This window comes from Pteronotus mesoamericanus, unplaced genomic scaffold (genome assembly GCF_021234165.1).
Source record: "Pteronotus mesoamericanus isolate MK-2021 breed Mesoamerican mustached bat unplaced genomic scaffold, CSHL_Meso_final scaffold_165, whole genome shotgun sequence".
NCBI lineage: Eukaryota > Metazoa > Chordata > Mammalia > Chiroptera > Mormoopidae > Pteronotus > Pteronotus mesoamericanus.
This window is the reverse complement of record NW_026555307.1, coordinates 4,805,726-5,054,815: the sequence shown is the minus strand read 5'-3', so window position 1 is coordinate 5,054,815 and position 249,090 is coordinate 4,805,726. Positions and strand designations below refer to the sequence as shown.

At 51.0% G+C, this 249,090-nt stretch overlaps 2 protein-coding genes across 2 annotated transcripts; one reads left to right on the top strand and one right to left on the bottom strand.

Annotated features, from left to right (window-relative positions):
* Positions 1 to 112,357: 112,357 nt before the first annotated feature.
* On the top strand, positions 112,358 to 229,489 carry PEPD (peptidase D). Its single transcript, XM_054588986.1, has 15 exons — positions 112,358 to 112,419; positions 122,583 to 122,766; positions 124,613 to 124,740; positions 132,653 to 132,716; positions 139,095 to 139,142; positions 140,555 to 140,616; positions 154,592 to 154,636; positions 163,921 to 163,996; positions 165,504 to 165,550; positions 205,803 to 205,871; positions 206,975 to 207,052; positions 216,049 to 216,197; positions 224,790 to 224,974; positions 228,331 to 228,522; positions 229,001 to 229,489. Exons 1-15 carry the CDS (start codon positions 112,403 to 112,405, stop codon positions 229,136 to 229,138), a joined length of 1,482 nt encoding a protein of 493 aa, XP_054444961.1. The 5' UTR covers positions 112,358 to 112,402; the 3' UTR covers positions 229,139 to 229,489.
* A 5,733-nt stretch (positions 229,490 to 235,222) lies between these two features.
* CEBPG (CCAAT enhancer binding protein gamma) lies at positions 235,223 to 243,151 on the bottom strand. The gene is made up of 2 exons (XM_054588985.1): positions 242,965 to 243,151; positions 235,223 to 236,049 (listed from the first exon to the last, which is right to left on the bottom strand). The coding sequence occupies exon 2, from the start codon at positions 235,953 to 235,955 to the stop codon at positions 235,506 to 235,508; it is 450 nt and encodes a 149-aa protein (XP_054444960.1). The 5' UTR covers positions 235,956 to 236,049; positions 242,965 to 243,151; the 3' UTR covers positions 235,223 to 235,505.
* Between the last annotated feature and the right edge of the window lie 5,939 nt (positions 243,152 to 249,090).

Below are 249,090 nucleotides of genomic sequence, written 5' to 3'. Positions count from 1 at the left end.
TGCCCATGCCATCATTATCGTGTTGTTTGTGTACTACCTGGCGCGGCAGAAGTGCCTGCGGAAGAGCTGGTCAGTCCCCTTTCCCCTGCAATCCGCACGCCGTCACCGTCCAGCTGCCCCCGTCCTGCAGCCATAGCCTGACTTCACTCATTTCTGAACTTGCTCAAACTGACCCACCACATGGAGCTAGGCTCTGGCAGCCTGTGGGCCTGGGAGCCAGGATAAGGACCACGTCCCAGCCCTCAAATCTGGGGGAGAAGAGAATGCAGCCTCAGGACCCACACCTTCACCGTGGCAAGAGCATCAACCATGCAAGCTTCCCTTTTCAGAGACCCTTCCCTTTGCGGGTACCCAAGAGGACACAAGCACCTTCTGTGTGCCCTTGCGGGGGGAGCTGAGGCCGTGCGTGGCTTCCCCTGCCCTGCCCCTGGGCAGCAGACCCTACTGTCAGTGTTCGCTCTCACTGGAGACCATCTAGCCAGCTAACTCCCTGCTCCGCAGCAAACAGGAATCAAAAGGTTAGCATGCATCTCCTTCTGGGTACCTGGTTCTCAGTTGGGCTGGGTCTCAGTCCCCCAGGAGGTGGCCAACAGCACAGAATCTATAAGAACCTCCTTGCTTTAAAGGGGGGAGGATTTAGGTGGGAGATTATCAACACACCACCAGACACTCCAGAGAGTGCGCAACTGATCTCCTATTGTTCCCCTGAGGGTCCTTGTTTTCAAAGTCACAGGCTATTTTCAAGGCAACAGGGACAGGCTGGTCCAAGGGCTGTTTGTCTCCTTCTCCTGGGAGTCGAGCTGCTGCCTGGGCTGTGGATGCTGGGAACTGTCACGGGCAGGCCTGGGCTGCCCAGGGTCCCATAAACTCATTCATAGGCCTCTGCTCCCACCTGGGACTGTTGCACCCTCACCGCACACTGCATCGCCCTCTATTCCAACAACAAACAGAACACTCTCCTCTACCTCCCTGCCTCCCTTCCAAGACCAACAGATAAGAAACCTCACAGAGCTGGGGCAGAGTGGGGAGGGGTAAGGCAAGAAAAATAAACAGCCCATTGAGTTTCCAGAAGGTCCTGCCCTCATCACAATTCCTAGTCCTCCTAGCGGCTTCTCTCCCTGAGACCTGAATGGCGTCACCAATTTTTACTGTAAGAAAAAAAATCCAATTAATCTTGTAAACACCTCCTGGGACACAAGGCAGGGCCAAGGATTCCTCCCATTTCCTTATTGATCTGATTTTAAAATTTGTCTCTTCGGAAAATTCACTTCAGGGCACAAGCAAGGACTTGGGAATTCAGCCAAAACACACGCACCTCCAGTGGCGACGGGTCGGCAGGCGGACGGACGGACGGCTCCAAGGACACGCTTGGCTGCGGCTGCTCCCAGGCCTGGATGCTTCCCCAGTCACCCAGAGGACCCCTTCTGGCTGTGGGGACCCACCCCACACCCCAGTGGAGGCAGCAGGGGACGTCCAGGCATGTGCTCATGGGTACACCCACTTGGTGTGCAGACCCCAGGCTGGGAAAGTTCTCTGTCCAGTCAGTCTCCTCCTCAAACGGGCAGGAGCGAACAATGACGTCCCTCCCTCCCGGCTGAGGGCTCCAGGAGAAGCTGCTCATTGAGAGAGAGAGGCTGCTATGGCAACTTGAGGAGAATGGAGCCAGGCACTGCCGTCACCTTGAATCCGGCACCGAGCATTAGCCCTGGCAGCAGAGGGACCAACCTGGGCTCTGCCCCCGCTGGGGCGGCGCTGGAGCTGACCTCCACTTCCCTCCTCAGCCTCCTGGCCTCGGAGCTCATTTGCTCCTCGCTGAAACGGAGCACACAGCCCAGTCCCCAGAGAACACCACCTCCATCTGTTTTGTCAGACAAGTTCTTCCGTGTGTGCGGCTCCTGCTTTACTTCTGAGATGGGGTTCTTCTTGATTTCAGATCATTAAAATCCTGCAGCTAATTAAAACCGCTCTAATGGCAGCAGCGGCAGCGGCAGACTCTGGGACAAGCCCCTCCAGTTTTTATGCACAGGCATAAAGTTGCAAAGCTCTGCGAAGATGACGAATGGCTGCTGCAAGGGCTGGTACAGGAGGGCGGGGTTGTAAACTGGGAACAGCTCCTGCCCCGAGGCTGACGCCGGAGGGAGAGCGCTTACCTGGGTCCTGAAATACCCGGGGCCCAGCCTGTCGTGCCCAGGCCCTCAAGGCTGTACCCCACTCTTGAAGCAGGAAATTCTCTGCCTTCCAACTCCCTGTTATGAGGTAGGGATTCCCTTGAATCCTCCACGCTCCCTGCAGTGGGGAGAAGAGAGCGCTAAGGCAGAGGCTGAGATGTAAATCAGGCTCAGACAGCCCCAAAGCCTTGTCCCCACAGCTCCACTTCGGAACGCCATGGCCCAGCTTCCCACAGTTGCTTCTACAGAGAAACTAAGGGGAAGCCTGCAAACACACAGCTGTTCAAGGGGGTCCTGAGAGCCTGGCCCAGATGCACAGGCTGCAAGGTCCTCGACAGCTCTTAGGGGTAGAACCACACTGTATAAATACCACCTCTGTCCAGGACTTCAATTTTCAGGGCATTTTATGTCAGTGGGGCAAGGAGTGAAACCGGACCCTTCCCACTCTCACCCCGGCAGAATCTGGAGTGGGGATTCAGTATCCCAGATCTTGGGCGTAGGTGCCCCTCAACTAGAGCCCTTCCCCCACAGCGTGGAGAATGTTCGCATGCCAGTCTCAGGCTCTCAGAGCCTTGGGAGCAGGGCTGGGGCCTCTCCTCACTTTGGTATTCCCAGCGCTGTCGCACAGTGCCTGGCACAGGACGGGGCGGGGAGGGGGGCGGGCAACGACCTCTGAAGCACGTCGCTCGGGCAGGAGTTAATGGATGGAGGTGTCCGGGCCATGTGCAGAGAGGTGCTCCGTGGCCCTGCAATTTTAAAAAGGTCATTTATGTTTCAGGGAACTGTGGGTTTGTTTTGATCAGGTCTGGGTTAGAATCATACCTGAACTGTAGCGCGAACTTATGAGAGAAGAAGAGGAGGCGGGCACCATCGGGGGGCCCGACAGGGCCTGACAGCCCCCACACACCGAAAGCACCCTCCCTGCAAGGGCAGCACCCCTGTGTCCTTGTGAGTCATACAGATGTCAACTCATGGGGCTTGAAGACTAATTAATATCTTTGTAGAGGTAAATGTTGACTCACTATACATACATGTACATTAACACATGTAATATATGTGTGACTACACAAAACATCTAAACGTTATAAATTGATTATCCCCAGATATATAGTACTGTGTCAGGAAATTCCAAAACACAATTACAGTTTCAATATGTTGATCAAAAGTCAATGGGAGCAACACATGCATGCCTTAAGGATATTGTGCTGCGTGAAACAAGCCAGTCACAGTGGGACAACTGCTGTGCGATTCCAAGCCATCGAATTCAGAGACCGAACGCAGAACAGCGGTTACCAAAGGCGGGGGGGGGGGGGGGAATTATTAATTAGTGAGTACAGAGGTTCAGCGGGGGAAGGTGAAAAAAGTTCTGGAGATGGATGGTGGTGATGGTTGCATCACAATGTGAACGTACTTAATGCCTCTGGACTTAAAAAAATGGTTAAAATGGAAAAGTTTACATATGTATTTACCCCACTAAAAAAAAATCAGTGAAAGCAAATAGAAGGCTGACACTGACCAGAAATCACTCTGTATCTGTTAGTCTCACTCACCCCAGAGGTGAGAGTGTGGGCCCAGGAGCTGAGGGGGACCATGACCGTGTGAAACATGACCAGGACGTGGGGAGCTGAGTTTGTAGCCAGCAGGATGTTCATGGGATGGATACAAGCTAAGAGTGGGGAGCTCATGTTCTAGGCCTGGCTGCCCCTCCCATCACCAGTGTGACCCACAAGATTTGATTTTCCTAATCTCAGAATCAGTCTGCATCCAAAATATCCATTGTAGATGAGTTCCCAAGCTCCTTATAACCCTGGTGTGAGACAAATGTCTTAGAGAACAGAAAGGCACCTTGTCAATTTCACTTGCATGAGGCCACTTCCTGGCAGAGCAGGTAGCCTCTGATGAGAACATCCCTCACCCACACCCAAGTCACATATCTGGGCCACTGCTGTGTCCCTGTAGACCAGAGCTGCCAAGCTGTCTCCCTTTGAGACAACTTTGTCCTCGTGGAGGAGGCAGAGGCCCCTGGCACACGTGTCAAACTGGAAATTGTGTTCTCGGGTTCTTTCTGCTCCACAAAGCCATGCTCCCCTAAGGCCTGCCTGGCTGAGGTGAGTCCCACCCCGTACTGAAGCGCCCAGCTGGGACAGTGCCTCACTTATTGATCATTTCCAGGCAAAAATCTACACAGGACTAGAAATAATTCTAGAAATCATTTCCAGGCAAAAATCCAAACAGGGCTAATGAGGGGGATCCCACTGAATTTACAGTCACCCTTGTGATTTAAAAAGCATTAATTTGTAAAGAATTTAAAAGGTTAACACAAGGAATCCTTATGGTGATGACAATGTGCTCTATCCTGACTATATCAATGCCAGTATACTCAGTGTGATACTGTACTGTAGTTGTGTAACATGTTACTATCGGGGGAAATGGGATCAAGGTACACAGGATTTCTCTGTATGATTTCTTACAACTGTATATGAATCAAAAGTTATCTCAAAATAAAACGTTTAATTTTTTAAAAAATCAAGAACTTAAAATAAAAGTTACTGGCCTTTCAGTTCATGCATAATGGAAGCAAATTCTAATGTTGTGCACGTAAATAATAAATAACCATTTTCATGGATCAGCGCCATCCTCTGTTGTATAAGAAACATTTTAAAGTTAAGGGACTATGCCTTTAATAGGAAAATTTGATGTGTTAGCAACTACTGGTTGATCTTTGTGCATTTTTCAATTGCAAAGTGCACTTTAAAAATGCAAACAATTATTAATATTGATTTGGACTAAAACAATATTGAATTCCAATATATTTCCAGCACTTTTATGAATTACTTTGTGGATACGTGGTGATTATGATAAAAGAGCATTTGCATGCTCAATTTCTTTTCAGTGAGGAACCTTGAGGAGGGCTGATGTGATCCAGGCATAATAAACTTCACAGGGACAAGGCTGGCCCCAGAGTCCTCGGCGAGGCCTTCACACTTAGCAGCCGGCACGGGCTCTCAGGGCCACTCTCCTCTCTGGGTTTTATCCAAACCAATATGACAGGGCACAGGTAATGAACACCTGCTCAAGGCCTGGAACTGGATTTAGTGTCACCATTTTTAGGGAAGGAAAGGGAAAGAAATAGGTACTTATCATGCTTTGTTAACGTTCCAGGCACAACACTAGAAGCATATAAACATCCCATGTAGCTTTCACACAATGATCTCTTGAAGTAAAAATCATTATCCTTACTTCTCATAGGTTTGGTTCTCTTTGAGGAGATGCTGAGATGGAGCTTGGGGTGCAAGGCACTTGTTAAGGACCCACACCTGAGAGGGGAAAAGGGAGGAATGCCAAGGTGGGCAGAAGAAGATGAGCAGGGACACAGGTCCAGCCACGCCTGGATGGGGAGCTTTGGAGCTGGTGTAGCCTGTCGCAGGTGCCCCAGCAGGCAGAAATGGACACACCTTCTGGCCTCCTCTTACTCAGTAGCTGGATGTAGGTTGCTCAGAAAAGGGCGTGACCTTGAATGAGGCTGTCTGTTGCAGTAGAGGTAGCTCCCAAAGGAGCTGCCAGCTGGGGGCTGGCTGCTGCTCACATATCATGAGGGTGATCAGTGAATCCTTCCAGAAAGGGGATCTGGGCAGCGTATCTCCAGGCCCACCACTCAGTTTTACAGATAACGAAATTAAGACCCAGAGAGACTAAACATGGCCAAGGTTACACAGCAACTAAGCCACCCAGATCTGTCTGACTCGTTTCTCACAAACAAAAGCATATACCAGACAGTCCTGACCTTCGAAAGTCTCCAGAGGAAAATGCAGAAAGTTTGGCTGTGTAAGCAGATACCCTCACTTCACCTCAACGAACATCCCTGCAACGCATGCGTGCGTGCGCACACACACACACATATGCACATACGTTTACTTCTTAGCGATCGTCTCATTGCTAATGGAAGGCGGGGACACATTATTTGGGTTAAAGTTCCCTTGACAGTTCAGCCTGAAATGCATGTCCCCTCAGGAGAACGCGTGGATCCGGCCAAGAGCAGCAGACGAGGCATGATGCTGTACAGCCTCCTTTTACTTTTAGAAAACACTGAGCTCTTCACATTTTCCAGCTGCTCTGACATTCACAGCCATAGCAGGGAAAATTACAGGAAAGAAAAAAAATTGTGTATTTACTTCTCAAAATTGAAAGTTGGAGTATAATATGAACAGAAAGGAGTGTATGAGTAAACCCAGAATGCCCTGGCCCCTAACAGGGTGCAACTGCCTTCAAGCTGCTAACAGCAATCCACAGACTCCGGAGGAGGAGAGAATTGCAAGGAGGTTTGGCTTCCTTCCAGGGAATCCCTCTCTCTGTGGCTGGCACAGGAGGCCCCAGCGGACCTGCCTTTGTGTACCCTGCTGCCAATAGTGCCTGGCACAGAGTAGGTACTTGGGCAATGTATGGGAGGCAGAGAGAGCTACTAAGAGGAGGGAGGAGGGTAAGGAATGCTTGCACACTACTAGATCCAGCTGGGTCCTCTGCACGGAGGTCACGTGGAGCCCAGCAGGTGTGCCAGCAGGCAATGCACATGCACAGCCACACTCTTTGGGAGCAGGGAGGCCTCTCTGAGCTGGCTCCAAAGATGACCATCATATTCTGGATCCCTAATAGTTCATCATGATCTTCCCTGGAGCTCTCCTCAAAACAAGTTGGTTACTTCCAATCTGAGGGTTCAGAGACTAAGAACATGGCAGAACAATCAAGTCTGTTGGCCTTATCCTGGTTGCTCTGTGGATAATTGGGTCCCTTGAAGGCTACCAGGATGAGACTATGGCTGTAGAGTGACCTGGAGGCCCTAATGAGTGGTTATGCACTACAGGAACCAGTCTTCTCTGCGAGTCTCTGTTTCATGTCTTCAGCTGACATCCTGTGCTTCAAGTCTTCCCCCCCACGCTGACCCCCATGCCTTCCCTTTCTTTCACCACAGGGTGCTGAAAAGCCAGAAATGTAGGCCCACCTTAATTATCCCTCCCCTGACACACCCCGCCCGGCATCCAAGTGTAGACAGACTCCGCCTCCTGCCCAAGTCCTGTCTCTCTTTTCCAGCCCCAGTGAGGCTGATTCAGCACCGGGGGCCGGGACAGCTCCTTGCCTCCACACCAGTCTCTGCAGCGCAGTGCAGGCGCTGTCACTCTCCTGTTCAAAACTGTCTGAGGGCCTCCAGTTGCCCAATGGTCCAGGTTTGAATGTCTCAGCACGTCCCACAAGGCCCGTGAGTAACCAGGCTCTCTAATCTCCCACCTCCAGTCTCATCTCTCGCCATTCCCTGGGAGCCCCCAGGCCAGGTGAGGTACCCCTGTGTGTGTCCCCAGAGCCCCTGGGCTTTCCTCCAGCACAGCTAACAGAGGATAATGCAGAGAAAAGAGCACTGGGCTTAGAGTGTCTGCTTATCAGCATTAACTTTTCTCACTGGGAGACTCTGGGCATCCTCATTTCATATCTTTGGGCTTCAGTATTTTCCAACCAGTAAGTCAGTCCCTGGTAAACAGATACCATGGGACTGTTTGTGAAGATTCCTGCTGTGCAGAGATGCTGTCCCGGGGTGGAGGGGAAGGCGCCCAGGGAACGGGGGTGGGACGCTGGGTCGCAGTCCTCTTCCCGCAGGCACGTGCTCCCCTACGGTTGGTCTTGCCCTTCTTGCCACACGACTTTGCCGACTTCTTTGCTTATCTTGAACAATAGAGAAGGGGGTCTGGTTTTTCTATCACCAAGTCTGCAGCCTCTTTCTGCCATCGTGAGCCCCAGATGTCCTCCACTTCAAGGACACAGAAAAGGTGCTTAACCTGTATGATCCCTGCACATGGCACTCACGGCATGTCTGCCAGGCTGGAGAGACGGGCACAGGGTGCAGGCAGCGCGCAGCTGACTGGGGGCACCTGAAAGCAGACTGGCATCCACACAGGCCCCACGCTGTGCCCTTGTGCCACTCTGTCATCCAAAGGGCCACTTGAGCCCTGACTTCTCTTACATGGTTGATGAAAAGAGAATGACGCAGGTGGAAATACACATTTTTATGATGAGACCCAGAGTGGCCAATTATTGGTCTTCAGGGAACACTTGTTTGAAGAAGCCCATTTCCTACAATAACCATATGACACTTTTATAATGAAAATTGTTTTTAAAATGACATATCCAAAGACCCTTGGTAGCAGATCCAGACTTTCAGTCAGATCCTCCAATCTGGAAACCTGGGTTTTAACTTGAAATTTCCGGGTTCTTTAATTGGCAAGCAATGCTCATTTTATAAAACCTACCTGAGGGAATCAAAACTCAGGTCCCAGCTGAATCTGGCCTGGGGTTGCTGCCGCCACCCCTGCCCCGAACAGCGTGGCCTCGGGTGGGGAAAAGCACCTCACCTCTGGGTTACGGTGATGCTGACAGTTTAAGGAATGGTGTGCAAAATCATGTGAGGAGAGAAAGAGCCTGCAGGCCCGCGGGTGTGGAGAGAGGCCGCGGAGGCCTCCCCAGCAGGAGCTGCTTCCTGCAGCTTCGGAACAGCGTGGGCCCTGTGCAGAAACGTGGGAGCCCAGCACCTGCCTCGGCCTGGAGGTCGGTCACTGTGGAGGGACAGGGGCACAGGGGCACGGGACCCCCACCCAGCAGTGGCACACACACGTGTACGCACACTCACATCATGTGTACCTGTTATGTGTTGAATTGTATCCTGCCTCCCCCCTAAAAAAGAACTTCGTATGTTGAAGCCCTAACCCCAGTACTTCAGAATGTGACCTTACTTGGAGACAGGGCCATTGCAGAGGTTAGGATGAGGTCATGCTGGAATAGAGCAAGCCCCTAACTTAATCTGACTGATGTTTTTATGAAAAGGGGAAAGCTGGACACAGACATGCACACAGAGAGACTGCCACGCGAGGATAAAAGCAGAGACCTACCAGGCAAGGGACACCGAAGACGGCCAGCAGATCCCCAGAAGCTGGGGCCAAGGCCTGGACAGATTCTCCCGCACTCCCGTCAGCAGGACCCAACTCTGCTGACACCTTAGTCTCAGACTTCTAGCCTCCAGAACTGTGGGACGATAAATGACGGTTGTTTAAGTCCCCCAGTCAGTGGTCTTTGTTACAGCAGCCCCAGCACCTAATACAGGCCCTGTGGCAGAAGGCTCAGGCCTGGCCTGCAGGGCAGTCTCCTCAGAAGGAGACTGGGGTGTTGCCAGGAGACAAGCTCTTGCCTCGTTCTCTGGCTGCCATCAACCGTGTGCAGACGGTGTCAGCCTGAGCATTTGGCATGAACCCTGTGACCGCCAGGATGTGTTTGCAGGTAAATAATAGAAAACCCAGCTGGGTGGGAGTCTCATAGCACTATGCTGTCACCCATAACCCAAGTCCTTCCTGACTTGGCTCTGTTCTTCTGTCCTGGGGGCCTGTTTTGTCTTCAGATGGCTCCTTTACAACTGCATGATGGTCGTAGCCGCAGTCCAGCCTGCAGGCATCCTTGTTACATCCAGCAGGAGAGAGGTAGCCCCGTCTCCAGCTGTGGAACAGAACTGGGCCCAGAGCCAAAGGCACCTCCCTGACCCAGTGCCAGGGGCTAGGGGAATACCCTGTTCTGGGGGGAGCAGACCTGGGTTACTGAAACGAGTCGGGTGGAACGGCCCTCCCTGGAGCTAGCCATGGGACCCGTCCCTCCAGGGCGGGGGAGGGTTACAGAGCTGGCCACGGAGTCTTCTATGCAATTCTCTCCTGTGTTCCTTACAAAAGCTGCATGAACAATTATAACCCCTATTTTACAGATGAGGAAACAGGCTGAGAGAGGCTGAGTAACTTACGCAAAGCCACACTGCTAATAAGTGGAGGCAGATACGAATTCTGGTCTTAGTCCAAAGAAAGTGCCCTCCACCACTCCCAGCATCAACCCTGCCTCATGTCACTGAGGAAGCCACGCTCCAACACAGGCCAGCACAGGCCTGTGTCAGTCAGCTGGGAGGTGGTCAGGGCCACTCTGCCACTCTCAGCGGCCCTCCTAGCCGAGCCACACCCTGCCTGCTTCACCACTCCCTGCACCACCGACTCCCAAGTGAACCCTGGCCTTGGTGAGAGCTTGAGGGACAGCGAGAGCGAGGGAGGCCCCAAGAGAGCCCTTGGCTCACATGTAAATGCTTCTGTGACTTTGTGTGTACACATGCATGTGTGACCGTGCAGACATGTCTGTGACTCTGTCCTGGGGATGAGTAGGTGAAGGCCCACGTATTGTGTGCCTGGGTGAGCGCCTGTGTGAATGGACATGTGCGCACCCATGTGTGGGGATTTTAGAACCTCCCATTCCTCTGTCCAATGAAGGCAGTCCAGCTGCAGCCCAGAGGATGACCATGAGCTGCCTCACCCCCAGCCCCACGGCGCTCCCCTGCAGCTGCTGCCTGGGGTCAGGTCTCCTTCCTGGCAGCGGAGAGCAAGGCTCCCTTTTTCCCAGGGCCTGGAGGGAAGACAGGGGGAAGGTGGGCTGGGAGGGGGCTCAGAAGTGGCCACACAGGGGGGTCATCTGCCATCTGTGTCTCTGCTCTACTCCCCGCTCCATCCCCTCTCCGCCTCAGGGTGCATCGCTCTGGCGATCCCTGGGAATTGGAAGCTAATTTTCCACAATCATTAGTGATGGAAAGACCTCAGGTTCTGCCTTTAATTAAAGTCAAACGTGGGGCTGGGAGAAGCGCTGTGTGCAGGCGTCCTCTTCTCACTTGCAAAAGCCATATGCAAATAATTAAGCCAGGCATGGAAGCCATAATTAAAAATTTCACAAACCCCCTCATTAGGAGAGCCGTCTGCACAGAGAAGTGAAACAAGTCCCTCCCCACGCCAATGGCAGCTCTCGCAGATGGTTAATTGGGCCTAGGGGGAGAGGCTGGCTGCACCTTGGTGACAGTGCACCTGGCAATGAGCTGGCAGGGTCCCTGGCCTCCCGGGCCAGCAGTGATGACCTCTCACCTCGGTCTAGGAAGCTTCTAGTCAGGGGGCAAGACTCCCAGGGTGAAGTAGGTAAACCCAGACATCCTCCCATCCACCCAACCCTCCCAGGGTGAGGAGGCATCATGATAAGGACCCTGGTCCCAAATCTCACAGCCTCCCCCAGCCCTAGCCCCCATTTGAGCAGAGCTGGAACAAAGGTGGGAAGAAAGGTCTCAGCTAGAGGCTAGAGGCTGCGGCAGCTGGACAGCCAGTGTGCAGGAGGGGAGGTGGGAGCCTCGGACCAAAGCAGCTCAGGAGACCAGCAACTGTGTGTCCTGAGGCCCTTCAACCCCTTCCAGGCACATAGCTGTCCCCAGGCCTGGTGGCCACTGTGCAGAGAGCGACCCACCTGAAGACAAATGTCCGGCCCGGATGGCCACACTCCGCAGACACACGGCCAGCCCCAGCTTCAGTCAGCACCTGGAGGGCTGCGAGGAGGCGTGGGATGGCAGGGAAATGTTGGCCCTCGCTGTTCCAGACATTCTCTACCAGGGTCCCTGGCCCGAGCCCTCAGCGTCTGTAAACATCCGGGTCACCTCACGTCCAGAATCGATCCTGCCAGGCAAGTCACCGAGGCATAATCCCACTTGCTCACTGACATTTCCAAATGAATATTCACTCGCCCCGATCGCTGCCACTTGTTTTCCGTCGAGCCTGATCAATGGCGCTCCTCTGAAGGACTCGGGCTCACCAGAGGCATTGATCGACGTCCCGGGAGCAGCCTGGTGCGTTGCGGGAGGAGATATGTCCTCCCAGCCACGAGGCCGGGACACTGACCGGCTCGCCTCACCCACACACCACTGCCCTGGTTGGGCCAGAGTTTCCACGCTGCTGGGACCCACTCCATCAGGGTCCATCATGGGGAGACAGAGGGGACTACCCTGCTGATACAAGCCACCTATACATTTTACTTTCAGGCCATGTTTCATACTTAAAAATCCATTGTTAAAATGTTTCAGTGCACGTGCCCTCAGCTTAAAGAATAAAACAATGGCCAATATTTGGAGTCCCCTTTGTACTCCTTCCTCCTGCTCCCTTCTCCCTCCCTTCTAGAAAAAACCACACATGTAGTAAATCTTTAATGAGCACCTACTCTGTGCCTGGCACCATTCTAGGCAATTGGGATCCACTGGTAAACAAAATAGACAAAGATCCTGCCCTCATAGAATTACATTGCAACCAGGAGAAGACAGACAGTTCTAGAAACATAATAAATTAGAAAATCATAAATAACATTAGACGGTGATAAATGCCATGGGGAGAAGAAAAACAGGGCAGAGTAAGGGGAACTGGGAGGGCTGGAGGCTACCGGCAGGTCTCCAGCCCTAAGCACGTGGGATGGGGCCTCGCCGACAAGACACCCACATTTGAACTATGTGCACCTGGGGAACAACCTGTGCAGAGACCCTGGGGTGCAGGCATCCTTGGCACCCAGTGTGTCTGGAGAGAAATGAACATAAAGAAGAGTGAAGGGAGATTAGGTCAGGGAGTAATGTGGGGGGCCAGTCATGAGGGCCATTCCGAGGATGCTGGCTTTTACTTTGAGTGGGATGGGGCGGAGAAAGAACATTACGGGACTTGGATTTCAGCAGCAACCCTCTGGCCACGTAGGTAGGCAAGGGCAGAAGCAGGGAGGCCAGGGGAGAGGACACCTTAATAGTCCTGGTGAGAAATTTCAGTCATGACAGGAAGATCCATGTCTGCCATTCACATGAGAATTGACAGTTTTAGAGGATGCTATTTTGATGTTATAAAAAATTTACATGTTTTTTTTTTGATGCTCCGGTATCATTATGCCTTAGGTCACTTGCTGACCATAAGCTTTCCTGGTGTATTCTGGATCCTGAAAAACTATGTTACCTTTGCCCTGAGTGGTGTGGCTCAGTTGGTTGGGCATCATCCAGCAAAACAAAAGGTCTCCAGTTGAATTCCCTATCAGGGCACATGCCTGGGTTGCAGGTTTAGGGAGTGTTCGAGAGGCAACCAATCATTGTTTCTATCTCACATCAATGTTTCTCTCCCTCTCTTCCTACCTTCCCTTCTCTCTAAAAACAAATATATAAAATCTTAAAACAACAACAACAACAACAACTATGTCACCTTCACGTTAAGCCTGGCCCTCCCTGCTTGTTTTCATCTGAGAAGTGCAGGACACTCAGCTGCTTGGTAGATGGGAATGAAATGGAAATGGGATAAGGACACACAGCGATGCCTGGGAGGAAGGCCCTGGAGCTGCCAGGCTGTCTGGGTCCATCTCTGCCCAGGGTAAGCTACCTCAGCTTTCTGTGCCTTGGTTTTCTCACCTGCAAAGTGGGTGTAATAACGGCTGCCTCACAGGGTTGTAATAAGGACTAAACGGGCGATGAGGATACTGCTTTTGGAGGAGTACCTGGTACACAGGGAGTGCTCAGTCTTGCTAGCGACTGCTCTGGGGATGGACAGAGCTCCCCAAAGTGCTTCTTTCTCAGGCCAGTCCATCAGCCTGGAGCTGGAGAAACAACCTATTGCTGACTATCATCTAGCAAAGCCTGAATGCCAGCGAGAAACGGGAGCTGTGACGCTTCCGATGGGGGTCCCAAGGAAATGTCCCGGGAGCTCCGGCTACAGGCAGACCCGCAGAGAAATGTGACACCCCTGGAAAGGGCTCCCATGAAACTGGCCCTCAAGCACTTACTTCATCAAGAAGGAAAAGTAACCCACCGTTCTGGGCGCGACACCTGTGCAGCCAGTGGTGCGCGTGGGCGCACACTCGGTGTGCGTTGCAACGAGCGATGGGGTTGGCATTTTTTCTGAAGTTCTGTGTTTGCAAAACTACTTCCATCACACCTGCTGAGTATGCCAAGCACATCAGAATGATCGATTTTGAAAGTTTAATGCAGTTTGGTCTTTTCCCTGGTGATTAAAAATATGGTAACATCTACCTTTGGCCCATTTACTCACCAAGCATCTTTGACAATTTCAGTTCAGATCAAAAGAACTCAGTACGCAACTTGATTTCATTGGCATTCAGAGCTTCACAGAACTAGAAAACAGCATAGCATACAATGCATTGGGTTTGGTGGTGTTTTAGCTTGGTTGGATTTCTTTTACATAATTAATTACGTTGTTAGCAAGGTTGAAGTCTTCTTAAAAAATTGGCAAAATGTTAGAAGCTGAAGCTTGGCAGGGAATGATGGAGTATATTCTGAAAATATTTGTGAGGTTTTCCCTTGTATTCACACACACAGACACAGACACACACAGTCCTTGTCTTGAATTTGGCATTACAAGAATACCCGTAATGCAAATTTAATATTATTTTCCAATTCAGCTCATTTATTTCCAAGAAATTTGACTCCAGTTCAGAAACATAATCAATTCTACTGGTGGTCTCCACGGCCCAGGAAAACAGCCTTTCCTCTCTAAGCGTCTCTTTACCATGTGTCGCACATACCTAGCTGGTTGTTCATGGTTTCCTTTGTCATCCGTTCATCGCAACTAACAGCCAAATAATAGATTTGACCTTTGGCAAACCTTTAGCATGCCAACCCCGATGAGTGCTGAGTTTGGCCTTCCCAGTGGCTTCCCCTGAGCTGTGCTCTCAGTTTCTTCACCAAGGCAAGGTCTGATGTCCTCATTGCCAGTTTCACGGGAGTTTCCAACAGGGCGAGGATCAGTATCCTTCAGGATTGCAAGGTTTCGTGCGGACAGGTGACAATCCTGGTGATGTGTGCCGTTGCTAGTTTCTTTTGTGTGAGGCAGAGGACAACGTTTTGCAAGAAATAATAAAACCCACTGGTTTTAGAAAGAATCTCATGTGATCTGAATCTAAAGTGACTTAATATTTATACATTACCTTTAGGAGGATGGGCATCACTGCCCAGAATTTGCCAGCACCTCAAGGAAGGTGCCATGCATCATCATCAGCTCCCCTAAAAGGGACAAAGGAAACAAAACCAAGAGTTCCGAGGCTCGGGTTTGGTTTGCAGTGGCAGCGTGACCTCCACAGCCGGCAGTCAGAGCGGTACGGCAGGCCAGGCGTCTGTCCGTGCCTGGGCTCTAGGAGGCAGGAATGTGGCGTGGGTCTGTTTAGCACAGAAAGTCACGAGTACAGTGTGCTGTGCCAGTGGTGATAGAAATGAGTCTATTTTGATTTCCAGCTTGTAGTGTTAGGACCAACTTCAACACTTGGAAAGGATAAAAAACTGAAGATGTAACAGGCTCCCAGTCCCTTTTTTGATCTAGTCTGCAGTAAATACAAAAATCAAACTTTTCCTCAAAGCACATTCTCACCTTAAAACAGAACACACTTAAGTTTATGGCACATAATGGGAACTGCAGCACACGTGACAACATAAACACACAATGACAGTCCACAGTGTATCTAAAACAAGTGTCACAAAGCAAAATCTCAGAATCTCTTGCATCCGAATTTCCTGACCAGGAAAATGTGAGAAGCTTTACTCTCTACAGCTTATGAAAATATGATTTTATACTTCAAACCCCCCTCCCAGTAAACCTCTCCAATTACAAAATATTCTCTCGCAAGCCTCACAAAGCCTCCTTTCCCTCCCCAGAGATTAATATGCCTGCTGAGGTTTGCCTGGTCTGCGCCTCCTCCCAGGTCCCTGAAGAAGCGCTGCTGCCGACCACCAGCTCCAGGAAAGATGGTAAAACGATGCCACTTGTTTCTCCAAACTCTAATTGCTGAGAGGCTTTCCTTCCCTCCTCACAAGGCCGCAGCACTTCCTCCCACTTGAGACTTCTTGGTCTGCAAGCTCCACCGTCCAGCATGGCGCAGGATGGAGCTCCCCGAGGCCTTGCGTTTCCTCAGCTCAGAGGTGAAGAAAGCCAGCGAAGGCTCTCGAAGGCAGGCAGAACTGTAAGCAGCAGGCCTGGCACGGAAAAGGGTCCCTGAGCTGTAAGCCTCCCCCCACCCTGCCCCGGCAACAACCACGCACAGGCGGTTTTGTTAACCCCCTTCTCAGCATTCAATAATCCGCATACAGCAGCAGAGGGGGCAGAGTCGCGCACACAAAGGGACCTCAGAATCATCGTTCCTAAGCAGAGACAATCAAAAAACCAAGTGTCAGATTTGCTCTCTGACATGTGCAGGGTTATGGCCACTCTCATTCTCTCCCTTAGGCCCTGTTGTTTTAGGATGATATGAAGTGACTCTAAAAATGGCCAATATTTCTCCACCGACATGAGAGCATAAATCACTACATCTTCGGCGCTTTCTTTGTGGTATCGATTCTTCTGAGAATGGAGGCAGATGGTTCCGATATGGCATCATCTAATATTCCCCCCACCTGATTTATAGATTTCTTTGTGCATTACCTGAACATAAACCAGCCTTGGATTATTTCTTGCACACTTGTCAAATTAAGGTAAGATATTCTTGTTGACCTTTAAACCTAAAAAAAAAAATCAAATGTGTCTGAGACATTTTCCAGCAAGCATTGAAATGAGCTGGGCCCTCAGATGCCAATTAAGAGGATGTAATTACGAAGGGGAGCGCCGTCTGTGCTTCGGGCAATGACTGGATTTTAGTTTTAATGCACTCATTCAATGGAGGAAAAGAAAATAAGCTGGTGACGAATCATCTCATGAAAGAGATGAGAACAATTTGGCACCATTTGTTCCTTAATTTACCAAAATGGGAAGGAGCTGGGGGAGCTGGCTCCCCGGCCTTCCAGAGGGAAGGAACACTTCTGAAAGGTGCAAGAAGCAGCGGCAGTGGCCAGAACCGAAATAGAGGCAAGGCAGCCAATTGCTGGGATGTTACCAAACGGAGCCGGCGCCAAACTCCAGGCTGCGCCAGGGTACGAGTTGGCTCCGACTCCCAGCCAGGGAATACATTCCTGTGGGCGCTGCATTAAAGCTTCCTCTTACGTTGTTTCTCCTACTGCCCTGTCCCCAGCCAGGCCCAGACCCAGGAAAGGGTCTCTGGGTGACGTCCCCACGGGGCTGACCATTGTCTGTCAAGACACAGACAAAATGAATACATCCTTCACCCTCCTTCTATGAATCCCATTCTTCAAGGTGAAATGATGCTGGCTGCACCCATTTGGGCTAGCCTTGGTATGTCCAAACCTAAACGTGTGCAACATATACCCTCACATGCCTGTGAGTGCACAGGGCCTCGCCTGACGCTGGCTTTGGCACCCCTGAGGTCCCTTTCAGAAAAACACCCTCTTAAACGTATTCTTGAAACTCACGAGGATAACGGAATCCCCCTGGTGACACGCAGCGGCTGCTGGAGTGCCCTCTCCTTCCCATTCTGAGACCTTGCGTGTGCGCACGGCAGCCAGTCCCCCTCCTCCCTCTCCCCAAACACCCCAGTCTCCTCCCCTCACACCCAGCCTTGGGGCTTGGCCCTCCAGCCCCTCTCAGCTTCCACTCCCTCCTTTTCTCCGCTGTGATAACTTTGCTCCTCCCTGGGTAACCCTGTCCCCTCTTCCTTCCAGGGCTGGGATTGCCTTTCTTCGTCTCACCCCCCTGATCACACAGAGGTGGGGAATTGCCAGGCAGACAGTGTTCTCCCCATGAGGCTGGAGGAGAAGCTCTCGGTCCTGTCTGTCAGTAACCGTGTCCCTGCCACGCACACCCTCATCCGGTCAGCGTGGAGGGTGGCTGCTGTCGGTACGGGGGCCAGGGGTTGGAGGAGGGAAAACACACACACCCTAGGGGTCCATGACCCTCCTAGTAACCTGGGGCATGAGGTGCCCAGTCCCAGACACAAGCGTTCCATCTGCAGCCACATGTCTCATTAACATGGACCCCACAGCTGGCACCACTGAGTCCTGCCTTCCGGCAGCCCACGGTGCTTAACCTCAGCCCCGACCCTGAGAAACTGGGACCAGGCGGAGTGGCTCTGGCACTCCACCCAGGAGGGCTGAGGCTGGCCCGGGGGCGGCCTGGCTCTTGGCATCCAGCCACAAGGACGCCGCTAGTCCCTCCCCAAACCTAAGGACGTTGCTCCTCTGCCCCAAGTCTGACCCTGTCCACAGTCTCCCAGGGCTGAGCCTGCCCCTCGGAACCCTGCTCCCGTCATCAAAGCGTCCTGAGGGCCAACCATGTGCAGGCCCAGGCCACTCACAGACTTGCACAGGGCAGGGAGCGACCAGAGCACCTCCCAGAGGGCCCGCTCCCCCAGGGCCGCAGGGGACACGGTCCTCAGGGGCCTTTCTCCCGGGTCTGACAGCCCCCGCCTCAACCTGGTCCCGCTGGAGGAGGCTACAGAACAGTGCTTGAGAAAAGCAATGCTTTTGTTGTTTTGTTCCAATTGTTGCAGGTCCTCAAACAATCCTTTCAACATGATAGTTCTGATTAAATTCCTGAAATATTCCCATTTGCCGTCTGTCGCTATTTCATATCTGTCTGTGCCTTAAGGATCCCTTGAACAACTAGGGGTCAGCCAACTACGGCCTACAGGCCAAAACCTACGGTTTATTCTCCTATTATCTATGGATGCTTCATATTACAAAGTCAGAGTTGAGCAGTTTCAGCAGAGACCTTTTGGGCCACAAAACCTAAAATATTTACCGTCTTGTTTTTTAAAGAGAAGTTTGTTACCTCTCACCTAAACTACTAATATAATTTTCTTATAAAGTATCAATCAGGAAACTTTTTGGCATGTCCAATAAATGCTGGGTAAGCCATTCAACATTACTACTCAAAGAAAGAAAAATGAAAATCCCCGAAGCTCAGAGTAAGTCATGTAGATTCCCAGTCTTAAACCCACACATCTCTTTAAATTACACATGTACACAGGAATTCTCCTAGGAAAAAACTTCAAGCAATACAATCAAAGATCCCTTTGAAAGCCACCCCAATCCAGTCCAGACTTCTTTCTAGATACGTACTTGCAACTATGTAAATAGTGAATATGCAGCTGTGGCTTTTTTTTACATGCATGTGTTTTTTTCAGTCCTAAATGGTATATATGTCTATGTCGTTCGCAGTTTGCTTTTTCACTTAACAATATGTTACGGATGTGTTTCCCATGCAGTATATACAGCTCTACCTCATGCTTCTTAACTGTCCAGAATACTCCAAGCTACGGGTATTGCAATGTCTAATCTCAGTGCAGACCAACATCTGGAGCGGCGGCTGAGCCACCCCTCCTTCTTCCCAGGAAAGGGACCCAATATCCACGGGTTACCTCAGAAAGTGACCTTTTAGCAGATAGACTGCAGACCCCCGACTCACACCCTGTTTATTTGAAGCCAAGCCCCACCCTGAGAGCCCCTTGTCATTGACAATAAGCACCCTGTCAAGGAGTCTTTGCGTGAACCCTCAGGTCCTCCTGGCAGAGTCCCGAAGATCCACGGCTCCGAACGCCCCATTCAGAGAAGCCATTTGAGAGAAGAATCATTGTGAATTTAAATGACTGTTTCAGAAGCCTGACTTTTAAAAAAGGAAGATGAATCTGGCCCTGGCAAATACAAAACAGATTGAGAAGCTGAGCTTCGTGGAGCGACTTAAACAGGCATTCAGTGCTGGCACCCACTGGGAACAGTGCAGCAAAGGCGGGCATTCAGAACAGCAGAGCCTGGAGCCAGGCTCAAGAGCACCCCCACCTTTTTTTCTCCTCCTCTTTCCCGAGCCTCCACCACCTCCCCCACCTTCACCCCATCCCTTTGTTCCACCAACCCTCCCTGAGCACTGCACCTACTGTGTGCTAGCCTGTGTACACCCCCCTCACAGAGCCCCCGGTGAGGCAGACAGACAGTCCCTCTGTAATGGGCTGTGTGTGGTAGCTGGCTCTGGTCTGGGCAAAGGAAGGCCCTGTGCCTAGGACGGGAGGTGAGAACTGAAGGTGGGTGGGGCAGGTAAGGGGTGGGAGGAGGGGAGGGGACGCCGGGTAAAGGGCTGGTGGGACGGGCATGAACTTTTCCCTCCGACTGGTAGGCAATTTTCTGTTTAATATGACCCATTCTGCCCGCTTCCACCCAGCCCGTGAAGGGCAAAGGGGGAAAATTGGGACAACTATAACAGCGTTAACAATAACATATTTTTTAAAAGTAAAATAAAATAAAAAATAAAACAACACGACCCATTCTGGCCCTGGCTCAGTTGGTTAGAGCATCATCTCATAACCGAAAGGTTGCGAGTTTGAATCCCCCTAGGCGCACATACCCAGGTTGCAGGTTTGATCCTAAATCCCTGATGCCCAGTCCGGGGGCATACAGGGGGCAATTGATTGATGTTTCTCTCTCTCCCTTCCTCTCTCTCTAAAAGGAATGAAAAAAAAAATGTCCTCGGGTGAGGATAATAAAAAGATCTATTCTGGCTGCTGGTGGAGAACAGAGCAGTGGGAGGTAGCTGTTCCGCCCACCCAGCCCACCCACCCAGAGGTAGCCTGAGTGGTGCTGGATAAACATCTGGCCAAAGAAGCGGGGATTCCACAGGAGGCTGGGGCAGGGGCAGGGCAGGCTGCGGGGCAGAATGTGGCTGGGCAGCTGGCATGGCCATTCTCCTGACGGTCCATGGGAAGCCAAACTGTCCCTCTTGCAAAAAGCCCCACAGACCCTCCCTTGGGGAAAGAGAGAGGAGCTCCAGGGTTGCTCAGCTCTGCTCCAGCTGAAATTCATGAGATGGCCAGGAATAGAGGATCTGGTTAAAAATCCCACTAGGCCACTGGTCGGCTGGATGACCACACCCATAGCACTTAACCTCGGGTTCCTTCTTATGAGCAGTTCTCAGGGCTTAACGGTGAGAACTTGATGAGATCACTTAGTAATGCACCCAGTTCAGTGCTGGGCCCATGGCAGGTGTTCGGCAGACATGCACTGTCAGCAGAGAGACTTCCTGGGCCTTGCTGACCAGCAGGAAGCAGAGGAGCCTCCGTCCTGGAATCAAGCCCAGGCTGCTAGCCTCATGGGGCTTCTGTGTCCCCGTGTAGGGGCCAGACGCGCCAGAAATGGTCCTTCCTGCCATGAACTCATGCAGATGGGGAGGCTGGAGCTAAGGAAGGGGGTCAAGCTGAGTAAGAGAAAGAACTCATGCTTGGAAAAGCAGCTGTCGGAAGGAAAGGGACTTCTGTGTTAAGAGTGGCAACAAGCAGCATTTGTCTAATTTCTCTCCCTTCCAATTTCCATCAAAAGAATTGAACAAGTGTAAAAATGGAGTGGGGCGGAGCCTGTATCCATGGAGGAAAACTGCTCAGGGTGCAGCAGCAAACCAGGCTCAGGCAGGAATTCCTGCGAGCCCAGTGCAGAGGGCACAGGGCAGGCGACGGGGCAGCCACTCAGAAATCAGGGCCCTGGGCAGAGCCCAGGGGCTCACAGAGGAGGCGCATGAAGGCTTCGGGGAGATGCCAGGCGTCGGCCCTGTGAGGGACCTCCAAGACAGGTACTGATATGTCTCACCATGTAGCAAACAAGTAGGGCAAAAAGGAGGCTTGACAAATCCCCAATCATGAAGGTGTTAACAAATTTTAAATGAGCAAATTACACAAAGAAAATTAAGTGAGAATATTGAAGATTTCAGTAATAAAAATCTGGCGCTCCCTCTCACACCTTTGCGCTTGGCAAGCAGAATAGTTTTCTCAACCTTTCATAGACCATTTAGAAAAATGGGCTTATATTAGACTATAGGAAAAAAATCTCAATAGCAGTCATTACCTAACCATAATGCAATAAAAATAGACTCTACCAAAAAAAAAAAAAAAAGAGAGAGAGAGATTAAAATGTTGGCTACAGCATTGTTTTTAAAACAAAAAAAATATGGAAAAACATAAATTCCCATTATTAGAAGAATGTTTAATTAATTTTTGGTCCATCCAGACTCTGGAATCCTATGCAATTGTTTAAAAAAAATCACCCGATTCATCTGATACAGAAAAAAAAATGGGGTACTGGTAGAAAAAGCAATAAGTTGAGAATGTTTTAGAATTGAAAAGACACATGATTTCTTACACTGAGAACATACACATAGTGCTAAACAGGGTGAAAAAAATGTTAATTCACCCATCTTGGTACCAAAACCAACCCCCCGAAAAAACCCTTAAAGTTTACCAGAAAGGAAAGATATTACCTACCAACAGTTAGACCAACAGCAGACACCTTAGCTACAAGAGATGCCCAGAAGACAGTGGAGGAACATCATTTTTTGGTAAGCAATGTAGGAAAATAAAGGTCTTTCTATTCAATTATTCCAGAATATGGGCAAAATAAAGATATCTTGCCACCTAAAATGAAAGAATTACTAAAGGATACATTTGTGCAAGAAAAGTGATTACAGAGAACAGGCAGGATTTTGAAAACATGAACACTGGTAAAATTTGTTAGCAAATTCAATTAACTATTGACTCTACAGATTAATAATGCATTTTTTTGTATTAAGATAGAAGAGAAATCCTTGATTAACAGTACTACAAGCAGGACGATGGAGGGAGAGAGTATGCAGTGTGCAGTCCCATGTGCAAAGATCTTTGATTATTTTGAAGGATGACAGAGATAGCTTTAGACTTGGTAAAAAAGTTATAGTTAAATATGTATGTTAACGTTTTAATGGTATTCAATTAAATGATACAGAAAAATCTATAGTTTTCAAGTCAATAGAGGAAAAAAATGTATTGATTGGACTGAGCACGATAAAGGCAAGTAAACAGAAGCCATAAGTAAGGTGATGGAAATAAATCTAAAATATTACTGAGGATATAAATAATAAGGGATTAAGCCCATCTAACATTTAGTGATGTTAGCTCTGTGCCAGGCCATGGTCTAAGCATTTTACCTGCATTGGCTTATTTAATCCTCAAAACAAGCACATGAGCTAGGGACCGTCATTATCCCATTTTACAGATGGGTAACTGAGGCCCCGGGAGGTTAAGGAATGTGTGCAGAGCCACAGCTGGTAAAGAGCAGAGCTGGGTTTCAGACCGGAGTGTGCGGGTTCCCCAGCCCATTCTCTGCCACCTTCATACACAGATGCTTAACACACATAGAGAGCCTACTGCTTGCCAGATGAAGACAAACTTGGTGGGAAAAAAAAAACTTTTAAAAGCAACACAGTAAGGCTGGAAATAAGGCAATGGAAAGTACAATACCAGGAAATATTAGACAAAGAAAAGCTGACATGGTAATATTGACTTCAAGGCAAAAAAGTATTAATAGGGGTAAGGAGTGGTACAACATAATGAGAAAAAGAACAATCCAAAAAGAATGTATAACAATTAGGAACTGGTAGGCATCTACTAACAGAACCTCAGGATATATAAAGCAAAAAGTATCAATCACAAGGAAATTCACCAATCCACTGTTAAAGTGGAAGATTTTAACAGGTCTCACTCAGAAATGGAAAGATCAAGCTGATAAAAAAAATTAACAAGCATATAAAAATTTGAAAAGCAGTTTCAAAACTAATTTTATATATGCATGTAAGTGTGTGCATATATGGAATGTGCAGAAATATGTGTGGGTGTGCATATATATATTCCTATAACCAGCAAATAGAGAAGATACATTATGTTCAAGTACTTGTAAAACACAAAAACTAACCACATGCCAGGTTATAATCTATTGCAAGGAACGAACATAATGCAGGTCACATTCTCTTACCACAGTGTGCTTAAATTTCAAATGAATGTTAAACTCCATATTTCATACATTCTGAGAAGCACTTTTTTCTCATCATCTCTGAAGCCAAGCTATATCTTACAATAGATGGAATGTTAGAGTTTAACTAGTAATGGTTTTTTCCCTCTTTCTTAGTGGTACAAAAATAACAGCGTGCATTACAATCAGCATCATTTTAGGTTTCATGAAAATATGGGAGTTTTAAAAAATGTATGGGATACAATGCTATCTGCTTAGAAATTAATAACAAAAGAAAAAAATAAAAAGCTTTAAAATACCCTCCTGAACACCTCTCTTATATCAAAAAGGAAATAAAAATAGCAATTTTACAGTATGAAAAATTATGATAATGACAACTTATGCATACCAAAACTTATGGAATGTGGCCAGAACTGTACTCAGAAGAAATTTTATTGCTTTAAGTGTTTTATTCTTAAGGAAAAAAGATAATAAATGACTTGCACATTCAGCTTAAACATTAGAAAAAGAGCAAGACAATAAACCTTAAAAAGGGATTAAAGACGAAAGGAGGAAGTACAGATTTTTAAGATTTTAATAGTAGGATGAATAAATAAACTCAATAGCAGGGTCTCAGAAAAGGCCAATAAAATATACAATAGTCTGGTAAACTCTAATCATGAAAAAAAAAAAAAAAAAGAAAGAAAGAAACAACACTGATGAGAAAGAGAATAACCAGGGATGCAAATTATTAAAATATAAGAATACCATGTGGAATTCTATGCTAATAAATTTAAAAATCTTGATTGAAGCCTGATCGCCTAGGGAAGCAGAAGCTATACAAACTGATTTAGGAAGTAGAAAAGCTGAATAGAAAACAAGCAGAAAACAATCATTCTCCCCCAGAGGCGTTGTCCTCAGGCGCATTTCCCTGGGAAATTTCAAACCTTCAAGGTACAGAAATTGTCTATGCTACTTAAAATGTTCCAGAGGATAAAGGAGAAAAACTTCCTAATTAATTTTATGAATAACGCATAACCCTGGTACCAAAACCTGCCAAAGATGAAACAAAAATGAAATCACAGACTAATCTTGCTTGTCACTCTAGATATAAAAACCCTAAATAAAAGATCGAGACAGACACACACAGCCCCTGCCACCAACACCCCTACCTCTGAATGCATGGAAGTGCTGGATAAAATACAATACAAAATAATTAAATACATATTTGAGCAAGAAGGAAAGAAAAGGAAATCCTTAGGTGCCAAAAATGAAGAGGTGTGAGAGCTATAGCAATAAACCCTCAGCCCGCGCCCCAGAAATGCCAAACAACAGCTGGCAGAGCGCGGAGGCCAGCAGCAGGCGCTGGGGTCCAGGATGGGCAGGAGACGCAGCCTGGGCTTGCCAAAGACAAGGGGCTGGACTGAGCTCCTGCACACAGCTCAGGCTCTGCCAGGGATCCCACCTCATTGGAAATGGGGGCTGGAAAACTCAACACGTCTGGGGAAATACAAAATAATCTTGGGAGGAGAGGGCAGTTTCCAGAAAGAATGGAAATCCCAAGCCTGCGCCCTGGCTGTGGAGTCCAGATTCACACTACTTATGTGGTAGTATGAGAATCCCAACACTTTTACAACCCAGGAAGCACAGGGCTACCACTTTTAAAAAGTCACCAATCTTAAATTAGTTTGGGTAATTTTTGCTTCCCTAGAATATCACATAGAAATTATAATCCATTCAAGGAAATGGTCCACAGTGACAGAAAATCAGCCCATAGGCAAACAGAAGAACTAGTACGCCATGGACCTGTGACAAGGAAAAACCTGAAAAGACAATATTATTGTGGTTTGGATTATTAAATGAGTAAAGAAAGACTGAAAACAATGAAAGAATAGGAAACTACAAAAACAAGTATGTAGACTTGAAAGATTGCCACAGAACTTCTGCAAATAAAAAACATAAAGATTGAAATTAAAAACACAATGCAAGAGTTTAATGACAGGTTAATTAGTAAACTAGGAGATGTGAGGATCCAGGAGGTAAGTGACGTAACCACCCAGAATGTATACATGAAAAATAGGAGACTGAGGCTGCAAGGAAGAGAACAGAATAAGAAGGTCCGAAATAACACTAACAATCATGGAGACACTAGCAGAAATGCGTCCCTAGGGACTGAAACAAAGTCAGATCCTTCTAGTAAACTTATAACAATGATCTTGAGGCAAACATGTTAGTGTCAGTGCAGGGCCTCTGGGGCCCTCCAGGGAGCCCTGAGAATTAGGACTCACACAGAGACGGCCCTGTGACAGGAGCTATTTTAAGCACTTTACATATATTAACTCATTTAATTATTACAACCACCTAAGTGTATGGTAATATTATTATGCCCAACTTATGAGTGAGAAAACTGAGAAACAGAGAGTTTAAGTAATTTCCCTCAGCTATTGATTTAAGCACTGAGGTAAAGTCAAATCCATGTAGCTGTGTGCAGAGTTCATATTCTTAACCGCCACGTACACTGTGCCTCACACATGTGACAGGCAATTCAAAGGCTAATGCTGAGAGTAAAGGAAAGGAATTATTTGAAGAGATGACGACTGAAAGCTTTTCAGAACTTAAAAAAGCCGTAAGATTGAATAAATAAGCGCTTCAACTTCCAAGGAAGAAAAATAAAATTACATGCCAGATACATGTGAGGGAAGCCGAGGAATATCAAAACAAAGAGAAAGAAAAACTGGAGAGAAAGACATTATCCACAAAAGACTGACAAACTTCAGCCTTCTCTGAAGAATAGTGGAGACAGGAACACAAGGAAAGGGGTCTTCAAAGGACTAAAGGAAAATAACACTCATCCTGGAATTCTTTACCCAGCTCAATCATTAAGGGCAAAATAGCATTTAAATGAACAAAGCTCAAGAGGGTTCACACAGGTCTTCCCTGAAAGAAATACTGTAGGGCTGTATGAGGCAGCTGGGAATGGAACCCAGGGACAAGGGGTAACAATCAATCCGCAAAGGTGAGCAAAAAAGTTAATAAGCAGATATAAATCTACAGAGACATTAATTATAAATAATAAGAAGAATGGTTTTTAAAATTGGGGGTTTATTTACAATACAGTACTAAAATTAGACAAAAGACATGAGATGGGACTATGATCAGAATTAAAGTGTTCTACCACCATTTCTTTATTTTGGACAAAGGCAGACATTTTGATTAATGCAGCCTGTGTTAAACCAAACATGCATATTAAAGATGTCAAGGTCACCGCTGAAAGAATAAAAACTAAAATGCATAACTTCCGAATTGGTAGAGGAGCTAAAAAGTTAAACAGAAAATACAATCAATCCTTTAGAAAACAGAAAAGACTTTTTAAAAAAGAAATCATTAAAAAGCAAGGGAAGTAGAAAACACAAAATAAAACAGAAAAAAAATAAATACATCAATAAACATGAGACACTTCTAAAACGTGGTGCAGAGTCAAATTAAAAGAAAACTCTGCACACCAAAAGAAACTAACAACAAAATAAAAAGGTAACCAATCAAATGGGAGATGTTATTTACAAACAACAGCTCCAACAAGAGATTAACCGCAAAAACTGTACAAAGAACTCATACAACTTAACATGAAACAAACAAACAATCCAATTAAAAAACGGGCAGAGGACCTGAACAGACACCTCTCTCAAGAAGACATACAAATGGTCAACAAATATATGACAAGATGTTCAGCTTCATTATTAGGGAAATGCAATCAAAGCTACAGTGAGGCCCTGGCTGATGTGGCTCAGTGGACTGAGCGTCAGCCTATGAACCAAAGGGTTACTGGTTCGTATTCCCAGTGAGGGCACATGCCTGGGTTTCAGGCCAGGTCCCCAGGTGGGGATATGCAGGAGGCAACTGGTCGATGCTTTTCTCCCTCTCTTTCTTCCTCCCTCCCCTTTCTAAATATAAATAAATAAAATCTTTTTAAAAAATTACAATGAGATACCACCCACACCTGTTAGAATGGCTGTTATCAACAAGCAATAACAAGTGTTGGAGAGGCTGGACAGAAAAAGGAAACCTCATTCACTGCTGGTGGGAATGCAGACTGGTACTGCAGCTATGGAAAACAGTGTGGAGGCTCCTCAAAAAATTAAGAATAGAGTCACCATATGGCCCAGTAATCCTTCTTCTGGGTATCTACGCAAAAAAACTTGAAAACATTATTCACAAAGAAATATGCACCCTCTGTTCATTACAGAATTATTCACAGTGGCCAAGACATGGAGGCAGCCAAGGTGTCCTTCAATAGAGGACTGGATAAAGAAGATATGGTACATAAATACTACTCAGCCATAAGAAAAGATGCAATACTGCCATTTGCAACAATATGCATGGATCTTGAAAAAATTATGCTAAGCTAAATAAGTCAGTCAGAAAAAGCTAAGGGCCATATGATTTCACTCATATGTGGGATATAAAGCTGAAACTCATAGACACAGACAGACAACAGTACGGTGGCTACCAGAGGGAAGGGGGTGGGGGGTGGTAAAGGGTAAAGGGGGCCAATTTTAGAGTGACAGGAAATAATTTGACTTTGGGGGGTGGGCACACAATGCAATACACAGATTATGTATCATAGTAATGTATACCTGAAACCTGTATGATTTTATTAAACAATGTCACCCCAATAGATTTAAGGAAAAAAGAAAAATTAAATAAATAACACAAATAAATCAAAGAAGACAGGAATAAATCTTCATAACTTGGGTTAGGCAAGGCATTTTTAGACACAATACCGAAGCACAAGCAACAAAAGAAAAAAGTAGCAAATTGGACTTCATAAAAATTAAAAACTTCTGCAAAGGACAGTGTCAGAAAAGTAACAAGACAATCACAGAATGGGATAAAATGCTCGCAAATCATATATCTGATAAGGAACTTGCACCCAGAATATACAAAGAACTCTTAAAACTCAATTATTTATAAAATTAATTTATAGGGAAAGGATCTGAATAGACATTTTCCAAAGATGTACAAAGGACCAATAAGCACATGAAAAGATGCTGAACATCTTTAATTATTAGGGAAATGCAAATCAAAACCACAATGACATCAAATACTAAGTAGAAGCCAAATACTACTTCACACACTCTGGGATGGCTATAGTCAAAAGGTCAGACAATAACAAGTATTGGCAAGGAGGTGGAGAAATCAGAACCCTCATGCCTGAGTGTAGGAATGTGAAATGGCATAGCCGTTCTGGAAAACTGTCTGGTGAGTTCTCAAAAGAGTAAGCGTAGAGTTACCAAATGACCCAGGAGTCCCATCCCCAAAAGAAAGGAAAAAATGTTCACAAAAAGCTTGTACATGAATGTGTACATAACAGCTTTATTAACAATAGCCAGAAGGTGGAAATGACCCAAATGCCCATCAACTGACCAAAGAATAAAATAATAAATGTGGTAAATACATTATGATGGAATATTATTCCGCCATAAAAAGGAATGAAGTACCACCGTGTAGCTGAACAGAGAAACCATTATGCTAAGTGAAAAAAGCCAAAAAAGACCACATATGGTATGATTCCATTTATATAAAGTATCCAGAATAAACAATTTTATAGACAGAAAGTAGATTAGTGGCTGCCCAGGACTAGGAAGGTACACATGGGGAGTGACTGCTATACGTACAGGGTTTTGGGGAGGTGATGAAAGTGTTTTTGAATTGACCATGTTGATGGTTCACAACTCTGTAACTATACTGAAAACCACTGAATTATGCACTTTAAATGGGTCAATGGAATTGTATGTGCTTATATCTCAAGAAAGGGTGTGTGTGTGTGTGTGTGTGTGTGTGCGCGCCCACGAGCGAGAGAGAGAGAGAGAGAGAGAGAGAGAGAGAGAGAGAGAGAGAGAGAGAGATTTTCAGATTTCAGTTACCATATCGGCACCTACTCTTCTGCGCCCTCGGACCTGATCAGAGGGCGAATGTCTGTGCTCCTAGAGCCAGCCCTCCCCCGTTACCAACTCCAAAGCTCTCCTACCTTCCTAGACACTTGGCTCCATCTTATAAACAAAAACAGAATAAAAACCCTCAAACCCTCTTCCCTCAACAGCTACCTTTCCATTTCTTTGCTCTCTTTTTCAGCAAAACATGAATTACTCAGATCCACAGTCTCTTCCCATCCTCCCACAGACCCACTTAAATCAGAATGGTGTTTCCCCCGACTCCACCGAGGCTGCTCTTGCGAGGGCAATCCTTTGTCCTCATCTTACCTGACCTGCCACCAGAATTTGACACAGGTACACTCCTTTACTGACCTCAATCAGTCTTATAGCTTCAAAAATCATGTGTTGACAACTCTCAAATTTCTATCTCCAGCTCTAACCTCTCTCTGTAACTAGGGACTGGTACATCTAACCGAATTCCAACATTGCGGTTGGAGGTGTGCTGGACATCTCAAACACAGTGTGTCATTAGCTGAACCTCCTCCAACACCTGTTCCACCCACTCACTGCCTTTTCCATCTCAGTTGTGGGTAACTCCATCCTCCAGTTGCTCAGACCAAAAGCTTTCTGTTCCTCACACCCCACCTAATCCATAAGAAATTCTGTTGGCTCTGCCTTCAAAACATATCTGGAATCTGACCCATTCTCTCCACATCACTGCCACAGATCTGGCCCAGGCCACCATCTCTTACTGCGACAGCCTGCCAGCTCTCTTTGTTCCTCATCATGGCAGCAAGAGTGATTCTTTCAACACGTAATTCAATCATGCACTCTTTTGTACAAAATCCTGCAGTGGCTCCCCTCCTCACTGGGAGTGACGTCAGATTCCCCATCCTGCCTGGCAAGGCCCAACTCATGTGCCCGCCCTCTGCCCCCACCCCCTGCCACCCCCAGGTCTGTGGCCTCATTCCCTGCCGCCCCTCCCCCTCCACAGCTCTCCACCTCTTTGTTCTTTCTCACTCCTGCCTTGGGACTTTTCATGAACAAGCCCCTTGGCCTGGAAAATCTTGGCCTAGTTCAGGATTTCTTGACCCCAGCACTATTAACATTTGGAACCATATAAATCTTTGCTGTAAGGGCTGTCCTATGCATTACAGGATGTTTAGCAGCTTCCTTGGCCTGTACGCACTAGATGCCAGTAGCATCCCCAGACGTTGCCAGATTCCCCTGGGGGGCACAACTGCCCCAGGTTGAGAACTGCTCATCGAGATCACACGTATGGCCCATGCCCTCATTTCCCTCAGGTATCATCTTTGTTCAAGTCTCAGTTCTCACTCCTCAGTGAGGTCCACCCTCCCCGCAGCCAACAGTTCCAATCTCTCCTTACCCTGCCTGGCTTTTCAAAGAAACTACCATGTTGGTTTCATGGGGGCTGGGATAGTCCTCTGCTTTGCTTCCTGATATAGCCCCCAGTGCCTGACACAGAGCCAGTTCTCAATAAATATTTGTGGAATAAATGGATCAGAAGACACGATATGGTAAAACATAATAAAGTAAGAATACCAGTTTATCTGAAAATTCATCTTAAATTTATCTATAAATGAAACACAATCTCAATACATTTTTCTATTGGATATTATTTGAAACTTGGCCCAGTATTTCTAGAGTGCACATAAAAGAATAAAAATGTGCTATCACACAAGAATAACGAGAGGAGGCTTACCCTCTAAGATAGTAAAAATGTGTTCGTGAGCTACGATCATTGGAATAGTGGGCTCTGGTACAAGAATAAACAGAATGAACCCAAAGAGTCCAAAGCAGCCCCAGTAAATATAAGAATTAAGCAAATGATGAAGCTGGCATTTTAAAAGAGTAAGCAAAGAATAAGTGTTCAACAGATGATGCTGGGACAACTGTTTGGCCATTTTACACCCGCAGTATACACATGTTATGCAGAAATGCCGCTGTAATAAACATGCCCGGGAAACAGCTCAGAGTGTTTTAGGGGGTCCCTCTGGGCAGCCCCTAGTCACTGCGAGGGACAGTGAGGAATCAAGCAGGGGAGCGCTGGGTTTACTCTAAGCCTTTTATTAGCTATGCTTTTTAAACTACATATAAGTATCGTTATTTTTTTAAAAGCATTAAGCATACCCCTCTTTAACCTATCACATGGACAAAGATCTAGAAAACAGAGATTTGCTGGTGTGAGAAAAGGCACACTCAGGTACCACTGGGTCTTTCTGGAAGGTGATTTGTTGGGAAGTATTCAAAGTCTTAAAGCCGTGCATATCCTCTGAGCCAATGATTCCATTGCTAGGAATTTATTCTGAAATGACATAAAGAAGTACAGCAAGAATGTTCACTCCGATATTCTTTCAAATTGAAAAACGAAAATGAAAACCACCACAATGTCCAAGGGGGGAACCATTTGTATTAATGATGATAAATTTATCTGAAAGAATGCCATGCAGGTGTCAAAAGTAGAATGGAAATAGGCCCCTATCCATGGAGAGGCATTCATGGTATATAAAATGGTTAAATAAGTCATGTGCAGTAGGTATAGAAATTATTGTATTTTTATAAAATGAATATGACTTCTGAGTTTATGTATATAAAGTGATTTAAACATAAGACACTTCCGCTCTGTGACAAGGTGTGGGAACCCCAGGTCCAGAGAGGGGCTGGGGGGTGAGACCTCTGTCTTCCTCTTTTTGCTCTTGTTACAGCATTCCTGCAGGGAATTGCTACGACTCGTGAAGGCAGGGGCAGGAACGCTGAGGCGAGTTCCCTCAGACGTAGGGTAGGGGTCTGCACAGGCCCCTCTGCTACCCACTCACCCACTGAACCCCAAACCGAGCGGCCTAAATGGCCAGGGATGGGCTTGTCAGGATCCAGCCACACTGGGGGCCCAACCAGCTGCCAGGATGCCCAGTCCCAGTGGTAGAAACCACCTTCCAGTGGATGTAGGCGGCGGGGTGAGGTGGGGGGAGTAGTTCCAAGACAGAGGCCTCAATTGCCTGCAGCCACCAGCTCTGCAGCCTCAGCAGTTGCTGTCCCTTCCCAGCGCTCTGGCCCTCACTTTCCAGGTGGAGAAGTGTCTACTTTGCCAGTGAAGCCCTGGGCTCCAAATTCCTCCATCCCGGAAGCCAAATGCAGTGCAGAGGCATGTTGTTTGGTCAGTGCAGCGCTTCAATTTTAAATTTTGAATGTGTCTCCAGACTTTAGAAGGGAAGCCTATTTCCTATGAAATCTACCATCTGGTCATGCTGAACCCCAACCTTCCTGTAATGACAGCTGCCTGAGCTCCGCTGCCCCCTTCAGAGAGGTACGTGTCCCGGGTATCCCTGGACCACATCACTTCCTTGCCTGGCTGCCCTGGGAGCTGAATTTTCCACCTGGGCTGTCCCATGTCTGGGCTGCCTCGTGCTCTCTCCCCACTTTACCAGCCCCCGTTCCCTCACACTGTCAGCTGTGAAAACAAGAGCCCACACCCCAGTGCTCTTGTCCCGGTTCCTCCCTGACTCTTTGGGACATTGGGACTTTTGTTTCAGAAAATCTCTCCAAGTCCACCCCCGCCCAGAGCCCGTGGAGTGGCCTCTGGGATCCACAGTGGCCCTTTGGCCCTGTTGCTGCTCCCACCCTGTTCAGGGGGCTGGGACCGAGGCCCAGACCTGGTCAGTGCCTCCCGGGCTCAGCAAGGGGACACAGAGCAGAAAATAATAATCCCGGTCCTTGGGAACTCTGATCCCAGCAGGTGACACTCACCTGGCAGTTGGTTTAGGAAAACCGGAAATCCCTAGGCACTGCTGTCATGGGCTGAGTTCCCTGGGAATCCAGGGTTCACTGGGGAGAGCTTCGGGCCAGGGCGGGCGTGGGCAGAGGGAGGAGCTACACCGCCTTGCCACCGAGGACAGGGCGCTCTGGGCCTGGGAGGGTTGCCCACCAGCCAGTCACTGGATGCGGCGTGGGGTGCGGCCTTGGGCAAGGAGCGCCCCCGCCACGAAGCAGAGGACAGTACTTGTTGGGGGTGCCGCTGGGAGCATCAGCAGCTGGTTTTCCCAGCAGCCCCCGCGGAAGGTGCAGGTGGAGCCCTCCAAGGTCCTCCGGGAAGCTTCCTGGGGACTGTGCCAGGTGAGTGACAGAGGGCTGCCGCTCGGGAAGGGGAAGGGCTGTGGGAGAGACCCCGTCTCAGGCGAGGCCCAGAGGGAGGGCTAGAGAGTCAAGCCGAGGAGAATGCGCTGAAAATTCAGTCACATCCCAGCATTTATTTGAAACAGAACATTAATTCTGACTGTCATTAGAGTCCATTTCAATTTTGTAATAACATAAAAAGTTAAGAGTCTAATTTATTCATACAAATCTTGTTAGCATCCAATTTCCACATAATGTAACATATTCCTTAAAAAGCTGACAAAGCAGGAGAAATTAAGAACGTAAAAGAAGACATCCGTGGGCGCTCGCGGCGGCCGTGGAGCCCAACGTGAGCGGGGGAGAGCAGGGCAGCTCCGGGAAGGGCCAGAAGCCGGGCAGGCGGTTTGCACCCCTGCCCGGGCTGGGGCTCGCGGCACACCCCAGGCTGCCCCCAGACACCGTGGGCGCTCCTCCTCGCCAGCTGCACGCCCCCACGCTGTCCCATCGCCTGCCCCTGCCCTTCCCGCTCCTCAGACAGCTCCTCACACTTTCCTCAGCGAATCCATCCTTGAGAGCCCGTAACTCCTCTTAATTACACGGCTGCGGTGTTTGCATTAGATAGCTGTCACCCTGTAATTTACCCATACACGGGTTTTAATTGTACATTAATCTTTCCTACATGCCACTCCTCTGCTAGAATCTGTAACAGCAGCAGTTTGGGCCATTTTGTTTATTCCCCAACCCAAGATAGCTGATGTCTGTAATTGCGGATTGCCCCTCCCCTGCTTTGCCAGGATTACCGGAAGCGGGCGGGGGCTGGGGAGGCTCCGGTCACCTGCGGGCCTCCTTTAAACACAATACTGGACCGTTTGGTGGCTGACAAACTTCAGAAGACAGGTCAGCAGCAACAAGCAGCCTTCCAGTCACCTCCACGTGCTCCCTGGGCACCGCGCCCCCGCCCCCCCCGCCCCGCCCCCCCCCGCCCCCCGCCGCCGTTTCACATCGTTTCTCTCCAGCTCCAGCCTGACTGGTGCTCGGAGCGCACAGTGAAGGCCATTCTCACAAGACTTGAAGGGCAACGTGTGACCCTAAGGAATCCACCAGGTTGGAGGTTCCAAAATCACTTGGAAAACCACGAAGGAGAACTACAAATTACAAAGCCCTGGACGGCTGCCAGGGCCCCAGGAAGCTACATTTAGCATATCATTCTCCTAGCAGCAGGAGGAAACCTTAACTCCCTTTCCAAGGGAATTTGAATGGAATTTGTTACAAGAACATTGTGATTGAAATATCACCAATTGGCTTTTCATGACAACTCTGCAATAGATTGCAATTGCAGTGGGGTGCCTGCGTGTGTGTGTGTGTGTGTGTGTGTGTGTGTGTGGGTGCAAGAGTGTATGTGCGTGTGCGTGTGTGTGTTGGGTGGCTGTGTTCTCCAGCTGGCCTAGGTGGCTATAAGAGAGCCCCATATAATATTTATGAAATCCAGATGAAGCCCTACACAGGCAAAGAGCTGATATCATAACACAGATTTCAAAAACGCCTTGACATTTGCCCAAGATCAAATTTCCCCTCGCGAAAACCCAGGAGGCTCTGTGCTGACAGCAGTCTGCACACTCTACCCCCTCCAGCAACCTTCTTCATTAAGCCCAGGTAATTAACCCTGGGGTGGGACTGGCCTGGGGCAGAGGAGACGGATACCATGTTAGTCCACTTTCCCTTGGTGGAAAAGAGGAGCAGTGGTTTTGAGTGGAGAAAGACAGGAGTTCTGATAATTTTTATTGTTAACCCCTTTCTGACATGCAAAACAAAGCTTGATGATCTGCTCACCGAAGCGGTTCTGACAGTGCAGATTTGGAGAAAAAGAGACATGCTGCGTGGATCCATCACACATCAGCCCAGGGGGCGGAAATCTGAGAGCAGGAAACGGATTTGCTTGGAGCCGCAGTTCTCGTTTAGGTGCAACCTTTGATTCCTTTTAGGAAGAGCGTTACTGTCTCTCCCTGTCCTGGGTTACAAGTTATTTCCAAAGTGGTCCCTTAGGACATCCTCCACCCTAAAGGGCTCCTTCTCCCTCTCCCTACTGAGGCTTTGGAGACAAAGGCTCTCCATGTACCAGGACCCAGAGCAGTGAAATGTTGCATGGGATCCAAGTCTGAATCCCCAGAGACTGTTTACCAATAAAAGGCAGGGGCGATTTAGTTGCTTTTTGATAAACACTTCATACTGCACATCCTAAGAAGCAGAATACTTGTCAAGCATGCATCTTTATGAGCTATCCGCCTATAAACCTTGCACGAAAGGTCGGTGCTTAATGTTGCTTTGGCAGTAAATTGGCGCGATGCACAGGTCTGCTGCATCAAATTAGCATCGACCCATAAAACGTTACTGAATGATTCCTCAAATCTGCCAAGTCTTCAAATCAATTTTGGAGAAAGTGTCAAGGTTTTTTAAAAAACTTTGATAAACCTTTCATATTAGTTATCTCAGAAGAGTATAAACCTTTCTAATCTGTCTTTCCACAGGAAAAAAAAAAAGCGAGTTGTTTTTCCCAAACTGCTTTTAGCTCTTCCATCTTTGCACACCCGCCTCCACATCGCACAAACAATGTGTGTCGTGCATTCTTTGTTGCCCTGTTTTGGAGTGACTGGTATTTGGCTCACACTGTCCATGTTCCATGATCTGGCAGTTTGGAGAGAATGTCTAGTGGCACCAGGACAAAGTTCTCACCCCAGCCCTGGATATGCAGTCCCAAGCTTGCCTCCTCCCAGAAACCTTCCAAAACTCACCAGTGCACTCTGATCATTGCTCTATGCCCTCATGTGTTGCATCAGCTAGACCACGGTCCCCTGGGAGCTCAGTGCACCTCCTTCCCTGAGGACTTCACACTGCTGATGCTGGGGGGCGGAGGGGAGGCCCGCACTGAGTGATCCATGAGGTGTCACCCACTCTCCCCATCTCTGAGGACCAGCCCAGGCCTCCGTCCTCTGTGGAGCCCCCAGCAGATGTCCCGGCCAGAACCCTTGGCCCTCATTCCCCAGCCTCAGAGATCTCGGCCACCTCAGTCACCCCCACCAGTTGCATCAGAGCTGACTGTGAATCTGCCTCTCTCCCCTGGGGGCAATGGCTGGGCAGAACCTCGATTTCAACCTGAGGGATCTGACCCAGAGCTCTCATCTCCCAGGCCGTGCTGCTTTCCAAATAACTATGTCAGACTTCAGGGGAAAGGGAACAAGCCACAACCGAAGGAAGGAGGCTGCATCATGGTCCCCAACAAAATGTGATGCCACAGGAGTGGATGAGGTGGTCTAGACATGGCCGTTTGGCCTTCACTTGACCAGAAGGCATGTCATCCATGAAAAGGTTGTGTTGAAAAGCTGAGGAGGGCTCAGTGGATTGACCGCCGGCCTGCAAACCAAAAGGTCATCGGTTCGATTCCTGGTCAGGGCACATGCCTGGGTTGCAGGCCAGATGGGGGTATGCGAGAGGCAACCGATCAATGTGTCCCCCCCTCTATATCCCTCTCCCTCCCCCTCTCTCTGAAAATAAATAAATAAAATCTTTCTTTAAAAGAAAGAAAAAGCTGAGGGGGCTAAATGGAGCCAGGATGGAATGCTGTTTTCTTTTCAGGGGGGGTGGCACTTTCAGGCTTCTCCAGAGGGACCCAGTGACAGATAAGTCTCTCAGGAAAGAGTCACCTAGGGGGTGCTCCCCAAGAGCCAGTGCCCAGAACGCAGGGGTGAGTATGGCTTGGGGGCACCAGCATGGAGCCTGGGACCTGGCACTTCAGGCTCGGTCAGGAGCTGGCTTTGGAGAACCAGGAGGTCATTTAGCAGAACAGAGCCCCAGGACGGGAACACCCTTCTAGGGTACGAGAGGCCAACTTCCAGAACCCTTCTCATAGCAGCCCAGGCTCCCAACAAATCCCAGTCAAGTCCGCTGGGGTGGGAGAGGGCAGAGGCCCCCAGGTAGCACTTTGTCCTCTGGTCCTTCTTCAGTGGGTATTTATGGGGCCCCACTCTGTGCCAGGACTGTTCTAGCCACTCGGACCCAGCAGTGAGCACGGGAGGTAAGGGGTCTCAGTGCTCACGGAATCTGTGAAGAGGAAGAAAGACGAGTCCCAGAGAGACTGACGGATCACAGGGCCCGTGTGGTGACTGGAGGCCGGGGCAGGGCCCAGCGTCGTCGGCAGCTCTCACAAGCTCCCCAGGTGATTCTGGGGCCAGGGGCAGGGTTCCCAGGCTCATCCAGAGAAACGCTGCCCACTTCACCCACTGCCTTCCAGGTTCCGGCCTGCCCAACCAAGGGAATCACCAGCACCCCCGACATTTAAGACATCCACAATCTGGAGATAGAAGTGAATTTTCAAATTTGTTGAATAATGTTTTCAAGTTCAACACATTATTGGCAAAAAAATAAACTGTATTAATCACCTGAAAAATAAAAGTAAAACCACAGCAAGATATCTCTACATATTCATAGAATGGCTAAAATGTAAAAGACTGACAACACAAAGTGCTGGAAAGGATGTGGAGCACCTGGAACTCTCATATCTAAGCGGGGAGAGGCAGGATTAATACAGCCACTTTAGAGGGAACTGTTTGACAACACCTGCAAAAGATGAACATGAGCACCCAGCACCTCCCTTCTAGATGCTTACTTGTTAAAATGTGTACCTATGCCCAAGGGACACAGGCAAGAATGTCCACAGCAGCACTGTTCATAACAGCTCAAAACCCTGAACAATCCAAATGTCAATCAAGAGGAGAATGGATAAATAAATCGGGTATATTCACACAATGGAATCTTAGTAATAAGAGTGAACAAACTACAACTACTTATTCACAGCAATGTGGATGAGTCTCACAAACAATGGTAAGCCAGACACAAAAGTGTACAGATTTATGACTCCACTTATATCAAGTTTAAAAACAAGGAAAACAAAGCAATGCCATTACAAGTAAGGAGAACAGTTACTGTGGGGGAAGGGAGGTGCCTGGAAGGAGTCACAGGGGCCTCTGGGATGCTGGTCACGGTCTGGTCCCGGCTCTGGTGCTGGCACACAGGCCTGTTTTGTTTGTGGATGTTCACTGCATTGTACACACAATCTGTGCACTTTTCAGTGTGCATAATGTATTTGGAATAAACAATTTTAAATGTACTGAATGCAGAGCAGGAAAAAGGCATTGACAGGAAACTGCTTAGAAACAGTGGGACTTGAAGGGACACTAGCCAGTAGAATTCATATGCCCCTTAAGCCTTTGTCATATCACCAGGCAAGGCCATTGATTACATGCTTCCTTGCACCTGAGATGAAGAGGGACTGAGCCTCAACTGAGAAACCAAACTCAAGAGATGATAATAATAATAACAATGCTGGCAGCTGCCTTTGATTGTAGGGCAGCTGGTGGCTGGCACAACAGCTCTTCAATGGTTTCTATTGCCACCCCCATTTTATAGAGGAGGAAACGGAGTCCCTAGCCCACATAGTGAGCAAGTGATAAAGAAGAGATTTGAACCCAGGCAGTCTGACTTCAGGTACAAACCCTAGGTGGCTGCAAGAGGTGGATCTGGTTGCCATGGCTGTCAGTTGACACTTCAGAGGGAACTGAGAAGAGTTGAATAATAGGCATAGATTGTGCTTTCACAGGGATGAATGGTCAAGAAATTGAATTTGTAGATAAGGCCAACCCTCAGGAGGTGAAATAACAGCAACGGAGGTCCAAAAGCTAAGCAGGAGGAGGCAAGATGGACACAATCTGTAGGCGGGTGTAGTTGATCACATACATGGAGGCAGAGATCCACACCTGAATGGCTGTCCTGAGAAAAAGGTGTATGAGTGGCTCTGATGAGGGATGGCAAGGTGCTGTGACCACCTCCTGGGAGCAGCAGGCTCAGCCCCCGAGCACAATGGCGGAGGGGGCGCCCCGGTGAGATCATGACGCCTTGCCATGCCCCATATCCACTCCACTCCACTCCCGGCTCCGAGCCAGCCTCTGCCAAAGCGGCTGGAGTGAGGCACGGGAAAGCTGAGGGGACACCAAGAAAAGCTCCTTGGAAGCAGGACTGAAATGGAACACAGATGTGTACGTGGGAGGGTAGGAAAGAGTATTCCTGGTGAGGGGAGCAGAAGGAGGCCCAAACACAGGCCTCAGCCAGCCACAGGCTGGATGCATCACCCACCAGCTCCACCAGTAGACAGGGTGCCTGCTTTGAGCACTGGCTCAAACAGTTTAGACAGATGGCTTGTGTAACGCATGACTCGACCAGTGTAGACAGACTGCCTGAATCATGTGCTGAGCTCAACCAGTGTAAACAGACAGCCCACGGCAAGAACTGGGCTCAAGCGGTATAGACAGTGCCTGCTTTGTGCACTGGCTCGGCCATTGCAGGCAAGCTGCATGGTGCATTGGACTCAACACCCTCAGCTCTGGGAGACAGACCTGATGGATGCACAGGGCCACTGTCTGACTGGAAGCCAGAGTCTAGGCTAAGCTCAGACACAGGGAAGTTCACCAAGCCAGAGACAGGCCAAGAGCTCTGAACCTTGTCAAAGACCTCAGCAGGGAGTGGGGCTGGCATTGACTAAATGGAAGGTGCTCACACCTTAGACTCAACCAATGTAGACATTACACTGCATTACACACTGGCTCCACCAGTGTAGACACACTGCACATTTTAGCTCACTCTGCCTGCCAGCAGCAATCACCAAGAACCTTCTCCTTGCCGAGCTTATCAAGCAAGGCCAAGACAGCCAGAGAGAGCACTGTTTGCACCAGCATGGTGACCTGCCTGTGTTCGCTCAGCCTCCTCAGGGCCTGGCAGGAGGCTCTGCACATGGAAGGACCCCTGTCAGTATCTGCTCAGTGCCTGGAAGCTCCCCTTAGGAGCTCAAGAAGCAAAGGCCCCACAAGTCAGGGATGAAGGAGGGTCTCAGTGCTCACAGGCTTGGGCAGATGTCCTGGGAGATGAGTCGGCCCCCACAAAGAGGCAGCTTTGCAGGTGGGGAGGACTTGCCTACCAAGTACGAATCAACATGTGCCCCGGCTAGGAGCTGCTGGCAGAGGGGCTTTCCTGCGTCGCCTTTCTACCAATGAGCACCTGGACATGTCCACTGGTCCATGGTGGTGAGGCCAGGGTGGTGGCCAGGATAGGAGGACCAGTCCGATGAGTCCATTTTCCAGGCAAAGAGCCCAAGGGTTGGAGGAATCAGCCCCAGAGAGGCCTGAGGTCCAAGGGGTAGATCTGTACCTCTTAGCATCCCCTTCTTGGCTCTCATCCCTCCTGTCCCCAGTCTGGCCCAGCCAGGGAGGAGCTGGCTCAGGACCAGGCAGAGTAAGGACAAGGTGACAGTGACCTGGGCTGTTGCCTGCAGCTCAGCAGGCACTTGGACGAGGGCCTGCAGCCAGCAGTGTGGGCACAACAGGAAGTGGGGTGACTCACAGACCTGCTGACCCACCCCAGCTGTGGAAGACAGAGCTGCGTGGACCCCGTGATGTCTGCGGGGTCACGGGGGCCTGAGCTGAGCTACAGTCAGCCACAGAAGGGTGCCCCAACATCAGAGGGTGTTTAGAGCTCTGAGCCTTGGGCAGAGCCCCTTGAAGAAGGCAGGAGCAGATGCAGACTGACTCCTGCAGGTCGGAGGAACAGGAGAGAAGGCTGGCAATGACGGAAGGGCAGGTGCCAGCCAGCTGCCAAATCAGATACAAGTGGGTGGCAGGTAAAGGACTTACCAGGGCACCAGGAAGCTAAGTGGATGATACACAGGCCAAGAGAAAGGTGAGCATTGGAGCAGCTTGTCCTCACAAGAGATCACTGTGTATGGGGTACAGAGCTGTCACTTACTCAGTACCTACAATGAGCCAGGGCTAAATGGTGACCACAGGGGAAAAGGCAGAAGAAGGCCCAAGGGCTTATAGGAAAAACTGAAGGTAGGCCAGGCGTACAGGGGCACAGAGGCAGGGTCACATGAGGAGCTACAGGAATCCCTCCGCCCCTGAAGGACATAACTCAACAAGACTGGACAGTGCTTGGTTCAGGGGGCCCTGTCTCAGAGCACTAACAGCTCCCAGCCCTGATCCAGAAGCCAGAGCCCAACCACCTCCACCATCTCCTCCCCCACCTAGTCCAACATCAAGCCCTAGTGGACTCATATCCATTCCCTCTTCTTTAGGACAGTAGTCACCTTCCTCCAGGATTACTGCAGCCCCCTCCTCACCGGACTCCCTCCTCTGCAGGAGCCAGTAGTCAAGCCCCAAGTCGGCCCCCTCAGCCCCGCCAACCTTCAAAGCAACCACATCTCCCCTCCTTCAATGTGCCAGCCGCATGGGCCTTCCCACAGCTCCTGGACGATGCTCACTCACATTCTGTGCCAGGCAAGCTCTCTCTGTCCCTTTCTCCCACCCCTCCCTGCTTAGTTCCAGCTCCTTCAGGTCTCAGCTGAGAGTCACCTCCTCAGGGAGGTGCCTGGCCCCTCAGTGTAGGCCAGATCACTCCATTATGGGTCTCATACTCTCCCCCGGCCCCCTTCACACGTTTATCATAGCCTAGGACCACGCCGGTGTTGTTTATTTGTTTAGTATCAGTGTTGTTGGCAGAGCCTGTATCAGTGAGTGATGAATGAGTGATGAGGAACTTTCTGTCCTGCAGAACTACAAAACCCACAAGGGCAAGGACCACCCTTGGCTTCTCTCATCTTGTGTCCCCAGAGCCTGGCACAATGGCAAACACCTGACACATGCTTAGTAAACGTTCACTGAGGGCAGAGCAGAGAAGACGGACAGTGGGTCTGACACTGACAGTGCAGGATGGGGGGTCATTTGGCTTCAGGTTTCAATGTTGACAACTCTCATTTAGTTCAAATAAATATCACTCACCAGGGCCTGCTCTGGTCATGGCTTGGCAGAGACAGGGTGCCTTTCCCTCAGTCGTGGGCGGCAAGAAGCACTGAGCTCCCAACAGTGTGTGACGCTCAAGGTGGGAAGCGGGAATGCTGAGACCCAGGCCGCTGGTCTGGAAGGGCAGCGAGGCCTGCCGTCCGCAGCACCTTGCCTGCTACAGACAGACACTCGGCCTTCCTGAAAGGTGGCATCAGGGTTGCTCGTAGGTGTCAGCCTACCCGAACACGGCCTTCCCCATGCTGTCGGTGGCCGAGGCTGCATTTATGGCCACAGGCGCAGGCGAGAGCTCCAGATCACCAACGACAGGTGGTTTTATACATAGTTAAAGTCACAACATTGTCCCACGACCAATTCGTAAGTCTCATCTTCTGCCACGGTGGTTTACTGACAGCAGGGTCACATGTCCTCCAGCCAGAAGGAATGAGATGGTGTGTCCTGTGTCCTCTGCCACCTGCGCTAATGCAGCTCTGGCCCATGACTGTCCGAGCCCAGGGCTTTCCCCTGCCTTTGGGCAGCCTTTTCCCCAGAGGGAGGGAACACAGCTGCTCTGGAGTCAGGCAAGTCCTGGCTGTGACTCCAAAGACGGTGCCAGAATGTCTACCACGGCCACACTGTTACCATGCGGGCTGCCTCCCCACCGCGAATCCCTGGGGCTCCAGGTACCACTGCCACAGACACTCCCGGAGAACCATCCTCAATGTTTTTGTTCTAATTTCTTGCTGTCCCACAGCAGGGCCACAGTGATCTCCTTGGGACAGCACTTCATAAATCTCCTGTTTATAATTCATTATCTTCTTATTAGCTAAAAGGCTAGGCTCTTGTTTCCCACAGTGTTTACCGACTCTAATTGCCAAGGCTGTTCATTAAAAAGACGCCATAAACTTGAGTCCACTTTCCTGTCCATAGGTTCCCTCCCCGCTCCATGGCTCCAGTGGGGCTGCCACACACTGGTGAATCAGGGAAGTGCAGCCAGTGCAGTGAAGCCCCGCGTCTCAGACTCCAAGCCAAGCAGGAGATGGGGCTCCACACCTTCCCATGCCAGCCTGCACAAGACTCCAAATAGATGCATCAGCAAACAATGATAAAAGCTCTAAGTGACCATCTCTGCAATCTGAAAAACCACAAAAAGCCTATCAGGCCCACGCTGGCACAAACTTGGAGAAAAGAGCATGATGTTTTCAATCAGGAGAATCTGACTTTCCTCCTTTCAAACTGAAAGTAAATTCTGAGATGAGCCTACCAACAACCATACGGCAAAAAAGTATTTGTCGAACTTTCCCAGACTTATTAGCTTACATAAACAGAGCTTTGAATAAATGTTTAAAAAATGAAATTCCCTTGATACTCTGTAATCAGTAAATGTTCATTACGGAAACACAGCAAATATGCCTGAAATTTCCCAAGTGATATTCTGGCTACACGATTAAAAAGGCATCTCTGTCGGCAGGCTGAGTTACACGGCAACCTCCTCGGTCGCAGTCCTCGCGGTCCTCGCAGTCCGGGGAGCTCGGCCAAACCAGGAGGTCAGGCAGGCCCGCCCCTCCCAGCGGAAGCAGAGGCAGAAGATGCTCCTTTTGCCCGTGCAGGCAATTTATAAATGAGCCCCCAACACTGGCTGATTGATGTCTCTCTATAAATAATTAATCCTTGACCTTGCTTTAAGAAAGCCTTGACTTTTTAATTTGGGGTCTTTTTAGAAATCAATACCTAGGAAACATAATTCACTCTTGTGGAGGCTGAATCCAGGTAAATAAAATCAATAAGCTGTGCCATCCGTACGTCCCAGGATGAAGGGGCCAGGCGATGGGATGGGGTCAGACTTTGAGGTTTTCTGTGTTCAAATGCTATTGAATTATTGATCATCCTATGAGACTCCATCTCTTCAGGTCTGAATTTTCTCTCTCCTGTGGGTCATTTCACGGAGGCAAGTCCGATGAAAGCTCTAGAATGTGCTTCCACTCCCCCCCGACAGCGCCCCCCAGACCCTGTCCCTGCCATACACAGTGGGCTGTGCAGATTAAAGGAGGGTACCCTGCAGGGGCCAGCGTGCCCCCCCTTCCTGCAGCCTGTCTGCCTTGCCTTTGGGACAGGGATAGAGGGCAAGCAGGAGAGGCCATGGCGGTTGGGATGTTTTTCAGAGGCCTCTGACACGCCTGCTGTTGTAGGGCAGGACTTAGGAAAAGTTCCCCACCCCATGGGCAAGGGTCAAGGTGAATCAGATGTGACAGGTTACCCAAAGAAAGAGGGCTTGATAGCGCACCTTGTAAGCACCCCAGAGATTCGGAAGGGTCTAGTCTGCCTCCTCACCCTTCCACCAACGCCCCTCCCACCGTCCACTCGAGACTGTGGTCCCTTTTATTCAACCGCATCTCGCTCCGGCTCTGCGGCCGCCAGGAGTAAATCCCGGCCAAGCCCGTTTAGAGGGCCCCGACGCCCATTCTCCTTAGTAAAGCCAATCTCCGCTGAGGGAGGCGGCCCAAGGAACCGGGGTCCACCTCGAAACCAGAGACTGCTGCGGGACCAGGGTCCCAGGATGGGCCCCTACTCCCTAGGTAGATCAGACAACCAGCGTCCACAGCGGAGAACGCTGTGCGGCGGCCGCACCAGTTCCGGGTGAGGGTCGCTGGGCCTGGAGACCAGCTGCACCGTGAAAGTTAGGGCGGGGACAGTCCGGCGCCGGGGAAGGGCTGAGGGATCACCTCCAAGCGCCAGCACTGGCACTGCCAAAACCCGCACAGGCGCCTTCGCCTGGCCCGGCCGGCCTCTGCTGAGGCCGGAGCTGGTGTGCAGAACTAGAAGCCGGCAGCTGGGGTTGCTGCCGCCGCCACAGCTTGGTTGCGTCCCGCGGCAAAGCGGATTTTTTCACCTCCCACCCGAGCCGCCCGAGACTCCCGACTCCTGCACTCCTGCACACACGCACGCAGACACCTTCGGCAGTCACCGACGCACACACACTCGCCTCGAGTACAAAACAGGCCGGTGCCCTGGAGACTCTTGGGGTGAGGACGCGCACGATGGAGCGCCGGGGCACCTTCCGCCGCTTGGTAGGAAGCCGAGGCAGCCTCTAACTCCTCCCTCGTCCCTGCCCACCGCAACTGGCCCCCGAGTCCCAGTCCCGAGCGCGCGGGAAAGCCCTGGGAGCTCCAGCCCGGCCCTCTCCAAGTCCGACGCTGCCTCTCCGCGCCCAGCACCCAGATCTGGGAAGAGGAGCAGAGGATACGCACGGATCCAGGGAGTCTGAGGAGCGGCAGTTCACTGACACGAGGCAAGTGAAATCCAAGAAGCAAAAGTCTAATTAAAGTTCCCACTGCTGGAGCGGGTTCCCACTACTGGAGAAGGTCCCCAAAGTGCTGCCAGACCAGAACCCTGCGCACGCTATCTTCGCCCGCCGCTTCGGACTCGGATCGGCGTTGGTTCACAGGGATGGGGCGCAGTGCAGTTCTGGGCCCTTTCAAGACCCTTCAGGGCTTTCTCCTAGCCGGGAACCTACACAGGGCGGGGACAGGGGTGGTGCGGGGGCGCAGCGCGCTTACCTGGCGCAGCCGGCACTCGCGGGGCGCCTCCAGACCCGGCGCGGTCCTCCACGGCGAATCCTCGGCTCCGGGGCGCGCGGGAAGCAGAGAGGACCTCCGCCCCAGCTATGTTAGGGCCGGGTGCCTGCTCCCGCTCCCAGTGGTGGGTGAAGCGAGCGGCGTGGGGCCGGCGGCCCGAGCGCACAGGAGAGGAAGAGGGCGCGGTGCCGTGTTCCTCCAGCCCGGGTGCCTGTCCGTCCTCCGCCTTCTGCCTCCCGCCGCCGCCTTCTTCTCTGTCCTCCCCACAACGCCGCGGGAGCCGGCTGCCGCGCGCCGGGAAGGCTCCCAGCGAAGTGCTAGCGAAACCCTCAGCAACGCTGGAAATAACGCCGAGTCCGCCCGGCGCCCCGCCCCCGGCCTGGGCCCCGCCCCGCGGTGGTGCCGGTTTCCACGGTGGCCCGGCAAGAAGCGGATCACTCCTGAGATCCGCTGGCTCCTCCCGGGAGCTCACGGGCGCCGCGCCCACGCGCACTCTGCGGCTCCTGCGGCCCCACGGGCTGAGCGCTGGGAAGGAGCCGCCGCTGGGTGCGGCCGGGCGGGGGTGGGGGAAGTCGCTCGCCCGGGTTCCCTGAGATATGGCCTCCTGGCTGTCACTTATCACCAGACGGCGGCCTGAGTGCTGTCACTGCCTAGGTGGGTCGTATTCCCGCCCGGCTCAGGAAAACAAGGCGTCGCCAGAGCGGGCCGTGACCATAGTTGGGCAGGGACGCGCTCCCAGGACCTCAAGCTTTGGGAGCGCGGGGCTGGTGAAACACAGAGGATTGGTTCCAAGGAAGAGTCTAAGAAATCCAGCCTCGTTGAAATTCGGTCAAGGTCTTGGGTGGACTTAGCCCGCTGTCCATGCCGATGCCCAAATTCCTGGGGGCTCTGGATTCAGCCAAAAGTGCCCCACAACCCAGGCTCGTCCTTGAGGGCTACCTCCTTGGAAGTCCTTGTTCGGTCACAGGCCTGAGAGCTGCGAAGGGGACGTGCCAGGTCCACAGCCCCACAGCACCAGCACAGAAGAGGGATGTGAAGGGGGTGTGGAGCTCTGGTTCTAGTTCTTGTTCTTCTTGAGCAGAGGTAGCTCCCCCCAGCCCCCACCCTGTGCAGGGGGCAAGTAGGTGCCAGGAAGGAGGCTGGGCAGGCTTCTCACAGGAACTACATAAAGCTGTGTAAATGTCACCTTTTAGTCTTGAAGGGACACCCAGTATTTTTTTTTTAACCTGCAGAGAAACCTTTAGTAAAATAAGGTGAAGGGTGCTTAACCTCCTCCCATTTAATCTGCTGCTTGATTGGCCTGGTGACTCCTTTCAGCTGACCCAGAGTGAGGGATGGAGGTGGGGACTGGAGTGGACTCATGGCCCTTGGAGGGCCAGAGAAGGTAGGGCTGGGGCAGCCCTGGCAGAGAGCAGAGCCTCTCCTGAGGAAGACTTGGGCACTCCCAGAACTAGGGCTCTGGTAGGCCTGGGTGGCACCCAGACTCTGCCCCAGGCAGCCCTGAGGCCATATGCAGGAAAGCACTCAGAGACAGAGCAGGAAAGATGAGATGGCAAACTGAAGCATGCCAGCCTTATCATGGATCTTCCTCAATTCCTGCAGCAAGGAAGTAGGCATTACCATTACTGGTTTACAGATGAGGAAAGCAAGGTATGAAAATGCAGAGCCAGGATTGGGCTGCTGATTCCAGAGTTTAGTCCTGGGGTTCCCTCTCCCAGACCCTGAGCTCAGGGACCATTGCTGCCTCAGGGCACTGGCCCAGCCACACTCCACTGGCTGTGGGTTACTCATGTGAGGGGATGGGGTATGGGGTGGGGCGACATGTATATGGTAGAAATCACTCTATTCCACTTTAGTCAGGTGCAAGGAATGTAAGGCACAGGACTCAAGTGTCAGGAAGGACAGGACAGTGGAATCCTTATCCAACTCACATCCAAAAGCTGTCAAAGCAGAGCAGGAGGAAAGATGATGGTGAACAAAGGGGGGTGGCAGTAAAGTGAGCAGAAAGCTACTTGCTGAGTGCACTGACCCTGTCCCTGCCTCTGTGCGCTTTTGTCCCCACACCTGCAGCCTTCTCACCACCTGGGGTCAGGGCCACTGGTTAGCTGGGAAGCCCTTCAGTACCATGCGCACTCCCTTGGGCCAGCACACACATGCACACGCTCTCTCTCACTAGGCAATGAGTGGGGAGAGAATGAGAAGAGGTCCCGTTCCCTGGAGCCAACCCTACAGCCAGGGGGAGCCTCCGCACCACAGGCGCGTCCACAGGACAGGTCTACGCAGGCTCTACTTCCACAGGACGAGTCTACACAGGCTTCGCCCAGACCACACTAGCAGCGAATGGGGCTGGTCAGGCCATCTCAGTTGCTCCTTGCATCTCTATGCAATGATTCTCCTGGGGAGGACGATTATTCCATTAGCTTCTCCAACTGTACTTATTAGCACTTATTTGCATCTAATATTCAGGCAGATGCCTCCAGGAATTGACAATGCTGCATTCCTTCAACATCCGCTATATTTTCCATTTTTCACTCAGACTGCTTCTTGTTATGATAGGTCTTTGGAGACATCCCCAAAAGGGGGCCTGAAGTCGATGACACCTCTGTGCATCAGGTTTTCCAGCTCGGGAGCTGCCCAGGGCTGCATGCCCTTTCCTGGAAAGTCGGCCTCGGCCTGTACAGCAAGGGAGGCAGAGAAATGCTGCAAACCCCAGTCAAGAAGCCTCTGTGCCCGCTTGCAGTTTTTGTTGTGTGTGCTTCCACTGACAGATAAGTGGCAAACTTGTCCCTTTGTACTCCAACTAAGGTGAAAAGATATTTTCATTGGGTGGCCCCTTCAGCCCACAACCCAAGCCCAGAAGAGGTAACAGAGGCATTCAGAAGGCATTCTGTTTGCTGCCAAAGAGGTGGGCCTGGGAGGTGGGGGCCTGACCAGGTTTGGAGGTGGGCAACAGGCAAACCGCCTCCTCCTCTGCCCCTCAGCCCTGGGCACTCCTTGGAGCGAAGACTTCCGCCCGTTGTTGAGCAGGGAGTCGAAGGCAGCCCAGTGGGGATGCACCTTGTGTTTGATGAAGGGCAGGTAAACCAGGTGCAGGACTGAAGCCTGAGTCCTGAACCTTCTATTCTGTTGCTGTGAGAAGGACCAGGACACAGTTCTTGGGAGAAAATGGGAGCCATCTAGAGTGGCAGGTCATGGAACACCTGTCTCCCTGTCTCCCTGGGGAAAAAGAAGAGAATACTGGGATGGACCAGAGGGTCTGTTGCAGCTCTTCAAGGTGCTAAATGGGTGGTCTCGAGCATGTCTTCTAGCCCTTCCCAACCTGTCTCCTTATTTGTAAAATGAGGACAATAGACCCTGCCCTGCTCCCAGCAGTAGGGACGCTCAGATAATGTGAAGGCTGTGAAAGCATTTTGGAAAGTGAGGCCCCGCCTCCTCTGAGTCTGAGTCATAGATCAGCCACCTCAGAGCATGGGTGTCAAACATCTGGCCCTGCACTGGTTTTAAAATATTATGGCCCCAAGTTTTCCCAAGTCAGTTCAACACACTGTGACATGCTGACCAGAGCACTGTCCACACGGGAGACTCTTCCTTGGGGACAGAGCTGCCTTCCCAGCTTCCCCTGCTGTGGCCCTGGTGCGGGACGGTGGCCAAGGCCCCCCCAGACACCCCCCTTCAAACAGTGAGAGCACTGCAGCCCAGGCTCTTCGGCCCCCTCCAAGCTTGGGCCGCGATTCCATGATTCCTAAAAACTTCTCATCTGGAAAGGAGGCCCCGAGGCTTCCTTGGTCACTCAGGAATTTATTGAATGAATGTCCCTTCTGTGCCCTTTGCCTGCTCTCCTCATGACCCTTCTCCCTTTTTGTCACCCCTCGGGTTTCCAAGAAGCTGGAGAAAATGGTTTGCTTTGCTTTCTTCTGTGTTGAGTGGCCTGAAATTTCCTGATGTCATCATGCCCGTGGGAGAGTCCCCTGTATTAGCAATGCTGCGGGGAGTTCCAGGCAACCCCACATCACATGTACTTGTTATAATTTCTGAAATCCCACCGTCATCCCTCAGGGCATAAGAGCAGGTCTCCAGGCAGGCTAAGGTGACGCCAGAGTCCGTCCTCGGCACAGATGAGAGTTGGTGAACAGGTTCAGTTTTCTAGGTAACACACAACAGACAGTGACTCCGACTAACTTGAGCAAAAAGGGAGACTCTCCTTGAAAAGACACTGGGGATCTCTCAGGGCAGAGGAGCAGTTGAGCATCCAGGAGGACAGAGCACCACTGGGGTCTCCAGGAGGGATGCCCTCTCCCCTGACCTAAGATGAGCAGGTCTGCAAATGGGCCTTTGTGGAGCCCAGAGTCCAAGATGGAGCCAGGCCCAAGTCCGAGTCCAGCCCATCCATATCAGTTGGGCTCAGAGCCAGCTTGGTTTCTCTGTTGAGGTCTTGCCAAGCTGAAGTTTGTTCTGGTGCTTCTTAATATAAAAAAACAAACAAACAAAAACAAACCAAACACTCTGGGCTGGTCGGTCGCGTGTATTTCAGTGAGTTCCTACAAATCCTTGAGCATGATCAGCCTCCAGTGGCCTGCCCACATAGGGGACCCTAAGCGGAAACAATAGATTTTCCTTTTTACTTTGGGCTAAAAAGTTTCAAATTCTAACATATTTATAAGTCACAATTCAGGAAATCCTATTTAATTTGGACCAAGCTAACTCAGCGTTCATGTCCTGCAGGGCCGGACTGAAGTTTACTCTTTCACCATCAGTTGGATAGTGGGAAATGGGCTGGCGGGCTCGAGTCTCCCCATCTGGGTGTGTAAATGGCTTTGACTCCTTTTGCCTCTATGCTGTTTTTGTGCATCTATCTGCATCCAGATATAAGTGCGTTTATTAGTAATGGTTCTCTCTAGTCCATCAGATTTGCTTGGCTGACCTTCTTTTTTTACAATATGCTGCTAGTCATTAACTGAGGTGACCATTAAGATGAGGAAATAACTGTCTAACACAAATATATGGCACTTCTTTTTAAATTCTCCCTAATTGGGAGAGCTTGCTGATTCTCTGGGACTCCCTCAGGCTTAGCTCCAATGGACATGACTCAGCCTCCTTTCATGTGCCTGCTGGTCTGTCGGTGGCTCCCCAGAGCAGAGTGACTGTAGGTTGGTCAGCGTCACCAAGGACTCTGTGGGGTCTGAGACAGACAGTGGGGTCTCTGAGAGCAGAATCTCTCCAGCCTCATTGCCCAGAGGGCGTTTTCAGAACTCCTCCGCCCGTATGAGGGGCTATATATCAGGTCATCTCTTTCTACCATGTGGTTGGAAAGTGGGGCTTAAGTATCTTCTGACTTCCTGAGATAGCTACAAGCGTTTTTAAAATACAAACTTGAATGTTATTCTAAATTCAATGCTTAGTAGTAAGAATCAGGTTTGGAGATTTTGAAAGGATATGAAGGGTTGTTTAAACTAGTAAAATATTTCTATAGGAACACTGCAAAACATGCATTAGATGACACTGAAGTGTGGTAAGAATGTGCACCCTAAGACTTCCCTGAATTGGGAGGTTTATAATCAGATGGGCTTAGAAATACGACACAAAGAAAGGGGACACACATGTGGCAATTTCATAGCCAGGCTGGCCGGGCCTCAGTCTGGAGGCCTCAGAGCTGGAATGCAAAGGGGTCACTAAGCTCAGTAGCAATTGTTGCTTGCCAAGGACAGACTAAAAACCTCCCAAATGTGGTTGGTTAGTCTCAAGGTTTTCTCAGACCCTTTTAACAAGGCAAGTTGTGCCATAAACCACGTGGGCGGCCACAGTGGAGATGGAGAAACAGTGGCAGGTACTGCCCTTCTCAGGTCCTGAGCAAGTGGTATTTTCACATTGCTCCAGGAGCCCACAAAATGCCTGGCAGTCTAAGTCTACACCAGCACTGAAGACAAAAGCCTGGAGATCGATGAGTCCAAGGAGCCGAGATCAGGAGGAGCCATCTGTTCGGCAGGATTCCCCTCAGAGGGACATCTGAGGAAACAGATGAGGAAGGCCTGCCCTAGTCCAGCACCCACACCAGGCCCCTCGCTGACCCACAGCCTCGGGGAGAGGATGTCCACGCAACAGGACACGCCCAGGTTAGCTTTGGAGGGAAACCTTGTCCTGCAGATTCCCTGCCAAGGAAAAACTGGAAACACCTGAAAGGGTTTGCTTTCTCAGGCCTCCCAAAGGTTTCCCGAGTTGGAAGAAGGTAATGCTAAAGTTTACTTTCAGTCCCTCCTATCCATGCCCAGGATGTCGCTGAGAGCCGGCCAGCCAACCAGGAAATCCCGCCCTCCCCACCCATCGGCCTTTTGCTAAGCCATCCTTCAGCACTGTGAAGGCTCCAGAGTCACCAGACTTTGGAAGCAGATGACACAACCTGCAGAAGGTGTAGGGGGAGGGACATCTTCAGCTCCATAGGACTGATTTCTGGGTGCAGGAGGGTTCTGCAGGGAAACCCTCGGACACCGGGAGGAATAAAACACTGTCTCTGAAAATAGAAGGCAATTTCAGCAGAAACTAAGATAAGCAACTGCCACTTCATTGCTGAGTTCTCCCAGAGCCCAGGAACTTCATCCTGCAGGCAGAGCCCAAGATGCTCTAGAGTTCAGAGCACTGCCCAGTGGCGTCCTGTTGGTAGCTATGGAAACAGTGAGTTGTTGCCTCTCTGTCGGCTGTCCGCTTTCGTGCCAGAGACATCTTGCTGTCAGTAGTGTTTAAAGTTAGCTTTAAAAAAACAAGACAACCCAAATCTCCTCTTTTGACACCATGCAAAGGGCCCTGTGGTATTAAGGCAGCCCTGCATTTCCCAGCAAGGAGCCTGTCACACTCTGTCCCTCATCCCTGTCCTCAAACAGAGCTTCCTGTCTGCCTGCTCTTAGCGATGATGTCTTGAGCTCAAATGAGTCCACCCTTTGTACCTGTTCCAGCCCCAGGACCTTGTCCAAGATTCAGGAGTGTGGGGCATAGGCCCTGCTTAGCCCCAGTTAGAGGGGTGCTGACATGATGCACCGGGTGGTGCAGGCCCACGGGTATAAAGCCCAGGCCCTTTTACAAGTGTCTGACTCACCTGCCTTTATGCAGATGGCCCAGCCAAACCTTTGTTGAGGGACTACTAGAGACAGGATGGGGGAAGGCAAAGGGGGAAGCAGCTCACGGTCAAGGAAGAAGACAGGCAGACAGAAGGACAGACCAGAATGCAAGTCATATTATAATGCAGTCCTAAGAGAGATGACTGAGGTATCTTCCCAGGAGATCAAGGAGGGCTTAATAGAGGAGGTGGCATTTGACTTGACCTAATCTCACCTGGCCTGTTATTACTCTTAAGACTCACAGTCACAAAGAACCAGGGGGACAACAATTCAATACACATTTTGTTAAACACAAAGGATACACTGGCACGTACAGATAAAGGACTCTCATTTCCATGTCCAGGAAAAGGATCGACTCTGTAATTATAAGGTAGGCTTGTGGAATTCTGATAAACAAGCCTAGCTTTAGAAAAGACAATGTCTAGGGGAATCAGCTAATGAACCAGGGCCTTTTGAGAGAACAAAGAGGGTATAGACAAAGAAAGACAAGCATTTCATTTGTGTATAATCCAAAAATGTCTCACCAAAAACTATTAGCAATATTAATCTAACATCACTCCACTTTTGAAAATCATAAGCAGCTTTTACTACATGGGAGATGTTTGAAACAGGCAAGGTTGGTGGACCGCAGCTTAGTGTCTGCCTAGGACTGTATTTCCACAAAAGCAGACCTGAGATAGCCATTTGGGTTTGAGTGGTTTATTTGAGAGTGATCTCAGGAAGCACAAGGCAAGCCAACAAGCTTGGGTGCTACTGGAGAAAGCTCTAGAGAGAGGAGAGAGATGCAGGAACTTAAAGTTGGAACTGTCCCTGGGTTGAACTCAGATGGGCTGAGGGAATCCATAGGGTCATAATCAGCACAAGACACAGATTACATAGTTTTTCTCCCCTGGTTTAGTTGTGATAAAGCATTTCCTGGTGGTGTTAAAGGGCCCATGTTAAAAGTTTTCCCTGGAGTGTTTCTGAGATGATAGCAGCAGTGTTAGAGATAGAATTATGAATATCTTTGAATCCCCTAATCAAAACAGACCAACTAGATAGCAAGACCAAAAACCTATGAGAAACATCCACAATAAAACTAATGGGCAATGTATCCCCCAAACATCAAAATACTAGCAAAGGAAAGAAATAGGCTGTTTGTCATGCCTGTGGACAGGAACACCCCAAAATAGCTGACAGCTGTTACTGAAAAGTACAGAGATCCCATTTTAGAAGAGTATGTCGAACTGGGAGGCATTTTGTCCACTCCAATAATGTGGAAGTGGAAAGGGCATCAGGTGAGAAGATTTAAAGGTACCGGAGCTGCCTGGCCCCTGTGAACTCTTGAAACTGACCAGCCAGGTCTTCCTTCCAGGACAGGGCCCCACCATGAGGAGTTGCTACTGAAAGAAGAATCAAAATTAAACAGAGCGGGAACACTAGAGGAGAAGGAAACAGAAGATCCAGATACATGTGGAAAATGTTTGTAAGAGCCAAATCTTGGAAAACAAACTGCCATATCTTTTAAGTATATGAAATGAAGCCAGGAGCTTTATGAAGTTAGAAAGGCAATTTTGAACTCAGCCTCCTTCTAAAAGCTCACAAAATTAATTCCTTCTTTGCAAAAATGTGCAACAGAAAAGGACCAAGTCATAACCCACAAAAAGTAAGAAAAAACAGAATGAGTAGAATACCATCTCAACAATGAAAAACACACTAGAAAGACATGTCCACAAAAAGAAAGAAAGAAACTATAAACTATTTCAAAAAATAATAGCTAAAAGAAATGAAGAAAATGGTATCAGATATGAACAAACAACATAAATCAGAAATAAAAACACTCAGAAAAGAAATGACAAACTCAGGAAATAACTGACTTTGAAAAAAGTTCAGAAATTAAGACTAAACTAAAAAGAATACAAACGTGAATGAACATGACAGGTAATGCTTTAGAAGGAATAGAAGAAGGAAAAAGTAGACATTTTTAAAAACCAGGAAGAAATGAACATAATAGAAGGATCCAAGAGAAAGTGACAAACCTTGAAGTTAGGTAGATCCAACATATGGAGAATAGGCATCCCTGAGGGGAAAAAAGGAAAGCAGGAAACAGAACAAATATTAATAATTCAAGAAAGCCTTTCAGAAATAAGAAAAGGTTGAAACTACATATTAAAGGTCACACCACATTCCTGAGATCATTGACCCAGAATGTACAGCATCAGGGCTTAATTTTAGGAAAATAGTGAAAATTTAAAGAAAAAGAAAAATCCTTTAAGTAAGCAGAGATAGCTCATGATTCAAAAGAGATGGAGAATCGGATCATTGTCAACTTTTTGACTGCAACACTTGTGCCACAGGAACACAGAATACCATACTTAAGACGCTCAAGAAAATAAAATATGAACCAAGGATCTAGGAAACTGGCTTTCAAGGAGAAAGGGTACAAACTCTAACCAACACGTAAAATTCAGGAAATATTGTTCCCATGAGTCCTTCCTGAGGAATCATCTGCAAATATTCTTCAGAGAACCAAAGTGATTAGAGAGACATCAACATAAGGAGGTGAACATTAAATATTTAGTTGTTTATAGAATTAAGAATAAATGAGGATTAAAATGAAAGAGTATAGTACATAAAGGCTATGTACTCCAACAGCACAGCTATTTATAGATGAGAGGGATAAGAGAATGAGGAAAGCACATGGAAAAATTTAAACTGTTTTCAGCAATGATGTTGATAGAGGTGGCATTAGTGTTTTACACTGAGACTATTGTGCGTGAGATATGGGATAAAATAAATGAGTGATTTTTGGATATTCTAACTCTGTCATCTTCTGTGCCTCAGGATTCTTGGATGAGAAAAAGGAATTCAGGTATAAGAAATAGGAATTTTAGTAAACACCTAATAATTCTGATTTTGAATTGGAGTCAGTATACATTCTGGGGGCATTTTAACATTTTTTAATTAACAGTTCATTTGTAGAGCCGTATTAGATTCATAGCATGAATGAGTGGAAAGCAGAGAGCTCCTCTATATCCCTTCTGCAACCCCACACACACGCAACCTCCTCTACCATCAACATCCAGCATCGGTATGCTGCATTTGTAACAATCCATATTCCAACATTGATGAACATCAGTCAAAGTCCATTGTTCACATTAGAGTTCAGGATTTTCATTGTATAGTCTATGGATTTGACAAATGTGTAATAATATGTACTACTATTATAGTATCATACAGAATAGTTTCACTGCCCTAAAAATTCCCTGCACTCAACCTATCCATCCTTTCCTTCTCCCTCTTCCCCAGCCCTTAGCAACCACTGATCTTGTTTACTGTCTCCATAGTTTTGCCTTGTTCAGAATGTCATATAGTCAGAATCATACAGTATATAGCCTTTTCAAGTTGGTTTCCTTCACTTAGCAATATGCATTTAAGTTCCTTTCATGTCTTTTTGTGGCTTGAGAGCTCATTCTTATTATTTTTTTGTATATTTTGGATAACAATCCTTTATCAGATATGTATTTTACAATATTTTCTCCTAGTCTGTGGTTTGTTTTCTCATTTTCTTGACACACTATATTTTTAAAAAGAGATAGATAGGTAGATAGATAGATAGATAGATATATTTCCCTATCTATCAATAGACAGCTTCCATAGAGGCTAGCAGAGACTAAGAGATGATGTCAGTGGGACATCTGAACCAATTGCAAGGGCTCCCAGTGGCTAAATAGGGAGCCATTTGAGCTTCAATAAAGATTATAATTCGAATGCATTAAAACTCATCAAATACATTTAAAACTTTAATTCATTAAGGTACTTAAAACATTGTCACCTTCAGAGGATAAGGAACAAATTCATTCTCTCAAAAACTGGTAAATAGCGGGAAAGAATCAAATATTCACTCTGCCTTATATGTGAACTGCACCACCAGGGAGCCAACTGGCAGAGGAGTGAAAGCATCTCTTTATAGAAGTGCTCAGGTTAATATATGAAAAGGGAAGGACAGAATTAGAATACCACCATTTTGAAACCCACCAGTGAATGAACAGAGTTAGGTATTGTGCAGCAATAGCTGTTAACCTCACAAAAAGGCGGGCAAACAGACATCTCGTGCCCCCTGATGAAAGAACACAACACCACCTATGGTCTTGCCAAAAGGACTGAACCTGAGTCTTACCCAGCCTCTGGATCCACCTGCCCATTTGCAAGAAATTCAGAGGAACGTCTTGAACTGCACCAAGGGTATCAATCAGCAGAATCCAAACAGTGGGAAACTGTAGGTCAAGGCTTAGCTTCTTTAGCAGATATGTAGAGAGGAAAAGAAAGGGATGGAGGAGAAAAACCTGTAGATTCAAAGAGATTCAAAAATAAGTCAATTTTTTTAAGTGTCTAGGAAGGCACATGCAGATGATGAAAATGTAAAGAAAGAGAATAGATGAGTATCAAAGCCAGGAAAGGGGCTGCTCCTGCAGGGAGGAAGGCCCCCGAAATGGGGAGGAGGCACATGCGGGACTCCTGGGGATGTTGGTGGCACTATATTCCTTGATCTGGTGGGTGTTATTAAAACTCCCTGTGCTATACATTTGTTTGGCTTATTTTCCTGTACTTTTTAATCTACAATGAAAATATTTCTTTAAAAAAAGTTCCCAATCCATAGTTTCATCCTCATTCTGCCCATACCCAGAGTCGATGGCGGGGGCTGTGGCAGATTTCCCAGTGTGAGGCCTTACGAGCTCTAGCTCCAGAGTAGGGGCTGAGTGTCTAATGCGAAAGACCCACTGGCCTGCTGGAGTGTAAACTCCAGAAGGCAAGAAAGCACGTCTGCCACACGCACTGCTGTATTCCCAGCTGCACCTGACCTGTCGCAGGCACTCAATGAATATTTGTTGGACAGGTGTATGACAGGCTGGACTGAGAGGGTTCACCTTGTCAGGGTGAAATGCGTAGAATAATCAGCCCCATAGAAGATACTGCAACCAGGCTGCAAAGGCCTGGCTCCTCCTTATTTCTGAGTCAGTCATATCTGCATCTCTAAGGTCAATTCCTGGCCCATCTTTGGACACCACCCCTCCCACCACTTGAGTGAGGTGACTGAGCAGCTGTGGGAACCTCCTAGGTGAACCACATCTGTAAAAGACACCTTGCTGCTTCCAGAGGAAGAGCAGAGAGGGACGGGCAGGGCAGGGGAGGGACTGGATCGTACTTCCGCCTTCATTTTGAACCAGAGATCAGTAACACTTCAGAGAAGCAAGGACTGTGCCCGGTCCCCTCCCTCCTACCCAGGGAAGTATTTGCCATGGTGGCTGCTCAGGAGAAACAGGGACATCGGTGGGCTCTGGGACTCAAGATGGGTTCATCCTGAAAACCTCACAGCAAGGCAATGCAGACTTGTGCTAGTGTGTGCAGCCTTCTGCCACTTCTGCTTCCCATACAGGCTCCCAAGTCCAGCTCCCAGAGCCCCCCAAGGACACGGGGATTCCAAGTACACCTGCATACCCACAAGAGGCAGTAACTTTATCCTTGGAGACCCAAATTTGGGGCATGTTTGGAAAGTAGCATCATTTAAGGTGACTTAGATGAAATTAGGTTTACACAAATGGCTGAGAATTATTTGCTTCCATACCTTCCTCCATCCTGCTCTGTAGCCATTTAATATCCGGGATAGTGGAGGCCAAAGGGTTAGTCGTTATCCCAGTTGGAGAGGGTTAAGGCTGTGGCTGGCGATGCCTCTGTTGTTCATCTACCAAACGTTCACTGAGCCCGCCCTGGGCCGGGATGGCCCCGCTCCCGCCCTGCCCCTTCCTGGCGCGCCGTGGCAGGGAGGAGCAGGGGCCACAGGCAGGAGGCAATTTTCTGGCATTCATTTGCCGTTCCCTTCTCAGACCACGGAGGCTGCCCCTGCACATACCCCTCCAGCCCCCTTTCCAGGGGACAAGTTACAAAATCCCCAGGGCCTGCAATTCCCCACCCTGGGATATCTGCTCCCTACTCCTTCCACGTCATCCTCCGTGCCAGGCACAGAGAGAGCCACGCAGGCCGGCCCTCCCCTCACGGAGCTTCTTGCCTGGCTCCCGCTCATTAAAACGTCTGCACCTTGCAATTCACAGGAGTGAATAGAGGGTTTAATAAAGAAAAAAAAAAAGGAAGAAAAAATGGACTAAATCATATTTATCTCAGGTAACCCTCTTTACCACCAGTTTAAGTAGAGTAAACCCATTTTAAGAGTATGCTCAGGAAGCATAAACTTTATTTCACTGCATCGTATAATCCCCTGTAATAGAAAACCAGTAATGAGGATGCCAGCAGCAGGTGTAAAAGGCAGTTTTACATCAATAGAAAATTCAATTCTAATTAATCTTTTCACAACCAACATAATTGAGTCTTCATGGGGACCACTGGACTTACCCCCACTCCCTCCTCGCCATTCCCTTTGACGGGCCTCTCTTGTCCACTGCTGTGCTGGAATTTATCTGGAAACAATGGGGAAAACAGTGCTGATACCATCTCAGGCGATGCGGGTTTGCAGCCGAGTCTCTTTATTTCCATCACCAAGTTATTACTGACATCCAAGGCACTGAACAAAGTCTCCAAGGCCTTCCCTGGGTATGTAAATAGCATCCTGCTTTGTTATTTATTTCTTAGCTCTTTTCTTCCCTCTCCTGCCCCCAGGGTTTCTGTTGTTTTGTTGTTGTTGTTGTTGTTTTCAAAGACATCACAAGGGTCACATCTCTCTCTGCTATCACAGTGCTCTCCACTTCTGCAGCACAAGAAAGAATTATGAGCCGGGCAAGTGCCTATGTCCTGTGCACCAGTGTTTGTCTTGTTGGCACCCCCACCCCCAGGTTGAGGCAATTTTTCATGCATGGGTGACAGCCAGTTTAAAATCGATCACTGTGAAGCCACAAGAAATGCACAAGATTCATAAACTCCCAATATTGCCTCATCTGATCTATTTCCTTCATTGCTTGCTTCTCCCGATGTTAAACTGTGATCATCCTTAATGTTGAGCAAAGTTGCATCAGCCTAATGTTTCAGACCAGCTCCTTTAATTAAAATGCTCGCTCCGTGCATATTTCCACACAGTTCTCATCCCAGCAAATGTGAGCCCACAAACACACAGCCACAATCAGACTTGGATTCTTCCTTCGTGCCCACTATGAGCAAGAAGACGAACGGAGAAGGGGTGGGGGCGCTGCCCACGAGCCAGGGTCCGGCACAGGGAGGAACCTGCAGCTTCAGAGCCTCCTTGAAGCAGGGCTCACGATCCCAACATCAGAATTGAGTAACTTGCCAGGGTGGGTGGTCTCCTGCCTGATTTGGAGTTTGGGGTCTGCCCTGGACGCTTTGGAAAACTCTACACCCTCTATCACCAGAAGTAGATCTGGGTTTCCGCCCTGCCCCGGTGGAGCCGTGAGCACTGCCGAGTGAGGCTTCAAGCACCATCCGGTGTGGGTGGAGCAGCTCTGCCTGTCCAACAGCCCATCGCCTGCATCGCCACCACATACCCTTTTGCCAACTACCAAATCAAGGTCCCTGCCAGGAACCCAGGGCTGTGCTTGGGCAGAAAACCAGGGTTTATCTCCTGTCTGTCATCATTCTTGGACCTCGGTGTCCCAGAAGCCACAGACACCACTGGCATTGCTTCTGTGCGTATGTGAACGAAGATAAGGGGGGGCAGCAGAAGCCCAGCAGAACCGGAGTGGGCTTGGGAGGGTGCAGAGGGGCTCCTCACCACTCCCGGCTTCTGGTGGAGCTTGGGGTCACAGAAGCAAAGGGCTCCCTGCGGGTCTTGTCCCCCACCCCAGTGCTGATTTCCCTCAAGAACTTCGAGGTGTCCCTGCTTCCCCAGTTATGCCCTCATATTAAACCCATACCCCACTATCCAAACTCCTCACAGGGCCTCCAATACCGCCATCAAACTGCTCCTCTCTCTGCCGCACAGGGCTGTCCCTCTTCTTCTGGCCTGCTGGCTGCCTACCCACTCCCTGTTGCCCCAGCTACTGTGGGCTTCTTTCTAGCTTCTAGATTTGAGCCTGACATCTGGCCGCCTCTTGCTCTTCTGCTGCTACAATGGCTGGATGGGGGCTGGAAAGGAGGTCTGAACAGCTGCCCAGGGGATGCTGGTGGGGAGAGGGAAGTGCTGGGTCACTGGGTCCCAGGTTTCTCCCCGTTCTCACACCACACCCCCAAGTTCCAGCCATCCCCGCCCACCTGGAGAGGACCGCTGTGGTCCCAGACATTTAGGATGCTGAGTCAAGGAAGGCCAGATAATGGGGGAGGTGGGTGGGAGAGCCTCAGCCTCAGAAGGAGAGAGTTGAGCCACTACTATGGATGTGTAACCCACGGAGTGGGTACTAAAGGCTGGAGCTCCAGCCAGGGGCCTGAAATCTTGAGTGTTTATGCATTGTTACTTATGTTACATTCAACAACCAGTAACAAAGCAAAACCCACAAAACCCTGCCCCCACTTGGAAGTACAACTGAGAGTGGAGACAACCTTCTGGAGGGTGAGACATGCAGGGCGCAGAGGCTGCCCTGGGGGCTGGTCATCACCATGGCCCTGCTGTGCTTGAACCTGTTTAGGAGAAGCATGAGGCTTTGTTCCTGGATGTGCTTCCCATGCTCCTTAGTGTCTCAACACCTAACCCTTCTCAGTGGAAGACTCAGTGTCCCTCAAGACAGAAGGAAGGCATCAGCACACCCTCCCGCAGAGCTCCTGTCCTCACCACCGCCCCCCCCCCCGCCATTTAATGCCTCACTAGGACTTAACTGGTTTCCCTGTCTGGGTCTCACCTCCCTGTGCTTCCATAACACAACCTGGCCACACCAGGGTGACGTCCACCGCTCACCAGGTCCCATCCATAATGCTCACCCTGGGATTTAAGATGAACTTCTTTCTGTGGACCATTCTCTGGTCACACCACTGCTTTCCTCCCGCAAATCCCCCTTTCATGCTATTCCACTGGAATGCCTCCCCCGCCACTCCTCAGTACCCTCTCACACCTGCTACCCCCATTATCCAATACTGTTCTGAGAGCCTGAGCCTATGCAATAATACAAGAAAAAGTATAGCTATAATGATGCAAAAAAAGAAACAAGGTAACTGTTTGAAGATTATGTGCTTTGCAAAAAAAAAAAAAGCAAATAAAAAACCATTAGAACATCAACAACATAAAAAAGAACTGAGATCCATACTTTTCTGAAATACAAACAGTAACTTGTTAAACATAATGAAAAAGTATCCCATTTACCATAGCAACAAAAAATATAAAATATCCAGGGATAAACCAAAAGAAATCTGCAATATCTATAAGGAAAAAAAAATCTATAAAACTGTACTATGAGATAAAATAAGAGCTTAATGAGTGGAGAGACACATTGTGGCAAAGGAAGACTTAGTAATAAAAATATTTCAACTCTCCCTAAATTAATCTCTAAATGTAACTCCAATAAAAACCCCAGCAGGATTTAGGGAGAAGAATCTGATAAAATTCAATTGGAAGAATTCCAAATGACCAAAATGAACTAAGAACCTTTTTTAATAAGAACAATGAAGGTAGCCTTGGTTTACTGGGTATTAAAAGAGAACATAAAGGATGCTCATTAAAATTAAAAATAGGAAAATGAAACAACAGAACAGAAAAGACCCCCAAATAGATCCTTGAATATATAGACATGTGAGGTTACTGAGAACAATAATGATACTTACTGAGTACTTCCCACATGCCAGAGCCCTGTTCTGGTGCTTTATATATGATAAGTCATTAGTCCTGACAACAACCCTGTGACATAGGTTGCTCTTAATATCCTAAGTTGCAGATGAGGAAACTATGTATAGCACAAAGAGGTTAAATAACTTGCCCAAGGACATACACTGTTACATGATGAGTGGCAGATAAGTTTGGTGTAAGAATACCTATAAATTCATGTCACTGGGATAGAAGAAAATGGAGTAAGATTTTCTGTCTCAAACCATGCACAAAATTGTATCCCGGGTATGGGAATGATTTCAAATTAAGAAAAAGCGAGAGTACTAGATGCTCATAGCAGCAGTATTCACATAGTCAAAGGGTGGAAACAACTCAAATGTCCACCAGCTGATGAGTAGATAAAGAAAATATGGCATGTCCATACTATGGAACATTATTCAGCCATAAAAGGGAATGAAGGACTGATACATGCTGCAACACGGATGAACCTTGAAAACAGTAAGCTGAGTGAAAGAAGGCAGACACAAAGGCTACATGTTGAATGGTTCCATTTATATGAAATGTCCAGAACAGGCTAATTTGCAGGAATGGAAAACAGTGTTTTTCACAGTTAAGAACAGGGAGAGACTTAGGAGTGCCTGCTCAATGGATATGGGTTTTCATTTTGGGATTATGAAAATGTCTTTGAACTAGACAGCGATGATGGTTCCTCCATATTGTGAATATAGTAAATGTCACCTACTTATACAGTTTTTAAAAAAGGACTAGCAAGCACTGTGGAGGAAATTTAACATCTTGTGGTTGACTGTTGCACTAATGGCCTCCTGTGGATCATGTCCTCCTGTGCCTGTGCCCCACTGCAATGTGACTGGTGTTCTTTTCACCAAGAGGTGGAGTCATTCTCCCCACTCCTTGTAACTTGCTTTGGCCGTATAGCGCAGGGAAGGGACACTGGGCCCGTTCTAGAGCCTCGGCCATAACAGACGTTGCAGCTTCTTCTTTATGCTCTCATAGCCCTAAAACCACCGTGCCACGCAGGCCAGTCTGGCTTCTTGGAGGATGAGAGGGTCTATGGTGGGGAACCGAGACATCCCAGTCAAAAGCCAGGACCAAACACCAGCCTTAGCTTCATAAGTGATCCTAGGTGAGGCCAGCAGAAAAACCACTCCACGGTCATCCAGAGAATCATAAAAAATAATAGTGGTTAATACTTCAAGTCACTATGCTTTGGAGTGGAGTGTTGTGCAGCAAAAACAAGTGGTACATTTGGGCTAAAAAAATCTTTTTTCTTAAAGTAACACTATAGAAAAAATATGAGAGAAATAAGAAATTTGCCTATGTAAAAATGTAAAGCTTCTGTAAGGCAAAACACAAACAAATAAAACACCATTAACAACTGGTGCTCATCCTGAGAATGTACAAAACTGCCTGGGGAGCTTTATCAGCATGCATACAGCAGCCACATCCCAAGGAAACACGTCAGACTCTCCAAGGTTTAGAGTAAAGACATGTGGCACTAGGTCATGGTTAGAGCAAGGACGCTGTAGATAGCCAGTGGGCTTGAATCCCACTTACTGGTGGTGTGCCCCTCGGCAAGGTATTTAACTTTGCTGTGCTTGTCTCCACATCTGTAAAACTGGTACAAGAGCAGCATGTACTTCATCGGGTTCTCGTGGTGTGGTTTAAATGAGTTAATACATGAGAGGCAATTAGAATAGCTCCTGCCATATAAGAAATACTTAATAAATGTAGCTAGCATCTGCATACCGAAAAATTTCCTAGTGATTCCCATTTAACATCCAGAAAACCAGAAAACAAAATTCGACTTGCAGCACATTATAATGAGCAAAAGGTTATTGTTCTCAATATATAAAAAGCTCTTAATAATCAAAAAGAAAAAGCCCTGGCTGGTGTGGCTCAGTGGATTGAATGCTGGTCTGTTAACTAAAAAGTCACCGGTTTGATTCCCAGTCAGGGCACTATGCCTGGGTTGCAGGCCAGGTCCAAGGTACGGGTAACTGATCTGCATTTCTCTCACATATCGATGTTTCTCTCCCTCATCTTTCTCCCTCCCTTCTCCTCTCTCTAAAAAGAAATAAAATCTTTAAAAAAATAAGCAATAAGAAAGAAATGAAAAACCAGCTGCAATCAATTTCAAAAGAAATGCAAATGCCCAACAAATATTAAAAGACACTTAACTTTAATGGTCATCAGAAATATATGTATTAAAACAGTATGTTTCTGATCTTTTATATTAGCAAAGAGTGAAAAAGGATAATTATCAATGCTGATGGGCAGGTGGAGAAACTAAAACTTTCATACCCTGTTAGGCAGATTCAGAATTGTTACCATCTTTCTGAGACAAATGTAGCAGTATGCTTACACAATTGTAACGATTCAAATCTTGGAATTTATCACAAGGAAATCATCAAACAGGTTTAAACAATATATGAAGAAGGACATTCATAATGGTCCCCATGATAAAACAACACAGGTACCATTTAAGGAAGATTCATAAAGCAAAGGGCATTGATAAGGGACAAAGCAGGTTTCAGAGCAAAGTGAGCATGGTGTTACGGTAGGCACTTAGGCAGACGGGAGCAGAGCAAGGACAATCGCCAAGTATAGAAGGTCACCTGGGTGGGAAGCAACAGGCAAAACTTGAAAAACAGAGACACTGCCCCCAGGGTAACCTTTCCTCCCCTAGCAGATCACAGGTCATTTGGTTCACACCCCCTGACTCTTCAAACCATGGGCCATGCAGTTCAGACCCTCCCCTGACATTTCCTGCCCCCTCATGTGGCTAGTCTTGCAGGTCAGACCCCCTTAGAGGGGGAATGAGCAGTGGGGCCGGACAATAGCCCTTAAGCATTAAGCCCCCAGGACAATAAGGCGCTGACCTGCATTAAATACATCTAGGCCTCAGTTGTGTTTCAGCTCCAGGCCCAGAAAAGCAATAAAACCAGACAAGCCACGTCCTGGTTGCCTCAGGACCAGCTTCGCTGACTAAAGACCCCCTGCTCTGGCGGGCGGAGTCTAGACCCAGAAAGGACACGCCTGTAAAGCTGATGAGTATTCTATCGAGATCCTCCTCTGGGACCTCTGCTAAACTATCAATAAAAGGCCCGTAGGCCAGAGGCCCCAGCAGCTCACCCTCCAGGGAGCACACCAACCTTTTCCTTCCCCCTCTGCTTTCCCTCAAGCACATTGCCTTTGCCTTCCTCTCTCCTAAACTCCAAGGGCCCTTCTTTTGCCTCTGTAACTTGTTTGCTGAGCTCATTTCTCCTACGGCTCACTTCTTCTACCTCTGTGACCTTCTAAACAAACGTTTGATTCTTGGCTGTGAATTCTTCCTAGCCAGAACTCCAGTACCGAGGTTGCTGACCAAGGTCTGGTCTGACCCCACTGGTCTAACACCTGGTACAGTTCTCGACGCCAACAGTATGATTCATTTTTGTAGATACATATGCAGGGGAGTGTCGCTAACCACACACTGTCCCAGCTGGTGGGGAGGGGCTTGGTTTTGGGGTGTGATATTAGAAAGTTTAACACCTGCTGCAGATCTAGGGACTCCTCCACATCAGCCTCGTCCAGCCCAACACTGATAATTTCATCCTCATCTGCCTGATTACTGAATTTTATTTTTCACTTGGCTCAGAACCTGATGGGGAGAGTAGGGTATTGTTTATTGCTCACCTCAAATGCCAACAAACCCCTCATCTTCTCTCATTCTCTCACAATAGGCCTGATTTGATGAGCCATTAAGCCCATCATTTAGCAACCAAAAACCTGGTTACCCTTTCTTTCCTCAAGGGCAAGTAGGGCTTCGTATGCAAACCTTTCCGGAGTAGAGATGAGGTGTTTGCATGCTGTCTCTCTAATGCTACAAAAAAAAGGGAAAATAGATCAAATAATTTAGATTTTCCAATAAAGTAGGCTGAGCATTCACATTCTGCTGTCACCTTTATGTAAAACTTACTCTAAATACAGAGAAAAAAAGACTGAAAGATCCCGCACCCAAGGATGAAGTGGAGGAGGGGGCAGGAGAGTTGAACAAGGTGTTAACAGCAATTGTCTAAGTAGATGGGATCAGGGTGTTTTCTGTGTTCCCGAGTTTTATGTTTTTTCTTGAAATAAACAAATGATTTCTTATACCATTAGTTTTTTTCCCACCATTCATAGGTATCTCCTCACTCAAAATAATCCCTAATCCTAGAATCTTAATGTTGGTGGGCGTCTAGCAGGCATTATGTACAATGTGCCTGTTCACTCCCCAGCCCCCAACCCTGCCTCCATCCTGGCCATAGGGGTTAAACCAGGGATGGGATCCAGCCCAAGCCGGGCCGCAACCCAGGCTGGACCAGTGAGGTCCTCTGGCCTGGTGGCCAGTCCTTCATGGGGCTGAGCTTGTAACCTATCCAGGTGGGTGTTAACATTTTCAACCATGTGGCAACAGGAGTCCAGGCTCTCACTGGTGGACTTTCCTGAGGCCCAGGTTCCTGCTCACAGGTTCTACAGTCTTTAAAAAACAAAACACAACATGTTTTTTAAAAGCCTGTTCTAGTTGGAGGATATAATTAGAAGAATATTAACAGATATCCACCTTGGTACCTGAAGTGGAGTGACAAGAAGACAGTCCTTGAAAGACAATGAGCTGACTGAGGCAGGATGGGGGCGAGGAAGTCAATAGTGAGATGTTCCAGCCCCCAGGAGCCTCCCAGCTGGGTTACATACTAAAGAAACAATCGTGATGCTTGTTGGCTTGTGGGTCTAGGAATAGGGGCCAACAGAGAGTAAGATTGTAAGAGATCCCTACAGTTTAGGCAGCTCAGGTTTTCACAAGAGATGCATTGCCTTCTCCTCTTCCCCTCAAAAGAAAGGCCAACAGGGGCTGGTGACCCTCAGCCCCTCAGGAAAACTACAGCTCTGAGCTGGGCTTGAGCTGGTCTTGAACCATCAAAACAGTCAGCCCCCTCAGAAGCTCTTCCCTAGGGCTCCTCTCTGGAGTGTCCCCATAGGACTGGAGGTGGAATTCCCCCCATGACCAGCAGACTCTGGGGTGGCTGCCAGCCAGGAAAGCAAGACACTGAAGAACTGTGGAAGGCAAGAATCCATTGGTCCCTTCACTCCCATGTTCCTCCTGGACAGGAAGAAATGATATCTGTCCTGGCTGGTGTGGCTCAGTGGATTGAGCACCGGCTTGCGAACTGAAACATCGCCGGTTTGATTCCAAGTCAGGGTACATGCTCGGTTGTAGGCCGGGTCCCTGGTTGGGTGCTTGAGAAAGGCAGCTAATCAGTATTTCTCTTGTACATCCATGTTTCTCTTCCTCTCTTTCTTCCTCCCTTGCCCTCTCTCTAAAAATAAACAAATAAAATCTTTAAAAAAGAAATGATATCTGCTTTCTACTGACAACTGAGTGGGACACAGTTCTGTTCTACCAGGTTCTTAACATGTTCCCTCTTTTAAGCTTAACTCACCACTGTCCATGGGATGTGCTATCACTCGGCCTTCAGGTGGTACCCTGGGAACTAGGGACAGGTGAAACAGTCGAGTGACCCTCTCCCTGTAAATGGTGAGCTCTGAGAAGAGGAGCCTTGTGGCTGCCTGAGGGGTGGGTGGCAGGGACAAGTGGGTTTTAGGCACTTTCCATTGGAAGGAGAGTCCTCTGAGCCAGGACGGAGGCAGCTGGACAAGCAGAAAGGGCTGTGCTGTTAGCTTTGCATCCCTAGTTTCAGGTCTGTCAACACTGGCTGCCCCCTGGCCTTGGACTTCATGGGTGTCCACTGATTCCTTTAAAATATGTGTTCCCTTGCCTTGGCTAGGTAGTTCATTGGGTTGGAGCATCGTACCAAGCACCAAAATGTTGCCGGTTCAATTCCAGGTTGGGGCACGTACTAGGCTGCAGGTTTGATCCCGTCAGGGTGCACATGGGAGGGCGCTGATCGATGTTTCTCTCTCACATCAGTGCTTCTCTCTCTCTCTCCCCCCCTTTCCTTTCTCTCTCTAAAATATATATATATTATATATGCGTGTTCCCTTATGCATCAGCTGTTTTGTTACCACTTTCAGAGTCTTGAATTTTTTAATTAATTTATTTTTTTACTAAAAAGGTCATAAGCGAACATGATAAAAAATTCAAATAGGTCTAGGAGTATTCAATGAAAAGTAGGCCTCCCTCCAACCCCAGTCCCTGCCCCTCTCTCCGGAGACAGCTGCCATGAAAAGGTTTCTATATACCCTTTCAGAACTGTCCGTGGATGTAGAAGCACTTGTATGTAGTCTTTGAAACACATAAGAGCTTATTATATACCCTGTTATGCTCTTTATTCTTCTTGGTTTTTACCTAGTATCTCGAATATCATTTCATGTGCTAATTCATTTTTCATTTAAAAACCATATAAATAAATATGTGGTACTGTGATAATTGATTAACTGTTTATGAAAAATATTAAATTGGTTTCCTTCCCTATCCATACACCAAGGTAAATTCCAAGGAGTGGATTAAAGATAAAGTTATAACAACAAATGCTCAAAAAAATAACAGAAGACAACATAGGTGAGTGATCTTCACATCTCCAGACCCAACTCAAATTTGAAAACTACAAAGTCCAAGGCCCACAGCTTGACTGCGCATGAGGTGGGGTGGGGGGGAGGTTCTCTCTGGAGTCCACATTTTCCCTGTGAGGGAACAATGTCTTGGGTACGGAGCCCGAGATGATCATCCACGTGGTTTATTAAGGATGCTGTCCTAGGGAAAAGCAACAGAGTGGGGACATGGGGCAGCGAAGAAGCCAGCAAGGTTGCCATCTCAGGAAAAGTCCCAGCTGTCCCCTGTTGAGGTAAAGGAGCTGGGCTCCCATACTCTTGTACCTGTCAGTCATTGGCTTAGGGCTGCCCAAGGGATGCAAACTCCCTGTGTCTGTGGACAGAGCAGCTGCTGATGTCCCGAGCAGGTGTCTGAGAAGATGTAAGTGCCACTCACCACATCAGGGTACAGGTGCAGAGATGGCAAAGAGGACCAGAGAGGTGCGAAAGGAGAATCAATGGTGTCCTACGCAGAGGTGGTAAGCTAGGCAAGGCACTGGGGTCAGGCCCTGGCCACTTTTAGATGGAGGTAAGACTTGAGGTTGCAACTCTGAGTTTGCAGTGAAAATTCCAAGAGGTTGAGAGCCCCAGCCCCTCATACTCACAGCCAGCTGGCCTCAAAGCCCAAAGGCATCTTAGGCCGACTTCCCTGGAAACAGACTGAGGTGGAGAGTTTGGGGCAGGGGTTTACGCTGAGGGCTCTGAGGAGGGACCCCTGTGAGGGAATGAGGAGCACAGGAGTGGGCGGATAGAGAAGCAGGCTCACAGCGGGGGCACAGCGGAGGCCTCAGCCAGTCCTGCAGAGAGCTCTGGAGCTGGGACGCCCTTCAGAGTGGTCCCCATGTTGAGGCAAAGAACAGGTCTTCATGCCCCACATCAGCCAGTCACTGGCTGGGGGAACGTGTCTGAGGAGCATAACCTTGGGAGAGGTGCCTGCTGGCTGCCAAGGTAATTAAAAGCAAAGTGCACAGCGCTATATTCTCAGCACCTAAGGGATGGCGGCATCGGCCCGGAAGACGGGTGTGGGTGAAGCACCACAATGTCCACTCTGCAAGAGGGTAGAGTGGTCTCCTCTCCTAAAAGGTCCTGGCTACTATGACTGCCCAAGGAGGGGGGCTGAGGGAGAGCCCAGCAAGCGACTGCTCTGAGGCCATCGGAGTGGGCCCGCCTCTAAGGGGCAGGCTCTGGGGGCTTGTGTTCCCTGGCAGAGCTGCTTGCGGAGAGAATGAGACGTCCTCAGAAGACTGGCGAGGGGGAACACCAAAGGTCACAAGCACGCCCTTTGTGGTGGGCACTGCAGCTTGTGGCCTGTCTCCCCAAAGCCCTGCTGCGGGAGGAAGAGGTGGTTTGACAGAGTGGTCAGCAGGCCTGAGCAAGTGGACTTCAGTGAATGCTCTGTGCCTCTCTGGGCTGTGCAGGCTGTGGGCAGCAGCACCCCCTTGAGAGGGTTTCCCCCAGAGGCAGGTGGGCCTGAGCCCGCAGCACACGGCTTCCTGTCCAGCTCCCAGATCAGAAGAGCAGACAGAGGCGCCCAGGAAGGCTGGGCCTGGCCGAGCTCAGAGAGAAGGGCTGCCTGGAGGGCAGGAGGTTTTGTCTGTGCGTCTGCACGCACACATCCCCATCCCGGTCACCTCAACTGCTGTTGCCTTTAAACAAATCGTTCAGAAAATGAGAAATGGCAGAGGGGTGCGGGTAGCTACAGAGCCACAGGCCCACGGGTGGGAGCTGGAGGAATAAAGCTGTGCCCCCCACCAGCCCCGAACCCCTTTACAGATAAGGTTAAGGCTGAGGACTGCCCTGGGGCCCAGAATGGTGGCGGTGGGGGGGAAGCAGGCCAGTACAGAGCAGTCTATGTCTGCCCAGGGAGGGCTACGCCTCCTGCCCAGCTGGGGTGCAGCCGAGGGGTGGGGGGGGTGCGTTCTGTGCTGCCACCATTCTCCACTCTGCCCAGCACTGGGCTGCAGCCTAGGTCTCAGGAGGACCTGGCTTTGGGTCTGGTTGCCAGGATACGGGACAGCCCTGCCTAAGCGTCACTGGAAAGCCTGTTTCCTTGGAACACCCCCAACCAGGGCCAGAGCAAAGGGCCAAGCCTCTTCATCAGCTGAGCAGACAGCTCTTAACAAATTGTCCTCAGCAAGATCGACAGATAGGAGATGTGTGGGCAGCTTGGCCACATGAGGAGGTCTGGGGAGGGTTCGGGCACCTGACGCTGGCGGCAGAGGGGCGCGTGTGCCGCCCCCAGATCAGGCTCCCTGCTGGAGGGGCTGTCAGCCAGCTCAGCTTCGTGCTCCTCATTATTCTCTTAAAACTGCCCCAGGACTCTGCCCTCACCCTGACTGGATGCCGCACTCCTCAGCACCCCTGGAGCCTGTGGGGAGCTGGGTGGCAGGAGCCAAGCATTATGGATTACGCCCCGAGCCAGGAAGGACAACTAACAACTTAGGAGGGAGCTCTGCTCACACTGGCATTGCCCCTGACCCTGCGGGGAGGACCAGCCACACTTACGGAAGGACAGCACTTCCTGCCTCCCAGGCACGGAGGCTGTCGATGACGCAGAGCAGCTCAGAACAGTGTGTGCTCCCCCACAGCCCTGTTCTTCAGCGGGGACACAGGAGGGGCTACTCAGCAGTCATAGCCAGTGTGTTTGAGGTTCAGGCCCAGGTCCCAAGCAAAAGTGGGTTCCATAGAGGACCTGTGAGTTGGGGCAGGGGGGTTGCATCCAGCTCAGAAGAGCACTAGTGACCCAGCCCAGCGTGTGCGCAGGACATAGGCCCTGCCCCGGGGGAAGGACAGGGAGGACATGACGCCAGCCTGTGTGGCTGGGTTTCTGATGACAGCTGCAAGGCTGGCTTGCTCAAGGGATGATATTCAAGATGAGGATGTGAGGAGACTTTGGCATTTCATCCTCAGTGACTCTTGGCTCCCCTGTGTCTGACCAATGGCTGATGAGTTTTCTGGAAGGGAGTCCTGGTGAGGTGGGGGCTGGGATCGGGGTGCAGAGGCTCTTCCTAAAGAGAAAACTGTTCCCGGTGACTTTCAGGGCTTCCTTCAGGGAACCCTGGGCACGTGGAGAAGGCTGTGTCTGCCCAGGTGGGAGGCGGGGAGGGGTGGTGGGAAGAAAGGGCAGGTAGATTCTATAGAAGGCAAAGCCCTGAGCTGTGGCATCCAGAGGATGGGCCCCAAGGCTGGGATGCGGAGAGCGGTGGGCCAGGGACCGGGAGGAAAGCTGGCCCCCAGGCCCAAGAAGGAGCCCTAGCTATCGGGGGCTTGCTGGCCATTGTCCACTCTCATTGTCCTCGACTTGATCCTCGGGGGTCCTCAGGGAAGGGCCACGTGTCCACACTTGGGCTGGAGCGGGAGCCAGTGCGGCTAGGCCAGCGGTCACCGGGAGTAGCCTCAGAGTAGCGCTTCCTTCATTGCCAGGGCTGGAGGTCTGCGCTTTTCATGGAGGCTGGATGTTCCCCTGGAGCCCTCTACTGCCCTTTCCTTGCAGCCCCCAGGGTGGAGTGGAGAAGACCACTTCAATATGCGTCATGTGAATGTGCAGCCCGAAGATGCAGGTGCTGGCCAGGGGCATGGAGCCAGCTGGAAGGCCTGAGTCAGTGCCTCTCCAGAACACCTGTGAGACAGCATCCTCGGGCAGGACATGGGGACCAAAGCTGGGTTCTGGTCACCCCAGAGAGAGGGGTTAGATCCCAGATGCCCAGCCAGGGCTGTGGCACATGCTTACGGGGACAGTGGAAGAAAATGTAAATCTGCTTTCCACCAGCTTAACATAACGCTGCAGGGACAGGACAAGCTTCTTCAAACTGGGATGCTTGGCCCATGTGGGAATGGGACCTCTTCAGGGGCTGCAAGGGGATCCAAAGTACTTGGTCAGCTATTTTTGGTGAGTGAGACAACTCACGCCTAAAACATTTGACCATGGGCTTCCTACCAGGCGCCTTCTGAGTGAGTTATTTGGGATTGTTGAGATTTAAGTTGGCGCACCTGTGCAGTAATCATTAATCTTCGTGTTCGGCAAAGGTTGATGGCAGCCTGGCCACACAGCACACCTCCCCACATACAGACACGCAGAGCCTGGGGATGGCCAACTGTCAGGGAAGAGCTCTGCTATCACCACACCCAAGGACCACCGCAAGTCACAGTGCAGAGGCACTGTGTTCTTGCGCTTATCTATGTCAGGGAAGTAACGCGTAGTAGAGGGGGAAAATGCTGCTTCAAACCACGGCTCTCTTCTGGGAGAATAAAGCCTCAGGAAGGAAAGATGAACATTCGAAGGTCTCTGTCATTTTTTCTCAGAGAATCTGCTTTGTTCTGCCTCGGCTGACCTTCCCAAGAGTGTGTGCGTGCATCTTCATGCTCATGCTCACGTGCACACGCGCACACGATGATCTGGATCCAGCTCTGGAAGTGAGAACTATGCTCCTGGGAGCATCCACCTCTGGGACAGGGACAGGGGCCAGAGGATCAGGCTAGAAGGGGGAGCCCAGGCCTGATGTGGAGAAAAGGGTGTCTTGTCTAATAAGCAGCCCCTCCTCAGAGGTTTACAAACTCTCAGGCATGGGCCTTGTTTTCTGAGTTTACACAGCGAGGCTGAGGAAGGTGAGTCCTGAGGAGTAAATCACAGAGGCATGATGGAGAGCAGAGAATGAGAATTCAGCAGAGGCAGCAGCCAGAGCCTGAAGCGCCATGAGAATATAATTCATCTCCCCTTTCTCAGGCTAGATTTGCAGAAATCTCGGGAGACTTATTAGACTTTCTCCTGAATGTGAAATATTATCTGGATCATAAGGAGCATGTGCATTACATTTGTTAGGCCTTACCATTGCTTTGTTTAATTTTTAAATGTTGTTATCAAAGCAATGCATGCACATAGTTCAAGAAGTCAAATGTTACCAAAAGATTTTTAATAAGGAACAATAGTTCTATTTCCCTACATCCCAATCTTGCTCCCAGAGACGCTTTTAGCTCCTATATACCTGCTCCCCCAGCCCTGACCTCCAGGTTTCGAGTCCACCTTTACAACCCCTGCCCTTTCTTCATTCATCAGTCTGTCGTTCAATGCTGATAGCCCACCATGAGAATGACTTTCCTGCTTTCCTAGGATAGCTCCTGCCTGCTTCTCCTCTACCATCCCCCACCATGCTGCTGGGAAGATGGAACCTGGTCTCATCGTTCTTCTCAGAAGGTGTGCTTCGCTCTGCATCAGCTGACCCTCTCGTATGTGCCCAGTCAGTGCCTGTATTATTGCGACTGCGAAAACGCCGTTCATTGTTGAGTGAAGAAGTATAAGATCTCTCACCTTTCTCACCCAACCTTGATTTTTTTTCCTCTAAAGTTAGTAATTGCTTCACTTTTTTCTTTGCCTGGTTTTCAATATTCCTTTCATTAATATTTTTCCAAATGTCCTGAAATCTCTGCCACAAGTTGAACAACATTTTTTGACAAACGCTACTGTCACAATTCCCTAACTGCCGCAAGACACCCCAGGACATTGTCATGAACACACTGTAGCACCACGAGATATTTTAAATTTTTGAGGGAAACAGTGATAGTTGGCATTTGTTAGATATTCCAAACAGGTAGTTCACTGTTTCAATGTTAGAATGAACTACAGTCCTTATGAGGATGTCATATTTTTGCAAGGCTGGGTTTTCAGCAGTTTCTATAACGAAAAGCAAGTGCTGGGTGAAGGTGTACAATCTGATTCAAGGATCGACAAGCTGTGCAGGGTCCCATAGACACACACATCATATTAGGAAGTAATTGTGGTTATTAGAGAATGAAATTCAAGTATTTTTCTTGCAACTTATGTGTACTAGTTTTTTTCAAATAGCCACCAAATTGTTAGGATGTCAATATTGATTAAAGTGTTCTAACCTACCTATCTAATAAACAAAATTGTTAGGTTTCTCTTTTAGCCTAGGAGTAGCAAGAAAAAATTAGCAAGACAAGGGAAACTCTGTTTTAGCGCGTCCTGGGGACTTCACTGGGGGAACCAGCTCCTTCGAGCTGCAATCTGCTGTGGAGACGCTGCCTCTGAGCAACCCTCGTTCTCTTCCTTGTAGTGACTTCACCTGGCTTTGGTGTGAGTATGATGCTGGACTCAGAGAGTGAGATAAGAAGTGTTCCTTCCTCTTTTTTTTTTTACAATTTTAAAATATTTTAATGCTTAGAAGTAATACAAAGAAGTTCAAAGAAGCATAAAAGTAATGAAAGTTGATGTCTATTTTTTTCTTTTGGATATCAAGGTATCACTGGCATCAAACATGTTTGCATTTTGAGAAGAGTCTATTCATGAGTTCATTTTTTTTGCCAAAACCATGGGCAGAGTGAACCTTCGTAGCCCAGTTTGAGAATTAATCCAAGTTGTATTTAGTGTTAGTATTCTTAGTAGTTCCTTTTTAAATACAGTGCTTTTTTTACTTTATAGTTCATGCTTTTCTTTGAAGTGTTTGGGATAAATTGCTTTTAATTCTTCTTTAAATGTTTGATAGAATTCACCAGGGAAGACATAGGTCTTGGGCTTTTTTTGTGAAGAAAGGTTGTTTTTGTTTTTGTTTTTTTAAGATTTTACTTATTTATATATTTTGGAGAGAGAAGAAGGGAAGGAGAAAGAGAGGGAGAGAAACATGAGTGTGAGAGAGAAACATTGATTGGTTGCCTCTCGTATGCACCCTGACCAGGAACCAAACCTGCAACCCAGACATGTGCCCTGACTGGGAATCAAACTCACAATTTTTCACTTTGCAGAACAATGCCCAACCCACTGAACTACACTGGTCAGGGCAGGAGAGTTTTGATTACTGATTCAATCTTACTAGTTATGGGTCTATTGAGATTTTCTATTTCTTTTTTATTTTGTTTTGGTAGATTGCATGCTTTTAGAAATTTGTCCATTTCATCTAGGTTTTCCAATTTGCTGGCATCTTCTCTAATAATTTTTTTAACCTCTGTAATGTGCCCACTTTAAGTTCTGATTTCAGTAACTTGAATCTTCTCTTTTTTTTCCTTAGTCAGTTCAGCTAAAGGGTTTGTCAATTTTCTGTCAATCTTTTCAAAGGGTCAACTTTTACTTTCATTGATTTGGGGTTTTTATTCTCTATTTTATTTATCTTCCCTCTAACCTTTATGATTTCAGTCCTTCTACTTGTTTTGGGTTTAGTTTGCTTTTCTTTTTCTGGTTCCTTAAGGTATATAATTTTAGTTTATGGATTTAAACCTTTCTTAATTTTTAATGTATATGTTTACTTCTATAAATTTCACTTATAGCATACTCTTGTTGCATACCATAAGTTTTAGTATGTTGAGGTTTTGTTTCCATTAACCTCAAGGTATTTCTTAATTTCCCATGTGCCTTCTTTTTCAACCCACTAGTAGTTTAAGGGAGTGTTGTTTACTTTCCACGTATTTGTGATTTTTTTTCAGTTTTCCTTCTGTTGTTTATTTCTAGTTTTATTCCACTGAGATCAGAAAAGATACTTTGTATCCTTCCAATCTTATAAAATTTATTAAGACTTGTTTTGTGGCCTGACATAATGGTTTATCCTGAGGAGTGTTCCCTCTGTATTTGAGAAGAATGTATACTCTGCTGTTGTTGAGTGGAGTGTTCTGTGTATGGCTGTTAAGCCTAATTGCTTTATGGTGTTGTTCAAATCCTCCTTATTGAGCTTCTGTCTTGTTTTTATCCATTATTGAAAATTGGATATTGAAGTCTCCAACTAGTATTGAATTATTTCTCCCTTCAATTCTGTCAATTTTCCCTTCATATAATGTGGGGCTCTGTTGTTAAGTGTATATATATTTATAATTGTTCTATTTCCTTACTGTGTTGATAATGATTTTCCTTAGCTTTTTTGTATCTGGAAATGTCTTGATTTATTCTTCATTCCTGAAGGATAGCTTTGCCAGATGTAGAATTCTGGTCTTTTCTTTCAGGTCTTTAAATATGTCATCCCACTGCCTTCTGGCACCCATGGTTTCTGATGATAAATCAGGTGTTAATTTTGTAGAAGATCCCTTGTACATGGCCAGTTGCTTTTCTCTCGCTGCTTTCAAATTTTTCTCTTTGCCTTTGAGTTTCAGCAATTTGAGTAAAATATGCCTCAGTGTGGATTGCTTCAAGTTTATTCTGGAATTAGTCAAGCTTTCTGGGTGGTTATGTCATGTCTTTCATCAGATTTGGGATGTTTTCACCATTATTTCTTCAGATATTTTTTTCTGCTCCTTACTCTCTTCTTTTGTGATTTCTATAATGTATATGTTATTATACTAATGGTGTCCCATAGGTCCCTCAGATTCTATTCATTTTCTTTCATTTTTTTCCCTTTTTACTTCTCACACTGGATAATTTCAACTGTCTTATCTTTTAAGTTCACTGGTCCTTTTTTTTGCCTACTCAAATCTGATGTTGAGCCCCTCCTGTGAGTTTTCATTTCAGTTATTGTGTTTTCCAACTCCAAAAGATTTTTTTGGTTCCTTTTTATAATATTTCTTTATTGATATCCTAATATTTTAGACATCAGTTTTCTGATTTTCTTTAGCTCTTTCCCATGGTTTCCTTTGGTTCATTGACTATATTGAAGACAGCCAGTTTAATATCTCTGAAAAATAATTGTCTACTCCTCCTCAGGGATAGTTTCTGTCAAATTTCTTTTTTCTGTGAATAGGTCATACTTTCCTGTTTTTCCGTTTTGTATTTTTGTTGTTTTTGTTGAGCAGTGGACCTTCTGAGTATTATGCTGTGATATCAGTGGGACCACATTTCTCCCACTTTTCCGGTATTGCTAATTTTTGCTTTTTGAGGGCCGGGGCCATTTATTTGTGATTTTTCCAAACTATTTCTTCAAAGTGTGTATTCTTTATTTTACTTGATCACTGAAGTTTTTGTTCCTTTTTCTCTGCAGTCAGTCGGTGACCTTAAAAATACTCCTTTAAATATCGAGGAAAAAGGAGTAGTGTCACTTTAAATTCTCTCGCTGTGGGGAAGCTGCTTCAGCCCAAGGGATTGCAAACAATGATTGGCCTCTGTGCCAGCCCCTCAGTGGTCAAAAACAGAGATCAGCAATCAAAACACACAGCCTCGCCTTTTGGAGTGCAAGGTGTTTATTGCCTACCCTGGCACCGGCAAGCCACACCATGGCTGTCATCCCCGTGACTGCCTGCCCGGGACTGGTGGCTGGAGGATGGCAGCCCATATGCAAAACATGAGATTTTATCAAAATTTACTGGCCTCTTCACCAAGCTCTTCTCTGGACACTGCAAGTTTTCAGCTAAACTCCACAGTTCTGAAATAATTGCTTCAGACAGCTCCTGCCAGCTCAATCATTGTTTGGATGGAGGGACAGATTTCTGTTGCTTCCTACTTCACAATCTTCTGGGACATCACCCAGGACCCCTGTTTTGAATTTCCTTAAGTCCCCACTCCCAGCCCCAGCTGCTACTGAGCCTGGGCATTCTGTGCTTAGCGCACTCTTGCTCAGCAGTGCCTCCCACCCAGGCACCTAGTGGCACTTTCTCTGCTCTGTGCAATTAATTGCACTCTTCCCTCTACTTTCTGCCTTCCAAAATTCATTGAAATTTTTCACTGCCATTATTCCTTCATTCATCTCTGTTGGTTTATACCTCTTGAAATGGCTTCACTTTCACGCTGGCAGGGTTGGAATAGGGAAGAGAAAATGCCTGAGGTCTAGCCACTGGTCTTTAACAGGAACTCTAGATTTTGCTACTGTTAAACATCGTGGTTCAGCGCAAGGCAGTGCTGCTATCCTTTGACTGTCATGTCGTTCCCCTATGTGTTGGTTATCAAGGTCAGGAGAAAAGATGGGGCAGAAAGTTTGCAAGGGTTTTCCCATCAGCGTGGCTAAGGAATGGCAAGACAGTCAGCTCTGGGCTGAACCTAGGGGAAGATGAGTCAAAGTGGGATGTCTGGGGGCTCCTGGGCCTAGAAAGGGACACTGAGTCCTGAGCATTCCGTAACCCACTCCTGCTGTTGTAAAGCAGCCTGCTGCTACAGCTCTGTTCAGAGTCCGTCTTGCCTTGAATTGAGTGCATGAACAGCAAGCACCTCTGATGCTATGGGGACAGGGTGCCTGACCCATCAGGGTCCAAGCGGGGCCTCTTACCTGAGCTGGGCTCAGGCCACCACGTGCTTTCCCATGCCGGGTCACAAATGTGTGTCTTTAAGACTCACAAGCTGAGGGAAAGTAACTCCTTTTTCTGTTCTTTCGTGTTTAATATTGAGTTTCAGCCCAGCTCACGACTGCAGCCGCTGTCAAAGGACCTACAGGAAAATCCTCTTTTATTGAAGCTGAAAAGGTCAGTTTTCTTGGACGTCTCCATGGTGAAAATAATAAATGCAGCACATTCATACCCTGTATGATATTTAGGCCTGCCAGCTGGAATGACCCTTGGGAAAAGGTACCTGAGAAATTGGCTGGTAGACGATTTCCCCCCTGGATCATAGGCTAGGTAGGTGGTCAGGGCCTGGGCAACCCTGCCAGGCAACATCTGGGTGAGCTCCCAGAGGTGTGCCAGCCCAGGAGAGGTCACTCATTTGCTCTAAAACATGACCCAACAGTTACATGGCTTCTGCTGTTCGGGGTTTGTCTCATTGATTGACCTGCATTTGCATGAAGAAGGATGGGTCTTTCTCTTCTATCGAAATCCTACTTGCAGAAAGAGACCCCTTCTGGGAAAGCCTGAATGGCTGAGACTCAGCTCGTGTGTACTGCCAGCCTCTGGTCCCCAAGGACTATTCTACTCCCTGGGGCAGCTGAGCAGCCCAAGGGCAGGGCTGCAGGACATGCAAGTACATCTCAACTCAGATTAACTGCTGATGGAGAGCAGGAGCAGGGAGAGGTAACCAGGAAAGCAGAGACAGAGACTGAAAGGGCAGGGTAAGGCTCCACCCAAGAAGGGTAGGGCGTTAGGATGCAGGGAGAAAACTCTAAGGCCAGCCTGGCATTTGTGTCTCAGTCGGCACGGGTCACAGCTCTGATCAGGCCTGCTAAGTGGCCACAGGCAGCTGCACAACCTGAGCTTTGGTTTCCAGCCCGTGAGAAGCGCTCACAACACTGCTCCTGGGTAAGAGGGCATCTGTGGGGAGAAGTGCTCTGCAGATGGACCAACCCTGTTAGTCCTGCCCAGTGGGTTACCTCCCCTTGCCACTGGCCCCACTGCTTGGTAAGTCATCTACACTCATGTCCACACTTACTTCCCGCCCCCTCCAGACACTCCTTGGCCCACTCAGTCAGGCCGCTGTGTCAAAACCATAGCCCAGCTGTTCTCACCACAACTGGCAGGTCCCACTCACCTAATCACCAAATCCCTTGTCTGCTCCCAGGTCCCAGTCCCCTCCACCTCCTCCAGTATAGAGGAGGGAGAAGAAAACAGAGCTCAGGTGACTTGGCTACCCAAGAAAGATTCCTTAAACCTGATAATGACTGTAAATGCAGGCCCTGCCCTCAGCTAAACTCCAAGAAGCCATTAAGAATGGAACAGGCCTCCAGCGTACGCAATGAATTCCTGTCCCACTGTGGCATGCAGGGCAACTGGGCTACGTTCTATGCCCAGTGGACAATCTCTCCAGCCCTTTGCACGGTCTGTTCCCTGGACACTGCTGATGGCAGATCAGAGGGCCAGCACCAGGGACAGCAGGTGCAGAAGTGTGCCCTGCCCTCTCTCCTGTCTTCACCTTCCTTAACTGTGGCTTTGGGTAACTCCATGGTCAATGAAGATAGTTTCCTGGATCAGGAAATAGGTCACATGCATGCACATATACAGACACCAGCACACACATACACTCATGCACTCATACACTTGTTGTATTCACATCCACAGATATGCACATACACCATACATGCCTACACACACGCACAGGCATTTGTGCATCTTTTCTGTCTGCAGGACCCCAGAGGCTGCCCTGGGCCTGGCCGGGTCTATTGTGCCTTGGGGACCCTGATGGTAGAATTAGATGCCCTCTGGCTATCATTAGATGCCCTCTCACCCGCAACCAGAGCCCTCCGAACCCGGCCCTGGCTGCCCCAGAAGGCAGCACTGTTATTTACTTTTTCATTTTCTTTCCCTCACCAAGGCAACCTCAGCAACCTGAGCCCCCAAAGGGTATGAGCTGCGTGCGGAGCTGTGTGGGATTCATTTGAGAAGCTCCAGTGGTCATGTCACACTGTCGATTCCAGAGTGTCAGACTTTATCTAAAAACCCAGTGTCTGGCCTAGGCGTGGATCTTCTGGTGAGTGTGCACACACACACAGAAATCCTCAAATGCATGCACGAGCACACATTCATACAACATGCACACTCACACAAGAGATACACACCAACACATGCATGCATGTTCACACAAACATGCCACATACATTTTCATGTACACACGGCACAAGCACAGAGAGGATGTACATGCACAGAGACGCATATAAAAGGGCACACACACACAACACATACAGTAGGTCTTTCAATAGTATTTTGTTCAAAGTCATCCCATTACAACACTGATGGGATACTGTGGGAACCTAACTCTTGTTGATACCAGCTAGCCTAGGGTAAGACTGGTATGTTATACATCATTTCATTGCAGTTCCAAGAACCTGTTGATGACGTCAAGTGAGGACTTACTGTACAGAGACGTGCGCATTGGTAAATACGTGCACAGAAAGAAGCCTGCACACACACACGTGTTCAGTGGGGGCAGAGTGCCAAGAGGGAATCCTGCAGCTGGTTTGCGATTCCTGCCCCATCTCCTTTTGCCTCCTCGTTCCGGGATGGGACCCACGGCTGAATGGACAGGAGGCACTCGGCCTGGCTGGCCTCCAGGAGAGGGGAATCAGAAAACATCGATTCCACCTTCTGTTTTCACTTGCCTTCCCCCAGCCCGCCCCCGCTCTCCAGGCTCCCTCTCTGGCCCCCCCGGCCCCCGAGCTGCGTTCAGGTCACTCTGAACCCCAGCCCAGAGCTGCAGAGCCACCTCAGGGAAAAGGGCAATGGCCTGACATTCCATTTCACCCTGATTGCCCCCTCACAGATAGCAACCTGTGTTCCAGTCACTCAAAGGCCCTATTCCTCCCACAGACCTCTAGGTGGTCGGTGCCTGCTCCAAACTCCTAAGCACCCTTTGGGGCTGGCTTGGGTGTCCCCTCCACTGATACCCCCCTTTCCCCTCTGGGCAGAGCCAGCCCCATCCTCTGCTGTTCCTGAGCTGGGTGTCCACTGTCCTGGTCACACTGTCATTTAAGAGGGCTCAGGTATCTCTGCTATACTTGTTAAGTCACTTTTTGGAGGAACAGGCCACACCTTCCTGGTTGGAATATACCAGAAGCCTGGCTTACAGTAAGCCCTCAATAAACACGTACCAGCAGAAGAATGAGCAAATGAATGCACCAACAGTGCTGAGTTGCAGTCAGTTCTGTTCTGTTTGGAGACAACGACCTAGGCCAGCAAGGGGAACTCCCTGTCTCAGCTAGACTGTTCTCGAGTTCAGCAGTGTCCCCAGAGGGAAAGAGCTGCAGAGAACACTTAGTGAGAGACTTGCCACCTCCCAAGCCCACCCATCAGCAAACTCCGCCTTCCCAGGGAAAGTCCATTTGCTAAGTGATAGGGGAAGTCAAACCAGATGCACGGTATTCAAATATATATGGATTTCAGGTCACTGAACTGAAATCCAAACTTTGTATTCTCACCCAGCTGTGGCTCAGGTGAGATAGTCACCCAGAACACAGATGCATCACTCTGAAGGGAAACATTCAAAGACAACAAAGAAGAAATAAGTGTCCCCCCTGGCAGCTCTGACAGAAGGATGGTGTCTCCGTTTCCCTTTCCATGGGCTGAACCTGTGTTCAGTGGTCACCTGTCAATGTCAAATGTTCCTAATTTATTCTTATCCCCTGTGCCCTGCTGAGGTCAAGCTCCTCCTTTTTCCAACCCCCTTCCCTAAAAAAGATCAACTCATCGAAACTTAACCAAGGCTTTTGCCTTTTTAAGACATTATATATTTTGGTTCTTGAGTTTCCATATTTATCATTAAAACAATTATCAGCTAAAAATGTCCTGCTCCCTAAAACAATGCAATCAGATGGCAGGAACATATTTGAAGTTATAAATAACTTCCTTTCTCCCTGCTACTGTTTGCAGTGCTATATAAATCTTTAGGTGTGTGTGTTTCATCATTACTTATGTGCTTTAAAATGTAATAAAACTTTTCTCATTAAAAAAGCCAGCCAATCAAAATAAGCACCTCAGACCCTCAAACTGAGGCTGCAGTATTTGCATTGCAGAACAACTGTAATTTTATTCATGGGTTGGCATAGCCGCAGCCCATCAGTAATTAAACACGGAACAGCTGTCACTCTGCAGAGTCCCAGGCAGGCCGGATGGGATAATGAGCCCCTGTCCCCGGGCCCTGAGCAGGGGGCTGACACAGGAAGGGGCTGGAGAGGCCAGGGATGCCATGTGTAGTAGGATGGCGGAGCCTGGGCTCAGGGCTGTCCCTGGTCACCCACTCCGGACTGCCCTCCTTAATTCTATGGGAAGAGGGCCTGGGAGAGATGATGGAGGGTTTGTCTTGTTTGCATGGACCACGCAGCACCTGGTGGAGATGGGCCAGGGTGGGAGGCACTTCCACCTAGTCTCCTCTGTGTTACTTCAAATAGCTTAACAAGCCAACGGGTGTTTGGGCTTTTTTTTTTTTTTTTGGTAATTGACAGAGCTAATTTACAGAAGCTGTCCAGCGCAGAATGCTCCTGCTAGACTCCCAAGGATTCAGAGGGAGGAGTCCTGTATCTCTAGACATCCAAGCCGGAAGGGGCATCTGCAGGCTTCTGGCCCATGACCCACCCCGCTTCACAGATGAGTACAATCCAGGGGTAGAGAGGCATGGTGGTTTGGGGCAGTCACTGGCGAGAGCCCAGTGCCACACGGGAGTTCGGGGATCTGGGTTCTGGATGCCCACAGCCCGCAGTGTAACCTGAAGCAGCTCCAGCTGCCTCGGGGCCTCAGTTTCCTCTTCTGCACAAGGAGTGGGGATGGGGTGGGTGGGGCCTAGGGCTGTCAGCACAGAGGTCCTGGGAGCAGAACCGTCCTGGGGCACTTTCTGGGGTGGACCTATTTATCTCTGTGGAGCCCAGATGGGGAGCCAGGCAGTGTCCCAGTCTCTTGTCCGTCTGTCCCGCTAGTGGCCCCTCCTGGACTACCCCGCACCCCTCTAACCCTTCCAGTCTGATGGCAGCTTCTCTGGACACCCGTGTGGATCCCTCTCTCTCCCCCTACCTTCTCTTTCTCACCCTCTCTCCCCACCTCTTTCTTCTGTGCATTTCTAGGCTGTCTGTGCCACACCCCCTACCATCAGGGGACAAAGACTGTGTCCCTTGCTCTACTCATGAAGGGGAGACCTGTAAGTTAACCCAGGGGCAGAGTGTGCCTCCATCACATGCACACTGATCCCCAGGAGCTCGGCTGTGTCAAAGGTTCCCTGAGTCCACTTGTCTCCCAGTGACTGTGGGGAGCTTGTCATGCTGGGTCTGGGGTCCTCTGCACCTTCATGTCTGGGCCTGTGAGGAGGGAGGCTGGATTTTCACAGTCACCTGATGACAGGAAAGAATGTTTGAAATCAAGGATGCTGGATACATCCTGTCAGGCTGGGGACCCTGAGGACTGGGGAGGACAAGGATGCCCAGGAGCAGGCGGCCTCCCGGCTGATGGAGCACAGTGCCAGGATGCGCGGGTGCTGCAGAGCTCCACAGAGGGGCTCCTCAGAGGAAGTTGGGCTTCCTCTGCTCTGGGATAGGCAGAAAAAACAAGCACTTGCAGGGTATGTGTGAGTATGTGCATGTGTTTGTGCCTATATCCACTGACCGAGACCTCCAGGGGCCAGCTGGATGGTCCAGCCCCAGTGTCTCTCGGGCCTTACTCCAAGCAGTGGGCTCCCCAGATAAGCTGGGAGTGGACGGTGGGGTTTTCCTCAAGGCTCTCGCTGCTATTTAAGATCAAGGTGGTCTGAGTCCAGCAAAGAGAAGGCTTCCTGGGAGAAGGGAGGTAAGGCTCCAACCACCCGCTAGCGACTTTGACAGAAGTGGCTTCCCCAGAGTGAAAGGCTGCTGTGGCGGTGGAAACCTGCCCCGAGTGGGTGGGAGCTTCGGCTTACTTCTGCCCTGTGGTGCCTGCTGGTGTTGTGTTGTTGGTGGGTATGAAGACCCAGATCCTGCTCAGCTCCAAATGCAGGGTCCCGGGCCTTCGCAGGGCAGTGGGGATGCTGAGGCGTCCGTCAGGGCCCCAGAGAGCTGGGCGATACCAAGGACGAAAGCCAGGTTGGGGGTCTCGGGGCCGCAGGGCCCCGGGCTGGGCACAGTCAGTTGTGTTGGGTCCATGTAGGAAAGGTCTGATGAGGAAGACAGGGGGCCACTGCCGAGCCAGAAGATGAGCTGCTCCTGCCACTATGAGCGTGTGGACCAATGTGCTCCTGGGCTGCAGTGTTCGCTCAGAGTTTCTCGCTGTCTCCTAACACTGGCGACAAGCGTCGATGCTCCACGATGCCCCCGGACAACAGCATGGTGACTATTTACAGGGGTGCTGTGCGCAGCTCATCTCTGTGCACCCTCCTAACAAACCCACAAGGTGGGAGCTGTCATCTTTCTTTCCAGAAATGATCTCTGTTAGAACACTTTTGGCCGTGAGGACGAAAGCCCAGCTCAAAAAGATTTAAGCAAAAATGGGATGTTTATGTATCCAAAAACTCTCGGGATCAGGGCAGGTGTTATTTTTGGGTCACGTGCTTCACCCTGAACCAGCCACCATGGCTGGGGAATGCAGAGCTCTGATTGGCCCCCCGTCCAGAGCAGGTGGGCCTTCGGCTGCTCCAGAAACAGGAGAACAAAGAGCGGGAGGGTCCCCAGAGAAAAATGGGGTGACTACAAGGCAAGTGATTCCTTGTTGGGTAGCAAAGCACAGACACCCACTACAAGGGCCAGATTTGAGCCAGGGTCTGGGCAGCCTCCAGGGAGCCCCTCTTCTGTGCTTCCCTATGGTGCACTGGGCTGGTGTGCCTGCCCCCAGGCCTTTGCTGCCTGTCACGGAGAAGGGCCCTGACTGTGTGTGGTCCAGGCCTTGCCAGGGTGGGTCCTCCAGCACAGGCCCTGTGAGCTGGGGCCCTGGGGAGCCCCATCAGACTCTCACTGCACTTACATAACTTAAATATATGGAATGTAATTATTTTTTAAAATGTACCAATAAAATTGTCTCTGATTATTTTAGTCACAATACAAATAGCTTCAATTAGAGCAGAAATAGGGCACGGGTTTACAGCTCCCATGAATCTGAGAGTGACCTCAGTTCTGAGGTGGGAAAGCCTGCCGCTCCCGTCCGCTCCTGCCGTGATCCTGCGGCAAAATGTCCCCAGCTGCGGCGTGGGGGCAGCTGGCTAGGAGGAGGTAGGAGGGCTCCTGGAGTTGCCTGTGCCAGGCCCCCACTCCGACAGCTGGTCTCAGGCCTGTCTGGGAGAGGCGTGGTCTCCAGGCCCACGGAAGGAAGGCGGGACGTGGGATGAGGACACTGATCCTCCCACGGTCCACACCCCCTCCCTGCAGCCTGCTTGTCTCTCTGCTGGGACCTCCAGGGCCTGGAAGAGCCCCACTCTGGACCTCTCTCCCAGGCTCTCCGGGGCCTTCGGCTCTGGCCTGGCCCACCCAGCCCTCCCAGACGGCCTGACAGCCAGGTGTCTGTTTATAAGGGGGCAGTTTTCACCTGCCTCGAAAGGCAGCCCTGTTGGAGAGACCCAGGCCCTGAGACTCAGCCACCCCCCACCTCAAGTTACAACAGGGGAGACTGGAAAATTGAGAGGCAGGATTGTCCAAGGTCACATGACAATAGAAGTAGCAGACCAGAAGGGACTCCAGGCTCTGCCTCCCGGTTCCAGGAAGCCACAGGAAGGCTCAGGACAGAGAGGGAGCAGCCACTCCCGAGTGGAAGGCAAGGCTGTCAGTCTTTCCCGCCCTGCCATGCCCTACCTGCCCCTCCTCCCCAGGGTGTCTGCACTATGCTGAGACCTCTGAGAGCCCAGCCCACCCCCGTGTCCGGCAGCTCAGAGGAGACCTCCCCAAGGCAGCCACCGTCAAAGATCTAGACTGAGCTGGTCTCGCAGCCTTTCTCAGGAAACTCGCCTTCCCTGTGTGGATTCAGAACACACTGCAGGCGAGAGGCGAGGGCGGCCCCCAGAGCAGTCCTCAGCTCAGCGTTCCCGCAAGGCTGGGGCGGGCGGAGCGCGTCGGATGCTGGTGGTGGGGGAAGGGGACTGCAGTGCTTCTCAGCCCATCCATTCCTGCCTTCTCTGATGAACTTAAACATTTTTTCTCTCAAATTCCAATGAAGAGGTTTGGGGGGATTTTAAAAGGTGGAATTGTGAGAAAAACAGAAAAACTTGGAGACAAGTATTTCTCTCTAATCAGACATGTCTTTTTGTCCTTTTTAATGCTTTAGAGTTTTCTTCATCTAGTCTTCCATGTTTCATGTTAAGTTTATACAGTTTGTAGCTTTATCAGTGTTTGCATGAGACCCTTTTTCATTTCATTTCACTGGTAAGCTGTGAACTCTTCTTGATGAATCTTCCATGAGAATGCTTTTCCAGACTCTTTCAGTGGCTCTAATTGTCATGAGGTTAACGCCTGGATTTTCTAGGTAAATATAAACATGTTATCTGCCAAGACTGATAATATTGTCTCTTTCTTTCTAATTTCTGTACTGCTTTTCTTTATTTTCAGTCTTATTGTACTGGTCAAGTACCTTGTTTAAACTTCGGGAGGGGCCACCGCCAGCCTCTCAGTGAGGCCCCAGAGACGGAGCCGTAGGCGCCCAGCGACCATGCTGCCTGCCGAGACCCCCGCTGCTGCGCCCAGCGGGGCCAGCGCTCCCATTCTTAGCACGCCCAGAATTCCAAATGCCTTGCACTTCCCAGGACTCTACCCTTCTCTGGGGCCTCTAGGGCCAGCTAAGGGTGCAGGCTGCCAATCCCACTTGCTCTGAGGGGCTCCTTGTGCTGGGGCCTCCAAGGGGTGTATTCCTGGCTTTGTCCCCACGTGTTCCTTCTTGAGGGCCCCCCGTCCCTGGGTGCTGCAGCACTGGTGAATCCGTTTCTTGACTGAAGGCCCCTCTGAGCATTTTCTAGTGAGGGCTGGCAGGCTGAGCGGCCCCATGATGCTGAGCCTTGGCTCTAGAACTGTGGTCCCACCGCTCCACGGTGCCATCAGATCCTCCACCTGGCCTGCGCTAACAAGCAGCACCCGCCGCCCACCACCAGCGTGGCAGCCTAAGGTTCAGGGAAGATCAGAGGTGGGTGGGGGTGAAGACATCGCAATGCAGTGAGGTCCACCTGCACACACGGGTTAGGAATTGGGGGGCAGGGGTTGTTGGGCTCAAAGGTGCGTGTGGCCTCTCCTGCTGGGCTCTGCGGTGGCAGGAAGCGCCGTGGGCGAAAGGCAGCCCAGGCGTCCGAAAGCGGCACCGACCAGCCAAGTTCCAGGTCCAGCCAGGGCAGCATTCGAGGTTGGCCCAGAGAGGACATGAGGCTGTGGGCAGGGAGCCCCAAGGTAATGGGCTCAAACTTTACCTGGAGGGTCTCAGGCTGAGGGTGAGGGGCCCAGGCATTCATGTGGGATTCTCCACTACCCCTAAAGTAATGGCATTTTCATTTGGCCAGTTAGAAATCTGAGGTAAAAGGTTAGGTGATTTGATTCCTCCCAACACAAGAGAAGGGAGAGATCGGACAACCCGTCCTTCCACAAGCTCTGGCCAGGCCTCCGGGCCGGGAACGGTGCACCCCAAGAGCTGCTTTCCACTGAGATAAATCATCATCGTGGCATTGCGTCCTGTACTAGTGATAACAAAAGGAAAATTGTGCAATTTTTAACCTGGGGGAGAAAAGGGGGCCCAGTGGCAATGGTGGCAGCATCCGCATTCTAGCGGCTGCCAGCAGGATGTCTCCTGCTCTCAAAGCCCTTCTGCTGCTCTCGGGAGGCCCAGTGCTCAGCTGAGACACAGGCTTGCCCAAGCAGAGCCTTTCCCCCTGGGAACCGGAGGTGGGTGAAGCTGAGCACCTTGTTCACAGCCAGCCCCAGGAAGGGCAGGACCCCAAAGCGCCAGCCCCCAGGCCTCAGAGCCGCCCCGATTTTGCTCAGCTCTCTCGGCGATCCAGAGAGCCCCCGTCACGGTGTTTGTTGGTTTGGGGCTGCCCGGCACCCATTTCCTCTACTTGGGGTCCTAGTTCACCCATGGGACTCAGCCCTCCCTTGTTTTCAGCCCGCATGCTGTGAATGGAACTGTGCCCTAGGAGGGCCAGCATGTGACCCAGGGCCCAAGCACATCATAACACTGCTGTTCTGTGACGTACATGTGACTGATCACACGGTGAGACCCTATTAGATCTAACCCCAGGCAGGGCTCTGTGCAAATGAGAAAGAGTGCCTGCCATGTTTAATGGACCTGCACCTGGACAGGTGTGAACAACTTTCCACTGTGTGGAGCCCAGGAACATTACCAGCAGAGTCAGCCAGAACCCAGGGCCCAGAGAGGGTCACGGAGTCCAGGCACGCTCAAGGCCAGCCTGCCTGGGTGGGGCCTGCTCAGGCCAGAGTGGGTTGGGTATGCCGCCCCTTGCCACCAAGAGAGCTCCCATGCCCAGCACCCTTCCAGGAAACCCACCCCCACTCTTCTGACGTAAGTTATTCCAAAGCGGTTGTTGCTGCCAGCAGAGGGGTTGGCCCTGGAGAGCTCTTTTGCACAAGTGGGCTAGAAGGGGAGACCCAGCTCCAGGAGAGCCTTGGAACCTGCCACAGGCCCAGGACTCTGACCAGTGCAGGAGAGATAAACCCAGCATTGTCCTTTGAGGGGAGGGACAACAGGTGGAAGCCCCTGAGGTAGATCCTGGGACGGGCCTCAGGGAGGCCTGGGGTGAGGGGGTGAGGGTGGCCAGGTGGTTTGATCTGGGCCTTGCTGGTACTTGGGTGGGGGAGGGGACAATGGTGTGGGAAAACAAGGGGCTCAAGGCCCGAGGCAGGACTGAGTGGAGAGGACTGTGTCTGAGGCTGCCCTGAGAGGCCGACGCAGCCTGGCACGCTGGCTGCGCAGTTTGGGTTCAACACCCCGGAGACAGGGTGATCCTGCACTATGATTTACTCCAGGTGGGTGATCGTTGATTCAGGACTCCTGGCAGGTGTGCTATTCTGAAACCTGATGGAGAGAAACATTAAGTCCAGGAGTCCCCATTTTGCATGGAGCAATCACATTTTTCTACGCCTGGTCAGTTCTACAGCCAAAGCACTTTTCTCCCTGGAGGGAGTTAGGATGGATTTGAATTAACCAAGAAGTTCTTTGATTGCTATTTTAAAACTTCTCTTTGCTACCTGACCTGACATAATAATTACCTGCCTGTGATTTATCTCAGGCAGATTATGAGCAATGATAGGGTTTGGGGTGATAATTGAGTGTATCCAACACCTCACCTCCTCTCTCATTGTTCAAGCTGAAGCCACCGTAGTTTTCCCTCTGGGCCACTGGTGTTCACTGCCGCCTTGCCGAGACGGGTTATGGAATGAGACGGGCATTCTGCAATGAGTCCTGTCAGCTCCACACAGCACCTGCTGTGGCCAGCCGCATGGGCGTACGCTCAGCTCAGTCTTGGCCCAGCACTTTGTAAGGAGCCCCTTAGACTGAGACTCAGAGCCCAAATGCTAAGCCAGACTTCTATCTGCACCTTCACCAAATATTTACTGGGCTCCCACGGTGTGTCCAGCACAGTTCTGGGGACACATCTGTGAACTGAACAGAAGGAGCTCTGATATCAGGGGATGTGGAGGGGCAGAGCTCTGCAGATATACAATCAAATCAACAGAAAAGGAACTTAGAGAGACGTGCTACCAAGAAAATGCAACAGGCACAGAAGGGCCCCTCTGAAAGTTGGCAGTGGAAGTGAGCCCAAGGAGCGAGCAGGGAGGCTGGAAGCAGCGGTACAAGCAACGGGGACACCGAGGGTGTGGGCGGATGGGAATGAGGCTGATGGGCAGGGAATGAGGGGAAAGTGAAGGGCGTGAGCTCAGAGGTTGGCACTGAGGGTGGGGTGGACCTGCTCAGCTCCCTGTTAGACTGTCTTGCATCTGTGGGTTGGATTGCCCCAGAAGAGCAGCCCCCATCTTCTCCCAGAGAAAGCCCTCTGGGATAGGGCAGTTGTGTTCTCAGTAGAAAACCCTGGGTGTGAGCTGAGGAGTGAACATCAGCACTGTTGGTGCCCTCTGAAGGCAAGACAGCTACATATTGCAGGGCCCAGCACAAAAGGAAAACACAGGGCCCCTTGTTCAAAGAGCCGAGAAAAACTTCTTCCTTCCTTCCACAGTCTCTCCCTCCACCTGTCGTGGTATTTATTTGCTTTTTAATACCGCCCTCCCTTGAGCACCGGGGATACTTTTGGGGTGAATGCAACCCTCACAGATACTCAGAGCCCCACCCAGTAACTCTGCGCTCAACCCAGACCTCCCATTGCCTGTGCTCAGCCCCGTTCCCCACTCCACTCCAGCAGGGAGGCTGCAGCAGGGGGATGAGGACTAGGTGGCTGGGAGCCCACCCTGAGATGTGGAGAGGTGGTGGAAGGTGGGCACTGAAAGCCCCAGTACATGTTCCATTGTCCCTTACAAAACAAGTTCAAATATAGAAATTATTAAGAATTTCATGATAGGACAACAGCAGAAATTAAGTTCCAAGCACAGGGCCCCGTTCTGAGCAAGAGGGCCTTTTGCGATTGTCCTAGTCAAACACCCATAAATTCTAGCACTTCCTGGAAGCCTTTATAAATTTCTAATGCCTGGACCCCACTCCAGACCAATTTTGGGGGTGAGAGGCTGGCATCATGAAATTTAAAATGTGCAGCCAAAGTCGAGAATCACAATACCAGTCTGCTGTTAGTGTGAGTGTGGGGGAAGCCACTGGAGGGTGGGGAGCGGACGTACAATCTCATCAGGCCCCTCCAGTTGAAGGAGGCAGACCAGCCGTGCAGCTGCTGTAGTGGGGGTGCCCTTGGGGCACTAGAACCCCAGGGTTTGCTATTTGTTCCATGGGGTAAGGAGAGGGCCAAGGAGAGGGGTCAGTATGGACTTCCAAGGTTTGGAACTGAGCAATGGGGCAGAGAGGGCCTGTTTGTTAAAAGGAGCAAGCTGGGTGGGTGGGATAACAAGACAGTCTGGGGTAGGAGGAGTCAAGTCACCTAGTGTCGGAGGTTCTCTTTTAGAGGGTTGGTTTTCCATGTGTAGGACACAAGGTGGGCTCAAAAGTTTTGGCTTCCTTAATTCTTTTATTTTTAAGTATATATTATTGATTATGCTATTACAGTTGTCCATTTTTCTCCTCTTTATTCCCCTCCACCCTGCACCCCTCTTCCTCCTGCATTTCCGCCCTTAGTTCATGTCCATGGGTCATACATATAAGTTCTTTGGCTTTTCCATTTCCTATACTATTCTTAACATCCCCCTGTCTATTTTGCTTCTTTAACATCCCTACCAATTATGCTTCTTATTCCCTGTACCTTTTCCCTTATTCTCCCCTCTTCCTCTCCCCACTGATAACCCTCCATGCGATCTCCATTTCTGTGATTCTGTTCCTGTTCTAGTTGTTTTCTTAGTGTTTTTGTTTTTTAGGTTCAGTTGTTGATAGTTGTTAGTTTGTTGTCACTTTACTGTTCATAGTTTTGATCTTCTTTTTCTTAGATAAGTCCCTTTAACATTTCATATAATGAGGCCTTGGTGATGATGAACTCCTTCAGCTTTACCTTATCTGGGAATCACTTTATCTGCCCTTCCATTCTAAATGATAGTTTTGCTGGATAGAGTAATCTTGGATGTAGGTCCTTGCCTTTCATGACTGTGAATACTTCTTTCCAGCCTCTTCCTGCCTGTAAGATTTCTTTTGAGACATCAGCTCATAGTCTTATGGGCACTCCTTTGTAGGTAACTGTTTCCTTTTCTCTTGCTGCTTTTAAGATTCTCTCCTTATCATTAATCTTGGGTAATTTAATTATGATGTGTCTTGGTGTGTTTCTCCTTGGATCTAACTTCTTTGGGACTTTCTGATCTTCCTGGACTTGCATGTCTATTTCCTTTGTCAGATTGGGGAAGTTTTCCTTCATTATTTTTTCAAATAAGTTTTCAGTTTCTTGCTCTTCCTCTTCTCCTTATGGCACCACTATGATTCAGATGTTGGAACATTTAAAGTTGTCCCAGAGGTTCCTAAGCCTCTCCTCATTTTTATGAATTCTGGTTTCTTCATTCTGTTCCAAATTGTTGATATAAGTCCCTGCTTCCTTCTCTTCACTGTTGGTTCCCTGTATATTTTTCTTTATTTCACTTTGTATAACCTTCACTTCTTCCTTTATTTTGCGACTGTACTCAATCATTTCTGTGAGCATCCTGATTGCCAGTGTTTTGAACTCTGCATCTGCTAAGTTGTCTATCTCCTGTTGGCTTAATTCTTTTTCTGGAGTTTTGATCTGTTCTTTCATTTGGTCCATATTTCTTTGCCTCTGTGCACCTGTTACATTGTAAGGAGTAGAGCCTCAGGTATTTGACAGGGTAGGGCAACCCACTTCGCTGTGATGTGCTGTTTGTGGGGGAGGGGTCAGGGAGGGAACAATGCTGCCTGCTTGGCTCTTGCCCCACTTTCAGTCACTTCCCCCACTTCCCACAAGCAGATTGTGCCCTTTCAGGTGCAGATTCCCAGGTGGGTGGGCTTGTGTACATTCTAAGGTCCTATGAGCCCCCTCCAACACACTCTTCTCTGATACTGGGACAGTCTCTGTTGTTGCAACACCCACAGGTTTTTACAGCCAGAGATTCTGAGGCTTTAGTTTCTTATGCTGGAACCCTGGGTTGCATGATCTGTCTCACTCCCTAGTTGTTCCTCCCAGTTTATCCACACTTGAATGTGGGATCAGCCAGTCCTGCAGCTGCCACCTCACCCACTCAGTCCACCAGCTGCCATCTTGCCACACATCCTCTCTGCCCTGGCTTCCCATTTCTACCTCCCCTACCAGTCTGTGTGGAAGACCTTGGTTGTTGGACTTCCATACAGTCCAATTTTCTGGAAGTTCTGGTTGTTTTTCTTTTTTTTAAATGGTTGTTATTCCTCTTTTGTTTGTGTAAGGAAGTGAAGCATATCTACATATGCCTCTACTTTGGCCAGAAGCCCTAAAGTGTACCTCAGTTCTTAAAAAACAATCTGGAAGATTTTCTGGACAATAATGGAGGTGACAATTAGAAGGAGGTTGAAAAAGCAACCACCAAATTACCTTTTGATGTTGTATCAGAGCAAGAGGACAGGTGGAAATGAGAAGGACCTCTGTGGTGACAGGTCCTGGATGGCCCTGGACAGACACAGGGCCCAGAAAGAGTGGGAGACGCTACAGTTTTCTCAACTAGGTCTCAGACCTGATCTCTGCCCTGCTTCTGCCACCAGCTTCCTGTGTGTATTTAGGAGAGACACCCTCAGCTCAGCTTAGCCTCAGTTATTTATCCATAAAATGGGCATCACACTTCTCTGTTCCAGGGCTCTCAGAGCTGTGGTGAGGCCTGTGAAAGGCCTGAGGGTGGGGGTGGCCAAGCACTGCTGGGCTTGAGCTGGACTGCTGGGTGGCTGGGTTTAGCCACATGCCTCCAGTTTCCATGAGCCCCAAGGAGAGGGAAAGAAAATAACGAAGAATAATCTGCAACTTTCTGGCTCTAGGAACTAGAGAGTTAGTGGTTGTACCCCCTATCATGATGGGGAAATATGGGTTAGAGAAGGTGAAATCTGGAGGCCACATCAGGCCATCTTAGGGACTGGGGAAGCCTAGGGTTCTGTCTGCTCAATGTGCTTCCTTGTACGTCCTCTTCCGGTAAAATAGCTGTCCTTGCTGGGCTTCAGAGGAAAACACAGCTGACTCCTCGCCCTTGCTTCAGAGGTGGGGCATGACCCAGACCCGACCAATGAAAGGACCTCATTCCTTTAGCCACCCTGACTGGTTCAGTGCTGGACACATGACTCAAGCTAGCTGACCAGAGTTCTCTATTTCTCTGGGATTACAAACTGGTATGTGAAAGTAGTGTGGCTGTCTTGGCTGACATGGAGAGTCAACAGGAGAATGAAGCCAATAACACAAGAAAGTCAAGCCAAACAAGGGAGGTAGACTCCTGATAATACCCTTTGGACCTCTGGATCCAGCAGTACCTGAAGCAAGATACCCCTTTGGGCTTCTCAATTGTGCAAGTCAATACATGCCCCTTTTTTTTCATTCAACAAATAATACTCGAGCACTTAGTAAATGCCCAGGGTTATATTGGGCACTGTGAAATCAACATGAGTTGAATACAGATGTGGCTGAGCTCTTCAGGAGCTTACAAGTGGATCAAGAGAGTGGTTCCCCTAGCTATGGCTCCAACAGGAGCTTGTCAATTGGATCTTTGCGAGGGCTGTGGACAGCACAGCAGATGGTGTCCACGAGAGAAGTTTCATGGAAGATGCAGGGCAATCTACACGTGTGCATTTTGTCTATTGATCCTCAGTGGAAACTGAGGGCACAGTGCTAAGATGCAGTTTGGTAAAAACCGCTCTGCATGAAAGCAGAGAAATGCAGTGCTGTGAGTAACTTGCCAGCAATCTGAGGTGAGACAAGGAAAACAGGGCTCGGAGAAGCTGTGAATGTCTGGCTTGTCCCCTGAGCAACCTCCTCTGAATGACAATTATCCTGGCTGTACTCTTGACAATGGCAACTTGGTAGATCATTTTTAATGTTTATCTTTTTAATGATAAAGATAATAGAAGCACACTAACAAACATTTGGAAAACAGGAGAATATTCCCTTAGGATCTCATACCCTTAATAAGACTGTTGTTAAAAATATTTGGGGAATATAATGGCAGGGTCTGTGATGAGGTTGATGAGCCTCTGCAATGTGTTCATTATTCCATTCTTGGCCCAGCTGGGCCCCAGCCTGGCCTCAGAGGCAAGGCTGAGGTGACAGAGAGTGATGCTGAAGCCAGGTAAACCGGGCTGGAATCCTGCTCTATGCATCTGAGAACGGTGCGATCCTCTGAGCCTCAGTTTCTTCATCTATAAAATGGGGGTGAGTAGGGTACCTATTTCATTGGTACATTATGAGGCTGAAATGAGATAGAACTGAACAAATATTTGTCCTCTTTTTACCCTTCTGTCTGTGGTGCGCACCCCTGATTCTGGCTGTGCTCCATGTCCCGAATCCTCCAGTGAAGTCCCGAGCAACCGATGGTGTCCTGAGACACCTCCACACAGGGAAGGCAGCAAGTCTCAATGTGGGGGTGGAGGGGGCACATGTGTGCTCTCTCTCTACACACCTAGGATGGGTCTGGCATCAATGCAAATGTCTTGGGAATGAACTGCCTGTTTCCTCCCATGTCCTCCCTGTCCCTTGATGGACATCACACATTTTCAGGAGTCCTTGCTGTGAAGGCTCACAGCCCCACCCTTGTTACCAGAGGAACTGGATTCCCCATGGTGTCTCACTCACTGCATCTTTCTCTGTGCCTGGTCACCATATGTCATCCTTCACTGTTTGCAGGGAAGTTGACTGATGTGGGAAGAAGCAATTTGCACACAGCCATGGTGAGAACAGGACCATCTGGGAAGTTCAGGGACTTCCCAAATCCACAGTGAGCCCAGTTGAGATGCCTCCCATCCCAGGACACCCCACCCCCTCATTCAACACCATTCTATGCTGGGACAAGCACCAGACACCAGGATCCCAAGACATGAACAGGAGGCGCTGCAGCTCACCCTCGCAGCCCCAGAGCTGGGCTCATCTCTGCGCCAAGAGGGGGCCTGCCTACCAGAGAGCACGCAGCAGCTGAGGGACAGAGCTGGGCCTTGGACCCAGGTCTCCTGGCTCTTAGCCAAGTGCTCCTCGCTGGGAGGGAGTCGGCAGCGGCCAGGAGGGTGTGTCTGCCAGAACGTGGAGCCTCAGGTTCTCCATCCCAGGCCCTCCACATTCCCGAGACCCTCCCCACCCAGTCCTCTCCATGGATCTGTCTTATCGTCCTGGTGACACCAGCATGAGTGCCAGAAAGATGGGTGGGTGCCTGCTGAGCCCTAAGAATGGTGGTCCTCCCAAAATAGGTCCACCTGGAACCTCAGAATGTGACAGAATTTGGAATAAGGGCCTTTGTGACTGTTACTAAGTTAAGGATCTCAGGATGAGATCATCCTGGATGAGGGTGGGCCCTAAATACAATGAGGAGGGTCCTGATAAAGGACAGAAAAAGAAAATGTACAGGGCACAGGGCAGAAGACCACATGCAGACGGAGGCAGAGCATGGAGTTACGCCACCATGAACCCTGGAACGCCAGGGACCTCCAGCAGCCACCAGGGGCTGTGAGAGAGGCACGGGACAATTCTCACTCCAGGCCTCAGAATGAACCCACCCTGGAGGCAGCTCGATTTTGCATTTCTGGCCTCCAAAACATAAAAGAATAAATTTCTGTTGTCTTAAGCTACCTGGTGTGTGGCAGTTTGTTACAGCAGCCCTAAGAAATCACTACGGCTGGGAGCCCAGCTAGGGGCAGGGTCTGGCCAGCCTGGACCCACGCCCTCCCGCAGGCTCGGCCAAGCACAGCACCCCAGGGCTGCGGAGGGAGGAGCAAGCCATTCACATCCTGACTGCCTTTCACTCAAACAAAAATAGTCAAGGAGGTGAAAGAGAACAAAGCCAGGCACTAGCTAAAGGCAGTGGAGACAGATCCTATTTAGTAACCACCACAGGAGGAGAAAGAGACGTTGGTGTAGAACCGAGCTTAACTCCTGTGTTGAGAAGACTAGGACTTTTAAAGTAGGGGGATGTAGGGAGAGGTAGAGAGCAGGGCCTGGGGCACAGTCAGGGGAGACAGGAGTGGCCGCAGTGGGGGCGGTCAGTGTGGTCAGGCCTCCGGGTTGGCTCACTGGGCTTCTGGAAGCAGGCTCTACCCTCCGGCAGGGCGGGGAAGGGAGCGGCCTTGCCTCAGGTGTTTACTGAACAAAGGGTAAATTTTTTTGATAACCTTGAGCTTTCCTAGGCAAAAACTTAAGGGGGGCTGGATGTAGCCTTGAACTATCAGGAGCCATGGTAGTTTGCTGAGGCCTCTCGGTGTGGAGGATGAATGAAATTGTTTGTGCTCAGAGTCTGTGGTCCTTACAGGTCGTAGTGAGACCAGCTGAGAAGGAGGCCCAGAGGAGCCTGAGTTTGGTCAGAGACAGTGTCTGTCAAGGAGGAGGAGGCAGATCTGAGTCCTGCGTTCCCCAGGTGCAGCTCTGGTGGGGAAGATGGACAGACCCACGGGCCTCAAGGAGAGTGTAGGGTAATGAGGAGAACAAAGAGGCAGTGGGCTCACTGAGGAGGGCCACCTAAGCAGACAGGAGGCGGGGCCAGCAAGGAAGGAGGGGGAGTCCCTGTTGTACCTGAAAGGGATGGAGGGTGAGGTGGTGGAGGAGAGGGGAGGGGGTTGCCGGGGAGCAGCAAGCAGGAGCCAGTGTCAGGAATGTGGAAGTGGGGGGTGGGCATGGGGGGCGGGGGGAAGGGCCCAGAGCTGACACCAGGAGGCAGGTGGAACTGTACCAAAGCCTGGGGCCCCACTCAGCTGGGGCTGGGGGTGGGATCTGGATATGACATGTTAAGATACTGAGATGCAGCCCAATTGAGACCTCACTGCTTTAGCCTAGGGGCATTGTGGCATCCCTGAAGGGCCGGGAGCAAGGACAAGAGCAGATAGCTTATTTAAAGGACCGCGGGGCCGAAGCTGGGACACCTTTGTTAAAGTGTCTAGCAATAACTCAGGGTGAAAGAGGGGGCCTGGTCCAGGACAGTGGGTGGGGGAGAAGGACGGGAGTCCAGAGATATTTAGCGTGAGGACTGGCAACAATTGGTGACAGATGGCATGTTTTTGTGAAGGTGAGGTGACACCAGATTTCTTTGTGGACAGCTGGCTGCAAGGTCACTGAGATGGGACGTAACAATGGTGGGGGATGGAGTGGGCAAGAAGTGACCATTTGAGGAGGTTGTCTTGCCTGATGATACCTGAGAAGTAATACAGAAATGGAACCCCAGGCAGAACCTGATCTGGAGGTGAAGCTGCCGCTGCTGCAGCAGCTGCCAGCGTGTGAGCAAGCAGTTAGAGGATGTGGGGACTGAGACAGAGCCCTGGGGGGCCCATTGAGGATGGGCCAACTGTCAGAAGTTGAAGGACCGACCAAAGAGTTGGGAGGAACACCAGGAGAGGGAGGGCAGGTGGGACTCAAAGCAAGAGAGAGTTTCAAGAAGGAGGGACTGGTCCACAACATCCTAAGATGCTAAGAGCTCAAGCGGGACAAGACTGAAAGGCACCCAGGAGATCTGGAGACAAAGAACCTACAGAAGGTGAGTGGGGCTAACTGTCCTTCTCCAGTCCCCACCCCAGCCCCCAGGCTGAGGTTTGCCCCCTGCTTGGAGCCCCAGGCAGTCCAGATGCCGAGGTAAAAAGTCACTCCCCAACAGGTGCCAATGTCAAGCTGTCTTTAAAATGGAAGCCTGACAGTTTAGGTTTATTTTCCTTTCTTTAATAAGAGGGAACATGAATTTTTCCCTTACCTTCCCCTTCCTTCTCCTGAGGGCAGCCCCACTAATTATAGCAACCTTTCATTCAAGCATTGCACCCATACTGGACAGGGCTCAAGTCCTACGTGTGCAGCTCCATGCACTTTCACAAACGCAGTGCACCCGTGAAGTCACCCAGAGGGGTTAACCCCACATCCCCGGCTCCAGGAGTCTCTCCAGTGCTCCCTTTCCAGGCACTACCAGCCACAGGTAGCCATTAGTTTGACTTTCAACAGTTTCGATGAGTTTTTCCAATGTTCTTTCAAATTCTTTAAAATTGATTTTTAAAAATAAACAAACAATATACTCACTTATAAGTTCAAAAGCCAAAATGATAAAGAAGAGTGTGTACATTGAGAAGTCTTGCTTCTATTTTTACCCACTTCCATCTCCTCTACCCAATAGGTCAGGAGTTGGCAAATCTGTTCTAAGAAGGACTAAGTAATAAATATCTCAAGTTTGCAGGCCCTATGGTGCCTCTTGCAACTTGTGGGAAAGAAAAAAATTTTACTTCTACCTTCTAGGTTCTTCTTTCTGGTTAATAATTAATTGGCATGAGAGAGATTAATAAGAGAAAATAACCAAGTTCAATTACATATGGATGTACAGGAACCCCACATACATGAGAGAGTCAGAGACCACACAGACAGGAGAGGTTCGGAGACAGAAAGGACAACGAGCCGTACATGGCTGTCTGCGCTGAGGAGGAGGCAGGGCAGTGTGGGGCTTCCAAGGGGAGGAAGGGCACTGCAAGATGGTAAGAGGAGCAGAGGGTCAGTAATCAGAAGTCTGCCCTGCCGTAAATAGGTCATGAAAAGTTATTTTTGGTGATAACTCTTATTATGGACAAGGCCCCCAATTTAGATTCTTCAAGCGAGAGGTAAAAAAAGTTTCTCTTGGGCCCCGGGTTTTGATTGCCTTCAACTCAAAATAATCACATGTCGAAATGGCATGTCTTAGAGAGGTCTGTTCTGAACCCTTCAAATTACTCAGTTCTGTCATTGTCGTGCAATAGCAGCCACAGAATGAAACCCATGTGCTCTTCTGCGTCTGGCCGATCTCACTCAGCATTGCGCCTCTGAGATTCATCCTCCTCGTGGGGTGGGTTCCGTTGTAGGAGAACACCGCTTTATTTATCCGATCTACCGCAGATGGGCATTTGGACAGTTCCAGTTTGGGGCTTTTCTAAACAGTGTAGCTCTGAGCAGCCTCGCTCGTGTCTGCTGGTGGACAGATGGTCACGTCTCTGCTAGTTGCACACCCAGGAGTAGTGTTGCTGGGTCAGACATGAGCTCTCTGCTCTAAGGTTGTAAATGGATGGCTTCCTTTCCAGGTTCCATGAGCCATCAGGCTGAGTGTGAACAGTGAGATAGGATTTGGGGTGAGTGGTGAAGGGACAATGAGGATGAGGGGGAAGGGCGTGCAGGGAGCCTTCAGGAGGAAGGGGCAGAGGTGAGGGATAGGGACTCAGAGGGAACTGGGTCTTGTCTTCATTCCGGGGGATCTGGAATGATTAGCTTTTAGTGGCTCTCCAGGAAATTCCACAGGCAGCAGGGCAGAGGGCCACTGGGCCTCATGCAGCAGTCGCCCCTGAGTTCGCAGTTGGTCCCCAAGGGTCTCACTGCCCAGTGAGGACCGCACACCCACTGGAAACAATGTGTCAAGGCTGGGCTCCTGGTCACAAACAACAAAAACAGACTTGAGCAAATGAGCATTGAAAAAGGGATGTGAAGCAGCTCTCAGAACCTGCTGAGAATGGGCTGGGGAAACCCAGGAGGGCAGCCTGGCTAGGAGGCCCCAGCACCCGCTCGGCTCTTTGAAAGCAGCTCTCCTGCAGCCACCGTGAATCTTTTCTGGCTGAGCGGGACGCTGGGCAGGGCACTGGCCTGGCCATGCCTGCACACCCAGCAGCCCTCAAGAGAGAAAGGGTTTGGGGGCTCAGGGCAGTCACAATGATAAGGTGGGGTGAGGTGGCACGTGCCCTGCACCTGTTCTAGAAGGGGCTAAACTGGGCTGGATGGACACCGCCCAGGCGGATGCTGGTCAGTGACTCCCCGCCACACCTTTTCTCACCGTCTCTCCAGTAGCCCAGAGTCTGCAGACAGCACTGGTCCTGGAAACATGGGACCCAGGTGTGCTCGTGGCTGGGCCCCTGGGATCCAGCAGAACAGAGACTGACCCAGCAATGCCGTTGACCCGTTTTGTCAGCTCTCCTGCTCTTCTCGCCAACAGCTTAGGGAGAGTTCCTTCCTGCTGTAGTCACTGTTGGCATCTCCTCGCTGGAGGTGTCAGTCTCTCAAGCTCCCCTGAGGTCTTTCGGGGTAGAGCACGGTTTCTGGAGGCCCCTGGGCCATCCAGAAGGAGGGTGAGACCCAGAAGGAGGATGGCAGGCCCCCAGCAAGCCCCCAGCAACCCCCCTGGGGGCTCCCAGAGCTCCCAGAGGAGGCGGGCAAGCAGGTGGGCCTGGGGAGGGCCGCTGTGAAGCAGCTTCCATCCCCGTGTCCCCCCCCCCCCCCCGCCCATCCTGCCCCAGATGACTAGGCCACTTCCCTCACTTCCCTCCCCCTCAGTGGGGCTCAGGTGCTGGGAGCAATCTCTGAATCCATGGAAACCACAGAGGAGACTGGAAATTCAGAGGGAGGAGGAGGCTGAGTATCTTCTTGCAAATCCTGGGGAGGGGGTGGCGGAGGGATGATATTCCCTTCCTTGATGAATAAAAGCCTAAAACATCATTTCCCTCTCACTAGCAGCCATTCCACCAAAGGATTTGCTTCCATTTCTCTCCAGGGCTGTAGAAATGAGGGAGGATCCATTCTCTGGGAGGGGCCAGGAGGCCTTGGAGTTGGGAGGTGGGGGTCAAGGTCAGGAAACGGGGAGAGGAGGTGGAGGACAGAGGCTGTGGGGACTGCAAGTCAGGTAGTGGTTGGTGTGTGAAGGGGGAGTTAGGGGTTGGGGTCAAGAATGCATGTCGGCAGAACTGGAGCGGTGGGGCTCTGGGTCTGGGAGGTGGGGAGATAGGGTAAGTAGTGGGAACAGGGGGCATTTGGGGGGAGGAGTCAGAGGCTGGGGAGCGGGGTGTGGGGGCAGGGGTCGCGGTGGGCTTGGCCACACAGGCTCTGAGTTCCCATGAACTAGGGTCGTCCCCCTACCCAACGCCCAACTACCCAGCTCTTCCGGCGCTGCCCTGGAGCATTCTGTCTGTGATCCCTGTAAATAACAACCAGGCCTTTTCCTGCAAAATACAAACCAACCTCGCCTCTGTTTCCTGGAGCTGAGTAAGCACAGCGGTGGGGCGGGTCAGCGTGGGGGTGCAGGGGCAGCTCCAGTAGATCCTGACCACGTTACAGCAAGCTCCCCAATGTGTGAAGGGAGCCCCATGGGCAGCGGGCTTCCTGAGGCTGAGATTTTCTTCTGTAAAGTGGGTTTCTTTATTTTTAATTACACATATGCATGATTGTATTCTTGCTTTTTAGAACAGTTAGACCGCTCGATAAAGGTATGTCTCCTTCAAGTTCTCCCACACTAACCTCCCCCAACCCCTGAAGACAACACTGATTTATTTTCTTCCAGACCTTTTAAGCACTTTTACAACATAAACATGTGTCCATAGAGAATTCATAGAACTGTCTATTGTTTCATGGGTTGTAAACATTAACGATACAACACAGTATGCACCGTTCTTCAACTTTTCACTCAACGAAGTGCTGTCGAGCATATTTGTAGCTCTCACTTTAAAAGATGCTTGAAATATGCTTTAAAGAAACAATCTCTTTGAATAGAATTTTGTGCTTCCTGTGTTAATGCATGTTTAATTACAAAAAAATAAAAACTAACTCAGTATTGGTAACTGTAAATTATATCATTGAGTTTGCAGTGAGGCTTTGCAGTTTTCATGAGTCGATGGGGTGAATTACATGAAGGGTAACTGTACGTACAACTGCTTCTAACAGGACACCAAGAGTACAGATAATAATTTAAAATATCAACTTTCACTTTAGGTAGCATTTAGTATTTTCATTATCCATGTTTGTGTATGTCTTATGGTGGATTGTCATCTTTCAGTGTTTTCAAACCAAAACTGCCTTTTAAAAAATCTACTAATGTTCTTGATAATAAACTTTGTCGCTTATATGTATCAGGAAAAAAATGCCGTCGAGATGTCTCTGTGTCGGTGCGTGTAGATCTGGGACATTCCTCTTAACTGGTCTCGCAGCACGTGAGCAGATGAGAGTTCATTTATCAATGAATGTGCAGGTGGCTTCCAGCTTTCACCATCACAAAGGAAGCTGCTCCTTATGCTCACGAGGCCAAGTTTCTTCAGCGTAGGTGATAAGAATTACAATTACTGGTTAGAAGGCTTATTTTTACATTTTTGGGTTTTATAGATATTTCCAAAGTGCTCTCTAAAGTAAATGTTCCCATTTATTTCCCTACAGCCTTATACCATTTGGTCTCGGCAAGCTTTCACTCGATGTCAGTCCTGAGGTGGGAATGCAGGGCTAGCAGGCTCTCTGGCCAGCAGGGGCCGCAGCTCTGTGGGCACCCCACGCCCCCTGGCCAGGCCAGGGGGCTCTGCTGGCTGGGCTGTGGGGAGGGCAGAAGGGGTGAGCCTCCCCTGCAGTGGGGCTTGGAAGGGCCTTGGGCGTGAAGGGCCGCCACTGAGGAGAAGGGAGGGAATGAAACGTGGGTGTGGTGGTGGTGGTGACGGTGGGGGTGGCTTGCCCGCAGAAGCGATGCCCAGAGCCCATGTTTCATCCCTGGAGAGGCAGGGGACGGGGCCAGGCCTAGCGGTGCGAGCAAACGGAAGGCATGCGAGAGGCTGAGCTGCGTGGGTGGCTGTGTCCGAGCCACACCTCAGCCCACCAAATTGGGGTCTCTGAGGGGTGGGCTGCGCGTGCCTCTCCCCACCCTGAAAACCACACAGAAGAGCTTGGAGCATGTTCCTCAGCTGGGTGGGCTTTGCCTTGAGGCTTGAACCCTCTTAGAAAGGATCCTTAGACTTCACATAACAAGTGTCCCCTGGTGACAGAGGGACGAAGTACACCCTTGGTGCCAGATCCAAAGCTAAAAAGGGGTTTTCAAGCAGCCAGCTCTGCGGCATGGAGCTCAGGGGACATCCACAAAGATTTCGTAAGCTCTTCTCAGCCCAGCTTTGGCCTCTTTCTCCCTCAAGCAGAGGTGGTGCTAATGGAGGTTTTAGGTCTCTGCTCTTCTCAAATCCCTGTGAAGAAAGGCCTGGTGCCCACCCTCCACCGGCTCAGACACTGAGGCTCTGGGCAGCCCCTGTCAGCTGCCGGCATCACTGGGAGGAAGCTGGGAGGGGCCTCGTGCTGGGTGGACACCTGGTCCTGCTAGCAAATTTGTGGCCTGGGGACAGATGAGCTGCCTCTTCAGAGGGTCCTTATGCAGACGTTCCTGCCCCTGGCATTTCCACTGTGAGATGATGATCAGTAAATTCTCCCTCAAGCCCTAAATATTGATCTCTGAGATCTAGAAATGAAATTGTGATTTTTCCCAAAGACCGTTTGAACTGAATACCCAGAAAGAATAAGGAAGAGAGTGAGACGTCTGCCAGCTCACCATGCTCTCAGTGAACTTGACATCTGACTCTGAGGTCATGCTACTATCTGGACCAAGCACAGCAGTGGCAACTTCCTTGGTATCTAGTCATCTTTTAAAAGGATGCTTCACATGTAGTGGGCAGCACTCGGAAGCGGGGTGGGGGCTCAGCTTGGGTAGTCCTAGCCTTGGACTTGGGCAGCTGTCTCGGCAGCAAGGAGTTTCACTTTGGAGGGAGCAGTGCGTGACTCTTGATCTAGGCTCGGGTTGGGTCTGTTCCAGCAAGGCTAGCCTAGGAGTGAACGCTCTACTTGCTGCCACCTCCCAGTACACATCCAGGCCACCCAGTACAGACCCGTGCTGTGTGCATCCCAGGCCAGCCTTGCTTTGGAGTGTGACAGTACAGGCCAAGTCCCCAGGGCAGACTCATCAGCTTTTGGTATACACAAGGCTCTATCTACATGATCATTTGGATTTAATTGGCTCTAGCTCCCTCTGTATTACAGGGGTCTTGAAAGTCTCTTCCAGATATTCCTGGGGCTCACTAGAGTGATCTTTGCAGAAGCTCAGAGTCCTCCCACTTCCTGTGCTACAGGTTTGCTGCCCAGGAAGCCCTCTCAGGCTCCCTCTCTCTGCACAGCTGCTGCCCAGCCTCCAGCAGCAGCGCGGCTCTGCGTGTGTGGCGGGGCTGCTGCTCTGGGGCGCCAAGGCAGTGCACCCACATGGCGCGGAGGCCGAATCGAGGTCCCAAAGCCTTCTGCAAGCTGAAGTCAGGCTGTGCCCCAGGCAGAGGTGAGGTGAAGGTCACATTCTCTCCCCAGGGTCCCCCAGCAGTGCTCTAGCACCCTACATTTCCCTGAATTCCCTGAAAAATAGCAGTGGGGGAGGAAGAAACTTTTGTCTCCTAGGTTCTTTCAGCTGGTCTAATAATGAAATTGACATGAGTAACAAGAGAAAATAATCAAATTGAATTATATACATACTTAACAAAACCTCACATACAAGAGAGGCTCAGAGATAGAAAGAGACAATGACGTATGTATGGCGCTCCTAGCTAAGGATGAGGTAAGGCACCTTGGGGCTTCAGAGGGGAGGAAGGTCATTCGCAGGCAGGGCGATAAGAAGAGCAGATGCTCGGTAATTAGGAACTTGCCTTTCCCTATAGATAGGTCATAAAAAGTTATCTCTGGTAATAACTCTTTTTATGGGCAAAGTCCCTAATTAAATTCTTTAAGGGAGAGGTAAAAGTTTCTTGTGAGCCTGCAGGGTCTCCTTTTCTTTCAGCTCAAAATAATTCACATGCCAAAGTAGCACATGCTGGGGAGGCCGGTTCTGAACCCCTTCACAGCCCCTATGGCGCAGGTCCCCAGCCTCCTCTCTGGGGAGGAGGATCTCCGCCCTTTGCTTGGCATCAGCTTTGATAACCTGGCATAACAACCATTTATATAGCTCAGGATTCTGAGGGCCAACTCAGCTGGTCTCTGCTGGACCCAGGTTGGCTGGAGCCTGATACTCTCTGGTAGTCTCGCCTGTGTGTGTGTTGGTTGGCAGGCTGCTGAACAGGTGCCTTACATCCTGGCTGGTTAGCGAGGGCACCTTCACATGGGCCAGGCTCCCAAGAGTGGCCAGGGGGTCAGCCCTAGCACATGAACACCTTCCAGGACTTCTGCTTTTGCTAATATCCCAAGTAAGTCATGTCTCGTGGCCTCCCAGACTCAAGGGCTGGCGACATTAAAGAAAAGGCTCCTCTTCTGAATGGTAGGAGCTGCAGCATCACAAAGCAAAGATGTGGGCACGGCAAGGACACGAGTTTGAAGTCAATTTTGTGATCTATTATGCATCATTAACGCCCCTCACAAACCTCCTTGCACCCTCTTCCCTACATGGAATCTCACACCCACAAGCAGAGCCCTGTGGGATGAAGCCCCAGGTTGGGCCAGAGGCCCTGGGTGCAGACGGGGAACCACTCTCGGCAGCCTTCCCTGCGCACTCTGGTTTCTCCTTAGCAGCTTTTCATCTGCCTGGAGTGTCAGCCCATGTGCAGGGATCCCAGAGCTGGCTTGAGGTGGTCAGGCAGCCCACGGACCCAGCCAGTCCTCCTGAAGGGACTGAGCACTCAGCACTTTGGCTTGGGGTCAGGGGCCCACCCCTTTGTGTTGAAGTTGCTCTGGGGTGGGCAGGGCTGAGAATGACCTCACGGGGCATCTTAGTCACCTCCACACCTTGGGGATAAGGGTCTTGGTCCTTTCTGCTGCCCTACCTCTCATATGACCACTGAAGTAAGGATGACAGTCATCATGAGGCAGGGGCTGTGGGGAGTGTCTCATGTGACACCCCGTCTCATCTCCTCAACACAGTCTGTGGGTGATTCCATGAAGGGCTGAAAGCATCCTCCTTAAAATGCCACCCTGACACGCACCCGCGAGATGGGCAGTTATGAAAGTTGGCGGGAACAACGGAGACGCTCTGTAACTCGAGCTGAGCGGAGGGAGCGCCCATCCCCCAGGGCAGATTTCTTTCCAGAATGTGAGCCGCAGAACCAAATTTCCCTGCCCTGGGCCTTTGCACTCACACTTTTAATATTAGGAATTTCATTCTTTCTTTTTTTAAGTCAAGATCTTGAAATGTGGTGATAAAGTTACACCAGTGAATAGCCCTGCACAACATGGGAAATGTAATAAAGGTGAAAGCAGTAAAAGGTGGGGAGAGGAGCCGCTCTGCACTGGTAGGACAACAACTTGTAGGAAGTAAAAGTAATTATCACCTACCCGACCTGGCCAGCCCACTCCGCGTGTACGCGGGAGAAAACCATTTCAGAACTTTATTTCCTATATTGAATGTCAATAATTGGATGTATTTATAAGTCTCTCTGGAAGAAAACAGCTTGTGATTTCAAGATGAGAAAACAGTCTTCCAAACAGTGAAAAACAATATATTCCCCATTTTCACTCACACACAAAGAACTTGTTTCCGCTGATGTTTTTAAGGTGCTGTTGGAATGATTTGCCTTTCCGAAGCCACTGTTCCATTTCTCATCTTGAATTGCCTCACAGACCCTGGCAAAGCACTCAGCGGGGACCACTTCATCTGAGGCAGCGACGGGGGCTTCCTGGGGAGGGCTCCTCAGCTGCTGCTGCCTCTTTCCTGCAGGAAGATGGAGACTCAGGCGCCTGGGCCAGGGGAAGAAGGGCAGCAGGAGGAGAATGACGTGATGTGGGGCTCCTCCGGGAGCTGGGGACGGTGGTGGCAGCTGTGCTGTTGTCCTGGAGGAGAGAGCAGGCCACGCCGGCCTCAGGACTGGGAGAGCTAGGGCTGCCGCTGCTGACATTGCAAAGGCTGAGGCAGCCTCCCGGGCATTTCATTTCCCTCACTCTCCTTCCTTCCCCGCGTGGGAAGAGGTCAGGCTGGAATATACCACCCCCGCCCCCATCTTACACCCCACACACCCACGCTCGTCTCTCTTTCTGTTCAGTCTATTAGGTGCTAGTTTTCTGACACCAGCCTTCTGTTCTCAGCAAAAGTAAACAAGCAATCATAAAAACGCCAAATGATATCCGCTCCTCGTTTTCACCACCTGAGGCTACGGCCATCATGTGCTTGGTGTAGAGTCTCCCTGGATCTTTCCAGATCTCTCCTCTGAGCCTCCTGAGCTCTCTCTCGAGACATGGGCCTGGTCCCTACTGCTTTCCTCAAAACCTCTCAGTAACTCCCAACTCATCACAGCAGGAAACAACAGCATGCACCTCTGCTGTCTGCCCTCCCAGGTGGGGGCTTCTTGGGGACAACACTGCGGGCTCGTCCTCCTCTTCTGTCACCAAATCTCCAGGGCAGGGTCTTGGCCCTGACCCCTCAGAGCGTGTGACTGGCCACATGGGTGATAGCTGGGGCAGTGCCAGCACCCAGGCCACCTCCAGTGTGGTCCCACAGAGCCTTCCAGCAGACCAGTGTACCTGGTGTGCAGCAGACGGTAGATGGGACCCGTGTCATGGCTCTTCCAGGGACACCCCTGAAAGGCCCCAAGGGTGGTTCATGAGCCAGAGTCTGGCTGGTCAACCCCCGGGCCTGCTCTCTCCAGGCAGCCAGTTGTCACCAATGTCCAGGGAGCTGTAAGAGCATGTGGCTAGGTCGAAGGAGGTAGGCAGAGCAGGGAGACGTGGCAGGATACAGTGTCACAGGGACAATGGGAGCAACATTTCTACTGGGTCTCTGGCTGGGGCAGGGCACTTCTAGAGAGTTACGAGGCTCTGACTGCTGGGTCCGCTGAACACAAACACCTCCCAGCCACTTGTAGGTCACTAGAGGGGAGGCTGTTTCAGTCAAGGGCCTGTGACCTCAGAGGTGTCCCACGTGAGACCTGAGTATGTTGCCTGCCTCTCTCTTGCTGATTTATACACTCCCACTCTCCAAAATCAATCTTTCCCCAATTGCCTTCTGGCTCCCAGCGGTGTCCTGGGTCTGCCCTGCATGAATAACTACGCAACCGTCTCCTACTCCCAGGGCCACTTCTCCTGGAGCCCCTGCCAGGGCTCTGATGGGGGTGGGTAATGTGTGGGGGCAGCCCTCTGTGCCAGGCTCACGTAACACTGGCAAGACAGGCGCATGGTCCAGACAGGTCTGGGTGGGCAGAAGTCACGGGCAGGGCCTCCCATTGCTGCTCACAAACAGGAGTGCTCCATTTGGTAGGTGTTCTTCTCCTGTTATTTTGTGGATTTAGAATAATTACTTTGTTTTCGCATTAATAAATACTCAGAGCTGATAGCTAGCTTAATTTTGATTTATTTTATATTAAAAAACAGTAGAGGGACTGTGATTAGCTCAGGAGCAGGTTTTCCTTCCATAAAGGAGCATGAAAAGTGCATTCTGCTCATTCTTGGTTATTTTTAAAAAGTGCCCCTTATTAGGGAATCACTTCTCTTTAACTGAAGGTAAAGCAACTGCTTAATGGGGGGAGGCTCAAGTTCTTGGGGGACCCAGGGCCTGTAATGGGGTGCAGGGCCTTGTGCCTCTGCTTTCCTCTACAGACACTGGCAAGGAGGCCAGTAGAGCCTCTCTGGGGTCCTTCCTGGAGAACGGAGACGCCTGAGAGTTGTTATGTGTAGTATCTGTGTCTGTCTGAACATGCGACCTCGCTCCTCACAGCTTCGTCCTCTTGGGCTTTTCCGTGGGCTAAAGGTACCTGGATGTTTGCTCAGGAAACTCTCCAGCAGTCCCCTGAGTGGGTGCCATTAGCTCCCACCTCACAGATGAAGAGACCAGGGATGGTGCTGGGATTTGAAGTGGCCATGTAGTTCCACCCACTCTGCTTATGGTCTGGTTTGATTCCTCCCCCAGTTTGAGGGCCCTGCCCTCTCCCCAGCTTTGGGGGACAAACAGCAGTTGCTTCTTCATCTCATAGACCCTGCATTCTCATCTTGATAAAGAAACAAGCCCTTCAACCATAAGCTACTTTCATCTTTGAAACAGCTGGGGGCTGGGGTTAGGAGCCCCAAGGGTATGCACGAGGACCCACCTCTTGTCCACACATATTTGCAAACCACCCTATGGCAGGACCCCAGCCGTACCCACTCCCCAGGACTGGGCCCCCTTCCTTCACAGAGCCAGTGTGAGTCACAACTCAGGGGTTTGACCTGCTGCATGAACTCAGCCCCTGTGTGAGCTCAGGCTAGTTACCAACCTCTCTGGGCCCCAGTAAAATGGCATTCAGGACAGAGCCTATGCACAGGGCTGTTGTGAGGATTCAATGAGCTAACATTTGCAAAGGATTGGGGCCCAGTGGATGTTAGTATTACTGTTATTGTAAGTCACCTGCAACCCAGGTTGCTCTTCTGGAACATCTACTTCCCATCCCCCCCCCCACCCCCGTACCCCTCCACGCAACTCTCTGGAGGGCCCTGCACCTAAGACCAGTGCCCAGCAGAGCAGTGGGGGATACCGTCTGGTAGATTATCCCTCCTGAACTGAGCTCTCCACGAGCCTACTTCTCCCCAGAGATCCTCACTGGCAGCCTTGCCCTCAGGTCCTTCTCCATCCTCCAGCTGAGGGACCTTGGAAAGGTCCTACCAGACATAATTCCCCAGCCTCAGATTCAAGACTCTGCAAGACCTGATCCTTGCTTTTACCTCTAAGGCCACACCTCTCACTCCTACACCCTCTCTTCTGGACGCTGAACTTTTCTGTTACTCCAACTGCCTTGCCCTTTGCTCAAGCCATTCCCCTCCTTAAGCAAGAGCTGTCACCTCTGCCCCACCGCTATCTTCGGTCAGAAGCTCCCTCTACCATGGAGTCCTTTCCAGGGCGGGCTGAGACGCCAGGTAGGGGGCTGCAGAAGCAAGTATCCACTGTCTCGGGACACGCCTTGCTGTTACGAAAAGGCCTCTGCCCCGCAACCTCGGCCTTCCTCTCGTCTGCAGCCGGAGGCCATTGGGTACTTAGACCCTCCTCCCCTTCCAGCGCTCCACCTCTCCCCGTTCTGGGGGCCTGGAGCTGGACGGGGCGGGTCAGGCCCTCCCGCCCCCAGCCCCGCCCAGGCCCCGCCCCCCGTAGTAGTAAGGGTAGCGGTGGGAGTTCAGCTGACATTGCGCTTCACGTGACGCCAGAGCCGGTTGAACATGGCGACTGCCGCCGGGTGAGTGCTGCTCCAGTCCTTGGCCTTTGCCCGGCGGCGCGGAGAGGGGTCCTGGGCCCCCTGGCTGCACAGTGGGTCACGGGCCCCGCAGGGCGCTCTGTGTGGCTGCGCACAGCGAGCGTTTTCCCTCGTGGCAGTTTGCTGCGCCCTCCGGGCCAGAGGCCACACTGTGCCCGCAGCTCCCCTCTCCGCTACCCATTGGCCCTCGGCGCGGGGCGGGGGGGCCCTTCGTCCCCTTTGTGCGGCCGAGGTCGGGGGCTCGGGTCGACCCGCGCGTTCACGGCCACGACCTCTCAGCTGGGAACGCAGCGCGTTTCCAAGGCGCCGAGGGCCTGGGCGCTCCAGGGAGGAGGCAGCGTTTGAGACGGGCTTGGAATCTCCCCAGCGAAGCACTTACCCACTTCCTTCAGGGCTCAAATGTCACCTCCTCAGAGAAGCCTTCTCTAAAGCACCTATTCTACTTCTCACCACCTGATAAAGTATATAGTTCACTTGCTTGTTGTCTTCCCATTTAGAATGTAAGTGAGTGCCTCTCTCTGGTTCACTCCTGGGCCTCACCAGTACAGTGTTTTGCACACAGTAGGTGTTTCATAAATTCTGCTGCATGAAAGAATGAGTGGTCCTAGTGGGGGAGAGTATGGACAGATGGGGATCAGTGAAGCTCTGGAGGTAGTGTCCCAGTTGAGGGACCATTTGAGCAAAGGTTAGCTTGTTCTGGGGACAGGAGAGAGGGGTGTGTGTCTCTGTGCTGGAGGGTGTGGTGCCCCAGATGGCTTCTTCAGACTTTGTCCTGAGGGCCTGGAGCCTGTCAAGGGTTTTAATCTGCTCAGATCTGATTTTTAGGTGATCGCTGTTTTGGGCTGTGTGTGAGTTCAGGAGGAGGGGAAATACTGGGGCCAGTGTGTGGGCCTGACGATGCTGGGTGAGGAGGGCCAGGGGTAGGAGAGGAAGCCTTGCTCCAGATGCAAGGCTGGGAGCTGAGCTCGGAATGGGGGAACTGAGATCAAAATGGGGGAACTGGTAGACTGAAAGCTCTTTCTTTTTGGGAGGTGGGGAGAATGAAGATAGAAAGTGGCCTCCTCTATTGTCCCTCAAGGTTAGAAGAGTTTAGGACATTCGGATTAAACATTCAGTGGCATCTGCTGTATTCCAGGAACAGTCCTGAGCCTACCCTGAGGTGTTCACAGGTCACTGGGGCAGATGGGCACGTGGGACTCTGTCGTCCATCTGCCTGCCTCTGGCCTTGGTGTGCGCCATGGAGGTGCATGGGTTCTGGGCTCAGGGAACAGTGGGGGTGTTCACCCCTCAGGCAGAGAACTGCGCAGGCAAAGTCGCAGAGTGTCAAGGAAGCCAAGGTCAGGTCCTTGAACCCAGCCAGCCTATGACCCTGTCTTACAGAGCAGAGTGAGCAGTAGGTGTAGGCCAATGCCTGGATGTGGATCTGTTATCCTGATAGCGGGGCCAGCTGGGTGGTCACAGGGAGTTCTAGGGGCTGCATTTGGCTTCAGGGGTCCATACTTGTCTGAGGCATGCTGCTTGCTCTCCTAAAGGTACTGAGGAGCCAGGCTGGTGACTGGATGGGGTGAGCCTGGAGCTGTCTGAATCCTGGAAGGAGGGATCTTACAGCAAAGCTGATTCTCTGGGCTACGGGATGGTATGGGCAAGGGCGGGGGGTAAAAGGGTAAAGCAGAGTGACAGAGGTCTAGGAGGGGTGTATTTCTGGAGGGAGACCTGAGCTTGACAGGTGCGGGGAGCTTCCAAGCTTAATAGGACCTCCTTGACAAGAGCCATTCTAAACTGGTATGGGGCTGCCCTGCTGGACCCAGAGCCTGAAGTCAAGTCCTACCATCTTCCTTAAGGGAAGGAAGTTTTAAGTGTGTTTCCAGCAAAGCTTGGTGGCCAGCTGCACATACAGGACAGATCAGTTAGTCAGGCATAACGAGGCACCACACCATCAAGTCATGGCCGCGGGTTCCCTGGAAGTCAGATTTGGTGGCTTGTTGAGTCCTACCAGAGCCTGGGCCAGGGGAGGCCATGAGAGTCCCTGGTGACTGGGGTGTGCTTTATGTGACTTTGGGAGCAGTGCAAGCCCTAAGCTAGCATCTCAGGTTCAACTAGGAACTTGAAATGTCCTCCGGAGAGTGTGTCAGGGTTGATCCTGCTCTGTCTGGGCAGGGACTTCCTGTCTGAGACAGAGGGTCCCACAGCCCCCAGAGGTCTGAGACCAACCTCCACCTCATCCTGTGGCACTTGGTGGGAGGAAGCTCTGCCTTCTCCTTGAGCCATGTTTTGACTTTCCATGGACAGAGTTGCACCTTCTACGCTGCAGCCAGACCTCCCTGCACCTGCTCCACACAGCCCCTTCCCTCCTCCTCTTCCCTTTGCCTACTCAACCTGCTAGCCCTAGAGTGTCCTTGCTCTGTGACATAATTGTTCACATACGTGCAGGCCCAGTTCAGATGGCTCCTATCCTAGAAGCCTTTCCTGACACCCCTCTCCCCCCATCCCCAGCCTCCAGCAAAGACTGCCTGCTCAGAGCGCCAGAGAGTGCCAGTTGTTCCTGTTGGCAGGATGCTTTCTCACGTCTGCGTGCCTGCTCCTCGTGGTTGGGTGAGGGCTTGCGGCCCTCCATGCCTCTGTTGGCACCTTTGAAGCCCAGGGACTGGCTCAATGTGTGGCCCCCCTGTGACTGGTGCTGACTGAAGAAAAGGGGGATTTACTTTAAATTAGTCCAACATGCTCTCCCACTTTCCAGAAAGCTCTCAGAAATTGAGGGGCACAGAATTTTGAGTAGGATGCAGAAACATCTTTAATTCTTTAACTCAGTGGCTCCCAGGAAGTTGTTGCCCAGAGAACCTTTGTCCAGAGAAAAGTGGCAGGTGAGCTGCCCTGGGTGGATACCTGTTGGGTCATAGGTCCCATTGGAGTCAGCAGTCTTCTGGAGAGAACGTATTTGGAGGAGTCAGGCTATGGGTCAAAGCTCATCCCCACCCTGATAAGAACATAGTGCTTCTGGCATCAGATTGACCCTGGGGCCTGGGGTAGGTGTGGGTTTGTGGATTCAGATTCCTCACAGCCCTCTCTCAGCCTCCGTGCTTAGACCCTCTAACCCTGCTCTGGAGAGAGAGACAGGCTGGGAGCTGTCAACCAGTCGCTGAGAGGCCCCTCCAACCAGGAAGAGCAGGCTGGCCTCGCAGAAAGTCAGCCGGTGGGCTTGGTGGAGGTCGAGGGTGAGGAAGCAGATGGGTTTTGGCAGTATGGCCCCATCCAGAAGTGGCCTCACATCCTCGGGTAGGAATCTTGTCCTTCGCTGTGCCATGCACTGCGTGAGCAGCAGTCAGGCCTTTGTACCCTTCTCGACATGATGTTTTAAAATGCATGGGAAAAAAATGCGGAGGGTTACAGGGAAAACCAGTTATAGTGAAGTACAGTTATCAAAATGTCAAAAAATAAATTTGTGCTATAGTAATATATACTTCTTTATTAACACATTAAATAATAAAAGCCGCAGGTCTAATAACCACCTTAACTTTGAAGAAGTGAGAGCAAAATTAATATTTTGAGATACCACGACATCGATGATGTGATATGAAAATACCTGTGATTTTTAAAAAGATTTTATTTATTTGGGGCTTCCAGTCAAGATGGAGGCGTAGGTAGTAGACACGCCTTGCCTCATTGCACAACCATAAGAAGGAATATAACTAATTTTGAAAAACACCGAGAACTGTAAGAAACTCACCCAGAAAAACATCCAGAACTGTACAGAAGTCCAACAAACAAGGATTTAAACAAGCTATATTCATCCTGATGGTTAGGAGGGGTGGGGACAAGGAGTCAGGGCTGAGAGGACTTGGTGTGGCAGCAGCAAGCTGGGGCTGGAGAGGCAGCGAGGTGGTGGCCGGCAGAACAGGCAGTCTCATATTCATGTGCTGTATAGGCATAGGGTACCTTGTGAGCGAGCAAGCCCAGTCCCAGGCCTCAGCACCAGAGAAGAATAAAGCCACATAACTTCTGGCTCTAAACCCAGTGGGGGTCAGGGTGGTGGAAGAAACTGCTGGTACATAAGCAGACCCACCCACCACGGGAACTACAACAGGACAGGAGCTGAAGGGGCACCAGTCACATATGGGAAGTGGGTGAAGTGACTAGAAATGGGATGAGAGCCAAGCAAGCCCCCAGAAGTCAGCCAGCAGCAGCACTGTCCCCTCTTTGAACCCTCCCCCACACACAGGGAGCCACAGTTGCCCCACCCTGGCGAGTACCCAAGGGTCCACCCCATATAACTTAACAGGTGCGTTAAAACAGAATTAAAACAGAATCAAAATGGCTCTGCCTAGTACGCAGACAGAGGGAGGCTGCCAAAATCAGGAGACAAAGAAATATGACCCAAATGAAGGAACGGAATAGAATCCTAGAAAAAGGACTAAGCGACGTGGAGATAGCCAACCTATCAGACCCAGAGTTCAAAACACTGGTGGTCGGAATGCTCAAAGATCTCATTGATCTTTGAATAAGGAAAGAAATGAAGGCTCTAATAAGGGAAATGAAAGTCCACAGGAAGCCAACAGTGAAGGGGAGGAAGCCAGTTCAAATCAATGATTTGGAATATAAGGAAGAAATAAACATTCAACCAGAACAAAAGAAAAAAAACAAGAATTAAAAAAAAACAACTAAGTTTAAGAAGACTCTGGGACATATCCAGAAAAGCCAACATCTGAATCATGGGGTGTCAGGAGGAGAAGAGGAAGAGCAAGAAATTGAAAACTTATGTGAAAAAATAATGAAAGAAAACTTCCCTAATTTGGTGAGGGAAATAGACATACAAGTCCAGGAAGCACAGAGAGTGCAAAAAAAGTTGGACCTAAAGAGGTCCACACCAAGACACATCATTATTAAAACGCAAAAAGTTAAAGATACAGCATCTTAAACTCTTGCTAGAGAAAGGCAGAGAGTTACCTGCAAAGAAGTTCCCATAAGGCTATCAGCGATTTCTCAAAAGAAACTTTGCAGGCAAGAAAGGAATGGCAAGAACTATACAAAGTGATGAAAAGGAAGGACATATAACCAATATTACTCTATCCTGCAAAGCTGTCATTTGGAATTGAAAGACAGATATATGAAACGTTAAAGGGACTGATTTAAGAAAAGATCAAAACTATGAATATTAAAATGACAGCAAACTCACAACCATCAACAACTGAATCTAAAAAACAAAAACAAACTAAGCAAACAACTAGAACAGGAGTGGAATCATAGATATGGAGGTCATTTGGAGGGTTATCAGCTGGGAGGGGGAAGGGAGAGAATGGGGGAAAAGGCATAGGGATTTAGAGGCATAAAAGGGTAGGTACAAAATAGATGGGCTGGGGTGGGGGGAGGTTATGAACAGTATAAGCAATGGAGAAGCCAGAGAACTTACATGCACAACTCATGGACATGAACTAAGAGGTGGGCATCTCTGGAGGGAAGGGGGGAACTGGGCAGAGGGGGCAAAGTGGAAAAAATTGGGAAACTAATAACATCAATAAAATATACTTCAAAATAAAATAATAAAAATTATAAAAAGATTTTATTTATTTATTTTTAAAGGGAGGAGAAGGGAGGGAGAAAGAGAGGGAGAGAAACTTCAATGTGTGAGAGAAATATTGATCAGTTGCTTCTCATGTGCCCCTAGCTGAGGACCTAACCCAAAACACAGGCATGTGCCCTGAGTGGGAATTGAACCGGCAACCATTCAGTTTATAGTACGATGCCCAACCCACAGAGCCACACCAGTCAGGGCTAAACTATCAGTGACTTTTGTTTGTGACAGTCACATAGTGCTGATACTGTTGTGGTTAGTTGTTAACATTAATAATTGAAGAAAATTTGAGGAGTTGAGAACATAAATATGTAAATTTTTTCCCTATCCAAGTAAATGGAGTCCCTAAATTCTGTGCATGAATACCCAGGGGTCCCTGGGCCTTGGGTGAGAACCCCACAGGCAGGTAGCTCAGTACCTATTTGGGGGAATGGGGACAACTTCGGGGTACAGGAAAGGGTTACAGGGACAGCAAGATCACCCCTTTCCTGGGGGCTGCCCCACTCCTGGTCACTGGCTTCCTGGGCCCTGGCCATTGGTGAGCAGGGGCTGGCTGGCTCACAAGGGCCAGAACTTACTCTGCGGGACTGTTTGATGCCTGGGAGCTGCGGTCTGCCAGCCCCTGCCGTCTTCCCTGGGCGTTGCCTGCATCCTTGGCTGACTCCAGGAAAGCAGGCCTGTGCTGGGACTTGGGGATGACCTGGCTTTTGCCTTTTAAATTCTGGTGCCAGTTAAAAGTTCTAGCAGAAACCAGTTGGAGATGTTTGATTAATGCTGCTTCTGCCGAACTTGCAGAGAGAAGTCACCTGCATTGGCCCTGGGCCCAGCATTCTCTCTGGGTTTGTGGTTGGCTCATGCCACGAGAAATCAAAGGGCCTGTCTCTATGAACCTTGAATCTGAGGGTGCCCTGCAGCAGCGAGTGACTGTAGCTCAGCAGCCTGCCTGGTGGCTCAGGCTGGACTAGCCTTCTCTGAGCTGCACAGGACCAGGCAGTATTTATTGTAGAGATTCCTTGTGGTAGCAGCTGATGCTCACAGAGAGGTGCCTCATCAAGTTTTCTGTCTCGACCTGGGCTGCTTGGCGGTCGGGCCAGAAGGCTACAGTCTGGGTGTCCTAAGGGATTTAAGCCTCTCAGAAGGTCCTAGACAAGAGGAAGCCCAGCCATTCTGAGAGCCTTCCAGGTCGGGGGGGCTGCTGGCAGGCCCCACCACTGGGGTGGAGTGGGCACCTGGTGTATCTGAGGAGAGAGGCAGGGCCAGGGGGGCCAGGAGCGGTGGGGGATGAGGTGGGTAGCACTGGGCTCTGCTTGCTGAAGCCGGGCATTTTCAGCCAGTTGTGCTGCTGAGGCCTTTTGGATCTGGCACCTTTGGCCGGGCCATCTGTGGCAGTGCCTCGGTGTCATTCCCTCTGTGCTGTTGGGGAACCCGTAAAGATGAGGTTCTTCCCTGTTCCCTCCCCATTCCATGGGCTTTGCTGAGTGAGGGAAGAGTGTGGGGGGCCGTGGGGGACACTGCAGGGATGCTGGCGGCTGCACTTTCAGTTCCCGAAAGCGTGGCCAGCTTGGATGCAGGCTTGTGCAGGAGCTGTCATCTCCGCCCTTTCATCCTTGTGGCGGAGCCTGACAGAAAATGGCCTGACTTGGAGGGAATCCTGGTCCCATGTGTCCGCAGTCCTGGGAGGGTGAGTGCGGACCCATGCTGGGGAGGGGAAGGAAGGAGAGGGAGGATCTAGGCCTGTCAGCATGTGTAGGCTGTGCATGACCCCTCCACCCATCCTGCCTGGCTGGGGCCTGAGGGTTCTGCTCCCTGCCCTGCTGAGGCCGTATGACAGCTTCTGCCCTGCACCTGCACAGCTCTGTGTGCGGCCCCACATTGTGACAGATGTTCACTCACCAATATTTATTGAGCGCTTGCTGTGTGCCAAGCAGGGTGCCAGAGACTGGACACAGGCAGCAGTGAGCAGAGCAGACCCAGGCCTCTGTCTTCACAGGGTTCACAGTGGGCAGAAGCAGACCTCGCCAGTGAGCCCCAGTAAACACGGGCTGCATTTGGGTTAGCAGGGGACTGTGTCCTTGCGGCCAGGGACCTGCCTGGCTGAGCCTGACTCAGGTGATTGAACAGAGTGCGTGCTGGGTCGGTTCATAGAACTCTGGGGAGGGGAAGGGAATCTGGGAAGGAAGAGGAGGGAAGCAGGTCAGAAACCGTCCAGGGCTGTGCTGTAGGAAGGGCGGCCTGGTGGAACGGTGGCCTTGTGTGAGGGGACTTGAGCCATCATAGTTCCAGATTCCACCGGGGAGGGAGCTGGGGAATGGATCGTCTGTCCTCCCCATCCCCCCTCCTCTTGTCTCCCTGTTCCAGTCTCCCACGGTGCGTCCCAGTGGCTAAACCCACCTACCATGCCAGAGGCATGGAGGAGGTTGCTGAGGAAGTCCTCACACTTGCCCTGGACAGAGCTGGAAGAGTGGAAGAAACCCAGTCCAGTACACGTGGGGGTGGACAGGGGAAAGGGATGCCAGGGAAGACCATCCTGAGAAGGTGGCATTGGAGCCAAGATGTGCAGGTGTGTCCCTGCCTCTGAGGGTCCCATGGCCAGGTGAGTGCAGGAGGTGCCCGTGGCCTCTGTGAGACCAAGTGCTGTGAAGGAAGGTTCCGTGTGCCTGGCTCGGCTCTTACTGTGGTCCCACTCAGAGCCCCGCTCTCACCGCACTTCCCGATCTTCCTCGGCCTCCCTGCCCACCCTCCGCACTGGCCAGAGAGCACCTGATTCCACACCCCCTCTACCCGCTGGGCCCACCCCACCTGCTGAGGCTGCCCTTCCTTCCTGCACTTAGGCATTCAGCACGCTTAGGTGCTGGGAAGGAGGCAAGGTCCCTGCCCTCCTGGAGTTTTCATTTTACCTGGGGAGACTACAGTCAAGTAAACATGTGATGTTAGGCAGTGGTGCATGCCCTAGAGAGGAGTGAAGAAAGCAGGGGCTAAGGTCTGGGTGGGTTATTGGAAAAGCTTCTGGGAAGAGGGGCGTTTCTGCAGAGGCCTGGGAAAGACCAGGATGTGAGCACTGGGAAAAGAGCTTTCCTCACCAGAACAGCAGCAGCAAAGGCCCTTGAGGGAAAGTGTGCAGGTGTTTTGGGAAGAGGGAGGATGCCTGTGCGGCAGAACAGGGGCCGGCTTTTCAGCTCCCCGTAGCTGGAGAGTAAGTGTGCCCTGTGTCCTGAATGCACTAGAAAGCTGGACGGCTTGAGCAGGGGAGTGCCAGCTTGGATCTGCATTTTTAAAGGCCCTCCTGGATGGGTGCAAGCTGGCACTGCGGGGGAAGCTGGGACTGAGAAGGCAGTTGAGAGTCCCCTGCCCTTGTCCCTGTGGAAGGTGGGGATGAGCCACAGCCATGGGGCTCCAGCATGGAGGGTGAGCTGAGGAGGGAGGAAGCCTGGAGGGGCTGGGGCTGGGGCTGGGCAGGATTTCAGCAGAGTGTGTGTCCCTCAGTGTCCTAGGCGCCTAGGGGCCTGGTAAGCGCTGCAGTGCAGGGAGGGGGTGAGCTGAGACCTGATGGACTGGATTGAGGAGTGCGTGGTGGCCAGGACATGGGGATGGTGGGCTTAGGTGACTCTTCAGATGATACTTACTGCAAAGGGGAGAGAGCACTAGACTGCTGGGGGCAGGGGAGTCAAGGGAAGTGCTTTTATTTTTTTTTGAAGACAGGTGAGGTTCATGTGTGTCTGGATGCTGAGAATGCTCCTGAGAGGGGAAAGCTGATGCTGGAGCAACACACGGAATAGGCATGGGGGTGGGGCAGGCCCCGCCCAGGTGGAGCAGAAGCCTCAGGTGGGAGCAGCTATAGAGAGTAGGCGCTGGCAGGATAAACGGTGTTTCTCAGTGAAAAGGGAAGCCAGCTCAGGGCTGGGGGTGGGGGTAGACATCCACCTGCTCTGCCAGGACTGGCTCTGCCCAGCCCCCCATGAGGCCGCAGCAGCTCATCCCCTGTTGGCTGCTCCCCTCAAGGTCAGCACCCCTGGGGCTGCCACTCCCAGGCCCGCCTGGCCAGGGTTCCCCTCGGCCGATCCGCAAGTGCTCCTGGGCTCGGCTCAGGGCCTGGCACTGGGTGTGGGGGAGGGTGGGTGGTGTGTGCGTGTGTCCATCCCAGCCGGCTGAGGAACAGCCAGCCCTGTCTGCCGGGCCTGTGATTTGCAGAGAAAACGGCAACATGCAGGTGCCTGGGCAGAGACCCAGTGCTGTCTGGGCCAGGACGTGTTTTTCTGGCATGGATATAAGATCCTCGAGGGCAGGAGTTGAGTGAGTACATCTTTAAACAACTGCAGGCTTTTCCTCTGTGTGCCTCACTTGCCCTCTGTGACAGACCCAGCTGTCCCTTATTCCCCCTTGTGGTCTGGTGCTCAGGGGCATCAAGGGGTGCTGTGTTCGACAAGCCCCTCTGGTCCTGGGGAGGCCCTATAAGGAGCCTCATGCTAATGGGGGTCCCATGGCAGACTTGGCCGTCTTGTCACCTCTTACCACAGGTGGTGGATGTGCTTGGTGGTGCTAACAGAGGCCTGTGTGGCGGTGTGTGTGCCTGTCTTTGCAGACCGTCGTTTTGGCTGGGGAACGAAACCCTGAAGGTGCCACTGGCCCTCTTCGCCCTGAACAGGAGGCGCCTGTGTGAGCGTCTGCGAAAGAACCCGGCCGTGCAGGCTGGCTCTGTCGTGCTGCTGCAGGGCGGGGAGGAGACGCAGCGCTACTGCACCGACACCGGCGTCATCTTCCGCCAGGTGAGCCAACCCCTGCGGCCTCCCCATCTCCTGTGGCTGGCTGCCCGCTCCAGCATCAGCCTGGTGGGCCTTGGGCCGCTTTGCTGCCTGGGGGATCCTGAGAGGCTCTCTGAAGGCAGGCCCAGGCCTGGGCACCCAGGAAGTCTGCCTTCGCTGTCACCAGCCAGCCTCAGCTCTCAGCTCAGAGTACAGAAGGATACCGTTCCTAAGGAAGCAAGCAGGCAAAGTGGCATGAAGGAGGCAGCATTTGGCATGGTCCCTGAAGGCCGGGGTGAATTTTGATAGAGGGTGGGTGTTCTAGGTAGGGGAATGGTGTCCACAGGTGTGGGTGGCAGAAGGTGGGCTGGGCAGCTTTCTATGGCCTGAGAGGTGCAGCTGGGAGGGCTCAGTTCCTTCAGCCAGCAGCGTGGAGGCCTGGGGCTGCAGAGCTTGGGGGTGGTGCGTGAGCAGGGTGCCGAGCAGGCGCCGGAGGCCCAGGCATTCATCCCAGCTTGGCCAATGCTGACCCTGTGATCCTCCCTGGAGAAGTGGTCCAGGGCTCCTTGAGGTTCTGGAAACCTGTAGGGTGGCAGGTGGTCCAGCTGCAGGAAGCCAGCCTGGAGGTGGCCGCATTGGCTGGGAATCGCTGACGTAACTCGGTTCTCAGCAACAGGAGCTAGGACACGTGACAGAGGAGCTCACTGAGAAAGCCAGGGGGACACTGAGCTGGCCCCATTCTCTTTGATCCTGGCGTTGCTCCTACTTTACAGTGAGGAAACCGAGGCTCTGAGGGTGGAGCTGGGATTAATTAGAACCCCATCTCCAGACTCCAAGTCTGGTGCTTTCTTCTCCCGGCCGCGCCTAGAGCAGGGGCCTGACACACTGGGAACTCCAGAACCTCCCTGGGGGCAGCCAGAGCCTAGGGCACATGGCCATCCAGCATCAGGGCAGGGAGAAGGCAGGGGAACGGGAAGGGCAGTGGAGTGTGGAGAGGAGGTGGTAAGGGTGGCCTCCCTAGCTGGACTGTCAACCCTGCAGGGCATAGTCTGGCCGAGATGCGCTGCTGAAAGGGATAGCAGTGTTTTTTACTTGCAAGCGCCTCCTGCTGGAAGGCTTCCCTAAGTTGCAGTCCATGGTTGCTAGAGAGGTGGAGGTCTAAAGTATTTCTGACTTGTCTTGATGCCTCTTGAGGTTTACATATTCTGTGGTTTAAAAACTAATCTCCTAAATTCAGCTGTTGGCTCCCTTGCTGATGTCTGCAAGGTTAATTTTAGAAGAGCTCCTCCTCCACTCGTTACCTTTCTAACGATATTTTAGCTCAGTGTTTATTGCTAAACACTGAAGTCATCCACAGCCCCGGGGGTGGGAGAAGGAAGTAAGGAGTCCCGAAAGGAGGATCCCATTTCCGCACAGATGTCCAGCCTGGGTGTCTAAGTCAAGGTGGCATCTTGCCTGCCTGCGGGCATGGAGGGCACAGAGAGATTCGGGTAGCAGAGAGGCGTGGGCAGGGCTGAGCTGAACCTGTGGTGCTCGTGGGTTCTGGTGACCTATGTGCTCTGTCAAGGACCCAGGAGTGTGGTCGATGAGGTGGGGTGCTGGTGGGGCTGGGACGTGTGCGTGAAACCCGCATCATCAAAGAAAGCTCAAAGCCAGCCAGGCTGCCCTCTGCCAAACCCTGGAAGGAATAGGTGGCCTGAAGCTGGAATCGGGGGAGAGCGCTGAGGTGGAGGGCTGGATGAGGCTGGGGTTCAGGCTTCAAGGGCCGTGGGCTTGAAGGTGGGTGCTCGGTTCGCTGCCCCATCTCCCTCCTTGCACCTCATGTTTCTGTCCTGCTGACTGGGTAACCTGGTTCTTGTTCTTGCCACAGGAGTCCTTCTTTCACTGGGCATTTGGAGTCACTGAGCCAGGCTGCTACGGCGTGATTGACGTTGACACCGGGAAGTCGGTGCTGTTTGTGCCCAGGCTTCCTGCCAGCCATGCCACCTGGATGGGAAAGTAAGAAGCAGTGTGGGCGATGTGACCGTGCCGGCTGGCCAGGGGTGGGGGCGCAGGGCCCAGCTTGTGGATGGCGATGAGGGAAAGGGTAGTGAGGGGCGGGGTTAGTGGTCAGGCCCCTTGACAGCCCGCCCTGGTCCAGGCCCTGTACCCTTCGTTGGGAAGGGGTGTCAGAGCCAGCCACACACTGTGGCTGCGTTTGTCCCAAGGTGCTGTTTATTAATCTTGAGATTCTGGATTCCCAGCTTTGTGGAAATGCCTGAGGCTTTGGCCCCAGTGGACCAGCACTTCTGCACAGCATCCATGGGAGGCGGCCCCACCTGGGGCCCTTCTCTGAGGCCCGTCGCTAACAGCAGGGCATTATTGGATGCCTGCTGTGTGCCTGCCTCTCGGCTAAGCTTTGCAGGTCCACAAGCGTATAACCTGCCTTAGCCAGCTCACCTGTGAGATGGGGTAGCACTGGGTGAGAAGTGTGGGACCAGAGGCCTGGGCCTTGCTGAGATGCCCCTCCCTCATCACCCATGGCACCCGCCAGCTCCAAGGCCCTTGGCCATGCCCACCCGTCCTGGGAACCATTTCTGCCTGCTCAGAGGCGCTGAGGTAGAAGCTGTACTTAACTGGGGATGCTTGAGGTGATCAGAGGGTCCTGCTACATGCTTACCGCCTTCCAGTGTGTCATTTCTGCCTGGAGAGTGATTATTCTGGTCTAATGTATAAATTGCAGCCTTCGCTGCCTAGTGTCCCTGAACGCTCATTACCAGGTAGGCTGGCGGGTCTGTGGCTGGCTTGAATGACAGGCACCTGGCTGCTGCAGGGACGTGCTCTGTGCAGAGGGCCAGGGCAGGCTCCCTGCATTTCCTCTGCTTCATGTGCTGCTCTTCCCCACCGGCCCTTCCGTGCCAACCCCGTAGCCTCCCCTCTGGGCCTGGCAGGTACCTCTTCAGCTGTCTTGAGGTGAGGGGTTCAGCCTCATGAGCTGGCAGCAGTTCTGCTCTGAGCTCGCTTGGCAGGATCCCTGGCCCTGAGCCTTTGACTTTGCTGTACAGACTTGGCTCTGAGCAGAACTGGCAGCATAAGAGAAACAGGTGGGCCTTTCCTAGCAGTGGGTTTACCTGGCTTGGCCCTGGGGAGGGAGTGCAGGGAGTGGACATGCCTGGTCCGGCTGACCCTCGGGGTAGATGTCTGGGCAGCCACTTAGATTTTGGCCTCTCAGAGGCTCCTGGGGCAGATGGCGTCAACATTTCCCTGCTGTGTCATGAGCAGGTTCCCACAAGCCTCCGTGCCTGTGTTAGGGGGTCCCTGGAAGGTCTGCTGCCTTCTCCCCGGGGTGGAGGGGGTGGGCACGGCAGTGGGCAGGGCTGAGCAAGGCCCAGTGAGAGCCCGCAGAGCCTCCGCAGCTACCCTGGCCCTGGGTGGGATGTGGTGGGGTGACTTGGAGGAGGCCTCTGAGGTAGCCTGCCTGCCTTACCAGAGAGAGCCTCGTACCTGCGGAGAAATCAGCCTCAGGTTTGGCTGGAGGCCGGCTCTCCTCAGTCCTTTCATCCGGGCCCCTTCTCCTGCTAGCCTGGCAGGTCCAGGCCAGGACACCTGGGTGCTCCTGGGAAGGGGCCTGCCGCCTCACCCGCTCTTGCCTCCACATCCTGTTGTGACCTTTACTGGTGTCCTTTATTCTGTTCCTGGCTGAATCCTTGTGACTGCCCTGTTTTAAAGAGGAAATGGGCTCACCATGGTGGTGTGACCTGTGCAGGTCCCCGGCCCGGCCTTGCTAGAAGCTCGCGGTGGCCGGTCTGCAGAGCTGGTCTGGGTCTGACCGCTGTTGGGGGCCTCCGATTCCATTTCTGTGGAACTGACGACGTGCCACGTGTGAGGCACTGGTCACTGTGGAGACGGTTACACCTGTGACACTGAAATGAGGTGGAGAGGAGGCCAGGAACAGGCAGTTTGTAACTTCCAGAAGTGGCCACAGCATTATTTGGGACCATTCCCTGGTGGAGAGCTGGAACCCTTTCACTCCTCCTTGATTGAGGTCAGGACCCAGTGACTGCTTCGACGCGTGAGTGTGGCAAGGTCAGTGTGTGACTTCAGAAGCTGGACCGTAAAATGCACTGTGACTTCTGCCGTGCTGTGAGGAAGCCCAAATGCGCCCATGTGGAGAGCACTGCCTACCAGAGTAGGTGACCACAAGCCCCGGCCCTCGAGTCTTCCCTGAGGTCCCAGACCTGTGGAGCCAGCCTCCCCTCTGGGCTCCGATCCAAGCCCTGACCTTCAGAGTCCATGAACGTGGTAAATGTTTCGTACTCTCCTTCACGCCTGGGTGGTTTGTGACGAAACCCGGCTAACTGGGACAGCCACAGCGAGGACTTTCCTGGTCAGGGCTCAGATCTGGACTTGGTAAGAGGGCTCTCCCAGAATCCTTCCTGTACCCTGACGCGATCTCACAGCTGTGGCCTCAGCTCCTCCTGCCAGCGGTACGCCCAGGAGCAGCCTGGGCCCCTGTGCCTGGGTGGCGCTCGTGCCCTCTCAGCCTCCCTGCGGCCCCGCCTCCTGGTTCTGCCGGGAGATGTGGGCATGGATGGTGGGGGAAGGGAGGGGCTCTGAGTGTATCTCCTCATCTGTGTCTCTGTCTGCTTCTTTACGCAGAGCTAGCTAGCTCTTGGGAGAAGTCGGGGGGTGCCTGTCCTGGAGGGTGGGCATCCTCCAGGGTTATGGGAGGAGAAACCTGGACCCTGCCTCTGGGACTCCGCTGGCCAGTGGGAAACCTTAGCAGACCTCACCACAGACACCAACTGGGGAGCCAAGTGGCACTTGAGTTGAGGGTTTATCCCCAGGATCTGATTGGTCAGGAAATAGCTATTAGCAGTTGGCTCTTCTGAAAGGGAATCTTCAGTTATACAGTAGTAATGCTCTGTGCTGTGGCCACGGCTGGGTTTCTGAGTCACTATTGCACGTTCTCCCTTAGCCTGTTCCTGCTTTGCCGAGCCGCCTGGCTCATTGTGGACACGTCTAGTGTGGACATGTAGGCTTGGCTGACCTTTGAGGGTACAATGGGTATGCAGGTGGGTCTCCCTGTCAGAAAGGCTTCAGGTGCACTCTGAGCAGCCTGACCGAGCAGGGGGTCCCAAGGGTCTTCGGGCTCCAGTGCAGAGAGTTCAACCTCTGGCTCCTGCAAGCCTGGCTCTCCACTGTGGCCTTCCTCTTCCTCTGCTCTGTTGTGACCGTCTCCTAGTCCTCCTGTCCTGAGCCTTGGGGAGAGGAGGCATGGCTGTAACAGGCAGTAGCTAAGGGCTTGGTTGTTTGGAGCTAGACTTGGGAAGTGGCCGATCTGGCCATGTGTGGCTGTCTCCAGGTGCTCTCATACCCAGTAGAGCCCGGGAGAGTGAGGCTTATGGGATTACCTGACCTTTGCAATCAAAACCCACCAGACGGAGCATTTGACCTTCAGCTCCTCAGCTTCCTTTTGAGTCTCTATCTGATGGCTTTTGAAAATCCATCTGGCAGATCAAGTTGCCCAGGGAAACAACACCCCCGTCTCCAGATCTGCCACTTCTTGCATAAACAGCATGTCCTGGTGGCAGGCGCCGAGGGGCATGTGGGCAGCCCAGTGCCAGGCCTGTTCCTCACCCCAGGCCTTTTTTGGGACAGGAGTGTGGTAGTTTGAAATTAGCTTTTATTGGGAGGCTTTGCTTACAAGTCTGCTGCTTCTCTGACGTGAGAGTGTTCTCATCATTTGTGTCAGAATCAGGTTTAGCTGATGGCCACTCTGACTGCTGGGGTGCTGGGTTCTCTGAGCAGGCCAGAAAAACACCCTGGGCAGCTTCAGCACCCCTAGAGGGTGAGCAACTTTGGGCCAAGTTGGAGGACCCTCCTAGAGTCTTTGCAACTTGGTTGTGTTCTGCTGCTGTCCCTGGCTGAGACCTTGGGCTTGGAGCTCGAGACAGCGAGCCTGGCTCAGGGCGTGTTGGGAGGAAGGTGTTCCCTTACGGAGGGCGCTGCCCAGGAGTGGCGTGAGTGAATTGCTCCAGGTCTAAGGCCCTGGGTACTGCTCTGTTTGAGGTGAGAACGTGTGTGTGTATGTGTGAATGCACGTGTGCACATATGTGTGGTGTGTGCACGCATGTGTGGTGAGTTCATGGGGTGGAATATGTGTATGTATGTGATTGGGGTGGGCTGTGGATGGGTGATGTGTGTCTGTGTGGTATAGGATATGGCTTGGTGTATATGGTGTGTGTTGTATGTGGTTTTTCGCAGCCACTGCCCTCCATCCTGTACACACACCGCGATCATGGGGATCAAGACTGCCTCAGCCTGTCTGGAGGCCTCACTCTGTCTCTCTCTGTCTTCAAGGCACTGATGGGGGTGCAGGCCTTCGTGAGGAGGGCTGAGGGAATTCTTTGGCTCTTACCCTTGGCAATATGTGGGGAACCTGGTCCCGGGCGGCCTGAGGCCGGGTGAGGGGTTTGCCAGGATCCCCAGTCAGGAACTGCTCCCAGGCCCTGCCGACCACGGCCACCTTTAGATCAGCTCTCCTTCTGGAGCTGCAGGCTCTCCCGTTGCCGCCCCCGCCCCCCCTCCCCCAGGAGTGCTGCTGGCCGTCCACTCGCGGGACGGTCCCTAGGAGCAGGCTCCTGCGTGGCTTTGGAGAGATCTGCTTTTCTCTGACAAGCTGGGAGAATCTTGAAAAAGGGTGCCGATTGCATCCCAGAGCAAGTGCCGGGCCCTGTGCAGAGAACAGACTAAAAGGCAGCAGTATTGTTTGTGGCTGGAGGCAGGCTCTGGCCGTGGGGATTTGATGGCCACCGTTGCAATTTCGCTGTTACTTATTCATTAACCGCATACAGGTGGTCAGCTAGCCAGCCAGACCTGTGCTTGGAAATTTCATTTTCTAGAAATTGAACCGTGGACATTAATGTAATGCCTCCTTCCCACTGGAGGCCCTGCACAGGCATTGGCACTCGCTGCGTAGCCCTGGCCCTGGGTGCTGGGAAAGGCCTCCCCTACCTCGCGCGGGGCCCAGCCGCTGGTGGGGAAGGCCTGCCTGGGCCAGGCCCCTGGGCGCTGGCTCCATCTGGAGGAAACAACCCCTTGAGTGGGGCACTCCATCCTCTCTCCTGCCGACACTGTCCCTTCCATTTGAAAGGAGGGTTTCTGGGGTGGTGTTGGCTTCCCCACTGAGCCACCCTTTTTAGTTCAGTTGCTTCTCTTTGGATCTCCCATATGAAGGGACTGGCATGAGCTGCCTGCTGGACCCCAGACTCCCAAGGGGCAGGGTGCAGGCCCTCTGTGTGGCCGCCAGCAGCCTGGCCCTTAGTGGGTTTACAGCTGCCCAGTGGCCCTCCAGCCAGCTCTGCAGGACAAATGTGCCGTTCCTTCTCCCAACAGCCCCACCAAACTGTGGCTGCCAAGTCTCCTATCATTCGCTTGACATGGTGGCCTGGCATGCTTATTCCGTAGGGTGATATTTAAGTGGTTTTTACTGTAATTAGCTCTAAAACATGAAAAATAAGTACTCTTAAAACTTAATTATCTCTGCCCTTTAGAAAAGAATGATGTGCCAAGTGCAAGAAAAGATACTCACAGCCTTCTCAGGTTGTATTTGTCAAATGGGCATTCCTTTTGAGAAGCAGGCCTCTAGCAGGATGCGCAGGTTTGGCCCTTGAAGCCCTGTGTGTGCTCTAGACTGTGATAGCGGAGCTCCTGAGAAGGATCAAGGGCATTTAGTGGGGTGACACCTACACGCATTTCCTCCTGGACACCAGGGTGGCAGCGGAAGGCTCTCCTGTGGGCTGGTTGGCTGGCTTCTGGTGCTCCTTGGCTCCCGTGGCAAGTGGAATGGCTTGTGGCTGGTAGGTGAAGGGTGGACAGTGGAGTGCACAGCCCCGGGGCCACCTACAGATTACAACTGCCTTGTGCTTGCCTTCCCTTTGCCCCCCATTCCACATTGTTAATGACCTTGACTTCAGGCCAAGTACACAGAAATGCTCCCAGGTCTGAAGTCTCCTAGGTCTCTGCTGAGGCCTGGCCACCAAGACTCTCAGGCAGCGTGGCTTGGGTGAGCTGCAAGGGTTAGGGTCCCTGTCAGGATTGGAGGTGGAAAGTCAGTGCCAAGGCTGATGGCCAAGGTGTCCCTGTCTGTAGGGAGCGTCAAGGTTGGCCTTGACAGCAGGTCCTTGGCACTTTTTGAATCTTTTGGGAGTTTGCTTTTTATGCCTTTCACAGTTGGAAGTGATTAAGTGACTAGGGACCAGAGGTGGTTTGGGGACCTGATGAGGGCACAGGGTGTTTGTCCTGGAGCTGGGACTGGGGCCAGGGCTGGAGCTGGGACAGTCAGAGTGGATGTCGTTGGTGATGATGCTGATGGCGCTGCCTCTTGCGCATCTGGCATGTGCTTTTGTACGTGTCTGCAGCGCCCACTCGCTGCTGAAAGTGCCATTCACCCCTTAGTAGCAAAGGGTCAGCGAGCTCCCTGGGAAGCCTGGAGCTGGGGCCTCCAGTGTCCAGGTGAGGTGCTTGTCATCGGTTCCTGCCCTGGCTGCTTTAGGCGGTGCTGATGCGGGCACCAAACTTTGACCATTTAACTCTGAGTCGTGTCTCAACTGTGAAAGCTACCGGATTGTGCAAATTTAATTAATAGCAGGAGCTTGACACCATTGCCCACTTCAGAGACTCCAAAAGGAATATAAAGCAGTTTTCAGGGGCCCTGAGCCGCCTGCTGCAGCAAGACCATCGTTTCCTTGGCCCAGCTTGCTGCATGTGGCTCGAGCTCCCTGCTGCTGGTCCCCTTGGCCCACCGACCTGTCCCAGGTCTGTGCTCTGTGCTTTGTGGCCATGGTCTGGTCTGGGACACCTGGTTGGGTAGAAGAGGAAATGGTGCAGGGCTCAGAGAGTGGGAGGGATTATGCTTCCTGGGCAGTGATGCCTGAGTGTGTCTCAAAGACAGTGTTGTCCCAAAGGCACATGGAGCTGCCTCTTTGAGATGGTCATCTCCAAATCCCAAAGTGCTCTCCCTGCTCTGTCCCCTAGGAGCCTCCCCAGCACACTGTCCCGCACACCCACCCCCTTGTCATCTGCTCACCTTTGAGAACCCAGGAAGCACAGTCTGAAAACCATCTGCTGTTTTCCTCTGAGGCCTCTTTCAGCTCTAACACTTGCTAACTAGAATACCATGTGACCATAGGCAGGACGGGGGTAAGTGCCCTGTGCTGACGTGGTGCCCAGGTGCAGGATGGGGCAGGACATTGTGTGTATGCGTCATTAGGCTTGGCTTTCAGCACCCCCCCTACCCCCACGCTTCTCCTCATGGGAGCCTTGTCACAGGCAGTGACATTGACTCATCCCCTGGCCAAGAGGCTGGGGGTGGGGTTGTGTTTGCTGGAACCCTGCCCAGAGCAGCCCAGTCCAGGAGCCCTTCATGAGGTGGGCAATGGCTGCCCAACCTCCTCTGCCCTGTGTCTCTGTCTTCTCATTGGCTGATTTTCCAGGGCTGATGAGTAAGCTTGAATATTTCTCCTCATAATGAGTAATACTGATATTGACTTCTTTAAAATGTTAAATCGTTAACTTTCCTTTAAAGAGGCTCTGTGGGGGCCTGGGAGGAAGCTTATTTCATGCTCCAAAGGGTGGGGTGTGCTGACTGGCTGTCTGGTGGGCTCTCACTGGCCTTGGAGGGAGAAGGTTTGTCTGTAGCTGCTTGTCCCTGGTAGCCAGGGTCACGGATAGGAAGGAGGAGCAGAGGTCAATGGGGGTAAGGTCAAGGGGGGCCGGTGGGAGCCACTTGGTGGCCCAGTACCTTTGCCCCTGAATCTGTGTTGGGCAGACCCACTTGGTGCCAGGTGCCAGGTGCCAGTGGGGCAGGGCTGGGCGCAGGCTTCATAATCTGGGCCTGACCCTGGTGTTCCTTGTTCTTCCCTTTGAGGATCCACCCCAAGGAGCACTTCAAGGAGAAGTACGCTGCGGATGACGTCCAGTATGCTGACGAGGTCAGTAGCCGCTGCCGCCCCCTCTCAGAGCGGCCCAGGGCCCCCAGTTACCCCTTTGCTCTGGACCCTCTCTCCTCCTGCTGCCACAGCCAGGCTGACATTGCAGGACACCACCACCGGACTGCCAGCCCCTCAGCAGTGCCCTGCTTTGGAGAGAGCAGGTGGGAAACGTAAACCTCAGATCTCCCTGGAGACAGGCCCCTCCTTAGCCAGGACGGTGCCCCTGACTCAGTGGCAGGAAGGGTCCAGTACCTGGGTTCTGGCTGCCGGGCTGCACCGGGGAGGGTACCTCCGGGAAGGCCTGGTCTAAGTGCCCCCCGGGCTCGGCCTGGACCTTCACGTGTCGAGAGGCCCTCCCCACAGGCTCACCTGCTGCAGGTGCCAATGTCGGAAAGCCTCCTGTCTTCGAGAGACCGTGGAGTGGGGTGGAATTGAAGGTCCCTGATTTAACCCACTCCTCTGTGTGGCTGCCCAGTGGTGTCGTGTGGCCGACGTGGCCTCAGTAGGTGTGCTGCTCTCGTCCTTGGGCTTTGAATCTGTTCTGAATCCAGGCATCGGGGCTGTCCCTGATGTTCACTGCTGACAGGGCAGGGCTATGGCAGGGGGGAGCTGCGGGTCTGTACTCTTGTCATATCCTTGTGGGACCGAGGCCTCCCGACACTGCAGCCACTGCCAGGCACGCAAGAGGCTCCCTGCTCTGTCCTGGATGCCGTCACAGCTCCCATGCTCCCTGCAGGTTTGTGCTGGGCAGAACATAAATAATGAGACGGCAGTGCCTGGCTCACAGTTCAGCCCTGGCCTGGTATGGTCAGCTGGATGGGGCCCTCCCATGCCACCCTCCCCCACACAGAGGTTGCATGTGGATGTACAGGAAGAGCTAAAGGTGCAGCGGGAAGCGGCCGCAGGAGCCAGCCAGCTGGAGGCCAAGCAGCTCCCCCTTCCCCTGGGCAGGACACAGGCCATGTCAGGGACTGCAGTGCTGGGAGAGGAAGGCTCCTTGGGTCCTGGCCAGACCCGCAGCACTGTGAGGTACCGGCGTGTCTCAGCCTGGCATCAGGGACAGACAGCTCACCTCAGCAAACACATGTGGCTGTTCCCAGGCAGGCCAGCGTCAGCACCATCCTGTTCCCAGGCACATTCCTGCTCCAGCTCTGTTCTCCTGGAAGGCCAGGTCCCCTCCTCTGACTGTCCCCCCCTACCTGCCCTCCAAGACCTCGTGCCAGCTAACCCCATCCCCTGCTGACTGCAGGCCACACTGGCGCTCCTCCCCTGGCTCCTGGGACAGCTTGTGGACATGGAGGACTCTGGCTGTGTTCTTGTCTGTACCCTGCTATTGACTGTCTTGTATTTGTCACTAAGGTAGACTTCTTTGCCCTCTAGACTTCACGCTCACACTGTCTGCCCGCCCAGTTCCAGAGACGTGGGCATCTGAGCTGCCTGCAGCCCAGCACTGAAGTCAGCAGCCAGGGGCAGGGTCTGGAGCAGAAGGCGACTGCGTGGGTGGATGGCCCACAGGTGGTGGTGCCCGGTCAGGAGGGCCCCTGGCGAAGGAGGGCAGCTCACTTCCACAGGGCCACGGGGGCCTCTTCCTGCAGCACTTTTTGCCTGGTTGGATTGTGGGGCAAGGGGTTTTGGGGGTTTTGATGGTTCTTTATTTTGTCATGTGATTGTAATGTTAAGCTACTGGGGAGGGACTCCTAGCATTTAAAGAGTCTGTTAATACACCCACAGCCTGTTATATTGATCTCTTTGGATACAGGATCTCAAATAGTCTGAACATTTATTTGCATGCCCCTAATGAGGTCATTTACCACTTAGTTTGCATTTCTAAGTGCTAGAGAGGGAGGGGCCTGCCCGTCCTTAGCTCTAATTTTGTTCCAGATCCTTTCCTTGACAGGGTCTCTCCTGCCTCCATAAACTGCACCTTAATGTGACTGCCTTTTGAGAGCTTGACCTTCTGGGTTTCTTCAGTGTGAAACCTGGAGGGGTAGCCTGGGATGGGTCCCTGTGCCGCAGCCTTCCCAGCTGCGGTCAGACACCTTTGCTCCTGTGACTGTGGGAAACTCAACCTCATTTATACTGTGATTTCTGGGGAGAAGAAGGATCCTGGCCTCCAAATGCGACAGACAGAGGAGGTCTTGAGTGTCAGAGCAGGAAAGCCTGTAACGATGGTGTAGAATTACAGCCCCACAGCCCAGCTAATCCTGAGTCTGTATTTACGAAGCAGAACCTTCCATGAAGGCTTCAGGGGAGTTGAGAGGACAGACACTCTCTCAGGCTCAGGTGCTCTCTGCAGGTTGTCGTCATTGTCGTCATTTACCTGCTCGGTCATGACTGATACTGCCATGGTTCCCATTGGAAACGAGGGCGCATGCTGATAGTGAGACAGGCTCTTCACCCTGGGCTGGCACCTGCTGGCTTCAGTAATGTTGCCAGCTCCCACGGATCCCCTTGTCCCCCTCCCACAGTCCCCCCACCCCTGGTCTGTCCCGTGGTGGCCCACAGCTCTCACCCCATCGCAGAGGAGGCTGAGGCTCAGCGACATACCCGAAGGGCCTTGTCCGCAGCCCCACAGCCAGGGAGCAGCAGAGTCAGGACGCGGCCCCAGGACTTTCTGACCCCAGAGGCCCGGCCCTTCGCTTTTGCATTTGCCCCGTAGAAATGAGAGGGTGCTGCTAGACACACCTACGGAGGTGACACAGGCTGTCAGGTACCTCTCTGTGGCTCAGAATGGAGCCTGACCAAAATACAGACTGCTGGACTGAGGCACCTGGGCTGGAGGAATGGCAGGTACCCATGCCTACTCCATCCTGGAAGGTGACAGGGAGGGGCCCGTTCTGCAGTGCTCAGTCCCGTCTAAGTTCAGGCAGCCTTGGTCATCTGTGACCCATCACAGATGGGAAGCAGCTGACGCTTGCCTCCTCCAAAAGAAGACAGGAAGGCCCCCAACCCCAGGCCATGGCTGGTCACTTGATATCAAGTATAAAATGTAGGTGTCTGATGTAGCAAACCTGGCTATCTAGTTCCCTTCCTCCCCACAGGTGACCCTGAGTTTAATTATTGAGCAGGTGGAGCGATTGGTGGTTCCTCTGAGACAGGGCCATGCAGGAGAACCTTGAGAGGCTCTTCCAGGCATTGCTGTTAAGGCGCCATGCAAAGGCTGGCCTTCATAGCTGGCTGGGACCTGGCACGGTGGAGGGCACATGGCCAGCCCTCGCTCTGCTTGGTGGCTCTGGGCAGATGAGGGGAGGCACCAGCGTCACTGGCTCTGAGGCAGGCAGGACGGATGTAGGAGAGCCCATTGTGGCAGCACAGGGATGGCTGCCGCCTGCCCCGCAGCCTCGCTGTGGAGGAGGCATCAGGGAGCAGTGGGGTCTGTGAGGCAGCTGCATGTGGAACTGCTGGTCCAGGGTTGCTGGATATCAGATTGTTCAGAAGTAGCTGCAATTCCATATGGTGTGCAATCTTTCCTGATGTTTAAATTTTAGAAACAAATTCAATATTTTAAATGCATTCCCAGCCGCCAAGGTACACCTGTTTCAGGCTGCCATGAAAAACAGTTCACTCAGAAGCTTCGGTTCTTGTGTGTGACATCCAGGTCCCCAGAGCAGTGCAGGTCTTCGTGGCAGCACTGGTCCTCGGTTGTCCAGCCCCTCGTTCTGGATCACTGTGAAGAGTGGTCTGCAGGCCTGGTTGGGGCTGTGGACATGAGGGCATGTGAGGTGTCCGCTGGAAGTCTTTGATCGTCACCAGGGGAGGACCCTTGTCCTTGGGGCTCTGATGAGATCTGCATGTGTGTCTACCTCGACCTGCTGGAGAGGCTGGGCTGCCTGGGAAATCGATGCAGCACTGGCCTGTGAGAGCTGATGGGTCCCCAGTGACCCCACTCCATGGAAATGAGGCCCTGTGTTGACAGCCATGCCGTCCTATGTGCCCGAGCTGCATTGCAAGCTGGCAACGCGTAGCCGTGTCATGTCCCCTTAATTTTTGAGGCATGGAATCAGGCTGTGTTGATGAGACTGTAGCACTAATGGGTCTCCGCGGGGAAGGGGAAAGGCAGATGGAGCTGCCAGGCTGGGGGAGGTTTGGCAGCCGCAGAGGTAACCAGGACCCATTCAAGCAATTGTGATCAATAAAAGACATGGCCCTGCCAGGGCCAGCAGACGCTCAGCCTGCTCTGTGTCGGGCCTCGACCCGTCTGCACATCAGGCACTGAGAGGGCTGCTTTCTCCTCCATTGCTGAGCAGCACACCCTGAGTCGTTGCCGAGAGAAAAGCCATCAGCTCACGCATTTGTTATCCTGCTCTCTCCCAAGGACAGTAGCACATACAATTCCCAGGTGCCTGCTCGCTCTCGGGCTCTGCTGTTGTAATTGATGGAATATTCTGTGCTGATGAATGGAGACCCTTCACTAACGTAACAACACACCCAGGGCCCAACACGGCAGCTCTCGTTCCTTTTAATGAGCCTCCCCCTCCTCCAGGAGGGCCTGGGGAATAGCACAAACTCAGCCGAGCCAATCGTTTGTGCAACAGAGGCCAAAGGACTTAGTGGCTCTCAGAGCGGTTACTGAGTCAGTGAGGGGGTGCCAGGGGGCGGGGGCTCAGGCACCGCCAGTGGGAGTGTGGTTGGTTCGATTCAGAAAGGCCTTGAGCATCAGAAACCTTGGCGGAGTATATGGCTTTTCACCTAGCAGTTTCACTAGGTCAGATTTCTTTGTTTTAAGGAAATAAAAACTTTAAGGAATTTATCTTAAGCAAACAAAGGCTTATGTAGAAGGATATTCACCAGAGCATTATTTATAATTGTTAATCCTAAGAAATTATCTGTGTGCAACGAAGGAATGCATAACGTAGGCTACATCTGGTAAGAGAATATTACACAGCCACGGGTTCAACTCTGGGCTCTGCTCTTTTTTAACTGTACACCTGGGCAGATGATCAAACCCATAAGCCTTTCTCATTTGTGAAGTCTGGTTGTTTGCAGCACCAGCCTCATGGGTGGTTAAATGAGGTGACGTCTGAAGTGCCCGGCACAGGCCGTAACCAAGGGCCAGTTGGACGTTCAGCATCCCCAGTGGTGGTGACTGGCAAACATCATGGATTTGAAGTATATTTAATGACAGGGAATAAGTGAAGCGTGTAACTTTGTGTGATCCAAATGTCATTACATATCTCTATTTTTATGTGCAGAGATAAAAGGTCTCTGGGGATGGGACTGTAGGTGTATTTTATCTTTTTATGGTTTTCAGTATCTTCCAGGTTTTCTCTGTGAGCCTCTCAGTATTAAAAAGCATATATATACACACATGTCAAAACTATCAAAACGTGCACTTTAAATATGTGCAGTGTAGAATGTGTCAGCGCCAGCTCAATAAAGCTGTAAAAACAACAAACAGCAGATCCTCCTTACTCTCGCCCTGTGTCGGGGGTACTAAAGAGTTTAGGGAGGGTGTGTGGGGAGCAACAGGGGCTGCAGAGAGGAGACTGTTCTCCCTGGGACCTCAAATACAGTAGGGGCTGCAGTAGCCAAGATGCGGAGCAGACTGAGGGGTGGGACCAGGAGAGGAAGACAGTGCTTCCCCCTCAGGTTAGACATCATGGCTAAAGGCAGCGTGATGGGCACTTGGCCAGCGGAATGATGATGGTCAGTGGGGCAGTAGAGGAGGGAGTAAATGAACCTGTCTGGGCAGGAGGGCAGGGGCCTCGGTCCTGAATACGAATTGATGAAGTGGCTGAGATGGGGAGAAGGCATCAGAGGCTGCGGCAAGAGCCCGAGCTAAGGCACAGAGAGATGAGTTTACATGGTGTTCTCATTCAAGGGCTTGGGGTAGGAAGCAAGCAGAGCACAGGGACCTGAAGCCTGAGCAGGCCATGGTGGAAGGATGGAGAGCCGGGATGCAGGCTTGGGGACGGGTGGCGGGGAGGAAGTTGGGAATGGCTAATACCCCACAGTCTAGTAGATTAATAAGGGGCAGGGAGGAAAGCGTCTGCCCTGGGATGGGAGGCTGGGGGGCCAGCGCCTAAGAGGTTGCCAGGTCAGGTCTTTCAGGAGGAGCTTGTCAGATGAGCAGAGGTGCTGGCCCTGGAGGGTGGGCAGGTCGGGGTCCTGGAGCGGGGCAGCACGTGGGGAAGTGTGTCAGCTTGCGTTTGAACTCCTCTCTACCACTCAGTAGCTATGTGGCTCTCAGAAGTCCCTTACTCTCTGTTAGCCTCCGTTTCCTTGTCTGCTGGGTGGGGATACCATGAGCACCACCTGCTTTAAGGATCTGCTCAGTAAATGTGAGCTGTCATTATTGAGTAATGGCAGCATCGGGCATCATCTCCATCCAACTTCCTGTGGCTGCTGTAACGTGGCTTTTTCTTTCTGACCTTTCAGATTGCCAGTGTCCTGACCTCGCAGAGCCCCTCTGTCCTCCTCACTTTGGTAAGTGACAAGTGTCCAGGGACTGGGCTGTGTTTGGGCCTGGGGAAGTGCTTTAGGGAGCCACCGGCCTTTGCAGAGGTCAGAGCTGTAGGGAAGGATTGAGGAACCGAGAACAGTCATTGGTGATAAGTAGCAACATCTTCTCAGTCTGAAAGGCTGGATGCGTCCAGGACCATGTCCTCGATACTCGCTCTCCCTGGGATGTGCTGTGTCCTGTCATGGGGCCACTGTGGACAAGACACCATACCCCCTCCAAGGGTTAAAACCCAGCTAGAGGATGTTTGTGTCGGGCTGAGCTTGTGGGATTTGTGGATGTAGAATATCAATTTGCTTCCATCCTGTGTCTCCTCCATTGTTAATTGAATTTGAAACACACACCGTTGGCATCTGCCTGTGAGGGTGCTGGGCGGCGCGCCATCGGATTTTGAATGCAGGCACTGAATGACTGATGGCTACCGCAGCGTGGGGCTGGGCCGGGCTGCACGGTGACCCCTGGTGCCCTCGCACCTGTGGGGGCTCCTGCGCTGGGAAAGGACGCGGAGAAGAAGGCTGCTTTCTTGTACTTCTTTGACCTTGGGGAGCTTCAGACATGAAGAGTACAAGCCTTCCCTCCCAAAGTGACCCTTCTCTCCTTCATTAATTATCTTCACAGAAATTGTTTTTCTTGGTTATTTTTGTTCGCACTTCACGTGGTCTCTTTTTCCTGCCCTGTTGTCCTGACGGCTGAGAAGAAAGGCTGTTGAGGTGGTTGTGGTCACAGACAGTCCAGTGTGTTTTACTGGGGGGTGTCCATTAGACACTGACCTGCAGTGTCAGGGAAAGAAGTGGGAGTTTAAAATGCCTTCCCTCTCTGGGGATGGCACATTTTTCTCTAAATCTTTTTTTCTTTTTTTTTTTTCGGTCTTTGCTCCTATCCAAGTTCTGCTTGGAGTCTCCTTATAATTAGGGAAAGAAGAATGTCACACAGCCTCTCTAGAAGGGCTGAATTTGGCAGTGCTGTTTGGGACAGTGGGGAGCGTGTGTGTACGTGAGTGCAGGAGACAGGACCAGCCTGGGAGAGCAGGCCGGTGGTAGGGGTGGCCTGGGTCCCAGTTCTTCTGGCCCAGCCCCACCTGCCTTCCCCGTCTGAGCAGCCTGACCTGGCATCTGCAACGTGCTCTGATGGAGGAGGCCTTGTTCTCTGCTTTTCAAGAGGCAGCAGAAAAACGAGGGCCTCCCTTTGTGTTTGGGCTGGCTTGGCGTTCCCTGAAACGCAGGGAGGAATGCTTCTGCCAGGCTGGGGTAGGGGCTCCGGGTTTCTCCCCCTGTTCTGAGCCTGGCTGGAAGGGGCAGGCCCCCTAGTGCAGGCTGTGGGGAGGCCACGCAGCCCGGTGTGATGCACCTGTGTCCTCATGCTCCCTTTCTCTCCCCAGCGCGGCGTCAACACCGACAGCGGCAGTGTCTGCAGGGAGGCCTCCTTCGAGGGCATCAGCAAGTGAGTCCTGGGGCCCTGGGGACTCCCTTTGTCCATCCTCCACAGTCCATATCTTCGCCAGCGGGACTTTGGCAGGCTACAAACTAGATACCAAAGACACAAGCAGGAAGATGCCCAAAAGGGATTAGACTGAGCACTTTGAGGAAATGCCTAGAAAGATAATTTGCCTAAATTCACTTCAACTTTTACTTTAAGGAACAGGTGCCACTTCCCTTTCAAGCTCCGTGGTGAACGCGCAGGCCTGCCGAGTGCTTAGGGAGCCCCGGCCACTGTGTACGCACTGGCAGGCCCCCGCCTGTGCAGTGGTTCTGAGACCTGCTCTGAGCTCTCTGGTCTTTGTTTCTGTGGGGAGACCACGCAGTCCTCTTTCCTCAGTTCTAGCCCTTAAACTCTCCCAGCTCTGCTCGCAACCTTCCCCGTGTCTCCACTGCCTTGGACCCAGGTTGGGACCCCCTTACCTGCCCTGTCTCCTCAGACTAGCTCCAGGCCCAGCCCCCAAACCCTGTTTCCTGTTCTACTCTCCAGGCAGGAGGGCAGGTTTTAGGCAGCCCCTCACCCTCCTTGCCACCCTCACGCTGTGTGCCCTGGAGGGTGCTGTGTCTCAGGGCTGGGCTGTTTGGTCGCGGGGAGTCTGTGAGGGCTGTGTTGCTAGGCCAAGGCTACAGCAGATAAGCCAGGGCATGGGGGAAGGGCCCACCTTCCTCCAGGCTGCTGGGCTGGACAGCTCCCGACCGCCTCCTGTCCCTTGATCACAGCCCCTCCCCCACCACACTTACTCTGCACCATTGCATCCTCTGTCGTCCTTTGTCCTTTGGTGGACTGAGGCAGTGACAGAGGAAGCGCCTTATAATTATGTATGAGGCTGAGCCACAGGAATTTGTGTATATGTGTGATGTAGGGGTGATTAGGAAGGATTATGAGCTCATAAATATGTATCACTTTCCCTGTGATAAGAGCAATGGGGCAGGGGGAGCCGGTGTCAGGTTTGCTTCTCTTCATTGCTCAAATCTCCGCATCCTCTTGGGAGTTTTCCCAGAGCTGCCATGCCTCCCACTCTGCCAGCAATTAGCCCAGCTCATTGAAATGCTGGCCATGGAAATGCTGTCTTTCGCTGGGCCCTTGGAGGGTGTGTGGCGGTGGGGGGGTGCGTAGGGGGCGGGGCATAACCTGCTGCCACCTGGCCTAGGCCAAGCCTCCTCTGATCACCCCCACACTGCCAGGTGCTGGTGCTCCAGTGACCTGTTCACTTGCCTCCACCACCATGGAATGGCTCTGCGGTCCCATGGGCTGGCCCCTTCAGCCTCTGCTTTGTTCTCTGCCTTGTGGGGAGGGCCCTAAGCTAGCAGGAGGGAGCCCTGATGGCACCCTCGCTGGCCAGCTCTATGACCTTAGTACAAATTGCCCTCTGAGCTTTGGTTCCCCCACGTGTAGCATGCTTGGACTTGTCATGGGAATAAAATGAGATCCTACTCATCAGGAGCCTGGCGTGGAGCTGGTGCCCAGCAAATGGGCGCTTGCAAGCACACCCCCATCAAGCCCTGTTGCCCCTTTGAGCCTCAGTCCTCGTTTGTGCAGTGGGCCAGGTGGACTTGAGGTTGGCTGATTACAAGACTCCCGGTACCAGTGAGCTGCGGGAGACTTCGAGGCCACAGGCCTTTGCTTACCACCGCCAGCATTTTCTGTCACAGAGAATGCCTGCTCAGCACCCTGGGAACAGGCCTGGAGGGTGGTGTGGCAGTCCTGGATCTTGGGGGGAGCTCGGATGTAGCCCCAAGAGCAGAGGGCTGCTAGCTGCTCCCTACAGTTTCCTGGAGAGAGGTGCAGTGGGGGGCCCTGGGGCATCATCACCGTCCTCCCCACCCGCCAGGAGTAGTCCTGCTATGATCCCATCCGTCTCCTCCGTAAGCTGAGCCCAGCCTCTGTTTCCGGCTGCTCCCCGAACCTCTGAGGCCCCCACCAAGGCCCCAGAGGGCCCTGTGCTTGATCCAACCCCTGCCCACGTGGTCAGCACTTGGGAGGCATTTCAGAGAATCAGGAACTGCCCTAACTTTGCACATTCTCCCCAGGCACTGGGCTGGTCCCTCTCCAACCCATGGTCTGGTCCAGAGGGGTCCGACTTGGGGCGTTCCCCAGGCCCCTCACTGCTGAGCCAGTGATTCTTTCCCACGTGCACTTGTGGGGCTCGGTTTTTTGACTTGGCTGATGTATCCCATATGCAGTCCCTCCTGTGTGTCTCTATGCTTTGGGGTCCCCTGGCTTGCTTGTGGTACTCCCTCCCCTCCTGTCCCCTGGGGGCTGTGCCCTGTGCCTCCCTCTGGGCCTCCCTTCCCACTGTGGCAGGATAGCGTCACCCCACTCCACATACCACGGGCGCTGACCTCAGCCCCAGCTGCTCGCCAGTGCCTTCCACCCACACTAGCTGCCAGCACCTTGACTCTGCCACCCCCTGGCCTCTGCCAGGTTGGGGAGGCCCTTGTCCTTAAGGGCCACTGTGGCTCTGTGACGTGTTCACCCGACTGCCATGAGCAGCTCCAGCTGTTTGGTGGGGATAATAATGGCCTGTTTCCTAAGTAAGATGAATCTTGCTGTCGTCCTACTTTCTACTGCTCAGCTGCTTTTATCACCAGTCACTTCTCACTGCCCTCATGAAGTACGTTATTCCTGGAGTTTGGGGGAATAGGCAAGGAACAGGCTCTCTGTGGGTTCTGGCCAGAGGATGGGCCATTGTGAGGGCGCGGTGAGAGCACGGCCTGCTGGTCTGGGGCTGGGGGCTAGGAGAAGTGGGGGCGGGGGCGGGGGCGGCTCTGTGGCTTCCTCCTGTGGGCTGCGGCCCCCATGGCTGCCTGGAGCAGTTGGTTCCTGAAGCCTGGGGGCAGTGTCAGACGTGATGAATCTTTGTTAGCATCTGGGGAAGTGGACTTCAGGGCAGATTTTCCTGAGAGAGATGCTGGCTGTGACAGGAAAGAGGTGGTCTGTGGGGACCCAGGTGGCCTGAGCTGAGGGTCGCTCATCCATCAAGTTTGTGCAGCTTAATGGGAGAACCTCCCGGGCATGGAGCCTGCTCCAGACCAGGCAGGCTTTGTGCCCAGGGGCCTGGTGGGGCTGGGCGGAGAGTTAGAGAGAGCTCTGTTCTGACTGGAATATGGCCGGGGTTTGACATCAGCTGCTAACTCAGAATATACCTATTTCTTATCTTTTGGCATTTACTTAAATTGCCTTGCAAATCTGAAGACCATTGGTTACAAATTAATTCCATTTAAATAAGCAGTTAAATATGAAATTGCTAAATTTGGGGGTTGTTAATGTAGGAGTATTAATATTCAAAGATGTGAATTTTAAAACCCAGGAAGTAGGGGGACATTATTAAAATCTGACAGTTAGAGCAAAATGCTAGTCTGTGGTATGGGGACCTTGGCTTTCTGGTTATTGCCAACTTGGGTATCAAGTTAGTGTTTTGGATTGGGCTTCTCATTAAGGCCCATGGAATCGCCATGAGGGGATGGATTCTGAAGGGATGAGAACCTGCCTCAGCCCCCAGGAGGGGTGAGGAGCAGGTCCCGCAGGGCCTGCTCTTTGGGTTACAAACTGCAGGCGGCCAGGGCAGGGGTGGCTGCGCCCATGCTGCGCACCCTGCATCAACCAGCCCACAGGTGGAGCCCACCAGGGAATTACCCTGTGGTCTAGGACACCCGCCATGTGCAGGCACTGGTGGGGTTGTTGTTTTACACAAGTACATGCTCATCATAGAAACGCTAACTAGCACAGCGGCAAAAACAAGGAATAACTGCATTTCGTAGCCTTGAGGTAAAGTCTGTCAACACTGTGGGGAATGCCTTTTGGACCCTTCTGTGTGTGTCTGTGTGTGTTTCCCTGGGTGTTTTTGTGTGAGTGTATGTGTTTCTGGACGTGTGTGTATTTGCGTGAGGATCTTTGTGTGTGTGTGTGTGTGTGTGTGTGTGTGTATGCCAGTCTGGTGTGTGTGTGGGTGTGTCTGCATGTCTCTTGAGTTTGTGTGCCTGAGTCTGGGTGTATGTATGTGTCTGCCCGTGTCTGCGAATGTACATCTATGTGCATCTGTGTGTCTGAGTGTGTGTCTGTTGTATGCACATCTGTGTATCTGTGTGCCCCCCTTTTCTAAGTGTATACTGCCTGTGTAGGAGTTCACTGTGTCTGTTGTGTTTACGTTCACATTGTCTGTGTGTTTGTGTGTATGTGCTGGGTCACTTTGCTGCTTGGGAATTTGTGGGTACACGTGTGTATATGCATGTACATTTCATAAAGTAAAATTTTACTGGTGTGTTTGGCTGGCTGTAGAGGAGATAAGCCATTGCTTTTCCTAATGTCAAAGTGACATTTGGCAGAATGGGAGGCAGAGTCTGTGTTGTCGTCTTGATTTATGTCATTTGCTGCTCTGTTCTTCATGGTGAACCATGTTGGCTGCCTGCAGTCTCTTTGATATTTTACAAGTAGGGCTTTGATTCTGCAACATTTTGGTTGACTTTGAATTAAGTAGGCTTATTTATGTAGTTAGGAATCCCAAAGCTTTGGCCATCTGCCGGCCCGTACCCCCTTCTCTCGTTTCTCCCTGTCGCTGGCCGGCCTCGTCAGCGTGCCGGCCGTGGGGGGCGGCTCACAGCGAGGCAGTAGACAGCGGTTTCCGAGCCCCAGTAACGAGGCCATGGAGAGTCCCTGGTTGGTTGCCGGCCTGTGTGCCCTGTGTGTGATGTCCTGACCTGAGATGTCACAGGGCTGAGGGCGCAGAGGGCTGAGGGCCTGCCCAGCTTTCCCTGCTGCGGTCTGTCCTGTGTGCTGGGCCATGTGGCACTTCCCCAGCTGTGTCACTGAGAGCTTGCGCTGCAGGTTACACATGACACAGAGTGTCAGGAATGTGCCCCGATCTGATCCTTTTATTTATCTCCTCGGGTCCCCTTTTTCGGTTATGTTCATCCTATCAAAGAACAACTTTTGGCTTTATAGATTTATCTTTATCGTATGTTCGCTTTTTATTTCATTGATTTCTGCTCTTTTTAATTTCCTTCTAATTCCTTTAGATTCATTCGTTTTTTAGCTTCTTGAGAAAGAAGAAAAGGACATTCTTGTGATGGGAGCTTCGATCATTGTTCTCAGTGTTCTTTTCTACCGAATGCATTTAGAGCTATACATTTTCCTCTAAGCATTGTTTTAGCTGCATTTCACTTGTCATGTTTTTATGTTTTTATTTTCTAATTCCATTATTTCTTCTTTGAACGGTGACTATTTAGACTTCTTAATTTCCAGACAATTTGGGATTTTATATTCTTTCTGTTACTGATTTCTAGGTCACCCTATTTTGCTGTGTATAATACACACCCATGTTTTTGGCCCAAACTTTCAGGGGAAAAAAATCTTTCGTTTTAATTTTTAAATTCAATTATTTATTTATTTATATTTAGAAACAAAGCCAATTATCATATTCCAGGGTATTATTTTGCATATGGGTATCATTATTGCTTTCTGGAGTTAACACTTTTAATGCAAACATATACATAAAAGAAAAATATTTATATAGATACAGAATTAATACTACCCATGTATAATGTATATCCTTATTTTTCCCTCAAAGATTTTGGCAAAAAAGTGTGCATTATACATGGCAAGATATGGTAATTTAACTGTAATCAGTGAACATTTTCTGTATTTCATCACTTTGAAATTTGTTAAAACTTCTAGCATATGATCATTAAGATAAATGTTTCTTGGGTACTTGAAGAGAACATGTATTCTGTAGTTGCTGGCTGTAGTGCTCTGTATATGTCAATTAAGTCAGGTTGATTAATCCTAATGTTCGTATCTCCTGCATCTTTCCTGATTTATCTACTTGTTCCATCACCACAGAGGTATGAGCAAATCTCAGACTATACCTTGTAGATTTATTCTTTCTCTCATTGTGTCAACTTTATAAATGGACCTTACTGAAATAAAATTTACACACAATAAGATTCATTATGTGCATAATTCAGTAAGTTTTAAAAACAGCTTTATTGGAATATAATTTATATACATTATAGTTGATCCATTAAGGTGTACAATTAAATGACTTCTCTATGTTTATAGATTTGTGCAGTTGGCATCACAGTCAATTTTAGAATATTTTCATCATCCAAGTAGAAACCCTATACCCATTAGAAAGTCACTTTCCATTCCCCTAGCAACCACTAATCTGCTCTCTCCATGGATTTACCTTCTCTAGCAGTTGATATAAATTGAATCATGCAATATGTGGCCTTTTGTATCTGGCTTCTTTCAGTTAGCATGTTTTCAAAGATCATCCATCCATGTTGTAGCATGAAACTGTTTTGCTCATTTTTATGGCTGCAAAATATTCAAGTTGATAGATACATACCACATTATGTTTGAATGTTTATCAGTTCATAGACACTTATTTGCTTCCACCTTTTAGCTGTTAAGAATAATGCTTCCATGGGCACTGATGTACGAGTTTTTCTGCGAACATATATATTCAGTTCCCTCATGTACATACCTAGGAATGGAATTTCTGAGTCTCATGGTAACTCTGTGTTCAACTTTTTGAGGAATCGTCAAACTATTTTCAAAAGTGACTGTACCAACTTACATACCCTCCAGTAATGTCTGAAGGTTTCAGTTTCTCACATCCTCACCAATGCTTGCTATTATCTGTCTTTTTTATTGTAGCCATGTAAGGGGCTGTGAAGTACTACCTTACGGTTTTTGTTTGTATTTCCATGGTAGCTGATGATGAACATCTTTTCTTGTGGTTATTTTTCACTTATTTATCTCCTTTAGAGAAGTGCCTCTTCAGATCCTTTGCCCATTTTTAAATTGTGTTGTAATTTTATTGTTGTATTGTAAGAGTTCTGTGTATATTCTGGATACTACATCATATAATTTCTGAAAAATTTCTTCCATTCTGTGTGTTGCCTTTTCACTTTCTCAAAGTGTCCTGTGACACGCAAGAATTTTTAAATTTGATGATGTCTAGTTTATCTGTTTTCCCTCAGTTTGTGTTTTAGGTGTAATGACACTGTTGCCTTTTTCTTTTAAGAATTTTATAGTTTTAGCTCTTACATTCAGGTCTTTGGTCTAGTTAAATTTGTATCTAATGTGAGGTAGGGATCAAATTTCATTCTTTTCTCTGTGAATGTCCAGTACTTCAGTACCATTTGTTGAAAAGATGACCTTTTCCCTTATTGCATTTTCTTGGCACTCTTGTCAAAAATCAATTGACCAAAGAAATATTATATAATTCCACTGACATGAAAAAGTCAATTCATGGAGACAAAATAGAACAGTGGTTACCAGCAGCTGGGGCAAACAAGGAATGGGGAATTAGTGTTTAATGGGGTACAGAGTTTCAGTATGGGATGTGGAAAAATTGTGGAGAAGGATAATGGTGATGGTTGCACAACAGTGTGAATGTACTTAATGCCACTGAACTGTACACTTAAAAATGGCTAAAAGTACAGCCTACAGGATGTAGTCAGTAATATTGTAATAACTATATATAGTGCCAGGTGAGTATTAGAAATATTGGGCCAAACACTTTATAAAGTATGACTGTCTAACCACTGTACACATGTACACCTGAAACTAATACAAAATAATATATGTAAACTATAATTGAAAAATAAAGTTTGAAAATGGCTTAAGTGGTACATTTCATGTTACATGTATTTTAGTACAACAAAAAAATCAATTGCCTATAATTTATGTGTTTGTTTTTAGGTTCTCAATTTTATTTATATACATGTCTTTATGCCAGTACCACACTGTCTTTGTTACCTAGCTTTACAGCTATTTTTAAGTCAGAAAGTGTCAATCCTCCAATTTTGTTTCTCCTTTTTCAAGATTATTTTGGCTATTTTGGGCCCCTTAAATTTCCATATAAATTTTAGGATCAGCTTTTCAATTTTTGTAAAGAAGCCAGCTGTGTTTTTGGTTGAAATTGCATTAAATCTGTAGATCAATTTGGGGAGTATTGTCATCATAACAAAATTAATTCTTCCAGTCCACAAATGTGGGATGCTTTCCATTTATTTAGAACTTCCTTATTATTTTCTAATGATTTTTTATATTTTTTAGTGTATGAGTCTTGAACTTCTTTTGTTAAAAGTTATTCCTAAGTGTTTTATTCTTTTTGATGCCATTGTAAATGGAATTGTTCTCTTAATTTGATTTCCAGACTGTTTATTGCTAGAATATGGAAATATAGCTTATTTTTATGTTGATCATATATCTTGTAAACTTTCTGAACTTGTTTACTAGCTCTAATACATGTTTTTTTGTGAGGGTTTTTTTGTTCTGTTTTGTTTTTTGGTGTGTGTGGATTGCTTAGATTTTCTATCTACAAGATCATGTCATCTACAGAGATAGTTTAAATTCTTTTTGTCCAGTCTCAATGCCCTTCATTTCTTTTTTTTGCCTGGTTGACCCAACCAGAACGCCCAGTAAAATGCTGAATAGAGTGGAGAGAGCACATCCTTCCTGTGTTCCTCGTCTCAGGGGAAAGCTTTTAGTTTTTGACCACCAAGTATGATGTTAGCTGTGGGGTTTTTTATAGCTACGCTTTATCAGGTTGAGGAAATTCCCTTCTCTTTCCAGTTTATTGAGTTTTTTTAAATGATGAAAAGGTGTTGGATTTTGTAAGATGCTTTTTCTACATCTATGTGGTTTTGTCCCATGTTCTATTAATATTGATTACACTGATTATTTTTGTATATTGAAGTAGCCCTATGCTCTGGGGATAAATCCCACTTGGTTATAGTGTACATCCATTTCATTTGTTGATGGATTCTGTTTGCTATTATTTTGTTGAAGATGTTCATTTGTCTGTGTTTTTTAAGGGATTTTCATTTATAGTTTTCTTGTGCTGTTTTTGTCTGGTTTTGGCATTAGGGTAATACTGGCCTCATAGAATGAGTTCAAAGCTTCTTCATCGTCTAGTTATGAAGAATTGGTGTTAATTCTTCTTTAAACGTTTGGTAGAATTCATTAGTGAAGGCATTTGATCCTGGGCTTTTCTTTGTGAGCATTTTGATTACTAATTCAATCTCTTTATTTATTATAAGTCTATTTAGATTTTTAATTTCTTCTGTATCTTTCTTGGTAGTTTGTGGCTTTAGGAATTTGTCCTTTTATTTCAGTTGTTCAATTTATTGCCATACAACTGTTTCTTATATTCCCTTATAATCCTTTGGTTTCTGTGAAGTCAGTAGTAGTGTCCCCTGTTTTATTGCAAATTTCCATAATTTGTGCCTTCTCTTTGTTTCTTCATCAGCTAGCTAAGACTTTTTCAGTTTTGTTGACCTTTGCAAAGAACCAACTTTTGATTTTCTCTGTTGTTTTTCTGTTGTCTATTTCACGTATTTCTGCTCTAATCTTTATTATTTTGTTCTTTTGTCTTACTTTGTGTTTAGTTTGCTCTTTTCTAGTTCCTGAAGGTACAAACTTAGGTCATTGATTTCAGATAATTTTCTTCCTTTTTAATGTAGGCATTATAGCGATAAATTTCCCTCTAACCACTACTTTAGCTATATCCTATACATTTTGGTATGTTGTGTTTTTGTTTCCATTTGTTTCATAGTATTTTTTAGTTCCCCTTGTGATTTCTTCATTGACCTATTTATTGGTCCATATTTGGGACTGTATAATTTAGTTCCTATATACTTGTGAAATTTCCTTCTGTTATTGATTTCTAACTTCATTGCAGTGTGGTTGGAGGACATACTTAATATGACTTCAAACCTTTTAAATTCACTGGGAGTTATTTTATAGTCTAACATATGATCTATTCCAGAAAATGTTCCATGTGCTTTTGGGAAAAAGAGTTATGTTACCAGATAAAGACTGTTAGATCTAATTGGTTTAAAATGTTGTTCAACTCTGTGGTTCCTTGTTGATCTTCCATTGTGGTTCTATTCATTACTGCAAAGTATTAAAGTCTCCAGTTGTTGTTAAATTGTCCATTTCCCCTTTAATTCTGTCAGGTTTTGATTCATATATCTTGGGGCTATGTTGTAAGCCACATATATGTTTGTAATTGTTATATATACTTAATGAATTTACCTTTTTATCAATATAAAATGTTCTTTTATTGTATTTACTAAACATTTTGTCTTAGACTTATCTTGGCTGATGTTAGTAGAGCTCCTTTTTGGTTTCTGTTTGCATGATACAGGTGCAACTTGGCTTACAATGGGGTTATTTCCCAATAAACCAATTGTTAAGTTGAAAACATTGTAAGTTGAATATGCATCTAATACACCTAACCTACTGAACATCATAGCTTAGCCTAGCCTACTTTAAAATTTTTCAGAACACATATATTAGTCTAAAGCTGGGCAATTATCTTGAGGTTTTTTTCCTTGTTCTCTTACACCTTTATTTTCTAAATTTTCCAAATAGATATGTATAACTTTTTTAAAAATTGTATTTTATTGATTATGCTATTACAGTTGTCCCAGTTTTTTTCCCTTTGCCGCCCTCCACCCAGTACCCCATGTTCCCCCAGGCAATCCCCACACCCTTGTTCATGTCCATGGGTCATGTGTATAAGTTGTTTGGCTATTCCATTTCCTATACTGTACTTTACATCCCCATGGCTATTCCATAACCACCTATTTGTACTTCTTAATCCCCTCACCTCTTCACTTATTTCCCCACACCCCCCTTCCATCTGGCAACCATCAAAACTCTTTCTGTGTTCATGATTCTGTCTCTGTTGTTCTTGTTTGCTTCGTTTGTTTTTTTAGATTCAATTGTTGATAGGTATTTATTGCTATTTAATTGTTCATAGTTTTGATCTTTTTATATAATTCCCTTTAACATTTCCTATAATAATAGTTCGGTGATGATGAACTCCTTTAGTTTTTTCTTGTTTAGGAAGCACTTTATCTGCCCTCTAATTCTAAATGATATCTTTGTGGGGTAGAGCAATCTTGGCTGTAGGTCCCTGCTTTTCCTGCCTTTGAATATTTCTTTCCAATCCCTTCTAGCCTGCAAAGTTTCTTTTGAGAAATCAGTGACAGTCTTATGAGAACTCCCCTGAAGGTAACTAACTGCTTTTCTCTTGCTGCTTTTAAGATTCTTTCTTTATCTTGAACCTTTGGCATTTTAATTATGATGTGTCTTGGAGTGGACTTCTTTGCATCCATCTTGTTTGGGACTCTCTGTGTTTCCTGGACTTGCATATCTATTTCCTTCATCAAATTAGAGAAGTTTTCTTTCATTATTTTTTCAAATAGATTTCCAATTTCTTTCTCTTTCTCTTCTCTTTCTGGCACCCCTATAATGCGAATGTTGGACCTCTTGAAATTGTCCCAGAAACTGCTTGCACTCTCCATATTTTCTTTGGATTCTTTTTTCTTCATGTTTTTTTTATTGGCTGGCTTCCTTATGTTCCAAATCATTGACTTGATTCTCAGCTTCATGCACTCTACTGTTGTTTCCCTGTAAATTGTTCTTTATTTCAATTAGTGAATCCTTTGTTTCTGACTGGATCTTTTTTTATGCTGTTGAGGTCCTCACTAAGTTCCTTGAGCATCCTTATGAACAGTGCTTTGAACCCTGAATCTGATAGACTGCTTATCTCCATTTTGTATAGTTCTTTTTCTGGAATTTTGATCTGCTCTTTCATTTGGACCATGTTTCTTTGTCTCCTTGTTTTAGCATCCTCCCTGTGTTTATTTTTATATATCAGGTAGAGCTGCTTTGATTCCATTTCTTGGCAGTGGGCTTAATGTAGTAGGTGTCTTAAAGGGTCCAGTGGCACAGACTCCCCTTTCACCCAGGCTGGGTATTCGAGATGCGCCTTTTGTGTGGGCTGAGTACACCCTCCTCTTGTAGTTGAGCCTTGATTGCTGTTGTTAGGTCATTGGGAGGTATTTACCCAGGTCAGTGAGCTGCAATGATTAGCTCTGACCACTTATCACCAACCTCCTCCTTCCGTGGAGGATCAGCTGTGCAGGGGCAGGGTGGTGGTGCTCTGACGTGGTCTGTAGCTGTCCACCGGGTGCACTGGCCTTGGGATTTCCCAGGTGGTGTAGTCCAAGGCCAGCTGCCACTTGCATTTTGCCTGGGGTCACCCTGCCTGAGCTATAAAGCAATCTGAGGTGGCAGCTACCTGTGCTGGGCCTGGAGATTCGCAGGTGAAGCCAAGCTGTGAATCTAGGCTGCTAGTCCTGGGCCTGAGACTCACTGAGGCCCACTGTTGTTTGTTTGATAGGATCTGAGGAAGTTTGAAGCCTGAGCCAAAACTAGATTCACATGAAAAAGCAACCTGTGTGGGCCTGTAAGTTGGGTGGGGCACAGCCTCTGGAGATCTCCAAGGCAGGTCAAACAGTGTTAGCCAAGTTGATGGACTCTCAGATGTGGCACCAGCTTGCCGGCTCTGTGTGGGGAGGTTTAGGAAAGGGACATTGGCTTCTGCTTGCCTTGATGCCAGACACGTCAGTTTCTCCTTGTATACCACTGGTGCCTTTCAAACTGCTACCCTAGTGCTGGAGGATAGAGGGAGTGAGTCTGAGTAGGTGAGTCCATGTGTGGGTTCTTTAAGAAGAACTGCTTGAGGCTAAAGCATTTTCTCCCGCCAACCCGATCCTTGCTGGTTTTTGTAGCCAGAAGTTGTGGGGACCTATCTTTCTAGCACTGTAACCCTGGGTTGTGGGGCCTGGAGTGGGTCTGGGACTCCTTGCTCCTGAGATATCCCTCCCGAATTTTAATCCACCACATGTGGGTGAGAGATCAGCCCATTCCATGTCAGTGCCCCTCCTACCAGTCTGGATGGATGTGGTTTCTTTAATTCTGTAGTTGTTAGACTTCCATTCGACTTGATTTCTGATGGTTCTGAGTGATGGTTGTTCTATATTTTAGTTGTAATTTTGATGTGGTTGTATGAAGAGACAAGCCCTGTCTGACTACACTACCATCTTGACTAGAAGTTCAAAATCCAGTTTGCTTTAAACCAACTTAATTTCAAATAGTATATAAAACCTTGGCTCCTATTTAGCTCCATTTCCCTTCTCCTTTAGATCAATTGTTTGTATACTTTGTGTTTACAAACACAGATTTAAATTATTGCTTTATGTTGTTGTATTTTAAGTTAGGAGAAAAAAAGGTATAACCAAAAAATACATTTACACTGTCTTTGTAGTTGCTCAAGTAACTACGTCTACTTGGGTTTTTTTTTCCTTCATGTTGATTTCAATTATTTTCTAGTGTCTTTTCATTAGAGTTTGAAGGGTTTTCTTTAGTATTTCTTGTAGGTTTTTGTTCATCTGAGACTGTTTTTGATCTCTGTTTCATTTTTGAAGCACAGCTTTGGCTGAGTATAGAATCTCAGTTGACAGGTTTTTTGTTTCAGCACTTTGAATATGTCATCCTACTTCCTTCTGGCCTCTATAGTTTTTCATAAGAAAACGGCCATCAATCTTATTGAGGATTCCCTGTATGTGATGAATAGCTTTTTCTCTTGCTACTTTCAAGATTCTCTCTTGAATCTTGTCTTTCAACAGTTTGATTATGATGTGTTTAGGTGTGGATCTCTTTGATTTTATCCTGTTTGGAGTTCATTTAGCTTCATTTGTCGATTATTGTTTTTCATTAAATTGACATAGTTTTAGATCACCATTTTTTCAAATATTCTTACGCTCCTTTCTCCTTTTCTTCTGCAACTCCCATTATGCATATGTTAGTATACTTGGTGGAAGAAGCTATGCTCTTGGCCTAGCACAGACGGAAGATGGCAGCTTGTTCCACAACTGATTACACTTAGAGGACATGGCCTGGGCTGCCATGTCTGCTGCAAGAATGAGCAGCAAGCCTTCTCTGGGCCAGCAAGTCACTAAACTAAAGTTCAGGGTCCCCTCTTGGTCATGGTGTGTATGTCTTCAATGAGATATTTCTTGCTGGGAGATGACAGAGCATTGAACTAACGAGCTTGATTTTTTTTTCTCTGTAGGTTCAATGTTAACAACACTATTCTTCATCCAGAGATTGTGGAATGGTAAGTACAACCTGTGGCTACATTGGCTGTTCATTGTGCTCAGCTCAGGAAGTTGAAAGACCCACTGTCCCTGCCTGCTCCAACTCAGAGAGCCCATCAGGCAAGCCAATTTCCAGGCCCTCTTCCCTCAGACTGTCTTCTTTGTTTTTTTGTTTGTCAATTGGGTTTGTTTGTTTTTTTTTTGAAAGTACATGAGTCATATTTTTTTTCCTAAAGATTTTATTTATTTTTAGAGAGAGGAAGAGAGGGAATCATCAATGTGTGGTTGCATTTCACATGCCCCCTGCTGGGGACCTGGCCTGCAACCCAGGCATGTGCCCTACAGTGGGAATCGAACTGGTGACCCTTTGGTTCACAGGCCAGCACGCAATCCACTGAGCTACACCATCTAGGGCAGGCATGAGTCATTTGAATGTCCATTAAATTTCTCTTATCTTTTCCTTTATTTTCAGTCTTTTAAAACTCCTAGTATAAATAAGCCAACCTTATGGAGCTCAGCTAAAGTAGAGAGTGAGAAGAGTAAAAATAAATATCATATATAATCCTATTATCAGAAAGGTAAACATGTTTTTCTCATGTTGTGCATCTGTCTTGAGTAGTGGGCATCCTGTTATACATGTTCTTATGTTGCTCACTTTCTTCCCTTGATGTTGGCAGCCCCTACCTGCAACATAACTGGTTTCTGGTAGGTCAAAGCATGACAAGCTTTCTCAGGTTGGGCGTTGCCTCTGTGGACCCTGGGAGTGACCCTCCAACTCTGGGTTGCCATCAGTTTTCTTCCTACTCATTGAGATGCTCTTTGTTGGCACCAAAACATTTTTCTTTGTTATATGGCTGCACTTACTGTGAATATGGGAGGGAGGTAAGGCAGGGCCTTTGCCACATCATCACCTGACTGGGAGGTGCGCAGACTCCTCATGTCTGATCCTAAGGCCATATGGTCGCATGTCTCCATCCAGTTGGGCAAGCTCGCTTGCCTAGTCTTAGAACTTGAGAACAGTGACCTAAAGGATGAGTAGGAGTTGGCTGGTAAGGTTGGGGGTAGCATGGAGTAGAGAAGAAGGAGAGAATAATACAGTCTGAGGGACCATTTGTTCAAAGGCTGGAGACAAGAGAAAAGGTAATGGCCTTGTGTGGCCAGCGTAGAGCCACACACACTGGAGAAGTGGCTCCAGTGGGTGGTTGGAGAGTTGGGCAGGCGCTGGGTTGGCCATGGTGTCAACTTAGACTTTGTCTTGAGAGGAATGGGAACCAAAAGAAACCTTTGAAAGATGTAAGCAGCAGAATGGTAGGATCAGGTTTGTATTCTAAACTATCATTTTAACTTTAGAGTAGAGACTCATTTGTAGGGCGAGAGTGGGAATAGGTTGCCAGATAGGAGGCCGTTGCAGGGTCTGGGTGGCAGTGGAGGGCGGTGGGACAGAGTTGAGACAGAAAGCATCAGTCAAGGCAAATGCTCCTGAGAGGAACCTACTATGACAGCTGAGTGAAGAGTGGAGAGGTCAAAGTGACTGGGTTTTTGTCCTGAATAGCTGGGGACAAAAGATGGGGATGGCTGGGAGGAACAGGTTCTGTGGAAGATCAAGGACTTGTCTGGCATGTGTTGATTTTGTGTCAGGTGCCAGTGGGGGAGAGGCTGGGCAGGAGGTGAAGATCTGGGGGCTGTCGACAGGCACTGGTACTGACCCTGCGGGGAGCTGGAGGGCAGGCCCGCCAGCCCAGCTGTGTCAGCAGCTCTGGCCCAGTGCCTGTCACAGCCACGCACTCTGAGGGCGGCGCCTGTGTCCTTCAAGCACATGGCCGCCTCTTATTTCTATATAAAGTAACACATGCCTAGCCCATCTCTAGCCCGCAGCTGACAGAAGAAGAAATTGCGGGCATTCAGGAGTGGGTTGAGTCCACTTACACTCCACACATGGCATTCCCTTGTGGCTGCTTATAGTCTGACTTGTACAGATAGAGCTAAGTTGTGCACTCCAGCATCTCCAAAGGGGTCAGTCATTAGTTCATCACTTCAGAACAAGCTGCTTTAATTTTAGTGACATTTCCAAGGCTTGGAAGTGGATTCAGCGTTCATAAGAATACTTCCCAACTTTATTAAAGCCAGCAACAGAAAGAACTTAGTTGGCATTTGATGGCAGTAGAACTATTTTAGAAATGTCACATTGTCCTTACTGCCTCCAGGGTGTGTTTTAATAGCGTGGGCGCTGGCGTCCGTAGTGACGGCAGCATTCTCAGTGAGAGCCGCGGTGGCCCTCCTCTAGCCACCGCGGGAAAGAGTCTGGGTGCGATGGTGGGCAGGTCCCTCATCTACAGGAGGGAGGGGCTTTTCATAACCTTAAATTGCGACTCATTGCTGCATCTTTGGGCCCCTGGGTCCTGGATACTTTCACCATCATCTTCCTCTATGCCCATGGAGAGAAGCTGCCTGGTGTAATGGGTAAAGCACCCGTTTGGGCAAATCCAAATTCTAACCCCAGCCCACTGCCCTTGGGAAGTCACTTGATTTATCTGAGCCTCAGTCTCCTCATCTGTAAAGATCCCATTGCAAATACCAACCCATCGGAGGTTAGAATTCAACACAGATATTGGAGGGAGACAAATATTCAGCCTATAGCCCCAAGCCTCAGTTTCTTCTTCTGCAAAGTAGGAGTGGTCTCCCTTGATGGATGGCTGTGGAGTTCAGTGAGAGCGCAAGTGCTAACACACCTGAGTTATTCAATACAATGGCTGTCACCTTTTGAGACTTCCTGTGTGCAAGGTATCCTGCCATGCACTTGACACATGTCACCTTATTTAAAGAGATATTTTATATATGTTATGAGGTAAGTACTCTGATTACCTCAGTGCTACAGATGAAAAAACTGAAGTGATTTGCCCAAGAAAAAGCCAGGAGCTGAGCCCAGGCCTATGGTTGTGGGATCATGTGCTGCCCCTCTCATCTCTGAGGAGCACGCTGGGGTGGAGGCCCACCTGAGCATCAGCCTCTCTGTCCGTCCACTCATGGCCAGTGGACATGCAGGGGTGCTCAGAGCCCCCAGAGTGGATCTTGTGTGAGGCCAGGGTGTGGCGGGGCGCACCACGCCTCCTGCCACCGACACTCACCCCACCCCCTGCTTAACCGCTGAGCTGCAGTGTGGGGCGCCTCCCGGAGCCCATCTGATGGGGAGGCAGGGAGCAACCTCTCCCACTGCTCTCCGAGCTTCCTTTCTCATTTTTGTTTGGGTGTCATTCATTTCCTCTTGGTGACTGCTTTATTGTTTTCCATTCTCTCAAGCAGTGCCTTTTTGATTTCCTGTAAATTCCTCTATAATCATACTCTTCCCCACAAACATGAGATTACAACTGATAATTTCTCTTCTTGGGCTGGGTATTGCTGTTTGAATGTGGAGGTCAAAAGTTGAAACTTAATAAGAGCAGGCATCTCACTTCCATAATTTAGGCTGTGGTTCTCCTTTTCTGCTCTGCAGATGATTAAATCGATCTGAAGGTGGGATGGGAAATTAAAGCAGATGCTCTTCTACTGTCTGGTAGTGCAGTGCCATGGATTTCAGTGAAGCACCTCTGGAAGCGTCAGGGCAGAGCTAGCATGTCAGCACGTGCCGTGCGCCGTCTTGGGTTTTCGGTGAGACTGTGAAATTGAATCATAGGCCAGTTTTAGAACTGTTAATTACCCCAAGCAGACGTGTCTTGTCTGTATTAATCAGGTGGTGGGGTAACAGATCTGTTTCTACCCCCTGTCTATGATCCAGAGATGGTGAGGTCTGGATGGTTCAGGGCCAGAAGCACACCAGGTTCTTACATCCTGGCAGTATGTACCAAATTAGAAAAGGTACGTCGGTGATGACCTAGATCTTTGGTGTGTATGTGAAAAGTATTCCAGTTGGGTTGCTGCTGCCTTTGTCTCCGAATGGATAGGCATTTAATCCTAAGTTAGTGAGAAACCCAAGTGGAAAGTGGGATTCTAAGCAGAGAGAGAGAGCTTGACAGATGGTGCACTCAAGGGCTGGAGGCAAGATGTGGAAGCATCAGGCACTGGCCCGGGGCGTGGAGGTGGGAGTCCCATGCCTCCCCTGCTTGTGGCCCCAATTGCCTGGCCCAGGCAGCTGCATTAAGCCCTCATTACTTTATGGCTCCAATTTCTCTGAGAGGACTTATTGATTGAGCTTCTTGAAGATATGTAATTCCAACCAGCTCTGTCTTTCCTAGCCCTGCTGCTGCCCTGGGATTTTACTCTTTGTATTGCTGGGTCACGGGGTAGAAGGATGGTCTTGGGGGTCCTGTGGTATTGAATTCCCACCTACCTCTCTCACAGAACCATGCCCCATGCGTTCATATTCAGGAGGCCTGGAATTCCTGTCCTTTCCAATGGGTTTTGGAGAACACTGTGGCACTTTGATGCTTAGGGACTGATTTTGAAAATACTTCATCCTGTCTTACTACTATTTTCATCGTTGGAGCATTCAGGCCTCAGTTAATTGACATCTGCATCCTGGTTTAATGCCCAGAGGCAGTTTTGTGACCCGTGAATATTCAAGAGGGGAACAATTACACAAATGTATCTCAGCCTAGTCCAGTTCTTTCATTTCAGGGTTTCAGGCCTGCCACTGGGCTCTCTGAGCCCTCCCCTTGCCCCCCGCCCCCGGCCATGGCGCTGCCTCTGCTGGGCCGCCCCGGGTGTGGTGATGCTCACGGGTGGGCCAGGAGCCTGCGGCCCCGCGTGAGTGCTCGTCTCCCGCACATGTCAGCACCTCCTCTTGCTGCTGGATGAGCCTGCCTTGTCTCCTGTCCAGACTTTTTAAGTGGCACCAGCGTTGTCTTGAGCCTCAGTGCTCTGAAGCTTCATGGAAGAGGTGGCCTTCCTCCTCTCTTGGGGATGGAAACCTTGCAGATCACATTTCTAACCATGGGCTCACACATCCTTGGGCCGGATGAGGCCAGGGCTGAGTGTGGCAGTAAGCGCCCCTCACTGCAGAGGCCTTCGGGCCTCAGGGTGGGACCACGGTGGAGTCCCCCTCTCCTGGCCTTTTTTTTGTGCTCAGGAGCCATGGAAATAGCCTCATCAGATTCAGGGCAGTGAACTCCTGAAGACGGGAGGAACCATGCAGAACGCTGGAGAGGCTTATTATTCGCTGCAGTAATCTCACAGGCTTCCGGTGCTGTGTCACGGACATGACTGGGGGAGGCTTCCGGCTGAGGGTACCCTGCGGATAATTGGGAAAGTCTGCGCACAGCAGATGGCTATTTTCAGGGCCTTTAAAGCTTGGATTCAATTGGACCAGGCCAGTGCTTGGCCAGGCTGGCTTCTCCAGAGAACTGCCTTTGTGGGATAATTTGCTCTGGTTCAATCTGATTTTTTTTTTTTTTAATGTGACTAAAAAATAAGTTCTGAGGAAATCAGCTGGAGGCCTAGTTTGCCATCTTTCCCAAAGTAAAATGGGAAAAGAAAGCAGGACTCTGCTCCTCAATGGCTGAAAATGCGCAGCATCTCTGAAGGGTGGAGAGCACGGCTTGGACGCCATGTCTCCTCTCTCCTCGGGCTGGTTGTGTGCTTTGCCCTGCTCACCTACAGGAACAGGGTGCACAGGCTGCAGGGGCGAGGCCGAGAGGAGAGCCTTTGGGGTGGACCCCTGGGGGTTAAATCCTGGGGCTGCTTCTTCCTCCCTCTGGCTGCGGGCTAGGCAGTGGTGGGGGGTATTTGGGCTGCTGTGCCCCTGCCCCTCCCAGGGCATGCCAGGCTGAGCGACCCCCCCCCCGCCCCCCACCCTGGCCTGGTGAACTCCCCCTGGGGCGAGGGGGAGGAGATGGCCTCCTTTTCTTTTGAAACGAGGCCATCGAGGCCATCGTCTCTCCTTGTCGAAAGTGTTTCCAGCTTTGGTGCAATGCCCAGATGCTATTTCTAACCCGCAGTTACTGTGTGTCTGCTCTGGGCCAAGCACTGTTTTGGCCCTGGGCTGCCCTCCAGGGCTGTGGTTTGGTGGGAGACTTAAGTGAAAAAGAGATCGAATGTGATAGCTTACTGAGGAGTCCTATAGTGCCTTCCTTGGGGTTTGGCCAGGCAACATAGAGAGCTGGCTGAGCCTAGTGTGGGGGAGGGAGGGAGCCTTGAAAAAGGTACCTCTCCAGTGGGAGCTGGAGGCTGAAAGGTCAGCCAAAAGGGCTCTAGCAAGTCCCAGGCAGAGGAGTCCGCTGTAGGGGTGGGACCTGGGAAGCCGCACGGTCACCTCGCAGTTTTGACTTCACCCTGAGGACATCAAAAGGGCACTGAAGGTTTTGAGCCCGGACAAGCAAGGTCATATTTGCATCTCCTAAAGGTCCTCTGCCTGTCAGGGAGCAGACAGGCCTGGAGGCTTGAGGCCAGCAGAGGCAGGAGAGGCCGTCGAGACTGGAGAGAGTGGGGTCTGGATGGAGAGAAACAGGGTCTGAGAGAGGCTGTGGAGGTGGATTCACAGTCCTTGGTCATCAGTTGGATGTGGGAGCAAGGACGAGCCAGAGGGAGGTGTCTGGGATGATGACCGGTTATGTTTTAAGCAGCAGGGATGCCAGAGCTGTGAGTTGAGATGGGCACATGGATGGGCGGGGGCTTTCGTCACACTGAGCTGGAGGTGCCTGGGGGACCTGTGCCAGAGGGGGTGTGGGAGCTGGGACAGAGGCGAAGCTGAGGGGCAGGGAGGGGAGGGCCTGTCAGGGACACGAGGAGGGGAGGCAGCAAGTGGTGCCTATTCCAAGGGAGGTCAAGGATGGCTCTGGGTTTGGCAGCTGGGGTCGTTACCCTGCTCACTCGCTCATTGGTGTGGGCGGCAGGCAGAGCATGGGGACTGAAGGGAGAAGAGGGAAAGGGCAGGGAAGGAGATGGGGAAGGAAGAGGTTTGAAGTAAAACGTAAAAGCTGCTCCCACTCCTCTCCCATGGCAAGGACTGTTTCAGTTTCCCTTCCAGAAATGTGGCTGGTGGGGTGGGGCCGGGGGGCAGGAGAAAGCTTGGCTATAGGAAGGGAAAGTGAGTGAGTTGTCATGGAGCTTTCAGTAGTGGGAGCAGGTGGATGGAGGAGGCTGAGGCTGGGATCTGAGCCCAGGTGTGTGTGTGGGGGGGCGCTGAGCCCCACCTGGAAGAGGGCATCGCTTCCCTTATAAGGGGAGAGAGGAGAGCGTAAGGGAAAGGCTTGGTTGTTTGGAGAAGAGGTGAGGGTGCACCCAACTTCTGGCTTTTGTGTTCTCCGAGGAGTAGAAGGCGAGTTTGTTCATCTTCCGAGAAGGCGAGGAAGGCACCGAGGAGGGAAGGGGAGAGATCTTAGAAAGGGGGAGAAAGTTGAGACTAGGCCTCCTGCATGCCCCCTGGCAACTCCTGGCAGAGTCGGGGCCAGTGGGGGCTGTGGGGCTGGAGAGAAGACACTGCTGCGCCGTCCGCCCAGCTGCAGGATGTCCCCCCAGCCCCTGTGGCCCTGGGGCACGCAGTCACAGGCACGGGCTCTGGCTTGACCCTCGTGGGATTTGGCTAAGCCTGTTTGGATAGATGGGCACAGGGCCTAGAAGTCTAAATTGTCAGGAAGAGTGGTAGCTGGAAGAATGGACCAGGGATCTAAGCTGAATAGAGAGGCAGAGGGCGAGAGGCAAATGCAGCCTGGCCCTGTTTCCACATTGGCTGTCTCTCTGGCCATCCCAGAGAGACCACTCCCCCCTTACCAGGTCCTTGGGCTGGTGCGGAGCAGGGCAGCAGTGGGGAGCAAAGCACCAGGGGCTGCTAGGTCATCCTGTGAATGGATTTGGACCTCAGGTGACAGGCTGCTCACCTGAGTCCCGTTTGTGGCTCTAGACCCTCCAGGGCACAGGAATGAGCTTTCTGTTTCTCAGGTGGGGCTGCTCCCAGTGCCTTGGTGCAGAACCAGAGGCATCTTTATGATGGTAAAGAGCAAACGGTTAGGCTCAGGGTCTGCCCCTCACGGAGAAAGCGTTTGTTGGGAAAAGTCTCAGTGAGCTGGGGGTTTGCCTTGTCTACATTCCCTGGAAGGTTTACCCCCTAAGAAGGCATCACTGCACTGTCCGGTGCCCTCGTCACTTCCCAGGGACAAAAGGCTGGCTGTCCTAGCTGGATGGCGCCATGGAGACTGCAAGGCAGTGCCTGGATGTTTCTGTGAAGTCCTCCCTGCCATCCTGTCTGCCTCCACTGAGGCCAGCTCAGGGCGGCCAGGCTTCGAGGTTGGCCAGTGGCTGGGTGAGAGGTGCACCCATGGAAGGGCAGGCGCTGGTCTGCTGTCGTCAGACACGCTGGCTGTGCTGCCCTCTGGGCGCTTGAGTGCGTTCTGTCTGAGGCTGGGAGAAGTGGCTCTGTTGAAAGTGGGTCATGAGGGACAGCTGAGGACTCTGTGCTCCTGATGACTGTCCATGGCTGCCGCTTACATGCCCATGACCTGGAGTTGCTTATAGGACGCGGTGGAGGTAGAAAAGGAATATTTATTTAGCTTCCCTCTATGAGTCTTACTTGGGAATGAGATTGATTGCAAAGGCCAGAAACTATTAACCATATTTGGGCAAATTAATAGGAATTTATTGTGGGTGCCCCCTGGCGTCCAGTTGCTGGAAGTACAGCTCTATCCGTCAGCAATGGTCTTTTAGCTGCGCTACCTGCCCCAAACATGCCCCTTCTCTCCTTTCTGTTTTTCTTGTGCCTTCCCCTCAGCTCCTGCTTCGCTCTGCAGACTGGCTTCTTTACATTCACTCTTGCACTTAGGCTGGAAGTGACCGCACCACACAACACCCCCCATTCCCACTCCTACCTCTGTCTTAGGCCATTGCCCGAGTCCCCATGGGCAGGTGGGTGGATGTGGGGAGGGAATGGGGGACCTCTTCTGCCAACCCGGCAGAGCCCTGAGAGGTAGCACACTTTAAGATTTAGGTCGAACAGCCTCACTCATGTAGGTTTCCTTCCATTTTACGGATGAGGAAACAGTCTCAGTGAGGCAAGGCTTATCTGGCTGAAGAACCTGGGCTTCCTCCACCACTCACAGCACCTTCCACATCTTGTAACTAGAAACAGCCCGCACACCTGAGGCTGGCATTAGGTGAGGATGGGGAGTGGTTCATGTAGCTCTCCTTCAGGTTGGTGGCCCACCCTGCTACTGCCACCGCCACGGCCTGGCAGCCCATCTGCTGCCTAACGGGGCACCACCTGGCTCTGTGAAGCTCCCAGGATGTGAGGGTGTTTTGGCTCCAGGGTCTCTATGGAGGGATCCAGCCAGCTCCTGCTGGAAGTCACTGACTTGCCCCTTTGTTTTTCTCCTCCCTGAAGCCGGGTCTTCAAGACGGACATGGAGCTGGAGGTTTTGCGCTACACCAATAGAATCTCCAGCGAGGCCCACCGAGAGGTAAGCAGGGCCCTGGCTGGGCGGGGCCAGCACACTGCCGTGTGTGGGGTGAGAGGGCTGTGTCAGCAGTCAGCGCAGGTGGCCTCAGGGCAGCTGGAACCCCAAGTGCCAGCGCAGCAGGCAGGAGGCCGCTTCAGGCCATGCACACAGCGCTGTCTCTTCTCTGTTCCCCAGTGGGGGCAGGGCAGGAACAGCAGAGGTTAAGACATCTACTCTCAGGGAATTCCCCAGCAGAAAGTCCCCACTTCCAGGAAGGTGGGGTTTTCCTTCCTGGAATCCCCAAAATTCTATCTCCTTTTTAAAAAATCTTTTTGTTCTTACTTACAAAGCACATTTATTACTGTCCTTCATTAAATGTCCTCACAGAGCTCTTTCCCAAACCTTCCCCCTTTACCTGAGGAGTGAGAGCATATAAGAAGAGTATTTTTGGAAAGACCGTCAGGGTGACTGGGATAGCCTGGTGCCTGCTTGGTGACAGTCACAGCTTTGTGCCAGGAGACAGACATGGGTCATTTGTGGGCAACAGAATCTCTTATATAAGTTCATTTTCTCTGTTTTTTTTAAATTTTATTTTTCAATTATAGTTTACATTCAGTATTACTTTGTAATACTTTCAGGTGTGCAGCATAGTGGTTAGCCATCTACTTTACATAGGGTTCCCTCAGATAGTTCCTGTCCTGCTTGGCCCCACATGCAGTTATGACAGTGTTATTGACTGTATCCCCTGTGCTGTGCTTCACATCCCCATGACGATTCTGTAACTACCGATTTGTACTTCTCAATCTCTTCACCTTTTTCACCCAGCTTCCCAGTCCCCTTACCGTCTGGCAACCATCAATCTGTTCTCCGTATCTATGAGTTCTTTTCAATTTTGTTTGTTCATTTATTTTGTTCTTTACGTTCCACATATAAGTAAAATCATATGGTATTTGTCTTTGACTTATTTCGCTCAGTATAATACCTTCTAGGTCCATCCATGCTGTCACAAATGGTAAGATTTCATTCATTTTTTTATGGATGGCCAAGTAATATTCCATTGTATATACATACCACCACTTTTTTATCCACTCGTCTACTGATAAACACTTGGGTGCTTCCATATCTTGGCTGTTGCAAGTAGCACTGGGGTGAACATAGGAGTGCATTTATTCTTTCAATGGAAGTTAAACAAAGGAAACCTTTAAGGATAGTCATCGTGGCTTTCTGCGCATCAAGTGTTCGCAGGCATCCTGGTTAAACGTTCACTGCCTTCAGCCCACCCCAGGTCTGTGCTGGGAGTGTATTGGCTCCCAAAGGGGAGTGCTCCACAGTGGCTTAAGTAAACTGTGTGCCTTTTGGGACTTAAAAAAAGTTACAATCTGTCACATTTTTGCACCGCTGTGTGCACATATCACCCTTTTTTTTTTTTAAAGAGGAGATTCTTTTGAAAAATTGCTATACATAATTTATCAGGCAGTGCTACTTATCTCCTTGATACAAATGTCTCTGCTTCATATCTGTCCTCCAGGTAATGAAGGCTGTAAAAGTGGGAATGAAAGAATATGAGATGGAAAGGTAAGCTGCTGTGTTTCTCTGGGTGAAGATTAAACTGTAAAAACAGTAATTTATGTTCCCTGAGCAAGTGGCGGGCGAGGTGCCTCTGGGACACACACAGATTGAGTGGGGTTCGAGCGGGGCCTGGGCATCTTGGGCAAAGAGGATTTTTCCTCCGACTGTGGCCACCTAGTTGGCGCTTGGCAGGGTGTTTGATGGTAATTGTCTGTGATTACTTTTCAGGCTGCTTTAGTGCCCCATGATTCCAGTCTCTGGACTTTGTTTGTGCAATTTGCAGGAAACTTTACCAAAGAGCTGCTATTGCGACTCTGAAAGGCACTAGTAAAACAGCCTGCCATTTTTATGTGTAAACACTGTCATTATGTCTGCTGTGCTTGGACAATTGGGTCTCAGGATGGTTAAGTGGCTCATAAAGTATTCTGGAAGCTCTGTCGGCCTTGGGCTCAAACAGACCTGCAGTGAGCCAGTGCTGACCTGGTGCTTCCTGCGGCTGCCCAGCCGTGATTGGCGTAGATGGCCAGTACTCAGCCCCACTCCAGGACCGAGGGTCAGCATACTGCTGCTCATGGTGTGAGGAAGCCCTTGGTCAGACGCATACTGCTCTAATGGCCCCCCTTCCACCCGTCCTGAGTCACCTGCTAGTGATCGTACCATCTGGAAGCTCCCCTGGGAAGAGGACCAGGAATAGGCTGCCATTTGCCCCACCCTCCTGCCTCCCCCCGCCCCCCACATAACAAGAAATCCACATTTCATCTCTGCCCCCAGTCCCTGGCACAGAGCTTCTAAAACCCTGAGAATTCCCCCAGCGACAGGGTCTGTTGTTCATAATAAGCCCCTTTCAACCAGGCCTGAGTTTATGCTAATGACCCAGGAGGGCAGGGCTGGTAACTGGGGAACCGTCCCTGCGGTTGAAGGGTTGGAACCTTGAGTCTGGACCCCAACCCCTGGGACTGAGCAGCTGGGGATTGCGTTCTGACCTGTGATTTAATCACTTGTGCCTGCGAAACGAAGCCTCTATAAAAACCTTAAGCCCTGGGGTTTGGAGAGCTTCGGGCTGGTGAATGCCTTGGCGGGCGGGGGGTGGGGGTCAGCCAAAGCGCCACACCCTTCCTTCATACCTTGCCCTGTGCATCTCTTCCATCTGTCTCTTCCTGAGTTGTAATCTTTATAGTAAAGTGGTAACAGTAAATGAAGTGCATCCCTGAGTTCTGTGAGCCATTTTGGCAAATTATCAAACCCAAAGAGGGCGTTATGGGACCCCCTCTCCCCGATATATAGCCAATCAGTCAGAAATATGGGAGGCCTGGACTTAGGTCTGAGGTGGGGACAGTCTTATGGGACTGAGCCCTCAACCTGTGGGGTCTGGGGTAACTCTGGCAGCTAGTGCCAGAAGTAAATTGTAGGACACCCAGCTGGTGTCCACAGAGCATTAGAGAATTGGTTGTATGGAAAACCTTTCCGAGTTTTTCCGAGTACAGAAAAAAAGAGTTTTACCTTTTATCCTCGCCCCCCACTCTCCTGATCCTGGACTGCCCTTTCCTACCTGGCCTTAGAGCTTGTCACTGTGTCCCCTTGCCCTCTTTACAGGGACCAAGTCCGCCCGGGCACCCTCAGGGCCTGCTCTGCCTCCACCCCCCCACCCCCCCAGCCTTTTGGACCTGCCACTTTGTCAGTGCTGGGTGAGGGCGAGGAACAGACAGAGTTAGGGGTGGGTAGCATGGGCATGTCATGTTAACCATCGTGTGGCTCGGGGCCAGGTATCTTTTTCAAAGTCTAACCCTGAAAGGAGCCCTGGTCAGGGAGCCTCTGTGTTTCTCTCCTCTTACCCTGGGTGGTGAGAAGTTAACATGGCCTTGGAAGCTCTGGTTGCTATGGCGTCCCAGCGGGAGTCAAAGGAGAGCTTCACCAAGGACCCGGGAGCACAGGGAAGGGCATGCACAGCGCCCAGCCTGTGCCTCCGCGTGGTCTGTGCTGTAGTGCGGCATCTGCTCGGGACTCCCAGTGTCCCTGACCCCCCAGGATCTGGAATAGGAAGAGGTCTGCCCTGCTACCTGGGAGATGGGCCAGGCAGTGGTCCCTGAGATTGGCACTGCCCCAGAAATCTGTCCCCATCTGAATTGGCCTATAGGTGACCCACAGCTGATGTCTCAAATAAAAATAACCCAGAAATTAGAGCAGGACTAGCTTGCCCCAGTGTGGAACCCTGCCGTCTGCTGCACGCTAGCAGCCTCGTGCCCTGTGCTGCGGGGAGCTCAGCTCCGAAGGTGACTCCTAGGAGGGACCTGAGCTCTTCTCTGGCCCCACATCCCAGAGCACAGCCCTGCGGCAGCCAGGCAGGCCTGCGTGTGAGCTCTGCATCAGGCGCCGGCTTCGGAACACTTCCTCCATCTCCTTTCCCTGCCCCTCCCCCAAGGTAATGGCAATCTTTTTTTACCCTTTAATAAGAAATTGTTAATACGCTTCCCCACCCCGCCAAAAAAGAATCATGTCATTTCTCCTGTAAATGCATCAGTAGGGGTCTCAGTTGATGAGAATGTTTCTTCCCTTTACATAACCACCAAGTCATTATTACATCTAACCAAATGAGCAATAGTTCTTCAATATTACCAATATCCAGTCTTCATTGGTCTAAAGCTACCTTTTTAGGTTGGTTTGTTCACGCTGGGATCCAAAGTCTACGAGTTGCATCTGGCTGTTGTTTGAAGGAGGGTCTCTTTCAGTGCTGAGCCCCGGGGAGGAGTCACCTTTGTCTTAACCCCTAGGCCTCCGCTCCCTCCCCCATTCCTGGGTTCAACACACTGCCACCGCCTCTGCATCAGGGACCTCTCTCAGAGAAATGAGCCCGAAGATCGAGGCCAAAAGCAGGGGGCCTGAGGGTGCTGAGTGGCATTAATTCAGCTTAATGTGCCAGGTGTGTGCACTGATGTGCACCTCTGTGCCTGTCCTAGGAGCCATCGACCTGCGGGTCCCTGAGAGCAGAGAGTGGGGGCTCCTGGGGTGGAGGATGGGTAGGGGTTGGGGACTGTTCTGAGGAAAAGCTGAAGCAGAGACAAGAGCAAGAGCTGGAGACTGTGGCTGCAGCACAGGTGGCTGGGGTGACCTGTGTAGGCGCAGGGTGTCACCCCCCTGAAGACGGTAGGAAGATGATTGTGCTAGGGCATTGTCACGTGTCGGGGTGTCCCTGGCCAGGTGTGAGGAGGGCGTCCTCGACTGCCAGTGCCAGGCTCAGCCCCTGGGAGCGTCTGCAGCCCTGGGGTGGGGTGACTGCGTTCTGCCTTGAGTGAAAGATGGATGATGAGAGAAAGAAGAAAGTGTCCCGAGCTATTTTTCTGCTGTCGTCCGTGCCCATGGGCACGTTTCTCTGTCACAGCCGGGTAGCTGGGGGACACTGTTTTGTAGTCTGTGTCCTTGGGAGCCCAGGGGCTACTTCTTGGAGACTTCGTCTTATTTATCTGCAGCGTCTGCCCCACGCTTGTTGTCAGGACGTATGTGTGGGCGCGTTGGATGGATGGATGAGAGAAAGAAGAAAATGTCCGGATCTATTTTTCTGCTGTCGTCCGTGCCACTGTGAACTTTAGCCTTCTTTTCTTAACTAAGTAAAGAATATAAAACCTCATCTGAATTGTTAGTCCCCCATGGGGTGTGGCCCTTTAAGCACAGGCTCAACTTATCCCTGGGAAAGCCACTGACTCCTGGGTTAGAAGAGCATCCCTAGAACCAGCGGGACCTTCTCCCGAGGGTCTGGCACCCCCAGCCCCTCAGAGGGACACAGGGCAAGAAGGGCAGGGACTCCTGTGTGTCAGGGCTGGAGGGAGGGCAGGGGTCGGAGACAGCAGGGTGGGGAGCGGCACTGATTTTCTTCAAAGAGGGCAAATCACCAAGACAGTGGCGCTCAGACTCAGACTCAAGAGATGCTGGCCAGGAGACCCAGTTCTAAGACTTAGCACTTTTTAAAAAAAAACCCACCCAAGGATATGCTTATTGATTTTAGAGAGAATGGAAGGGGGCCGGGGAGAGAGACAAGAGAAAGGAACATGGATCAGTTGCTTCCCGTATGGGCCCTGGCCAGGGATCGAATCCATAGCCTTTTGGTGTACAGGACGACGCTCCAACCAGCTGAGCTACCTGGCCAGGGCTATGGTTTAAAAAAAATTTTTTATTATCAAAAGTTTGTTATAAAATCTTGAGGGCACGTTAAAAAAGAAAAAGAGTGCACTGATGGCATTTATTAAGACACCTCCTCCTTTGTGCTCTGCCTCTGTGAGTGGGGTTTCAAGGAAATGAAAATCATTTTCCCCAATTGAGGCGTAGTAAATTGTGTTAAACCAATAAGACATTAATGTTTGGGTAAATCGGGCGCTAACAGCATCTGACTGCAGGCCCAATCAGGCAGGCCATTTTACTGCTCGTATTATTTAATGTTAGTGGCGTAACCAGCTTGTAGCCGGCTGGCATGGGGCTGGCAGCTGAATCAATTACCTGCAAACACTAATTTAGAGCATGCTCAATTGGCTGTGTAAGCAGGTCCCGGTTCACATTTGCCACAAGGAGATTAATAACTTGATGTTTTTGACAGCCTGGGACCTTAATTGAAATTACGCTCCTTCTCTCCAAACTGTGAATGGGGCATTTTGGGCCTTTCCGTGACAGCTTCTGTGGGGATTGCAGTCATTTGAAAGGCAGAGGGGCTGTGAGGTGTGTGGGGACCAGCGTGGCGTTGTCCTCTGCCCTGGGCTGGGACCCTTCTTGGCAAACACCCCAGCCCATCTGGAGACCCTTGGCAGGGCCTGGGTTTTGCCTGTTCTTCAATCAGAGCCAGCAGCACCCCCAACAACAGCCTCCAGCTTTCTCTCAGGCCCTTGTTAATGAAGAACTTGCCCAGCTCTGCTTTGGCGGGATAAGGGCCTCCCTGCTGGACCCTGGCAGGGCAGCTCAGTTGGTGGGAGCATCGTCCTGAACACCAAAAGGTTGCAGGGTCGATCCCTGGTCAGGGCGCATCCCTGGTCAGGGCGCATCCCTGGTCAGGGCGCATGAGGGAGGCAACTGATGGATGTTTCTTTAAAATCATAAGCATGCCTCTGGGTGAGGATTTTTTTTTAAGTCTCCTTGCTTTTTTCTGCCCTTTGGTCAGACGGAGCAAGTCATGACTCTGTGTGTTCATTGTGCCCCCAGGACCCGATTGGGGGTGAGAGACAGGGACCCAGCCTGAGGGGTTTCTTCTGGCAGGGGTTTATTATCGCCACCCTACGCGCATGTACACACATACCACACACACACACCATCCCTCTCACCCATACTACCTGTTTATAAACACTCCCCCCACACGCACACGTACATCTTACACAAACCACACCAATCACATACCACTCACACACTGTACACACACTTGCATACATAACACACAATATACCTCCCTCATACAACATCCATCACATGCATCCCACCATGCACACATACGCAAACACCCCGCACACATACATACCCCACACACACACACACTTCCCCACACACTCCCCTCCCCCACACTCACACATACCACACCACACACCAGTCACATATACTCGCGCTTATACACTGTACCTAAGCCTCAGGGTGCTGGGTTCCGTGGTTGGTCTTTCAACTCACCCACCCCCAAAACCCTTGCTGTGTTCTTGTAAAAGAAAGGCCATTTTTGTTCTTTTTTTTTTTTTTTTTTAAGGTTTAGAAATTTCAACCCCAGTGAGCATGATTGGAAGGTGGGAGAGTCGTAGGAAACCCCAGAACCCTACTCGCCATGGTGGCTGTGGCTGCAGAAAGCACCGGCAGCTGAGGCAGCCACGCTGCCTTTCTCTGTCCAGGCCCAGCTGGTGCGGACTCCCTGCGTTTCCAGCTGCCTCTCAGGTGCCTGAGCCCCTCTCCCACTCTGGGCCCGGAGCTCTCCCTGCTGGGCATGGTGGTCATACGTGTCCCTGGCCCTACCCCTCACGGGTCATGCAGGGGGTCTAGTTTTCATTGATGATGGACGGCAGCAAGAAGCTCTTATTTCCTTCCTTCCTGGGGGTTCTGGAGATGGTCAACTAGCTTCCAGTCACCTGGGAGTGGTCTGACCGACGCTGGTCTCAGCCTGGGCAATCCTGGGCGTTGGTGAGGCCACCCTCAGCTTACCTACCCCCTGAAAGTGCTAGAGTTTTGCTTGGGAGCTTTGGGGCCTCAGGCCCACACCCCTGGGTAAGAATGGATATGATAGGCCCTCCTCTGCGGGCCTGGTCACTGTCCGTGGGCGGTGCCCTGTGCCCTCCGTAGCAGACATAGCCTCTCTCCGTGGCCACCTTGAGAGACGAGGCTGGGGCATGGATTGTTCAAAAAGGGCCCCCCGAGACCCCAGGTCTGGGTGTGGTGAAACCCGCTCTTTGCCTTGTGCTGTGAGGCTGGTGCAGGCTTCCTGCCAGCACTTCCTCGACTGTTGGAGACAGGCCACACATAGCCTACCACGCGAGGGCTCAGGAAACCCCTGCCTGTCTGGTGCCCCCTCAGGAAGGCAGCCCCGAGTCCTGCACCCGGCTGGCCACACCTCGGTGAGCGGAGCCCTTTTCAAGAGCCAGGGTCGTCTTGGGTGGACAATTCTTTGGAGTTCAGAGGAGGCTTGACCTCATCCTGGGCTGCCCCCATACTGGCAGAGCAGTCCCGTGTGCCCACCCACCTGCCGTGGCCACGACGCCTGGCACGAGGCGAGGGAGTAGCGCTCTCTCTGAAGTTCAGCAGAGCCTGGTGTCAGAGAGTGTAGCTGGGGCCTCGGGGGAGGACAGGCTGTGGGACTCTGGCTTAAGGCAGGGATAGCTCATTTTGCCTCTAAGAGTAGTTGAGAAATGGGCCCACTCGGGGTGCAAGCCAGCCTGGTACTCAGCTAGAAAGGTGGACAAAGAAGCAGAGGGAAAGGCAGCCTGGTCCTTGCAGCCCAGTCCGTGCAGCCCTAATTAGAGCTGTTGAAGACAAAGGTAGTAGAAATTTTCTTCTCCAACGCCAGGGGAATCGCCCCTCGAGAGAATCCTGTTACCTAACGGTGGTGCCAGCAGGCATTTGTGATTTGACTCCAGTGCTTCACATTTGAACCTGATTCTGACTGTTGATTTCTAATAAATATTTAGCACCAGTTTAAGGAAGTAGTGTTTTTTTATCCTGGCTTGCTAGGAGATGTTATCAGGAAAGGATGTTGAATTTTATCAGCTGCCTTTTTGGCACCTCCCTTGGCCCTGTGTGTGTGTGAAGCAATTAATACGCTTGGTATTTTAGAATAGTTTTAGGTCACAGAAAGGCTGCAGGAGTACTGGGCAGTTCCCACACCCCTGCACCCCTATTCCCGTGCCATTATCATGGTCATGGCACATCTGTAACAGCTCATGAACAACATCGATGCCTTATTATTATCTAAAGTCCACACATCATTCCAGTTTCCTCAGCTTTTACCCAATGTCCTCTTTTCTGTTCCAGGATACCTTGTATTGTGTTCCATTTAGTTGTCCTGTCCCTGTAGGCTCCTCTTGGCTGTGACTTCTCTCCCTTCCCTTGCTTTTGGGGACCTTGGCAGTTTCCAGGAGTACTGGTCACACAGTTTGTAGAACGCGCTTCAGCGCCAGCTTTCCTGATGTTTTCCTCAGGGTTGGACTGAGGTTATCGGGAGGAAGAGCACAGAGGCTGAGTACCACTTTCGTCACCTCATACCAAGCGTACCTGCTGTCAGCTGGACTTGATCACTGATGTTGACCTTGATCACCTGACTGAGGGAGAGTGTGTCAAGTTTCTCCACGGAGAGGCGCTTCTGTACCCCTGTTTCCATTCATACTCTTTGGAAAGGAGTCAGGGCACAGCTTGTGCTTCAGGAGAACAGGTTGTGCTGTCTCCCCAGGGGACGAGTGTCCACTACTGTAATTCTGCTGCACAGGAGAGCTGTCTCTTCTTCCCCATTTATGTATTTATTCAACCATTTACTTCCTTATATCTATATGGAGATATATTTTGTACTTTGCATTATAACTTGATATTAAGCTACTCAGTTTGTTGCTCAGATCATCCCAACTTGGGTCACCAGCAACTCTTTCATTTGGTGCCTGTGTCCTTTTGACATCCTTTCTCCCCGCGTCATTTTGACTTTTGAACACTCTCTTGCTTTCTGCCGCCACCAGATGCTCCAGGCTCACCTTGTGTATACCCCGGTGCAGCCCTGGAATCAGCCATTTCTCCAAGGAGCCAGGTTCCTCTTATTAGAGAATGTAACTAGTGCTGGTGTGCCTTAGGTGAACCTCATGACCAGACTTCTTGGTGTCCAGCCGGTGTGGCACCTGTGGCGCACTCTCCACTTCGGTGGGTTACTGTTCCAATGAGCTGCACGACTGAAATGTCCAGGCAGTGTGTCCTGGTGGTTAGACCATGGTCTCTGGAGACTGGCCTACTGCATTGGAATGCCAGTCCTGCCACTTGCTGTGCCTCAGTTTCCTCAGCTGGAAAAAGGATAATAATAGCACTTTGGAGACAGCCAGGAGGATTCGGTGGATTAATTTTTGGACAGAACATAGAACAGGCCCGATGACATCTAGTTGGCACTGTAACACTTGCTGTGGTGGTGTTTTTACTAGCATTTTATGTAGACTCAAAATAGGGGCTTGAGCTGTACATTTGTTCTTAAACTGTCTCAGCCATATTTTGAGATCAGGATTTTTTAGATCATGATGGGACGCTCTCCACATTTTTATGTTTTCTAGAACAATTTAGAAAGCACAGGGCTTTCGGTTCCTGAAGGGCCAAAGAAGTCCTTCAGTACTATTAGAAATTGTTTCTTCGGGGAGAATTTCTTTGATAATGTTCCAGGTGTCCCGAGGCCATTGTCGTAACCTGGCTCTATGCCTCTTAGAGGCATACATGTGTTGACAATAAATTTTCCTGAAAATTTTTGTTTTCATCAAGAATTTTAAACTTAATTAGAATGGAGTTGTTTTATTTTCTTAAGTTTGAAAAGTGTCTCTTCTGTGTCTGTAGCTGTATTTCCTTTCTCACTCCTAATATTTGTATTCTTTCATTATGTTTTAGCATTGCCAGAACTGTATCAGTTTCATTGGTCTTTTCATAAATTTCAGTTTCTAAATGTATTTATCGACTCTATTGCTTGTCTAATTCATAGATTCCCAGTTGTATTAATTCCTTTCTCCTCCCTTCCTGATCTTGTTTTGAACATTTGGCTTTTACTTAATTGAATGTTTGCTTATTTTAATTCTTCTTTAGTAAGGGATGAATTTTGCTAATACGTTTTTGAATGCTGCCTTGACCACATCCTAAGCAGTTTTGATTGATTTGATTTTTGACCTAAGAAAGGAACTAAGAGCATTTCTTCTAATTTCTAGATAGATGTGATTGGTTCACTTTCTTGTTAGCTTTTTGTTGTTAGTTTCTGATTTTGTCACCATTGTAGTTGGAGAATGTAGTGTATGTAAATTTTATTTTTCTTTATTTGGAGATTTTTTCCCCTTTGTGGCCTATTTAGAAATATTTTTGTCTGTATTTTATGGAATAAAATTAAACATTAAGCATGTATTGGAAACTTTTTTTTAAAATTTTTAGTGCACATACGTTGGTTTACCTTAAATCAGGTTTCTTATCTTATTCCAGTCATTTGCCTCTCTCTCTCTATTTTATTTTATTTTTTTTTTGTACATTTTCTCTAGGATCAGGAGAGGTGGTTTTATGAATTCCTCTTTGCAGTTCTTAATAGATTTTTGTGTTATTCATTTCCATACCAAGTCATATGGAGCTTTCAGGTTGACGATTGTTATGTCTTCATTATATGTTTTATCTTTTTATGGCTTACATGAATCCCTTTTGACCTAATTAATCCTTGTATCTTGAGTCTGACTTTATCTGATATTGGTATTGTTATTAAATCTTTTCTTTCTGTTGCACTTTCCCTGGCGTACCTTTGCTTACTCCTTCATTTTTAACTTGGCCTACTGGTGGCAGTTTCCTTGTTCCAAACAGAGCTCCCCCAGCGTTGGCAGAGCCTTCGGCATCTGTCGTGCTGACCAGGGCGTTTGGTCCCTCATCCGAAGTCTCGGTGCTTTCTGGTTTCTGTTCTGCCTTTCTGGCTGTGGAAAGTTTTTCTGTCATTAGAAAGTTGTAAAATTTTCTTTGTTCTCTTTTATATGCATTCCACTTTTGTTGCAGAGTTACTTTTAAATTAAGGAAAAAATGAATTGTATTTCTCTATGTTCTCTACTTTTGGTAAAAAGTCAAACACTGTTGATTCCTTACTCTGAAGAGGGAAAATTTAGCGTGGTTTTACTCTTTATCTCCTTTGCCCCTATTTTCCAGTTCTTTATTATAACTTCCCTTTCCAGCGGCCAGTTCAACGCTTGCATTGTTTTATAATCATTTTAATCGCAGTTATTTGCATGTGGCGCTGTCTCACTGAGCCAGTGCAGACCTGTTCTGTACCGTGTCTTTCCTCTCCTACAATGCGGCGATTCTCAACCTTTTTCATCTCATGGCACACGTAAACCAAGTACTAAAACTCCGTGACACACCGAAAAATGTATTTTTTGCCCATCTGACAAAAATTAGGTGTAATTTTGATTTATTCACCCTGGACGGCTATTGTTGTGTTGGCTGTTGTCTTTTTTTATATTTGACAACCTAAAGGGAGAGAGGTCAGTGCCCCTGACTAGTCAGATATTCATGTTTTAAAAATTCTTGCAGCACACTGGTTGAAGATCACTGCTTTGATGCTTCATTTTGACCTTGCGTGTTAAGAGTCCTTTTGTTGCCTCGGACGTGAAGGATGGCTTCACTGGGTATTGAATCTTTGTTCCATGAAACTATTCCCTCCATTGTTGCTGGAGATCTTAGGCAAATTCTCTTCATTCTTTTTTCTAGGGAACTTTTTTATTTTCTTTCCTTGATGTTTAGAGGATTCTGTCTTTATTCTTGAGAGTAACTATTTTCTGAAGATCTCTCTTGGTACATTGGGCATCAAATCCCACCAGCCTCAAAGCCAGGGCAGAGGCCCAGGTGAAGGCAGCCCCTGAGAACAGGTGTGAGCTGGGTTGCGTTAACTCAAAATTCTTCAGCCAGTCCACGGTGCGGGTGGGTGCGGAGGACCATACACCCCACAGGGCAAGACTCAGGTCAAGTGTCTTCTGACCTAGGCCAATGAGGGGTAGGACAGAGCAGTCCCAGCTGACATGCAGACCAGACGAGGTGGAGGGGCACACAGCCTGCTGACTACGATCTGGGCAACAGCGCTGGGGAACCAAGAACAGCTTGGCCACTGAGGACAGGCCAGTGACAGTGGCCGCTCGAGCACCCAAGTGGGAATGCCACATGTGTGTTTTTTGTCTGCTCTTCCACCGGTCACTCCCTGGGGTCAAGCCTTTATCCCCTTAGGTCTGTTATCTGAGACCCATGATGTAATTATTTGCTATGTCACCCTGACAGATTTGAGTCCTCAGTCTCTCTGTGGCATCCCCTCAGTTACAGGAGCTAATGTAGCGACTTGTTGTGGGGACAGAAGCTGTGCCCACAGGCTTGGGGTTGTCCCTGCCAGCTCCCAGGGTGGTCTAGGAACTGGTTGTTTAACCTGAACCATGACACTTTTCTTTGCCTCAGGGTTTTCTTTTAAATTCCCATTCTACGTGTATATAGACGCCCGCTCCAGGCTCTTTTCCCTTCTCTTGTAATTCCCACTTCGGCAGCAGGGGAAGGTTCTCAAGTTGTCTCCCGTTCACTTCCTGTAACTCCCTCACACTGGCTCTGCTGCCCACTAGTTACGCCCATTTCGTAACCCACCTTTCCTCTTAGAGAGCCCTTTCTCCTCTCTGCCTGTTCTCCGTGTCCTGTTTGTCTGCATGGATCCTTAAAACTCAGCTGGAGACTCTCCTTCAGTTTCCTCTCATTTCCCACAGGGAGGCTGGTTCTGGTGTTTTCTGCACCCTGACCCAGACCTGTCTGATCAACCCCGAGATGCTGGGTGCTGTTGCGATTACTCAGGCCCAGAAGAAAAGGGGCGGAAAGTTTGGGCTGCCTGCGGATTCACAGTGCGAGGCGAGTGACCCAGAGGAGCTGAGGAGGAAGGGGTGCCGGCCACGCTTGGGGTGCGCAGCAGCTGGCCCCTCTCCGGGGGGTGGAGGCCGCCTCCCTGCAGTGGGCTCGCCGCCCCCGGCTGGCTTTGGCCACAGCTCACTAGATGGCCTTCCACTCTGTGGGCCTCCAGAAACTTCTATCAGGGAAAGGACTTGGGATGTGTATGTTGGGGGGAAACCCTGGGTTCCCCACTTCTCACTCTCAGGAGGAATTTTCTAGCAAGACAAAGGTCAGAGGTTGTAAATTGGTAACCTCTGGGCCGGTCCCAGTGCACAGGCAGCTTCAGTGTGATCCATGGAATGGGGTTTTTTTTGGGGGGGGGTGGGTTTGAAGTCAACAATGTAAAATCAGGAGTTCTATGGCTTTTCCTAGAAAGTGAAATAGCTAGTAACCTTGGGCTGGTTCTCACAAAGCAGCAGCCAGTGGGAGCTGAGGAGGCTTTGGGGTCCCCGCCACAGGCCCCTCCCCCAGCCCTGTCGCCTGCCCAGACACAGAGGCAGACCCTTCACTGCCCCCTTTCATCAGTCTCTTGAATTGGCTCTTTTATAGTTGAGAAGATTTCTCGTACCAGTGTCTTTATCAAAAGAGAGAAAAATAAAAGATGGTTTAAGGGTCACGTAGTTCAAGAAAAATTGAGAGAGCTAAGGGAAAAACCTGCTTCTCCTGCTTCACCCCTTGACAGGTTACCTGCCATGTGCCCCAGGCCCTGACTCCCACTGCGAGCAGGCTTTCCCCAAGGGGGCCTGTGGCAGACAGGCAGGCGGGGGCTGGGCGTGTGGGCCAGGTGCCCATCTCAGAGGGGAGTCTGTTCAGCTTGGCTGTGATGATCAGCAAATTCCGTCTCAGCGGTGTCTAGTCAGGAATTCTCCTGTAGGAGCCATTACTTTGGTTTGGCTCCCAGAGCAAGCAGACAGTTGCGATTATGTTGTGAGGTTTGGTGCCGGTTTTTAGAAAATTCTCATTCAGACCTATTACCTTCTGGTGCAGAAGGATGTTCCCTGTGGGAGCAATTATTCTGGGCTGGGAGTTTTTCCCTCCTAACTCTGAATTCTGTAGATGTCATGAGGGTTTAATCCAGGGACTCTGAGAGCCCGCTTCTGTATCTGCCAGCAGGCAAGTCTGCTCTTGAAACCTGGAGGTAATTTATGAAGAAACCACAGAGGGGGGGGTTTCCCGCTCAGAGGCCCTGACACAGGCTCCAGTGGGGCTACTGGAAAGCCAGGCTTGAGCCCACACAAGCCTGCAGGCCAGGCCAGCCTCTGCCCTGCGCCCAGCCTCCCTTGGTCGTGATGTGAAAGGCGGATGGTATGGGTCTTTGAGTTTCCTCCAGCAGTTGTCAAAGGGCGTGCCCCAGTCCGAGCCATGCCCCCCGGTGCCCCAGAGCAGGGTGAGGAAAGGAGCAGGGTCGGTGCAGCCGGTCAGGAGATGGGTCCTGGCAGCTCTGCTCTGGTAGCCCTAACATGGATATGGGACTCTCCACTTGCTGTTCTTAAGGTCCAGGCACCCGGGGAGCCAGGCTGCTGATGGCTGTGGGCATGGCTCCGTGCTGGTTACAGGCCTCGGGCCAGGGATCTAGGCGAGCATGTTGTCACTGTGCGGGGTCCTAGGATCATTCTGGGCCCCACAGCGCTGTCCTGTCCCCTGCCTCTCTAAGCAGAATGGGAGATGACCTCTGCCCTTGGGCGAGGCCCTGGCCACAAGGCTGGCCTCTCTCTGCTCCAGCACCTGCAGGAGCCTGGCAGGGGGAATGCAGGAAGTGGATCTGGGGTCGTGGTTACCGCTGCTCACAGACCCAGCCGTGCTCATGCTGATTCCATTGTTTTGTTCAAAACGCCAGTTCTGTGGCCACAGAGCACCAGGGCCCACCCCTCCTTGCCCCCGCCTGCTCCTGTGTGTGCAGTAGTGCCCACTCACGGTGCCGCCTCTGTGACAGTGCCACACACAACAGCAGCCCTGGGGACTGCACTTGTGACAGCACTTTGGGGCCCCTTGTTCGTGAGTGGCAGTTGCTGACCAGTTCTCTATGCCTGGGCCTGTGCCGTGTGACGACCTTCAGGAGCAGCACTGTCTGTGGCCAGCTCAGGTGGCTCTCCTGGGCATGCTGGCCAGGTACACGACAGCCATCCCTCCAGCCTGGGGTGACCGGGGTTTTGTGGATGGCCTTGCCCGTCAGCCCAACCCCCCTGCACAATAGATGCCTGGTAGGCAGTAGGGTCAGGGCCTGTGGGTTTTGTATTTGGTGTTTTCACTTTGTTTTGCTCTTCATCTCAGCAGGAGAAGTAGGATTTGACTGCTCTTCTTGAAGCTGTGGAGAGGGGCCCCCTGCACGGGTCGGGGCTGATGTCCTCTGAGCCCTTGCCCCCTTGGGTGCTGAGTAGGCCTTTGAGGGCAAGGGATGTTTGGAAAAGCAGTACCAGCTGCAGGACTGGGAAAGGGGTTCCTTCTGGATGCACAGTTTGCAAATGGGGCATCTCCTTGCTCCCACTAGCCACTGGGAGGTAGGAGGGGTAGGCATGAGCGCTAGTGCTGGCTGAAGCTGGACAAGGGTCACTGTCCCACAGGTGATAAGACACAGGAAAGAGTGCCCAGGTACCCGGGTGAGTCTGGGGCTCCAGCTGCCAGCATGACCCATCCAATGAGAATGTGCTTCTCTCCCCAACTTGGGGTTATGTAGAATAGGCTCTAACAGTCTATATATTTTCAGCATGAGCTGGAGTCTTCAAATCATTTATCCTGGCAGCTCTTCTTAAAACTGGAGAAAGGTGGAAATTCATCTAGGTGCTGAGAAAGGAGCCTGGAAGGAGAAAGCGTCTGGTGGCGGTTGTGATGGGTGGCATGCCTGGGGATAGTGCTGGTGGCTCAGGGATCCGCCAGCTGAGGAATGGTTTCCCAGGAAGAACTCGGGGAATTCTAAGTAGGTAATGAGTAGTGACTTTCTTCTGATTTACGGCAAGGCTTGGCAATCAATCTGTAATCCTCTGAAGAGGACAGAAATGAATCTCCAAGAAGCTGCCGTCTGGATGCCTCGGAATGACAGTGCTTCCGGGGGCAGGGGGGTGGGGGAAAGCGGGGTAGAACCTCACCCAGGAGTGGTCTGGGTGGGGGTCCGCTCTTTCTTGTGGCAGGTGACAGGGTAGGACCCAGTGGATGAAAGAGGAGTGGGCGGCAGGGCCAGTCTCAGTGAGACACCCCTCTGAGGTTTCTGTGAGCGGAAGAGTTGGTTGACCAGCCGAGGCTGTGGCTCTGGGTGGCAAGTGGGCGGAGGTGGCAGCAGAGGCGCAGTGAGGAGGCTGTGGGGGTGAGGCTGTGCGGGGAGAGCGCATGTTGGAGGATGAGTTTGGAGCTAGAGCTGAGGACTTGCCGATGGATTGCATGTTGGGGCTGAGTAAGAGGAGGAATTGCTCACTTTCTCTCCTGCCTCCCACTCATCGAGTTTCCCGCCTAAAATGCAGAGGCTCTGCCCTTGGGCTGTGCTTTCATGAGAACAGGCGAGAGACCCCCAGGGCCCTGGCACTGCACTTGGGTCTGGCTGTATTTCCTGTTCTGCCTTGAGTGTGTGTGTGGTGTGCACACTCATTAAGCAAGCCCCCTCACTCTGCCTGCCTGCAGGCACACGGGGTGTTTGTGTGGGGGGCGGGGGTGCACATTCATTAAGCAGGCCCCCTCATTCTGCCCACCTGAGAGTCCACAGGCCCCGTCCTTGCAGAGGAGCCAGGCCAGGAGATAGAGTGGTCTTGGCACCACTGAGACAGACCTCCTGGGGGACAGGGCAAAAACATGTGACCACCACCCAGACAAAGGAGTGAGGAGGAGCCCGCTCTGGGATCAGTAACATGTGCAGACAGGAAGCTGGTTGTTTGCAAAGAGGGGCAAAAGCACACTGGGGTCTGAGCTGTTCTTGGCCCAGCGTGTAAGGCACAAAACCCTCGGGGCCAGGGCAAATTCCTTCAGTCAGACCACTCCTCTGTCAGCCCATGCGTTTGTTCAGCAAGCATGTACCGAGCGCTGACTGCATGCCAGACCCTCTTATGAGCTCTGGGGATGCAGCGATGTAGGAGAGGCCTGCTCCCGTGGAACATAGTTCTGGGGGAGAAAGGCTGTGGGCATCATCCCACCAGCAGCAGCCCCGCACGCCTTTTCTGAGTCAACACACGCCAGGCAGTCCAAGCCCTGCTAGTGAGGTGATCAAATGAGGGTTCCCCTTGATTCACCCTCACAGCAACACTCTGAGCCTCGGGACTATAGCTAAGATCCTTTTACAGGCAAGGAATATGAGGAACCAAACAGCGAAGTGACTTGACTACGGTCACACCCCATTGGCAAGTGAGGGGGCCAAGATTTGAACCCTGGGCATCAGCCCTCAAGCCCCACCGCTCTGCCCTGGCACCCTTGCCTGACGGAGAGGGGCCCACCTCTATCAACCTTGCAGTTGTCATGTTACAGTGTAGGTACCAGAAGCGCGGTTGTATTTGGGGGTAGTTCTGGTTTTTAAAATACCTACGAAGATAAAAAACGAGATAAATACCTACCTAATGGCACAATCTGGGCAGAATCTGGCCAACTCTAGGAGGAAGGTTCTACCTCCTGAAGTGGAAGGTCTGCTGAAGAAGGCAGGAGGCTCCCGGACACCCCCCACCAGGGTCAAGATCAAGCTCAGCCAGGAAGCCATCATGTGGCTTTCAGAGGCTGCTCCAGCTTCTGGAACCATTCTCTCTGTGGCCCTTCAGAGACCTCAGACCCAGAGCAAAGGGCCAGACTGGACAGGGGTGGAGTTGTGGGAGGGGTCCAGGTGGGCAGCAGTCACCATCAGGGATGCACCAGGACCAGGGTGGCCAGGCAGGCACTCAGTAAATGTTCCCGAGGAAGAGAAGGAACAGAGCTGTCGTTCCTCTCTCAGGCGGTAGGGAAGGAGGACCCGCAGGCTCCTCACTTAGCACGTGGAGGATTCAGGGTCCAAGGAGCAGCCAGCTTGGCTGGGGCCAAAGTTGTGCATGTCAGAGCAAGGTCACGTGCCATCCCCACCCCAGGGCTGTGTGCTTTTCCAGGCGGCCTCACTTCCTGTGGATGTGGTCACCGGCCCTGGTGAACCCGATGGCCCAGTGGTTATCGGGGAATCGGGTTTGTAGCCCTGGGCTGGCAGATAAGCAGCATGTGTCAGTGTTGCAATGTGGTACATGTGGCAATCGTTCACAGGTGGTCCCAGGACCAGACAAAAGCCAGCCTCACCAGAAGGATGTTAAATGGCAGGGAGTTTCTGAAGACGGGCTTGTGACGCTGAAGGACCTATCTCTTTCTGGGCTTGATGTGACCTGCAGAAACCAGAGCTGGCTCTTTAAAACCAGGTGTAGCAAGCCCCGCCAAACTGGCTAGGAATTACATTTCAGGTTGTCTCTTTCCGAGAGCTCTGATTTGACCAGAGTACAGCAGAAGCCCTCTTGACCCTCTTGCTATTCTTGGCTGAGCAGGCTGACAGATGCCCCCCATGCACCGCCTGTCTGTCCTTGGCAAGCAGACCACCCGTGGGCCCCCGCGCCGTGCTGCCCTCTGGCCAATCTGTCTCGTCCCCGGTCTGCCTGTGCCATTTTGTTGGATTACTGACATTGATTGGGTAACTACAGGTGCCCAGCACTGGTCCAGGAGAGGGGGGCAGAACAGAGGAAAACCTGTCTATGAAGCTCTGGAGGAGAGGTAAACACAGTAAATTAGTAAAATGGACAGAGTATTTGATGGCGACAAATACTACAGGAAAAAATAGAACTAGGGAAGGTAAGAGAGGGAGTCTTGGGAGTAATTTGCAGTTTTGAATAGGGTGGTGCTGAAGACCTCTTGTAAGAGGAGAGGAGTGAGTTCTGGAGGGGCCAAGAGGCCAGGCCTTGGGGTGTCACAGGAGAGGGACAGCCAAGAGGCAGAGAGGATAGGCACGGGGATGGGGCTGAGGTCCAAGAGGGGAGGGACCAGTCCCTCAGGGCCTGGCATGGCCGAGCAGAGGAGGGACCCAGCCCGGGGCAGTGGAGAGTGGCCTTTGGCTTTGTGCTGAAGAGTAACGCTGGGGGCGAGGGCAGCAGCGTGAGCGGTGACTGGGTGTTCCGGGTGAGAAGTAGGCAGGTTCTGGGCATGGTCCACGCTGGCCCTGGTGAACCTGATGGTCCTGGTGGCCGAGAAACCTGGTCCACACCTGAGTTTGAAGGTAGAGCCAGCAGCATTCACTGCCAGGTCAGGGGTGGCTCCAGGGTTTTCGACTTGAGCACCTGGAAGGATGGGGTTGCTGTCAAATGAGGTAGAGAAGACTGGGGACCCCCTGTGCCTGGGGGGACCGAGGAGGCAGAGGGGAGGACACAGAAGCATGAGGGAAAGATTCATTTCCAGCCGGGGTCACTTCTAGGTCGTTTTTAGCCTTCTTGTGACTGGTCCCACTGGATGTCATTTAGAATTTTTATAAATGGACTGTTGCTATGCTTGAGGAAAAGCTAGCATAAAATCATAAAGAACATTTCTTGGAACCCGTCTTGTAAAGTGTGGCATTTGCTCTGGGGAGTTTATGAAAGGCATTAATCAAGGCCCAAGAGTGGCAGCACCTGTCAGGCGGGCTGACAGTTGGGGGCACCTGCCACCCTTCCCAAGGATGGTGCAGGACTGTGTGACCCGCACACACTGAGGAACCAGCTGTGGTCCTCATTTCTTGGCTGGATTCCTTTCGTCTGTGGAAGTGCCTTCGCTGAGAGCCCCCGGGAAGCTAAATCCAATGGCATGGGTCCTGGGGCATCGCCGGACAGCCCCAGTTGCTGGGGGAGACTGGACAGGCAGCCCAGCCAGCCCGCCCAGAGGCCAGCCTGCTGCGGGCCAGGCCGGTTGCCAGTGCTCGGCCCCACATCCCCACACATCCACGTGGGCGGGGGGAGGGGGAGAAAGGTGACCCGCCTATGCCTGAGGTTCAGCCCCTCTAGGAGAGGATTTGGAGGGTCTGGTGCTTGGGTGGCCCCTGGGCTTGGGTGCCCAGCCGAAGAGAGGTGGAGGCCAAAGCGGGTGCTAGACCCCAGTGCCGCCAGTGCATTCTGGGGGCCGTGGGTGCATGTGAGAGGTGCCCAGGTTGCGGGAGCTCCGACACGTCATGCTTTTCCCTGCTTAGGCCATGACCAGTCTGGAGCAGCCCCTCAAACCTCCCCTTGTGCATGGCAGAGAGAACTGTGCCACCAGCCTGGACTGGAGCTCAGGTCCCCCTTGGCCAGAGACAGCATCCGGCTTGTTTCCTCCACTCTAACAGAGTGGGAAAGGACCGCCCCTCAGTCCTGGACCAGCCACTGGCGAGGCTCCACAGCTCTGCTCCAGGAGAGCACCCAGTTTGGGGCAAACATTTTCCTCCAGGACAGCTCCCCTGCCTCCTGGGTACCCACTGCAGGCAGGACACTGTGTCCCCACCTCCATTACTCAAGGGCCACTCCAGTCCTGGCCAGGCTTGCTGGATGGTGGGAGAACTTGCCATCAGGCAAGGCTGGGGGCATGGAGGGCCCCAGCGCAGGTGTTGGCCTTGCCTGTAACAGGGTTCATGGGCCAGGGGAACCCTTGACCTGCCTCTTCCCCTGACGCCCTGCAGTCTCCGTTTTCCAGCAGGGTCGGGCCAGTCTGGCCCCAGAGAGGAGGCAGCCAGCATGCTGTCAAGCTCTGAGCCAGGGCAGGATTGAAGACGGGCATTGTTTCTCCTGCTGAATGGACACAGAGTGGGTCCTGGGAGAGTTGGGTGTAGCATCCTTGCTTCTTCGCCAGCTATTCAGGCCCAAGGAGCAGATGGATGTTTCACTCTGTGTCCAGGTGAGGATCTATGCCAGAAACATAGTGCCCCAAGGGTGGGCCTCTGAGATTCTGGTTCCAGGACAAGCCCCAAAGTCCTTTTGGCACCATTCTTGGGTGCATCTGGGCAGTGAGCCAGCCCTTGGACTTGGAAAGTGATTTCCAGCTATCCAGGAGGATCCCCCATCGCTTTTAATGCACTTCTGTCCTCCTAGTCCATGGTTCAACACATCACTACATTGTTCTCCCTGCATTATTTTTTCGTTCATTGGCTCTGCTGTGACTTGGTTGTTGTTGGGGAAAGACTGGGTTAACACCCCATGATTTATCGAGGGTTTAGACCCCCACCTCTTCCAATGATGAGATTCTATGACAGAGAGTGGCGAGGGTCACTGAGAAAACAGGCCCCTCACCGCACAACCCACACACCTCTGGACATCGCAGTCCAAGTCGCTTTTGATACCACCCCCCCGTCAGGTTCCCCGCCTAATGTAGCTGTCTGCTTACCTGTAGTGGGCAGCTTAGTTGGATTTATTCCGATGCACTTAGCAGTAGAGAAAGATATTTGTCATTTTGTTATACAACATCAAACACACCATGACCTAAACGACTGTGACAACAGAGTTCAACCACAGTCTAAAATTTCAGCGTTATTTATGACGTCTAGAGGTCCAGTGCCTACAGTATCTCCTTAATCCAGTCTAATGCCGGAGCCCTGACTCCCAGGCCTGCCTGCGTGTCTCTAGTGGCTGTTAATAACCGCTCCTCCAGGCTCCCTATTTGCTGGCGGAAAATCCATCTGAAGCTGTTGCATCTCATGTGGCTGTTAAAAATTGATGTTCCTTTATTGATGTGACTGGTTCCTGCCAACTACTTGGGGACAAATAAAAGTGGCTGAACTCAGAGATAAGCAGAGAACCATTTGTTCATGGAATTGCTGGCCAATTGATGTTGGTAGTTAAACAAGCTATCATTTAAAAAAATCTTGAAAGAAATAAAAGCAGACTGTCTGAGAAGTTAATGTTCAGCGTGACTGTGCCAGGCATGAGCGATACTGCCGTTGGGAGGGGGAGGCGGGAGTGGTGTCCCTGCTCCAGCCTCAGGCCCCTCTCCCTCGCTCTCCCTGCTGCTCCCCGAGCGCTGGCTGCCTCCCCTGGCCTTGTCCCCGCTCTCCTCACCTACCCTGCTGTTCTCCGCCCCTGGGTTGCCCACTTGCTCTGCCTTTTGCGGCAGACCCCCTCCTCCAGGAAGTCCCCTCATGAGGCCCTTCCCTGTGGCTGTGCTCTCCCAGCAGGTAGCTCCTGCTTTGTCCAGCTTCACACTGTCGCAGGTAATCAGGGGATGGATCTCTGACTCTCTGAGGACCTGAGGCCCAGGGTCTGCCTTGCTCATCCTGCAATCACAGCACATCACAGCGGGCGTGTAGCAGGTGTTCCATGGTGTTGCCGAGAGACCTGATGAACGAACCGCAGGGGCCTCCTGAGCACCTGGGGAACTGGATGTGACAGATCTCTCCCAATAGCTTCTCCCCCTAGCCCCGCCCCCTGCACCCCGCCAGGATGCGGGGCAGGCACTCCCAGGGACACCAGCCCAGTTCTGGCATGTCGGTCCACAGGATAATTACTGTAGACCAGCAACAAGTGTGGGGGATCGGGAGGCAGTATCATTGATTTTCCCATAAAGGTGCAATTTGTAGTAAGTAAGAGAACCTTCCTGGCAATGCCTCACCCGTCTTCCCTGACAGGCCCTTACACTTGCCGCACTCGTTGGGAGAGGGGAGCATGTCTTTGGGTGACTTAATCTGTGGCAGCCACTGAGGCCTCGCTGGTTCCACTAGGCTCATGGCCTCAGGGTGGGGGCAGGTGTGTCCTCAGCCTTGGAGGACCAGAGCCCTCGACTGTCCCGTCTCGGTCAGGCAGTAATGCCCTGTCCTGGGCCAGCGTGAGATGCTAAAGGCGGCTGATGCCAAAGGAGGCTCACACCAAAGGAGACTCACTCTTGCCTCCAGGGCAGGTGCTGGGAGCCCCTCCCCTCCTCCTCCTCCCCCACCTGTCCTCTCACTGTCCTCTGCACCTCGTCCTCTTCCATCTCTACCTCCTCTCCCCTCCAGGCTGGAGGGGAACCAGGCTGGAAGCAGAGGGAGCTCTGGGCCGGTGTAACCTTAGGCTTTTCCTCTGTTCCCCCAGCTCCAACACCTTCTCTCTTCGTGAATATTTAGGGTCAGACACCAGGCAGGCAGAGGACCTGCTGAGAGCCTGGATGGGACACTCATGTGCAAACCAGCCTTAGACCAGCACGAGCCCCTCAGTGGGGCTGGTGTCGGAGACCACGCAGGGACGCCGTGGGGTGTGGTGCGAGAGGCCCAGGGCAGCCCTCTGCCTGCAGCCCTCGGCGCTTCTGACCACCAGGATGCTACTGTGGGAGCAGAGGGCATAGAAACAGCACTTATGTGACAACACCCGAGCCACACGTGATCATCATTCCCATTTCACAGCTGAGGACACTGAGGCCAGCGGGGCATACTCAGGAGTCCGGAGCCCTACCACCAGGGTGAGCCCTGCCTAGGACTAAACAAGGGGGTGCGTTCCGGGGGCCTTTATTCCCCAGCTGGATCCAGGCCCCCATTGTTCTTTGACCTGGGCTGTGGCCAGGTAAGGGATTAGTGCCCCCACCTCCTGAGTCACCACCCTGGGCCCTCAGCTTGGCTTCCAGGTTCTGCTTTCCATCACTTTAATTGCATTTATTATTCATAAACTTCTAAAACTGGCTTCTGGGCCTTAGTTGACCAAAGCCCCAGGGCTGCCACAGCTGAGGCTCCTCTGTGTCGGGCTTGCCAGGGGTCCCCTTGTGGCTTTGAGTCAGGATCAGACACTCAGCCGAGGGCCCTTTGAGTTTGGAAATAAAAACAAAGGACTCCCGGCCCTGTGGCTTTCCAGCAGCTCTAGGAGGCTGGGCCTTTCTCTCCTCTGTCTGGAAGTGCTGGGTAGATGAGGAGCTGTCCCCTCAGCCGCCTGCACTTGGCCATCTCCTCTGTCCCTCCTCGCCCCTCCGCTTCCTGTGGCGGCCCATGCTTTGATCTTCCCCTTGCACTCAGGCTCCTGCGCCCTGGGGCTTTTCCATAGAAGCATGTGTCTCTCCTCTGCAGGCTTTCCTCTTGCGTAGGTCTGACTGTCCAGTGTGCGCCGCCCGAGTGTTCTGGGTCAGTCCTTCACTCACAGCAGGCAGGGCAGGCCTGAGGAGGGCTGGCGCTCAGCCTGTGCTCGCTGGCCTCCCAACTGCCCCACCTGGCTCCTTCCTGACCCTGTTCCCCAGGCTCAAAAACCGCCCAAAGGCCATGACCTTTCCCAGCCTCTTCTGGACACCCCCAGCTGGCAGCTTTCTCCCCTAGTTGAAGGGTTTGGTGTTTTTCACTGCCCCTCCACCACCTCATCCCAGATAAAGGTCCCATTTCTGTGGACATTTCTGCTGTACAAAGACAGTTACCTCTGAGGGGGCATTGGGGTCTGCATGTGGCTCTCTGGAGGACTCGTGTCCCTAGGGCCCAGGGAAGACAAGATGTGTTCTATGGCATAGGCCTGATGTTGGGCCCTTCCTGCCTGCTTGCCCGGGGTGGCCAAGGGAGGTGCTTGCCCGGGAAGCTGCAGGCCGAGGGGAGGGCCCGGGCAGCTCCAGGCCCGGTGAGGCCCTCCGAAGCCCCACGCTTAGGTTCAAGTCTCTGGTTCATAAAGCGATGGACTTGAAAGTTTTTTCCGTGTCAGGAGGAAAAAAAAAAAGGCTAACAAAAAACAGATGCTGGAACAGCCTCCAGAAGACAACAGGCAGCATCTACTAAAGCTGAGCACTCCATGTCTGGCGACTAGAGATCCCACTTGGCACTCAGCAGACACACAAAAGACACACAAGTGAGAATGTTCTGTATGTGGACTGGGAGTGTCTAAAACAGGGGACCCATGCCCTGGCTGGTGTGGCTCAGTGGTGAGCACCGGCCTGCAAACCAAAGGGTCGCTAGTTCAATTCCCAGTCAGGGCACATGGCTGGGTTGCAGGCCAAATCCCCAGTAGGGGGCACGCAAGGGGCAACCACACATCAATGTTTCCCTCTCTTCCTCCTTCCCCCTCTAAAAATAAATAAAAATCTTTAAAATAAATAAAACAGGGGACCCAGAGCCACCATGGAGGTAGATAAACTCTGGTGTTTCACACAGCAAGTACCTTCAAGCAGTGGGGACGAATAGGTTATCCCTGTGCCCGGGAACATGGACACATGGCTCTCCTGAGGGTAGTGTCAGCAAAAGAAGCCAGACTCAAGGGCACATACTGTGTCATGACTCTCACACATAGTCCTCACAGGCAGGGGTGGTCAAACCCAATGTGTGTGCACTTTACGTTTATTTCAATAAATAGATTCAGCAACAAAACAATAAAACCCAAAGCACCATAACGCAGGGCTGCTGCAGTGACAGTCTGGACAGAAAGGCCGCTGCCTGTCTGTCCTGAGTGGTCCCTTGTACCTTCGAAATTGACAGGCACCTCAGGAACTACAGGCTGACACGGTGAAATGACCGCTTGCGTGCTTTCAGAATTATTCTGTTGGCTGGTGACAGAAAGAAAATGAAAGTTAAATGCAATTTGGGAAAGTACTGCCTGGGCTGTCTGTTAAGGCCAGGACCTGAATAGTGAGTCTATTAGAGGCAATTATAAAAGGGACAGCATTCCTTAATGTTTCTCACTTGACAAGAGGGTTTTTAAATATGGGGCATTAGTTAATAAAAAGTCCCTGAAGCCTAGTGTAATATATCACTTAGTTCCTAATAGTTCATAGCCACCAAAATAAGTAAAATGGGAATGTAAAGTTAATATACAGTTATTATTAAAATTGCCTTATAAATTAGTTAAGGCCCCTGGTGGTAGTGAGTGGACATCATTATTCTAAGACAGTCTCAGGAGCCCTGGCGTGCCCTGTGTGTTTGCGGAGTGGGAATGGCCCCGTCACAGGGCAGGGGAACTCCAGCCCTGCCGTGGAAGGGGGAGATGGCTGCTCACGCGGAACAAGGCGAGGACTAGTGACCAGACTACAGAGATTTCAAAAGGAAACCTCTTCCCTGACTGTTGAAGCTTCTGGGGAGGGTGACACCCTGACGCACCCCCGAGCTTGTTTGGTGCCCTGGTGAGGAAGGCCAGGATAGAGGGTCGGATTCACAAGGCTTGGAATCTGTTGGGGACCCCGTGCAAGTGTTCATGCAGCTTCCGGGGCCTGGAACTGGTGAGGCGGAAGTAATTTCCTTAAGGCATCTTCCCCCAGGACACCAGCTGCAGCATGGAGTCAGGCGCTGCAGCTGAGGGGGCCGAGGGGGCCTCCGGCAAGGCCAGGGTCACTGCTCCCAGGCGGCATGTGCCCGGAGCCCGGACTGCCCGCTGTTGCTGGACAGCAGTGCATTTCACCCGGGGATCTGGAAGTTGTGCGTGCAAGTCCATTCAGATCCAAACTCTTCACTGATCCTGAGTTTTCTGTCTGGGGTATTTAGTGAATGTCACATTTTATACACTCTAGGTGAGTTGCCCTGTACCTGTTGCATCCATTCACAGCAGCAGGCTCCCTGGCAGAGAAGCTTCCTTCTGCCCACAGGGCAGATAAATAGCTGGGGTTCTCCCAGCGACAGGCCCAAGGCAGATTAGCTTCTCTGCTTGGCCCTTCAGAGTGGCTCGGCTGTCCCCGTCCTGTCTTGGGCTCCCTCCACGCCGGGGGGGCCGAGGTGTTCGTGTTTCCCTGGGGGTGGGCAGGCCACGGAGCGCTGCGTGTGCGGTATGAGGAGCAGAGGAAGAAGGCAAGGCTGTTTTCCACCAAGTCTCTGAGACCTGACATCCCACTCACATTGCAGGAGGGATACTTAGGCAAATGGAGGTTTTGCCACCAAATCTGATGCCACAGAAGGAAGGTAAATGGGCTTTTAAAGCAGAGCTGAGCCAACACTCTTACAGCTTTGATTCTCCACACCCTGTACCAAAGAGTCTTGCCTACAGACTTTGTTTCTGAACTGTGGTCCCTCAAGCCAGGCAGGGTGCTGCCTCAAGGTGCCAGTTCCTCAAGGTGCTTTGTGTGGGCGGCCGGTAGTGTGCACTTGCGACCCCTTGTGGCAGCTCTGGGTAGTCGTCCCGAATTGCTGCTCTGTGTCCACTTGGGACATCATCAGAAAAGAAACCTAGTGGGGCCAGTGGGACAAGGCTGGGTCCAGGGGAGCCACTCTTTAAAAGATAGCTTTTTTATTTCCTCCAAAGAATATTTTCAAAATGAAAATACCTTTATACTGATGAAAATGTATTACAGCAGTAGAAAGTTCAGTCAGTACAGAGCATTATAAACAAGATATGAAAAATATCCTGTGATGCAGAGGGTCACTAACCCTGTGGCTTTAGCAAACAAGCCTCCCGGATCTCTCCAGGAGCACAGAGAGGCTTTGATCTGCTGGCATCACACCGGGCGGAGCCTGTTCCTCCTCTGTGTGAAGTAGAAATCCCTTTCTGGCAGTGAACTAGGGCACCCTGCGTATGTGGGGCTCCCCCATAATCCGCTTAACCAGTCCTCCATGGGGACAGCAGGAGGTGGTTTCCTACTCACCACTGTGACAGCCAACCTTATCTCTCCGCCTCTGAGGTGTTTAAGGGATAATCTCTTTGGGGTAAATTCCTGCAAATAGAATTGCTGGGGGGATTTCAATGCAGAAAACCAAAATGCCCCACAGAAGTTCTCTAGCACAGCTATGGGTAGTGTTAATGTGTGGTGAGCATGTACTACATGCTTCCTGGGGTTTTCTTACTTAATCCCATGAGGTGGGGAGTGGCATCCTTTGTACTGTATAGGACACAGAGCCAGTAGGGCTTTAAGTGCGTGGCCCAAGATCCCACAGTGGACAGATGGGTTTTGGAACAGCCAGGTGACTCTACAGAAGCCACACTCTCAGGCCACTGAGCTGGACAAGCACACACACCTATGAGTGCCCATGTGCCCACTTGGGCCTCAGAGTTAATTGTATTATTTTGATTGTTCGTCTTTCCAAATCTGATAAAGGAAAAATAATACCCACCTTTATTTGCACTTCTTTGATTACCAGCGAGGTTAAACTTCTCTAGAGTGCAGGTACTTCTTGGGCATTTGTCTTTGTGGCTTGTCTTTCTGTGGTGCCGTTTGCTGCAGGGACATTTCTCGTTGGCTTACTGATCTGCAGCAGCACTCTTTAGTAGAGCTGTTCATGTTATCAATGTCAAATAAATATAGAAGTATTTTTCCCAACTTGATATATAGAAAGTTTAAATGTAGTCAAATTATTTCTTTCCTATGCAGTTTATGTCTTTTGCCTAATTACAAAGCCTTTTCTGCTATCTCAATACATTTCAACTGTTTGCAAATGTTTTATTCTTTCTGGTTTTATGAATTTATTTTTGAAAATATTTTCTGTACAATTGTGAAATATTTCAAATACTGGTATGTATAGTATAACATATCCATGTATCCACATGGTTTCATTTATTATACTTAACTCTTTATCTAAAATGCATTCAAGAGAGGTGAGTAAGCAGGGTTTCTGGTTTTTTTGTCCTCTGAAAATGAACAGTTGACCTAATATCTTTGGAATAATATTTTTGCCCACCGACTTAAAACTCCATCTTTACCATATTCTAAATTCCTGTCTGTGTTAGTCAGCATAGGATAGCCTTTGCTCCAGGACACAAACTCAAATCTCAGTGGTTTAGTCCAGTGACATTTATTTCCTGCTCCACCGGAGGCAGCCCCATGGCTCTCCTCCAGTGGTGGCGGGGCCGCCTGACCCTGTGCCCTCTGAGAAGGGAGAGAGAACACACAGAGGTCTTACTTCCACTCTAAAAGCCTTGCCTGGAAGTGGCACACATCACTCCCCTCACACTGCCACTGGCACCAGTCAGCTGCCTGCAGGGTGACTGAGAAATGTGCCCAGAAAAAGGAAGTGGAGTGGTGAGCACACGGCCAGGGTCCACCAGCGCTCTTCTTGGACAGATGGGAGTGAAGACTGTGTGTGTGTGTGTGTGCATGCACGTGCATGTGTGTGTGCACATACAAGTTGTGTGTGCATGTTCTGTTTTGACCGTTAGGCATGCTCAGGCCAATGATTCCTGCCATCTGTTACCCTTTCCTTGAGGTTTACTGAGGACCTACTGTGTGGTCATCATTGTGCACAGCTGGGTCAGGATGACTTGGGCCTGCCTCTAGAACTTCCCTGTGAGACTGGCAGGGAAGGGTCAGGCACTGTGGCTCAGCCATATACAACACGAAAATCCACGAGGGGTATGTGTGCGTCTGTGTGAGAGAGAGCGCGGAAGAGGGAGGGAGGGAGGAGGTGGGGGAGGACTTACCAAGAAGGGCTTTTGACGGTTGGGAGGAGGGAGAGGCCACTGAAAGTCCCCTTCAGCCATCACCTCCTGGGTAGGAGGTAGGCAACAAGGGAACCTGTTTAAAGGCCACCAGGGCAGCCAGGTGGCCTGGGGGGAGCTGTGAGGAGGGGCTTCCGTAATCCCAGACCTGGCTGAGTGCTGGCAGTGGGTGGTCAAGGGATGATGTTGGGTGGAGCCCGGGAGGGAGCACTTAAGGCATGCTGGGTGGTATGTGGAAGCCCAGACCCCCTCCGGTGGCCCGGCCAGGCAGGTGGGAAAACACACCGTCCCAGTGCAACCCCCTCTTCCTCATCCTCCAAGCCCTCATTGAGTTTTGCAAGCTTTCTGAATTTCAGGGGGCAATATCATTGCTAACATGTGTTGCGCCAGGGAGACGCTTCGCGGTGTGCACAGAGAGGGGGGTGGAGCCACCTGCCTCGGGCTGAACAGGAGAAGGGGAAACCTGGACCCTCATCACACTACCAGCTCTCCCACCTTGGAGCATGGCTTTTCCAGGGCGGGATCCGGGGGTGCACCTCCGGACCAGGGGGCTCTGCGTCTACGTGGACCTCGGCAGGCAGCTCCGGCAAGTGCCTTTGCTGCCACACAGCTCCCTGAAATGGCATTTCACACACGGAAGGATTCCTGCTAGGTGTCTGCTGGCTTTGCTTAGCAGTTTTAGTACCATAAAGAAGGAATACTAACTTTGCATCAATAGGCAAAGAATAATTAAAATGTAATTAAAAGCATGAATTCTTCTAATGATTGGCTTTCTATAATGCGTATTTAAAAACAAGACATCTGTTAAGGCTCTCTTTTGAAGCTATCCAGAAACCAAGAGAGGATAGCATTTTAATTAAAAATGGATTATTTCAAAAACAGTTTAATCACCCTGTCATCATAGTCTTAGACCTTGTTAATTAGCTATTGATAAATAGGTTTAAGTTACCAAAAATTTAAATTCATGGGGGTTGGAGAATATATTTTTAGGGACCCAGCCTGCTCCTTTGGGATGTTGGCAGGGGAAATGCTCAGAGCGCGTGAGTGAGTTCTCCAGTCGCCTCTCCCGTCTGCTGCGACGCGGCGTGGGCCTCCCGCTACAGCGGGGCTCTCCCACCTCCCCGTCTCTCCTGCCTCTGAGGGGAGAGAGGGGCTGAGGCCTGGAAGGCGGTATCACTGCCTGAGCATGTCCTCACCGTACTGAACCATGGCCGAGGCCCCACTGGGTGCCTGGGGGCACAGATGCAGCCCCCGCTTGTGCTGGAGGGGCCGCTGACCAGATGAAACCCCTGCCCTATTGTCCCCAACCCCCGCCCTGTGCTTGGAGCACCCCCACCAGCAGCACCTCTTTCAGAGCTGATCCTTCTATAGGGGCAGCGTGTGCGTATACCCGTTTATCATTGTTACTGGATAAAGTCTTTCAAAGTGATAAATAGCATTCCTGTTATTCCTTTGGCCAAATGTGACTAAAATAACATTTAGAGAAGAGGGGCCTTCAGCAGCTCACACAGGACAGCCCCGGTGCTGCCATTAAATGCAGCGTGGGGAGGCTCGGCCCTGCCGGACAGTATTGGGGCCTCCCTCCGCTGCTGCTTTGGCTTCCGCCTGGGCTTTGTGGCTCCTGGGAGCTGAGGAGAATCTTCTCAGGGTAGTGCTCTCCTGGTGAGGTGCCCACGGTCTGCCTTCCTGCAGGGGGTCAGGAATCCTGGGCTGCAGTGACACGGCTCCCCCGGGTCCGCCAGCCAGGGAGCGCCCCTGGCCTCCTGCTGCACACTGCCACCCTCCCCCACCCCGTTCCCTGTATTCTGTATCCTGTGCCTAAAATACGCGGAGTGGGTCACGGGGGCCTGGCTGCTGCCACGCCCCTCTCACCCTCAGAGCCGGGAGCAGAGGGCACTTGGGAGGGATCATGTGGACCCAGAGGTGGACCCGGAGGTGGACCCAGCTGTGCATCAGCGTGACCCGGGGCCCAGGCAGTCCCCCGGTGCCGGTGAGGGGGGCCGGGGGGCTGCCCAGGGCTGGACCGTGCTGGGGACAGCGAGCTGGGGCTTCGGACGGTCGCTTTGAGAGGCACTGATACAGAATGGTGCTTTCTAGAGAATGTTCTATCTGAAATGACACATTTATGAAATATTTTAAGATTGTAAGGCTGAGAGAAAGGAGTTTGATGTTTGGAAATAAAGTAGCCCTGAAGTCTAGAAACAAAGCACCCTAGAGAGACTCAAAAAGCAAAAGCTTTTTCTTTCTCTAGAAGGAATGAGTAGGGGCTTCTGTCTTGCCTTTGCTGCGGGGAGCCTAAGCCTTGTCTCCTGCAGGGTTGGTATTTAGGAAACCCCTGTTGGGTGGGAGATTCCAGGTTTTGTTTCTTGCACTGGAGAAGGAGTAGAGTTCATGGCAGATGGTGCCTGCCAGGGTGCCCCAGGTGGGAAGCAGGGGTGGGGCATCCACCGCGCTGAACAGCTGTGGCCCCGTGTGGGCAGCCCAGAGAGCCCCCATTGTCCCCAACCAGACTCCATCTCACCTCCTGACCTCAGGGTGAGCTGTGAAATAAAGGGAGGTGGAAGTGTGGTCGGGCGCGGCCCCAGCCAGGACTCAGGGCCGAGGGAAGCTCTCGCTGGATGCTCCCGGCGGAAGAGCAGGCTGTCATGGTAAGAACTTGGTGTCTACGTGCCCGAGGGCCCTTAGCAGCCAGGTTTGCTGGAGGTGGCTTTGTTCCCTGAGGGGCCTGTTTGGCCTTTTGTCTCCAGGGTCCACTCTGACCTGGTGTCCGAGGCTGCTGAGCTGGGCACAGGAAAGAACCGGGGTTGGCTTGGAGCTCACCCCACCACCTGTTTTCCAAAGACTGCGCTTGCCATCTGGGAACTGGGGAGCTTCGGGACCAGAGTGTTCGCACCCAGAACCAGAGGCAGGCGCTTCCTCAGCGAGGCCTCAGAGCCAAAGCTCCCGCATGTCATTCACGTGACACCCTCACAGGCCCTGCCAATTCCTGGTCCCACCTGTAACAGTTAAATAGTTTCTTTACTTTTTTAAAACAAATATTCTTAAAAGAAAGCTTTATATTTCTGTCTCGAGTGAAGCCCACTATGATTCACCATAAATAGAAGGTTAACACTTTAAATATCTAGTGCATAAAATCTATTTATTGGTATACCCCATCCCATGGATTCTTACCATGCTTTGGGAAATACTAGCTCAAAGAGGGTTCCGCCTGTCTAGCCCTCCTCCCCCCTACTCCCACCCCTAGAAAGCTCCCTGTATACCTGGCTCCCCTCCCCTCTGCCTCCTGCCCATGTCCCTTGGAGGAAAGTAGCGTCTAAATTGTGTTAAACAGGATTACCTCCCTCTACCTCTTCCTGGTCACTGGCCTATATGATCCCTAGGGCAGCCTGGTGCATTTTTAAGGGGAGAGTTTTCAGTCTGGGCCAAGAAAGGCATTATTGCTGACGTCAGCAAGGAAGGGCTGGCGAGGTCGGGTCAGCTGTGAGTGTCGCTGATCCCAGAATAAGGCAGAGAACACTGAGCACAATGGACCCGTGTTCATGCCACTCTGCCAGGGCCTTCCACCGCTGAGCGCTCTCTCGCTCAGGGGCATCAGCTGCAAGGCGGTCCGGATTCACAGATGTAGAGTTTCCCTCTTGAGCCACGTGCCACGGGCCCAGGGTTTGTCCTCCTGTGTGTGGTTACCGACCAGCCCCGCTCGCGTTCTGCCTGGTCTGCAGCTCCTGCCCCAGGTGCCCTGTCCTTTGGGGAGTCATCAGAGAAGGTGCAATATACAGGGAGCCAGGTGCGCCAGCTGCTTTTTACACAGATGTTGGTCAGAACCACTAGTATCCTTCATATATAAATCCCTTAAGGATCAATAGGAAAAGATAAGCATTCGCTTTTCTGAGAAAGAAACAGGCCATTCAGAAAGGAGGCAATATGAGGAAATAAATATTCAAGCTTGCCAGTTAACCGTGAAAGAAGGAAGCAGCTTTTGCTTTGCCTACCAGACGGGTAGTCCCATGGACGCAGGGGTCCTGTGTGTACTGCGCAGGACCCTGAAATCCCGATGGCTTTTCTGGGGTCCATTTGGCAGAGCATGACCTGAGACTCAAAAATGTGCATCTGCTCAGCGATTCTACTTTTAGCAGTTTGGCCCAAAGACAGTGGAAAGGCATATGGCCATGGGTGTCCATCGCAACCTAGATATCTAGCAGCGTGAAACTGGTTAAGTAAATTACAGGCTGTGGTACTGCCATACAACCATTTACGTATTCAGTCACTCAACAGAAATGGACTAAAAACCTCCTTTGTACCAGGCACTATTCCAAGCTCTGGAGCTCCTGCAGTGAAGGAAATACACAAAGCCCCCACCTAATGGGAGGTGAGAGAGGACGGACGGACAGACGGACAGACAGACAGATGGATAGACTGATAGAAAGATGTTTGGCAATGGTGAGGGCTGAAGGGGGAGGGTGTACTCTTTACCCAGGGGCTCAGGACAGGCATCCCTGAGGAGGAGACAAAGGAGCAGAGACGGGCAGGAGGACAGGGCAGCTGTGGAGCTCTGGGACAGGCACTCCAGGAGGAAAGGGTGGGGCTTGCCCAGTGGCCCTGAGCTGGGAGCGTGCCTGGTGGTCCCCGGAGCAGCAAGGAGGCAGCCTGAGAGGGAGGCAGACTGCTCCCGGGAAGCCAGGGTCAGGTTGAAGAGGAGTCCCTTAAATTGTGACATGACTCCCGGTGGAGCCTGCTCTGTAGGGGACAAGACCTGAAGCAAAGGGAGCAGCTGGACCACTGTCACCACTGACCAGGCCAAAAGAGACGGTGGCCTGCACCAGGGACAAGGAGTGTGGGTTGGGAGGAGGAGTATGATTCTGGACACAGAGCGTTCAAAAGAAAAATAGTATAGACTTGCCTATACTGTCTCTAGGAATTTTAGCAGCAACCTTCTCTGAGACATCCAGGTCGGGTAGGGCCATTTGTCCTTTCAGAGTCTTGTCGGCTCAGTGGGGCCCCATGGACAGATATGAAGTGGAAGAACTTATAGGCCATTGAGTAAATTGCTGCAACTACCTGGAAATACTGGCTTTATCTGCAAAGCTGAACCTGCACAAAATCCCAAGGCACAGCATTTCCTCCCCCGGCTATGAACTCAACGGAGACACAGGCACCCTGCCCCCAAAGACTGGCAGGAACGCCCATGACAGCGCTGTTCGTGACGGCTACAATCAGGAAACAACCAGCACGTTCACCAGCAGAAGACTGCAGGAATCCCCCGGGGCGCAGCCACCCGCGGCACGCCACGAGAACGAGGAGGCGACAGCTACCCACCGCCCGGGCTCCCCCGGCACAGCGTGGAGCAGCTGAAGAAGCCGGACACAGGCGATGTGTTGTTTGGTTCCGTTTATGTGAAGTTCAAATTAGGCGGCACTAACCTGGGGGTGAGCAGTCAGGCTGCCCGTGGAAGGGAGGGCTGCCTCGGGGACCGCGGGGTGCACAGGCTGTGTCAGGTCACGGGGCTGGGTCCTAGGGTTTCAGTTGCTTCTGTCTGTCAGACTGCAGTCAAAGTTCACCATTTTTTAAATCTGTGCTTATACAAAAAAGAAAAAAGACTGGGAAGGATGGTCAATGAAAATGTAATAGCGGTTATCTCGAAAACAAGATTATGGGTGATTTTTATTTTTATTTTCTTTGTGTAGAGAATTCCTAAGATCTCTTCCACTGGCGTGTGCGCACACGCACACTTGCACTCTTTAAGTTTACTAGCTGTCTGATGCCGCCAGGGCTTCGGCAGCTAAGGAGTGTTTTATCTGGTAACCGATACCAAGGAACTCAGAAGTTCTGCCTAATCAAGCATGTCAAGAATAAAAGGGAATATTTGTTCATTGAGAGTCATGTTATGTCCTCAGTTATGCTTAATACAAGCTAGGCAATTTAGAATTCCCAATTATCCAATTAAAATGCTAATTATCTCAAACCTTGATAAGCTGCTCTTGGGGACAGAGTGAGTGGCTTCTCTGTGGTGCTCCTCGTCTTCCTGCCGTGACCAGTGACCATCGTTGTCTCTCCACTGTCCTTGCCTCTGGTTGGCGGGTTCTCCCCTTCCAAGGCCTCTGTATCCCCAGGCCTCTCCCGGGGCACCAGCTCCCCGTTCCACCAGCCACTAAGGCGCCGTCCTGGGCTTGCACGGGGCCACGTGTCCGGGCAGACCCATTTGCAGCTTACTGCAGGCCCCTTGCACCGGTGGGACGCCAGGGCTCTGGGAGGTCGTGGCAGAGCATGAGCCACCCCCAGGTTTTACGGAGCGTGAAGCCTTGTCCTGCTGACAGGTGCTGTCCCAGTCCCCCACCACTGCAGACCTGAGGCCTTGGAGGCGCTGGAGTCAGAAGCCGTGCGTGGACTCCAAGCTCCCACACAGATTCGGTGGGGTCCCTGACCCCAGCACGTTGCTGCTCTGAGTAGTTTTCTCACCTGGGAAGTAGGAAATTGCTCCTCCCCTACAAGAGTTGTAATTGCTAAATGCTGCAGGTGGCTATTTGGTTTTGCTTATTGGAGGGGCTGTGTCACCTGCCCCACGTCTCAGACCGCAGAGGCAGCAGGGCCTGCGTTGGCTCAGTTCTCTATGAGCCGCAAGACCTGCTCACCGTATCTCCTCCAGCTCAGACCCTTAGATCCTGGGTGCTGCAGAGGGCATACTGGCAGCAGGTGAGGAGTCGGGAGCATGGCCTGGGCAGGAAGTGGGGCTCACAGAGTCTGTTCTCGTCCATCTGTCCGCGTGAAAGCAGGCCCGGGATGCCCGGCACCACATGCCCCCCAACCTTGCTGAGGAGGCCTTGGGTCAGAAGGTGATGTTGGCCCTGGTCCTGGACTGGGGTGGGGGCAGTGGGACAGGCGTGAGGGGACTTAGGGGACATCAGGCAGGAAGAAAGCCGCTGGTGGTGGGGACGGCCACTGCGGCCATTGTGACCGTCTGCATCCCTGGTGCTGCTGCGTCAGTGCCGGCTGTGCCATGAGCACTGGTTTATTAATAATGTATGTCTGGGTCTAGTCCAAGGCTTTAAATCAGCCCCTTCTTGGTGACAGACCATTTGATTGCTACTTGCTTATTTAAAACATGCTCGAAGTCTTGGTGGGGGCTCCCTAGTGTTCTTTGTCTTTCCTTACCCGGGCCTGGGGAAGAGAAGGGACAGGCATCCGCCCACCCCCGCTGGTTCACCATTCCTCAGGAGGCCCACAGAGCCCTCTGTTAAAAGAGCTGGGACTCTGGGAATGTGAACAGAGCCCTCAGGGTGGGAGCGGGGCAGAGGCGTCTGGGGAGGAGCTCTGTGCCCAGGAAGCCCTGTGTGCGTGTTTATGCTGGAGCTGCCACCTGCGCACTGGCCTGCACGTGGGGTGAAGGATGCCCACAGAGGACCCAGCTGTGCTGGAATGGGCAGGGGCGGGTGTCCAGGCCGTGGGTCTGTGTACTAGTATTGCCTGTGTGAGGTACTATTGTCCCATTTTACAGATGAGGAATTCGAGGCTTGGAGAAGCCATACAGCTGGCCAGTGAGAGGCAGAGCTGGGATTTGGCATTGGCTGTGGTGTTGAGTGGTGCCCGGGGAGGCTGGGTGTGGGGCCTGGGACAGGGACCGCAGGGCAGGGCACTGGGGAACCCACAGGCCTGAAGGAGGGGAGGGCCACCGTGAGCAGGCTGCAGTGACAGCGGGGGTGGACTGCTGCGTGGGCCCAAGAAAACACAGCATTTAGCTTCTAACACCCCAGGCCCCAGGCTCTGGCCCTACCCAGGTTCATAGCCCTGTATCCTAACTGTCTACTCTCCTAGACCCTCTGCCCGGCCGAGTGGCTTCCACCGCCCTGCCCACCTCCCTGTCCATGCCTCTGCTCCTGGTTTGGCCCCAGGAGCCCGATGTACACTAGGCCCAGCCGCGGAGGGGACGATTTGGCCCATGTGGCCCACTGCCCCTGCCGCGCACCCTGGCTGGCTCCCACTTGTGCTGATTGCTCGGGACACATGCTGCCGGGGTAGCCTTTCTGCCGCAGTCTTGGGCAGCTGCTGCGTTTTTATGGGGCATGTCTATCTCATCAGACGATAAACCTCAGAGGCCGGGAGCTGGGCCAAGGGCGCAGGACGGCTCCATGGGCTGGATTTGCGGGCCCCAGGGCGGCCCGGCGGGGCTGTCCCTGGAGACAGAGCTCCTGCAGATCTGGGCCCTGGAATCTGCTATCCCTGCCCCATTAGTCATCTCCAGACTCTGACAAATGGGCCTGCCCCTCTGTTGCAGCAGTAACTACGTTCGTCTCATTATTCCCAGCGCAGACTCTCCCAGGTCACTTAAAGTTTCTCATTTATGCCTGAATGCAGAGCATTTTCTACCTGTGTCTTGCTCATGAGAAATTTATAGGGAAGGATGTTAGAAGAATGGCCATGTGGCGGATAGCTTCAGGGACCCCACGGCAGCTGTGGGGCCTCTGTCAGGCTGGTGGCAGGGATAAGGGCAGACCCTGCCCTTCCCTCCTGCTGCTTGGGGAGGGGACGGGATTGGGCCATGGGCCCAGTCCCCGTGCTCCGCACCCCATCCTCCCTCCTGGTGAGCCCGATGCAGCAGGGGCCGTTATGCCCAGCCTGACACGTGTGCCACACAGGAGAGTCCCAGACTGACAGAGACCAGGCCGAGGGGGTCACTGGGATCGCCTCCACTGCTGCCTCCCCTCCTGTCTGCAGTCCTCTGACGGATAGACTGCTCATCTCTAAAAGTTTTGTTTTGGTTCTTCATAAAATCTGCCTGATCTTTCCTCACACTGTACTTTTAGGTGTTAGTAATTTTCTGTGTGTATAGTCTGTATCTGAGGAGTCTGTTATCAGAAGTTCTTGGGAGTCTCAGCCTCCTGCCTGCTGTGTCTAACAACTCCTGTGAACTGTTTTCAGATTGTGAGTTCATCTTCAGTGCATGTAGGGTGTGTGTATATGCATGTGTGTATGTGTGTGTTGTAGTGTATACGCGTATGCACATATGCATGAGAGTGTGTGTGCATGTGTACACACGTGCAGACTCTGGCTGGCCAGGGTCAGGGGCGCAGCTGCCCGGTTTGGTCTTGCATCTGCCCCCGTCGGGTGCTCCAGGCGTCACCAGAGAGCAAGTTTTTTGTTAATTTCCTGGCTTGGGGGGCGTCCAAACTATGCAGGTAGTTCACACTTGAACCTGAACCCCATGGAGGCCAAACCCATGCCATGAAACCTGAGAGGATGTTCTTATTTCTCCCAGAGCCCAAGCAAGCTTCTGATTGTCTCCTTTGATGCTTGTGAACGTTCTCCCAAATGTACTTTGCTGAGGGTACATCCCTGCCCGGGCCCCAGCATTACGTGGGGGCGGGGCTCAGTTCTAGTACCCTCTCTGCCGTGTGCCCAGGGTCTTGTTGCTGTCCCCACATGACAGTGAAAGCCAAGGCCTTGGGTTCCCAAGACTGCCAGCTCCTGCTTCCTTTCTGGCCTCACGTTTCCTGTCCTGTGAACTCTGCTTATTCTATTTCATGCAGCACCTGCAAGGGTTGGAGGTGGGGGGGTGTCTGGTCACATGCTCTGCCATCGTGTCATCGTGGCTGAATTTGACCATAGACTATGTCAGTCAGCAGTTAGGCCCCTCTGGTGTACTGTCCTCTGGCTCCGTTTGCCATATTTTCTGTAAAGGTCTAGAGAGCTCTCTGTTCAGTGTCCTTCTGTTGCCTCCCATGGGAAGCGGTGGCTCTGCTGCTGCGTCCATCCTCGTGACGGCTTGCCGAGCTCTGACCGAGCTGTGCGGGAACGTTGTTGCATCAGGCATGTGGATCCAGTCTGGAGCATCCACCCCTCACCCCTCACCCCTGGAAAATCAGAATTATGTCAGACTTGTGTCTTTCCCCAGACGCCCTGCGCCGTTTGCTGCACCTGCCCCAGAACTTGGTGCCTCTGTGTGTCCACAGCCGAGGCCCCAGAGAGAGGGTCCACTGAGGCGTTGTGCAGGACACGTGGGCCGTCGCATCCACCTGCTGCGGCCACCAAAACACCAGTTTGTCCTCACGTCAAGTCAGAAAAGTTCATTTCAAAACTAAATTAGGTGCTGAAGTCCAAGTTGAAGAACTTTAGACCCTGTTAGGGAGCTAGAGTGAACTTGCAGCACGTGGCATTTCTCCTCTCTTTTCAACTCTTCCCGTGGGTGCAGGAAATTGTCTGCGTGGCTGACAGAGGTGGCCCAGTGTGGCTGTGGTGGCCGCAGGTGAAACCTGGGCAGCCAGTCCTTAGTTTGGTGCTTCTATAAGTTTTGTGTCTTACTCTCAATTCTCTTTTTTCTGGAGAGGAAGCGATGAAGGCTGTTGCTACTGAGTAGACTACATAGTGGAGCAATGCCTGCTGCTGAGACTAGCTGCGGGAAGGAGCCAGCCCCACCCTGTTTCCTCGGGCCACTGGAGAACATGCTTGTCTGTTCGTTTGCGCCGCGGCCTGTCTCCTGCTCCAATGGGGGCCCGCTGTCCCCATAACCTCAAGCACAGCCGTGCAGCCCTCTGACACCTGCTTCTGTCTTAGCTTCTTTTAAAACTAAGGAGCACCACAGCTCCCTGGCATGTCTGGCATCTCCCACTCAGCGCAGCTTGCTGTGTGGCGTCTCCGTGTCCAGGCAGGGAGCAGTAGCCGGTGGAGCCGCTGTCGCTGAGTCAGTATCGCTCCAGGCCACCCACCAGGGCATGGGAGGGCTTGCTCCACGGAGGATCGTGCCAGCCTGTGGCCCTCTCCCTGCCGTGACGGGTCTTGCCATCCCCATGGCCGCTGGGACTGAGGCCAAAGTTAATGGCAGCCCCCTGAGTGTCCTGCTCTGACAGGGAGCTTGTGGCTCTCTCGCCTCCCTGGCAGTTCCCGAAACCCTTGCTGTTGAGAAAATATTTCACTCGCAGACACCCAGCTATCCCGAGGTTCGTAAGGCAAGTCTGAAAGCCAATTGAGCTGTTCCTGACTAGCAGCTACTTAATACTCAATCATAGCAATTATACATAATTTGTGTTTACAGTGCCTGAAAGATTAGACTCCTCTGCACAGAAATTCTCTAAAACAGGACTAGAAAGTGTGGAGCAGAATCACCACTTATGTGCTCATGGGAGGCCTTGCTGTTCTGAAGATGGGGGCACCGGCACAGCCCTGTTAATGGCCCCTGCCTTGGTGGTGGGTGGGCAGGGTGGGGCCCCCTAGCCCTGCTTCTCAGCCAGGGCCCCTGGGAGGGCAGGGCCTGAGCTCTTGTCCAGGCCTCAGGAGAGATGAGGGCAGCCCACCTCCCTGGCTGGGTTCTGCAGAGGCTGGGCCCTTGGAGCTCAGTCCCAAGAAGAGACAAGCCCACACCCAGGTCCTGGGGCAGCTGGTGGGGAGAAGGGTGGTGTCCTAGCCTCCCCCGAGTTCTTGGCACCGTGGCTTCCAAGGGTTCAGTACCGCTAATGGGTGTGGATGTGGCTGATGGGGGCTCGTCCCAAGTAGGGGGAGGAAGGGCCTGCCTCCTTCCCCGGGCCCTGCCTCTCTCCGCCTCCCTGAGAACACCCTGCCCAGCGCCATCTGCACACCTCTCGCCCCCACCCTCCAGGCCAGCACCAGCAGCTCCGCTGTCTCTTCTCTGCGCTCCTCCCTAGGGTCAGGCCCCAGGCGAGTCCAGCACAGGGGCCAGGAGAGCTTTTGTGTTCCTCCCTAGCTGTGTGGCCAGCCCCTCCTCGTGGGGTGAGGTGTGGCTCCTACACGCGCTGCCTCCCCGCAGGGCCGGGGCCCGCCTCCCCGTGGGCTGCGGGTGGCAAGCTCCCCTGGCCTTGCTCCCCCGCCCGGATCTCTGTGCTGCTGTGGTCTGTGGCTGACCCCGGCTTCAGCTCCAAGCCTCACAGGCCGGCGCTGGGCAGCGCAGGCGGGCTGAGGCCTTGCGGGGAGTGCCAGCTCCGGGGGCTCAGGCGCCCTGACGTGTCTCCTGTCTCCCGCAGCCTCTTCGAGCACTACTGCTACTCCCGGGGCGGCATGCGCCACAGCTCCTACACCTGCATCTGCGGCAGGTAAGCGGGCATCCTGGGCCACTTGGGGATGGTTGTGGAAGGAGGGTGGGGGGAAGTGGGGGTCCCACCATTGCCCACCTAAGCTCAGAAGTTACTTGCCCTCTAAGGCCCCAGGAGCCGAGGTTGCCTCTGCCTGCTCTGGCCAGTGCTGTGGGAAGGAGGGCACCTGGCTGCCACTGGCCTTCCTCGCCCCCCACCCACGGTCCCATGCTCAGCAGGTCGGGGGCCAGGCTGTGACGGCTTCCGTGTGTAGTGCGGATGGAAGGAGCTGTGGCTCTGTGTGTGTGCTATAGGTGTGTCTCTGAGGGGCGTGTCCTGACGGTGGGTGGCCCCCTCATCGCCTGGGCTCACGCATCTCCTCTCTCCACTCTGCCCCTCTGGTCAGACGGCCTGGCCCCTGCTCAGCCAGGATGGAGCCAGCAATACGCATGTCCTCGGCAGATGAATAATACATGTGAACATTTCAGTCCTTGGAAATGTTCTCTGGTAGATAGAAAGAAAGATCATTATTTCTACTTTTATGATTCCTGAAACTCCCGAACAAGGCCATAAATATTACACCCAGGTGAGGTTTTTTTCCTTTGGACAGACTTAAAAGTCCTTTTCTTCTTAAAGGCATCGCTCATGAGGAAAGCTCCCTTGAGCAGAGGAGCGAGGAGTCGCCAGTGCCCTGTCTGTCCCAGTGGGGGTCCCAGCGGGAGTCCTGTGGACCCCAGACCCAGCCTAGGCCCCTCCCGGGGAAGGAGGGCCTCCTCAGGTCCCCTGCCCCAGGCCCACAGGCCCTGACATCCCATTCTGTTCTTCACACGTGCTGCCCACATCAGACCCGCACCCCCAGCCCCAGGGGCACCTGCCTGGGCAGCATCAGCCAGGGAAACCCTGTAGGAGGGTCCTCCCAAGCTGAGAGGATGCCCACCAGTGTGTGCCTGTGGGTGATGGAGCCACCATGCCCCACGTCCCCACCTCAGTCTGTGGGCCTGATCCAGCCACCCTGGGCCTCTGCATCAGGGTGGGCAGTACTGCCCATGGGCCGGGTGCTGGGGTGCCAGGCCCTGGGGCTGGTGGGTGAGGATGAGCTGCTGACCTCCCCTCACACTCTGCAGCGGTGAGAACTCGGCCATACTGCACTACGGACACGCCGGGGCCCCCAACGACCGGACCATCCAGGACGGAGACATGTGGTGAGTGTGGCCAGCAGAGCTGCCCCTGCCCAGGCTCTGTGCATGAACAGCGGGGCCACGGTGGGACCCAGCCTCAGGAGTGACTGACTGGGGCCTCGGGTCCGCCCCGAGAGGGCTGACCACAGCGAGGCCCTGGTCCTGCCACAACACTGGCCTGTGTGGCAGCTCAGCCCCAGGGGCCAGGAAGGGCTGAGCGAGGGACAGGAACCAGGTGCTGTAGGGTTGGGGCAGGTCCTGTTGGGCCATGGGGTTGTGGACTCTCCGAAGAGGGCCAGCACCATCCCCCAGCCCCTGCCCTCTGTCCCCTGCATTTAGCACCCACCACACTCACACCTCTGTCTCGGTGCCAGGAGGGCGGGCACCTCAGCCGGGAGCAAAGAAGACCCTGAGGGAGCCCCTCCCCCTTGGAAATCTGCCAGCCTCAGTGGCAGGACCCCTGGACATACACGGCCGCTAGTTCAGGAGGTCAGAGGTGGCACTTTACCCTCGAGGCCGCTCACGGGCCCTTCCTGAGCACAGTCTGACATGCTCCCAGCTCCTCGTGGAGCCATGACCAAGCTGGTATGGCAGGCCCATAGCTCCAAGCCTCCGGTGGACTCTCCGCTGCTGGCGGGCTCTCGGAGCCTGCCTGTGGACCCCCAGCTTGTAGGGCTCAGGCTAGGCCTGGGCACAGGCCTCTCCTTGCTGGGCGTCTGCTCTGGGCCTTGGGAGGGGTCTGCAAGCACCTCACTGACCTGGACCGGACCCCATCCCCTGTCCTCTTCACCACCTGGTCAGCAGGCAGGACCAGGCCAGGCCGTCTTAGGCTACTGAGAGCTTCCCAGAGGCCACAAGTCCCACAGGGCTGCCGGTCTTGGCCTTCAGACATCTTGCTGTGGTCATAGACCCAGAGATGAGGGGCAGGGTGGGGTGTGTTCATTGTCCCACCAGATGGACCTCTGTCACCTTTTCCTCCTGTTGCCCAGGCACCTGAACAAGGCTCCCCACGCCTGCTTCCTGGTGGAGTTAATGTAGATTTTCACAGCCTGCTCCCACGAGGCGGGTGTCTCACCCTCCCTCCCCTCACCATGTGCAGGTGAGGTCACTGAGATGCAGAAGGGTACCAGGTCCAAGTGCAGGGCCAGAGGGGCCTGGGGAAGGGTTGGCTGCCTCAGACTTGGCTCAGCTGGAGACTAAGGAAACAGAATGGCATGCCCTGCCCTCTGGGCCGTGGCTGAGCACTTTTGGCCCCAAGGAAGGACCGCCGGGCCTCTTCAAGGACTCTGATTACTATAACGTTTCCTGATGATCTTTGACTCTGTGGCCCATTCTGGCTGGGAGGACAGGACGTGGGAAGCCAGCCCCCAGCAGAGCCCCAGCTGCCCAGGGGCAGCACTAACCAGCCAGTGGGCCATGGTGCAGGCCATGTGGCCATGGGCAGTTCTCCTCTTTGAGCTCAGCACACCCCAGAGGAGGTGGCTGCTTCTCCACTCCCGTCTTTTCTGCCCAGCGAGGTCCTCTTCCCCATCAGAGGCCGGTTCCAGCCCTGTTCCTGGGGTGGCCCCCGCCAGGGTGGGCCTGGCTGACCAGGGCACAGCGGATATCAGGCCTCCACCTGGCCCAGGTGCTGTGGCCTCAGCCTTTCCGGGCAGCACTGACACCTGCGTCGCAGAGTTAGAGACGAGTAATCCAAGGAATTCCTCGGATGTTAATGCCAAGCCCAAATTGGTGATTTTATTTTTCTAGTGCCAACTTTGAAATGTAGCCACTAGAATAATTATGAGTTCATTATAGTCAATTTATTATGCAGGATTTAGAACAACATGTTTTGTTGATTACTGCTTCTGCCAGATTGCTGGTGGCGTTTATAAGCCATTGTTTTATTGAAATTGATCTGCCGAGCACCCACTGCATTTGGTAAATAATAAATCACTCTGTTATCCCAACATAAAAGCCACAACACTTCATCATAAGGTATGAAACCAAAATATGAGCATAGTGCAGGATGTTCCCCAAAGCAGAGGGGTGACACTCTGCAGTTCCTTGATGTCGGTGAAAATACCCCCAAGGTATTCAATCCACAGGGCTGTTTGGGGCCAGAGCTGGCCCAGGGGAGTTGGACTGTACTGGAGAAGGTGGGGAGTGGGTGCCGAGTGCAGCCAGCCTTTCCCTCTCCCTGGAGTCTTAGATGCTCCCTGCCCCCCGCCCCCGACCCAGGAAGCCTGTAAGAGGCGGGGCTGTGTGATGATGAGCACAGAGGGTCCGCAGTGCAAGTCCCTGCCCTCCCCAGCTGAGTGGCTGTCCCTCAGCCTCAGCCTCTCTCTCAGTCATTGGGGGTAACATGGCACACGTAGCTCTGGAAGGCTTCAGCGATAACAGGGCAAAACACTGCGCCTGGAGCCTGTCACAGTGTGACCCTCGGCCGGTAAGAGCTGCAACACGGGGGCCATCTCCCCCCAGAGCAAGCAGGCCGGGACTCCTCCTACCTATGCTCCAGCAGCTGGTTCCAAGACAGAGCCTGCAGGTGGGAGCCACCAGGCCTGGTTTATTCACAGGGAGCTCTCGAGTCACATGGCCTGCCTGTTCTGTGTTCTCAGCCCCCAAATGGTCCTCTGGGTGTGTGCCAGGGGGAGCTGAGGCTGGCCAGGCCCACCTGCCATGCCTGTGTTCTTTCAGTACCAGGCGTCTACCTGGAGCTGGGCCACAGCCCCTATCAGCCTCAGCCAGCACCCCATACCTTGGGGCCTGGAAAGTTTTACTCTGCCCGAGAGCGGAGAAGAGCATTTCGAGGTCCACTCCTTACACCACTTCAGCTCCTTATCATCCCAACCCTGATCGTTCTCCGAGCCCTCATTTACTTGCCCAGTCCTCCCAGAATAGCCTGGGCTTTGGAAACGAGGCCCCAATGTCAGTGGAGGTGCCAAGAACTAGCGTGCTGCCTGTGAGCCACCAGGGGGCGCCATTGTCCTTGTTTAAATCCATTGGGAAGCAGTGTACCTAGAGGGGCCTGGTCTTGTGCTGAATGTGGGGCTCTGAGGCCAACCTCTGGCACTCCCTGCTTCTCCTGGGCCCATCAGCAGGCTCACCCTAGGGGGCAGAGGTGGGAAGGCATCCAAGGTGTGCTTCCAGGGGACTCTGATTTGGAAAACAGCTGGGACACCCTTTCTCACCTGCCACCTCCTTTATCTTTCACCATCTGATCATGTGGCAAGACGAGTGGTTCCAGGGGTAGGAGGAGTCCCTCTCAGAACCTTCCTGAGCACCAAGTGTGAAAATTCCCAGCCCTGGGTTGCGTGCAGGATATGGCTGGTGGGTAGTGAGCCAGACCTCCAGGAACTGGCCGGAAGAGGGCAGCACTGTGTCAGGACGTGTGGGCTGGGCCTCCTCCCTGCTGGCCTTAATCTTCCATGTCCTGGGTGTGGTAGGAGTGCAGCCAGCCCAGTTAGGGGAAGAGACCTGCCCCAGTCCCATGCTCAGCAGCCAGTTGGTGTCAGCTTCCCCTCTCCAACTCTGTCGTGGGACTAGGGCCCTGCCTGTCTCTTTGCCCTGATAATGTTCAGCCTGAGGTACCTACCAACCAAGATGGGAACACAGCTCACCTCCACCAAAGCTCCAGTTCTCTTTGCCCAGATGAGTAAGGGCTACCAGATCCCTCCCAGGGAAGCCTTTGAAGACACCTGAACCCTGGCTGGCGTGAAGGTGGTATGCTGCTGGTCCCACTGCCCGTGTCACATCCCCAAGCCCAGGTGGCATCAGAGCCCTTCTCTACTGATGAGCCCTAATCATCAGTTGTCCCAGAGCTGCCCCCTCCTTTCCTCCTGCAGACGAGGGGTCATGGTGAGAGCAGGCTCTTTCCCCACCTGGCCACCTTTTGCCTGCTCATAGCGCCTATACCAGCCAGTTTCTTCCTGCCCTTTCTCTCAAGTTAGTTCCCTGTTATTTCCACAGCTTTAACGTGGACTAGACATTAGTTTAAACTGCCTGGGAAGGTCACCCGCATCTTGCTCCCTGTCTAAAGGCAACAGCCTGCATCTCCATCGCAGACATCCAGTCCCCTGTACACTGTGGGTGCTGCTGCTCACCCGGCACCCCAGCAGCACCCTTGGCATCTCTTGGTTCCCACAGGCTGCGATGCGCCAATTCTGCTTGCTTCTGGTGGCCGCTCAGCCTGGTGTCTGGCATCTGCACTGTGGCCTGCAGAGGTGCGCAACTGTGCCCGCGGCTCCTCCTCAGCTGGTGTAGGGACCGGGACGGGGGGGCCTCTCGGTCCCACTTTTCCTGGTGCCTGATGCCTCGGTGGGCTTTCAAGGATGAGTGTCACCCCCAAGGCCTGATCCCTGATGCCAGGCCAGGCCCCTCCATCGTGTTGTTTCTTCAGAGGAACACGTGGCTGTCACCAGCCAGCCCCATGCTGAGGGTTGCATGGTTTTAAGGTTGTACCCAGTCCTCAGGGCAAGGCCCTAGCCAGCCGTCTGTCCAGCCCCGTGGCCGTGACCTGAGCTCTGTCCAGTGAGAAGCACCATGCATGCATGCACGCGCACCCAGATTATAACCAGGCACCCTGCCCATGTGTTTTCTCTCCACCCTTTTAACTTGTTTATGTTTCTTACCCCCACCCCACTCATTTGACTTCACAACCCGCAGTTTGAAAAGCACCGGCCCAGACAGCTTGGGTGCGCACAGACATCATGGGACACTGTGGCATGTGCTGTGCGCGTGACGCCGACTCACTCTTCCCCCGCAGTGGCTGCTGCCCGGATGCCCAGCCCTTGCCCCACTGTGCTGTGGTTTCAGCAAGCCCTTGGGGTGGGCAGCTGCTGGGTCCCACCCACACATCGGGCCAGGTGCCGCATAGTGCCCTTCCTGGGGACTTGGCCTCACACTGTTGCTTTGCTTCTTCCCACGTCACCTGTAGAACAGTAACAACAGCTCTTTGCAGACACACAGGAGGCCCCCGGCATGGGCCTGCTCTTGTCCCCATGTATCCTGGGATTGCTGGCCGTTGGAGTTGGCACTTGGCTTTGCAATCTGTCCAGCCCCACAGGGACAGCTGTCATGTGGCTGGGTTGGGGAGAAGGGATGCCTGGAAGGCACTGGACAGAGATCTACTTGGTGGGCCATCCTGTGGCACTGAGGGAACCTCCAGGATTCCAAGTGATGTTCTTTGCCCCACTATCAGACCTGGGGCTTGGCCCTCCGGGGGTCTGGCGAGGAGCAAGTGGCTAGTTCACAGGCCTCATCTGGAGGGTCCGCCTGCTGCAGCACATGAGCTGGAAGGAGACTGGTCCTCCTTCCTTTATGTCTCACGCTAACATCTGAAGGGAAGCAAGGGTTTCCTCCTACTCAGAAATCCCCTGGCCTGGCCCGAACGCAGACTGGGTGGCTGCAAGTTGGGGTCTGAAATGGGCCTGTCTTCCGGACCGAGGTCTGTGTGCATGCACACTGCACGCATGCACGTGTACACCATCAGTCTTGGGTGAGAGGTGGCTGAGTGTTAGGCCACAACTCGGGGGAATTAAAATGAAGCCACAAACTTCAGTGCAAAGTGGCCCTTGAATAAGCACTGTAGCATTTTCCCCAACTGTTCCCAAGCACATCACTCTGGCCAAGCCGTCGCATAGGCTTTCTGCCTGTGGGCTGGCTGGTCCCTGCACTGGGACCGAGGGAGCCGAAGGGCCTGGGGAGGGTCTGGGTGGGCCAGTGGTGGCAGGTAGCCCGGGCATGAAGCTGCCCAGGAGGAGCCAATGGAAGACAGAACCTCTCATCCCAGCCAGAAATAGAAGCAGATGAACACATGTGAGGAAAGAGAGGCCAGCATATTGCTCGGAGATGTGTAATATCTCCCCAGATGTCTTAGATTATCACACGCATTCACGCGGCCAAAGATGGTAGGGTTCCTGGTGGTGTCCCCAGGCAGCCAGGGAGGAGGGACCCTGCATTCTCAGTTGAGCCAAAGTATGACTGAATTCTCCATTGTCAGCTTGCATTCAGAGGACGGGTGAAGTGGACACAAAGGAGTTGGAGGGAGGTGATTTATAAAAGAGATGGCTTTCATCCCTGGATTCCAGAATGGCTTGAATCTGAATAACTTATGTGTGTAGGAACTCTGTGGGGGATTTAAAAAAAAAAAAAAAGCAGAAAGATAGGGAACTGAGAGCACGAAAATAGACTTCAGCCCCCATGCCTGAGCGTCGCTGGGCAGGATGGAGCTGCCGGCTGGTTGTACACTTCCTTCTCCAGAAAGCGGATGATTTTAAAACAAAAAATACAGCTGAAGTCTCCTAGAATCTCAGTGGTGAAGCCAGGCTGGCCAAGGAGCTCCAGGCACCCGCCACCCCACGCTCTTTGGGCTTTGGGGGAGAGTTTGGAGAACTTGGCCGTCTTGTCTGCCTGGGGAACAGTCTCGTTTTCACTGCTTCAGATGCCTCCAGCATTTGGTGTGCTCTTGTGGGCTTCCTGGTTTTTTAAATAGTGCAATTTCTGTTTTTCTTTGACATCAGCACCATCCAATACATCTCTCTCTGTCTGGGGTGCTACTGCAAGCTGCCTTCTGATGTGGTGGGCCCCCAGCCTCTGTGTCCCCCACGCTCCTGACTGTCCTGTGCGCTCAGGCCATTTCTGGATGTGCTGAATCAGCAAACTATGAACCATTTCCCTTTGTTGCCTCTGAGGAGCCCAAATGAAAACACTCTGCGCCCTGAGTGAACCAGCCCACGGCCCCCCCGCAGCTCCTTTCCTCATGCCTGCCCGCACGCTGGCACCCAGGGGACTCACACCTGCAGCGCTGTTGCTGTCCCCATTTTAAAGGTGGAAAAACTGAGGCTTTGAAGGCCAAGGTCTGGAGCCGGGACAGGAAGGCCCATCTCTGTCTGGTGTCTGAGCTGCTGATCCCCCACCTCAGAGCCTTAGTTTCCCTGTAGTTTCAAGGTAAGATATGCCCACCCTTCCGGCCAGCTCTGGGGGAGTGTGCCCCGAGCAGGACCAAACCTGCAGATGGCACCCGGCCCGAACACTCTGTTGCGCCTGGAGCCACCTGGGGAACGGAGGCCTGGGTGTGTGTGATCAGGACCTCTCTGTGTTGTCACCCCCGGCTGTCCCACCGGGCTTGTACGGGTCACCTTGAGTGAGGCCCAGGTTCCCCCATCGGCCCGGCCCAGGCAGGGTCCCCTCGAGTCTGTGACCTTGACCCAACACAAAGTTCCCTTGCCATGCTGATGGGGGCTCTCTCCCCACCCACTGAGAGTCACCTGAGGGGTTATCTGGTGCCTTTTGCACCGTTGACACCGCCCATGGTGTTTTGCAATCGGGAAAGGGCAGGAGATTAAAAAGTGGCCAGCTGGGAACTTTGGATTCCAGCAAAACATCCGCGGGTCCTGAGCATTGGAATTTTTCCTTTAAAAACTTGTGGTGGTGCTGCCCGTGACGCCTGACTCCTTGTTCCACGAGCAGGGCTGGACACCCCAACTCGGTTATGTGGGATGGGGGCCCCCAAAGGCACAGGCCGCTTCTAGAACATTTGTTGAGCGGCTGTGTTTATCATTAGAATTCGGGCTTGAGCGAGAGGTCCCTGGAGTATAGTGAGCCCTGCAGCTCTGCCGGGGCTCAGATTTGCTGGAACGCATGTGGCCGCAGACCACCCCCCACGGGAAGCAGAGCAGGGTTCCCACCAGTCACAGGGGGCAGCCTCTGCCACCTCGGCTCCACCTGGCCCTGGGGTGGCAGGAGGACTTAAGGCCTGAGGCTAGATCAATGTCCCTCGGCTGGTTTTATCACCATCAGCATCATGACTTGACCGTGACGCTGTGAAGGGGCCGAGGGGGCTGGTGGGTCCCCGCTGTGTTTGCTGTTGAGCAGCCTGCTCAGGTGGGAGAGGACAGGGAGGCGTGCCCAGCCTGTGCACCCACTCTTTTCACCCGGGGCCCCAGTCAACCTGGTGACCCTGCGGGAGCCATGCCTAGGCCCAGCAGCCCCGTGTGCGCCCTGGCCCGTCCTACTGTGCAAAGGCTCTGAGGCCTGGGGGCCCTGTGCGCACAGTCTGGCAGCAAGGGTGCGGGGGTGCAGTTCCGCCCCCTTCCAGCCTCGCCGCACCAGGGCCCTCTCACGGGATGTCCAGAGGGCAGGTCCGCTGGGCCTGTCCCCCTGACTCAGCAGGCTGGCCCATCCGTCCCAGCACCCACCTGCCCCTGCTGGCTCATGGCTTTGTCTGTCAGCCCCAGGCCCTGTCTGTCCTCCCACTCTCTACTCCCTTTATCTGGGCCTGCTGGTCCCTGCTCTGCCACCTGGGGATGCTGGGGCTCCGGGCGGCCCCAAGGGCAGCGAGCGGCTGGCCAGGCCCCAAGAAACCCTGCTGGATATGAGGGCTGCCCTTGGCAGTGTCCTCCCTGCCCCTCCTTCAGGCCCTGCGGAACACATCTCTCCCACCCCAGCAGGGAGAGGCATGCTTTCTTCTGGTCAAGGGGACCCCAGGGCTGGAGCAGGGTCATTGGCAGAGCTCCACCCGGATGCCTGGGCCTGCGAGAGGCGGGTGTTGCGGCTCCATCTGAGTTCCCTGTCGGGTGGGTGCATCCATCCCGAGGCCCCTGCCCAATCCCATGGACGTCGCCTTGTGGCTACAGCCGGGTAGTCCTGGGAGGGCCTAAGGGAGTGCTCACATGGAAACCAGGTGGTAAAGGGTGTCCTGGGGACACCTCTGTCCCTCCCTCACTCTCCAAGTGAGTCCCCACGGCCCAGCATCCAGAGGGCAGGGCGGGGTGTGCAGGGTCAGCCCCACTCCCCCGCCCCCACCTTCCCTTCTCTGGGGTCAGGGGTCTCCCAGCATGGCGCAGGGTTCCTGTGGACACCAGGGTGGGAAGCCCCCACCTCTGCCTGAACTAGTCATATAAGTGAGACGGCTTGGCCTTGGCACCCTGACGTGCCCAGGACTCAGCAGGCTGCCCTTGAGGGCCGAGCGGGAGGAAAGAGTTGGGCCCGAGTGTCCCCAGGCACCCCACTGGCCTCACGCCCTCTTCTCCCCACAGCCTGTTTGACATGGGCGGCGAGTATTACTGCTTTTCTTCTGACATCACGTGCTCCTTCCCTGCCAATGGCAAGTTCACTGAAGACCAGAAGGCCATCTACGAGGCGGTGCTGCGGAGCTCCCGTGCCATCCAGAGTGCCATGAAGCCAGGTGAGGCAGGGCTGGGGGCTTGTGGGGAGGAGCCCCCGATGTGGAGGTTTGAGACAGCGACAGGCCTGGTTCTGTCCTCTGGGCGCCTCAGAGAAGGAGGCCCTGCACTTTACCACCTGAATCTCTGCCCACCGCGCATGCGTGGCCAGTAAGACTGGATGGTGTCAGGTCCCCAGAGTCACTTGTAGAAAAGGGGGCTGGCTGCCAAGCAGGGACAGAGCTGGAAATCAGCGAGCTCAGCCCAAGGCCACCCCATGCCCCATGTCCCATGTGACCTCCACCTGTACGCCCCCTGTCTGCACCGGCTGCTGGGATGCCAGCATGTCCCCTGCCTTGTCCTAAAGTAGAGTTCACGGCACCCCAGCTCCTGGTGGGACGTGGGATGCCCTCTTGCTCAGCACCAGCAGCCGCAGCTGGGTCTGTGGGGGCTGCGTGTCCCTCCAGTGTTCGGGGGATGGTGAGTAGAGGCTGCAGGGCCATCTGGGGTCTTGGCTGTGACAAGCCTTGAAGGCCAGACTCTGAGTTTATACTAAATTGAGGGGTACCGTGACAATTAGATTTGCATCCCTGTGAGGAGACTATTTTAAAAGGGAAAGAGAAGGTCCAAGTGTAAAAACCCCTGGTGTGGCCTCTTGCAGGCCCAGAACCCAATGGCTCAGCATTTGGCCAGTCAGCCCCTGTGGCCCCACAGGCAGTTGTTGGGATGTTACAGCCAAGTGCTGCTTTTGAGGGCCCTCAACGGCCATCACTTTCCGAGGAGGCACACTGGGGACAGGGTGGCCCCTGCCGAGCCCCGAGAGCCCCTGCTGGAGGCCGGGGAGCCAGGGAGGGGTGCTGCGGGGCTGCGAGGCCCCCCTCCATGCCCTCACTCGTCCAGCGGGAACAAAGCCTGGCGATCAGATGAGTCCCAGGACAGGGAGCTCAGAAATGCCCCAAAAGGAAGACAAGGAAAACCTAAAAGTCAGCTTATGTGAGGGACAGTGTTGATGGGACTTGCCTGGCTTAGCAGCTGACAAGCAAACAGTAGTACCTTGTGCTACGTGTCTGTTTAAAAAGCAGCAGCCGCCTCTGAGAAGCGGTGTGCACCGATGACTGTGGGGTGACTCTAGGACAGGTTGTTGCGTGAAGACAAGTGCAGGATGGGCTGGCCAGTGGCCCCCTTTCTCGTAAAAGGAAGGAGGCCGTGAGAAATGGATTCGCGTGTGCTTCTGAGTCCATGGAGGAGGCGCAGGGCCGACCGATGGGTTGGGGGCTTGGGGAGGAGGGAGTCTGCTCACTATGACCTTTTCATACTCTGACCTTTCCACCTGGCCTCTGTGAGGCAGTCACCCCAAGGGCATGTCTCTTCTCTTCTCTCCACACCCCTCCTCTCACCAGCGATGCACGCGTTTTGTTCCGTTTTGAGTAACATCAGCCATTTAAATAAGTATTTCAGGTGCAGTGAAAGGGTTTGGCGGGTGAACATGGGCTGTGGTGCACGGCCCCCAGGAGGGCCCTGGGCTGGGCGCAGCCCTGAGGGCTCCGGGGTCTCCCCTGTCCTCCTTGCTCCCTCGCTGTGCTGCCTGCAGCTGCACCATGTAGGACTGTCACCATGCAGGTTGAGCAAACCACATGGTTTCGTTCCGTAAGTGGACTCTTTGGCCTTGCCCAGACCGTTATGAACGTAGATGTCCTGGAGGCCCAGGCCCCAGGCTGGAAGAAGCCGGGCTCTGCTGCCCGAGAGGCCTGGGAGGGGGCCAGAGCCCACCCTGAGCTCCAGGATCCCATGCATCCATGCGCCATCACAGGCCCCTCAAGGAGCGTGGGGCGCGCCCGCCTGGATCCGAGCCCGCTGCCAGCCACAGCGCAGAGGGACCAGGGCTGTCTACCACACTTCACACTGGAGCCAGCAGGGCCAGCAGAGTGAGCCCAGGGTGTAATGGCTGCTAGGGAGGCCAGTTGGCAGGATGTTAGGCAGACAGGGCCTGGGCAGGACAGTGTCCAAGCCCCTGGCACTGCCTAGTCCTTGCCGGGTGCTGAGACGGGGGTGGTGGCCAAGGCCTGGACGACCCCACCTGCCCCCTGACCCCTGCACAAGAAAGCCTGCCGGGAGGACCTGAGTGGCATCTCCACAGCTGGTGTCCTGGCCAGCTCCATCAGCCAACAGACAGGCAAGCCCCCAGGGCTCTGCTTGGTACTGAGAGAGGACCGATGCTTGGTCCTGTGGGGCTTTCTGGCCGCGCCACTCTTGAGGCAGGCGCAAGGGCTCGGGCCCAGCCAGGCTAGTCCCTGCAGACTGCAGGGCGGTCCCCCCCAGCACACTGTGGGACACAGATGGGGTCTGCGCCAGGGCCTCAGGTTCCCCACGGTACCCCCCCCCCCCATCTTTACCACAGGTACTATGAGTGCGCTGCCGGCTCCCAAGGGCTGAGCCTGGCTCCACTGAGGTCACATGCAGTGCAGGCCCTGCAGGGGAGGGCTCTGTGACCACAGAGTCGCTCTCAGGCGGGGGCAGTTTGCCTCCGCATAGCAGCGAGGAGGCCATGGCCAGGCCAGCCCCCTGCCCTGTCCCAGCGGAAATGCCCCTGGTTTGTGGGTTCAGCTTCTAAGCCAAGACAAATACCCACTGAGACTGCACGATTGCTTCCTGCGACCTTCCAGGGAGGAGTGAATACACAGCCGGGGTCCCAGCAAGACACCCAGAGGAGAGGCAGAGATGAGTGATTACAGCACACACGGATCCTGGGATATGGCCCCAGGGATTGAGGATGGCGGGCCTTGGCCCTCAGTCCTGGGGTCAAAGGGGAGCATCCCACTGTCACCGAGCCAGGGACAGAGGGTTGAGCTCACTTAGAGGGGCCGCACGAGGGCGGGCAGGGGTGGGCCAGGCAGCTTCGGCATCTACCTGGGGGAAGGCCATCCATGTCAGCCCTGCTGGAGGGGGTCTGGACTCCCCCCGCCCCACCCAGGTTACATGCTGGCTTCTGATTGGGCGAAATCAAAGCTCTCCATGACTTCTGTCTCAGGGCATGCGGCCCGCCCCACGCAGAGCGCCCTGTCGCCTTGGGCACCAAAGCGCGTTGAAGGAACCCCTGGCCCTCATGAGGGGAGGGGGCTGGGGTAGCCCATCTCAGGGCTGTTCTGCAGACTTAGTCCCTCCCGTCACCTTGGAGCACTGAGGTCCCCTTTAGCATCCAGGTCTCTTACAGGCTCACCTCCCACTCTTCCCAGCACCCACTGCTCCTCCCGCTCCGTCCTTGCTCACCACCCACTCTGGTCGCCCTGGCCTGGGGCTGCAGGGCCCCACCCCTCGGCCCCCACGTAGGTGGTGCAGGCTGCGCACTGGGCTCTGGGACCCCCGTGGCCTGCAGAAGCAGTTGCGTCTTGGTCTGCGTGAACAGCCCCTCCATCATTCTGTGCACAGCCTGTGCAGCCGTCTGCAGCTGTCCCCAGCTCCCAGCTCTGCGCCTGGTGTCAGGGTTCTGGCCACCTAGGGGAGCGCTGCCAGCATGAAGCTGGGGCTCTCATTGGGGTGGCAAGCCTCCTCCTAGAGAGGGCCAGGCAACAGGAGAGGATGCTGTTAGAGCCTTGGTGACCAGGTGAGAGAAGGGCGCTGGGAGCCATGCGTCCCCCATGGCCTGTGGTCAGGGTGCCTTTGCGGACTCTGCCGCCCTCCATGGGGCAGGGGCAGGGGCTGGGGCTGGACCCCTTCAGGCCTCTCCTTAGAGATGACAAGGAATGCAGGGTGAGCTGAGAGAGGTATGGGGACAGCACACTACGCAGGCCACAGGTGCCCTCTGAAGCAGGAGCCAGGACCCAGAGGGCTGTGTTTGGGATCTGTGTCACCCCTCTGGCCTAAGAGGCTCCCCTGCTGGCTCTAGGACATTGGGTGAGTTCCCACCTTCTCTGGCCTCATTTACTCCTACGGGGCACTCTGCCAGGCTGTTTGTTGGGGGGTGGGGGGTCCACGAGGACACTGAGCAAGACAGCCACACTCAGCTCAGCATCCAGGCGCCTGCAGCTTGGGCACACGCTGCCCTTCCCTTCTGCAGGGTGAGTGGGTCCCCAGAGATCCTGGCATCAGGCAGGGGTCTGAGGCGCGGTGGGCTGACGGCCCTCAGTCCTGGGCCAGCTCGGCCTGCCAGGCAGCTCCCTGCAGCCCACAGGGCCTGCCTTGGGACCCCTGCCCTGAGCCTTCCCTCCTGCACCCCCAGGGCCTGGCGCACGTATCATCCCTGGAGGGCCATTGTCTTAGGATGAAGTGAACTCTTTGTCTGGAAGTGACTGTGAGGATGCAGCTGGGGGGTGGGGTGGGGGAGGTCTTCCGCTGCCTCCCCTGCTTGGCTCCAGGCCTCCGAGCCCCCAGGCTGTCACACTCTGGGCAGGAGGCCCCAGGGCTGTGATGGATGCAGCTGGGGCTCTCAGAATCGCCCCAGGCAGCAGGCCCGCAGGCTCCCAGCCCACCAGGGCACGGTGTGGCCTGAGGGGACCAGGTGGGCACAGAAGGCCAGCTGGTGACCTGGAGCTGCTCTTGATATACTGGGGCCTGGGCATCAGATTTTTGGTCCCTCTGAGTCAACAGGCAGACATTGGGACACAGACCCAGAGGCTACCCTGCCACCCTAGGGTGGGGGGCACACCCGAATCCTGGGCCCATAAGGTGACAGCACTGGCTGCAAGAGGGCCATGAGGGAGGCTGGGGTTCCTGCCCAGGCCGCATGTGTACCAGGCATGGAGCAGAGCAGAGGCCCCGCCCTCTCAGGATTCACATGGCATAACCAGGGTACAGCTGTGCCCTAACAGCATGGGAAGGGGCAGTCAGGGAGGGCTTCCTGGAGAAAGCCTCAACACAGAGGCCCACAGGAGGAATGGCAGTGAGTCTGAGAAGGTAGGACCCTTGGAGGGGTGGTCCCAGTTGGGGAACAGCAGGTAGAAGGCACAGGGGGGCACCAGCTCTTAGCACTGTTGGCCCAGGAGTGGATGAGGATGAGGCTAGAGACAAGCTATAGGCTGAGGGACGAGGGGCTCTGTCCTCGGGGCAGGGACTGGCCCTGTCTGACCTGTGTTTTAAAGAGGTGACCTTGGTGTCCAGGCCTTAGGCAGGATGAGGTGGGGGACACGGCATTGCAATGGATGGGGAGAAAACAGCAGGGGTCCAGGAGCAGCGGGGACCCACAGAGACTTCAGGTTCAGAAGGCGTTTTGGGAAGACGGTGAGATTTGGTATGTGCTGGAGGTGGGAGGGGGGCAGGGCAGATGGCACCTAGTCTCTACATGTGATCCTCGGTGTGGTATTCGCAGTACGAGCAGGCCTGGGGGACCAGTGATAGCTCCTGGCTGGGTCGTGTGGGCCCCAAGGGACCTGCGATCTGCTGAGACACGGGGAGTCCAGGAATCAGGGCTGGGCTTAGGCAGCGGGGACGCCCTCCACTTTGTGCCTACCCCACCCCTGCAGCCCAAAGACAGCAGCCTCCACACACTTAGGGACCCTTGCCCTGGCCATGAGTGTCGTAACCACCATCCGGGCCAGACGCTGGGCCAAGTTGCTGGAGGTTTAGTCACTGTCACAACCCTAACCACACACAGGCTTAAACTCTCACTCCCGGCCAAGAGCACTGTGTGCAAGGCCTTCCCTGCGGGCCCGCAGGCGAGGAAGACTGGAGGCGCCGTGGGGACCGCCTGGGCCCACACGTCCGGCCCCACAAGGGGCCACGAGGACAGGAGAGGAGCTGAGCTGCCAGCACAAGCATGATTTATACCTGATCCCCCTGCTGCCGAGGCCAGGCCGAGGCCGCAGCCCACTGGGGAAGCCGGCCAGGTTTGAAGGCAGGCTGCTGCCGGGGGCTCTCCTCTGGCATTGGGAAAAGGCCCCTGCCAGAGAGAAACAGAGTTGCGCTGGGGTTGTGGCATCAGCTTCCACGTACGACGCCCTTCCACAGTCCCAGAGGCCAGCCTCCTGCGTCTGCAGAGCTGCCTGGGACTCTTCTAGACCCAGAGCCTCTGGCGGGAGCAGATCTTAGGAAAGTGCACATTGTGCGTTCTCCCCTGAACCAGCACTCACTCTGCCAGGCTCCAGGGTGTGTGTGTGTTGGGGGTGCGGGGGGACACTGCTCTCCTGGGGGACCTGTGAGAAACATGGAGGCAGACCTGTCTAGGGGACTAAGTGCAAGGAAAGAAATCACTGGGACAGCAGATGGAGGTGAGAAGGTCTCCAGGGAGGGGCTGACTTTTATGCTGGGCCCCTGAGGATAAGAAGTCATAGGCCAGGCAGGGTCTGCAAAAGGTCTGAGGTAGGAAGACCTTAGTGTGCTTCTGGAACAGAGGGGGCCAGGCATGGAGCAGGGCACAGGCCCCACCTTCTCAGGGCTCAGAGGCTGTAACCAGGGCATAGCTGTGCCCTAACAGCACAGGAAGGGACAGTCAGGGAGGGCTTCCTGGAGAAAGTCTCAACACAGAGGCCCACAGGAGGAATGGGAGTGAGACTGAGAAGGCAGGTCTCTTGGAGGGGTGGTCCCAGGGGAGGCTGGTGTGGGGTCGATCTGTCTTGGAGAAGAGCAGTGACCCGAGGCTGAGGCAGACTGAGTTCGTGGCCCACGAGGGCAGTGAATATAAGAGAACCCAGGGGTCTGGCTAGCCACAAGTGATGGGTAAAGAGTGGCTTGTGGCAGTTTTGGGGGGGCCAGGCCCCCCATAGATGCTTCTGCAGCCAGCCATTTAGGGCTCCGCTGTGGCCATGTTTGACATGGGAGGCCTCTGAGGCTCACAGAGGTGAAGGCTTGTCCCAGTCACACAGCGGGGAGCAGCCAAGTTCAGATCTAGCGTCCTGGCTCTCCGTTGAAGGACACCGTGCCATCAGGGAAAAGCTCCCCACCCTCGCTCCACCCTAGGGTGCAGGCTGGGCTCTCCCTCCATGCTGCTGTGGCTATAGCCAGGCCCCAGGACACCACCCCGACCTCAGCACCTCATGGCCTGAGGCAGGTAGAACAGGGCTGGACTCCAAGGTCGCTCTCTGCCTCCAGAGGCAGGCCTTGGTGTCCTCCACCCTGGGTCTCCCTGTGCCTTGAGCCACCAGCTGACCACTGCTCTGTGAACTAGCCAGCGGGCTGCCCCACCGACCTGCTGAGCACCTGGATCCTGGGGACCCAAGAGGTGGGACCAGCCCTGTTCCTTAAGCCCACCCAAGACCCCAACTCTGGGCCCTCTATCTGGCAGGGGAGGAGCCCCCCTCTGGGGGACTGGTACCCAGTTCGAGGGTCTGAGAGGTGATGGCCTATGTCCCAGGGTGGGTTCTCATCTCTACCTCTCCAGCTCATCATCTGCCCTCTGCCAGCCACAGAGGTTCAGAGCCCCAAGCCCAGACCCTGGTGGCGCAGCTCTGGCCAGTACAGGGCCCAGAAGGCCCCTCACAGTCCGGAACCCTAGTGCTGGCCCCTCACAGCGGCGACCGACAGCGCTGGGTCATGTGGAGGGCAGGGCATGGTGGTATGGCAGGAGGGCCCCCCGGGAGCCAGGGTTGCCGCCCACATGGATGAGGCTGCGCAGACAGGGGTTGACCACCCTCCGTGGCCAGAGCACAGTACAGGGGTGCAGGCCCCCACCCTGCCTGCCTGGCCTTGGAGCCGCTGACCTTGGCAGGCACATGCCCGCCCTACATTCAGCCCTTGTGGGCTGGAGCAAGGAACTTCGCTGGCCTAGGTCTTTGACTAGTGCTTATGCCACACACGGAATGCCCTTGAGCAAAGCTGAAGGTGGGGTTCCATGGAGCCCATGGGCAGGGCGGGTGTGTCCTGGGGATGGCCAAGGCTCTCTGAGTGGGGCTCTCTAAGAGCCCTGGACTGCAGTCCCCAAAGGCCCCCTGGGGAACTAGGCAGGACTGAGCTGCAGTCCCACAGAGCCTGCTCACCCCAACTCAGTGCTCTCCCCAGAAATAAGGGACAAAGATGAGCTTGATTAGCAACCTGGGGCTTGGAGTCTGGGCCGCCATGGAGATGGTCACCCAGGGCTGTAGCAGGTGGAGCCACAGACCCCTGCCAGCCAGCCCTTGAGGCTGTGCCAGCTGTACCTTAACCCAGAAACGTTTGCTTCCCTACAGGGGCTCCCAGAGTGATTCATCCCCATTTGGGGGTGTGCAGTATCGCCCCTCTGCTCACGGGCTTTCCCTTGCCCCTTAGCCTGGGGCTCTTAGGCAGTGTTTGGGCCTGAGCTTTGTCTGGAGTTCCCTGAGGCTGCCCCACACCCACTGTTGGGGACATTCACCTCTCTCCCGGTGCCCAGGGGTCTGGCTGAGGTCTCATGGCCCCAGGAGCCCGCACTGGCTGGGAGCAGACACAGCGTGGGCAGGGAGCAGACCTGGCCTAGGCCCCTGGCCATGGGTGACAGCAGCCTACCTCTGAGGACACAGTGGAGAGGCAGGGGCTCAAGGTCCAGGGCTGTGGCTGAGAGAGCCCTGCACGGAGGGCCACCCCGGCCTCCTCATCCCTGCCCCTCCGGCGTCCCCCGCGGACCGCCTGCCTCAGCCACTGTGAGGGCTTCACGTCCTTCAAACCTTGCCCTGGGGAGCCCTGGCCAGGCTGTGCGTCTCCACAGCTCACTGCAGCCTCCTTCTGAACCGCAGGCGTTTGGTGGCCGGACATGCACCGCCTGGCCGACCGCATCCACCTGGAGGAGCTGGCCCGCATCGGTGTCTTGCACGGCAGCATCGACGCCATGGTCCAGGCCCACCTGGGAGCCGTGTTCATGCCGCACGGGCTCGGTCACTTCCTGGGCATTGATGTGCACGACGTGGGAGGCTACCCTGAGGTCAGTATGGACACACCGGTCCAAGTGGCCTGCCTCTGGACTGTCACTGAGCCTGGAACTCCCCAGGGCAGGTTAGGGCTCCGGGAGACAGCTGGAGCGTAGTGATGAGTCAGGCAGTATAAAAGGAAATGGGGTCCCGTAGTGATGAGTCAGGCAGTATAAAAGGAAATGGGGTCCCGGCAAGGCCCACTGCTCCTCCTTCCCTTCCACCCAGCGGGTGGTCCTGGCCCAGGCGGCTGCCACCGAGCCTGCACCCCCGAGGGCCCTGGTCAAGGCAGGGGAGTGTCTGGGAGCATGCCTACTCTGTGTGGTGAGCCCCCAGGCAGTGCACTGGGTGTGGCCTTTCCTGAAGGCTGGTCGGTGGTCAGTGCTCAGTGTACGCGGTGGCCACAGGACAGTGGGAACCCAGGAGCTGGGTCTTTGTGATGGAGTGTGACACTGCACTGGTCATGTCCTCCTGCCTCTGGCTTCATTCAGACAAAGACGATAAGGCTCCACCAGCTGGTGGCTGGCCCTGGTCTCTCCTGGGACTAGCTAAGCCCAGTGCCCTCACAAACCAGCAACAGATCCCTTGCCCCGTCCCTGGGGCACCCTCTGTCTGCAACCCCGCCCCCAACCCCTGGGCCAGCAAGTCCCTATGGCCTCTTCATCTCCTTGGCGGGGGGAAGGAGGCCTGTGTGGGCATCTCCAGCTAGGCTTTCCCCTGCACCTCCTACCGACTGATCCTTGAAAGGACCACCCAGGGGGCCTTCAGGAGGCCCTGCCCGGCAGGTGGCTGCAGCCTCTCGCCGGTGGGTGGTGATGAACCCGGCCTTGCTGCCTGGCCTGGTGCCCACAGTGCAGGGGCTGATTGTGTAATCAGTGCACGCCCTGGGGCCCACCAGCCAGTTAGCCAAGACTAGGCTTGGCCTGTTGGCTGCAGGGTATTTTGAAAGCACTAAGAATGATTGGGGGGTGGGGGGGTGGAGAGTTGCTCAAGAGAAGCATTATTATTCAATTATTTTTTTCCTCAAGTGTAAACAGTTAAATTTAGAGAAACAAAATCAGTTTTAATTTCCTAATTTCTATCCATCACATTGTGTGCAGGGAGCCAAGAGCGGGGCCTTCCAGACATTGTTAACTGAGGTTCGTTATTCATTAGTCGCCAAAGCCCTTTTTTTCCATCAGAGAAAATTGGCAGCAAACTGTTTTCATCTTTTCCAGTAAGCAGCCCTTTGTGCTCAGTCTATTCTTCTGACAGATAAACATTGTGGAAAAAATATGGCTTTTCCTATAAAAGTCATTTGTTTTATTTCAGGCCTACAGACACATCTGGGTCTCCTCTGCTCGGAGCCCAGTAAGAGCTGAGGCCCTGCAAGCCCTGTGCCTCGGTGGAAGCCGGCAGAGGCCGGTGCCCCACGCCCAACGAGGCTGGAGTGCCTGGGCCAGAGGGGCTGGGGGCTCGGCCTCTCCAGAGTGGGATCTGCTGTGCCCTCGGCCAGCCCCGTCCTCCAAGCCCGGCTCTGGCCGTCCTTGGTGTCCCCTCCCAGGGGCACACTCCTGAGCAGGAATGTTCTGAAGGGGTAGTGGTTGGTGCACTGGGGCAGGTGTTTCCTCCTGTGCCCCCAGGGGTCCCTGCCATTCCCTCCTCACCTGAAATTTTCCAGAAGGAAGGAAGCCTGTCTCTGCAGAAGCTTGAGCAAACCGGCCCCCACCTCCCCCCGCCCACCCACCGACGTGCACACCCATGAAACAGCAAAACATGGGTCCATAACAACTGAGGGGAACTTGTCAGGTCTCTGCCTCCGCTTTGGCAACCTTGGAGTGAGAGAAGGGGGCTGGCACTTAGGGGTAGCATGAGGGTGAGGGACAGGAAAGAGGAGCCCAGGGCAGGCATGGACTGCAGAGGGCAGGAGCAGGAAACCTGGAGCAGAGCCCTGGACTCCTTGCTCTGACAAGAAGCTTCTGGGCAGGAGATGGCTCCCACCCCACCAATTCGCTGGCACCTGACCCCAGGGGCTGCCATTCCATACTGGACCCTTCCAGGCCTTCACCCTCCCGACTTACGCCCTCCAGGCAAAGTGTTGGGCTGGGTACCACACCGGCCAGGTTTCTGTGCCCAGAGCATGACCCACAGGGGTCACGGTGCCTTGGTGTCCCTTCACCACCTCCGCCCCAGCATGGCTCATGCCAGGTCCAAGGGGCTGTGTACGCCAGTCTCTGTGTGCCCCACTGTCCCCGCCCTCATGGAATCATGGTCACAGCCTTCCCTGCTGTGCCCAGCCATGGGGGCTGAGCCAGCCTGTTTCAGTTACCTTACATGAACCACTAATTGAAGTCTGATGTTTTTGGCCCCCAAACAGTCAGAAGTGACAGCTCCATCTCCAGCAGCTGGGCTTTCAGGGAATTGCTGCGAGCAGGGTAGGGCAGGCTCAGAGCCTGACCAGAAAGCCTGCTTGCTGCCCACTCACTCACAGGCCTTGGCTGAGGGCTGGATGGGTGCCTCAGGGACCCGGGGAGATGGGGAAATGTCTGCAAGTGCCCCAGGCTCCACCTGCCCTCACAGCCCAAGCAGCGCTGTCAGCCACACCTGTGTGAGGACAGGCCCAGGCTGGGTGCGCACTTGCAGGGGAGGGGGCGCCTCTGCCAGGAGCGGCTCAGTCCTCACGGGCCAGGGGCGCTGTTGTCCGGGCTCAGCTGAACAGCGCAGAGCACAGGCTCGGGCCATGCACCTGGAGTACGCGTGCATTAGCGCAGATACACGCCAGAGCTGGTGCTGGTAGGCCCGTCCTGATGACAGTACCTGTCCCCCCGTCCTGGAAAGCCATGTGGAAAACCTGGGACTTGGCCTGGGGGAGCCAGGCCCCAGCACTTCTGGGGCTGGTTTCCACTTGAGTTGCCTGGAAGAAGAGATGCAGCCGGTGGCCTCAGCCTCCTTAAGAGCTTTTTTGGCCACATAGCTTTGGCTTCTACTGCTCCCCTGGCTAGGGGAAGGCCCAGGTGAGGGCAGCCGGACACCCAGCCAGCCCCCTGGGCAGCTTGCCCTGTGTGTGTGCATGTGGTATCCACAGGGCTCCTGCAGGCATTTCTGAGGGTAACGGGCAGGGACACAAATCTGCGGGGCGGGGGGGGGCGTGGTATGCAGAGAAGAGGGCCTTCTCTGAAGAGCTTGCGGCACAGCACAGCGGGCGTAAGTCTGGGCTGCAGGCCCCCACCCACTACCGGTCACAAAGCCTCCCCAGCAGCTGCAGGGAGACCCCACAGGGCTGGAGCCAGCCCTCACACAAGGATGCCTGCGTGGGCAGAGGAGGGCTTCGCTGGGTGTTCCTGTGTGTGAGATGTCATTTGGGTCCTCCTCACCATCCCTCTAACCACAGGGCACGGAGCGCATTAATGAGCCTGGCCTGCGGAGCCTGCGCACCACACGGCACCTGGAGCCAAGAATGGTACTGACCGTGGAGCCAGGCATTTACTTCATTGACCACCTCCTGGACGAGGCTCTGGCTGACCCCGCACGCGCCTGCTTCTTTAACCGCGAGGTCCTGCAGCGCTTTCGTGGGTTTGGTGGGGTGAGTATCAGTCAACAGGCCCCGTGTCCTTGCTCCTAGAATGCTCCCCGCCCCATTGCTGTGTGCCACCTTTGTCCCAGGATAGGAGCCCTAGTGGGAGGAGGAAGAGTCTTTTAACTCTCTCACTAGAAAAGGACTTGACCTGCCCTTTCTCACGGTCTGTCATTAGATAGGGGCCTCACTCGTCAACAAAAGAGAAAAGGATTCTACAAAACCCCTGCCCACTTCAGGGGTTCCTATCCACCCGGCAGGGGGCAAGGGGCAAGGGGCAAGGGCAGGATGGGCAGGTGGCATGAGCACTTGGCCCCACGGGATGAGCCTCTCAGCAGTTGCCTACAGGCCTTGGAGGCCAGCTCCTCCCTCTCAACAGGCTCCTCACACTCAGTGTGGGTCAGCCTGGAGCTGTCAGGTGTGGCTGGCCCTCTCATCTTGAGAATGAGACCAGCTCAGAAATACTGAGTCCACTGGTCTGACCCAGGTCCGGATCGAGGACGACGTCGTGGTGACTGACAGTGGCATGGAGCTGCTGACCTGCGTGCCCCGCACGGTGGAGGAAATTGAAGCATGCATGGCAGGCACTGACAAGGCCTTTACTTCCTTCTCTGGCCCAAAGTAGAGCCAGCCGGGAGTGTCCAGTGGGCAGCCTGCTGAGTGGCCACCCAGCAACGAGATGGAGCTCAGAAATCATGTGCCAGCATCAAAGTTTGACCACACCAAATAGGGCTGTGTCCTAGGGGGAAAAACTTTTTATTAACTTTCTACAAGATCACACCCTAATCTGTTAATACTTAGCTTAAATGACAGAGGCTTTTAAAATGCTATTTGCAAAAAATCCTGTTCTTTAGTAGCCGCTAAAATGTGTCTTGCTGTCATTTGTATTCTTATGCCCAGGATAGATTTCCAATGTTTCTTTTCTCAAAAATCAGTACACCGAATGGAATTTGTAATTAAAGTTTTCTTAAAATAAGTCCCTTGTGCTTGTCTCTCTGTCCTTTATCCCTTTGCAGATGAGCATGTACACTTAGACCTAGTCAGAGACCTTGGGGCTAAAAGGTCAGGCACATACAGGTTGTCCCACACCACACCTTTGCACATGCCAGAAAGGAAAACTGGTAGAGTAAGGCTTTTTGATGTGGTTACTGCCTCAAAGCTAGGTTTCTGAAGGGGGCAGAATTAGGGAGCCCTTAGGGCACAGTTATTTAAAACAGACTTGCAGAGAGGTCCCTTGTCCTTGACATCCTTTTCTAATAGGGCAAACTAGCAAAGCCAGCATCTAATGGGTTGAGGGCATCTAAGACAAAGGCAGCACCATAGCACAGGTGAGCTTTCTTCTTCCATCTTTGCTGAAACCATCTGTCTTCTGTAAGTGTAAGCCCACTGACCATTCTACTCAGAGGCTGTGAGCCATCACCCAGGGCTGGCGGGGCCTGGTTCCTGCCAGTGGCAGAGTACCTGTCCTTACCTCTGCCTGCCCAATTCCCACATGGTCCCACAGGACTGCCCCACCCCCTGAAGCTGGCTTCTAGAATTCTGTGCACCATTCCAGGTTTGTCTCCACAGTGCTATCATCCAGGAGTTTCCCGGCCAAGTGATGGGAAAGTGGGAAAAGACATCAGAGATGAAACCATGATGCAGTGGAAAACTCTGTAGCCCAAGCTACATTTTGAGAAGTCACTGAAGAATTTAATACAAGTTGATGTCTTCCAATGGCAGCAACACAAAAATGCTCATGATGTCGCCACATTAAAATAAAACAATCCCAAGTCCAAGAAACCATTTATCTTGTTTCTTAGATTAGTAACATTCAATTCTTAAGATTTTCTGCTGGTGCACAGATACATTCCCTAAATTATTCTAACATGGAGCAGTTTAAGTAATAGCTGCCTGTCTGAATGTCAAGAGTTCGAGTTTGCCCCATATGTCTCTACCCCAGCTAAGCCTGATGTTTAGGGTTTCAATTTCCCCACCCCCAGGATAAAACAGCTCAAGTTAGGATGAAATACTAAATGAACCATTTAGTTTTGTTCATTAAAAAATATAGCTGACTGTATCATACATCTTTCTCCTTTAGACATTTTATACCTAAACTGCTCACTTCATATAAATGTTTTCTGTGATTATCAAGCAATAGACAAAAAAGCACAAGGAGAAATCTCAGTAACTCAGTGCTTTGATGTGACTCTGGTTTAGTCCAGGTTGGCAAGTTGAAGGACATTCCATGAAGATGCTGGTCTCAGGTGGCCAGCAGTAGCCAGCTGCTCTACCCAACATTCCAAAGGAAGTAGCCAATTCTACGTCTCCTAAAACCAATGTGGAAATTTGCACAACTTCAGAAATACATAAAGACCCTTCCAGAGAGCTGTAAAGCACTAAATGCCTTTCCAAAATCCTGGAAGGGCCTACATATCCATTCAAGATATAACTACCATCTCCTATGTGCCAGTGTGTAATAAAAACATGCTTCCTGCTCTCCAAGCCAGTAATCTCAAAAGGCTGCACCTTAAACATATATCGCCTGAAACACTGAGAAGGGCCATGAAGGAAGGTAATACGGTTCACCTTGTCTAAAAGCCAAGGGGGCTGACACAGAAGAGTTTAAAGTGAAAAGCGAGCAATGAGGCTATCCAAGGCTTAAGGAAGCTGTCCTAAGGTGGTCCTGGGATTATGACCTTGGGAAAGCCCTGCAGCCAGAGCAGTGGTGTGAGACAGACAAGGGAAGGAAATGAAGTCGGCAAGATCTAGTGGAGCCACATCACAAAAAGGCTGGGCCTCACCCTGTGCACCATGGGAACCAAAGGTCAAGAGAACATGCAATGGTCTGGGGAGACCAAGTCCAGGCAGAAAGTGGGATGGCTCTGCTGAAGGTGAGGGAAGGGAAGCAGACAGGGGGAGGGAGACATTTAGAAGGCAGAACTGAACGGTGATGTGGAAGGGCATCTGGCTCTAATAGCTGCTTCAAAGGGAGTGGCAAAACTTGGGTATTTGGGCTGCAAAAATGTTTTAATGTGTGACTACCTCACCAACAACTCCATTCACAAGCCCATTTCTATAACCCCAAATTCCCTAGATGGCTCTCTGTGACTTTCAGGCCAAGAGCTCTGTGAGGAGTGTGGGCATGTTGCTGTAAAAGAATATTCAGGGTTGGTGTTCTCCTGTGAGTATATGTAAAATGCATATGAACTCTTCAGACACTCACAGGCAGTGAAAGAACAGTAGGTCTAAAAGTGCTTTTATTAAAAAAAGAGCTAGCACCTTCACAAATCATACCTATAAAATTCCCCCCGACAAGAGACTAGATTCCAAATTACAACTAATTCATAAAAAATGAAATGGAATATACTACCCATAGAAACAATTGTAAGATGCAATGAGTAGACATTTCCCAAGACATAAATAACTGAAGGATCACAGATGAAAAGTACCTAATTGGCATCTTCCCTTGAAACACTTAAAACCAGCTTCTTGGACTCAGTATTTATGAATTCGTTTCTACAGTCGGTCCATGGCATCATGTAAATGAATATTATATACATACCATAAATCGTAACATTAGGGGAAAGGCCTCACTTTGACATTCCTATCGTATGAACAAATTTCCTACCACTTTGTAAATAGAAACCACCCACTGAGATACTATGTATCTAAGTGGGAACACTAGTTACTGCTTTCTCTAATACACATTTTAGATTAGACCAGGTGATAGAATATAACTAAAGAGGCACTCTATATTCACAGAAAACTGTTCCTATACATTAAGGGAACTCTAGACTTGGACAAAACACCCATTTGTCCCTCCCAGCCCCACCTCTTCCTTACCCTGAGGCTAGGAACAGAAGACAGCAGGGGTCTGCCTGCTCTTCAGAGCAGCTTAACATTTGGACACTTTCTTGCTATCTAACATAAAGAAACCCACAATGAAGTAGTCTGTATTCCAAAGTTCTTTTTTATTTCAAATTCATTGAAAGAAATAAATGTATATTTAAAAAAAGAGTAATCTCACAAACTGAAGAAAGCTAGAACAAAAAGAACAAGTACTTTTTCCTGAGAGGCAGGTCTAACAGCTGTAGAATGGACTTTTCTCCTTCCTAACTTTTATCAAACAAAAAAACTCTTTTCCTATATCTAAGGCATCAGAAAGCACTAAGTGCTAAGTGGGATGTTAAGGTACATAGTTTCAAGCCCTCTAAAGAGGATTAAGAAATATTAAAAACTGCTAGTTTCCTTGATTATCAAATACTAAATTGTACATATTTTTACTTTTTATGTAAATTTGAGAACTTCACACTCATGACTGGTCCGTAACCATGTTCTGGTCATATTTTATTAAATCTTCCTACTAGCTGTAAGAATGTTCAAAGTATCTGAGCTCACACCCCCAAAACTAAAAGGGACAGATAACAGGAAGAGCTGCTCTTGATCCCTTACCACTTGTAACAAAGACAAGTCAGAAAGTACCCATCCCAGAAGACTCAGACACAGTTAGAAACTGATAAACTAAAACCTAATTCCTAAACAACTGGACCTGCCAGCAAAGGCAGACCAAATCCTAATGGTTCGTAAGTAACCTACAGAAGTTACAAAAGTCATGTTACAGTTCCCAAAGCTCTAAACTTACCCATCCCCCATACTTGAGTTCCCTCAATTTAACTGATAAATCTATCAAACTAAAAACTTTCCCAAACAATTCAGTAAGAGTCAGGACAATGGTTAACATTTTTGTCCTATGCATAAAGGACTGCTTGTACTAAAGTTTTAATTTGCAGAGGTAACAAGAAAGCTTGAACCCATTTTTCCAAATTTCCAATTTCATATTCTGATTTGACATACTGAATACACATTCCTGATGATTTCCCTAAAGCTTCTTTTCTAAGATAGTTAAGTCAATTCATATAACTGGTAACCATTAACTCCATGAAGCCATCAACTTCTGAAAGATAGTTTTTGTAAGAGAGCAAAATGTCTGTAACACCTATTATAGGTGCTTTAAGATTAAAATGACCCAACAGTATCTCCAATTAGGTTAATTATATAACATTGACCAGCTATTAAAGATTCAGTAGGACCTGTGGGTATCTCTTAGTTATTAAAAACATCTATTACCAGTAGATCAACACTCTAACCAAAGTAAAGTAGTGTTGGACCCTAAGACAAACACCTATCCTGATTCCTGGATCTATATAGGAAGTTAACCCTCCTGGGACAGTGGCTCTCATGGAACACTGGGCTCCCGTCACTTGCAGAAGTGGCTCATGGAAGGCTCATGGCCTCAATAATGGCTTCGCTGAGTACCAGAGCGCTGTGATGTTTTCTACCCAACAAAAGAGCAGACAGCACTCTTTCACCTACCCAAAAGTACAACTTGAGTTACATGCTGGCTACATTCTCCCAGGTGCTAGTATGAAACTGCAATGTGGCCAAAAATAACCAAAAGAGATTCCCAGTAACACATACTTTTTATCAGATGTGACTCAGTCTCTTGTCACCAACCCAGGCACCAAAAAAAAAAAAAAAAGAGAGAGAGAGAGAAAGAGACACAGACACACCCCACAGAACCAACAAATTTTAACTAGATTGCTGCTGCTGCTGCTGCTAAAAACCAAAAAACAAAAACAAAAAAACAAAACCACCAAGGACAATCAAAACTACCAACATTGATATAAATCAGACTAGAGATTCCTGACTTTAGTGATTGCCATTTTTTTAGTCTCAATAAAAATGTCAATATCCTGAGTTTTATCAATATTTTCTAAAATAATTTATGGGATATAAAAGCATACACATAACTAAACAGAAACAGTGGTACAAAAAGTCTGGAAGAACAGCCCACTAACTAGAAAAAGAAATATCACAAAAATATAAAAAGATGTATTTAAGTGAAATAAATTAAAGGTTAAACCTTGCACTTTCAAGTTTTCTTAGACTATTATTTTGGGAGTTGATGATGCACTTTTTTTAATAATCACTTGATTAAGTTCAAACACCAAATAATCCTTCATAAGAAATTTTTGTCTTTAAAACTCATAGCCATGAGGGCAGATATTTGAACATAGGAGAAACTAGCTGCTGAATTAATATTCTAAACCCTAATCAGTAGCTTATGTGATCAAGCTATTAAGACATTCATTTTGTTTACTGATTTGGCTATCAAAATGGTATTTTTTAAAATGCTTACTTTATCAGCATCTGCAGAAACCAAAATTTTGTTATACAAGTTTCTCTAAACTACTGAGTTGCTTGGGCTTTTTCTTTTTTAGGATACAAAAAAATGCCAATCCAATGACCCAAAGGTATCCTTAAAAGCATAGTCTAATATGCTTTACTTTTTTAAAAAAAACCTATTTATTTCCTAAGTATTATTTATTGTTTTTAAGCCAAATGGCTGCAAACTGCCTTTAAAATACAATGGGTTTCCTTTACTTAACCTGATGTCACTATCAAAAACTTGTACTTGTTGGGGGAACCAGTACTAATTGCTAAACCCAAGGTTTATGCCACACATAAAATCATTCCACATTACAAAGTGATTGGTTTCTACAGCCCTAAGGATTTTTAATACATAATTTAGAATAAAATCACAAATAGATTAACACAGACAGCATTCAGTTTTTCTTAATCCAATGAACCATACCCATTAAAACCAAGAAACTTCTACATGACCTGTGAGTTCCTCATTCCTTTTGTCAACCTAAAAAAAGAAGCATTTCTTGAGAAGTAAGGATTTATTAAGAACATTCAGGTCTGGGACTTTTTACCATATACCTTAAAAATGTTTCTTTATCCCAGTATCACTTAAAACCAGAAATTTGAATGACATGGCTAACATTTTTGGCTAATCAACTCTTCAGTGCTGATCCTAGAAAACAACTTTCAATGGATCTTTGAATAATGGAACAAGACAGTGTTCAATCATTGATATGAGTGATATCGATTGTCACACCTTTAATGTTCAAGCCACAAGTTGTGGAGTTTGGAAAGAGTGCAGCCTACTGTCCTGCACTGTCAGAATTTGTCATATTTTCAGCGCTGCTGGGTTGCACATTGTCTGCAAGGTTGTGCGCATGCTCAAGGAACAAATCTTTCAGTACACTTAATTCCTTAGTCAGCAATTTAATTTTTGCTTCCAACCGTTCATTCTCTTCTTTGAGCTGATTCACTCTCTGCAATGTATCCTGTGCTTTCTGCTTGCTTTTCAACCGGCTCTTTTTCACAGCCATGTTGTTCCTCTCTCTGCGCTGACGATACTCATCACTGTTTCGATCCATGGGTGAACTCTTTTTGCTTTGTTTGCTTGGAGGTACAGCCTTACCTCCTCCCCCGGGTCCAGCGGGCACCAGCTGAGGAACCTGCTGTACGCCGCTGGCATGAGCCGGAGTATGAATAACACTTATTCCGTTCACTCCTGGAGTACTGTTCTGCTGTGATATCTTGCTCATTTGGGCACTCTCTCTTGCCAACAGAATAGGCAGAAATGAGGGCAAGGTGATCAATGGTTTCCACTCTACACTGCCAAGAAATCTTCACATGTACCTAGTCAAAGAAAAAATTGTATTAAAATATTTGAAATGACAAGATCAAATAAGATTAAACTTGCATGGACCTAAAAGCAGGCCAACATTATTTGATTACGCTGAGAAAAGTCTACAGCAACTGCCAACTGTTCCAATGTTTCAGAAGTCTAAACCATTTAATTGAGCAAGGTAAGCTAGTACAGAAGCCCCATAAGGCCAAATTCAGCCCACCTGAATCCCTGAGGGTACTGCCCATCTGTGATTGTTTTTTTGAAAATGGGAGGAAAACACAGAAATACCCCTAATTAGGCAGCATGCATGACTATTACTTGGTAATTTGCCAGAAGGAAATTTGAGACATTTGGCTTAATCAAGAAATAGCTGAATTCAATTATGATAGAAGGGACACCTGCAATGAAAGGAGAAAAAAGTTTCAATTGTTGGTTGAAGTCGTTTAGAATGCTGCAGCAGAATGCTCTGACTCCAGTATTCATCAGGACACTGGGCTATGAAAGCTACATGTTCCTTATTCTAATATGCAGAGAGTGAGTAATCAACAACTTGACTTATTTTATGGGGTATTTTGAAAAGGCATTTGTTGGCCTTTTAAAACTTTCTGAATAACTTCAAATGTTATTAGTTTATAGAGATTCCCTTAAGTTAGTTTCTTGGATCATAGGTTTAGGAGATCTGAGAAACTCAATTTGCTTCCTCATCCCACCATGCTTCGAATACTCTTTTTTTTTTCCTTCTTGGCATAATTAAAAAACCATCTAAACATAGTCAAATAAAAACTACAGGGGGAAAAAAAAAAGCTCTAATGATGCATCCAAGAAGTGCAAATAATGGGGCTTAGGCTAGACAGAAATGAGCAGGGGCAGTGCCTGCCCCCAGTTCACTGCTGAAGGACCTCAGAGCACAGGCCAGCTCTGCAACAAGTAGTACTGCCCGTACAAATGAAGTCACAGTTTCAAAAACTAGTCATATTTGGAGTACTATAAATTCAACTAGGTCACTACGACTGCCTCAAGATATGTTAAAAAGCATACCTACCCTATCATTATAAAGCCACTTCAAGAAAAACTAGCTGAGTGAACCATGTCCACCAAGAAGTCACAGCATTCTTAAAAATTTAGAAAGCAGTGTTAGGAACCATAAAACTATCCTGTTCTCTTTGCACAAAACTGCTAAAACTACATCATGGAAAAACCTGGAGCCAGAATTATGAAATGCCTCAAATTAGTGTATCTCAGAAAAGCTCAGTTAGTAAATAAACACCAGTAGCTTCACCCAAACCTTTAGCCAGACATTTCTGTTTAAACATTGTCTATACATCTGCTTTTTAAAATAGTTGCTTTTTAAATATCCATATTCCCTTTGGTTTTTGGCTCGGAGGAAGCCTAAGTGAAACTTTCTTCAGTCAACCCAAATCTGGATTAACCCAACACCAGCCATCTCCCCGATGCCTCCGAAGTTCAACCCCTACAAGATCAGTTGTATACTTGAGTTGTACTGTGTGGGGAAGTTGGTACTATGTCTGCCCTGGCCCCCAACCAAGATCAGTTTCCAAAAAAGGTTGGTGACAGCATCACCAAAGCAACCGGTTATTGAAAGGGTCTGATGATTACAGTGAAACCGACCACTCAGAACATACACACCCAGACTGAGGTAGTACCTTCTGCATCAGCCCTGATCCTCAAAGCCCTCAAAGAACCACCAAGAGACAGAAAGAACCAAATAAATATTAAACACAGTGGAAATATCACTTTTGATGAGATTGTCACCACTGTCCAACAGATACATCGCTACTAATCATTAGCTAGACAACTCTCTAGAACCATTGAAGAGATCCTGGGAACCACCCCATCTGTGGGCTGCAACGTCGATGGCTGCCACACTCATGACATCAGAGACAACATCAACAGTGGTGCAATGGAATGCTCGGCTGGTTAAGAACTACAAAGGAAGGACCTGGCCATGTAGCTCAACTGGTTAGAGCATTGTCCCAATATGCCAAAGTTGCAAGTTCAATCCCTGGTCAGGACACATACAACAATGAACCAATGAATGCATCAATAAATGGAACAACAAATTGATGTTTCTCCCTCTCTCAAATCAATAAAATAACTACAAAGGGAAATATTTCAATTAAAGATCATTTAACAACCAAAAAAATTTTATATTGTTACTTTCAACTGTCTTTTAAGCCATGCAGACAGCCTCAAGCTAGTGAGTCATCTGTTTCACTCCAGTACGAAGGCAAGAAAGATATAAAGCTTCCTTCCAAACCATGTGGGATATCTACTCCAAGTCTATCTTCAATAATGGACATTTCACAATTTGGTTTAAAATGAACATAAGTGTTTTACTCAATTTTTTTTTTAAATAAAATTTTATTTATTTTTTAGAGAGAGGGGAAGGGAGGGAGAAAGCGGGAGAGAAACATCAATGTGCAGTTGCTCTCCCACACCCCCAACTGGGGACCTGGCCGGCAACCCAGTCCTGATTGGGAATCGAACTGGTGACCCTTCGGTTAGCAGGCTGGCACTCAATCCACTGAGCCACACCAGCCAGGGCTATTTTACTCAATTTTTAATAATTCACTTAACACCTCTGCTGGGATAATCTCAACAATCATAATCATCTTATTTTATTTTTCATATACCACTTATATTTTCAGTCTTTAAAGCTAATGTCTATACTCAACTCAGCAATAACAATGGGGAATGTAGGATGGTAAAATGCCTTCCTACTGACAATATACCATGAACTTCAATCACTAAATTCTCCTTAAATGCTCCAGATTCAGTGATGTTCATGCCCATTTTTATAACAAAAGATAGGAAAGAGCTCTTTTACCTCAGTCTGACTCATCCTGCCAAGCAATATACTAGGCTGAACATAGTAAAAGCAAGTTTTGAAAATGAGCCCTTTAGCTTGAAAAACAAAAAATAATCATTAAGCTGGTAAAACTATAAGAAAGAACTGGAGATAACAAAAAGAATTCCAAGTGTTTTTGTTTTTGTTTTAAAAAGTACTTTGACCAAAGACAAGCCAAGAAAGTAGCTTTTAAAGTGAAGAGCTAGTCTGGCTCAGTTGGTTAGAGCATCATCCCATACACCAAAAGGTTGTGGGAAGTTGCAGGTTTGATTCCCAGTCAGGGTGCGTCCTGGAGGCAACCAATCAACATTTCTCTCACATCAATGTTTCTCTCTCTCTGTCCCCAACCCCCTTCCTCTCTAAAATCAGTTATATATTTTTTTTTTAAAATACCCTTGGGTGAGGATTAGTAAGTAAACTAAAGAGGAAGAGATATCCATTAAGGAAAATGAACCAAGTAAAGGGAGTCAAAGAGCAAAATAATCTTAAAGACTTAACTCCAAACATTATCAATTTTGTTTCTATACTCAGCAGATAGCTGCCTCTAAAATTTACACAGTTTACAGTTTACACTGTCATTTGTGTTTGTGCTCCTTCCACAAATATATGGGCACCTACAATGGGCAAAAAAATAAGTTTATTTCAAATTTGGATATTCAACCCTAAATGAAAGTCTGGCTTCTATGTGGACAAATACTATTCCAAAGTTCAGTCTACAGGAAGCAGGGTGGTGCCTTGTTTCCCTGCATGTGAATCATTCAAGCAGGAAGCAGTAGAAAAACTGAAGAGCAATAGTGTTCAAAGTGTGGTCCTTGGACCAGTGACATCATCATTTGGGAACTTGTTAGAGTTACTAATTCTCAAGCTGCACCAGATCTAGGAATCAGGAGCTCTAGGAATAGGGCTGAGCAATCTTGTTTTAATATAGCCTCCAAGTGATTCTGATGACACTGAAATTGGAAAGCCAGTACTACAGATAACAATGGATATTTAAAAAAAGAAAACTGAGTAGGTAACATTTTTAAAATTCAGATTTCTTATTCAAGTAATGTTCATTCATATCAGTAACACACTGAAAACTCAGTGTTAGAATGAATAAAACAAAAATCAAATTTTTTCATTTAAGAAAATAAACCTGTCAAGAATTTTCCTAACCTTCTTGTCAATTTCTTCCCCACATACGTTCAACCAAATATTCCTCCCTGGTCCTCCAAAATAATTTTTCACTCAAATTTCCTCAGTGAAGATCTATACTCCAAAATATTTATAGATATTTCTCCCTTGCTCCAAATCTATTCTATCATTGATATGACAATTCTACCCCTACCCCCCAAAAAGACTACCTCCACCATACTTCTCCATCCCAGTGCCACAGAATTACCTCAGGCTAACATTATGTCTCAGGCTGACATCATCTCTCAGGGGCACTAGTCTCCTCTGGTTTAGCACTGTTCCCACCAACCGCTGTCTCTAGAGCAATCTTAACACTCAAACCTCAGTGTGTCACACCTTCCTGTTGAAAATTCTTCTGTGGCTCCCGCAAACAGCACCAAAATAACCCTCCCTCTACCCCTTGCTCCCTATTCTTCACACCTCAACAGTACTGACTCCCTTTCAGACCTCTAAATGACCTGTACTTTCTCTTTAATTTGTGTTTCTGTCCAATTCCTTAACCGTGTTTCTTTGTCAGCTGAGCTCTACAGTGTGTCTCCCTGTAGACTACTCAAGAGACCTAGAGGCCTTCATCTCCACATGCCCAGCATCTGGTGCTGGGCTAGGCATTTACAGTGGTGGTGCCTAGGAAATATTTATTAAATACAGTCTCAAAAGGCTAAGAGAAAACATTTTTTAATGTCTTACATAAAAACAAGACACTAGCATTAAAACCTATTAAAACATCCGCAATTAAATCAAGAGTATTACTAAGCTATCATGGTCTTACTACCTAAAGTTCAGTATCTTTCTCCTAAAGGTGTATAGAAAAATAAAAATACAGTTCTGTTTGCTATATCAAGTCCCCAGTCTATAGTGAACATCATTCTTGTCTGGTCTCTGCTTCATTTAAGAATCTTTACTTTCTATTTAGTCCCACTGTTTTCCAATTAATAACCTCAAGTTCCTAGGCATGTGTTGCCAGGGTCTGACAACTCTATACTACAAGTGAAGTCAACATAAGCAATCGAAGTCAAAACACACCCAAATAAGCAGTTATTTCTATTCAGTTGCACTGCTTGCTTCATGACCCAAAACCATTAAGTATATACCTTCACGAAGTACATAAATAGAAGGAAATGCATGTTCATTTGTCTTTTTTAAATGTCATTTTAAAATCCACTTTTGGTTTGATTTACAACATACACAATAAATAGTACACACACGTTGTTTATAAATATACACCTATTAGGAGATCGTGTACAATTTGTTTTAACTAATTGGGCTGGGAAGCCTAAAAGGTAGGAGACCAATGCACCTTACCTACTAGTATAAGATACCGCTACAAGAACCCATGAAGCCATCCCCTCTCAAGAATACACAATAAACCTGGAATTGTGGCTACCTACATTGATCATTACTGTGATCAGATGAGGCAATCTAAGACTGTAAGTTTAAATTCAGCCCCCAGGAGATCCTATTTGTCTTTACCAAGCACATACCATGTGCTGTTAAAAATCCCTAGGGAGGAAACCACCTCTCCATGATCAGCTAACCTTGCTGGTGTTCTTGTGAACTTAAAGGATGGTCTGGACAAAATGAAGTTTTGTTCTCATGTTTTTTAAGGCAGGTATTAAAAATGACTGAATCAGACAACTATGTCCACTACAAACAGGCAACAAGAAATAGAAAAATTCTTCAGCTCACTGGCATCCTTGTAATTCTTTAAACTTGTTTACAGTAAGTTCTTCCAGAAACAATGAATCAACTTTAAGAACAGCTTATCCCAAATAACACTGGTAATAGCTGACCAGATTTTAACTTTTAAATATCTAAAACTTAGATGCATAATTTCTTAGTAAAGCAAACTCTTACAGTATTTTACTTCAAAAACTTCTTTGGCAGTCACATATCCTATTTAAATTAAAGAACAGGCTCTTCAAATATGAATTCATTTGAGTGTAGGCTCAAAGACAGGACTATCAATTTTTATACAATCCCTAAAGTTAAAACCTTTCTGAAACTGACACATTAAGATGCCAGATTAAGCACAAACCTCAGACAAGGGAAAAACCAAACCCTTAAACCTTCTGAAGAAAAATATGCAAGCTAACTTAGAAAAACAGGTTATCCTTCCCATCAAATCTGCACTTCCATCCTCTCCATCTCAGATAACCTCTGCTAGCTGTTTTCCTACTGTGTTCCCCCCACCATGCTAACGAAGCGCTTCGTTCCTTGCCTTTCTCTTTGCTATTCAATTCGTGGTTGCTGCATCTTCGTTCTCACCTATGTAAACTGCAAGGTATTCAAACTAGAGCTTCATAAATGGCATAATGGTATTTCTGTAAAGTCACGTACTTAAATATCAAGTGCTTTCCCTGACTACTTTACCACTCTATTGACTTCTGAACAGAATTCTCGACGACCCCACACTGAGCAGTTTTGGAGGAGCGGGAAATATCCTATGTGGCACTAAAATAAGATACGGTCTACCTCCTGCTATCCTGGGAACACCCTTTATCCCCAGGGGCCAATATGAGCCGGGCTTGTCACAACTGCACATTTCACAGAGGGCTGGGTTTTGGAGGGGGTACATCTCGGCTTCCATCTCGGCCGGTGGTGAGGGGCGCCCGGGGGAGCGTAAGGGGTCGGCGGGTAGCGCCGGGGCGCTGGGCGGCAGCCAGGGATGAGCTCAGCGGCTCTGCCGGGTGTTGCCGGCAGGTTGCATCAGACGCCGCGCGGGGCCGCCGCCCGCGACGCCGGCTACGCTGGGCCTTCCTGGCCAACCGGCCTCCGCGGCCGCGCTGTGTCTCCTCGGGCTGGGCCCGCGCCCACGCGAGCGGCGGGCTCCGCCGCGGCCTTCTCCTCCTCTAGCCCGCCCGCTTGTCCGCGGCCTCCTTACCTGCACCTCCAGCCCGCCCGCCCCCAGGCGGCCTCCACTTCGAGCGGGGCCACAGAGCGGCCCGACCCGACCCGGCCCAGTCCCCGCAGATCGCGAGTCAGCTAGGAGGAGCGACGGTTACGAAACCGGCAGCCTCCGCCTGTTCGCCAGCCACCGGCTTCCCCTCCTCGCCTGGGCAGCGCGCGCTACCACTGCCGCAAAACCAATGGGAGCGCCGACCAGCGGGCAACACGCCCTCCTCTCGCAATAGGCAGCACCGCCAGCCAATGGCAGGCGGCCTGGCCGCGGGAGGCGGGCACGTGGCGGAGGCGTTAGCCAAGGCGCCTCGGGGCTGGCGGGCGTGGTGGGAGAGAAAGAGTCGCTCGGGACGGTCTCTGTGGTCTCTCCGCTGCTAGGAGTTGTGGGCCCTATCCGTGACAAAGGGTGTGTGTGGAAGTTGGAGAAGCGTAGCTTTGTGAAGGCAGCATTGTCTTTGGAAAGCACAGTGTCCTGAGGTGATTGATATTATCACCAAGTTCTGTTTCTGTTCCGCCACCGTCCTCGGGGATCCCCCCTCACAGGGACGGTTTCCCAGAACGACCCACCAGACTTGCCTCCAGGGAGGCAGGGCTCCGCGAACTTGGAAGGAACCTGGAGAGAAATCCTGGACCTCAGGGCAGGAGAAACAACTGCAGACTTGTTGAAAATTAATAAAGCAAAATTGTCCCAGCATAGGATTAGTATTGATACCACTTTGGTAACACTACAGACTGTGGTTCTTTGTTGGGAGAAACGAATTGACTTTCCACCATCGACCTAAGTGTGGTGTCCTCCAGGTGAGCGGGTTGAGAGACTTGATTTAAAAAAAAAAAAAAAAAGAATGGCAACCGAGTTTTATCAAAGTCGTCACAGAGGATCTGAAAGCGTCTTAAAACCAGGAAGCCGCATGCTGGGTGGAGAACAGAGCCATTCACGATAGGTTTGATTGCTTCCTCTGTAGCAATTCTTATCATCCAAAAAATAGAGTCTTTGAAAGAGGAAACATTTCTTCATCTCCAAGGCCATTGTGATGCAAACACCTCTCTGCATAAGGCTGTTTCGAGGAATCAAGAAAGAGATGATAAAACATTTGCAAAAATAAAGATAAAAAAAGGGGAGGGGCTGCAACTAAAGGTGAACAATGATAACCATAAAAGTACACATGGTAGAATGACACATCAAAACTAGTATGCTTCCTTCACTTTGGCCCTCAGTATTGAGTTGAAATTTCTTTGATGAAGATTTTAGCGCTATTAAAGTTGGACTGTATTTTGTTACTCACAGAATCATAATTTAATCCTGACCATTACCTAATCACTTAAGGACTGCATAGGAAAAAAGTGCATAGGTATAATCATTTCTCCTTTGGGTTGCTAACCATTCTGCCAAGCTGGCCCAACATTCTCTCTCTGTCTGCCTGATCAGGCCTTCTTCCACATTCAGCAGGTCTAGTCGATGCCAAGGAGACTAGACTATTTCCACTTCAGCTGGTAATTTTTCTGCTCAGTTTACAAATATTATTCTTTTGGTGCCAGCTATGTGCTAAGCTGTGGGGATTTAGCAACAAACAAGATAAACAGTCCCTGCCCACATGGAGTTTACACTTAGCCAGCAAGACTTACATTCAGTAATTGCACAATTTTTCTGTTACCATATTATAAGAAGTACAAGATGCTGTGAGAGATTTTAAGATGGGAATCAAACCTGGTCTGTGGCTTAGGGAAAGCCTTAAAAATGAATATGATTTGGTTCGGTGACACAAATGAAGTAGATGTGCTAGTCAAAGGGAAAGTCTTATCAGAAGGCCTTTGTGATGGGAGAAATTTAAGGCCAGAGTGACTGAAGCACAATGTCCCAGTGGAGAGTGGTGAGATAGGCAGGGCCTGTGGCCCAAGATGATTTCTCATTTTAGTCTAAGAGAGATGGGAAGCCTTTGAAGGACTTGTTCTCACCATAGGGAAATGAGGAGAGCCTGGTGGAAGCTCTGTTCCTGGGATGAGGAGAGATACATACACCATGTTGCTTTCTCACAAGTCACAGGGACCCAAGCCATCATAATAAAATTTTCCTACATGGATCTGTACCTCACTGATGTACAATATTGTACATGTTCTATAAATCCAAAAATTTTGTAAATAGGCAGTATAATAAAATCTCATCCAAAGGACTTGAGGAGCAGGATGTCCTGTTAATTGAATATACTAATTACCTGAGAGCTACTATGATTAACTACCTTAGTTACCTAAAAGATACGGACGCTAGTGTCAGGCTGTTCTGTCCACAGCTTCACCTCTTACTGGTTGTGTGACCTAAAGCAAATTACTTAACTTCTCTGTCATCTGTAAATGAGGATAACAACAGTATCTACCCTATAGGATTACTGTGAGGATTGAAGGAGTTAATGTTAGGCCCTACAAAAGTACCTGCCTACTACATGGTAGGAGTTTAAAAGTATTAGCTATTATTACTATGATGCTTATATGTGAATTATAAACAAATTAAATCCATAGAATTATAGTAAACTAAAATGTACTTCAAAATAAGGTCAAGCTGTCCTTAATATTGCTTTGACGATTCATGCACTGAAATATACATAATATTGAAGGTGTTGATATGGACCATGTAGTGTATCCCACAGGTGTTAGAATAGCTTCCTTAGTTACCACATCTTACTTCACTTATTTCCATAGAGGAAAAATTTTATAATTTCAAATCTCTTGTCTGAAAGCCAAATCAATAGAAGTTTATTGTGCAAATATAACTGTCTTCAGTATGTCTTAAGTACTTATAATAATACTTAAGTATTTAACATTACCTTCAGAAAAATTAATATACCAAATTAACCACATTACATAGGAGGTCTGAAATATATCTATAACATTTTGATAATTGAGATATCTATCAGGTTTGAGTCTCAGTAGGTATTTATTGTAGCGTATTAGCAACACGTAATATGACAGTGATTGTTACCCATTCTGCACTAGTCAGGGCACTTTTGATTGGAAGTAACTGAAACCCATCCCTGAGTAGACTTAGCATAAAGAAGGAGTTGGTCAAAGATTTTAGGACACTCTTCAAAAAATACCCAGAATTTATCAGAACCGAGAACTCGAATGCTCAAGTGCCTTCATACCCATCTTTGTGTGTGTCTATTGGTTTCATTATTCTTTCTGCCTGCACACAAACTTTCTTCACATTGCCCCCTGACAGCCTCAATGTTCATAGTTCTTGTCACTAAAGAAAGGCCAACTCTCTTTTTAGTTCCTATTACATAGTCCTTAGGCAAAGACTCTGGGATTGGCCTCGCTGGGTTATGTGCTCATACAGAGAAATAATCAAATGGCTGAGAGCATGCCATGATGTACTTAACATGGCAGCTATGGATGGGATGGCTGAGGCAGTTCCCAGAAAAGGGAGTGCTAAGCAGACAAATCCATCAATATCCATTTTAAATGTCAGTTCACACTCTAGTCACTCTGATGGAGCCTTAGTCACTCTTCTAACTGATTTGTTCTTTCCCATGTGATATGATCCCCATCCTTGAGGGGAATATTTAAACCTCCAGTTTTACCTTTGGAAGCACTATTGGAATCATAATAGTTACAATGATAAATGGTTGTCTTATGACATCCCCAAATTTCGTAAGTGGGTCCTATGCATGAAAGAGAAAAATCTAACATAGTTTAGACTTGAACAGTTAGCAAATACTGTGGATGTACATTATAAAACACTTTTCCACATATTAGATTTTGTGATCCCATAGTTAAGGCATACCACCTGCACACTTAAGAATAATAATAGTATAGTACATGACATCTATGCACACAAGGATAGGTGTGTGCCATGTAAGCACATGAAGATAGATACAACCCATCTGCACTCATAATAAGAATAAGATGAGCTGTATGCATCTGTGCACAAGAGACTAATGCCTATGGTCTATGCATATAAGGATAGGTACATGCCATCTGTGCACATGAGAGGGGCATGGCATCTGTGCCGATCAGGAGGAGCAATCTGTACCTTTTGTGGGCCCACGAGGGTCTTATTCTTATGTCTCAAAGCTTATTCTACTGAATAAGCACTGATTACCTGTTACAGAATGATTGTAATTAAAATTACTTCAGTGCCTATGAAGCACAAAGCAGACGATAAACAAACCCACAAACACCACTGCCTTTTTTTTTTTTTTTTTTTTTTTTTTTTGGTTTATTTGTGGTATACGTGACACCAGTCTCCATCATGGCAACATGATGAGCAATGGAGGCAGAACAGGGTGATGTTGGCTAGCATATAACCTAACTAAACTTCTCTTCCTGTACAGAGGGTTGACCTCATAAAGGTGTTAAGAGGATTAAGTAAACTGACATGAAAAAGAAAGCGGCATAGTGTCTGGCACACAGGAGGCACAAAATAATGTGTTTATCCAAAAAGAATTGGCTACTTAGGACCCAGTTCTTGGTTTTTAATACCATTCTCCATAAAAGGAACTGGGCTCCTTGAGGGAAATGGCTAATTCTAGGATTGAGGCAGAAAATAAACAGGAGGAGCCTGGAGCATTTTCCAGTGCCAGAAAATAAGGAAGCTCGCTCAGAAAGCAAAACAATGGGGGTCTGTGTCTTAGCTCAGGCTGCCTCAACAAAATATCATAGGCTGGTTGACTTTGACAACAGATAGTTGTCTTATAGTTCTAGATGCTGGCAAGTCTAAGAACAAGTGCAAGCAAAGTAGACTTTATTCGCAGGCTTCTTCTCTTGGCTGGTAGGCAGCAGCCACTTCATGTGTGCTCCCATGGCTTCTTCTTTGTGTGCATGCCAGGAGAGAGAGAGCAAGCTCTCTCATGTCTTTTCTTATAAGGGCACTAATTCCATCATAAGAGGGCCTCATGATCTCATGTAACCTTACTACCTCCCAAAGGCCACATTTTTTACATACCATAATATTTAGGATTAAGGCTTCAACATATGAATGTGGGGCTTGGGGAGGGCAGACACAAACATTAGGTCTATAATCATATGTGAAAGGGTCACAGGAGCCAAATGGAAGAGCTCCCAGTGCCCGAAGAATCCCAACACCAATTTGAGTAGCAAAATAAATAATGTAGTATTGGATTATAACCCAAAGTATGAGATAAATATCAATGAGCCTATGCTAATATAAATAACTAATTGAGTAAATGTCAGAGAAGAGACAAATCTCCCATGCAGAAGAATTCAAAATAATTTAGGTAGATACTCCACCCTCAGGTGGGTGAGGGTAACTCCCCATTCTCTAAGTGTGGGCTGCACATAGTGATTTCTTTCTGAAGAGTAGAGCATGAAAGGGAGAAATAAAGAGGAACTTTACAGTGGAGAAACCTGATAAACACTACTACAGCCAGGTGTTCAAGGTCAACATCAATAGTCATAAACTATGTTGATACAATGAGATGAAAATGGCACTTAACCTCTTTGATCTTCCTCTCAAGAACTCATAACCACAGTCTAATCTTGAGAAAAATAGCAAATCCCAATAGAGGGACATTATACACAATACCTGACCAGTACTCCTCAAAACTGTCAATGTCATCAAAAAACAAGGAAAGGCAGAGGAAGTGTGACAGTCTGAAGAATCCTAATGAGACGTGACAACAAAATATAATGTTGTGTCCTGCATGGGATCCTGAAACAGAAAAAGGACACTGGATATAAACTAAGGAAACACCAATAAAGTATCAGTTGTAGTTTATTTGATAATGTATCAATATTGGCTCATTAACAAATACAGTATACAAATGTAAGATGTTAATCATAGGGGACACTGGGTACTGGGTAAATGGGAAATCTCAGTACTATATATTTTGCAAATCTAAAACTGTTGTGAAAAATAAAGTCTATTTAGAAAAAAAGCATTGGAGGTAAGTTACAGCATTAACATTAACTTAAAATAGAACACACTAAAACATTAACAAATCAGAGTAAGCCCAGATGTTAGCCAAATGGATAAAGCTGAACTCAGCAGAAGAGCCTTGAGCCTCACTTCCTGCCTTGTCCACTGAGGTGACTGTGTCTCTACCAGGCAAACCCAAGACATGCAGAGAAATGGAGCCAGGAAGAGGGAGCAGGACTT

Excerpts from the sequence above, each read along its gene's own strand:
- PEPD (XM_054588986.1), top strand. Across the intron at positions 122,767-124,612 it reads CCGGCGTCATCTTCCGCCAG|GAGTCCTTCTTTCACTGGGC; the intron begins GTGAGCCAACCC and ends TTCTTGCCACAG. Across the intron at positions 140,617-154,591 it reads TCCTTCGAGGGCATCAGCAA|GTTCAATGTTAACAACACTA; the intron begins GTGAGTCCTGGG and ends TTTTCTCTGTAG.
- CEBPG (XM_054588985.1), bottom strand. The coding sequence starts at position 235,955 with ATGAGCAAGATATCACAGCAGAACAGTACTCCAGGAGTGAACGGAATA.